This window comes from Somniosus microcephalus, chromosome 2, assembly GCF_052327205.1.
Source record: "Somniosus microcephalus isolate GS21.2 chromosome 2, FLI_Smic_1.0, whole genome shotgun sequence".
NCBI lineage: Eukaryota > Metazoa > Chordata > Chondrichthyes > Squaliformes > Somniosidae > Somniosus > Somniosus microcephalus.
Window position 1 is genome coordinate 316,582,718 of NC_140988.1, and position 288,358 is coordinate 316,871,075.

General features: G+C 47.4%; 2 protein-coding genes across 2 annotated transcripts in view; both read left to right on the forward strand.

The window, feature by feature from the left end:
• Positions 1–12,377, forward strand: part of amacr (alpha-methylacyl-CoA racemase) — a 116,664-nt gene extending 104,287 nt beyond the window's left edge. Inside the window, exon 6 of the mRNA XM_085974194.1 lies at positions 11,913–12,377. Coding sequence (XP_085830320.1) covers positions 11,913–12,322 — 410 coding nt within the window. The 3' untranslated portion in view covers positions 12,323–12,377. The remainder of the gene's footprint in view (positions 1–11,912) is intronic.
• Positions 12,378–80,931: 68,554 nt separating this feature from the next.
• Positions 80,932–192,912, forward strand: slc45a2 (solute carrier family 45 member 2). The gene is made up of 7 exons (XM_086004685.1): positions 80,932–81,355; positions 81,739–81,915; positions 101,833–102,179; positions 102,774–102,917; positions 154,065–154,188; positions 184,534–184,739; positions 192,345–192,912. Exons 1-7 carry the CDS (start codon positions 80,944–80,946, stop codon positions 192,570–192,572), a joined length of 1,638 nt encoding a protein of 545 aa, XP_085860811.1. The 5' UTR covers positions 80,932–80,943; the 3' UTR covers positions 192,573–192,912.
• Positions 192,913–288,358: the final 95,446 nt, after the last annotated feature.

A 288,358-nucleotide genomic window follows, 5' to 3' on the forward strand; every position in this document is an offset into this window, starting at 1 on the left:
CATCTGATGACTGCTACTGGAACTAGGGAGGTGTTAAAAAGACAAAACTAACCTTTCAAGAACCGTGATTGATCCATTCCAAAAGACTGGCTTTAGGTCCCATACAAGCATCCCAGCATCCAGCTATCTAGTAGGATTACTCTTCAATAAAACAGACACAAGGAGTTGCTGTTTTTCAAAGTACTGATACAGGAATGTGAAAGTCTGCTGTGGCTCTCCCATGGCCTCACATAAACCCTGGCTTTAGATTTAGAGTCAGGTGTCCAAGCTCCTACAAATATCAGCTGGATCTCACAGAAGTAACCAAATGCTCAATGATCAGAGGACAAATTTCTTCCACTTGCTGTTAAACACCTTACAGATCAAAACTTTCTTGAAAGCCATGCATCTGCCATTGAAGTTTTGGAGACATTGCTCTTGAAAACAATACCATTCTCATGTACATAAGCATTTTTCCTCTTCCTCAAAATTGTCCCTTGTTCCTTTGCTTTTCTTTTCAGTATCTTATTTCTCACTTTCTACTTGGGCTGGCTTGTGCCTTGGTTCTTCTGTTGCTTTACACTGGGGCCACCTCACCACAGAAATCAACTATTTACAGGTGCAAGTGGACAAGAATTTCAATGGGTGTTAAATAGTGAAAGTTATCATCGTCAATCATTCCTAGCTTTTATTCCATTAAAGTCCACATTCACTACTTTTGCCATAACTCACACACCTACCGCTTCTGAGTGGTCCCATTTCTACCAGCCAACTTCAGGATGATAACAAAGTATGCCAAGTAAATGTATTTATGCTTCACCGTGAACATGCACTGAAAGTTGATTTATTCAATGCATGTAAACAGTCCTGCCTTCCAACTTGATATTTTCCTTACTGAATAATTAGGGGGTAAAATCGAGTTGCGCCCCCTTTGGGGCGGTAACTTCGCTGGGTGCTACTTTTAGCACCCTGAACAAATTAGCGCCCCCGCGGCCGAAATTGAGTGGTAGAGCCCCAGGAGGGAAGCAGGGTGCTACTGGAAGCACCCCACCTCCCTCTTGGGGCGCTGCGAGGGAATATCGCGGTACTGTGTACCGCAGCGTGTTTCGCCGCGGTATTGCAGGCCTTCCTCCCCTTCTTAAAGGGGAGGGGCCTTGCGCAGCATGACCCGGGGCCCATGTGGGCCACCGGGATCGGAGTGCAGCCGGCACCCTGCCGGGGGAGGGTGCTCAGGAGGCCAGGGACAGCAGCGGAGGCAGGCGGCCAGCAATTCATTGGCACTAATCCCCTTCCCACCTCGGGGAGGCGGGTCCCAGTGCGGGTCAGGTACCCGCCTCCTTTGAAACTGGCATGGGTGCGGGATGGGTTTGTTTTTTGACAGATGAATTGTCAGCATTTGACAGCTTTGAGAAGTTGTCAAACACTGACAATCTCTGTTCTAAGGTGAGCCCTTGTACTGAAGGCTCAGCAAACCTCTTTCCTGAGCAGAAATCAGATGGCTGCTGCATCTGAGAAAGCGGCAGCCATTCGGTCATCTCTGCCGTTGAGATGAGGCACCTCCGGATCCCCAAGGGTTGAAGCCTGCAGGAAGAAGCAAAGGTAAATAAACTTTTTCTAACACTTTACACTCACCTCTCATACTTACCTCTCCACACGTGCACCTATCACTCACCTCCACAGCGGACTTTTCAATCCCTCTCACCCCCGCAGACCCACATAGAAACATAGAAGATAGGAGCAGGAGTAGGCCATTCAGCCCCTCGAGCCTGTTCCGCCATTTAATGAGATCATGGCTGATCATCCAAATTCAGTACCCTGTCCTTGAATATATTTAATGAATTGACCTCAACTGCCTTCTGTGGTAGAGAATTCCACAGGTTCACCACTCTCTGGGTGAAGAAATTCCTCCTCATCTCAGTCCTAAATGGCTTACCCCTTATCCTTAGACTGTGACCCCTGGTTCTGGACTCCCCCGCCATCGGGAACAGCCTTCCTGCATCTAGTCTGTCTAGTCCTGTTAGAATTTTATAAGTTTCAATGAGATCCCCTCTCATTCTTCTAAACTCTAGCGAATATAAGCCTAATCGACCCAATCTCTCTTCATATGTCATTCCTGCCATCCCAGGTATCAGTCTGGTGAATCTTCGCTGCACTCCCTCCATGGCAAGAACATCCTTCCTCAGATAAGGCGACCAAAACTGCACACAATACTCAAGGTGTGGTCTCACCAAGGCCCTGTACAACTGCAGCAAGACATCCTTGCTCTTGTACTCAAACCCTCTCGCTATGAAGGCCAGCATACAATTTGTCTTTTTAACAGCCTGCTGCACCTGCATGCTTACCTTCAGCGACTGGTGCACAAGGACACCCAGGTCTCGTTGCACTTCCCCTTTTCCCAATCTATTGCCGTTCAGATAATAATCTGCCTTCCTGTTTTTGCCACCAAAGTTTATAACCTCGCATTTATTCACATTATACTGCATCTGCCCAATCACCCAACCTGTCCAAATCATACTGGAGTTTCTCGGCATCCTCCTCACAGCACACACGCCCACCCAGCTTTGTGTCGTCTGCAAACTTGGAGATATTACATCTAGTTCCCTCGTCTAGATCATTAATATATATTGTGAATAACTGGGGTTCTCGCACCGATCCCTGCAGTACCCCACTAGTCACTGCCTTCCACTCGGAAAAAGACCCGTTTATTCCAACTCTTTGCTTCCTGTCTGCCAACCAGTTTTCTATCCAAGTCAGTACCTTACCCCCAATCCCATGTGCTTTAACTTTGCATGCCAATCTCTTATGCGGGACCTTATCGAAAGCCTTCTGAAAGTCGAAATACACCACATCCACTGGTTCTCCCTTATCTATTCTACCAGTTACATCCTCAAAAAATTCCAGTAGATTAGTCAAGCGTGATTTACCTTTTGTAAATCCATGTTGACTTTGTCCGATCCTGTCACTCTTTTCCAAGTGCTCTGCTATTACATCTTTTATAATGGACTCTAGCATTTTCCCCACTACCGATGTCAGGCTTACCGGTCTATAATTCCCCATTTTTTTCTCTACCACCTTTTTTAAATAGTGGGGCCTGCTCCGCCATTCAATAAGATCATGGCAGATCTGATTATTCCACATTCCCGCCTACCCTCGATAACCTTTCACCCCCTTGCTTATCAAGAATCTATCTACCTCTGCCTTAAAAATATTCAAAGACTCTGCTTCTACCGCCCTCTGAGAAAGAGAGTTCCAAAGACTCACGACCCTCTGAGAAAAAAAATCTCCTCATCTCTATCTTAAATGGGCAACCCCTTATTTTTAAACAGTGACCCCTAGTTCTAGATTCTCCCACAAGAGGAAACATACTGTCCACGACCAATACTGTACACAGTACTCCAGATGTGGTCTCAGCAATGCCCTGTATAACTGAAGCATAACCTCCCTACTTTTGTATTCAATTCCCCTCGCAATAAACGATAACATTCTACAGTAATTCCTAATTACTTGCTGTACCTGCATAACCTTTTGCAATTCATGCACTAGGACACCCAGATCCCTCTGCATCTCAGAGCTCTGCAATCTCTCACCATTTAGATAATATGCTTTTTTATTCTTCCTGCCAAAATGGACAATTTCACATTTTCCCACATTATACTCCATTTGCCAGATCTTTGCCTACTCACTTAACCTATCTACATCCCTTTGTAGTCTCCTTATGTCCCCTTCACAATTTACTTTCCTACCTATCTTTGTGTCATCAGCAAATTTAATAACCATACCTTCGGTCCCTTCATCCAAGTCATTTATATACATTGTAAAAAGTTGAAGCCCCAGCACTGATCCCTTGCCAACCAGAAAATGACCCATTTATGCCTACTCTCTGTTTCCTGTTAGCTAGCCAATCTTCTATCCATTCCAATATGTTACCCCCTACACCATGAGCTTTTATTTTCTGCAATAACCTTTGATGTGGCACCTTATCAAATGCCTTCTGGAAATCTAAGTACAGTACATCCACCGGTTCCCCTTTATCCACAGAACATGTTACTTCCTCAAAGAACTCCAATAAATTGGTTAAACAGGATTTCCCTTTCACAAAACCATGTTGCCTCTGCCTGATTACCTTGGAATTTTCTAAATACCCTGCTATAATGTCTTTAATAATAGCTTCTAACATCTTCCCTATGACAGATGTTAAGCTAACTGGCCTGTAGTTTCCTGCTTTCTGTCTCCCTCCCTTTTTGAATAAAGGAGTTAATATTCGCTATTTTCCAATCTAATAGAGCCTTCCCCGAATCTAGGGAATTGGAAAATTAAAACCAACGCATCAACTATCTCACTAGCCACTTCTTTTAGGACCTTAGGATGAAGTCCATCAGGACCCGGGGACTTGTCGGCCCGCAGCTTCAACAATTTGTTCAGTACCACTTCCCTGGTGATTGCAATTTTCTTGAGTTCCTCCCTCCCTTCCATTTCCTGATTTACAGCTATTTCTGGGATGTTACTTGTATCCTCTATAGTGAAGATCAATACAAAATACCTGTTCAATTCAACTGCCATTTCCTTATTTTCCATTATTAATTTCCCAGACTTGCTTTTTATAGGACCAACGCTCACTAAGTTAACTTTTCTTTTTTAAATATCTATAGAAACTTTTACTATCTGTTATATTTCTAGCCAGCTTTCTCTCGTACTCTAATTTTTCTCTCCTTAATAATCTTTTAGTCATTCTTTGCTGTTTTTTATATTCTGTCCAATCTTCTGACCTGCCACCCATCTTTGCGCAATTATGTGCTTTTTCTTTAAGTTTGATACTATCTTTAGCTTTTTTAGTTAACCACGGATAGTGGGTCCTCCCCTTGGATTTGTAAGGTTTACACTCTGTTCCAAGCTGGACCTATGGGGTGGCAGAGTGCAAGAAATGTAATTTTAATGTGAGGATTATTCTAGTCAGGTGCCTTATAAGCGCTGTGCAAGCCACCTTAGGAAGCAGCTATTGTTTGAATGAATAAGCCTCAGTGTTTGCCAGAAGCCTGCTCCCTGGCTTGCCAGTCACAATAAAAAGTACGCTTAAATAATTTACTTACCGTGTGCTTGATAATGGGCTTTCGGAGAAGGTGTGCATGGTACTATCTCCTGACAAGTAGACTTTTGCACAATTTTGTGAAACAATTTAGGATATGGCCCAAAGACAGCTTTGTCATTTAACCACGTGAGATGCAATTGATCCACAATCAAAGTTTAACTTGCTCTTTGTGGTGAAACTATTAAAATTCATGTTAGAAATTTTATCTCGCCTAATTTCAGTGATTCACATCGAGAGTGGATAAACTTATTTAATTGCTATGCTATGGCAATGGAAGGTGCAGAGATGTCCTGAAGTTATCTTATTTAGATGTGAGATCAAAAGTTGCATCATAAAGAGTAGCAATTATTGTGGTATGAGTTGGGTTAAGTCCTGGAAATGTGAGTGCGTTGGGAAGCTAGTTCCAACCCGCCAACTTCTGCATTTAACCCCCTCGGGAGAGGTGGATTGTCAATTTCAATATGTTAATTGCTCAATTACAGCAATATTAACATGGCTTTTGCAATTTAACACTGGGTCCACGGGTTTCCTAGGCTTCTTGGAACTCGCCAGTGAAAGCAGGGCAAGAACACAGTGGCAATTGAGGGTGCTGAAGACACGACAGGGAAATGTGCTAATAAGTACTGCCACCTCATAGCTGGTTTCTTGCCTGCTTGTGTGAAAGGCTTTGTTCACAGTACTTTTACTTTTACAACTTTGGAGGTGTCAGCTACACTTTGGCGGTTTGTACGTCTGACCTGCACTTGAAGCTCTGATCTATCAGGTCAGCATGGGTGCCGCTTATGCTGTGTTACTTTGGACCTCAGATGGAGGACCAAGATCAGGAGCAGCAACAGCCTGCTGCTCACAGACCTGCAGCTCCGCAGGAGAGAGAGGATCAGCAGAGAGATGCAGCTCACAGAAGGCCATATCCAACACACAGCAACTACAGGCAGAGGGTAAGCTTCCTAGACATGTCGGAACACCAGTGGCTCAGGTGGTAAGACATTTGCAGCCTGCTGGAACAAGACCTTACTGCCAAGTGGACCTGGTGGCTACACTTTACCAGTGGCTGTCAAAGTCACCACTGCCCTCACTACTTTGCCTCTAGATCCTTCCAGGGCTCTGCCGGAGACATTTGCAGGATCTTGCAGTTGGCGGCCCACAAATGCATAAGAAGGATGACTGATGTCTTGTTTGCCAGGGCCGGCAATTATGTACACTTTTCCTGCGATGGCGCCAGTCAAAATGAGCGGGTGCTCGAGTTTGCGGCTCAGGCTGGCTTCCTACAAGTGAAGGGTGTCATCATCTGCACGCATGTAGCAATTACCCAGATCACCCAGGAGTATTCATCAACCGCAAGGGCTTCCACTCCATCAATGTGTAGCTGGTGTTTATGCAGGTGTGCACAAGATTTCTTGGCAGCTGCCATGATGCTTTTGTCCTGTGGCAGTCCACCCTCCCTGATCTCTTCGCACCTCTAAGCAGAGTTACCGGCTGGCTGCTCGGCGACAAGGAATACGCAGTTAAAGCGTGGCTGATGACAGCCGAAAGGATCCCAACCAATGAGACCCAGGCGAGATACAATGAAAGCCATATGAAAACTAGATGTGTCATTGAGCAAGCCATCGGAATGCTGAGGATGCGCTTCAGGTGCTTGGATAGATCTGGGGGCGCCCTTGAGTAGGCACCATCCAGGGCCTCTAGAATGGTCGTGGTGTGCTGCGCTCTGCACAACATTGCACTGCAGCAAGGTTTGGACCTGCAGGAGGAACAAAGCACAGAGCCTCTTTAGACGATTCAGAGGAGATGGAGAAGGAGGATACGGAATGTGATGCGGCCAATGCACCAGCAGCTGAGCTCATTGCTGCTTGGAATGCCCTCATTAGTGCAAGGTTCACAGGTTCCACTAGTCCACCCATCTGACAACCACATGCAAGAGCCACTCCCCCCCCCCCCCCCCCCACATGACAATTAACAAATACCAGTCCTGCAAACAACCAAGCATCCCTTTCACAGGCCCCATTGCTCGGTGTCAATTCATGTCTTACCATTCATCACAAGTGAAAAGGCCACTTGTCAGGCAGCAACCAAAAATAAGCAGGATGGGAAAGTGGTGGAAAGAAATAATATTTATGTGGCTCAAAAATAAAACCGAAACTTGCCACTCTAACATTGTTTAACACACACGTGCATATCCTTGTACGACTACAAATCTTGACTCTTCCTCTTTCTAGCACTTCTACATGGTGCAACCCCTGTGGCTTCAGCAGAGTTAGAGGCAGGCTGCTCAGATCCCTGCTCTGATGCTGAGATGCTCTTGGCCAACGTCCTCTGGGTTTTGGAGCCCATGAGGGCCCCGCCAAAGACTGCTCCATCTGCACCTGCGGAGGGGCAGACTCGGCCATCGGGACACGAGGCAGCATATGGGGTACTGACTATGGGGTGGGGGTCACGGCTACGAAGTTGGAACGCTTTGAGCTGAGTCCCCACTTCCATGTCCCCTGGAGAAAACTTTCCTGCAGATCAGTGGGGAAATGAACAGCCAAGGCTAGGTTATCATTCACCCTATTTAAGGTGGCATTCATAGTGTTCAAGCCATTGGTGAAGACCTCCATGTAATTGTTTGATTGGCACATTTGATGCTCCAAGCAGGTGGCCACTCTTTCCATGGACAAAGACATCATCGCAAAGGCCTGCAACATCATGCCACTCATGCTTGAGACAGACTGACTCCAATCTCTGTGTCAGCGTGCACAGTGCAGCTGGAACACCTGCCAGTACATCGCATATTCATTGCTGCTGCTGCATAAGTATCCTGTTCGTCGACGGCCCCCAGGGTCTAGCTGAGCAGATCTTGGAGCGTCCTGCGGCCTCCGACCCAGATTCTCCATTGTTGTCCATCTCCACTATCTGCTCTTGCTCACTTGTGATGTGGGAGTCACCAGGTGAAAACCCAACTATCTGCCTTACTGGTCCCACCGAAGTGCAAGTATCTGAGCTGGTGCGTGGGGTTGGCATGAGTCCTGTGATGGTGCACCCTCAGACAGTGAGCTCCTCTGAGGAGTTGTCGTAGTCATGGGCGACCTGGACCAAATACTGCTGGACGCGTGAAGGTCCTGTGGGAGGTAAAAGACATGAATGAGTGAGTACTGTGAAGGTAAGAATGCTTGAAGTTATCATTATGCACATGATCGTATTTCAGTGGCTGCTGACGTCAAGTCCACATGATTAAGTTTTGTATGCCATGTGGCTGCCGGATATTTAATTGTGTCACCAGGTAGCTGGCAGGCCCCCATCTCCGACAGCCAGGCAAGCCGAGACTCCACTGATGTTCAGCGCCTCTTCCTCTGTAGCTATTAGTTGCAAGATGGCTGGAATGCTTTCGGCATTGAATCCTCCGGTTCTCTGTCACTCCCTTGTGTTCTGTGCTCTCTTCTTCCGCAAGGAGGGAAAGAAGAGACCTATGAATGAGAGTAATGGGATGTGTTCACCCGATGGATGGAGAGCATTTGTTGAAGGTGACTGTGAGGGAGGGACGTGACATTGCTAAGGATGAGGGTGAGTGTCAGTTGTGGATGGACAGATGGGGATGTAAGGAAGTGCATAGACAGAGAAGGCTAGGTGCACCTGCAAGGTAAGTTGGTGTGAGGAGTGATGTGGTGGAGTAGGCTTGAGCAGGAAGAGTGAGGGGGTTGGGGTGATGCGCACAGCATGATGTAAGTGAATGTGCCACTCTACTCGCCTTTCCTGCCCTGCTTAGATCATTAAACCACTTTCGTCATTGAATCCACGAGCGTGGCACCGGGTCCCTGCTGCTGACCTCATTGTCAACCTCCAGCCACGCCTTCTTTGTTTCACCTGCAGGCTTGTTTCACCTGCAGGCTTCTTCCTCCCGTCAGTAGGAAAGAATATCTCCCTGCGGGCCCTTGCAGCCCCCAGCAAAACATCCAGGGAGTCGCCACTAAAATGAGGCACAGCCTTTGAATGTCTGGACTCTGTTCTGCCAATTACTTCAGTTGTGCACCAAACTCCATGAAATTGCATATTTGGAGTGTCCCTTTAAAAACTAAAGTTGAAATTCCTTCATGCGGGTCGTCATCATGGCCTCTCATGGTTGGGAAACCTGGAAATTTAATGATAATGAGGTGGCTGGGTTAAAAAGCCACCGACCGACAAGCTGCACTTAATTTCGGGTTTCCTGTGCGATACCGGACCCCCGCTCCCAGTGTGTCGCGAAGTTAAAGTCCAGCCTTTTGTTTTTGATCTTGATCCTGAGAAAATACTCAGCAACTAAATCATTAACTACAGCAGATGCATTACAGAGTTAATATTACTAACCTACACTTATTACTTAAAGCTTGATAGATTTTGGATTTTATAGAACCATTTTACTCTTCAGAATTTCTGTTATTTACTGTGGGACCAAGCTGGCTTTGCATGAATTTGGAAGAAAATGTTATTAACAATGCAGTTGGTATTGTTATTTTCATGAAATTCGCCCTGCAGTAATGTGCTTGGCTGAACACCATCTCAGCAGATAACCACATGATCTCGCAACTGACACTAGTTCTTGGAGCACTGGCATTATTCTCAAACAGTCCTGTGTATTTTGTAGAAATGGAATGTGTCTGACTTCATTAGCAGGGAAGATCTCAATACTTAGTTGTGATTAGTTAGATGGTGAAGTCTTCCACTGTTGAACACTAATTCCAGGTTGAATCTGTAGTGACAAATCTAATCCATGTTGGACTATTAGGCTGCAGTTATATTAAAGTCAGTGTGAAGCCAAAGCAGTGCAAGCCTACTGGAGTTTTTTTTTAATTCATTCACGGGAAGTGGGCGTCGCTGGCAAGGCCAGCATTTATTGCCCATCCCTAATTGTCCTGGATAGGGCTGAGCATCTTGGGTGTTTTTGGAGCTGTACCCATCCAGGCAAATGGAGATTATTCCATCACACTCCTGACCTGTGACTTGCAGGTGGTGGAAAGGTTTTGGGGTGTCAGGAGGTGAGTCACTCGCCACAGAATACCTAGCCTCTGACCTGCTCTTGTAGCCACAGTATTTATGTCCAGTTAAGTTTCTGGTTAATGTTAGCCCCCAGGATGTTGATGGTGGGGAATTCAACGGTGGCAATGCCATTGAATGTCAAGGGGAGGTGGTTAGACGCTCTCTTGTTGGAGATAGTCATCGCCTGGCATTAGTGTGACGCGAATGTTACTTGCCACATATTAGCCCAAGCTTGGATTTGGTCCAGGTCTTGCTGCATGTGGACACAGACTGCTTCATTTTCTGAGACTTTGCGAATGGAACTGAACTTCTTAGGCAGTCCCTCGGAATCGAGGATGACTTGCTTCCACATTAAAAATGAGTTCGCAGGTGACTGATGAGTCCAATGCGGGACCTACAGTCCCTGTCACAGGTGGGGCAGACAGTGGTTGAAGGGGTGGGTGGGTGGGGTTCTTTGGTTGACGTGTGCTGCTTGCGCTTGGCTTCCGCTTGCTCCCGACGAAGAGACTCGAGATGTTCGGCGCCTTCCCGGATGCTTCTCCTGCACTTTGTGCGGGTTTAGGCCAGGGATTCCCAGGTGTTGGTGGGGATGTTGCACTTTTTCAAGGAGGCTTTGAGGTGTCCTTGAAGTGTTTCCTCTGCCCACCTGGGGCTCTCTTGCCGTGTCGGAGCTCTGAGTAGAACGCTTGTTCTGGGAGTCTCGTATCGGGCATGCGGACAATGTGACCCGTCTATCGGAGCTGATCGAGTGTGGTCAAAGCTTCGATGCTGGAGATGTTGGCCTGAGCAAGAACATTGACGTTGGTGCGCCTATTCTGCCAATGGATTTGCAGGATCTTCTCAGGGAGTCATTGCCTCGTCTCTCCCTCTGGGGCTGCTCCCTTCGATGTAGATTGGGGTGTGTCCCTCCCCCTGCCACTTCCTGTAATCCACATTTATTTAGCACCATTAAGACAGGAAAACAGCCAAAGACACTCCACAGGAGTATAATCGAACAAAAACTGACACCAAGCCAAAGAACAAGATATTGGGAGGGGTTAGTCAAGGAGATCGGTTTTAAGGAGGGTCTTAAAGGATGAAAGATAGGGTGATGATTTAGGGAGGGAATTCCCTAAAAACACAGATGAAAATTTAGGCCTATATCTTCTGAAAAGATTTCTAAGCTGAGAACCACACACCTTTTTATAATTATTTTTTGGTCAGTAGGGTAGCTGACATATGGGAAATCTGCCACCATGCTTAAGAATATCCAAACCAAATTACTAAGAAATCCACGTAAGCAGAGTTTCAATCTACACAACTTGGAGTGTGAAGTTTCTTCCTGTAGGAACTCATCTTATTTACTGAAGCTCAGACAAATCTTAGTTACAGATAGGTAAGAGCCAAGGCTTAGGGACCCCAAGTGTGTATATGTGCTACTTACCAGCACAAAACACTGAGCTTCCCACTGCTTGTCCAGCAAGGTTCACCCTTCTCTTTTTGGCTTACTAGATAGCGCTCTCGCCTCTGAGTCAGAATGTTGTGGATTCAAGCCTCACATAATCTTGGCTGACACTTCAGTGCACTACTGAGGGAGTCTCAACAATGCAGCACTCCCTCGGTACTGCACTGAAGTGTCAGCCAAGGTTTTTTGAAAGTTAAACTGAGACACCTAAATGCCTGCTCAGACCCCATGGCATTATTCAAAGAGCAGTGAATTCTCTCAGTATTAATCACTGTTCTTTTTAAAAAGAACCCTTCAAAGTCAGTATTCTGAATTCAATGATAGTATTGTTTTTATTCTCTAATCTAAATTTAACGGTTTCTCCTTGTGCAATTGATCCTGTGACTAGCTGCTGTTTTCTGTACGTCACTGTAGGTCTCGGCTTGGATTCCACCAAACTTCCCCCTCAGATGAGCCAGTCTGACTGGCCAGAGTTGAAAAGAATTTTTACAGAAGCATTTGCTGCAAAGAGTCAAGAACAGTGGACTAAGATCTTTGATGGGACAGATGCTTGTGTCACTCCTGTTTTGTCTTTCCAAGAAGCTTTCAATCATCCACACAATCAAGAAAGAGGATCTTTTATTACTGATGTGGAAGGACAAGTCAGTCCTAGGCCAGCTCCTCTTCTGTCCCGGACCCCAGCCACTATCAGCCTGGAAAGAGACCCAGAAATAGGAGAACACACACAACTTGTGTTAACTGAAAATGGTTTTGCCAAAGAGCAGATAAATAAGCTGCAGTCTGCTGGGATTATTGAATGTAATGGACCAAAATCTCATTTATAACAGAAATTTACATCTATTACTTCAATATGTTATGGCAATAAAATTTAATGCCTTAGTACAGTGAAATGATTTGCCACTGTTTTTCAATTTTATTCATTACTAAGTTAAACAATTGAGCCAAATGTTATCTAACATAAGCATCTACACAAAACAAATTAACTCTATCGTATGCTTTCAAAAAATACCACATTGGGAAAGGTGAAATTAAATGAATAAGATACTCATATTAGTTTTTGCATATGTGTTGGCCTAGAATATTTGTCCGTTTAGCCACCGTTTTCAGGCACTAAATGGCCTCCTATGCCTCCAATATTGTGGGCAGGAAGCACATGCCCATTATGAGCCAGTAGTGTGCAGCCTCCTTATATTTGCAAATAAGGGGCTTAAGAACTGTTTGAAGCCCCCACTGCCAGCACAGATGTACTCAGGAAAGCCAGGTCTACATGCAGCCTGGGACCGCCTGTAAGGCTGCAACCAACAGGTAAGATTTTTTTTTAAAAACTGACCTGGATGTAGACTGCTGCTCCCTCCAGACCCGGTCGCCCCCCCTTCCCGACTCGATGGAAATAAGATTCAAGGCCCAATATTGGGGGCGCTTCGAGCGTCACCATTCAGGTGCAGGAATTGATCCCTGTGACCCTGCGCACCAAAGGCCCCAATCTTTAGGTTTATGTTAGGTAATGTTTGCCGCAATGATCTATAACGTTCAAGGCTTCAAAATTTCCAATATATTGCCTGCATTTAGCTGCAAAATAACACTTTTTGAAGTAATCTAAGACTTATGCAATAACCAGCTGCTAAAATTGTACTTTGCTTCACATAACTGTAAAACCTAATAACAGGATTAGTCTATCTAAATCCATCTGTGCATCTGGTAGGAATTTGTGGAAAGATATCATGTTGAACTGGCTTCCCGGATATAACTTACCACTACTTACTCCACTCACTTCCTCCAAATCAAAGGTGTTGCTATGGGAACCCGCATGGGTCCTAGCTATGCCTGCCTTTTCGTGGGATATGTGGAACCTTCTTTGTTCCAGTCCTACTCAGGTCCCCTCCCTCACCTCTTTTTCCGGTACATTGATGACTGTATCGGTGCCATTTCCTGCTCTCGCCCTGAACTAGAAAATTTCATTCACTTTGCTTCCAATTTCCACCCTTCCCTCACCTTCACATGGTCCATCTCTGACACTTCCCTTCCCTTCCTCGACTTCTGTGTCTCCATCTCTGGGGATAGGTTATTGACAAACATTCACTACAAGCCCACTGACTCCCACAGCTACCTGGACTACACTTCCTCCCACCCCGCTTCCTGTAAGGACTCTATTCCATTCTCCCAGTTTCTCTGTCTCCGCCACATCTGCTCTGACGATGCCACCTTCCATACCAGTGCTTCCGACATGTCTTCCTTTTACCTCAACCGAGGATTCCTCTCTACTGTGGTTGACTTCTGCCCTCACCCCTGCCCCTCCCTCCCGGAACCACAATAGGGTTCCCCTTGTCCTCACCTTTCACCCGACCAGCCTCCACATTCAATGGATCATCCTCCGCCATTTCCGCCACCTCCAGCGTGATCCCACCACCAAACGCATCTTCCCCTCACCCCCCCTTTCAGCATTCCAAAGGGGACCGCTCCCTCTGCGACACCCTGGTCCACTCCTCTACCACCCCCAACACCCCTTCCCCTTCGCAACACATGCCCTTATACCTCCCCCCCTTCCCACTGTCCAGGGCCCCAAACACCCGTTCCAGGTGAAACAGCGATTTACTTGTACTTCTTGCAATTTAGTATACTGTATTCGCTGCTCACGATGCAGTCTCCTCTACATTGGGGAGACCAAACGCAGATTGGGTGACCGCTTTGCAGAACACCTCCATTCAGTTTGTAAGGGGGACCCCGAGCTTCCGGTCGCCTGTCACTTTAATTCTCCGCCCCATTCCCACTCAGACCTCACCATCCTAGACCTCTTACATTGTTCCACGGAAGCTCAGCGGAAGCTCGAGGAACAGCACCTCATCTTTTGATTAGGCACTTTACAGCCTTCTGGACTCAACATAGAGTTCAACAATTTCAGATCATAACCTCGGCCCCTATCATGTATATTTTTTTCCACACTTTTTGTTGTTTTTTTTTGTTTGTTTGTGTTTTCTTTTTTCTCTTCCACATGGCAGCTGTCTTTCATTCTGCCAGCGCAATTTACACTTCATCTAGAGCCATCTTTTGTTTTTTAACCTGTCCCATTACCATCTCCTTTTGCCTTGAATATCCTTTAATGTCTCTTAACCTCTCCTGCCTTCTATCCTAGCACAGACCTTCCCTTTTGTTCTTTCATCCCCTCCCCCCTTTCCCAGCCACTACACTTGCTTAAAAATCTGTTCCATTTCCTGCATTTTTCCAGTTCTGACGAAAGGTCATCGACTTGAAACGTTAACTCTGTTTCTCTCTTCACAGATGCTGCCTGACCTGCTGAGTATCTCCAGCATTTTCTGTTTTTATTTTATAACTAATTCCATACTTCGTCAGAACTATGCATCCCATTGTGTCTGTGCTGCCTCTTGCAAGAGCAATCCAAAATCAATCCCACTACCCTGTTTGATCTCTCTTTATCTGTTTCGGATGGTTTTTTAGATACATTTTCGAGATATGGGCATCACTGGCAAGGCCGGAATTTTTTGCCCATCCTTAGTTACCCTGCAAAGCTAGTGATTGGCCTTCTTGTGACACTGCATTCTTTGTGGTGAAGATGCTCCCACAATGCTGTTAAGTAGGGAATTTCAGAATTTTGGCTCAGCGATGACGAAGGAACGGCGATTATGTACCCAGGCATGTCTCCTGCCACTGGAGTTTCTCCCCTGATCCTTATTGTTTTCAGTTCAGGCTCCTTGGTGCCACACTCGGTAAAATGCTACCTTGATGTCAAGAGCAGTTCCTCTCAACTCACCTCTGGAATTCAACTCTTATACCCATGTTTGGACCAAAGGCTGTAATGAGGTCTGAAGCCAGGTGGTCCTGGGGAACTGAGTATTGGTGAGAAAGTTATTGTTAAGTGCTGCTTGATAGCATTGTCAGTAACTCCTTCCCTCACTTTGCTGATGAATTGGAGTAGGAAATAGGGCCGTAATTCTTTAGCCACCTAACAATTCTGCATAAAGGCAGTTCTCCAAATCTCTCTTCTCGCTCTTTGTGAACTGACGAACCCTTGTCATGTATACCCGTGAGCATTGATTTTGAGTCATGGGAAAATCGGGACTCCACATACCCATGGTACACGTGTGTCCAGAGAAAGCACAAGTGGGTGTGGCCTGGCTGGATTTACCGACACACACTCCTCTGTTTTATTAGAATAGTCTCATGGAAAGTGTGTACAGGGAGTGTAGCCTCAGTCTGGCGGCTTGCAGAAAAATTGAGCAGCCAGCAGCTATTAGACAGCAGCTGAGCCTTAACAGGGAGACACTTCTTGGCTGCAGTTTAGAGCTGCATGGGAAACACTCCAGAATTCAGCTCTGATGCATTCATTGGAGGTGCTGATGAGGGATGTGTGCCAAAGGAGGACATGCCCCTACAAACAGACACCCAATCTTTCTGTAAAAAATCACCTGGTCAGGCAGACCTGGGAACAAATAAGTGAAAAAGTTCTATGGCAACAGAAGTGCCAAAGTAAGAGTATTCACTTCAACATGCATGCATAGTCATCCTCTACGTAGGTCACTCCCAAAATGTAACTGACCTTTTCCTGTACTGTCTAAGAAAGGTGCCTTATTGACACTTGATAAGTCAACAGGCCTGCATTTCCATGTTTTTTTACATGGAAAATGACAACTGGGAAATTGGGATATGGAATTAGAGGCCTGGTATTCCAACCTGTGCTCGCAATTAGCACCCAATCTGCTGCTTCAGAAATATTTGACCCTTGGGGCCGAATTTTAATCTGCAGGAACATGTGGGTTTGGTTGTGGGTGGGGGGTTAAAACCAGCGTAATTGACAGTGGGTCGGGAAGCCGGGTCCAACACGCTGACTTCCGCATTTCACTCGAGCGCAGGAGGAAGGTCAGGAAAGCAATAGTGATCGAGGATTCAATAGTTCGGGGAACAGACAGGTGTTTCTGTGGCCGCAGACGTGACTCCAGATTGGTATGTTGCCTCCCTGGTGCCAGGGTCAAGGATGTCACTGAGCAGCTGCTGGACATTTTTTTAAATTATTTGTTTATGGGATGTGGGCATCGCTGGCAAGGCCAGCATTTATTGCCCATCCTTAATTGCCCTCGAGAAGGTGGCGGTGAGCCGCTTTCTTGAACCGCTGCAGTCCGTGTGGTGAAGGTACTCCCACAGTGCTGTCAGGTAGGGATATACTTCTAAGTCAGGATGGTGTGTGACTTGGAGGGGAACTTGGAGGTGGTGGTGTTCCCATGCGCCTGCTGCCCTTGTCCTTCTAGGTGGAAGAGGTCGCGGGTTTGGGAGGTGCTGCTGAAGAAGCCTTGGCGAGTTGCTGCAGTGCATCTTGTAGATGGTACACACTGCCGGTGGTGGAGGGAATGAATGTTTAAGGCGGTGAATGGGGTGCCAATCAAGCGGGCTGCTTTGTCCTGGATGGTGTCGAGCTTCTTGAGTGTTTGGACCAAGTCTGTAATGAGGTCGGGAGCCGAGTGGTCTTGGCGGAACCCAAACTGGGCATCAGTGAGCAGGTTATTGGTGATTAAGTGCCGCTTGATAGCACTGTCGATGACACCTTCCATCACTTTGCTGATGATTGAGAGTAGACTGATGGGGCGGTAATTGGCCAGATTGGATTTGTCCAGCTTTTTGTGGACAGAACATACCTGGGCAATTTTCCACATTTTCGGATAGATGCCAGTGTTGTAGCTGTACTGGAACAGCTTGGCTAGAGGCGCGGCTAATACTGGAGCACAAGTCTTCAGCACGATAGCCAGGATGTTGTAGGGGCCCATAGCCTTTGCTGTATCCAGTGCATTCAGCCGTTTCTTGATATCACGTGGAGTGAATCAAGTTGGCTGGCTTCTGTGATGGCGGGGACCTCAGGAGTAGTCCGATATGGATCATCCACTTGGCACTTCTGGCTGAAGATGGTTGCAAATGCTTCAGCCTTGTCTTTTGCACTCACTTGCTGGGCTCCACCATCATTGAGGATGGGGATATTCATGGAGCCTCCTCCTCCCGTTAGTCGTTTAATATTCCACCACCATTCACGACTGGATGTGGCAGGACTGCAATGCTTTGATCTGATCTGTTGATTGTGGGATCACTTAGCCCTGTCTATAGCATGCTGGTTCCGCTTTTTAGCATGCGTGTTGCAGCTTCCCCAGGTTGGCACCTCATTTTTAGGTACACCTGGTGCTGCTCGTGGTATTCTCTTCTACACTCCTTATTGAACCAGGGTTGGTCCCCTGGCTTGATGGTAATGGTAGAGTGAGGGATATGCCGGGCATGAGGTTACAGATTGTGGTGGAATACAATTCTGCTGCTGCTGATGGCCCACAGTGCCACATTCTGAGGGGGAAGGGTGAACACCCAGAGGTCGTGGTCCATATCGGTACCAATGACATAGGTAAAAAGAGGGATGAGGTCCTGCTGGCAGATTTTAGGGAGCTAGGAAAGAGATTAATAAGCAGGACCTCAAAAGTAGTGATCTCCGGATTACTCCCGCATCACATCACATGCTAGTGACTACATAAATAGGAGGATAGTGCAGATGAATGTGTGGATGGTGCAGGAGGGAGGGCTTTAGTTTCCTGAGGCATTGGGACTGGTTCTGGAGTAGGTGGGACCTGCACATGCTGAATGGGTTGCACCTCAACAGGGCCAGGACTAATATCCTCGCCAGGGGATTTGCTAGTGCTGCTGGGGAGGGTTTAAACTAGCTTGGCAGGGGGGCGGGAACCTGAGCATAGATTCAGAAAGGAGAAAAGCAAAGCTGGAAATGGAAGGCAGAAAATTAGTAAGCGAGTTTGGAAGGCAGAAGAAACAAAGGCTAGGAAATAGACAACAAGGGTGTTTGGCAGTGTTTAATGGTATATACTTCAGTGCAAGGAGTCTAGTGAATAAGGCAGATAAGCTGAGGGCACAGATAGACAGGTGGAAGTATGATAGCATACTGAAACATGGCTTAACGTAGGGCAGGAATGGCAGCTCAATATTCCTGGTTGCAGGGTTTGCAGACGAGATAGAGAGATATAAAAGGGGTGGGTGCAATATTGGTTAAAGAAACAATTACAGCTGTGAGGAGGGATGATATGTTCGAAGGATCATCAAATGAGGCCCTATGCATTGAACTGAAAAACAAAAAAGGGGCAATCGCACTGCTGGGAGTGTACTATAGACCCCCAAATAGTCAGAGGGAGATAGAAGAGCAAATATGTAGGCAAATTTCTGAGAAGTGCAAAAACAATAGAGCAGTAGTAGTAGGGGATTTCAACTACCCTAATATTAACTGGGATAGAATCAGTGTAAAAGGTATAGAGGGTGCAAAATTCGTAAAATGCATTCAGGAGAACATTTTGTTAGCTAGTGCATATCAAGTCCAACAAGGGAGAGGGCAGTTCTGGACATAGTTTTAGGGAATGAAGCTGGGCAGGTGGAAGGTGTATCAATGGGAGAGCATTTTGGTGGTCGTGATCATAATTCGGTTAGATTTAGCATAGTTATGGAAAAGGACAAAAATAGAACAGGGGTAAAAGTTCTCAATTGGGGAAAGGCTGATGTTATTAAGCTGAGATGTGATTTAGCATTAGTGTACTGGAAACAGCTACTTGAAGGTAAATCAGTGTCAGAGCAGTGGGAGGTATTCAAGGAGGAGATAGTGAGGTTTCAGAGCAAATATATTCCCATAAAGAAAAAGGGTGAGACTCCCAAATCTAGAGCCCCCCTGGATGTCAAAGCGCATACATGGTACGATAAAGCAAAATAGGGACGCTTTTCTCAGATACCGAGAGCTCAATACTGCAGAAAACATAGAGGAGTATATAGAAAGTGCAGGGGTGAAATTAAAAAGGAAATTAGAAAAGCAGAGAGGGCAGGAAAAAAATATTGGCGAGGAAAACCCAAGATGTTCTATAAATACATAAAAAGAAAGAGGATAACTAGAGTAGGGCCTATTAGAGACCAAAAAGTTAACCTATGTATTGAGGCAGAAGATGTGGGTATGGTTCTTAATGAGTACTTTGCATCTATCTGTCCTCACAAAAGAGAGGGATGATGCAGACATTGTAGTTGAGGAGCGTGAAATACTAGATGAAATAAACATAGTGAGTGAAGAAATATTAAGGGGTTTAGCATCTTTGAAAGATAAATTGTCAGGCCCAGATGAAATGTATCCCAGGCTGTTAAGAGAAGCAAGGGAGGAAATGGCAGAGGCTCTGAACATCATTTTGCAAACCTCTTTGGCTATTGGTGTGGTGCTGGAGAACTGCTATTATTGTACTGTTGTTTAAAAAGCAAGTAAGGGATAGACCGAGTAATTACATGCCAGTCAGCCTAACCTCGGTGGTGGGCAAAATATTGGAAAAAATTTTGAGGGGCAGTATTAATTATAATTTAGAAAGGCATGGATTAATCAAGGACACTCAGCATGGGTAGCCTGGATACGGTAGCATAGTGGTTATGTCCTGACAGTACATCATACATTCTCTGCTGCTGCTCAAGAGGTATCCTTTTCATCGATGGCCCCCGGGGTACAGCATCTGCGTCCAGCTGAGCAGAGCTTGGAGAGTCCTGTGCTGTCCAACGCAGACTCTCCACTATTGTCCCTGAGGCCACCATCTGCTCTTGCTCGCTTGTGAAGTGCGAGTCACCATGTGAAAACCCAACTATCTTGCTAACCAGGACCTCAAACCCGGCACAAAGCTCATGGTCTACAGAGCAGCAGTAATACCCGCCCTCCTGTATGCCTCAGAGACATTGACCATGTACAGCAGACACCTCAAAGCAGTGGAGAGGTACCATCAACGCTGCTTCCGCAAGATCCTGCAAATCCATTGGCAGGATAGGCGCACCAGGATAGGTGTTCTTGCTCAGGCCAACATCCCCAGCATCGAAGCTTTGACCACACTCAATCAGCTCCGATGGACGGGTCACATTGTCCGCATGCCCGATATGAGACTCCCAAAACAAGCGCTCTACTCGGAGCTCCAGCACGGCAAGAGAGCCCCAGGTGGGCAGAGGAAATGCTTTAAGGACACCCTCAAAGCCTCTTTGAAAAAGTGTAACATCCCCACCGACACCTGGGAATCCCTGGCCCAAGACCGCACAAAGTGGAGGAGAAGCATCCGGGAAGGCGCCGAACACCTCGAGTCTCTGCCGGGAGCAAGCGGAAGCCAAGCGCAGGCAGCGCAAGGAGCGCACGTCAACCCACCCACCCCTTCAACCACCGTCCGCCCAACATGTGACAGAGACTGTAGGTCCAGCATTGGACTCATCAGTCACCTGCGAACTCATTTTTAATGTGGAAGCAAGTCATCCTCGCTTCCGAGGGACTGCCTAAGAAGAAGAAGATTTGCTAACTAGTCCCACCAAAGTGCGCGTGTCTGAGCTGGTGCCTGGTCTGCATGAGTCCTGTGTGATTCATCCTCAGAGGGAGTGAGCTCCTGTGAAGCATTATCATAGGCGTGAGCAACCCAGACCACCTGCTAGATACGTGAAGGTCCTTTGGGAGATACAAGACATGAATGAGTACTGTGAAGGTAAGAATGCTTAAAGTTATCATTGTGCACATGATCATATTTCAGTGACTGTTGACATCAAATCAACATGACTAAGTGTATTATGCCACGTGGCTGCCTGATAGTTCATTCTGTCACCAGGTAGCTGGCAGAGTCTGAGCAGGAAAAAGTGTTACTGATGGCACAACAGGGGAGAGAGCATGGCCTAGAAATTCAGTGCCCTTAGCGCCGATTTTGCGGCGCTAGAGGGCCTAGCGCTGCAATTGGCGCCGGCGCCTAAATTGCCTGGGGCCCTTCCGCCGCGGTAGACCGGTAGCGCTGCGCCGGCACCGATGACGTCATCGGTGTGCGCAGCGTCCCGGTTGCCATGGTAACCCGCCCGAACTGGGAAATTGACTTGCGGCCGCCTCGCCCGTGGCAACCGCAAGCAACGTTCTGGCAGAGGTGCCTTGCACAAGTTTGCGCCGGCGCATTAAAGGCCCCGTGGCGGCCGGCCGCTTTCCCGCCGCCCGCCTGGCCGCAGCTCCCTCCCCGGACTTCCCCCCCCCCCCGGAACAGAAGCAAGCCCGGCACTTGTCCGAGGTGCCGGGCTCATTTTTAATAAGATTATCGCGGGCCGCGGCTGGGTGCAGGCAGGTCCTCCTTAAGGGAAGGAGGAGGCCTGCACTTCCCGAACCTGCCGCACCACAGCGGGCGCCGCAGCGCCGGAATAGCGCCGAAATTCAGCGCATAGCGCCAGTTTTCAGGCGCTAACAGCTTTCAGCAGCGCCGGCAGCCGTTTGGGCGCAGAAGTAGTGAATTTTTGGCCCGACCAGCGCGACTTAGCTCCGGCACTAACTTCCGGCGCTAAAGCCGTTGCTGCGCCAAAACCCAATTTCTAGGCCCATATTCCAAGGTTCTTGGATGCGGCACTGGAAGCCTTGGTTCAAGAGGTGGACAGGAGGAGAAAGGTTCTGTTTCCACAGGGGGCCAGGAGGCACTCTAGACACATGCTGAGAAGGAAATGGGAGCAGATAGCTATCGCTGTCAATGCAAGCAGCGTAGCCCCGAGGACCTGAATGCAGTGCAGGAAGAAGTTTAATGACCTCACACGAGTGGTCAAGGTCAGTGAATTCATCTTCAAATACCTTATGCCACCATCTACACCACTAACATCACACACTGCTCAATGCACCACAGCATCATCACTTACCTACCAACAATCGCTACCAACCATGACTCATACCTCACATTCATAGATTCACCTCACCCTCAGATACTTACCACTGCTGCAGCCTCACACCCACAGCTCACAGCTTGCAGCCTCACATCCCACTTCCCACTCATCCCACAATCTCTCCTGATTTACAAGCTGTACGCATGCATCTCTTGCTTCCCCCCACCCTTCACCACAACCTTACCCTTGTGCCTTTCTCCTTTCAGATGGCCAAGAACTGCCACCTGGCCAGGCATTGGTGGAGGAGCAGCAAATGGAAGAGGAAGAAGGCAGTGATGCAGAAAACACAGAATCATCACCCGATTTCACGTTCCCAGCTCAGATGCTTACACTCTGCGTACTTTAGAGGATAGTTTGGACGCGGGATCTGCATGTGGTGAGACACCAGGCACAAGTGGCCTGCAGCCAGGGCAGGGGGAAAGGGTAGCGCAGGTGCCAGCTGCCCTGAGGGCAAGGTCGCACATGAATTCTGCTGCAGAGGACTCAGATCAGGACTTTGATGGGGCGGCCTACACAAGAAGGCTGATGGGTATGCACAATGAAATGCTTGGTGCAATGTCAGGCCTGCCAGAAAGCCTGAATGCAATGTCAAGGAGCATGGCGTCATCCGGCACCAACCTTGCACAGGGCTTTGTGCAGAGCTTGGAGCTCCTGATTTCCAGCATGGAAGTGATGGGCAACTCCATTAGTGCACTTGTGGACCCAACCATGATGAAGTGTCTGATGGCCGATGTCTCAGCTTCCATTGCAGCACAAGCACAAGCCACCCAATGTCTGAGTGTTGCAGTGGAAGCACAGACTTCTGTCATGCAAACTCAGACAGCTCTCATGCAGGCTCAGCTTGCTGTCATGGAAGCTCAAACTGTTGCCATCATGGCTGTGTTAACCAGTGTGGAAAGGGGCTTGCAGGGTGTCACAGCAGTCCAGCAATCTGTCCTCCCAACAGATTTCTAGAATTGCTGAGGCACCGCCGTAGGGGAGTGGCAGTGGCTCCATGGAGCACGAAACTGCTGCCCTCTCAAGATGACAGCATTTGTCCTCCCACCACTGCCACTCTGCCTGAGCACTTGCTGTTGCCTGTCAGCCAGCCAGCCCAGACGGCTGATGCCTATGCCGAGGTGGTGCAGTCTAAAGCCGGGCCTTCTAAGCTCAGAGCTGCTCAAGGCCGCCGTGGAAGGCTATCTGCAGTCTCCCCCACTGAAAGTCAAAAGCCGTCCAATAGCCATGCTGCAGCTATTGGGGTAGCACTTCGTAGGAGCACTAGGACAGGCAAAGGCACACGGAAGACAGGCACTAAGGGAATGTACAAAGATGATTAGTTGACTTTGTTATGTAATATTGGATGGATTGATGTATAAAGTTGGTTTGGAATGTTTCTTATGTGGTGGCTTTTATTTCAACATTGTGGCCAAGAGGACGCTGGGATGGTCCGGAACAGAGGGATGGTAAGGTGTGTGACTTGCACAATGGGGATTTGGGGTTTGTGTATTGTGGAATTGTAGTCAAATGAGGCCGGAGATGGGAAGTGCTGGTTGCCTCCTCCCTTCCTCCTACTCCTCCTCCTTGAGAGTGGTTGATGATCTCTTTAAATAGAGCTGGTGGGGTCCTTGCTGCTGCTGAACACATGTTCAGCTGTGCGAGGTTGAGACAGGGTGTTAGCTCCAGCGTTGAGGACGAAAATGGCAGCGCTGGTGTCAAATTGCTTTCACGCTCGGCCTCCTCTACCTACTTCCGGTGCATGTTTCTAATGCCCGCTCTGCCATCCTCATCAAAATGGTGTCCGGCGCGGCCCACACCAGAAGTGTGCGCGCACTGCGGGAACACCATTTTCGACAAAAGGGCAACCGTAGCACCTGATTTTTCGGATGAATTTCTAGCCCGTTAACTCCTCTGTTGTAGATTATTGTTTGCTCAAAATAATAGCACTACATGCTTCAACACAGTTCAGAGAATTGCATGTATAAGTGGAGTTGAATTTCAATGTAATGGAGGGTCTTTTTTTGTTTTGGAAAAATTGGCAATGCCCTAAAACTGATTTTTATTCCTGAAAAAATAAGCCTACATTTCTTTTAATTCACCTATTAAAAACAGAAATGCTGTTCTGCTTCACCTCCAGTTTTTACTTTTTTTGCACTTGGTTAAATTCATCCAGTTGTAAATTTTGTAATTTATTCTAATAACATCAGATAATAAATGTATCACAGCAATAACCACTTGATGCATTTTAATTAAAAATGTAACCCAGACCACCATGGCTACTTCTTAATTACTGTATTTCAGAGACTTGCTTATTATTTTGTGTTCCTGCTAATACAACCTTAAGATTAATATCAAATACACTGTGTACAAGACTGATGCTTTGCATTGTTTTATACATATATGGTATACTATGGCTATTGCAAGTTTAAAATTAATTATGCATAACAGAAAATGATTAAAATAACAATTGCCAATTTGATTACATACTGTGACAAATATTCAAAAATCTAACTACAGCCTACAGTCTCTGTAATGATGTCTGCTCTAAATGTTTTGTTGAAAATATTAAAATGTATAATCAATTTAAAATCGATGGCCTGTAGCGCAGCAAATTGGACACTGTCATACCATGTCAGAGAGTTAGGAGATCTGCTCTGGGCACCCGTCATCTTCATACCACTGGTTTTGTAATCGTGATTGTGTTGTTTTGAAGAAGGGCCAAGCAGAGGCCAGTTGCTTCCCCATAAGCTGATGGGAGGGAGGGGGGAGCAAAAGTCACCAGACTCTTGTACACGTCCCAATCGCAATTTCAAAGCAGTATTATTAGAAACCCAGAACCAGATCTTCTGTCTGTCCTCTCGAGCACAGTTAGTGTATTGTCTGCAGAGACCAAGAAAAACACATGGAGCTGGGGAAAGACAATTGCTGACCTAACTTCCTGTGTAGAAGAAGCATATAGCTGAAGAAAATCGAGATTTGATAAAAGTATCTTGAAAACCTTTATTAAATTCCCCCTTAATCTTCTCGGCTCTAGTGAAAAAAGCCCTAACTTGTTAAGTTTGTCTTCATAAATGTAACTCTGAGAGAATTTATGTTGCGCCTTTGCCATTGCTTTTATAGCCTTCCTATAATGGAGTGCCAAAACTGTACACCATACTCCAACTGCAACTTCAAAATTATCTCCTCATTATTCTGTGGATACAAAACTATGGATTCTCTTTGCCTTTTTCATGGCTTTATCTACTTGCGCTGCCACCATCAATGACTTTAATAAGAGTGAGAACATTTGTTCAGCTGCTTAAACGGCACCCCCCCCCCCCCCCACACACCACTTCACTCCTGCTCCTCAAGGAAACCGAATATAAAATGTAAAAAACTTAACTGCCTGGGCCTCTTCTGGCCCACGATCACCTCACGGCAATTCTGGCCTGACGGGGAAGCCGTCACTATTCCCCCTCTCAGGCCCCAAACTAAAATTGTAGATCGGGTCCTGGTGGCACCAGTTTGGGGTGGATGGCTTGCTTTCCTGTTTCAAAGAGCAGGTTAATATTTGGACCCATTGGAAGGCAGCGGGAGGGGGTAAGTCATTCCCCTCATTTTATGCCAGGCACGGGGAGTTAAAATCAGGGCCACTATGTCAAGTCTTGTTCAGCTTTTTGCTAGTTTCAATTACACCCAATTATACTTCAAAATGTCGCCGCAATAAATTAGATTCCGTACTGCAGTTTATTTCACATGCTTTTCTCAAGTGCATACTGCGTTGTACATTCACATTCGCTGAATGGAATGGATTAAAATAATAAGCAAAATACTCTTGACATTTACCAACAGGCATCATTACAAAGGATATTTTTTTAATTAAAAAGCAAAATATAAATGTCAGGAACTTTCAAGACGTAAAAGATGAACCATATTGGCCCAGATTTTGCTGAAAATATAATGGTGTCTGAACGACGCACACCATTACTAATGTATAAATCAGCCAACAACTTGTGGTGAGGAAGAGCTACCCCGTGAATTGCAAATCGTCACAAACAAATGTGTGCCACTGCAGCGTTAGCTTCGCGATAAATGGCATCTTGCACTTAGTCTCCCCATGATTTTCATGAAGTTTCTGTATTTACACATTAATTCCCTCAGGTACTGAATTGTTGTTGGAGATTTTAACGTCAATTTTTTAAATTTTTATACTTTTCTTACTTTTCCTTTCTGTCTTTTTCCTCGCTCTCTTAATCCAACTGATTTGACATTGAATTCACCAACTAATTCGTCCCCCTTCTTAGTCCTTCCTCTGTTTATTTCTCAATCCTTTAATCTTATTAGTTAAGGAGATACTGTTTGTCCTGTTATTCACCAAGGTCCCAGATGCCCTGTTGCCCTCACTGAACCATTATCAGCTCACACTTACAGCAACTTTGTTGGCAAAAAATGTACAACTTACATGTGCAGGAATAAGTCTAACTAAAGGTGCATGCCATGAGATGCCCCACTCCAGCAAAATCTGGGCCATTGTATTATATCTGGTTTATGGAAGAGAAAGATGAATTATTGGTCCCGATTTTAACTGTGGGCTAGTGGGTGATGAGTAAGTTGGAAAATCATCCACTGCTTTAGGCTATTTTAACTTCCGGGCTTCGGCAACATGCAGCTGGTCAGCTGGCAGTGGTGGACAATCTTGCAGCCCGGAGGTTACCTGCCAACACAAGGTAGGTGGCGGTATCGGGTTCCGGGGCATCCCCCGAAAGTTTTGCATTTGAGAAGTGGGAGTGGGGAGTCCAGGGCAGGACTTCTCCTGGCCCCACAAATGAAAGAAAAACACAACTTTTTCAGCCTCTTCTGGGGCTGATTTTCTTCTGTTCCGGGACGGCCTGTCAGAAAGCCCCAACCCGATTTAAAATTGCACTTGGATCCCGATGACGTCATCGGGACCTGACATGCATATGTAAAGGAGCATCCCGGCATCTTTGGGTAGGTGTTCTTGCTGCTTGCTTAGGAGAGCAGGTTACGATTCCAGACGGTGTGATCCTAATGGTTCCAGGGCAGATAAGGAACTCGGGGGGAGAAATTCGCTATCGCCCCATTTGGGGCGCAATTATCGGCCGGGCGCAAATTATTGCCGCCTACTGCTAAATTGGTCTCTTTCGCCACTGGAGGTGATCGTAGCGCTAAATCAGGCGCTGCATGACTCTCTTAAGGCGCTAAGCCGGAGGAGCGAGGCGCTACCTCAGAAGGCGTGCGCAGCGCAGGTGCTGTCAGTTAGCGATTGCACACGGACACGCTGGCGCCGGCCAGCTCTTAAAGGGAAGGGTCGATCTTGATTTGCAGCCACACCCTGCGCATCGGAGTCCTGAATCTCGGCCTGGACAGACCTGTTGCCAAATCTTGAAGCCAAGGACCATGGAGAGGGCTAGGGAGCGAGTGCAGCATTTCAGCGAGGGAGCCTTGGAGGCTCTGGTTGGCGCGGTGGAGCACAGGCGATCTCTCCTGTACCCGGAGAGTGGCAGGAGGCCTCTGCCCAGCGAGTACCGAAAAGCTTGGAGGGAGGTGGCTCACAGAGTGACCTCCAGCAGCATGGTGCCTAGGACCCCTGTGCAATGCAGGAAGAAGTTCAACGACCTCACTCGGGTCGTCAGGGTGAGTGCCTTTTTCAGAAACCTCTTCATCCCTCCATCTCAACCTCGCTTTATGGCCAAAGGGTCTTGAAAGCCCCAATGCCCAGCACTCCTCCAACACCTATGGCCCTTTCAGGAAACTCACACGCACATTCAGCACTTTGCATACAGTAAGGGCTATTCGACAATGGGAGGCATTTCAGCAAAGAGCATGGCTGCACACAGTAAGGGCTAATAGACCATGGGAGGCATTTCAGCAAAGAGCATGGCTGCATCTTTACTCAGACCCCGTCCTTTTTCTTGCAGGACAAGCTGGCGCATAATAGGAGACAGCAGCAACGGACCGGGGGGGGCCAGCCTCACCTTCAAGCCCTGACCGATCTGGAGCAGCGAGTCCACCGGATTGTGGCAAGCCAGATGCTTGGCCCCGTCTCCACTGGAGACGCCGACCCCGTTATAGATAGCAATGGTAAGGTCATTACCTTTTTGACCTCTCTCCTTCCACTTGCTCCTCACACCAGCATCCTTTGACACTTTCAATCCAAATCAGTACATCGCTGCACTCATGCCTCCCTTGCTGCCACCCTGTCCTCACGCTAAAGCCACTCTTGTACCTCCCTGCTTTCAGATGCTGATTCACCAGGTGAGGAGGCGGGCCCTCAAGCTGCCACTGGGAGTGAATCTGAAGGCGAGGAGGAAGAGGAAGCCGGACCATCAGCGCAATCCTCTGCCAAGGCAGCCCATGGCCAATGTGGACTGGGATCAGCTACTTGAAGGAAAATCCACATCGGAGCAATGGGAGTCTTTCAGAAAGGAAATTGAGAGAGTACAATGGCAACATGTTCCCGTAAAGGTCAAGGGTAGGATTAACAAGCCCAGGGAACCTTGGATGTCAAGGGATATACGAGAATGGATTAGGAAAAAAAGGGGGGCTTTTGGCAGATACAAAGGACTAAAGACAGAGGAAGCCCTAGAGGAGTATAAAAAGTGCAGGGGGATACTTAAAAAAGAAATTAGGAGAGCGAGGAGGGGCCATGAAATAACACTGGCGAGCAAATTAAAGGAAAATCCTAAGGTGTTTTATAAGTATATTAAGGGCAAGAGGATAACTAGGGAAAGAGTAGGGCCCATTAGGGACCAAAGTGGCAAGCTGTATGTAGAGCCAGAAGATGTAGGTGGGGTTTTAAATGAATTTTTTTCATCTGTGTTCACTATGGAGAAGGACGATGTGGACATAGAAATCGGGCAGGGGGACTGTAATATACTTGAACATATTAGCATCGAGAGGGAGGAGGTACTAGCGGTTTTAGCAGGCTTAAAAGTGGATAAATCCCCAGGCCTGGACGAGATGTATCCCAGGCTGCTATGTCAGGCAAAGGAGGAGATTGCAGGGGCTTTGACACAAACTTTCAGAACCTCTCTGGCCACAGGGGATGTGCCAGAGGACTGGAGAACAGCTAACGTAGTAACATTATTCAAGAAGGGTAGTAGGGATAAACCAGGGAATTACAGGCCAGTGAGCCTAACATCAGTGGTAGAGAAATTATTGGAAAAAATTCTGAGGGACAGAATTAGTCTCCACTTGGAGAGGCAAGGATTAATCAGGGATAGCCAGCATGGCTTTGTCAAGGGAAGATCATGTCTGACCAATTTGATTGAATTTTTCGAGGGGGTGACTAGGTGTGTGGATGAGGGTAGTGCAGTGGATGTGGTTTACATGAATTTCAGTAAGGCTTTTGATAAAGTCCCGCATAGGAGACTGGTCAGGAAGGTAAGAGCCCATGGGATCCAGGGTGCCTTGGCACATTGGATCCAAAACTGGCTTAGTGGCAGAAGGCAGAGGGTGATGGTCGAAGGTTGTTTTTGTGACTGGAAGCCTGTGTCCAGTGGGGTACCGCAGGGATCGGTGCTGGGTCCCTTGCTGTTTGTGGTCTACATTAATGATTTGGATGTGAATGTAAAAGGTATGATCAGTAAGTTCGCAGGTGACACGAAAATTGGTGGGGTGGTAAATATCGAGGAGGGAAGCCTCAGGCTACAGGACGATATAGATGGGTTGGTCAGATGGGCGGAACAGTGGCAAATGGAATTTAACCCTGAAAAGTGTGAGGTGATGCATTTTGGAGGGACTAACAAGTCAAGGGAGTACACAATGAATGGTAAGACCCTAGGAAAGACAGGATCAGAGGGACCTTGGTGTGCATGTACATAGATCCCTGAAAGCAGCAGAACAGGTGGACAAGGTGGTTAAAAAGGCATATGGGATACTTGCCTTCATTAGCCAAGGCATAGAATATAAGAGCAGGGAGGTTATGATGGAGCTGTACAAAACGCTGGTAAGGCCACAGCTGGAGTACTGTGTGCAGTTCTGGTCGCCACACTATAGGAAGGATGTGATTGCTTTGGAGAGGGTGCAGAGGAGATTTACCAGGATGTTACCTGGGCTGGAGCGCTTCAGCTATGAAGAAAGACTGGACAGGCTGGGATTGTTTTCCTTGGAGCAGAGAAGGCTGAGGGGGGACCTGATTGAGGTGTACAAAATTGAGGGGCATAGATAGGGTAGATAGAAAGGAACTTTTCCCCTTAGTAGAGGGGTCAATAACAAGGGGGCATAGATTCAATGTAAGGGGCAGGAGGTTTAGAGGGGATTTGAGGAAAAACTTTTTCACCCAGAGGGTGGTTGGAATCTGGAACTCACTGCCTGAAAGGGTGGTAGAGGCAGGAACCCTCACAACGTTCAAGAAGCATTTGGATGAGCACTTGAAATGCCATAGCATACAAGGCTATGGACCAAATGCTGGAAAATGGGATTAGATTAGACAGGGCTTGATGGCCGGCGCGGACGCGATGGGCCGAAGGGCCTCTTTCTGTGTTGTATAACTCTATGACTCTATGTCTCTATGAAGGGGGCAATTTCACAAGGGAAGCAGATTACCCTCGAAGGGCAAAAAGTAGAAGGTGTGGCAAAATGTTGTTCATTGTTTTATTGAAGGCCGAGGATCATGGTCATATTTTTGTTACTGTTTTGGACATTGTCCCCAGGTTGTGACAGCCAGTTATGTGCTTGACAGTTTTTTTTTGTGTTTCTTTCTATTACTTTGTCATGCGGGAAGGATACACAGTTTGATAAATATAGAAGTGTCTTTATTCAAAATGTGCATGTTTGCTCTTAGCACTCATTGTTGCCTTGACCTGCTTAGGGGTTGCGGCATGGTTCCATTCAGGTTCTTTGAATGGCAGAAGCCATTCCCTCAGAGGAGGCCTAGAAGCGGCTTGCTATAAGCCTTTGACGGACGGCCCTTGCACTTTGTGCCTCCCTCCCGTCTTGGTGCTGCTGCTGCTCCTCCTCCTCCTCTGCTGGTGCTCCAATGTCTGCTGGTGTTGGCTGGGTCCTGAGGATTGCCAGATTATGCAGCACACAACAACGAAGTGGGAGACTCGCTCAAGCGAGTACTGCAGGGCTCCTCCAGAGTGGTACAGACAGCGGAACCGTTGCTTGAGCACGCCGATTGTGTGCTCAACAATGTTCCTGGTAGCTTGATGGCTCTCGTTGTATCGTTCTTCAGCAGGGGTGCTGGGTGAACGGAGCGGGGTCATCAGCCAGGTGCACAGAGGATAGCCCTGTCCCCGAGAAGCCAGCCTCCTGGGTGAAGCGGGACCTCGAAAAGGTCTGCCACAGAAGTCTGGTGCAGGATGAAGGCATCGTGGCTGCTGCCTGGAAAGTGGGCATTGACAGTGATTATCAGCTGTCTGTGGTCACAGACCAACTGGACGTTCAAGGAATGGAAGCCCTTTCGGTTGTGGAAATCCTCGGCATTCTCTTGCAGCGCCCACAAAGCCACATGGATACAGTCAATGGCGCCCTGCACCATGGGAAAGCCCGCTATTCTTGCAAAGCCCGCTGCGTGTTCTTGCTGCTTGTCCGGGTTCATGGGGAAAGAGGTGTACTCTCGTCTCCTTTTAAAGAGGGCATTTGTGACTTGACAGATGCAGCAATGCACCGCGAACTGGGAGATAGTGGCAATGTCCCCAGTAGCAGATTGAAAGGAGCCAGTGGCATAAAAGTTGAGAGCCACTGTTATCTTCACTGCCACCGACAGAGACGTCCTGCTCCTCAGTTGAGGCTGCAGATCTGGCTGAAGCAGGTGGCAGAGCTCAGTGACCACCTCCCTGCTGAATTGCAGCCTCCGAAAACACTGCTCCTCAGACATGTTGAGGTATGAGAAATGTTGGCGGAAAACCCTGGGAGGGTAAGGTCTCCTGTACCGATGCCTGTTGGCCCTCCTCCGTCTGGCCATGATTGCCACTCTCTCTGCGTCTCTGTGCCCTCTCAATGTGATGGAGAAGCACGACGTTTCCATCCATTGCAGCCCCCATAGTATGTGGGCAATCAAAGTTATGCCGGTGAAAAAGCAAAGCAACTACAAAGTTATGGTCAGAAGCCAAAACTACCTCAGACAGTGTTGACTCAATGCAGAAGTCTCTCTTTCTCCCTTTGTCTCTCTGCAAATCTCTCTCAGAACGAGTGGTCCAAAAATGGCTACCACACAGAAGACAGGAAGAGCCTCCTTTAAATAGCGCCCCCCCCCACAGCGACTGGGAAGCGTTCCAGTCAACCTGTCGTTGGTAGCGACAGGCGGAAAGGAGGGGGGCACCACTGAATTTCCGGTCTGGGGCACCCCAAGGGCGTTGCACTCTCGAATGACGCCAAGATCTGCGTGCCGCCGCTAAATGTCCGCTCAATTTCGCGAGAGGCGCAGGTATCGCCGCGCCCGGGTGCTAGTTGGTTAGCACCCCACTTATCGCCCTCTTAAGGTGCTAACGGGTGGCGCTAACAACTGAATTTCTCCCCCTCGGTGTTTTAACTGCCTACCCGCCCAGTTTTATGCCAGATGGGTAGGGTTAAAAATCACCCCCAATTCTTTGTCTAAAAGCACCCAGCGATAAGCAGGATTGTGATCTCGATCAGCAGCACCACTAGTAGACATGGTTCCTATTATGGGAAACATTATTATGGGAATAGCAGTTTATCTCCCCCAGCTATCACAGCATATGTTATTCCTATGCGTCTGTTTATAAACATGTGACACTTACTTGCCTAGGGCGATGTGACTGTGACAAAAGATAGTAATCAGCTCTTCCGCAACTTAAAATCACTCTCCCCAATCCTCTTCATGGCACGATATGCAAGAAATTCTAAATTAAAAGTATTTGTAATAGAAAAATTGATACTTTTGATCCCTGATTGTTGACTAATCATCTGTTACAGTCTGGGTTATGGTTTTTGTACAGTTTCTTGTCCTGGTTATACTGCACCAAGCTTTGTTCCAGAAGCACCTCATTGCCATTGTGTAGAAAGCCATGACCCAACAGCCAAGAGAAAGGGCGAGGAGATTTTCAGATGCAGCGCTGGAAACCTTGGTCCTGGGGGTTCAAAGATGCCATCAGGTCCTTTACCTTAGCTGCAAGGGCAGGTTGGAGAAGCTGGATTTGTTTTCAATAGAGCAAAGGAGGTTGAGGAATGATTTGATAGAGGTGTACAAGATTATGATGGGTTTGGATAGGCTAGACGGGGAAAGGCTGCTCCCACTAGTTGATGGTACAAGGACTAGGTTTAAGGTTTAAGGTTTTCGGCAAGAGATACAGGGGGGATGTAAAGAAAAACCTTTTTATGCAGCGAGTGGTGAGGACCTGGAACTCGCTGCCGATGGAAGTGGTGGTAGCGGAAACACTTAGGGCAGGATTTTCATTGGGCCGTGGAGTCGGGATTGGAGGCATGCGGGGGGTTAAAATCCCGAAATCAGGGGTCCTGACTCCATCCCGCCTCCATACCAGTTTCAAAGGAGGCGGGTTCCCGCCCCGCACTGGGACATAGATACATAGATACATAGAAGATAGGAGCAGGAGTAGGCCATTCGGCCCTTCGTGCCTGCTCCGCCATTTAATGAGATCATGGCTGATCCTTTAATTCAGTATCCCGTCCCCGCCTTCTCTCCGTAACCCTTAACCCCTTTTGCCCGTAGAAATATATCTAATTCCCTCTTAAATATATTTAATGAGCTGGCGTACACTGCCCTCTGTGGCAATGAGTTCCACAGGTTCACCACTCTCTGAGTGAAGAAATTCCCCCTCATCTCTGTCCTAAATGGTTTAGCCCTTATCCTTAAATTATGTCCTCTAGTTCTGTTTTCACCCGCCAAGGGAAACATTCCTTCTGCATCCAGTCTGTCTAGACCTGTCAGAATTTTATACACTTCTATGAGGTCCCCTCTCAATCTTCTAAACTCCAGTGTGTACATCCCTAAACTACATAGTCTCTCCTCATAGGTCATTCCCGCCATTCCTGGTATCAGCCTGGTGAATCGCCGCTGCACCCCCTCCATGGCAAGAACATCCTTCCTCAGATGAGGCGACCAAAACTGTACACAGTACTCGAGGTGTGGTCTCACCAGTGCCCTGTACAGCTGCAGCAAGGTATCCCTGTTCCTGTATTCTAACCCTTTTGCTATGAAGGCCAGCATACCGTTTGCCTTCTTGACCGCCTGTTGCACCTGCATGCTCGCCTTCAGTGACTGGTGTACAAGAACACCCAGGTCTCTCTGTACTTCCCCCTCTCCCAATCTATTGCCATTTAAATAATAATTTGCCCTCCCGTTCCTGCACCCAAGGTGGATAACTTCGCACTTGTCCACATTATAGTGCATCTGCCATTTATCCGCCCAATCGCCCAGTCTGTCCAAATCGCTCTGGAGCTTCCTGGTCTCTTCCTCTGAGCCCACCCCACCTCCTAGTTTAGTGTCGTCTGCAAATTTGGAAATGCTGCATCCGACTCCCTGATCCAGGTCATTAATGTAAATTGTGAACAGCTGGGGGCCCAGGACAGATCCCTGTGGTACCCCACTTGTTACTGCCTGCCATTCAGAAAATGAGCCGTTTATTCCAACTCCTACCCAAGGCGGGAAGGGATTAGTGCCAATTAAATGCCTGTTAACAGGTAGTTAACAGGCAGTTTTTAGCCTAATCCCTATTTTTAAGGTTGAAGTGTGGGATTCCCGACGGCTCCAAACCACGCCAAGTTAGAGGACACGGGCCGTCGGGTTGAAGGACTTGGAGGGGTCGAGATGTCGGTGTTCAGGTGAGTGATGTGTGCATGAGTGCAAAGGTAAGTGTGTTTGGTGTGTCTAAAGTGATTAAATAAGTTTTACATACATTTTCTTACCTTTTCAGCCTTCCTTCCTTTAGGTCTCAGGAATCCCTCATCTCACCGGCACAGAAAGCAGAATGACTGTGAACTGTCAAAAGTGACAGCCTGCAGCTTTCTGTGCAGGAGAGATTTCTAACTGAGTCTGTGGAGAAGGACTCATGTTAGAAGTAAGACTGTCAGTGTTTGACAGCTTCAAACAGCTCTGAAACGCTGATATTTCATCTGTCAAAACCTCTTGACAGATGAAATTTCAGTCTGTGACATCACCTGTTGCCGGCTGGCCCTTAATTGGCCTGCTGAGCCCGCTGGGCGGGCTCAACAAGGTCAATCAAGTTAAAATCGCGTGGATTGGCCGCATCTCGATGGAGGCGGGACTACAACCCCGAAAGTTGTAGCCCCGCCTCCAACTCGACTCCTGAATGAAAATCCTGCCCTTAATGTTTTCAAGGGGAGACTGGATAGGCACTTGAAGGAAATAAACTTGCAAGGCTACGGGGATAGAGCGGGGAATGGGGCTGACTGGATTGCTCTGCAGAGAGCCGGCACAGACTCGATGGGCCGAATGGCCTCCATCTGTGCCGTTATTACTCTATGACTCTATGCAGGGGGCAGGAGGACTTCAAGACAGTACAGCAGAAGCCTGAGAGGAGATCGCTGAAGCTGTCCATGCGACGAGTGCTGTTACCAGGACCTGGATCCAGTGCTGCAAAAAGTTTAATGATCTCACATGAGTTCTCAAGGTGAGTGAATGCATCATCAAATGCCATATCCAACCATCTGCACCACAAGCCTCTCGCATTGCTCAATGCACCGCACCCCCCTACCAACGATCACCACTTATACCTTATAACAATAGCTTCACTTCACCCTCACACACTTACCACTGCTGCAAGACTCACACCCACTTCTCACAGCTTACACACACTGCCAGCTATTAAACCATGGCAGGCACATCACCCAACACTTTGCACCACACTCACTGACACACTTCCCTTTCTCTTGCAGGCAAAGGTCGCTCATAACCGCTGGGAGCAGCAGCAGATGGCTGGAGGGGAAGCCTGATGGAGCTGGAGGAAGCAGTGCTGGAGATCATTGGAAGGGCAGTTACAGAGCTCGCGTCGAGCGGGGAAGCTGAAGGTGTTGTGTCCGTCAGTAGTAAGACACAGACTGCAGGAGAATGGTACAACAGGTGTTTACTCAACGTGGCTCACTCTGGAACTGAACTGTACAGATTACTACTCAGTGCTATATACAGGTGTGGTCACTGCCAGTACTACAGTATACATGAGCTGTAAAAAGTAGTTCCCCCCTTAAAGGTATATACATTACAATTCCTCCCCTTTTAGATTAACAGTACCATAACACTCATTTAACAATTAAATATCAAACTAATTACAATTAACACTTTTAACATACAACGTTAGCTGAAAATAGTTCCTTTATATATTCAGTCTTTGGGGAGGCTTTCTGATCCTTTCTGGATAGCGCCTTTCCCGAGTGTCTCGCTCTTGGTGCGGAGGCGATTCTGGCACCCTGTCGTCGGTTGGGTCATCAGCTTCCGATGCTACTGTTTCTGGGGTAGATGCGACCTGTACGTCGGGTTCCTCACCAGGTACGTATGGGCGAGGCATGGGGTCGACTTGTTCCTGTGACTCTAGGATCTGGTCATCGTGGCGTCTCACGATGTTCTCCCCAACGTCCACTGTGTACATTAGTGGGCCCTGCCGTGTGCATATCGTTCCTGGCTGCCATTTTTCTGTTCAGTAGTCGCGGGCCAAGACTGGTTGCCCTACATTGAAGCTCCTTGTTGGATTCTCATGGATGTGCTGGAATTGCTTACTCTCAACATCTCTTCGTACGTTTGTTCTGAGCAAATCCAGGCGAGATCTTAACCTTCGGTTAAAGAACATCATGGCCGGGGCCTGGTTGGTGAGTGTGGTAAACCACTGTTTGTATTCCACAGTGTACATGCCTGTACATGCCTCAGCTGACTCCTCCCACGAATCCAGGTATAAAGGTGACTGCTCCACAGCCCCTTTGTATTCTGGACCGGTCGACCACTCGAGGCACACCTTCATTCTCTTGTTAATAAAAGCCTATTAATTACTCGCTTAACCTCAGTCTTTCGAGTTATTGATAGCGCATCAATTTTATTAACAAGAGTTTTATAATGGAGAAGATCCTCACACCAGCATGCCTGGACTTAGATCATCGGGAGGCGGACTCATCCACCAAGTTTACTCACTGGCTTAGGTGTTTTGAAAAATTCCTGATCGCCTCCGCTGAAACGGTCAAATCGGACGAGGACAAACTGGATGTCCTGCGATCTGCTCGGGCTGCGGGAAGAAGGGACACTACGCCAGCGTCTGCAGGGCCAAAGCCATCCCGAACCCCAGCAGCGCTGCGTGTGGGCCGTGCGGGCCGCCATCTTGGGTCTCCCCAGCCATGTGCGAACCACCAGAACAGCAGCCATTTTGGATGCCTCCAGCCACATGGGGATCATGGACGCCGCCATCTTGGACGACAGCCGGGACGCAGCAGGCCCCCAACACCGCCTCATCTGATACCCGCCGCGACACACCAACCCCTACGCTGGCCTCCGTTACACTGGACCAAGCGAGACGGCACCAGCTGGCCAGTTCCACAATGGACATTAAGGTAAATGGTCACGAAACAATCTGCCTTTTTGACTCTGGGAGCACGGAGAGCTTCATCCACCCCGACACGGTGCGGCGTTGCTCTCTCCCAGTCCTGCCTGCGCACCAGCGGATTTCTATGGCCTCCGAGTCCCAGTCGGCGGACATTGGCGGCTACTGCGTGGTGACACTCGTAGTAGACGGGACTGTGTACAATAATTTTAAACTTCTGGTCCTGCCCGACCTCTGCGCTGCTGTTCTACTGGGGTTAGATTTTCAGTGCCACCTTAAAAGTGTTACGATGGCGTACGGTGGACCCCTCCCCCCACTCACAGTCCGCAGCCAGCAGCTTCCAAATTGCCAGCCGCGCACCAGGTGCAACCTCTCCACACTCAGAGTCACCCCCCCCCCCCCGCCACTGTTTGCTAACCTCACCCCCGACTGTAAGCCCATAGCCACAAAGAGCAGGCGATACAGTGCCAGGGACAGGGTTTTCATTAAAACCGAAGTGGAGCGGCTCCTGAAGGAGGGGATTATTGAGGGCAGCACCAGCCCCTGGCGAGCCCAGGTTGTGGTCGTTAAGACCGGCGAGAAGCAGCGCCTGGTCATCGACTACAGCCAGACAATAAATCGCTACACCCTGCTGGACGCTTACCCACTCCCCCGCATAGCTGATATGGTCAACCAGATCGCGCAGTACCGCGTCTTCTCGACCATTGACCTGAAATCAGCGTACCACCAGCTCCCTATCCACCCTGAGGACCGCCAGTATACTGCCTTTGAGGCAAACGGCCGCCTCTATCACTTCCTTAGGGTTCCCTTTGGTGTCACCAACGGGGTCTCCGTCTTCCAAAGGGAGATGGACCGGATGGTCGATCAAAATGCGTTGCAGGCCACTTTCCCATATCTGGACAATGTGACCATCTGCGGCAATGACTTGCAGGACCATGACGCAAACCTCGAAAAATTCCTCTGCACCGCCAAACTCCTCAACCTGACGTATAACAAGGAGAAGTGCATATTCCGCACAACCCGCCTCACCATCCTTGGCTGTGTTGTGGAACACGGAGTCATCGGCCCCGACCCCGACCGGATGCGTCCCCTTATGGAACTCCCACTGCCCCACTGCCTCAAGGCCCTGAAGAGGTGCCTAGGGTTTTTCTCTTATTACGCCCAGTGGGTCCCCTACTATGCGGACAAGGCCCGTCCGCTGATCAAGTCCACCTCTTTTCCCGTGACGGCAGAGGCCCGCTTAGCCTTCCACTGTATCAAGGAAGACATTGCCAAAGCCACCATGCACGCAGTGGACGAATCCATCCCCTTCCAGGTGGAAAGCGACGCGTCTGACTTTGCCCTGGCCGCTACCCTCAATCAGGCGGGGAGACCCGTGGCCTTCTTTTCACGAACCCTCCAGGGCCCGGAGACCAGACACTCCGCTGTTGAGAAGGAGGCCCAGGCTATTGTGGAGGCTGTGCGTCATTGGAGGCACTACCTGGCCGGAAAACGATTTACCCTGCTCACTGACCAGCGTTCAGTTGCTTTCATGTTTAACAACAAGCAGAGGGGCAAAATCAAAAACGACAAGATCTTGAGGTGGAGAATCGAACTTTCCACCTACAATTACGAGATCTTGTACCGGCCCGGGAAGCTCAATGAACCCCCGGATGCTCTATCGCGTGGCACCTGCGCCAGCGTGCAGATCGATAGATTGCGGGCCCTCCACAATGACCTCTGCCACCCGGGGGTCACCAGGTTCTTCCACTTCATCAAGGCCCGCAACCTGCCTTACTCCATTGAGGAGGTCAGGACCATGGCCAGGAACTGCCAAGTCTGCGCTGAGTGCAAACCGCACTTTTATAGACCAGACAGGGCTCACCTGATAAAAGCCACTCGCCCCTGAGCGTTGATTTTAAAGGGCCTCTCCCCTCCTCCGACCGCAATGTGTACTTCCTCAATATTATTGATGAGTACTCCTGTTTCCCGTTCGCCATCCCCTGCCCGGACATGACCAGTGCCACGGTCATTAAATGTCTGAACGACCTCTTCACCCTGTTCGGTTTCCCCAGCTATATCCATAGCGACCGGGGCTCATCGTTTATGAGCGACGAACTCCGTCAGTACCTGCTAGCTAGGGGTATTGCCACAAGCAGGACCACCAGTTACAACCCCCGGGGGAACAGACAGGTGGAAAGAGAGAATGCGACAGTTTGGAAGGCCGCCCTGCTAGCCTTAAAGTCTAGGGGCCTTCCGACCTCCCGCTGGCAGGATGTGCTCCCCGATGTGCTCCACTCTATTCGGTCACTGCTCTGCACTGCCACTAATGCCACCCCTCATGAGAAAATGTTTGTCTTCCCAAGGAAGTCCACATCGGGGACATCGCTACCGCCATGGCTGACGTCCCCAGGGCCGGTCCTACTGAGAAGACACGTGAGGACCCATAAAATGGACCCCCTAGTCGAGAGGGTCGACCTCCTCCACGCCAACCCCCAGTATGCTTACATTGCGTACCCGGACGGGCGGGAGGACACAGTCTCCATAAGAGACCTCGCACCCTCGGGGGCCGCAGTAACCCACTACCCACTACCACCCCCCCCTACGATCCGATATCCAGCCCCAGCAGATGGCAGGCCTGGGCCCCGCGACCCACTCGACATCTACGAGGACTACACACCAGTGCCCCAGCCTATGCATGAATCGACGCCGGAAGCTTCACTACCCCTGCCGTCGCCACGTCGATCACAGCGGCAGACAAGACCTCCGGAGAGACTCCAATACACTAACTTTTAATACACTTCACCCCGCCGGACTCAATTTTAAACAAGGGGTGAATGTGGTAAACCACTGTTTGTATTCCACTGTGTACATGCCTGTACATGCCTCGGCTGACTCCTCCCACGAATCCAGGTATAAAGGTGACTGCTCCACAGCCCCTTTGTATTCTGGACCAGTCGACCACTCGAGGCACACCTTCATTCTCTTGTTAATAAAAGCCTGTTAATTACTCGCTTAATCTCAGTCTTTCGAGTTATTGATGGCGCATCAGTGAGTGCATGTGTCGCATTCCGGTAGGCGAACAGGAAATTGTCCACCTTATGCTGCAGCGGAATGTTGTCATTGTACATAGCCTTTATTGCCTTCTTAAAGGTTTGTACGAACCTCTCAGCCAATCCATTTGTGGCTGGATGATACGGGGTGGATGTGTAATGCCTTACCCCATTCTTCTGCATAAACCTCCGGAACTCTTCGGACACAAACTGTGGTCCGTTATCGGAGCAAATCTGTTCTGGCAAGCCGTTCCTGGCAAAAATGGTCCGTAGGACTGCAATAGTTTTCTCCGTGGTGGTGGAGGACATTTTGATGACCTCAGGCCATTTCGAGTGCGCATCCACGGCTATTAAGAACATTGAGTCCATGAATGGACCAGCAAAATCAATATGCACCCGTTGCCATGGAGATGAGGGCCACTCCCATGGGTGTAGAGGGGCATGTGGTGGTGCATTTTGGACTTTCTAGCAGCCTGAGCAGCTCTTGGTCAGGTCCTCGATTTGTTTATCGATTCCCGGCCACCACACATAAGCCCTGGCAAGGCTTTTCATTTGTACACCTCCCAGATGACCCTCATGAAGCTCATTGAGCACTCTATCCCTTAACTTGGGTGGAATTACCACTCGGGATCCACACATCAAGGTCCCCCGGCACACTGACAGCTGTTCTCTTCTTGTCGAGAATGCTGGCAACAGTGAGTCGCCATGTGCTGGCCATCCCTTCACCGTCAAATCATATACCCGAGACAGTGTCGGGTCATTTCGGGTCTCCTTTTCTATACCAGCGTTAGTTACCGGTAGGTATTCAACTATAGTCGAATGAAATATTTCGACAGGATCCACTGCTGGTGCTTCCTCCGCAGTAGGCAGTGGCAGGCGTGATAGCCCATCAGCATTTCCATGCTGTTTCGTGCCCTTATATTCAATCTCATAGTGGTGCGCCCCTAGAAAGAGTGACCATCTTTGTAGTCATTGCGCAGTCATCACCGGAACGCCCTTCTTCGGATTAAAAATGGAGACAAGAGGCTGGTGGTCAGTCAGCAAGGTGAATTTCTGCCCGTGCAGATAGTGATTGAACTTTTTCACTCCCCACACTAGGCTGAGGGCCTCCCTGTCAATCTGGGTGTAGTTACGCTCGGCTGAAGTTAGTGATCATGACGCAAAGGCTATTGGCCTCTCTGAGCCATCCGAGAATTTGTGCGACAGCACCGCTCCAATGCCGTAGGGTGACGCATCACACGCCAACCGAATTGGTAGTGCTGGGTTGAAATGGGCCAATACCTCTTTCGATGTGATTAGTGTTGCTCTTCTGGAAAGCTCGTTTACATTCGTCACTCCACTTCCATGGCACTCCAGTTTGCAGTAGGGTGTTCAGTGGGTGTAGTATTGTAGACAAATTTGGCAACAACTTATGGTAGTAGTTTACCAGCCCGAGGAACGACCTCAGTTGTGACACATTTTCCGGTGCTGGAGCCTTGACTACTGCCTCAATCTTTTCTGGGGACTTATGTAACCCCTCTTTATCGATAATGTGGCCACAATACGAGATCTGTTTTATAAAAATCTCGCATTTGGGGCGGTTAGCTCGGAGCCCATATTCCTTCAATCTAGAGAGCATGTGCTCCAGGTTGGCGAGGTGATCACTGTCATTTTCGCCCGTGACCAGGATGTCGTCCAAATAACACTGGGTCCCTGGGATCCCTTGCAGGACTTGTTCCATTGCCCTTTGCCAAATAGCCGGAGCTGATGCTACCTTGAATACCAGCCGGTTGTATTGGTAGAGACCTTTATGGGTGTTGATTGTGAGGTATTTTTTTGATGCTTCTTCTACCTCCATTTGCAGATACGCCTGGGCCAGATCAATCTTAGTGAAGCGTTTCCCTCCAGACAGCGAGGCGAAAATATCTTCAATCCGCGGAAGTGGATATTGCACGGTGTGAAGGACTGGGTTCACTGTTACCTTAAATTCCCCACAGATGCGAACCTTCCTTGGTTCCCCAGGCGTGCTGCTGAATGACTTTTTCATCACAGGGACGATGGGTGTAGCCCACTCGCTCCAGTCTACCTTGGACAGTACTCCTGAACGTTCCAAACTCCCCAGCTCTGCTTCGACAGCTGGGCGGATCGCATAAGGTACCGGTCTGGCCTTAAAACATTTTGGGCTTGCGTTTTCTTCGATTTTAACTGTTGCTGTCATGCCTTTCAGTGTTCCGAGTCCTTGCTGGAACACTTCTTGCGCGTCGGTTAGGATCTTTGACAGTCACCCAGGTGTGACGTCGTCATCCTTTTTGGTAGCCACAGTCAGTGCTTGTATGGAATGCCAATCCAGCTGTATTTTCCGGATCCATTCACGTCCCAGTAATGGTGGTCCTCCATCTTGCAATACATACAGGTCTAGTTTTGGTGTTTCCTTACCGTTATATATAACGGTCACCCTTATTTTTCCTTTGGGGTAGACTTTTTGCCCCGTGTACGTCTTCAAAATAATTTTTGTGTCTCTCAAGGGTATGTGTGAGAATAGCCGCTCGTAGTCCCATCGGTTTATGACTGTTAGGGCTGATCCTGTGTCCAATTCCATTTTTACCTGGACTCCTGCTATCTTGAGAGTGACCCAAATGGTTCGGTGATCCTCTGTTTTGATCACATTATGTCATTTCAGACAACTCAGCTCCCTGTTTTCGGAGTCGGTATCACTCTTTTGTTCGTCTGAACTATTCTCCGTCACCTTATGTACCTTCTTGTACTTTTCTTTTGGAGATTTCTTATTGCTGGTTTTCTTTCCCGACCTGCAGACTCGTGCTATGTGTCCTACTTTTCCACACTGTCTGCACACATTGTCTTTGAACCAGCAATCATTGTGGTCGTGTGTTGTTCTGCCGCAGCGATAGCACTTCTCTGTTCTGTATGACATTTCGTTTGTGCCATATTCTTGTGGTCTCTGTTGTATCTCTGCAGCGCCCCGTGCTGCTGCTTCATATGATACCGCAATGCTGAAAGCCTTGTCCAGCGTAAGGTCCTTTTCAGATAAAAGCCGTTTCTGGCTTCCTTCACTTTGAAGCCCACGCACAAACTTTTCCCTTAAGGTATCTGCCAGTCCCATTCCAAACTAGCAGTGTTTCGATAGTTTGCGCAGTTCTGTTAAATATTCAGCATTGCTTTCATCCTTATGCTGGTTCCGTTTGTGAAACTTGAATCTTTCAGCTATCAGCAGCGGTGTGGGGTTTAAATGTTCCTGTAGTATCGCCACTATGTCTCCAAAACTCTTTTCCACTGGCTTCGCTGGGGTTACTAGATTTCGTAATAAGCCATATGTCTTTGCACCCATTAAATTTAACAATACCGGCGCCTTCTTGTCATCTGACACCTCATTTGCCTTGCAGTATACCTCTATTCGTTCGACATATGTAGTCCAATCTTCGACTTCATTGTCAAATGCGGTGATACTGCCACTCTTCGGCATTTTGGGTGTGGTTTAAAATGTCTTAAAATGGCGTCTCCCGCACTTTCCTTCCTCCCCCGCTGCTGCCAACGCCGCTCTCGGCGGTCCTCGTGGCAATGGCAGCACCCTGTAGGTTTCGCGCTTCTCCTGCGCTGCTGCCAATGCCGCTCTCGGCAGTCCTCGTGGCAATGGCGGCGCCTCACGGGTTTCTGTGCGTCTCTCTCTCCTCGACGCTGCTTGGCCCCTGAACACCAGCTGCACCCTGTGCGCTCTGCCCCCTCTCTCTCTCTCTCTCTCTCTCCCATCGATGCTGCTCGGCCCTTTTGCTGTGCCACTCGGTCGGGCTCTAGCCCGCCGCTGTCTGGGAAGGGTCTGCGCACTACCTGTTGCCAGCCCGTTTCGCTGGACCACCGCGACTGGAAAGCCAAGCCTGGCTCTCAACAGCCTCCCCCGCAATTCTCGAGTCTCTGCTGGATGACTGGGCGGTTGCCCGTGGTCGACGCCCGTGTCTCTGGCCTTGACCTCCAATCTACTGGTCTCCAGGAACGAAACCCTGGGAGGTGATGCAGAGTTGCAGGTAGGATCGAATTTGCCTCGTCGCCAATGTTGTGTCCGTCAGTAGTAAGACACAGACTGCAGGAGAACGGTACAACAGGTGTTTACTCAACATGGCTCACTCTGGAACTGAACTGTACAGATTACTACTCAGTGCTATATACAGGTATGGTCACTGCTGGTACTACAGTATACATGAGCTGTAAAAAGTAGTTCCCCCCTTAAAGGTATATACATTACAGAAGGCATTGCTGATGATGACGGTGTGCTCATACCTAATAGCTCTTCTCAAACCCCACTTCCCCCTCATCCCACCAGCTCTTCTCAAACCCCACTTCCCCCTCATCCCCCCCATCTCCTCTTACTTACACGCTGCTGATGGTGTATGCGTGGATAGCTTGCTTTCCCCCCCTCCCCTCACCACAACCCGACCCTTGTGCCTTTCTCCTTTCAGATACCCAAGAACTCCAACCTGGCCAGCCAGTCCCCGAAATGATGGAGGAGTAGAGTGAAGGCCTTCAGATGAAGGATGATGGGCATGCACACAGCAGCCCAGACTGCTGTCACCTATGCCGAGGTGGTGCAGTCTGCAGCTGGGCCTTTTAGGCCCAGGGCTGCTCAAGGTCGCCCTGCAAGGCCACCTGCAGTCTCCCCCACTGAAAGTCAGCACCCTTCCACCAGCCATGCTGTAGCCACTGGGGCAGCACTTCATAGGTGCACTAGAGTAGGAAAAGGAACACGAAAGACAGACACTAAGGGAATGCACAAGGGTGATTAGGTGACGCTGTTGTTTCGATTTGGATTTGATAAATTTATAAATTATGTTTGAAATGTTTGTTTTGTGGTGGCTCTCATTTCAGTTTTGTGCCCAGGAGGACCTCTATGATGTTCTGCAACAGTTGGATGGTAAGATGGGGGAAATGGTGAGCAACGGGGATCTGGGGTTTCATTCATTGGAATCAGAATCTGATGAGGTGCTCACAGACAGCCCGTCCAGAGCAGGGATCTGCTGCCTGCCTCCTCTTCCTCCTCCTGATGTGGTCCTGGAACCCGTGGTGGAAAGGGCTGCACCTTCATGATGGCCAAGTTGTGGAGCATGCAGTAGACCACCATGAAATGGGACACCCATTCCGGCGAGTACTGGAGGGCTTCTCCCGAACGGTCAAGGCAGCAGAGACATTGCTTGAGCACCCTGATGATCTGCTCACTGAGGTTCCTCGTGGCACATGTCTCTCATTATATGATTGCTGGCCACAAGTGGTGGGGTTGCGGAGGGGAATCATCAGCCAAGTGCAGACCCTTGTCACCTAGCTGCTACCCTCTGGTTTGACGTGGTGCCTGGAAGATTGCTGGCACAGCGGACTCTATGCAGGATGAGGGCAGCATGACTGCTGCCAGGATACCCGGCATTCACCACCATGATGCGCTGGGCGTGGTCGCACGCCAACTGCAAATTAAGTGAGTGGTTGCCTTTGCGGTTACAGAACATCTCAGGATTAGTATGCAGCATCCGCAAAGCCACGTGTGTGCAGTCAATGGTGCCCTGCACCATGGGGAAGTCCGATATCCTGGCAAAGCCACATGTGCACTCCTCCTGCTTCTCTCTGTCCAGAGAGAAAACATTGAAGTCCCTTCTCCTGGAGTAGAGTCTCTGTAACCTCCCGGATGCCGCAATAGACAACGAACTGCGAGATGTTTGCTATGTCTCTTGCTCCAGCCTGGAAGGATCTGGTAGAGAAAAAATTGAGAGCCACGGTGACCTTGAGGCCACTGGGAGAACTGTTGTCGCCTTGCTCTGAGGCTGAAGATCTGGTTGCAGGAGGTGGCAGAGTTCTGTGATCACCTCCTTAGTGAAGTGGAGCCTTCTAATACACTGCTCCTGGCTTAATTGCAGGTAGGAGAATTGCTCTCGGATGACCCTAGTTGGGTATGACCTCCAGCTGACACATTTTCTGCCCCTCCTCCTCCCTCTGTGAGCATCTTATCCTCTTCTTTGTTGTCTCTGCTCAATCTCCCTGTCATACTTGAGCACGAGGGGGCTGCAAGTAGAGCTCCCATGACTGCGAGCAAGTGGTGTGAGCAGAACCCTTTAAATGAGAAAATGTTCTCCACTTGCAGCAACACTCCCTGCCACCTCAGCAACATTAAATAACTTTAGAAAGCTCCAAACAATTGCACAAACTTACACAGAGCCAGTAGAAATCAAAAGGTAAGTCAGCTGCAAGTTGTTGCTGATCCTTTTAAAATAGCGTTGGTGGATGTAGTGTATGTACCTTTAAGAGCCCCTGTGTACTGTAATACCGGTAGTGACCACCGGGTATATAAGCCTGTATAGTGTCTTGTATCTTTTAGTTCACCTCCAGACTTTGTTCAGTAAACACCTGTTAAACCAACTCCTGCATTCCGTGTCTCCATTAATACACGGATACAACAGTGGTGACGAATTGGAAACGGACTTACCTGCAATTCGGCAGCACCTCAAGGAGATCGATTCCTTAGACGAAGGTCGAAGAAAAGAAAAAACAAAAATGTGTGGTTTCACCAGCTAGCTGGGCTGGTGGCAGGTACTGCACTAATCCTTCCTGGGCGGCGGGCTGGGGCTCGATCGGGTGGCTCTGCAGCAGGGCCGAGCAGCGAGTCGGAAGGCGGAGGCAAACAGAGACGGAGGGTGGAGCACTCGAGAGACGGCCGGCGCTGCAAAGCAGGTCGGCGTTCGGACCAAGCAGAGGGAGGGAAAAATCCAAGAGAGTCCGGCGGGAACGAGTCTCCAACTATTAAAAATATCTGTGTAAATAAAAACCGCGGAGAACAGTGTTGTCAGCAGCGGCAGCGGCGGGAAAGCGCGGGAGGCGCCATTTTTGATTTTCAGGATGCCTAAGACTGGCAATATTACTGCTTTCGATAGTAATATAGAGGAGTGGACCACATATGTGGAAAGAGTGGAGGTATATTGCACAGCGAATGAAGTAGAGGATGATAAGGCATCGGTACTTCTAAATCTGATGGGTGCAAGGACATACGGGCTGTTACGAAACTTAATCACTCCAGCCAAACCAATGGACAAGAATTTTAAGGAGATTGTTGATACCCTACAGGAGCACTTAAACCCAACACCGCTGCTGATAGCGGAATGATTCAAATTCTTCAGGAGGAATCAGCACAAGAATGAAAGTAATGCTGATTACCTCACCGAATTAAGAAAGCTGTCAAAGCACTGCCAATTCGGGGCAGGACTGGCAGATTCTCTACGAGACAAATTCGTCTGCGGTCTCCTAAGTGAAGGAACACAGAAAAGGCTACTTTCTGAGAAAGATTTGACACTGGACAAGGCTTTCAGTGTGGCTGTATCATACGAAGCAGCAGCAAGAGGAGCTGCAGAGATACAGCAAAAGCCACAGGACTTCGGCACCCATGAAATGACACGGGGTTTCGAGAGATGTTATCGCTGCGGCAGATCCACCCATGACCAGAGGGACTGCTGGTTCAAGGACAAAGCATGCAGGCAATGCGGAAAGATGGGACACATTGCACGTGTATGCCGATCTGGAAACAAAAAATCCACTGACAGAAAAAAAATCAATAAGGAAAAGTACAGAAAGGTACAAATGGTGACTGACAGTAGCTCCGAAGTCCAGAAGAGCGATAGCGACTCCGGAAACAAGAGACTAAGCTGTCTCAAATTACATAATGTAATTGCCAAAGAAGATTACCAGACCATTTGGGTTTCCCTCACGATAGCAGGGTCCCCAGTTAAAATGGAGCTAGATACAGGATCAGCTCTGACTGTCATAAGTCGACGGGATTACGAGCGGCTATTTCCGCATATACCTTTGAAAGACACATCCATTATCTTGAAGACATATACGGGGCAGAAAGTATACCCCAGAGGGAAAATAAGGGTGCCTGTTGTATACAACGGCAAGGAAATACAGAAGTTGTATTTATACGTTCTGCAAGATGGTGGTCCACCACTGTTGGGACATGAATGGATCAGGAAGATACGTTTAGACTGGCACTCCATTCAGGCACTGACGGTGACCAGTAAGAAAAAAAATGATGATGACGCCATACCTGAACGATTAAAAGACATCTTGGCCAACGCCAAGGAAGTGTTTCAACAGGAACTAGGAACCTTGAAAGGCGTCACCGCCTCAATAAAAGTGGAAGATGCGGCAATTCCCAAGTTTTTTAAGGCAAGGCCGGTGCCATACGCAATTCGTCCAGCAGTCAAGGCAGAGCTGGAGAATTTGGAAAAGGCAGGCGTGTTATCCAAGGTAGATTGGAGCGAGTGGGCAACACCCATCGTCCCGGTCATGAAGAAAACGTTGAATAATGATAAATCTGAAGAACACAGAAAAATTTGCATCTGTGGGGACTTCAATGTGACTGTAAACCCGGTCCTTCACACGGTACAGTATCCTCTTCCGAGGATAGAAGATATTTTCACCTCACTATCTGGAGGGAAACATTTCACCAAAATTGACTTGGCACAGGCATACCTACAGATGTAGGTTGAGGAGGCCTCTAAAAAGTATCTCACGATAAACACACACAAAGGCCTGTACCAGTACAATTGACTGGTTTTCGGAGTAGCATCAGCTCCAGCTATCTGGCAAAGAGCTATGGAGCAAGTCCTCCAAGGGATTCCGAGGACTCAATGCTACCTAGGCGACATCCTTGTAACGGGAGAAAACGACAACGAGCACCTTGCCAATTTGGAGCAGGTGCTCACTAGACTGAGAGAACGGGGCCTACGAGCAAATCGCCCCAAGTGCGAATTTTTCCAGAAACAAATACCATATTGTGGCCATATAATTAACGAAGAAGGGTTGCATAAGTCAGCTGAAAAAATTGAAGCAGTCATAAAAGCCCCAGCACCTGAAAATGTCTCACAATTAAGGCCGTTCCTGGGATTGATAAATTACTATCATAAATTTTTACCGAACTTGTCAACTGTTCTGCACCCTCTTAATGCACTGCTACAAATGGGAGTATTTTGGAAATGGAGCGAAGACTGTAAACGTGCCTTCCATAAATGCAAAGGCTTGATCACGTCCAAGGAAGTGTTGGCTCATTACAACCCATCACTGCCAATCAGACTGGCGTGCGATGCATCCCCTTACGGCGTAGGAGCGGTATTATCGCATAGATTCCCTGATGGCTCAAAGCGGCTGATAGCTTTTGCGTCACGCTCATTGAACTCAGCTGAGCGTAACTACGCCCAGATCGACAGGGAAGCACTCAGCCTGGTGTGCGGAGTGAAGAAATTCAACCATTACCTACACGGACAAAAATTTACCTTGTTGACTGACCATCAACCCCTCGTCTCCATATTCAACCCTAAAAAAGGCGTTCCCATTATGACAGCGCAAAGGCTACAGAGGTGGTCCCTTTTCCTAGGGGCACACCAATATGACATAGAATACAAAGGATCAAAACAGCATGGGAATGCTGACGGTATATCGCGCCTACCGTTGCCAATGGTAGAAGAGGCACCTACAGTGGACCCAGTGGAGATGTTCCACTCAACCATAGTGGAATGTCTACCAGTAACAAATTCTACCATTGAAAAGGAAACGAGAAATGACCCGACTCTCTCACGAGTCTACGATTTAACGGTGAAGGGATGGCCAGAACATGGCGAACCACTGTTGCCAGCATTCTCGCAAAGAAGAGAACAGCTGTCAGTGTGCCGAGGAACCTTGATGTGTGGATCCAGAGTGGTGATTCCACCCAAACTCCAGGATAAAGTGCTGAAGGAGCTTCACGATGGGCATCTGGGTGGAGTGAAAATGAAGAACCTAGCCAGAGCGTTTGTGTGGTGGCCAGGTATCGATGGAGACATCGAAGAAATGACCAAGAGCTGTCTAGAATGCCAGAAGGTCCAAAATGCCCCACCACAAGCCCCTCTACATCCATGGGAGTGGCCCTCATCTCCATGGCAAAGGGTACATATCGACTTTGCTGTTCCATTTATGGACTCAATGTTCTTAATCGCGGTTGATGCACATTCCAAGTGGCCGGAGGTAATAAAGATGTCCTCCACCACCACGGAAAAAACCATCACAGTATTAAGGACCATATTTGCCAGGAATGGGCTGCCTGAACAGATCTGTTCTGATAATGGACCGCAATTTGTGTCCGAAGAATTCAGGAAGTTCTTAAAAAACAATGGGGTTAAGCACTACACGTCCGCCCCACACCATCCCACCACCAATGGATTAGCTGAAAGGTTTGTCCAGACCTTCAAGAAGGCCATAAAGGCCATGGGTAATGAAGACATAAATCTACAACATAAGGTAGATAACTTCTTGTTTGCGTACAGGAATGCAACACATGTGGTTACAAACCAAACTCCCGCCATGATGTTTTTCAATAGAAGACTAAGATGCCGGCTGGAATTGATCAAGCCAAACACCAGAAGGGACGTAGAGAACCGGCAATTTCAAGGCATGAATGAAAGGCCAACTAGAACCTTCCAGATAGGTCAACCAGTTTTGGCCCGGGACTACCGTACCGAGAAATGGCAGCCTGGAACTATTTGCACATGACTAGGACCGCTGATGTATACCGTGGACATTGGAGAAAGCATAATAAGGCGCCATGCTGACCAGATCATAAAGTCATCCGTAAAGGGACAACCTACACCACAACTCTATACGCCTAATGATGAAGCAGAGATACCCATAGTATCTACCTCCGATCCGGTGATACTGGAACCAGATGAACCCGACACTGGCATTCAAGCCGAATCGACCTTGCCAAAAGAACCTACTACACCACCGAAAACTACTACACCACCGAGGCGTTATCCGGACCGAGTCAGGAAGCCTCCAGAGAGACTGACTTATAATTGATTAACTGCAGCAAATGTGTAGATTATTGTTCTTGTAAACATGTTCATTAATGATTACTTAAAATGTTATGTACTGGTTGTCTAAAAGGGGAGGAATTGTAGTGTATGTACCTTTAAGAGCCCCTGTGTACTGTAATACCGGTAGTGACCACTCGGATATATAAGCCTGTATAGTGTCTTGTATTTTTTAGTTCACCTCCAGACTTTGTTCAGTAAACACCTGTTAAACCAACTCCTGCATTCCGTGTCTCCATTAATACACGGGTACAACAGTGGAGGTTGCTTCCTGGTGCTGAACGCATATTCAGCTGGTCGTGATTTGGAGGGCGTTAAAAGGAGCAGCGACGTCCAAAATAGCAGGTTATGCGTCAAATCAGCGTTGCACATTCATTGACGTCACAATCTGCCTCATTTCCATTTCTGCAGCGAGCGTAGGCAACAGCAGCACTGCTGACTTGCCCAAAATGGTAGCCACCGCTGGACCCGCCAGAAGTGGGTGGAAGCGAGGCAGCCGCCATTTTTTCTTCCAAACAGGCCTGAATGGCTGGTGCAAACGTGTCCAATTTCCTGTCCAAAGTATTTGCAATAGAAAAGATGACACTTGTGAACGCTTACCGTTGACACTCATCTGTTACAGCCCGAGTTATGGTTTTTGTATAATTTAATGTCCAGTTATACTGCACCAAGCAGTGCATTGTCAGTTGTGTTATTAACAGTCATGTAACCAGGCAACTGCAACTACACTGCCTGATCACTTTCCTATTAAGTTACATGGAAGTCAGACTCCTGCTCCTCTGGGCCCCACAAGGAAAGTTTTTTTAAAATTAAAGAACTTAACTTTTTGGGTATCTTCTGGCCTCGATCCACTTCCTCGCGAGGTTTGCCTGGTGGAAAACTCACTGCCACTTCCTGTTCCTGGAGCAGAGTTAAAATTGCAATCGGGTCCCAATGACGTTATCAGGACCCAGCATGTATACGTAAGAAAATACCCCACCGGCTTTGGGTAGGAGTCCTTGCCACTTGGTAATTATCACAACTGGACAGCTCTGGGGTGAGTAAATAACCTGGGTGATTTTAACTGCTCACTTGACCGGTTTGTGCTCGGCGGGTGGGTTAAAATCACCCTCTTAGGGGGCTGATTTTCCCATCTTCACTAATGCTAAGAGGAAAAGTTGACATGAATAAGTGGTGTAATGTCAGTAAAGAGTCGTAATGGACACCGAGCTCGGAAATCCTCGACTCCAAAAATGAACTCTCAAAAGTAGTAAAATAATCAATTTGTTAAGATCTTTTTAAGCTCCCCATTTCTATGCCCCCTAATTCTGTGCTATTCTAGTTTCATTCATTCCATTTTCATTTATGTGTCCAGTCTTACAGAATCAGGCTCGCACAGTCTCAGCACTGAACTCCTGTTGTGGCCAAATTCGCTTGCTTCCCCCCACTCAGCAGGAAGTAACTTTGTCAACCTTTCACTCAGCTGGTTGCTCACAGTTCAAGAAAGCTGATTTGCGTCGATTTTGTCCGAGGGAGGACCACTGGCTCGGATGTCAAGAGAAATTCCTACTTTTCTGTGAATAGCATCATGGGATCTTTAATATTCATTTGTACCTCTGTAACAGGCAGATTGAACATCGCATTCAAAGGATAATGAGCGGAACATTCAACTTTGGCAGGGGTGTATAACGGGTGATATCGAATGGCAGGGGTGTATAACGGGTGATATCGAATTGGCTGCCCATCATACACCGCCCCCTCCCTCCCCGATCTCCCCCCCCCCTGAATTTTTAAGAGAAATCAGACAGGGTATATAACAGGCAGCTGATCCACTATCGTCCCCTGCCAAAGTTAAAAGTTCCAGCGAATAGCTCTTGACAATGCAGCATTCTTTTAGTACTACACTGGTATGTTAGCCTAGATTTTGAACGTGTAATTGAAGTTTCCACTGCCTATGTCACTGGTGTTGTCACATGATGAACAGCAGATTGCTGTGCAGAAAGCATTTGGTTTTAATCTAACCACATCACTTTCTAATCATAAAATCAATGGAGGCAATTGACGGCTCGACACACACCTCATGTTCTCACAGTCTACATTGAAAAGCAGATCCATTGAGGATTGTATTGGAATATAACTCAGGAGCAGCTTTTGGCATATTGGACCCCAGTTCTGTACCTCATCAACCCTTACCACTGCTATCCCCATATCACTAGTGCTAGGTGCCTCACCCTGTGTTCCTTAACATCACTATAATCTTCTACCATCGTGTGTGTATCTGTGCTGGTGCCTAACAAGTGGGGGGAAGTGACGATTGGTACTTAGGTGAATGATTCTCTTCTGATGCACCTTGCATACTGGTATAAGTTCATTAACACATTTATCCATGAGTACTGTGCTATCAATATACGCAATATTATGCACATAAGGATAGCACTGTACTCAGATGGATAAGTGTGCCAAGCTCTGCAGTCCTGCCACGTCCAGTCATGAATGGTGGTGGACATTTAAACCACTAACGGGATGAAGAGGCTCCATGATCATCCCCATCCTCAATGATGGTGGAGCCCAGCACGTGAGTGCAACCATCTTTAGCCAGAAGGGCCAAGTGGATGATCCATCTTGGCCTCCTCCTGAGGTTCCCACCATCACAGAAGCCAGCCTTCAGCCAATTCGATTCACTCCACGTGATAGCAAGAAATGGCTAAGTGCACTGGATACAGCAAAGGCTATGGGCCCCGACAACATCTAGGTGTAGTGCTGAAGACTTGTTCTCCAGAACTAGCCGCACCTCTAGCCAAGCTGTTCCAGTACAGCTACAACACTGGCATCTACCTGACAAAGTGGAAAATTGGCCAGGTATGTCCTGTCCACAAAAGGCAGGACAAACACAATCCAGCCAATTAGCGCCCCATCAGTCTACTCTCAATCATCAGCAAAGTGATGAAACGTGTTATCGACAGTGTTATGAAGCAACACTTACTCACCAATAACCTACTCACCAATGCGCAGTTTGGGTTATGCCAGGACCACTCCAAAATTGTGCCAGTGGATTCAGGGTGGCATACCTGATAACCCTCTTCAAAAAAAAGGAAACCTGGATAAGACAGATAATTTTAGGCTAGCTGACATTACTTCGAGCATTGATAAACCACCAGAGTCTATAAAACAGGAAGAAATTCTGCCAGGACCACTCGGCTCCAGGCCTCATTACAGCCTTGGTCCAAACATGGACCAAAGACCTGATTTCCAGAGGTAAGGTGAGAATGACTGCCCTTGACATCAAGGCAGCATTTGACCGAGTGTGGCACCAAGAGGCCCTAGTAAAATTGAGGTCAATGGGAATCAGGGGGAAAACTCTCCACTGGCTGGAGTCATACCGAGCAGAAAAAAGATGGTTGTGGTTGTTGAAGGCCAATAACCTGAGCCCCAGGACATCACTGCAGGAGTTCTTCAGGGCAGTGTCCAAGGCCTGACCATCTTCAGCTGCTTTATTAATGACCTTCCCTCCATCATAAGGTCAGAAGTGGTGATGTTCGCTGATGATTACACAGTGCTCAGTTCCATTTGCAAATCCTTAGATAATGAAGCAGTCTGTGTTCGCATGCAGCAAGATCTGGACAACATTCAGGCTTGGGCTGATAAGTGGCAAGCAACATTCACGCCACACAAGTGACTGACAATGACCATCTCCAACACGAGAGAATCTAGTCACCTCCCCTTGACATTCAATGGGATTACTATTGCCGAAAGCCCACCATCAACATCCTGGGGCTTAGAGTTGACCAGAAACTTAACTGGGTCAACCACATAAATACAGTGGCCACAAAAGCAGGTCAGAGGCTGGGCATTCTGCAATGAGTGTTTCACCTCCTGACTCCCCAAAGTTTTTCCACCATCTACAAGGCACAAGCCAGAAGTGTGATGGAATACTCTCCACTTGCCTGGATGAGTGCAGCTCCAACAATACTCCAAGAAGTTCAACACCATCCAGGACAAAGTAGTCAGCTTGATCAGCACTACATACATCACCTTAAACATTCACTTTCTCCAGTGTACCGTGGCTGCAGTGTATACCATCTAGAGGATGCACCGCAGCAACTCGCCAAGACTTCATCGACAGCACTTCTCAATCCCGTAATCCCTACCACCTAGAAAGACAAGGGCAGCAGGCGCATGGGAACACCACCACCAGCAAGTTCCCCTCCAAGTCATACACCATCCTAACTTGGAAATATATCATCTTTCCTTCATCGTCGCCGAGTCAAAATCCTGGAACTCCCTCCCTAACAGCATAGCGGGAGAACCTTCACCACATGGGCTGATGCGGTTCAAGAAGGCAGCGCACCACCATCTTTGCAATGGCAATTAGGGATGGCCAATAAATGCTGGCATTGCCAGTGATGCCTACATCGCATGAAATAATCTTTTTTAATGTGCTTGTTCACTATCATGATTGAAAGCTTGAGCACAGAGCTTGAAGATAGAGCTGGGAGAACACAAACAGAGTGGATTGCAAGCAGAGTGGAGGAATTTGGTGAGCGCAGGAATCGGGGAGGGGGAGGGAGGGGAGTGAGAGAGAGGGGGGTGAGAGAGAGGAGATCAGTGGGAGAGAGGGGATCAGAGGGAGAGGGGGTGAGGGGATCGGAGGGGGAGGGAGAGGGGATCAGAGGGAGGGAGAGGGGATTGGAGGGAGAGGGGAGGATCGGAGGGAGAGAGGGTAGTGAGAGAGGGGGGAAATGGGGGAAGAGGTGGAAATGGGGGGGAGAGAGGGAGAAGGGGAATCAGAGGGAGAGGGCAATTGGAGGGAGAGGGAGGTCAGGAACTCGGTGAGAAGGGTGGTAAAGAGTACGGAGAGCACAGTGGGGATGGCGGAAGAACGTGATCCAGGTCTAAAGGGGGGGGCTTGAGAGCGAGAACGTGATCCAGATGGTAAGACTGGACAAAATCCAGAACTCACGACACTGTCACGATTCACTTCATACCCAATAAAACTGTTAATAATTCGTGACCCACACACAATGCCCCATTGATGGTGGAACTTATTGGGGTGGAGAAGGTCATGAATCCGTGAGGGAGGAACATAGGCAGGGGGAGAAGGTCAGGAACCTGGGGGGGGGGTGGAGGGGCAGTGGGGGAAGAAGGTCAGAAACTTGGGCAAGGGGAGAAGGACAAGAACTTGGGTGGGGGGGGAAGAAGGTCAGCGACTTAGGCAGGGGGAGGTCAGGCACTTGGGCGGGCAGAGGCGGCCAGGAACTTGGGTGGGGGTGGGGGGGAATGGAGGTCAGGAACCTATTTAAGGGGGGGTGGGAGAAGGTCTTAACCCTGTAGGATAGGATGTATTTGTATGTTTTAGTAAAACATTTTTGTATAACTATAATATGTGAAATTGTATGTTAAAAGCCTGTATAAAATGGCGAATGGCTGAGAGAAAAGCAGGATGGGAAAATATGCCAACCTGACTGAAACTCACTCTGTTTGCAATTACTGAAGTCATGGAATGTAATGCTAAGTTTATGGAGACTATCAGGGAGGTGGTATTCAGTAATGTGATAGAAAAGAGATAAGAGTTGGAAAAGAGAGAGAGATAAGAGAAGCACCCCTCAGTGATAACACTATAAAATGGACAAATTGTTTAGACAACATCTTGGGAAATGGTTTTTGGAAAGAAAACATCTAAAGTTAAAAGGGCCCTTTGATATGCACAAAGTGAGTCCGAGTGGGATCAACAAGGTCATAAAACATGTATTGGTGTCGGATAGCTGTTTGCATTCACGTAGGAAGAGGGAAAAAAGATGTATAAAGATATGGATTTTGAACACTGAAGGCAGCGCGAACCAGAGTTGAAGAAGTTTCAGTCGACAGAACACAGCAAGAAACCAAAGAAGCGAGCTTCAGTCGAGAGAAAACAGCAAGAGAATAAAGAGACCGCGCCACAGTCGCTCGGAAGGAACGCCGAGGCTCAAACGAACAAGACTGTGACTATCTCCTTGTTAAGTATTACTTCTTTGTAATGGATGTTTAATGCTTAATAAACCTGTTTTACTGATACACAATATACCTGTACCCAGAGTGGTTTGTGTAGTCATGGACAAATTATTATAAGAGCTTTTGGAAGCTACAACCCGCGAGGGTGAGCCCTGTCTGTTCCAAGTGAGCTCTGTTCTGTCTGGAGTAGGCAGTCAGAATGGCTCAAATTACATTTTGCAAAGTAACTGATTACGTAGGCAGGGAGGATCGAATTACACATTCCAGAGAAACAGCTGGGTATGTGTCTTGTCCTCCAAGGGGACCAATCAGCAATCAGGATTGGTCATCCAAGGGGACCAATCAGAGCTTTAGGTGTTGCAAATAAACACATCCAATTCACTGGTAGGTATAAGGTAAATTAGGTAAGTAATCATCAGATTGGGGCCCAGAAATTCGGGTCTGGGGCTTCCCGCGGGTGTAAGCCCCCGACCTGCACTTACCTTGCGCGCCGGCAGTCGAGCTGTAGGGCCCCGTGGAATTCCGCACCGGGGCCTGGCCCAGCTGCCGGCGCGCTGTGCTTGCGTGTCCCAGGGGCGTAGTTAGTGCGATGCGTCCCCTGGGATCACGTGAGTCATGGGCAGCCAATCGGAGGAGGGAAAAGCCCATTCATAAGATTGACAGGTAGACCTGTCAAAACTTATAAATACTACGGGCCCAAAATAGCAGTAAACCTTCAAATAATTTTTTTTTTTTTAAATCACACTTTTTAACTAAACTATAAATTACATTAAATAACTTTTAAACAATTTAAATTTTTGAAAAAATTAATGTTATATTATAACGGGGCTAAAAATGAACTTACCTTGCTTTAAAGTATTTAAAAATAATAAACCTGTGGAAAAAATGTTTTAATTTTAATTAATTGACCACTTACCTTGCAAAAAGCAGGCCTTACGCCTGCTTTTTAAATGGGTAAATCCTGCAGGCTTACCCTCCCGGGAAAACCTGTAAAAAAGACCTAAGTTCAAAGTGCACGCGCAGCCTCTCCTGTGCGCACATTCGACCTCTGAACCCCTTCTTTCAGAGGATCGGAAGTGCCAGTTTCCCGCGCATGCGCAGTGCGTGCAGGAAACCGGCAATTCCATTCGGCCTACGGGTGAGTACCCCGTGTGTACTCACCCGGGGAGAGCCAAATTTCTGGGCCATTAAATGAAACTTAACAAATTAAATTGAAATTTGGTTGGCCGGGGTGATGATGCACTCCAGTCCCTGCACTGCCCACTGGGTCACGGAATTGGCTTTGTCTTGTAACATAAAATAAACTGCATGGTAAGTGGCAGTTACCACCTATCAGCTGTAAGTGGTTGCTTGAGTAGGTGGTAAAAGCTGTAAGCTAGAAGTTGATTAAGCAATTGTAGATTGTTTCACTCAGAAAAGATATATATTAGGTACTAGTTTGTAAAAAGCATGGAGCTTGGAGAATACAAACAGAGTGGAAGAATTTGGTGAGTGCAGGAATCAGTGGAGAGGAGGAAGGCAGTTGAGACGTCTAACTGAAAAGGAGGAGTGGAGGCACAGAACCCATGGTCTCTAAGTTCATAGACATGAGAGCGGACCTGTGGGAGAGCGAGAGGAGCGACCACAGATAAAGGTAGGCCCAGAGCCCGGAGGGACCACGAGTGTCAGTGAGCGAGGTAAGTGACGTCAGCACAAGGGAAGTTGTTGATTGGTGAGTAGCTGGTGATTTTTTTTTAAGTCTTAAGTTTCTTTCTGTTAAGTTACTTAACAGTCTATTAAGTAGAGGCATAGCAGGGCACCTCGGTCCCGTGGAATGCACATCTTGTGTCATGTGGGAACTCCAGGATGCTTCCCGTGTCCTGGACAACCACATGTGCAGGAAGTGTTGTCAGCTTGAGGAGCTCAAGTTCCAGGTTTTGGAGCGTGAGCAGCAGCTGGCATCACTGCGGTGCATCCGTGGATAGCACGTTTCAGGAGGTGGTCACCCCGCAACGTGAGAGGGAATGGGTGACCGTCAAACAGACAAGGAGGACCAGGCAGGTAGTGCAGGAGTCCCCTAAGTGCATCTCGCTCTCCAACCAGTGTTGGTGAGGGCGATGGTTCCTCTGGGGAGTACAGCCACTGCCAAATCCATGGCACCATGGGTGGCTCAGCTGTACAGGGGGAGGAGGAAGATCGGGAAAGAAATAGTGAGAGGAGATTAGATATTTAGGGGAATAGACCAGCGTTTCTGCGGCCGAAGACGTGATTCCAGGATGGTATGTTGCCTCCCTGGTGCCAGGGTCAAGGGTGTCACCGAGCAGCTGCAGAACATTCTGAGGGGGGGGGGGGAAGGTGAACAGGCAGAGGTTGTGGTCCATATCGGTATCAATGACATAGGTAGAAAGAGGGATGAGGTCCTGCAGGCAGATTTTAGGGAGCTAGGAAAGAAATTAAAAAGAAGGTCCTCCAGGGTAGTAATCTCCGGATTACTCCCAGTCCCACGAGCTAGTGAGTATAGAAATGGGAGGATAGAGCAGATGAATGCGTGGCTGGGGAGATGATGCAGGAGGCATGGAGACCATTTCTGAGGAAGGTGGGAACTGTACAAGCCGGACAGGTTATACCTCAACAGAGCAATGTATTCGTGCACGGGGTGGGGGCATTTGCTAGTGTTGTTGGGGAGGGTTTAAACTAATTTGGCAGGGGGATGGGCACCAGGATGTATCATTAGAAAGGAGAAACAAGTTGCACAAAGGATTGGGAGCAACAGATGGCACTAGAGTAAGAAATAGTACGGTATTAGGTGGGGACAAACTAAGAGAATACAAGAAAGTCCAAGACCGGTTTACAGTGCATATGTGTGAATGCACGAAGTGTGGTAAATAAGGTTGGTGAGCTGCAGGCACAAATAGACATATGGGAATATTATGTCGTTGTAGGAATGTCTAGTTCCTATCAAGAGACTGAGGTCGACTCAGGCGATCAAACAAACGATGTTTAATGAAAAACTAACAGAGTTTAACAACAAAATGCAGGAGAACTACGTATACAGGTCTAGTCAGTTTAGAGGCTCCACGAGGACTGCTAGGGCGGTCCCGTGGTTGGCGTCATGACGTCGTCACGTTTTTCCCACTGGTGGGGGATCACTCAATGAACGACGTGACGTCATCACGTTTGCCCGCGCTCTTAAAGGGACCGCGCTGTGTACATGCAAACAGTAAAAACAAAGATACAGACTCAGGCTGTAGCTAACATATTGTTAAAGGGAATTATATACAGTTGGTCTGAGTCCCTTAGTGGCTCCGCCACATGCGCCCCCCCAGAATTGTCTTTAACAGAAAAAGTGAAACGGCGAGGAGGCCTGACAAGCCTGTCAGAGTGACTTCTGTACATTTGAAGTGGAAGCTGTTGGACGGCGGGCGCTTGCACTTGATCTGGCACGGTGACTGTGGGCGGTCGGCCACGTTTTGGCGGCTGTGCGGTCTCAACCGGGCGGTCAAGGTCCAAGTGAGCCGGCTTCAACCGGTCAACCGAAATGTGGTCCGGTTTACCCCCGATGTCCAACGAGAAAGTTTTGTCTCCCGGCTCTAGCACGCAGAAAGGACCAGTGTAAGGGGCCTTGAGCGGATCCCGATGAGCGTCGTGGCGGATTAACACAAATTCAGAGTTCTTCAGCTCTGCTGGGACATGGGAGCTTTGAAAGCCGTGATGTGACGTTGGTACTGGTGCAAAACACCTGGCAGCCTCCTGGTGGCTGATGAGTTGCTTGGATGCGGATGACTGCAGTCTTCTGCACGTCCTGTGGATGTACCTGCTGGTATCCTCGGACCAGATCCACCTTTGAAAACACGGTGTTCCCAGCCAAATGGGCAGAGAAATCCTGAATGTGGGGGATCGGGTATCGATCAGGAGTGGTAGCATCATTAAGCCGTCGATAGTCGCCGCATGGCCGCCATCCGCCGCCAGGTTTCGGTACAATGTGGAGAGGCGAAGACCAGGGACTATTGGACCGGCAAATTATTCCCAGGCGTTCCATCGTAGCGAACTCCGCCTTCGCGACCGCCAGTTTGCCGGGTTCGAGGCGCCGGGCCCGCGCGTGGACCGAGGGGCCGGTGGTAGTGATGTGGTGTTCCACACCATGCTTCGTGGCCGTAGAGGAGAACGTAGGCCTGGTCAGGTCTGGAAATTCTCCGAGCAGGCGAGTGAACTCGTCCGGAGTTGGGAAAGCGCAGGAGATGGTGCGCGACATGGTGTTGCCCCGGTGACAGGGAATGGAGTGAAACATGGCCGCGTTGACCAGCCGCCGGTTCCGCACATCGACCAGGAGGCCGTTGGCGCACAGGAAATCTGCGCCGAGGATGGCTTGTGAAACCCTGGCCGTAACAATTTCCCAAGCAAATCACTGGCCGCCGAAACACACCTGGACCCGCCGTTTGCCGAAGGTCCAGATAGCACTGCCATTAGCCACTTCGAGTAAGATACCGTGCCTCCCAGATTGAACATCCATAGTTAACGCGGGAATAATGCTGCACTGTGCGCTGGTGTCGCATAGGAATCGTCAACCAGAGATGGAATCGGTGATGAACAACAGCTTGCCAGAATTTCCAATTGCCATCGCAGCCGCGGGGCACCCATCAGACCCGCTCTTCTGTCGCCGGGGTTGCAGTTGGAGATTTCGTTTTCTTTGGGAGCGAAGTTGCAGGGAGGGCGGCAACATCAGGCATTCGCACCAAACCGCACGTGGTAGCAGCACAGCCCCTCAGGTTGAGGGGCTGGGGCGGCGTCCATGGGGGATGGTCGCCTCATGGCAGCGCAGTACTGCTGCGTCACCGCGAAAATTTTATCCGCTTTGGCTGCAAGCTCAGCGCAGTTTGTGACTTCAGACCGGGCCAGGGCAGCCTGTACCTGCTCCGGTAGCTGACTGAGGAATAGCTCCCTGAAGAGGAAGCATTGCAGTTCGGAGCCAAGGAGCATGAGCATTTGGCTCATGAGTTCCGATGGCTTGGAGTCCCCGAGGCCAGGCATAGCGAGCAGTCGGCGGGCGTGCTCCGACTTCGTGAGCCCGAAGACCTGCAGCAACCGTGCCTTGATCGTTTCATACTTGCCGTTGTCCGGGGGGTTTTCGAGCAGGCTGACAATCCACGAGGTGGTGGAGCTGTCAAGCGCGGAGACCACGTAAAAGTAACGGGTCTGATCTGCAACGATGTTTCGTAGTGCGAACTGGGCTTCGACCTGGATGAACCACAAGGCCGCTTGTTGTTCCCAGAATTGCGGTAGCTTCAATGCAATGGCGTTTGTTTCCATGCTTCGCTCCTTCTGCGAAAAACGTTCGCAAAAGTCGGGGTCACCAATGTAGGAATGTCTAGTTCCTATCAAGAGACTGAGGTCGACTCAGGCGATCAAACAAACGATGTTTAATGAAAAACTAACAGAGTTTAACAACAAAATGCAGAAGAACTACGTATACAGGTCTAGTCAGTTCGGAGGCTCCACAAGGACTGCTAGGGCGGTCCCGTGGTTGGCGTCATGACGTCATCACGTTTTTCCCGCCGGTGGGGGGTCACGTGATGAACGACGTGACGTCATCACGTTTGCCCGCGCTCTTAAAGGGACCGCGCTGTGTACATGCAAACAGTAAAAACAAAGATACAGACTCAGGCTGTAGCTAACATATTGTTAAAGGGAATTATATACAGTTGGTCTGAGTCCCTTAGTGGCTCCGCCACATCGTGATGATAACGGTGACCTGGCTCAAAAAAGGGCAGGATTAGGTACTAAATATTCCTGGATAGATAGGAGGTGGGGTGGCAGTATTGATTAAGGAGAATCTTATAGTGCTGGAGAGAGAGGATGTCCTGGAGGGGTCAAGGACAGAATCTATTTGGTTAGAGTTAAGAAACAATAGAGGTGCCATTACACTACTAGGTGTATTCTTTAGGCCCCCAACTAGTGGGAAGGATATAGAGGAGCAAATTTGCAAGGAAATTAGAGAGGTGCAAGAACTATAGAGTAGTAATAATGGGGGACTTCAACTATCCTAATATAGACTGGGATAGTAATAGTGTAAAGGGCAGAGAGGGGGAAGAATTCCTGAAGTATGTTCAGGAGAAAGTATGTTTCTGGCCCAACAAGGAAGGAGGCATTGCTGTCTCTGGGTCTGGGGAATGGGGTGGGTCAAGTAGAACAAGTGTCAGTAAGGTTTAGACTAACTATGGAAAAGGATGTGAAGCAATCTAGAATAAAAATATTTAAGTGGAGGAAGGCCAATTTCAGTGTGTTGAGAATTGATCTGGCTCAGGTAAATTGGAATCAAAGATTGGCAGGCAAAACTGTAATCAAACAACGGACTGCCTTTTAAAGAGGAGATGGTTCGGGTACAGTCGAGGTACATTCCCACAAAGGGGACAGGTAGGGCAAACAAAGCCAGAGCTTCCTGGATGACGAAAGAGAGTAAGATGAAGCAGAAAAAGGGTGCGTCTGACATATGTCAGGTTGAGAGTACAAATGAGAACCAGGCTGAATATTGAAAGTTCAGAGGGGAAGTGAAAAAGGAAATAAGAGGGGCAAAGAGTATAAGAATAGATTGGCAGCTAACATAAAGGGGAATCCAAAAGTCTTCTATAGGCATATAAATAGTAAACAGGTAGTAAGAGGAAGGTTTGGGCCAATTAGGGACCAAAATGGAGACCTATGCATGGAGGCAGAGGGTATGGCTGAGGTACTAAATGAGTACTTTGCATCTGTCTTTACCAAGGAAGAAGATGCTACCAAAGTCACCGTGAAACAGGAGATAGTTGAGATACTGGATGGGATAAAAATTGATAGAGGAGGTACTAGAAAGGCTGGTTGTACTTAAAGTAGATAAGTCACCAGGACCAGATGGGATGCATCCTGGGATACTGAAGGAAATAAAGGTGGAAATTGTGGAGGTACTGGCCATAATCTTCCAATCCTCCTTGGATTGGCTGGTGCTGGAGGACTGGAGAATTGGAAATGTTACACCCGTGTTCCAAAAAGGGTATAGGGATAAACCCAGCAACTACAGGCCTCAGTTTAACCTCAGTAGTGGGGAAGTTTTTACAAATGATAATCTGGGACAAAATTAACAGTCACTTGGACAAGTGTGGATTAATTAAGGAAAGCTAACATGGATTTGTTAAAGGCAAATCGTATTTAACTAACTTGATTGAGTTTTTGGTTGAGGTAACCGAGAGGGTTGATGAGGGCAATGTGATTGATGTGGTGTACATAGACTTCAAAAAGATGTTTGCTAAAGTGCCACATAATAGACTTGTCAGCAAAGTTGAATCCCATGGAATAAAAGAGACAATGGCAGCATGGATACAAAATTGGCTAAGTGGCAGGAAACAGAATAGTGGTGAATAATTGTTTTTTGGACTGGAGGAAGGTATACAGTGGTGTTCCCCAGGGGTCAGTACTAGACGTTTCTTGATATATATATTAAGGACTTGGGTGTACAAGCACAATTTCAAAATTTGTAGATGAGACAAAACTTGGAAGTATAGTGAACGGTGAGGAGGATAGTAATAGACTTCAAGAAGACATAGACAGGCTGGTAGAATGGACGGACACGTGGCAGATGAAATTTAATGCAGAAAAGTGCAAAGTGATACATTTTGGTAGGAAGAATGAGCGGCGGTAATATCAACTAAAGGGTACAATTCTAAAGGGGGTGCATGAACAGAGAGTCCTGGGGGTATATGTGCACAAATCGTTGCAGGTGGCAGGGCAGGTTGAGAAAGCGGTTAAAAAGCTTACAGAATCCTAGGCTTCATAAATAGAGGTATGGAGTACAAAAGCAAGCAAGTTCTGATGAACCTTTATAAAATACTGGTTCAGCCTCAACTGGAGTATTGTGTCCAATTCTGGGCACTGCACTTTAGGAAGGATGTGAAGGCCTTAGCGAGGGTACAGAAAAGATTTAAGAGAGTGATTCCAGGGCTGAGGGATTTCAGTTATGTGGATAGACTGGAGAAGCTGGGGTTGTTCTCCTTAGAGCAGAGACAGTTGAGAGGAGATTTGATAGAGGTTCAAAATCATGACAGGTCTGGACAGAGTAGTTAGAGAGAAACTGTTCCCATTGGCAGAAGAGTTGAGAACCAAAAACACAGATTTAAGGTGATTGGCAGAAGAAGCAAAGGCAACACGAGGAAAAACTTTTTTTACACAGCAAGTGGTTAGGATCTGGAATGCTCTGCCTGAAAGTGTGGTGGAGGCAGATTCAATCACGGCTTTCAAAAGGGAATTGGATAAGTACCTGAAGGGAGAAAAAAAACTGCAGGGCTATGGGGAAAGGGCGGGGGAGTGGGACTAGTTTAAGTGCTCTTGCAGAGAGCCGGCATGGGCTCGACAGGCTGAATAGCCTCTTTCTGTGCTGTAACCATTCTATGATTCATACAATATGCTAATATGAACAGATTTCCTGTGGTACTGGCCAAAGTAGGTCAGAGGATATGTTGTTTATGAAAGTCCCATCATAACATTCAATAGAAAATGTGGCTGAATCTGTTGTCTGGTTCAACAATAACAACTTGCATTTATATAGTGCCTTTAACATGGTAAAACGTCCCAAGGTGCTTCACGGGAGTGATTAGCAAACAAAATTTGACACCGAGCCACAAAAAGACATTAGGACAGTAAGTTTTAAGGAGTGTCTTAAAGGAGGAGAGAGAGGTAGTGAGCTGGAGAGGGAATTCCAGAGCTTAGGGCCTAGGTTGCTGAAGACACAGCCACCAATGGTGGAGCGATTAAAATCGGGGATGCGCAAGAGGCCATAATTGGAGGAACACAGAGATCTGAGGGTTATAGGGCTGGAGGAGGTTACATAGATAGGGAGGGGTGAGGCCATGGAGGGATTTGAAAAATAGGATCCAAATTTTAAAATCGAGGCATTGCTGGACTGGCATTGCTGGACCGGGAGACTATGTATGTCAGTGTGCACAGGGGTGATGGGTGAACGGGACTTTGTGAGAGTTAGGATACAGGCAGCAGAGCTTTGGACGGGCTCAAGTTACGGAGGGTGGACAATGGGAGGCTAGCCAGGAGAGTATTGGAATAGTTGAGTCTAGAGGTAACAAAAGGCATGGATGAAGTTGTCAACAGCAGATGAGCTGTGGCCGGGGCAGAGACGAGCGATGTTATGGAGGTAGAAATAGGTAGTCTTGGTGATGGAGAGGATATGGGGGTCAGAAGCTCATCTCGAGGTCGAATAGGATGCCAAAGTTGCGAACAGTCTGGTTCAGCCTCAGACAGTGGCCAGGGAGAGGGATGGAGTCGATGGCTAGGGATCTGAATGGCTATGAGCAGGGGACTGAAGACAATCGCTTTGGTCTTCGCAATATTTAGGTCACAAATGTGGCACACTAGACCACAGTTACAGTGGAAATCAGTTCTGCTGGATTGCTGCCAAATTTAGGCTCTGCTCCATTATGTGAACAGGCTTGGGGTGGGTGTTTGAAACTCCTGTTCAAAGCAGACAGATTCTTCATTAGGTTATTCAAAAAGGGGTATCACTCCACTTCTAAGCCAGAGGCATGCTGGATGCCAATTCCTCAGTATGTCCAGGGAATTTGGTAGAAAGGGGGCAATGGAATGGACCTTTAGCCTGTGTGTCTTTTAAAAGGCTCCAAATTTTGAAGTTGAATGGTGCTTGGGCTTTGTCTAGGTCCACCTTAATTTTTGTGTTTTTATTCAGTCCTGGCACTTTTAGGCTTTGATAAATGGGGATAACGCCACACTTCCAGCAAAGTTACAGCAGCGGGGCGGGAACAGCTCCAACAGCAGCCAACATATCCCTCAATCAATGCTACCAAAAACAAATTAACTGCTCATTCACCTCGTTATTGTTTGTAGTAAATTGCTATGTGCAAATTGCCTACCGCATTTGCCTCCCCCCCCCCCCCCCAAAAAAAAGTGACTAGACTTTAAAAGTAATTAATTGATTGTGAAGCACTTAAGGATGACATTAGGGTATGGAGTACATTAAATAAATTTAAATTCTTTCTCTCTAATTGGTCTTTGGCTGATCCTTTGGACACCTAGGGAATCAAGTAGATTTCTTTTTTTCTGTAAAGCAATTAGAAGGCACTTTTTTTGTTCATGGGGAGATTTTTCTATACACTGGAAACAATGCTTTATTTCTCTTTTTTTTAGTTTAAGTGCACCACAAAACTATCAATGTATAATATCTCAACCTTGATGTGTGTGTCTTAAAACTTTAACACTTATACACCACTAGATCTCCTGTGGCATTGATCATGTTGAGTCAGATTATACAGTTGCGAGATGGGGAAGTGGGTGAGGGATGCATATCTTCATTGAAAGAATCTGGAAAGAAATTTCTAAGCACCTCTTCCGAGACCCTGAGGCAAGTATTTTTGACTGATTCCTGGAAAATATAATTTTTTTTTCATCCATGGCTCACATGGTAGCACTGAGTCAGGTGTGGGTTCAAGTCCCACTCAGAGACTTGAGCACAAAATCTAGGCTGATTAAACTGAGGCCCCGTCTGCTCTCTCAGGTGGATGTAAAAGATCCCATGGCACTATTTTGAAGAAGAGCAGGGAGTTCTCACCAGTCCAGGCCAATATTTATCACTTAAACAGATCATCTGCTCATTATCACATTCCTGTTCGGGGGTGCAAATTGACTGCCTACATTACAGAATTGATTACACTTCAAAAGTACTTCATTGGCAGTAAAGCACTTTGGGATGTCCTGAGGTGATGAAAGGTGTTATATAAATGCAAACCTTTCTTTCACTGTCGTAGATAAATAAAAACCAAATTTATATTTTAAAAACCTCCCCATGTAAGATTGGTGAAGCAGCTCTTTACACTCCAACCATTTGGGGGGGTTTTTATAATGAGGTCAACAAGTTATAAAACATAAAATGAGCCTATTTGTTTCATTTCTTCTTTACAATTTTCTCTACTACAATATTTAGCCAAAATGTTTGGCTTTTAGGAACTTTACTGAGAACCTCTCTCCAACCTTGGATTATGGTACAATCTTTCCAGAACTTGCTACTGCTTAATTGAACAATGCTTGATTTGAGTGTTAACAAATAGAGAAATAAAACCAAACAACAGCTTGACTTTATATAGTGCCTTTTAATATAGCAAAACATCCCAAGGCACTTCACAGGAGTGTAATCAGACAAAGGAGGTATTAGTAAGGGTGGCTAAAAGATTGGTCAAAAAGGTATGTTTTAAGGAGCACCTTAAAAGGAGAGAGGTGGAGAGATTTAGGGAGGGAATTCCAGAGCTTAAAGCCCAGAGAGATGGCTGAAGGCACGGCCACCAACTGTGGGGCAAAAGGAGGGGGGAGATGCACCACAAGAGGCCAGAGTTGGTGGAACACAGTTCTTGGAGGGTTGTAGGACTGAAGGAGGTTAGAGGTAGGGAGGGCTTTGAACAGGAGGATGAGAATTTTAAAAGAGCCATTGGTGGACTGGAGAGATTGTGTACAGGTGTAAGAATATCAATGTTTTTTCATTGCTTTTGGTTTTATTAGAAACAACACTAATGTAGGAAGGATTGGTTTAAATTGTGTTCTTAAAAGCCCTTCTTGATACTGCTGATAAGAAAAGCTTTTGAAATACTGGCTTTTGTCACAGCAGGGGCTAGTATGAGTGCATGCATTAAAGGTTGTTTTACAATAGAAACCTGGTTTAGTAAAGCAATAACAGAAAGTAAGAGTCTGGTGTGAAAAGATATGAGGCCATTTATCTCATCTGTTTGGCAAACTATTTGAGACAAACGGGTGGTTGTAAAACATGAGGTAGGGTTGCATTCGGTAGGAAGAGAACCATAAACCGAAAGGGTATAAGGCAGATACCATGGTTTTAAACGTGATAGAAAGGAACATAGTTAGAAAGAAGGAAAGAAAGCTGCATTCAAAACCCTGGGGTGTGAACAGGCTTGGAGAAGCTACCTTAAAGATTTCTTATTAAATCGATGCACAGTAATTTTTTGGATGCAGAGCTTAGGTGTGTTACTGTTTTTTTATTTGTTCGTGATATGGGTGTCTCTGGCAAGGCCAGCATTTATTGACCATCCCTAATTGGACTGGTGAGCTGCCGCCTTGAACCGCTGCAGTCCGTTTGGTGAAGGTACTCCCACAGTGCTGTTGGGGAGGGAGTTCCAGGATTTTGACCCAGCGACTATGAAGGATCAGCGATATACTTCCAAGTCAAGATGGTGTGTGGCTTGGAGGGGAACTAAGAGGTGATGGTGTTCCCATGTGCCTACTGCCCTTGTCCTTCTAGGTGGTAGAGGTTGTGGGTTTGGGAGGTGCTGCCGAAGAAGCCTTGGCGAGTTGCTGCAGTGCATCTTGTAGGTGGTACACACTGCAGCCACGGTACGCCGGTGGTGGAGGGAGTGAATGTTTAAGGTGGTGGATGGGGTGCCAATCAAGCGGGCTGCTTTGTCCTTAATGGTGTCGAGCTTCTTGAGTGTTGTTGGAGCAGCACTCATCCAGGCAAGTGGAGAGTATTCCATCACACTCCTTACTTGTGCTTTGTAGATGGTGGAAAGGCTTTGGAGAGTCAGGAGATGAGACACTCGCCACAGAATACCTAGCCTCTGACCTGGTCTTGTTGCCACAGTATTTTTTTGGCTTGTCTAGTTAAGTTTCTGGTCAATGGTGGCCCCCAGGATGTTGTTGGTGGGGGATTTGGCACTGGTAATGCTGTTGAATGTCAAGGGGTGGTGGTTAGACTCTCGCTTGTTGGAGACAGTCATTGCCTGGCACTTCTGTGGCGCGAATGTTACCTGCCACTTATCAGCCCAAGCCTGACTGTCATCCAGGTCTTGCTGCATGCGGGCATGGACTGCTTCATTATCTGAGGAGTTGCGAATGGCACTGAACACGGTGCAGTCATCAGCGAACATCCCCATTTCTGATATTATGATGGAGGGAAGGTTATTGATGAAGTAGCTGAAGATGGTTGGGCAGAGGACACTGCCCTAAGAAACTCCTGTAGCAATGTCCTGGGGCTGTGATGATTGACCTCCAACCACCACAACCATCTTCCTTTGCGTTAGGTATGACTTCAGCCAGTGGAGAGTTTCCCATTGACTTCAGTTTTACTAGGGCTCCTTGATGCCACACTCAGTCAAATGTTACCTTGATATCAAGGGCAGTCACTCTCACCTCATCTCTGCAATTCAGCTCTATTGTTCATGTTTGGACCAAGGCTGTAATGAAGTCTGGAGCCAAGTGGTCCTGGCGGAACCCAAACTTGGCATCAGTGAGCAGGTTATTGGTGAGTAAGTGCCGCTTGATAGCACTGTCGATGACCACTTCCATCACTTTGCTAATGTTTGAGAGTAGACTGATGGAGCGTTAATTTGCCGGATTGGATTTGTCCTGCTTTTAGTGGACAGGACATACCTGAGCAGTTTTCCACATTGTCGGATAGATGCCATTTTTGTAGCTGTACTGGACAGCTTGGCTAGAGATGTGGCTAGTTCTGGAGCACAAGTCTTCAGCATGACAACCAAGATGTTGTCGGGACCCGTAGCCTTTGCTGTATCCAGTGCGCTCAGCCGTTTCTTGATACCATGTGGAGTGAATCGAATTGGCTGAAGACTGGCTTCTGTGATGGTGGGGACCTCAGGAGGAGGCCAATATGGATCACCCACTCAGCACTTCTGGCTGAAGATGGTTCCAAACACTTCTGCCTGAAGATGGTTCCAAACACTTCTGCCATGTCTTTTGCACTCGCATGCTGGGCTCCACCATCATTTGAGGATGACAATATTCACGGAGCCTCCTCCTCCCATTAGTTGTTTAATGGTCCACCACCAGTCACTACTGGATGTGGCAGGGCTGCAGAACTTTACATAAGAAATAGGAGCAGGCATAGGCCATTCGGCCCCTCGAGCCTGCTCCACCATTCAATAAGATCATGGCTGATCTGATCTTGGCCTCAAGAAGTTACTCCTCATCTCCTTCTTAAATGGGCAACCCCCTACTCTGAAACTATGACCCCTAGTTCTAGATTCCACCACGAGTGGAACAATTCTCTCAGCATCTACCCTGTCAAGCCCCCTCAGAATCTTATGTTTCAATAAGATCATCTCTCATTCTTTTAAACTCCATGAGTATAGGCCCAAACTGCTCAACCTTTCCTCATAAGACAATCCCTTCATCCCAGGAATCAACCTAGTGAACCTTCTCTGAACTGCCTCCAATGCAAGTAGATCCCTCCTTTAAATAAGGAGACCAAAACTGTACGTTGTACTCTAGGTGTGTTCTCGCCAATGCCCTGTACAGTTGTGGCAAGACGTCCCTACTTTTAAACGCCATCCCCCTTGAAATAAAGGCCAACATTCCATTTGCCTTCCTAATTGCTTGCTGTACCTGCATGCTAACTTTTTGTGTTTCATGTACGAAGACACCCAGGTCCCTCTTACCACAGCATTATGTAATCTCTCTCCATTTAAATAATATTTTGCTTTTCTATTCTTCCTACGAAAGTGGATAACCTCACATTTCCCCACATTATACTCCATCTGCCAAATTTTTGACCACTCACTTAACCTAACCTATCTATATCCCTTTGTAGACTCTGTGTCCTCCTCACAACTTGTTTTTCCACCTATCTTTGTATCATCTGCAAATTTGGCTACAGTACACTCTGTCCGGTAGAGAGAAAATGGGGAATTATAGACCGGTAAGCCTGACATTGGTAGTGGGGAAAATGCTAGAGTCCATTATAAAAGTTGTACAAGAAACTTTGTGTTATCCGGAGGCTAAGTGTCCGGCAAGCTCGAGCCACCGGCAAAAATCAGGAGCCGTTTTGTGAGGTTTTTTTCTTCTTGTGGCTTTTTTTTCAACAGTCAGGCTCTGGAAAGTCTCTCTGAAGCTGTTGCTAAGCTACAGAGATGCTTCCAAGGTACGGGCCGACTGTTTAGAAGCTGTTGCTAAGCAACAGTGTTTGTTGTCAGATACGGAGATGAAAAGCTCCGTATGCTTCAACATTAACGCTGGTGTGTCCGGCAGTTTTAAGGGAACGGCAACAGCTCGGTCCCGTCGGTGCCAGATAGCACAAAGTTTCCTGTAATAGCAGAGCACTTGGAAAACAGTGACAGGATCAGACAAAGTCAACATGGATTTACAAAAGGTAAATCATGCTTGACTAATCTACTGGAATTTTTTGAGGATGTAATTGGTAGAATAGATAAGGGAGAACCAATGGATGTGGTGTATTTGGACTTTCAGAAGGCTTTCGATAAGGTCCCGCATAAGAGATTAGCGTGTAAAGTTAAAGCACATGGGATTGGGAGTAAGGTACTGACTTGGATACAGAACTGGTTGGCAGACAGGAAGCAAAGAGTTGGAATAAACGGGTCTTTCTCCAAGTGGCAGGCAGTGACTAGTGGGGTACTGGCAAGGATCGGTGCTAGGACCCCAGCTATTCACAATATATATTAATGATCTAGACGAGGGAACGAGATGTAATATCTCCAAGTTTGCAGAAGACACAAAGCTAGGTGGGCGTGTGTGCTGTGAGGAGGATGCCGAGAAACTCCAGTATGATTTGGACAGGTTGGGTGATTTGGCAGATGCAGTATAATGTGGATAAATGCGAGGTTATCCACTTTGGTGGCAAAAACAGGAAGGCAGATTATTATCTGAACGGCAATAGATTGGGGGAAGGGGAAGTGCAACGAGACTTGGGTGTCCTTGTGCACCAGTCACTGAAGGTAAGCAAGCAGGTGCAGCAGGCAGTTAAGAAGGCAAATGGTATGTTGGCCTTCATAGCAAGAGGATTCGAGTACAGGAGCAGGGATGTCTTGCTACAGTTGTACAGGGCCTTGGTGAGACCACACCTTGAGTATTGTGTGCAGTTTTGGTCGTCTTATCTGAGGAAGGGTGTTCTTGCCATGGAGGGAGTGCAGTGACGATTCACCAGACTGATACCTGGGATGGCAAGAATGACGTATGAGGAGAGATTAGGTCGATTGGGCTTATATTGGCTGGAGTTTAGAAGAATGAGAGGGGATCTCATTGAAACTTATAACATTCTAACAGGACTAGACAGACTAGATGCAGGAAGGATGTTCCTGATGGCGGGGAGTCCAGAACCAGGGTCACAGTCTAAGGATAAGGGGTAAGCCATTTATGACAGAGATGAGGAGGAATTTCTTCACCCAGAGAGTGGTGAACCTGTGGAATTTTCTACCACAGAATGCAGTTGAGGCCAATTCATTAAATATATTCAAGGAGGAGTTAAATATATTTCTTAAGGCTAAAGGGATATGGGGAGAAAGCAGGGACAGGGTACTGATTTTGGATGATCAACCATGATCTCATTAAATGGCGGAGCAGGCTCGAGGGGCCGAATGTCCTACTCCTGCTCCTATCTTCTATGTTTTTATGTCCCTTCTTCCAAGTCATTCATATAGATTGTAAATAGTTGTGGCCCCAGCACTGATCCCTGTGGCAACCCACTAGTCACAGTTTGCCAACCTGAAAATTACCCATTTATCCCTACTGTTTTCTGTTAGTTAGCCAATCCTCTATCCATGCTAATATTAGCCCCAGCACCATGAGCTCTTATCTTGTGCAGTAATTTTTTATGTGGCACCTTATCAAGTGCCTTTTGGAAATCCAAATGCACTACATCTACTGGTTCCCCTTTATCCACTATGCTCATTACATCCTCGAAGAACTCTATAATAAATTTGTCAAACACGATTTCCCTTTCAAACAATCAAGCAGAGTCTACATGGTTTTATGATTTTCTAAAAGTCTTGCTACTACTTCCTTAATAATGCTTTCCAGCATTTTCCCAATGAAAGATTTTAGGCTAACTGGCCTATAGTTTCCTGCTTTCTGTCTCCCTCCTTTCTTGAATAGGGGGCGTGACATTTGCAGTTTTCCAAACCACTGGGACATTTCCAGAATCTAGGGAATTATGGAAGATTACAACCAATGCATCCACTATCTCTGCAACCACTTCTTTTAAGGCCCTAGGATAAGAACATAAGAAATAGAAGTAGGCCATTCGGCCCCTGGAGCCTGCCCCACCATTCAATAAGATCATGGCTAATCTGATCTTGGCCTCAATGCCACTTTCCCACCCGTTCCTCATGACCCTTGACTCCCCTGTAGCTCAAATATTTGTCTATCTCCGCCTTGAATATATTCAATGACTCTGCCTCCACAGCTCTCTGGGGTAGAGAATTCCAAAGATTCTCGACCCTCTGAGAAGAAATTCCTCCTCATCTTTGTTTTAAATGGGTGACCGCTTATCCTGAAACTATGCCCCCTAGTTCTAGATTCCCCCAGAATGCAAGCCATCAGGTCCAGGGCACTTGTCAGCACCTCATTTGTTCGGGTGTTTAAGATTACTGTTTTTCCAATAATAAGTGAATTATCAAACATATTACTGTCTCTAGCTGTACAAATCTATTTAAAGGACAAGGAAGGAATTATCCAACAACAGGTGTTATGGTTGAGTGGACCTTGATGCAGGTTAGGATATGGGTAGCAGAGTTTTGAATGAACTCAAGTTATGGAGAGTGGAAGATGGGAGGCTGGCCAGGAGAGCATTGGAATAGTCGAGTCTGCAGATAACAAAAACACAGTTTCAGCAGCACAGAAGCCGAGGCAGGGGTCAAGACTGGCAATGTTACAGAGGTGGAAGTAGATGGTCTATGTGATGGAAAGGATATAGAGTCAGAAATTCAGCTCCGTCAAATAGGATGCTGAGGTACAGCCTGAGACAATGGCCAGGCAGAGGGATTGAATCTGTGGCTAGCGAACAAAGATTGTGGTGGGTGCCAAAGGCAATGACTTCCGTCTTCCCAATGTTTAATTAGTGTGAATTGCAGCTCATCCAGGACTGGATGTCGGTCAAGCGGTTTGACAACAAAGAGGCAGTGGAGGAATCAAGGGAGGTGGTGATAAAGTACAGCTGGGTGTTGTCCACATACATGTGGAACCTAATGTTATGTTTTAAGATAATGTTGCCAAGTAGCAGCATGTAGATGAGAAACCGGAAGGGGCCAAGAATAGATCCTTGGGGGACTCCAGAGGTTTGGGTGCGGAGCTAGGATGAGAAGCCATTGCAGGAGATTCACCGGCTAACACTGGATAAGTAAGAGTGGAACTAGGCGAGAACAGTCCCACTCAGCTGGACAAGAGGGGAGGGGTTGAAGGAGGATGGTGTCGTCGACCATGTCAAAGGCTACAGACAGGTTGAGAAGGATGAAGTGGGATCGTGCACCATGGTTACAGTCACAGAGGATGTCATTTGTGACTTTGATTCAGTGCTGTGCCAGGGTGGAGAGGTTCATCATGGAGTTGTGGAAAAGATGGGCACAGATCAGTTCCAATGTAAAGAAAAACCTCTCTGTTAACAAAATACCTTCTAATTGACTTCAGGGGTGAAGAAAATGAAATCCAGTTTGACTTCCTAGGTGATCAGAGGATCTGCCAAAGAACAGTTAGACAGAAAGAACTTGAATTGATATGCCTTTTTTCAATTTGCAATCTTAAATATCTCTTCCTTTTCTCTTTAGAAATTTTACTGTTCAGGATTTATTTCCATTAAATTTATCACCAAGAATGAAGGAAGAGAAAGGCTGAGATTTTTAATTTAATGCAGAAGGTTGTCTGGACATGGAATGGCAGTGGTGGAAGCAAAACCGATAATAGCTTTTAAAAGGGAAGTGAGAACAATATTTAAAAGAAACATAGGGTGCAGGGAAAGGACAAGGAGCTGGCACAGGCATAATAGGCTAAATGGCCTGGTTCTGTAAAGTAAAATTGTGTGATTCTACAAAGCAATACTATGTCATAAGCCAACAAGCTAAACACGTAATTGATCTGATCATGAATATGTCCCCCACTGACAACAGAACCTCAACAGGTGTCTATGAAATTTATAAAGGACAGCTTGGATCAATTGGCAGCATGTGCCAATGCCATGGGTTCAAACCCCACTGCACCAAAGACTTGGGCACATAATCTTATACTTATTGAGGGAATGCTGCATTATTGGAGGTACCATCTTTTAGGTGAGGCAGTAAAGGAAGGCCCTGTAGACCTGTTAAGGTGAACATCAAAGATCCTATAGCACTATATGGAGAAGATAATTCTCCCAATGCTCACTTTCAATCAACACCACCAAAACAGAAATGACAACAGAAAACGCTGGAAAAACTCAGCAGGCCAGGCAACATCCGTAGAGAGGAAAACAGAGTCAACGTTTCAGGTCGCAGACCCTTCGTCAGGACTGAGAAAAACAGGAAATGAAACAGATTAAGAAGCAAGTAGGGGGCTGGGAAATGGGGGAGGGAATGAAAGAACAAAAGGGAAGGTCTGGGAGGGGTGAGGAGACATTAAGAGATATTCAAGGCAAGAGACGAGATGGTAATAGGACTAGTAAAGAGACAAAGGATGGCTCTAGATGAAGTGTGAAATGCGCTGGCAGAATGAAAGACAGCTGCCATGTGGGAGAGAGAAAAAAAGGAAAAGGCACAAACCAAAAGTGTGGATAAAAATATATATAAAAAAATGATAGGGGCCGAGGTTATGATCTGAAATTGTTGAACTCGATATTGAGTCCGGAAGGCTGTAAAGTGCCTAATTGGAAGATGAGCTGCTGTTCCTCAAGCTTACGCTGAGCTTCCGTGGAACAATGCAAGAGGCCAAGGACAGTGAGGTCTGAATGGGAATGGAGTGGAGAATTGAAATGACAGGCGACCGGAAGCTCCGGGTCACCCTTACGGACACAAAGCGGTAATCCAATCTGCGTTTGGTCTCCCCAGTGTAGAGACCACATCGTGAGCAGCGAATACAGTATACTAGATTGCAAGAAGTACAAGTAAATTGCTGTTTCACCTGGAAAGGGTGTTTGGGGCCCTGGACAGTGGGAAGGAGGGAGGTATAAGGGCAGGTGTTGCATCTCCTGTGCTTGCACGGGGAGGTGTCGGGCGAAGGGGAAGGGGTGCTGGGGGTAATAGAGGAGTTGTTTAGGGTGTCTCGGAGGGAGCGGTCCCTACGGAATGCTGAAAGGGGAGGGGAAGATGCATTTGGTGGTGGGATCATGTTGGAGGTGGCGAAAATGGCGGAGGATGATCCGTTGACTGTGGAGGCTGGTGGGGTGAAAGGTGAGGACAAGGGGAAACCTATCGTGGTTCCGGGAGGGAGGGGCAGGGGTGAGGGCAGAAGTGCGGGAGATAGAACGGACATGGTGGAGAGCCGTGTCAACCACGGTAGAGGGGAATCCTCGGTTGAGGAAAAAGGAAGACATGTCGGAAGCACTGGAAGGTGGCATCGTCGGAGCAGATGCGGCAGAGACGGAGAAACTGGGAGAATGGAATAGAGTCCTTACAGGAGGCGGGGTGGGAGGAAGTGTAGTCCAGGTAGCTGTGGAAGTCAGTGGGCTTGTAGTGAATGTTTGTCAATAACCTATCCCCAGAGATGGAGACGGAGAAGTTGAGGAAGGGAAGAGTTGGAGATGGACCAAGTGAAGGTGAGGGAAGGGTGGAAATTGGAGGCAAAGTGAATGAAATTGTCTAGTTCAGGGCAAGAGCAGGAAACAGCACCAATACAGTCATCAATGTACCGGAAAAAGAGGTGAGGGAGGGGACCCGAGTAGGACTGGAACAAAGAGTGTTCCATATATCCCACGAAAAGTCAGGCATAGCTAGGACCCATGCGGGTACCCATAGCAACACCTTTAATTTGGAGGAAATGAGTGGAGTCAAAGGAGAAGTTGTTCAATGTGAGAACAAGTTCAGCCAGACTGAGAAGGGTGGTGGTGGATGGGGACTGGTTGGGCCTCTGTTCAAGGAAGAAGTGGGGCGCCCTCAGGCCATCCTGGTGGGGGATGGAGGTGTAGAGGGATTGTACGTCCATGGTGAAAAGGAGGCGATTGGGGCCAGGAAACTGGAAACTGTTAAAGTGGCGGAGGGCGTCAGAAGAGTCGCGGATGTAGGTGGGAAGAGACTGGACAAGGGGAGAAAAGATAGAGTTGAGATAGGAAGAGATAAGTTCCGTGGGGCAAGAACAGGCTGAAACGATGGGTCTACCAGGGCAGTCCTGTTTGTGAATCTTGGGAAGGAGGTAGAAGCGGGCTGTGCGGAGTTGGGGAACTGAGGTTGGCGGCCGTGGGGAGGAAGATCTCCAGAGGAGATGAGGTCAGTGACAGTCTTGGAAACGGTGGTTTGATGTTTGGTAGTGGGGTCATGGTCCAGGTGGAGGTAGGAGGAGGTGTCGGAGAGTTGGCGTTCAGCTTCCGCTAGGTAGAGTTCAGTTCGCCCAGCAACACCACCACCCTTGTCAGCAGGTTTAATGACAATGTCGGGGTTGGATCTGAGAGAATGGATTGCTGCAAGTTCAGAGGGAGGTAGGTTGGAGTGAGCGAGGGGAGCAGAGAAATGGAGACAGCCGATGTCACAGTGGCAGTTAGCAATGAAAAGATCTCGAGAGGGCAACAGGCTAGAGGGAGGGGTCCAGGTAGAACGAGAATTCTGAAAGCGGGAGAAAGGGTCAATTTCAGATCATAACCTCGGCCCCTATCGTTTTTTAATATATTTTTATCCACCCTTTTGGTTTGTGCCTTTTCCTTTTTTTCCCCCTCTCTCTCCCACATGGCAGCTGCCTTTCATTCTGCCAGTGCATTTCACACTTCATCTAGAGCCATTCTTTGTCTCTTTACTTGTCCTATTACCATCTCGTCTCTTGCCTTGAATATCTCTTAATGTCTCCTCACCCCTCCCAGACCTTCCCTTTTGTTCTTTCAGCCCCTCCCCCATTTCCCAACCCCCTTGCTTGCTTCTTAATCTGTTTCATTTCCTGCTTTTTTTTCTCAGTCCTGACGAAGGGTCTTCGACCTGAAACGTTGACTCTGTTTTCCTCTCCATGGATGTTGCCTGGCCTGCTGAGTTTTTCCAGCGCTTTCTGTTGTTATTTTGGATTTCCAGCATCCGCAGTATTTTGCTATCGTACCACCAAAACCGAACTGCTCGTCAGTTGGCTGCAATGCTTCTTTACACTTGAAAGAGTAATGTGGTAATTGAGTGCTTGGAGACGTCCTGCGGATGTGATGCACAAAATTTTTTTTTTAATTCATTCGTGGGATGTGGGCATTGCTTTCAAGGGCAGCATTTATTGCCCTCGAGAAGGTGGTGAGCCACCTTCCTTAATCACTGCAGTCCGTGTGAAGATACTCCCACAGTGCTGTTAGGTAGTGATTTCTAGGATTTTGCTCCAGTGACAATGAAGGAGCGGTGATATATTTCCAAGTCAGGCCGGTGTGTGACTTGGAGGTAGTGGTGTTCCCATGTGTCTGCTGCCCTTTCTAGGAGGTAGAGGTCACGGGTTTGGCAGGTGCTGTCGAAGAAGCCTTGGTGAGTTGCTGCAGTGCATAGTGTAGATAGTACACATTGCAAACACGGTGCACCAGTGGTGGAGGAAGTGAATATTTAAGGTGGTGGATGGGGTGCCAATCAAGCGGGCTGCATTGTCCTGGATGGTGTCAAGCTTCGAGTGTTGTTGGCAACTGCACTCATCCAGGCAAGTGGAGATTATTCCATCACACTCCTGATATATGCCTTGTCGATGGTGGAAAGGTTCTGGGGAGTCAGGAGATGAGTCATTCTCTGCAGAATACCCAGCCTCTGACCTGCTCTTGTAGCCACAGTATTTATGTAGCTGGTCCAGTTAAGTTTCTGGTAAATAGTGACCTCCAGGATGTTGATGGTGGGGGATTCAACAATGGTAATGTTGTTGAATGTCAAATGCAGCTTTCTCTAGAATCATTCATCATAGAAGATTGTCATTCGGCCCATCGTGCAGTGCCAGCTCGAGAACTATCCAATTAGTCCCACTGCTCTACTCTTTCCCCGTAGCCCTGCAATTCCACCCACTCAAGTATTTATCCAATTCCCTTTTGAAAGTTACTATTGAATCTCCTTCCACCGCCCTCTCAGGCAGTGCATTCCAGATCATAACTTGTTGGGTAAAAATTAGGATTTTATATTGAAAGTTGAGGAATAAATGCAGTTTGTCAAAAAGACATTGTGCACTGACTAATGGCCAGAATGATTGATACATCAGCTTTGTTGTATTTGAAAAGGGGAGAGAAATAGTGAGAAACAAAAAAAAGAAAAATTACAAAGTTATCGTTTTAGGAGAAATTATGGTACCACACAGTGACTTCTTACATAAGAGTTTGGATAAGGCGAGTTAAGTGGAACTTCTACAAGTTACTATTGAATGTAAGTTGTGTGCTACATATGTAAGCACTCATACAATCTCAGCAGTCATAGGTTTGTGAAACTTGTAATATTTTTTCTGGGAAGGCCTGCGTCATAAGAGAGCAGGAGATCATAAATATTTCTGCTGCTGTCCCCGGCGAATTAAACGTGTGCAGGACTCGGTGAAAGAAAAAAGAGCCATGACCCGTTTAACAGCGGTGCCCAAGGACGACTTCACCAAACTACCTCAATCTCAGGTATGGACCGGCAGCAAGTCTGGTGGTGAGATACTCGACCTGCTGGAGCCTCCCAGGAGGTCCTCGGTTCGGCTGATCATGCACAGTATGGTGATGTTTGGAAGGGAGTTCTGCTACGCCGCAGAAGGTGCTTTCGTGACCCCGGTGCTGCTAAGTGTCGGGCTCCCTAGCAGCCTCTACAGTGTGGTGTGGCTCATCAGCCCCATTCTGGGCTTCATCCTCCAACCCATCGTCGGCTCCGCCAGCGACTACTGCCGGTCCAAATGGGGCAGGAGGAGACCCTACATCTTGGCCATCGGGGTCCTGATGGTGGTGGGGATGACCCTGTTTCTGAACGGAGACGCCTTGGTAACAGGCAAGTAGCATTCTTCAAAACTTTTTAATACGAATCCGAGTTATGGAACTGCAGCCTTGTCTCAAACCATTCTCTCAGAACTTAAACATTAATATTTCACATTCTTACAAGCTCAAAAGTCTCGATTTTAGTAGTCTAAAAAAAACTTAATTTCTTAACGAACTAACGAGATCTGCCTATAAACCTGTCTCGGTTGAATATTAAATAGTTTTAAAAATACGAAAGTGATAACCGTAAGTATTGCAGTTACACTCGTTAATCTTCCTTCAGAGATCAGGAATACATTAAAATGTACACTGCAAATCTACACATAAAAATAATAACTTCAAACTCAAATGTTGAAGAACCTCAAGATTAATGATCTGATTCAAAATTTATTTTAGCTACCACAAACGACAGGGATAAAAGACAAATTTGGGGTATCCTTATTACTGTTTTTGGCGTGGTCGTCTTTGACTTCTCAGCTGACTTCATCGAGAGCCCCATCAAGGCTTATTTGTTTGATGTCTGCTCCCATCAGGATAAAGAGAGGGGCTTACACTTCCATGCACTGTTAACTGGTGAGTGCATTCCTTTTAATTCTGTCAGTTGGCCGTATGTAATTATCACGAGTTTCTCCTTGACTTCAGCAGAACTCAACTCGTGATCTTGTCAACCAGAGGCATAAAAAACAGGCACAAAAAACGAGTAGTTAGTTAACTTTCAGGTGTAAAAGAATCCCTTCGATTTATTATTTCTGAAATCACTTTCAAAACAATTGACTAAATGTAATCTACAGGTGGAGTGGAATTAAGGGACAGTTGGGCCCACAGAGATAATTTAGTTCCATTCTGTCCTTATGATAAATTTCAATGTCCAGATGTGTAATGAAAACTTGTGGAGCTGTAATGCCGGTGGTGAGGCAACTCCTTCACTGGGGGGTAGGATTGCCAACTCCAGTTAAATGTATTCCTGGAGCTTTCATCACATGACTTTGAGCCGCCCCCACACTCCCGCCATTGGACAACTAACACGTCCATCGCCTTCCCACACCAATTGGAAAGCGAAAACGCTCCATTACCCAAATTGAATGATTCTTGACTCAGTCAAATAGTCATTTCCCCCCCTCCAATATTTTTTATAATTAATGAACAGAAGTGTTTGAAGAAAATTAAAAACACATTTAAAAAAAATGTGATTTTTAAAAAATCAAATAATTTTACTCCCTAGTTGCTCAGAGCAGTGTCCTGGAAATTAATCTGCAATTTCTGGAGACTTCTACCCTAACTGGGGGAAGGGTGTAATTACAGCATGAAAAATATACGTAGGCAATTTTCATTATACATTTTTGCATAGGAATTTATAACAGGAGAAAATGACAAAGTACAAGCAGCAGTAAGATCTTTAATATATTGCTAGCTGATCTGTGACATTGCACACGGTGTGGGGAAGGGGGGATGGGGGCAGGAATTTCCACGGGAGTTCTCCCCATCATCCACTTTAACTTTGGAAGAAGATCCATGGAAATGTGGACAGAGGAACTGATTATGGGGAAATGTTGGAAACCGGAAGTAAGGTTTTGTAGACAAGAAATGAGGACAGACACAAGATTTTCAATAAATTATTGTGTATAAGTCAGTTGGCAAATTGGGGAATATAGCCTTTCTCTTGCCTTATCTAACATCTTCATGTTGCTGTTTCTCTCTGTCACTTCTGTTCTTTTGTCATCCCCTCTTCCTCTTCTGTTTTTCTCTTTCCTTAACTTTTCTTTTTTTCAGGTGGGAGGTGGTGGATGGTGTGGGGTGATGGGGAAAGGAACCACAAATGGTTGCTGGCAGCATTTTGGTGGGGGTTGCAGGGAAAATATGATTCTCGGTGGCTTCCTTCCCATTCCCTCCTCAACCACTCGTGCTTCCCCCACCTCCTCGCTCTCATAACATCCCCTTCAAATTCCCATTACTGATTCTCCTTCTGGCAGTCCCATCACCCTGTATCCTTGCCCTCCTTCCTGCTGTGATGTCACTCACCATCCTTAACCCTCTATTCACTCTCATTCACTCTCCCCAAGGAAGGGTGGTGAGAGGCCAAAGGCTCCCTCAACCTCAACCAGTTTCCACCCTCCCCCTCCTCCTTCTATCCTCCCCTCCTGTATGTTTCCTTGAAAGTAGCTTTGCTTTCAAAATTCAACTTAAAAAAAACCAAGTCAAATTAGAATCAGTAAAGAAACTGCTGCCTTTGCCTCCATTTGTGCTTTTGCCTCATTCTCCCTTTGTTTCATAGAGATTCTAATATCTATCTCTCAGCTATAAGCGATTATCATTTTTTAAAAATTCATTCACGGGATGTGGGCATCACTGGCAAAGCCAGCATTTATTGCCCATCCCTAATTGCCCTTGAGAAGGTGGCGGTGAGCTGCCGCCTTGAACCGCTGCACAACGTGTGGTGAAGGTACTCCCACAGTGCTGTTAGGGAGGGATTTCCAGGATTTTGACCCAGCGACGATGAAGGATCGGCGATATACTTCTAAGTCAGGATATTGTGTGACTTGGAGGGGAATTTGGAGGTGCTGGTGTTCCCATGCACCTGCTGTCCTTGTCCTTCTAAGTGGAAGAGGTCGCGAGTTTGGGAGGTGCTGCCGAAGAAACCTTGGCGAGTTGCTGCAGTGCATCTTGTAGATGGTACGCACACTGCAGCCACGGTACGCCGGTGGTGGAGGGAGTGAATGTTTAAGGTGGTGGATGGGGTGCCAATCAAGCGGGCTGCTTTGTCCTGGCTGGTGTGGAGCTTCTTGAGTGTTCTTGGAGCTGCACTCATCCAGGCAAGTGGAGAGTATTCCATCACACTCCTTACTTGTGCCTTGTAGATGGTGGAAAGGCTTTGGGGAGTCAGGAGGTGAGACACTTGCTGCAGAATACCTAGCCTCTGACCTGGTCTTGTTGCCACAGTATTTATGTGGCTGGTCCAGTTAAGCTTCTGGTCAATGGTGACCCCCAGGATGTTGATGGTGGGGGATACGGTGATGGTAATGCCATTGAATGTCAAGGGGAGGTGGTTAGACTCTCGCTTGTTGGAGATAGTCATTGCCTGGCACTTGTGTGGTGTGTATGTTACCTGCCACTTATCAGCCCAAGCCTGAACATCATAATTGAATTGTTCTAACTGTTAACAAAACACAGATGAGATCACTTTTGTGGCTTCCAAATTCAAATGCTACTATTTTTGAAAAATAAAGTAACATTAAGGCCTAGACTTTCAGTGTGCCGTGAGGCGGGCTTTTAGGCGGGTGGGGGGCAAAAATCCCAAAATCGGGGGTCCCGACGCCATCCCGCCCAAAACCCGCCTGCACGTAAGTTTCAGAGGAGGCAGGTACCCGCCCCGCACTGGGACCTGCTGATCCGAGGTGGGAAGGGATTAGTGCCAATTAACTGCCTGTTAACAGGTAGTTAACAGGCAGTTTTTAGCCTAATCCCTACATTGAGGGGTGTGGTGTGGGATTCCCGACGGCTCCAAACCACGCCAGGTTAGAGCAGGCGGGCCGTCGGGTTGAAGGACTTGGAGGAGTCGTGATGTCGGTGTTCAGGTGAGTGATGGGTGCATGAGTGCAAAGGTAAGTGTGTTTGGTGTGTCTAAAGTGTGTAAAGAAGTTTAAATTACCTGTACTTACCTTAACAGCCTTTCTTCCTGTAGGCGTCAGGAGTCCATCACTCAGCCGGCACTGAAAGCTGAATGTCTGCGATCTGTCAAAAGTGGCAGCCTTCAGCTTTTAGTGCCAGTGAGAGTTCTAACTGAGTCTGTGTAGAAGGACTCAGGTTAGAAATCAGACTGTCAGTGTTTGACAGCTTCAAACAGCTGTGAAACACTGATATTTCATCTGTTAAGACCTCTTGACAGATGAAATTTTAGTCTGTGACGTCACCTGTTGCCGGGTGGCCCTTAATTGGCCTGCTGAGCCCGCTGGGCGGGCTCAACAAGGTAAATCAAGGGAAAATCGCGTGGATTGGCCAGACGTCGATGTCGGCGGGACTAAAACTCGAAAGTTGTAGTCTCGCCTCCTTCCCGACAGCTTAATGAAAATCGACCCCTAAATAAAGAGAAATAAAAACAGAAAATGCTGGAGATGGTCAGGCAGCTTCTGTGAAGAGAGAAACAGAGTTAACGTTTCAGGTCGATGACCTTTCATCAGAACTCTGATGAAAGGTCATCGACCTGAAACGTTAACTCTGTTTCTCTCTTCACAGATGCTGCCTGACCTGCTGAGTATCTCCAGCATTTTCTGATTTTATTTCAGATTTCCAGCATCTTTTTGTATTAAATAAAGAGAGATTGTTTCTCTCTGCTGTATCTCACTTACTTTTACCCCAGTCTCCTTCTCTCCCGCCGCTTAATACACTTGATAAAGTTAACAAAACACAATACTCAAGCTAAAACAGGTGTGCAATTAGTAAACTGTCACTTTTTTCTCACTGTCACACACACATATTTATATTGAAACTTTTTTAACTCAAGGATTTTGAAATGTGTCCTATCTTTCAAAATTACTTGTAGAAAAGCTACTGAGCAGAAAATGCTGGAAGCTAAGAAAACTCGGTCGCATAGTGGTTATGTTACTGGACTGATAATCCAGAGGCCTGGGCTAATGATCCAGAGTCATGAGTTCAGATCCCACCATGGCAGCTGGGGAATTAAACTCAGTTAATTAACTAAATCTGCAATTTAAGAAAAAAGCTGTTATCAATAATGGTGACCATTAAACTACTGGATTATCGTAAAAACCCAACTGGTTCACTAATGTCTGTTTTTAGGGAAGGAAATCTGCCATCCTCATCTGGTCTGGCCTATGTGACTCCAGACCCACAGCAATGTGGTTGACTCTTAATTGCCCTCTGAAATGACCTAGCAAGCCATTCACTACGACAAAGTCACTGGGAGTACCTTCACCACAAGGACTGCAGCAGTTCAAGAAGGTGGCTCACCACCACCTTCTCGAGGGCAATTAGGGATGGGCAATAAATGCCGGCCTTGCCAGTGACGCTGACATCCCGTGAACTAATAATAAAAAAAAAGTACAGCTGACTGAATGAATGGTACTGATGTATCCTGGGAAATAGTTACACTACACATGTTCAAACTGTGCAATCTAAATTTAGCTCACAAAGTTGCAGCTGCGGGCAAAAATATCACGTCCAAGCCTAGGCTTTTGGAAGAGACTGGAGCCATTAGTTGAAAACTTTAATGAAGATACAAAAGACGACTCCATGGAAAATTTTATCATTTTTATGAGCGATTTCAACCATTAATTTGGACATTAATCATTTCAGTTACTGAGAAATAAAATATAAAACGAAAAAAATTAAGAAAATATTTTGAATGATTTGTGCGAACCTAGTGGCCCGATTGTGAGATCATGGTGACCAGTGATCATTTACAAACCCTTTACAAATGTGGCCGTATGACTGTAATGGACTGGTTGAGCAGATGGCTATAAAAGCTTTTTTTTAAACCAAGCACTAGGAGATATGTACAAAGGGACTGTGGTGACTCTGAGACTTTTATCCCTCTCTCCTTCCCTGGAGAGAAGCACTTACCCGCCGTGTAGCATCTTCACCTGACTTCATCACCAAGATTGGAAACTCACTGTGTATGGATTAAGAAGCACAATTGCATATCCTGGCATTGTGGACCACAGAATGTTTGAGCATCAGCTTGCCACACCACTACATTATTAATGTAATGTCGGTTGACAATAATTGGACAACATCATGTGACTGGAACAGAGCAAGATTTCTTTTTAATTTAATTATATTCACATTCCATTTTGTTTATATAGAAGGTAGATCTCAGGGAATGAAAGACAAGCCAATGAGTCGTACACAAGTGGTGGCTGCAATAGGAATTGGTTATTTTAATGAACCAACTGCTTCTCAGTATGTGTCCTGCTTTGTTTATTTCTCATACAGTACATGTTTTATATCAGATGGAAACTATTAAATGATGTACATAGCATCCGGCGGTAAGTCAGGGGGCGCTACAGAAGATCGTGACTGGGGTGCGAGCGTGGCGCTGCGCACGGTGATGACGTTCTCACCAGCATCGCAGCGCCGCGGGACGCTAACAGTTACCGCCGCCGCTAACCTCCCACTGAATTTCACGGGAGGCGTTGGCGGCATTGTGCCCGGGCGCCAGTTGCTTTGCTCCCTCTTAGGGCGCTAACGGGAGGTGCAAAGCAACCAAATCTTTCCCCGCTAGAGTCTATAATTAAGGATAGGGTGACTGAACACCTCAAATTTTCAGTTGATCCGAGAGAGCCAGCGTAGATTTCTGAAAGGTAGGCCATGCTTGACAAATCTGATCGAATTTTTTGAAGAGGTTAGGGTTAGGGTTAGTAGTGGACGGGGGAATGTCTATGGATGTTATTTTTCCAGAAGGCATTTGATAAAGTCCCACATAAGAGACTGTTATCTAAGGTAGAAGCCCACAGAGTTGAGGTCAAATTATTGACCTGGTTAGGAAATTGGCTGAGTGGCAGGAGACGGGCAGTAGAGATAATGGGTAGGTACTCAAATTGGCAGGATGTGACTTATGGTGTTCCGCAGGGATCTGTGTTGGGGCCTCAACTGTTCACAATATTTATTAACGACTTGGATGATGGTATAGAAAGTCATATATCCAAATTTGCCAATGACACAAAGATAGGTTGCATTGTAGTCAGTGTAGATGAAAGCATAAAATTACAAAGGGATATTGATAGATTAAGTGAATGGGCAAAACTGTGGCAAATGGATTTCAATGTAAGCAAATGTGAAGTCATCCACCTTGGACCTAAAAAGGATAGAGCTGGGTACTTTCTAAATGGTAAAAAGCTACAAACAGTGGATGTCCAAAGAGACTTGGGGGTCCAGGTACATAAATAATTAAAACATCATGAACAGGTACAGAAAATAATCAAAAAGACTAATGGAATGCTGGTCTTTCTATCTAGAGGACTAGTGTACAAGGGGGCAGAAGTTATGCTGCAGCTGTACAATACCTTGGTTAGAACACACCTGGAGTACTGTGAGCAGTTCTGGGCAACGCACCTTATATTGGCCTTGGAGGGAGTGTAGCGTATATTTACCAGAATGATACCCAGACTTCAAGGCTTAAGTTACATGGAGAGATTACACAAATTAGTGTTGTATTCCCTAGAATTTAGAAGGTTAAGGGGTGATCTGATCGAAGTTTTCAGGATATTAAGGGGAACAGATAGGGTAGATAGAGAGAAACTATTTCTGCTGGTTGGGGATTCTAGGACTAGGGGGCATAGTCTAAAAATTAGAGCCAGACCTTTCAGGAGTGAAATTAGGAAACCCTTCTACACACAAAGGGTGGTAGAAGTTTGGAACTCTCTTCCGCAAATGGCAACTAATGCTAGATCAATTGTTAATTTTAAATCTGTGAGATGGCTTTTTGTTAACCAAAGGTATTAAGGGATATGGGCCAAAGGTTGGTACAGTATATGGAATTAGGTCGCAGATCAGCCATGATCTCATTGAATGACAAAACAGGCTCGAGGAGCCTACTCCTGTTCCTATGTATTAAAAAAGCTAATGCTAATTGAAGAGGGTTCATATAAAAGCCACAAAATGCAAAGTTATAGATATAGTCTGAAAGACTTTAAATTGTCTAAGTGTACTTTTGCCTCCTGGGACTTGGGTTTGAACCCATCTCTGAAACAAAATGCTGTGAGGGTCCTACATGAAATAAAGTTAATTAGCTACAATCCAGTTCCTAGTGGATGTTAGTTCACATTATAAAACTACCCTCAAATTGGCAATCTCACTCAAGTCTTCAAGAATGACCAGTGTGGGAAGTGGAAAAATTCCCACTGGCATAATCAGGATACAATCGTAATATGGGGTTAAGTTTTGTTAAAATCAACAGGGAAAGTGAGGAAAAAAGATATTTAAAAATCTGATACTCCAGTGCAGTACTGTCGGAGATGCCATCTTTTGGATGAGACGTTAAACCAAGGTCCTGTCTGTCCTCTCAGGTGGACGTAAACAATCCCATGGCATTATTTCAAAGAACAGGTAAATCTAAGTTGGTCACTAATAAATCCAATATGGAATTCGGGAGAAACTTCTTTACCCAGAGAGTAGAATAGGGAACTCACTACCACAAGGAGTAGTTGAGGCGATTAGCATAGATGCATTTAAGGGGAAGCTAGATAAACACTTGAGGGAGAAAGGAATAGAAGGACATGTTGATAAGGCTGGATGAAAAAGGATGGGAGGAGGCTTGTGTGGAGCATAAACACCGGCATGGAACTGTTGGGCCGAATGGCCTGTTTCTGTGCTATAAATACTATGTAAAAAATCTATTGGAATAAAGGGGATTGCAGGTGTAGATAATCAAAGGCTGTATCTAACACTAGGGATGATGTGACCATCTATATACCAAAGCCTGTCCGGGTTAGTGAACTATTGGGAGGGATTCTTGACTTTTGCCAAAAATGGTATGAAATTGGTGGAGTGGCCATGCCACCCACCTGCAGCTGGCATCTGGAAGCCTGAATCATTTTCAGATTGGTGCCTCATTTGAATGCAGCCAACGATCTGCAGGCACCAAACAAATGCTCCACGACAACTCGCTAGTTATGTGAGATCAGGTGGGTCTGATACTGACCCGGCCAGCAGGACCGGTCTGGGATCTCCCAGGTGTCAAGCACGGACCGGCACTGGGACAAAGTATTTTAGTAAAGCCAGGAGGACCATCACTGCTCTTCTTGACCTCACCGAAAGTAAAAGATAAAAAGGTTTGGTGCCCTTTTGTGGCATAGGCACTAGCGGTCCCTTTAAGGACTACTGGTCAAACCATTTACCACTTAGTAAATAAGCAGAGTGTGCGCTGCGCATGCTCTGCCCATTTGCATCCAAAATCATAATCGGTGTCTAACAACAGCATAGGACCTCGATTTGCATATTCAATTTTAAAGGGGGTGAGAGAGCAGGGGGTGTTTGCACAAATTGTTGAAGGTGGCAGGACAGATTAACAAAGCACTTAATAAAGCATATGGAATCCTGGGCTTTATAAACAGAGGCATGGGGCTGGATTTTATCAATGGGGGCGGGACTGCTGGTTGTTGGGTTTCAGTCCCGCCCCCAACGACATCCGGCCAACCCAACCTTATTTCCTTTGATTGACCATGTTAAGCCCGCCAATTAAGGGAAAGCCGGTGACAGAACATTAGCGTATGACGTTTCACCTGTACAAAAATTTTTGACAGGTGAATTGTCATCGTTTGACAGCTTTGAGAAGCTGCCAAACACTCTCAATCTCTCTTCTTTGGTGAGTCCTTGTACTCAAGACACCAAACCTCTTTCCTGAGCAGAAATCAGATGGCTGTTGCATCGCTGACCCTGGCGGGGTCTCCTGACGTCAAAAAGCCCGCACTTGTGTTGATAAAATGGGGATAAGCCTCTTAACTGCCTGTTAACTACCTGTTAACAGGCAGTTAAGTGGCTGTAATCCCCTTTCCGCCTCGAGGAGACGGGTCCCTGTGTGAGTCGCGGACCTGCCTCCCGGGAATCTGGCACGGAGGCGGGTTGGGCGCGGGTTCGGTACCCGCTCCCAGTTTTTGCCATTTTCCCAGCAGTCCCGCCTCCAAACCCGCCTCCCCAGGGCTGGCAAAATCCACCCCCCCAAGAGAGCAGAAAAGCCAGGAAGTTATGCTAAACCTATTAAAAAAAATCTAGTTCGGCCCCAGCTGGAGTATTGTGTCCAATTCTGGGCACCTCACTTTAGGAAGGGCGTGAAGACTTTGGAGAGGGTACAGAAGAGATTTATTGGAATAAACATAGAAACATAAACATAGAAGATAGGAGCAGGAGTAGGCCATTCGGCCCTTCGAGCCTGCTCCGCCATTCAATGAGATCATGGCTGATCATTCAATTTCAGTACCCTGTCCCTGCCTTCTCCCCATATCCCTTGATCCCTTTAGCCTCAAGAAATATATCCAACTCTTTCTTGAATATATTTAATAAACTGGCCTCCACCGCCCTCTGTGGCAGAGAATTCCACACGTTCACCACTCTCTGGGTGAAGAAATTCCTCCTCATTTCAGTCCTAAATGGCTTACCCCTTATCCTGAGACTATGACCCCTGGTTCTGGACTCCCCGGCCATCAGAACCATCCTTCCTGCATCTAGTCTGTCCAGACCTGACAGAATTTTATAGGTTTCGATGAGATCCCCTCTCAATCTTCTAAACTCCAGTGAGTATAAGCCCAATCGACACAATCTCTCCTCATACGTCATTCCTGCCATCCCAGGTATCAGCCTGGTGAATCTTCGCTGCACTCCCTCCATGGCAAGAATGTCCTTCCTCAGGTAAGGTGACCAAAACTGCACACAATACTCAAGGTGCGGTCTCACCAAGGCCCTGTACAACTGTAGCAAGACATCCTTGTTCCTGTATTCGAACCCTCTTGTTACGAAGGCCAACATACCATTTGCCTTCTTAACCGCCTGCGGCACCTGCATGCTTACCTTCAGCGACTGGTGCACAATAACACCCAGGTCTCTTTGCACTTCCCCTTCTCTCAATCTATTGCCATTCAAATAATCTGCCTTCCTGTTTTTGCCACCAAAGTGGATAACCTCACATTTATCCACATTATAGTGCATTTGCCATGTTTCTGCCCAATCACCCAACCTGTCCAAATCGTACTGGAGTTTCACGACATCCTCCTCACAGCTTACCCTCCCACCCAGCTTTGTGTCATCTGCAAATTTGGAGATATTACATCCAATTCCCTCATCCAGATCATTAATATATATTGTGAACAGCTGGGGTCCTAGGACCGATCCTTGCGGTACCCCACTAGTCACTGCCTGCCACTCGGAAAACGACCCGTTTATTCCAACTCTTTGCTTTCTGTCCGCCAACCAGTTCTCTATCCAAGTCAATACCTTGCCCACAATCCCATGTGCCTTAATTTTGCACGCTAATCTCTTATGTGGGACCTTATCGAAAGCCTTCTGAAAGTCCAAATACACCACATCCACTGGTTCTCCCTTATCTATTTTACCAGTTACATCCTCAAAAAATTCCAGTAGATTAGTCAAGCATGATTTACCTTTTGTAAATCCATGTTGACTTTGTCCGATCCTGTCACTGCTTTCCAAGTGCTCTGCTATTACATCTTTTATAATAGACTCTAGCATTTTCCCCACTACCGATGTCAGGCTTACCGGTCTATAATTCCCCGCTTTTTCTCTACCACCTTTTTTGAATAGTGGGGTAACATTAGCTACCCTCCAATCCATGGGTACCGTTCCAGAGTCTATCGAGTTCTGGAAGATGACCAGCAATGCATCTACTATCTCTAGGGCCACTTCCTTAAGTACCCTGGGATGTAGACCATCAGGCCCTGGGGATTTATCGGCCTTCAGTCCCATCAATTTTCGTAACACCATTTCCCTACAAATATTGATTTCTTTCAGTTCCTCCCTTTCATCAGACCCTATGTTCCCCGGCATCTATTTTCCCTTTCTTAATTAATCCCTTTGTCCTCCTTTTGTTGACTCCTAAACTGCTCCCAATCCTCAGGATTATTACTTTTTCTAGCCAATTTATATGTCCTCTCCTTGGATCTTATGCTATCCCTAATTTCCCTTGTTAGCCACGGTTGAGTCACCTTTTTTGTTTTATTTTTATGCCAAACTGGGATGAACAAATTCTGTAGCTCATCCATTCGGTCTTTGAATGTTTGCCATTGCCTATCCACCATCAACCCTTTGAGTGCCATTCCCCAATCAATCCTACCCAACTCGCTCCTCAGACCATCGTAGTTTCCTTTATTTAAATTGAGGACCCTTGTTTCTGAGTCAACTACTTCATTCTCCATCTTAATGAAGAATTCGATCATATTATGATCGCTCCGACCCAAGGGGCCTCGTACAACAAGATTGCTAATTAATCCTTTCTCGTTACATAATACCCAGTCTAAGATGGCCTGATCTCTGGTTGGTTCCTTGACATATTGGTCCAGGAAACCATCCCGTAAACACTCCAGGAATTCCTCCTCCACAGTATTGTTACTAATTTGGTTGGCCCAATCTGTATGTAGATTAAAGTCACCCATGATGACTGCTGTGCCCTTGTTGCACGCTTCTTTAATTTCCCTTTTAATGCCATTCCCAACCTCCGCCTTGCTATTTGGATGTCTATATACCACTCCCACTAATGTTTTTTTCCCCTTTGTATTTCTCAATTCTACTCATACAGATTCCACATCATCAGAGCTAATATCCTCCATTACAATTGTATTAATCCCTTCTTTAACCAGTAATGCTACCCCACCTCCCTTTCTTTTTGCCTATCTTTCCTGAATATCGAATACCCCTGGATGTTGAGTTCCCAGTCTTGGCCATCCTTGAGCCACGTTTCCGTAATCCCAACCAAATCATATTCCTTTACCTCTATTTGCACAGCCAATTCATCCACCTTATTACAAATGCTCCTCGCATTAAGACACAAAGCCTTCAGGCTTGTTTTTTTAACGCTCTTAGACCTATTAGAATTATTATTTACTGTGACCATGTTTGACTTAAACCGTTGATTTCTCTGACTGCCACTTTTGTTTTTCTCCTTCCTATCTTTTGCTTTTATCCCTGTTTTCCTTTCCTCTGTCTCCTTGCTCAGGTTCCCAACCCCCTGCCATTTTAGTTTAAACCCCCCCGAACAGTGCTAGCAAACCTCCCCGCAAGGATATTTGTCCCGCTCTGGTTCAGGTGCAACCCGTCCGACTTGTACAAGTCCCACCTTCCCCAGAAGCAGGCCCAGTGCTCCAGGAACCTAAAGCCCTCCCTCCTGCACCAACTCTTTAGCCACACATTCATTTGCTCTATCCTCCTATTCCTATACTCACTAGCACGTGGCACCGGGAGTAATCCAGAGATGACAACCGTTGAGGTCCTACTCTTTAATCTGCTACCTAGCTCCCTAAATTCTTGCTGCAGGACCTCATCCCTCTTCCTACCTATGTCGTTGGTCCCAATGTAAACCACGACCTCTGCCTGTTCACCCTCCCCCTTCAGAATGCCCTGCAGCCGTTCAGTGACATCCTTGACCCTGGCACCAGGGAGGCAACAAACCATCCTGGAGTCACGTCTATGGCTACAGAAACGCCTATCTGTTCCCCTTACGATAGAATCCCCTACCACTATTGCTCTCCCACTCTTTTTCCTCCCTTCCTGAGCAGCAGAAGCACCCCTGGTGCCAGGAAGTTGGCTGCTGCTGCCTTCCTCTGGTAAGTCATCCCCCTCAACAGTATCCAAATTGGTATACCTGTTTGAAAGGGGGATGGCCACAGGGGTCCCCTGCACTACCTGCCTGCCTCTACTGCTCTGCCTGATGGTCACCCATTTCCCTTCTGCCTGTGCAGCCCTACCCTGCGGCGTGACCAACTCATCAAACATGTAATCCACGACCCTCTCAGCATCGTGAATGCTCTAATGCCCATCCATCCGCAGCTCCAGCGCCTCCATGCGGTCTGCTTGTAGCTGCAGCTGGATGCATTTCTGGCACACGCGGTCATCAGGGACACTGTCAGCGTCCCTGAATTCCCACATAGAGCAAGAGGGGCATTACACGGGGCTGGGCTCTCCTGGCATGACTTACCCCTTTAATTAATTTAAATTAATTCAATACCACCAGTTAAAGATATAATCTAGGGCGCTTGTATGGTTTACCAACAGTCCCCGCTATACCAGAAAGACCTTAGCAACTATAAACCACAGAGTTAAAGTTTAAAAAATAGAGAAATACTCACCAACCAATCACTTACATGCTCCCTGGTGACGTCACACTCTCATTACTTTTTACCTCTCTCCCCGGTGCTGAGTTCGTTGGGCCTCGCCTCGCTCCGCCTTTTATCCTCGGCCTTGGTGCTCTCCTGGTCCGATCTGGTCGGGCCTCGCCTCGCTCCGCCTTTTATCCTCGGCCTTGGTGCTCTCCTGGTCCGATCTGGTCGGGCCTCGCCTCACTCCGCCTTTTATCCTTGGCCTTGGTGCTCTCCTGGTCCGATCTGGTCGGGCCTCGCCTCACTCCGCCTTTTATCCTCGGCCTCGGTGCTCTCCTGGTCCGATCTGGTTGGGCCTCGCCTCTCTCCTCCTTTTATACCCGGCCTCGGTGCTCTCCTGGTCCGATCTGGTTGGGCCTCGCCTCTCTCCTCCTTTTATACCCGGCCTCGGTGCTCTCCTGGTCCGATCTGGTCGGGCCTCGCCTCTCTCCTCCTTTTATACCCGGCCTTGGTGCTCTCCTGGTCCGATCTGGTCGGGCCTCGCCTCGCTCCTCCTTTTATACCCGGCCTTGGTGCTCTCCTGGTCCGATCTGGTCGGGCCTCGCCTCGCTCCGCCTTTTATCCTCGGCCTTGGTGCTCTCCTGGTCCGATCTGGTCGGGCCTCGCCTCACTCCGCCTTTTATCCTCGGCCTTGGTGCTCTCCTGGTCCGATCTGGTTGGGCCGCGCCTCGCTCCTCCTTTTATACCCGGCCTCGGTGCTCTCCTGGTCCGATCTGGTCGGGCCTCGCCTCGCTCCTCCTTTTATACCCGGCCTCGGTGCTCTCCTGGTCCGATCTGGTCGGGCCTCGCCTCGCTCCTCCTTTTATACCCGGCCTCGGTGCTCTCCTGGTCCGATCTGGTCGGGCCTCGCCTCGCTCCTCCTTTTATACCCGGCCTCGGTGCTCTCCTGGTCCGATCTGGTCGGGCCTCGCCTCGCTCCTCCTTTTATACCCAGCCTCGGTGCTCTCCTGGTCCGATCGGGTCGGGCCTCGCCTCGCTCCTTTTATACCCAGCCTTGGTGCTCTCCTGGTCCGATCTGGTCGCGCCGCGCCTCGCTCCTCCTTTTATACCCGGCCTCGGTGCTCTCCTGGTCTGATCTGGTCGGGCCTCGCCTCGCTCCTCCTTTTATACACGGACTTGGTGCTCTCCTGGTCCGATCTGGTCGGGCCTCGCCTCGCTCCTCCTTTTATACCCGGCCTCGGTGCTCTCCTGGTCCGATTGCAGAGATGTGGGATTACAGTTACGTGGACAGACTGGAGAAGCTGGGGTTGTTTTCCTTGGAGCAGAGAAGGCTAAGAGGAGATTTGATGGAGGTGTTTAAAATCATGAAGGATTTAGATAGAGTAAATTGAGAGAAACTGTTTCCAATGGCTGAAGGGTCAATAACCAGAGGGCACAGACTTAAGGTGATTGGCAAAAGAACCAGAGAGGCGACATGAGGAAAAACTTTTTTATGCAACGAGTGGTTAGGATAAGGAACGCACTGTCTGATAGGGTGGTGGATATAGATTCAATAGTAGCCTTCAAAAGGAAACTGGATAAATACTTGAATATGAAAAATTTGCAGGAATATAGGGAAAAAGCAGGGGAGTGGGAATAACTGGATTGCTCTCCGAAAGAGCCGGCACAAACTCGATGGGCTGAATGGCCTCCTTCTGTGCTGTATTATTCTGGAATTCTATGAATTAAATAGACTTTACAGCACTGAAACAGGCTATTTGGCCATTGTTTAATCTCAATACGAGCCTCCTCCCACTCTTGTTTACTTCATCTCATTCTATTGACATAGAGACCCATCAGAAACAGGTGGGCATGCTGTTCGCCTATTTTCAGACCTGCCTGAAAATTGCATCAGACGGGTCTCGGGTGTTCAAGGAACAGATTGTTTTTCCACTGCTGGTCATCTGGTTTTTTTTTGGCGAGAAATGGTCAGACAGCAGTTGAAAATCGCCCATGTTATGTTAGATTCAGATCCTGGAGCTAATGTTCAATTATTTTTAGGGGACAGTTTCTGAGTTCTTTCTTATTTTGGAAACTTTTCCTGTGGTTATTCACCTTACTGAGATATTGGGCTGGATTTTGCTACGGGGGCGGGTTGGGGTCGTGTTCCCCACATTTCGTGTTTCCCACACGAATCCTGAACGATGTGGGAAATTGATGCAATTTTGATTTTATAGCCCAATTGATTCCCCACGTGTGGGAACCCCTAGCCGGAGAGCTTTTCAGGTGGGAAGCTCGCCTCCGATGACATCATCACTGCTGCTTCATTTAAGGGCTTCCACAAGCCTTGCTCACTTCAGCAGACTGCCAAGCTTCTGGCCCTGGCAGCTGCTGCTACCATCATCAATCATGGCGACACATCGGAGTAAGGCATCCCCCAGATTTGACGAGGCAGCCCTCCAGGCATTGGTGGAGGGAGCGACAGAGAGCAGGGAGGTGCTCTTCCCCTCCTCGGGGAGGAAGAAGCCACCCCAGCAAACCAAGGCTGTGTGGCTGAGGGTGGCAGAGCAGGTGAACGCCAGCTCGAATACCAGCAGAACATGGATCCAGTGTTGGAAACGCTTCCATGACCTTCTGCGCACTGGAAAAGTGAGTATGATGTTCCCATCACTCTTAATCTGATCCCCATTGCCTTTCCTCACCAGTTCTCAGCTTTACCAATCTCTTCCTCCACATCCCACTTGACACTGACATCCATGCACCCTTTCCCACTCCCCCTCTCTCTCTATGGTCACATTCGCCTAACTAATGGACTATGCAGCCCTCACACTCCCTATCACTGTCATGCTATGAAAACAACTTACATCACATAGGGAGGGCCCTTGGTCTTGCCATCTCAATCCATCTTTCTCTCCTTCTAAGCATCTATGCCATCGATTCTCTACACTCACTCCTTCATTCTCGCTCAAACTCCACTTGTCTCCCCCATTGCAGGAAAAGAGAGCTCACAACCGAAGAGAGCGAGCCAGGACAGGGGGAGGGGCAGCCTCCTTAGCCCAGCTGACCCCATGGGAGGAGGCGATCCTGGAGATCGTCGGCATCCAGGACGACACACAAGTGGGGGACGGAGAGACCGGTGCAGCAGAGCAAGCTGGTGACAGAAGAGTTTTCCAACTCTCTCAATTGCATTACATGACTCGCTGATAATGACTTGGAAGCTCTAGCAGATGGACCTCTGATCATCTGCAATAAGCACTGTGCAGGAAACCCTGGCCTCTCATCTCTGACACTTTCCTTTATTCCCCCACAGGACCATCGCAAGCTCCCGTCTCCAGGACGCAGGAGGAGGTTCAGCCTCAGCATCCAGACTCCTCAGAGGAAGCTGCAACCTCTGAGGGCACAGCGTCAGCAGAAGGCAACGCACCCAGCACCAGCGCAGACACTCACACCTCGGTGGGACCTTCGGGACATAGAGTAGTGTTGTCACCTGGTGTATCACAGCTCACAAGTGAGCCTCAGCAGATGGTGGAGACAGGGACAGCAGTGGAGAGTCCTAGTCGGAGGGCGCAGCACTCTCCCAGCTCGGCTCAGCTGCATGTCGACCCTCTGCCTCTGGGTCCATCCACAGTATCAGCGGTGATGGCACTCCAGGAAAATATGCAGGAGTCTCTGGCAGGTTTTGTCTCCAGGGTTGCTGCGAGTGTGGAGCGAATGGAGGAGTCCGTCGCTAACATGAGCAGAGCCTTTGTGGAGTAATTGGCGCATCAACGCATTACCACGGAAAGGATGGCAACCTCCGTGGAAAGGCTGGCTACGGCCATGGAGGAGATAAGTCGCGCGAGTGTTGAAAACATGGTGAGTGTCCAGACTAGACTGACATCTCTGGAGGAGCGATGGGCAGCTATTGAACAGAGAAACCAGACCTTCATGGCAGTCCCTCTGAGAAGGACTGCCAGTCCCGACACGGGTCCCCATGGCTCCCCTGATGTGCAGCAAGGTGCTCTCTCGCCACTTGCAAGCGCTGAGGGGGACCTGACCCATGAGAGGGATGATGGTGGCAGAGAACAAGGAGGTGGGGGCTCCTCTCCAAGCGCTCAAACTTCCATGTCACTGACAAGTCCTCGGTCAGAGCTCCACCTGAGTCAGCACCCAAGTGAGATCGGCGTCTCAACCCCTGCACAGCTGCAGGAGCAGCAGACTGTTGCGCAGCCCTTACAGGCTCGCAACCCCAGAGGACGCCCGCCAAAGGTGTCCAGACAGGAGCAGCAAGGAAGTGAGCAAGGGGCCTCCACATCTGCTGATGCCACTGGGGAACCACTACGTAGGAGCACGCGTAAGAGAAAGAAACTGCACAAATAGTCACAAGGGTAGTCACTTGGTTGAAAGCCATCAGAATAATGGTAATAAATCATCTGTTGGCTACTGCTGTAGTTGTGGCGTGTGTCATTTCGCGAATGGGACTTTCACTTTGAGGTCAGTATGGTGGTCACATCGCTAGAAGTCAGCTGGTTCCTGGCTATTGTCAGTGCTCAGGTAAAAGGATGCGAGGCAATAGTCCCTCATGGGCGAGGCTCAGCAAATCTGCCCAATATGAGCGCGTTCCTTGCATGCCGGCCACCAATGTTCTCGCGCACTGCTGCCGCTGGTTGATGAGCCTCTGCAAGATGTTCGTCTTCGCTCTCCTCCTCCCCCTCCTCCTCCTCCTCATCTGAGGAGGATATGTCAGGAGCCACTTGGTCCTCGGCCATCTGCAAGCCACGACGCTGTGCCATGTTGTGAAGCACACAGCAAACCACAACGATTCTGGAGACCCTGGCTGCTGAGTATTGCAGGGCTCCACCTGATCTATCCAGGCATCTGAAGCGCATCTTCAGCAGACCAATGGTTTGCTCGATCATGGCTCTGGTGGAAAGGTGGCTGGAGTTGTAGTTCTCAGCTGCGTTGGCTGGCCTCCTCAACGGCGTCAATAGCCATGTCCTCAAGGGATAGCCCTTGTCTCCAAGTAGCCATCCGTTAAGTTGGTGTGGCGGACTGAATAGCGGAGGCACAGTAGACTGGCGCAGTATGAAGGAGTCATGGCAACTGCCAGGGTACTTGGCACAAACATGCAAAATTTCCTTCTTGTGGTCACACACCAGCTGAACGTTGAGGGAGTGGAAGCCCTTGCGGTTGACAAAAATACCAGGATTGCGATGGGGAGCCTTAAGGGCCACATGTGTGCAATCAACGATGCCCTGCACCCTTGGAAAGCCTGCAAGATTAGCAAATCCAACCGCTCTCGCCATGACACTTGCTCGATCCTTGGTGAAATGGATGTGATTGTGCGCGATGGCAAAGAGGGCATTGGTTACCCGCTTGATGCAGGTGTGTGCGGCCGCCTGGGAGATGCCGCTGATGTCTGCCGCTGATCCCTGGAATGAGCCTGAGGCAAAAAAGTTGAGTGCGATGGTGACTTTGACGGCCACTGATAAGGGGTGTCCAGCTGCTCCTCTGGGCTCCAGGTCTTGCTGCAGCATTGCGCAGATGTCAGCCACTATCTCTCGCGAAAGTCGGAGCCGCCTTTGGCACTGCTGCTCAGACATGTTGAGGTAGCTGACCCTGCGTCTGTAGACCCTGTTTGGGGGGTATCTCCTGCGCCGACGGCCTTCCATGCGCTGGCCCCTTCTGGCCTGTGCATCCTCAGGTGGGGCAGCAGCAGCTTGGCGCAACTGTTGTTGCTGCTGCTGTTGGGCGGCCTCATGTAATATCCAGAAGGGCAGGACAAAAATGGCTCCCATGCTTCTGGTAGATGCCTCAGTTGAGGAAGCGCTCAGTGAAGGTGGCGAAAGGGGTTTCCCAGGAGGTCACACTGGAGATGGTTGTCAGGCTGCAAACTTCCAGAGCTGTGGGTATGCTTTCTGAAAGATCCCCCAGACCTGAGAGAGCAAAGTTATGCCACCTGCAATTAAAGCCTGTTCAAATCTGCCATTTAATGGTTGAGCTGCAGCTGCTACTCCGCAAGCCAGTTGTGCTCCCGCCACGTTTCAGATGTGTGTTTCCCACCAGGCGTGTTTCACGTGGGAAAACGATTAAACTTGCAACTGGTTAGGAAATTGGGATTATAGAGCCAATTGAGGGCTTGTTAAGGGCCTTAAGGGCCTATCCCGCCTCCTGGAGGCGGGACGGAGTCGGGATCAGCAGACACGAATTTAGGAAAGTTGCGTGGAGGCGGGATGGAGGCGGGTTTGGGCCCGCACGCCAGTTTTGCGATTTTTATCCCCCACACACCTCCAATCCCGCCTCCCCGGCCCTAGCAAAATCCAGCCCATTGAGTTAGTTGGGTGGAGTGCATTTCAGTTCAAATGCATGGGGTTGAATAGAATCTGTCAGCTGAATGAGGCTCTGCGTTTTGAAAATCAAACTTATAATTAACATTTTACTATTTTTAAAATAATTTTTATTGAAACAACAATTGGGGCTTTGGGGAGTTGCTGAGTTAATACATATAGCTCAAATTCCATGTACCCTTGTTATCTGATAATTCAGGTCCCTTAGGCTGCCGGACTTCACAATCTAGTTTACTAATGTATCCCCAACATTTACTTATATTAAAAAAAAATGAGGGAAGGAAATTTATCACCGTTCCCTAAACTATTTGGAACCGGATACTGATGGTGACACTGCTGGGCTAAACAGTAGTAAGTTTGATACAAATTACTCAATTTCTATAAATGTTAATGACTTTTTCTTTGTGTAGGCCTTGGAGGTGCTCTAGGCTACCTAGCTGGTGCCATAGAATGGAAGAACACTTTTCTGGGACGTATTTTAGGATCTGAGTATCAGATTATTTACGTTTTTGCAACAACTATTTTCACCATATTTCTAATAATACACCTGTTCAGCATTCCGGAAATTCCATTTGGTCAAGATGTAGATCTTCAGCAATCACATTTGTTGGAAAATAATAATCCTGGCTATGGAACCATTGAGAGTCTAGCAGATGGTCACCATGATCCAGATTTTCAAAAGCCAAGGTCTTTGTCAGTGGTGAGAGAATCGGAAGACAGTTCGCAAATCACCTGCATTAAACCACCAGAGGAAAAGGTAATTATGCTTTAGTGTGAGTTTTATTTTACCATTCAGGGAAGACATTTTTAGTGTAGTTTATCCAAGGATGATTGTCTTCTAAATCAATTTAAAGGTTTCTTCATATTGGCTTGTTTTCCATGACAGGACCAGTTCATGTAATTATAGACAAGGCATGTCATTTTCAACAATATATCATATGCTGCATTTTCTTTAAAAATTCAACCTTTTCATGTATTTAGGGAGTTAGCAAGGATACAAATAATTCTATTTTTAAATATCATGGAAAGCTTCAAAAAAATTTTGAAAATGTATTTGTAATTCCAGATAAATTTTTATTTGACCTTGTACAATCATATCAGCCCATTGAGACTATAAACTCAAGAAACAATTACTTAAACCATGGAACAGGTAATCCCATATGAAGATTTTTTAAATTTATATCACACATATGGCTTCCAGCTCCATAACATAGTTTTGTATTTCAGTAGAACCATTCCACGACTTGTGGAGTAGCATTTTGTAGAGGATTTCTGAAAGTTTACACAGACTGCATTGGTTATTGGTGCAAGTGAATTTAGCTGCACTAATATTTTTATATTTGTTTTTCAGGTACTGAGACGTATAACCCTAAAGTCCCTGGTTAAAGCTCTGTTCAATATGCCTTCTCATTACCGTTTTTTGTGTATTAGTCACCTCCTAGGATGGACAGCATTTCTCTCAACTATGCTATTCTTCACTGACTTCACAGGACAGGTAAAAATAAAATGTGCCATTACCTAATCTTGATTTTAAAATTACGCCTAATAGTTTTTTGACACTGATTATGAACAAATTTTGTTAACAAGAAAACAAATTAATTCAGCCAAATTGTACTTTACATTCCCACAATGCCTCATAACATACATATAGGTGTGCAGTATCTTTTCTGACTACTCGTTCTGCCTACATGCATTTATTTGGTCCCTTATCACAGCATCAGGACCTCCCAAAGTACTTTACAACCAATGAATTACCAGCATCCTATTTGTGCACGGCAAGGTCTCACAAGCAGTTATTGAATGAATGATCAGATATTCTGGTTCTGCTGGTGTTGATTGAGGGTGGAATATTGACCAGGGCTGAAGAACTCCCTGCTCTTCTTCAAATAGTACCATGGGATCTTTGCATCAAGCTGAGTTAGACAGATATGGCTGTGGATACAGCATTTCCAACAAAGCAGCACTCCCTGAGTACTGCACTGAAGTGGCTGCCTAGATCATGTGCTCAAGGCCTTTAGTGAGGCTTAAATGCATGATCCTCAATTCAGAGGAGCGTGTTACCAACTCATCTAAGTTGACAGGTGAATGTTATCTGTGTATAGCAAAATGGAGTATAGTAAACATGTTTATGATTTTGCTACAAATAACAAATAGTGGAAACTTTCCCTTAGGTTGATAAGTTTTTATCATTTTAAAAGATAAACTTTTAATAATTTCCACCATTTACTTCTTCCAAAATGCTGCCCTGTACGCATTGTGATCTGGTTGACAATGACCTCTCCAGATCGTCACCCAAAACCTGCAATCGTTCGTTCAATGCCTCCACATTGAATTGACAGACTTGCCTGCATTTCTCATGAAGTAGGGAAAGGTTTGCAGATGTTCCTGCAGCTGCTATTTTCTCCAGCCACAATGAGTTGTGGCTCCATCGGATGTTTGCTCTACCGCACTTACACTGCCACATTGGGGACCCAGAAATTTCCAGGTCATGAGGTTTATGTCACTGTGGTTGTGTTCTTCTCGCCACTCATTCCTTTGCATTTTTAAAAATATTTCCGATATTCTTGAATTGTAATTTCTTTGTCAAACTGTTGTGAATGTACTTGGTGACCTTTTTAAATTTTATCTTGATATAATTCCTTAATTGAATGCCAAATCAGTGGATTTGACTCTTCTAAAACCTTTTTCAGAAAGGTGTAAAAACAGTAGGGCAGTTTTAATAGTGCACTTCAATAACCCTAATATAGACGGGGAGGGAGAAACAGTATAAAGGGCAAGGGGTTCGGGGGATGGGGGAGGATGGGGGGTGGTGCGGTGGATGTAATTCTTGAAATGTGTACAGAAGAACTTTCTTGATTAGTATATTTCCAGCCCAATGAGGAAGGAAGCAGTGCTGGATGTAGTTCTGGGGAATGAAGTGGGGCAAGTGGAGCACGTTTTAGTGGGAGAGCATTTGGGAAACAGTGATCACTATCACTAGGTTTACAGTAGCTATGGAAAGGGACATGGAAAAATCTAAGACAAAGATAGTCAACTGGAAGAGGGCTAATTTCAGTGTGCTGAAAAGGGATCTGGCCCAGGTGGATTGGAAACAAAGATTAGCAGGTCAAACAGTAAATGAGCAATGGGAGGCATTCAAAGAGGAGGTAGTCTGGGTACAGACTAGACACGTTCCCACGAGGGGGAAAGTAAGGGCATCTAAAGCTAAAGCTCCTTGAATGACTAAAGATATAGAGATTACATTTAAACAGAAAAAAGAGGTTTATGATAAATGTCAGATTCATAATAGAGTAGAGAATCAAGCAGAATACAGAAAGTGCAGAGGAAAACTGAATAAGGAAATAAGAGGGGCAAAGAGAGTGTATGAGTAAAGATTAGTAGACCGATTAGGGATACAAAATGAGCACTTTGCAACTGTCTTCACTAAAGAAGAGGATGCTGCCAATGTCACAGTAAAGGAAGAGGTAGTAGAGAAATTGGATAGGATAAAAATAGATATGGGAGTTTTGCTAGAGGGCTGGAGGATTGCAAACATCACATCCCTGTTCAAAAAAGCAGAGCGGGATAAACCCGGTAACTATAGACCAGTCAGCCTAACATAGGTGGTGGGGAATCTTTTAGAGACAATTATCTGGGACAAAATTAATTGTAATTTGGGAAAAACACAGCCTGCACAGATTTGTTAAAGGCAAATCATGCCTGACAAACTTGATTGAGTTCATTGATGAAGTAACGGAGAGGGTTGATGAGGGTAGTATGGTTGATGTTGTATATATGAACTTTCAAAAGGTGTTTGATAAAGTACAACAAAATAGACGTTAACAAAATTGAAGCCCATGAGATTCAAGGGGCAGTGGCAATGTGGATTCAAAATTGGCTAAGGGGTAGAGAGTAGTGGTGAGTGGTTGTTTTTCAGACTGGAGGACTACTGCTATTTTTGGCATATATTAATAACCTGGACTTGCGTAAACAATTTCAAACATTTCAGATGAAGCGAAACTTGGAAATGTTGTAAACAGTGAGGAAAATAACAGCAAACTTCAGGAGAACATAGACTGGTGAAATAGGCAGACACATGGCAGATGAAATTTAATGCAGAGAAGTGTGAAGTGATGCTTTTTGGAAGGACGAATGAGGAGAGGCAATATAAACTAAATGGTACAATTTTAAATGGGGTGCAGGACCAGAGACACCTTGGGGTTTATATACACAAATCTATGAAGGTGGCAGGACAAGTTGATAAGGCTGCTAAAAAAGCATACAGGATACTTGGTTTTATAATAGAATACAAAAGCAAGTAAGTTATGCTAAACCTTTGTAAATCACTGGTTAGGCCTCGGCTGAAGTATTGGCCCAGATTTTGCGGTCAGCGGTGAAGTAATAGTGCTCGCCACTGACCTCGAAGAAAGCTGTCCACAAAGATCTAGCGATCTCTGTGGCATGGATTTCCCCTTTCCCAATGTTAATTTGAATCTGGCGCCTAGTCTAGGGGATCTCCAAGGTCCAGCAACAGTGATAGTATCAAGCTGGCTAAACAGCCAATAAAATTGAAGAATTCTCACAGACAGCAAACCAGGAAGTAAAATGCACTGATTATCCTTCACTTTTTAAATCATTTTACAGAGACCAAAATAAAGTTTGGGACATACACATGGGATTAAGGTAGAGGCTGAAATAGCCAACAAACTTGAAAAAAAATCATATTAAAAACCATGGAATTTTTATCATAATGGAAAAATTTGACATTCCACAAAAATAAAATTATTTTTTCAGTGCCAGAACGGTTGTTCAGCAATAGTTATGACTCAGTACGGCGTTAAAAACCCAGTTACCTCTCATTGAACAAGGCTTAACTTTTTGGGGGGTTTTTAACAGCGATATTAGAGCGTAAAGGCTGAAGTTCTCGTCAGTTCAGTGATTTCAATTGCTTGTCTGCTGCGGGGAGCTCAACACCGTGCCCTGTGGAGGAGCAGGGTACGACTGACAGCAGCTTTCTGTGTTTAACTGCGCATGTGCGGACACCAGAGGTTGCTGTCAGTTTCACAATGACGACAAACGCTGACTGTTTGGATGATCAGCCATGATCTCATCGAATGGCGGAGCAGGTTCGAGGGGCCGAATGGCCTACTCCTGCTCCTATCTTCTATGTTTCTATGTTTCACCATCATTACAACCTCAAATTCGGGGCCATTGTGTTCAATTCTGGGTACCATACTTTAAGAAGGATGTCAAGGCCTTGGAGAAGGTGCAGAGGAGGTTTGCTAGAATGGTACCAGAGATGAGGGGTGTAGTGTATGTACCTTTAAGAGGAACTATGTTTTTGAAGCCCCTGTATACTGTAGTACCAGTAGTGACCACTCGGGTATATAAGCCTGTGTAGCGTCTTGTGTTGTTAGTTCACCTCCAGACTTTGTTCAGTAAACACTTGTTAAATCAACTCCTGCATTCCGTGTCTCCATTAACACACGGATCTAACAGTGGCGACGAGTTAGAAACAAACTTACTTGCAATTCGGCAGCACCTCAAGGGGATCGATTCCTCAGACGAAGGTCGAAGTCAGAAGCAAGAAAAAAAAAATAACTCGAAGAAACTCGAAAACGAGGGCCAGGCTTGGTCTCCAGTCTGTGGTTTCCCCAGTTAAACGGGCTGGTGGCAGGTAGTGCACTGATCCTTCCTGGGCTGCGGCGGACTAGAGCTCGATCGGGTGGCTCTGCAACGGGGCCGGGCAGCGAGTCGGGAAGCAGAAGCCAAGAGAGAGAGAGGGTGGAGCACTCAGGGCGCGGTCGGCGTTCGGACCGAGCAGAGGGAGGGGAAAGTCCCAGAGGGTCCGCTCCACGACGGGAACGGTTCTCCAAGTAACGGAGAAACTATTGAAGCGCTATAATAAAAAAAAGTCGCAGAGGGTCCGCTCCATGACGGGAACGGTTCTTCAATTACGGAGAGAATATTGAAGCGATATATATAAAAAAAAATAGAAATACCGCGAAAAGCTGCAGGTCGCAACGGGAACCGCGGAGAACAGCGTTGGCAGCAGCGGCAGGAAAGCGCGGGAGGTGCCATGTTAACTCGGCGGGGAAGAAAGAAAAGCACGGGAGGTGCCATTTTGATCCATCGGAGACGGAGGAAAAGCGCGGGAAGCGCCATTTTAGATTTTCAAGATGCTGAAGACTGGCAATATTACTGCTTTCGATAGTGATATAGAAGATTGGACCACATATGTGGAAAGAGTGGAGGTATATTGCAAGGCGAATGAAGTAACGGATGATAAAAAGGCATCGGTACTTCTAAATCTGATGGGCGCAAGGACATACGGGCTGTTACGAAACTTGATCACTCCAGCCAAACTGATGGACAAGAATTTTAAGGAGATTGTTGATACCTTACAGGAGCACTTAAACCCAACACCGCTGCTGATAGCGGAATGATTTAAATTCTTCAGGAGGAATCAGCACAAGAATGAAAGTAACGCTGATTACCTCACCGAATTACGAAAGCTGTCAAAGCACTGCCAATTCGGGGCAGGACTTGCAGATTCTCTACGAGACAAATGCGCCTGCGGTCTCCTAAGCGAAGGAACACAGAAAAGACTACTTTCTGAGAAAGATTTGACACTGGACAAGGCTTTCAGTGTGGCTGTATCATACGAAGCAGCAGCAAGAGGAGCTGCAGAGATATAGCAAAAGCCACAGGACTTCGGCACCCATGAAATGACACGGGGTTTCGAGAGATGTTATCGCTGCGGCAGATCCACCCATGACCAGAAGGACTGCTGGTTCAAGGACAAAGCATGCAGGCAATGCGGAAAGATGGGACACATTGCACGTTTATGCAGATCTGGAAAGAAATCCGCTGACAGTAAAAAGGTCAATAAGGAAAAGTACAGAAAGGTACAAATGATTACGGACAGTAGCTCCAAAGACCAGAAGAGCGATAGCGACTCCGGAAACAAGAGACTAAGCTGTCTCAAATTACATAATGTAATTGCCAAAGAAGATTACCAGACCATTTGGGTTACCCTCACGATAGCGGGGTCCCCAGTCAAAATGGAACTAGATACAGGATCAGCTCTGACCGTCATGAGTCGACGGGATTACGAGCGGCTATTTCCGCATATACCTTTGAAAGACACATCCATTGTCTTGAAGACATATACGGGGCAGAACGTATACCCCAGAGGGAAAATAAGGGTGCCTGTTGTATACAACGGCAAGGAAATACGGAAGTTGTATTTATACGTTCTGCAAGATGGTGGTCCACCATTGTTGGGACGTGAATGGATCAGAAAGATACGTTTAGACTGGCACTCCATTCAGACACTGACGGTGACCAGTAAGAAAAAAAAACGATGATGACGTCATACCTGGAAGATTAAAAGAAATCTTGGCTAACGCCAAAGAAGTGTTTCAACAGGAACTAGGAACCCTGAAAGGCGCCACCGCCTCAATAAAAGTGGAAGATGCGGCAATTCCCAAGTTTTTTAAGGCAAGGCCGGTGCCATACGCAATTCGTCCAGCAGTTGAGGCAGAGCTGGAGAATTTGGAAAAAGCAGGCGTGTTATCCAAGGTAGATTGGAGCGAGTGGGCAACACCCATCGTCCCGGTCATGAAGAAAACGTTGAATAATGATAAATCTGAAGAACAGAGAAAAGTTCGCATCTGTGGGGACTTCAAGGTGACTGTAAACCCGGTTCTTCACATGGTACAATATCCTCTTCCGAGGATAGAAGATATTTTCGCCTCACTATCCGGAGGGAAACGTTTCACCAAAATTGACTTAGCACAGGCATATCTACAGATGGAGGTTGAGGAGGCCTCTGAAAAATATCTCACGATAAACACACACAAAGGCCTGTACCAGTACAATCGACTGGTTTTCGGAGTGGCATCAGCTCCGGCTATCTGGCAAAGAGCTATGGAGCAAGTCCTGCAAGGGATTCCGAGGACTCAATGCTACCTAGACGACATCCTTGGAGAAAACGACAACGAGCACCTTGCCAACTTGGAGCAGGTGCTCACGAGGCTGAGAGAACGGGGCCTACGAGCAATTCGTCCCAAGTGCGAATTTTTCCAGAAACAAATATCATATTGTGGCCATGTCATTAATGAAGAAGGGTTGCATAAGTCACCTGAAAAAATTGAAGCGGTCGTAAAGGCCCCAGCGCCTGAAAATGTCTCACAAGGTCGTTCCTGGGATTAGTAAATTACTATCATAAATTTTTACCAAACTTGTCGACGGTTCTGCACCCGCTTAACGCACTGCTACAAACGGGAGTAGTTCGGAAATGGAGCAAAGGCTGTAAACGTGCCTTCCATAAATGCAAAGGCTTGATCACGTCCAGGGAAGTGTTGGCTCATTACAACCCATCACTGCCAATCAGACTGGCGTGCGATGCATCCCCTTACGGCGTGGGAGCGGTATTATCGCATAGATTCCCTGACGGCTCGGAGCGGCCGATAGCTTTTGCGTCACGCTCATTGAACTCAGCTGAGCGTAACTATGCCCAGATCGACAGGGAGGCACTCAGCCTGGTGTGGGGGGGTGAAGAAATTCAACCATTACCTCCACGGACAAAAATTTACCTTGTTGACTGACCATCAACCCCTCGTCTCCATATTCAACCCTAAAAAGGGCGTTCCCATTATGACAGCGCAAAGGCTACAGAGGTGGTCCCTTTTCCTAGGGGCACACCAATATGACATAGAATACAAAGGAACAAAACAGCATGGGAATGCTGACGGTATATCGCGCCTACCGTTGCCAACGGTGGAAGAGGCGCCTACAGTGGACCCAGTGGAGATATTCTACTCGACCATAGTGGAATGTCTACCGGTGACAAATTCTACCATTGAAAAGGAAACGCGAAATGACCCGACTCTCTCACGAGTCTACGATTTAACAGTGAAGGGATGGCCAGCACATGGCGAACCACTGTTGCCAGCATTCTCGCAAAGAAGAGAACAGCTGTCAGTGTGCCGAGGAACCTTGATGTGTGGATCCAGAGTGGTGATTTCACCCAAACTCAAGGATAGAGTGCTAAAGGAGCTTCACGAGGGGCATCTGGGTGGAGTGAAGATGAAGAACTTAGCCAGAGCGTTTGTGTGGTGGCCAGGTATCGATGGAGACATCGAAGAAATTACCAAGAGCTGTCTAGGATGCCAGAAGGTCCAAAACGCCCCACCACAAGCCCCTCTACATCCATGGGAGTGGCCCTCATCTCCATGGCAAAGGGTACATATCGACTTTGCTGGTCCATTTATGGACTCAATGTTCTTAATCGCGGTGGATGCACACTCCAAGTGGCCGGAGGTAATAAAGATGTCCTCCACCACCATGGAAAAAACCATCACAGTATTAAGAACCATATTTGCCAGGAATGGGCTGCCTGAACAGATCTGTTCTGATAATGGACCGCAATTTGTATCCGAAGAATTCAGGAAGTTCTTAAAAAACAATGGGGTTAAGCACTACACGTCTGCCCCATACCATCCCGCCACCAATGGATTGGCTGAAAGGTTTGTCCAGACCTTCAAGAAGGCCATAAAGGCCATGGGTAATGAAGACATAAATCTACAACATAAGGTAGATAACTTCTTGTTTGCGTACAGGAATGCAACACGTGGTTACAAACCAAACCCCCGCCATGATGTTTTTCAATAGAAGACTAAGATGCCGGCTGGATTTGGTGAAGCCAAACATCAGAAGGGACGTAGAGAACCGGCAATTTCAAAGCATGAATGAAAGGCCAACTAGAACCTTCCAGATAGGTCAACCAGTTTTGGCCCGGACTACCGTACCGAGAAATGGCAGCCTGGAACTATTTGCACACGACTAGGACCACTGATGTATACCGTGGACATTGGAGAAAGCATAATAAGGCGCCATGCTGACCAGATCATAGAGTCATCCGAAAAAGGACAACCTACACCACAACTCTATACGCCTAGTGATGAAGCAGAGATACTGGAACCAGATGAACCCGACACTGGCATTGAAGCCGAATTGACCTTGCCAAAAGAACCTACTACACCACCGAGGCGTTATCCAGACTGAGTCAGGAAGCCTCCAGAGAGATTGAATTTGTAATTGATTAACTTCAGCAAATGTGTATATTATTGTTCTTGTAAAAAAATGTTATTTAATGATTACTTAAAATGTTATGTACTATTTATCTAAAAGGGGAGGAATTGTAGTGTATGTACCTTTAAGAGGAACTATATTTTTGAAGCCCCTGTATACTGTAGTACCAGTAGTGACCACTCGGGTATATAAGCCTGTGTAGCGTCTTGTGTTGTTAGTTTGCCTCCAGACTTTGTTCAGTAAACACTTGTTAAATCAACTCCTGAATTCCGTGTCTCCATTAACACACGGATCTAACAAGGGGCTTCAGTTATGTGGAGAGACTAGAGAAGCTGGGATTGTTCTCCTTGGAGCAGAAAAGGTTTAGGGGGAATTTAAGAAAGGTGTTCAAAATTGTGTAGTTTTGATAGAGTAAATAGGGAGAAACTGATGCCACTGGCAGATAGGTCGGTACCTAGAGGACGCAGATTTAAGATCATTGGCTACAGAACCAGAGGGGAGTTGAAGAGAATTTTTTAAGCAGCGAGTTGTGTGGGCATGTGTGTTAGGAGGATGCAGAGAAATTCCAGTATGATTTGGACAGTTTGGGTGATTGGGCAGATGCATAGCAGATGCAGTATAATGTGGATAAATGCGAGGTTATCCACTTTGGTGGCAAAAACAGGAAGGCGGATTATTATCTGAACGGCAATAGATTGGGAAAAGGGGAAGTGCAACGAGACCTGGGTGTCCTTGTGCACCAGTCGCTGAAGGAAAGCATGCAGGTGCAGCAGGCAGTTAAGAAGGCAAATGGTATGTTGGGCTTCATAGCGAGAGGATTCGAGTACAGGAACAAGGATGTCTTGCTGCAGTTGTACAGGGCATTGGTGAGAACACACCTTGAGTGTTGTGTGCAGTTTTGGTCGCCTTAGCTGAGGAAGGATGTTCTTGCCATGGAGGGAGTGCAGCAAAGATTCACCAGACTGATACCTGGGATGGCAGGAATGACGTATGAGGAGAGATTGGGTCGATTGGGCTTGTATTCGCTAGAGTTTAGAAGAATGAGAGGGGATCTCATTGAAACTTATAAAATTCTAACAGGACTAGACAGACTAGATGCAGGAAGGATGCTCCTGATGGTGGGGGAGTCCAGAACCAGGGTCACAGTCTAAGGATAAGGGGTAAGCCATTTAGGACTGAGATGAGGAGGAATTTCTTCACCCAGAGAGTGGTGAACCTGTGGAATTCTCTACCACAGATGGCAGTTGAGGCCAATTCATTAAATATATTCAAGAAGGAGTTAGATATACTTCTTAAGGCTAAAGGGATCAAGGGATATGGGGAGAAAGCAGGGACAGGGTACTGAATTTGGATGATCAGCCATGATCTCATTAAATGGCGGAACAGGCTCGAGGGGCCGAATGGCCTACTCCTGCTCCTATCTTCTATGTTTCTATGTTATGATCTGGAATGCACTGCCTGAAAGGGAAGTGGAAGCAGATTCAATAGTAACTTTCAAAGGGGAATTGGATATATACTTGAAGGTGACAACATTTCTGGGCTATGTAGAAAGAGCAGGGGAGTGGAACTAATTGGATAGTTCTTTCAAATAGCTGACACAAGCATGATGAGCCGAAGGACCACCTTCTGTGCTGTGTTTCTATAATTCTATGATCAGCCAGGGTTCGTGTTCACGCTCCTGATCGCTATCCAGTGATGCTTGCTGAAAGATGCATGCATGTGATGAATGCTGAGTGAGAGCAGGATGGGGCTTGACTGTGATCCCATCCATGATCGAATGGCCTGGCACCACCTCCTTTTTGCTCACAAATCAGATGCAGTTACTTGGCAAGGTGCTGGAGAGCTTCCAGTCCTTGTGAAACTGTAGCTCAGTAGGAGCACGTTTCCTTCAGGAGAGGAGGGAAGAAAAAAAATGTGAATAATTTACATAGAATGACAGAAAATTTCAACACGGAAGCAGGCCTTTTGGATCAATCGGCCTGCATTAGTATTTATTCTCCCCATGAACAGTAGTCCTAATCCCGTGTGCCCACCCTGTGCCCATATGCCTTTGAGCAATTAGGGGTAAAATTCCCATTGGCGGGGATGCAAAACGGATGGTAGTGGAATGGCTGCCCATTCTACACCCTGCCTGATTTTCCTTCGCATTGAATTCGATGCAAAGGAAAATCAGGCAGGGTGTATAATCGGTAGCCTATCCACTACCGTCTGTCCCTTTCCCCTCCCCGCCGCCCGCCCCCCCCCCCCCCACTGGTCTCATGTATAGAAATATTTATAGGGTGGATTGTATTTCAGAACAGGAAAACAGTAATGGGTTCAACTAAATCAGCTGTTTACTTTTTTGTAATATATTTTATATATATCTTCTATCTATCTATATATATAAAGCGGTACTTCTGTCTGTCTGTCTGTCCGGCTATACACTCTAAAGTTATAGAGCGTACCTACACGTGCATCACATCAAAAGAAAGCTTACGATTCTGGAACGGTCATAAGCGTATGTACGTTTCGGTGAGACAAAAATTGCGCCCGCGGTATCCAAAAAACGTTCAAAATTCCGCTTAATATCCGCTCATTAGCATCGAGTGACATCGAGGTCGACCAATCGTACGTTCGAGCGACCCGACGGTCGACCAATCGCTGCGTCTCGGGGGCAGGTTCGTCGCGCGTGCGGGCCCTCCTAGAGTCGAGTGACAGGACGATTGACCAATCCTACGCTTCAGTGACGTGACGGTTGACCAATCGGTGCGTGTGTGGGCGGGCCTAATCGTTCTGAACCAAGGTGAGTGGCCGCCATCTTGATTCCAAACTCTTCATTTCTTTTTCCCGCTTTCTGCGTCTTTATTTTCAAATGTACATTTCCAGCAAAAAAAAATTGCTTTTATTAAATTGTTTTTAAAAAAAGTTAATTCATTTGTAAATATTTTCTCTAACCTGATTCTTTTTCCTACATTTCCCCATTTTTCGAAAGCCTCTAAGCCTGGCCCTCTCCTGCCCAGCCACGCCCGAGCTAGGTAATTCTCCCACGGCTTGTGGCAAGCTCCTCCCGCCGCCCCCCCAGTCCCCCCCGTCACTTTACCCGGGGCAACGGCGTTGGCCGCGAGGGACACGGGACAGGCACAGGGTACGCGCGCAGCAGGCGACACACAGAACCCGAGGCATAAAGCGTGGGAAGCCAGCAGGTCAGATGCAGTGTCTCTCTCTCTCTTCCCCGCTCGGCGGTCTTGAAGCCGACTTGCGTGGGAGAGCGGGCGGGACTCTGGAGAGTGGGGGGCGGGACTCAGGAGTGCGGGGCGGCCGGGGCTCGGGAGTGTGGGGCGGGGCGGCCGGGGCTCGGAAGGGGAGGAAGGGTTACCCCGGCAACCGGGCCTGGCCGTCTCTCACAGCCTCAAGCCGGCTCACGCCTGTTCCCGGGGCTTGGCTCCATTTGCGCCTGCGGGCCACTCGCCCTCTCTCTCTCCTTCCCTCTGTGTCTCTCTCTCCTCCCCCTCTCTCCTCCCCCCCTCCTCTCCCCCCTTCTCTCCCCCTCCACCCCTTCTCTCCCCCCCACTCCCCCCTCTCCCGCTTCTCTCCCCCGTCTCTCCCCCTCCCCCTCCCCCCCTCCCAGTCGCTCTCTCTCTTCCCCCCAGTCGCTCTCTCTCTTCCCCCCAGTCGCTCTCTCTCTTCCCCCCAGTCGCTCTCTCTCTTCCCCCCCAGTCGCTCTCTCTCTTCCCCCCAGTCGCGCTCTCTCTTCCCCCCAGTCACTCTCTCTCTCTCTCTTCCAACAACAACATGCCCTCAAAAAAGCCTCGGCACTGCTGGGCACTCCAGCCAGTCTATATATAAAGCGGTATGTCTCTCTGTCTCTCTGTCTGTCCGGCTATACAATCAAAAGTTATAGAGCGTACCTGCACATATGTTATATCAAAAGAAAGCTTATCATTAGGGGACTCTCATAGGCATATTTACTTTTTGGTCAGACAAAAATTGTGCCGAGGGTATACAAAAAATGTTCAAAATTCCGCACATTGTCCGCTCATTAGCATCGAGTGATGTGAAGGTTGACCAATTGTACAGTCGAGCAACGCGACGGTCGACCAATCGCTGCGTCACGGGGGCGGGTTCATTGCGCATGCAGGCGGGCCATCCTAGAATCGAGTGACGTGACAATTGACCAATCCTACAGTTCAGTGACCTGACGGTTGACCAATCGGTGCGTGTGTGGGCGGGCCTACTCATTCTGAACTGAGGTGAGTGGCCGCCATCTTGATTCCTAACTCTTCATTTCTTTTTCCCACTTTCTGCGTGTTTCTTTTCAAATCTACATTACCAGCAAAAAAAAAGTTGCTTTTAAAACACGGATTGTTTTTAAAAAAAGTTAATTAATTTGTAAATCTTTTCTCTAAGCTCTATAATTTTCCTACATTTCACCGTTTTTGCAGGCCTCAAAGCCTGGGCCTCTGTTGCCCAGCCACGCCCGAGCTAGGCACCTCCCGTCCCGCTCAACAAGCGGCCCGCGATCGTCGCCATCTTTCTAAAGCTGGCGGCGCGGGACTGAGGCGAGCGTAGCCATCGCCGCCATCTTAGTAAAGGTGGGGGGGGCGGGAGTCAGCGCGCGCGTCAACGTCGGCCCGGAGCGTGCGCGTCAACGTCGGCCTGGAGCAAAACGCATCAACGATCGGCGGTCTTGAAGACGGCTCGGGCGGGGGGCCGGTGCTCGGGAGGGCGGGGCTCAGGAGGGCGGGAAGGGGGGGAAGGGTTACCCCGGCAACCGGGCCCGGCCCCCTCTCACAGCCTCAAACCGGCTCACGCCCGTTCCCGGGGCTTGGCTCCAGCGCAGACCCAGCCGCAATCGGCGGTCTTGACGCCGGCTCGGGCGGGGGGCCGGGGCTCGGGAGGGCGGGGCTGCAGAGGGTGGGGCTCGGGAGGGTGGGAACGGGTGGAAGGATTACCCCAGCAACTGGGCCCGGCCGTCTCTCATAGCCTCAAGCCGGCTCACGCCCGTTCCCAGGACTTGCCTCCATTTGCAGCCGCGGGCCACTCGCCCTCTCTCTCTCCTTCCCTTTCTCTCTCTCTCTCTCCTCCCCCCTCCCCCCGTCCCCCCTCCCCCCCTCCCACCTCCCCTCTCCCCCCAGTCGCTCTCTCTCTTCCCCCCAGTCGCTCTCTCTCTTCCCCCCAGTCGCTCTCTCTCTTCCCCCCAGTCGCTCTCTCTCTTCCCCCCAGTCGCTCTCTCTCTTCCCCCCAGTCGCTCTCTCTCTTCCCCCCAGTCGCTCTCTCTCTTCCCCCCAGTCGCTCTCTCTCTTCCCCCCAGTCGCTCTCTCTCTTCCCCCCAGTCGCTCTCTCTCTTCCCCCCCAGTCGCTCTCTCTCTTCCCCCCCAGTCGCTCTCTCTCTTCCCCCCAGTCGCTCTCTCTCTTCCCCCCAGTCGCTCTCTCTCTTCCCCCCAGTCGCTCTCTCTCTTCCCCCCCAGTCGCTCTCTCTCTTCCCCCCCAGTCGCGCTCTCTCTCTCTCTCTCTCATCCCCCCAGTCGCTCTCTCTCTTCCCCCCAGACGCTCTCTCTCTCTCTTCCCCCCAGTCGCTCTCTCTCTCTTCCCCCCCAGTCCCCCTCTCTCTCTTCCCCCCAGTCGCTCTCTCTCTCTTCCCCCCCAGTCGCTCTTTCTCTTCCCCCCCCAGTCGCTCTTTTTCTTCCCCCCAGTGTCTCTTTCTCTTCCCCCCCCCAGTCACTCTTTCTCTTCCCCCCCAGTCGCTCTTTCTCTTCCCCCCAGTCGCTCTTTCTCTTCCCCCCAGTCGCTCTCTCTCTTCCCCCCAGTCGCTCTCTCTCTTCCCCCCTGTAGCTCTCTCTCTTCCCCCCCAGTCGCTCTCTCTCTTCCCCCCCCCAGTCGCTCTCTCTCTTCCCCCCCCAGTCGCTCTCTCTCTTCCCCCCCCCAGTCGCTCTCTCTCTTCCCCCCCAGTCGCTCTCTCTCTTCCCCCCCAGTCGCTCTCTCTCTTCCCCCCAGTCGCTCTCTCTCTTCCCCCCAGTCGCTCTCTCTCTTCCCCCCCAGTCGCTCTCTCTCTTCCCCCCAGTCGCTCTCTCTCTTCCCCCCAGTCGCTCTCTCTCTTCCCCCCAGTCGCTCTCTCTCTTCCCCCCAGTCGCTCTCTCTCTTCCCCCCCAGTCGCTCTCTCTCTTCCCCCCCAGTCGCTCTCTCTCTTCCCCCCCAGTCGCTCTCTCTCTTCCCCCCCAGTCGCTCTCTCTCTTCCCCCCCAGTCGCTCTCTCTCTTCCCCCCCAGTCGCTCTCTCTCTTCCCCCCCAGTCGCTCTCTCTCTTCCCCCCCAGTCGCTCTCTCTCTTCCCCCCCAGTCGCTCTCTCTCTTCCCCCCCAGTCGCTCTCTCTCTTCCCCCCCAGTCACTCTCTCTCTTCCCCCCAGTCGCTCTCTCTCTTCCCCCCTGTTAAGTCTGTGTGTTCCAGTTGTATTAAGATTAATTACTGACACAGACTACAAGAATAAAGTTCAACAGGTCTTTACTAGTTGGAGGTCAGGACTATACTAAATACAATATCACTACACAGTACTTATATACCGGTGGTCACCACCGGTATTACGTATACAGCAGCCAGAGAAAGCAGTACATCTCTTAAGGTGGAACAGGCTTAAGTTCTCTTAAGGTGGAACAGGTTACATACACCACAATCCTCCCTTTTTAGCTTAACAGTCATATCCCCATTTAACATAACATCATAACATATATACATATATAACTTCAGGTATAAACAGTTCAAAGGTTCAGTCTCTCAGGAGGCCTTCTGATTCGGTTTGGATAACGCCTTTCAGTGGTCTCTGATTCTTGTTGCTGAGGTGACTCTTCTTGTTGGTTTCCTATGTATTGGACGTCATCATCAGGTACAGTCCCTGCCAAGGTAGATGCTTCAGGTTCATTAACGTCTTCCACAGTTGTCTCTGTCGCAACCATGGGTTCGACCCTTGCTCTTGATTCTACCAGTTGATCCGCACGACGCCTTATCACATTGTTACCAATATCTACTGTGTACATCAGAGGTCCTTGTCTGGCCCGAATTGTTCCGGACTGCCATTTTTCGTTTCCATAGCCCCTTGCCAACACTGGTTGTCCTACGTCGAAACTTCGAGTGGACTTGTTATTAATATGCCGGAACTGTTTGTTTTCCACTTCCCTCCGCACATTTGGTTTTAACAAGTCCAACCTGGACCGCAACCTCCTGTTATAAAACATCATGGCAGGACTTTGGTTAGTCACTGCATGAGCGGCGTTTCGATATGCCATTAGGAAATTGTCCACCTTGTGTTGTAACGGAATCTGATCATCGTTCATGGCCTTTATTGCCTTTTTGAATGTTTGGACAAATCTCTCGGCCAACCCGTTTGTCGCCGGATGATATGGGGCAGAGGTATAATGTTTCACCCCATTCTTCTTTAAGAATTTTTGGAATTCTTCCGACACGAACTGTGGTCCGTTGTCCGAACATATCTGTTCTGGCAATCCGTTCCTTGTGAATATTGTTCTTAACACCGCAATTGTCTTTTCTGAAGCAGTGGTATTCATCTTGATCACTTCTGGCCATTTGGAATGTGCGTCCACCGCAATTAGGAACATGGAGTCCATGAATGGACCAGCAAAGTCAATATGTACGCATTGCCATGGGGCTGAAGGCCATTCCCATGGGTGTAGCGGTGCGATCGGAGGTGCATTTTGCACTTTTTGGCACCCAGCGCAGCTTTTTGTCAACTCCTCTATCTGTTGGTCAATGCCCGGCCACCATACATAAGCCCTAGCAAGACTTTTCATCTTAACTCCCCCCAGATGACCTTCATGCAGTTCCTTTAGAACTCTTTCCCGTAACTTGGGAGGAATAATCACTCTTGTCCCGTACATCAAAGTACCATGGCAGACGGACAGCTGGTCTCGCCTTGCCGAGAATGCCGGTAACAGAGGATCACCATGTGTTGGCCATCCCTTCACTGTCACCTCGTAAACTCGGGACAGTGTCGGGTCATTCCTGGTTTCTCTTTCAATACTTGCATTGGTGACTGGTAAACACTCGATGATGGTCGAATGAAATAACTCAACAGGATCAACTTTCGTCGTCACTTCTGCTTCAGGTAGTGGCAGGCGTGACAGCCCATCAGCATTGCCATGCTGCTTTGTACCTTTGAATTCTATTTGATATTGATGTGCCCCTAGGAAAAGGGACCATCTCTGGAGTCGCTGTGCTGTCATCACCGAAACACCCTTCTTAGGGTTAAAGCTGGATACCAACGGCTGATGGTCTGTCAGAAGTGTGAATTTTTGGCCCTGCAGGTAATGATTAAACTTCTTCACTCCCCATACAAGGCTGAGAGCCTCCCTATCGATCTGCGCATAGTTGCGCTCAGCGGAGGTCAATGATCTGGATGCAAACGCGACTGGCCTTTCCGTGCCATTTGGCAACTTGTGAGAGAGTACTGCCCCAATACCATATGGAGAAGCATCACAAGCCAACCGAATAGGCAGTGTCGGGTTGAAGTGAGCCAACACTTCCTCTGAGGTGATCAATTCTTTGCTTTTGCGAAATGCCTTCTTACAGTTTTCGCTCCATTCCCATGGTACCCCCTTCTGTAAAAGAGCGTTCAGTGGGTGCAGTACCGTGGATAGATTCGGTAGAAACTTATGGTAATAGTTAATCCCAGAAATGACCTCAACTGAGAGACATTATCCGGAGCGGGAGCCTTTACAACTGCCACTATCTTGTCAGGAGACTTATGAAGCCCCTCCCGGTCAATGACATGACCACAGTACGAGATCCGCTTCTGAAAGAACTCACATTTCTGCCGATTAACTCTAAGTCCATACTCTTTCAGTCTGTTGAGCACCAGTTCCAAGTTTGCGAGGTGTTCTTCATCACCATCTCCTGTAATCAGAATATCGTCCAGGTAACATTGTGTGCCTGGAATTCCCTGTAATACCTGCTCCATGGCCCTCTGCCAAATTGCCGGAGCTGATGCCACTCCAAAAACCAGCCTATTATACCGGTACAAACCTCTATGCGTGTTGATCGTGAGGTACTGGCGTGACTCTTCTTCAACCTCCATCTGCAAGTACGTCTGCGCCAGGTCTATCTTGAAGTGTTTCCCGCCAGACAACGAAGCAAAAATATCCTCAACCCGCGGAAGCGGATACTGCACCGTGTGAAGCACCGGATTAACGGTGATCTTGAAATCTCCACAGATGCGAACCTTCCCTGGTTCTCCTGGCTTGTTGCTCGAAGGACGTTTCATAACGGGAACAATGGGCGTAGCCCACTCACTCCAATCTACCTTAGACAGTACACCTGAACGTTCTAGCGCTTCCAGTTCCGCTTCTACAGTAGGTCGTATTGCATAGGGTACCGGTCTGGCTTTGAAAAATTTTGGTTGTGCATGTTCATCAATCTTGATGTTTGCCGTAATTCCTTTCAGTGTTCCCAGTTCTTGCTGGAACACCTCTTTAGCATCATCCAATATTTTGGACAATCGTTTAGGTTTGACATCTGTTTCCCCGGAATCTACCGTTAGTGCTTTTAAGGAGTGCCAGTCCATATTCATTTTCCTAATCCACTCCCGTCCCAGTAGTGGTGGACCTCCTTCAGGTAGCACATATAAGTCCATTACTTGGCTTTCTTCGCCCTTGTGGACCACTTTTACCTCTATCTTTCCGATGGGGTACACTCTTTGCCCCATGTATGTTTTCAATATAATCTCCGTATCCCGTAGGGGAATATGTTGGAATAACCTTTTGTAATCTTTCTTATTCATGACCGTCAATGCCGATCCAGTGTCCAATTCCATCTTTACTTGGACTCCTGCTATCTGAAGAGTGACCCAAATTGTCTGGAGATCTGCATCCTTACCAACGTTGTGTACTCTTAAGCTACCCAGTTCATTACTGCTAGCGTCTGAATCTGACTTCTGTTCGTTCGAACTGGTCTTTGTCACCTTGTGCACCTTTATGTATTTTCCTTGCGGTGACTTTTTGTTGCTGGTCTTCTTTCCTGACCGGCATACTTTAGCTATGTGGCCAAGCCTGCCACACGTTCTGCATTCTTGGTTTTTAAACCAACACTGGTTCTGATCGTGTGTTGTCTTTCCACAATGATAACATTTTACAGTACTCAAACCCAATTTATTTGTACTGAGTTCCGGTGACCATAGCTGCATTACTGCCGTGCCTCTCGCTGCAGCCTCGTGCGCTGCTGCCATAGTGACCGCTTTCTCAAGCGTCAGCTCATTCTCCTCGAGCAGTCGCTTTTGTGTATCTTCTTTTAATAATCCACACACAAATCTATCCCTTAGCGCGTCTGTCAGACCCGTTCCAAACTGACAGTACTTTGCCAGCTTACGCAATTCCATTAAATATTCAGCATTGCTTTCATCCTTCAGCTGCCTTCTGCTGTAAAATTTAAATCGTTCCGCTAGCATCAGCGGCGTGGGGTTTAGATGATTTTTCAGGACAGTAACAATCTCCTCGAACGTCTTATCCACCGGTTCATCTGGTGATAAAAGGTGTTTCAATTGCCCGTATGTCTTCGCACCCATTAAGTTCAATAAAGTAAGTGCTTTCTCTGCATCCGGGATTTTATTTGCTTTACAATAATTTTGTATGCGTTCTACATACATGGCCCAATCTTCGATGTCGCCATCAAAGGTATCAATGTTCCCATGTTTAGACATCGTTGCAATTTATTTTATCCCAAGATGGCGGCTTCCCGCTCTTGTCTTCGTCCTCCGCCTACAAAATGGCGGTTTTCCCGCGCTTGGCGGTCTTCACCCACTGGCTGCAATGGCGTTTGGCGTGCCGCTGCTGCTCCCCTTTCCCAGCGGTTAGTAACTCCCCCGACGCTGTCTCCGCTTCACCGCAGCTCCCTCGGGCATTCGCGCTTCCCCGATGTCGCGCCTCGCAGCCCTTCTTGCAGCCCGGTTATTAGCACCGGCTGCGTTCGCCTTCACCACGGCTCTCGTGCCTTCAGTCGCCCCAGACGCTGCGCCTTTTTGGCCCGAAAGCGGCCCGGCCCTTATCACCAGCCGCGATCGATGTCCCCGCGCTGCGCCTTTCGGCCCGAATGCGGCCCGGCCCTTATCTCCGGTCGCGATCGATCTCACCGCCCTTATTCCTCCGTCTTCCTCCCCCCGTCTGCACAGCCAACGCGGCCGACTTTCTGCTCGCGTCGCTGACCGGCTTACCCACCACCGAGATAGAAAGAAGATAGCTGACTGCCGCTGATGGAGGCTTCGAGTTCAGGATGTCTTCTGCACTCCGGGTTCTCGATGCCTGCCGCGCGACGTGTCTTCCAGCAGGGTGATGAGGGTGGATGCCTCTCTTCGACGCCCGTTCTGTGGACGAAGCCGCCGTGGATATAAACTGCCGCAGGGTAAGAATCGGACTCGTCGCCACTGTTAAGTCTGTGTGTTCCAGTTGTATTAAGATTAATTACTGACACAGACTACAAGAATAAAGTTCAAAAGGTCTTTACTAGTTGGAGGTCAGGACTATACTAAATACAATATCACTACACAGTACTTATATACCGGTGGTCACCACCGGTATTACGTATACAGCAGCCAGAGAAAGCAGTACATCTCTTAAGGTGGAACAGGCTTAAGTTCTCTTAAGGTGGAACAGGTTACATACACCATACCCCCAGTCGCTCTCTCTCTTCTCCCCCAGTCGCTCTCTTCCCCCCAGTCGCTCTCTCTCTTCCCCCCCAGTCGCTCTCTCTCTTCCCCCCCCAGTCGCTCTCTCTCTTCCCCCCCCAGTCGCTCTCTCTCTTCCCCCCCAGTCGCTCTCTCTCTTCCCCCCCAGTCGCTCTCTCTCTTCCCACCCAGTCGCTCTCTTTCTTCCCACCCAGTCGCTCTCTCTCTTCCCCCCAGTCGCTCTCTCTCTTCCCCCCAGTCGCTCTCTCTCTTCCCCCCAGTCGCTCTCTCTCTTCCCCCCAGTCGCTCTCTCTCTTCCCCCCAGTCGCTCTCTCTCTTCCCCCCAGTCGCTCTCTCTCTTCCCCCCAGTCGCTCTCTCTCTTCCCCCCAGTCGCTCTCTCTCTTCCCCCCAGTCGCTCTCTCTCTTCCCCCCAGTCGCTCTCTCTCTTCCCCCCAGTCGCTCTCTCTCTTCCCCCCAGTCGCTCTCTCTCTTCCCCCCAGTCGCTCTCTCTCTTCCCCCCAGTCGCTCTCTCTCTTCCCCCCAGTCGCTCTCTCTCTTCCCCCCAGTCGCTCTCTCTCTTCCCCCCCGTCGCTCTCTCTCTTCCCCCCCCGTCGCTCTCTCTCTTCCCCCCCAGTCGCTCTCTCTCTTCCCCCCAGTCGCTCTCTCTCTTCCCCCCAGTCGCTCTCTCTCTTCCCCCCAGTCGCTCTCTCTCTTCCCCCCAGTCGCTCTCTCTCTTCCCCCCAGTCGCTCTCTCTCTTCCCCCCAGTCGCTCTCTCTCTTCCCCCCAGTCGCTCTCTCTCTTCCCCCCAGTCGCTCTCTCTCTTCCCCCCAGTCGCTCTCTCTCTTCCCCCCAGTCGCTCTCTCTCTTCCCCCCAGTCGCTCTCTCTCTTCCCCCCAGTCGCTCTCTCTCTTCCCCCCAGTCGCTCTCTCTCTTCCCCCCAGTCGCTCTCTCTCTTCCCCCCAGTCGCTCTCTCTCTTCCCCCCAGTCGCTCTCTCTCTTCCCCCCAGTCGCTCTCTCTCTTCCCCCCAGTCGCTCTCTCTCTTCCCCCCAGTCGCTCTCTCTCTTCCCCCCAGTCGCTCTCTCTCTTCCCCCCAGTCGCTCTCTCTCTTCCCCCCCAGTCGCTCTCTCTCTTCCCCCCCCAGTCGCTCTCTCTCTTCCCCCCAGTCGCACTCTCTCTTCCCCCCAGTCGCTCTCTCTCTTCCCCCCAGTCGCTCTCTCTCTTCCCCCCAGTCGCACTCTCTCTTCCCCCCAGTCGCTCTCTCTCTTCCCCCCAGTCGCTCTCTCTCTTCCCCCCAGTCGCTCTCTCTCTTCCCCCCAGTCGCTCTCTCTCTTCCCCCCAGTCGCTCTCTCTCTTCCCCCCAGTCGCTCTCTCTCTTCCCCCCAGTCGCTCTCTCTCTTCCCCCCAGTCGCTCTCTCTCTTCCCCCCAGTCGCTCTCGCTTCCCCCCAGTCGCGCTCTCGCTTCCCCCCCAGTCGCGCTCTCGCTTCCCCCCCAGTCGCGCTCTCGCTTCCCCCCCAGTCGCGCTCATCGCTTCCCCCCAGTCGCTCTCTCTCTTCCCCCGTCTCCCTCTCTCTCTCTCTCTTCCCCCCAGTCGCTCTCTCTCTTCCCCCCCAGTCGCTCCCTCTCTTCCCCCCAGTCTCTCTCTCTCTCTCTCTCTCTCTCTCTTCCCCCCCATTCGCGCTCTCTCTTCCCCCCAGACGCTCTCTCTTTCCCCCCCGTCGCTCTCTCTCTTCCCCCCCAGTCGCTCTCTCTCTTCCCCCCAGTCGCTCTCTCTCTTCCCCCCAGTCGCTCTCTCTCTTCCCCCCAGTCGCTCTCTCTCTTCCCCCCAGTCGCTCTCTCTCTTCCCCCCAGTCGCTCTCTCTCTTCCCCCCAGTCGCGCTCTCGCTTCCCCCCCCAGTCGCGCTCTCGCTTCCCCCCCCAGTCGCGCTCATCGCTTACCCCCCAGTCGCGCTCTCGCTTACCCCCCAGTCGCGCTCTCGCTTCCCCCCCAGTCGCGCTCTCTCGCTTCCCCCCCAGTCGCGCTCTCGCTTCCCCCCCAGTCGCGCTCTCGCTTCCCCCCCAGTCGCGCTCTCGCTTCCCCCCCCAGTCGCGCTCTCGCTTCCCCCCCAGTCGCGCTCTCGCTTCCCCCCCAGTCGCGCTCTCGCTTCCCCCCCAGTCGCGCTCTCGCTTCCCCCCCAGTCGCGCTCTCGCTTCCCCCCCAGTCGCGCTCTCGCTTCCCCCCCAGTCGCGCTCTCGCTTCCCCCCCAGTCGCGCTCTCGCTTCCCCCCCAGTCGCGCTCTCGCTTCCCCCCCAGTCGCGCTCTCGCTTCCCCCCCAGTCGCGCTCTCGCTTCCCCCCCAGTCGCGCTCTCGCTTCCCCCCCAGTCGCGCTCTCGCTTCCCCCCCAGTCGCGCTCTCGCTTCCCCCCCAGTCGCGCTCTCGCTTCCCCCCCAGTCGCGCTCACTCGCTTCCCCCCCAGTCGCGCTCTCGCTTCCCCCCCAGTCGCGCTCTCGCTTCCCCCCCAGTCGCGCTCTCGCTTCCCCCCCAGTCGCGCTCTCGCTTCCCCCCCAGTCGCGCTCTCTCGCTTCCCCCCCAGTCGCGCTCTCGCTTCCCCCCCAGTCGCGCTCTCGCTTCCCCCCCAGTCGCGCTCTCGCTTCCCCCCCAGTCGCGCTCTCGCTTCCCCCCCAGTCGCGCTCTCGCTTCCCCCCCAGTCGCGCTCTCGCTTCCCCCCCAGTCGCGCTCTCGCTTCCCCCCCAGTCGCGCTCTCGCTTCCCCCCCAGTCGCGCTCTCGCTTCCCCCCCAGTCGCGCTCTCGCTTCCCCCCCAGTCGCGCTCTCGCTTCCCCCCCCAGTCGCGCTCTCGCTTCCCCCCCAGTCGCGCTCTCGCTTCCCCCCCCAGTCGCGCTCTCGCTTCCCCCCCCAGTCGCGCTCTCGCTTCCCCCCCCAGTCGCGCTCTCGCTTCCCCCCCCAGTCGCGCTCTCGCTTCCCCCCCCAGTCGCGCTCTCGCTTCCCCCCCCAGTCGCGCTCTCGCTTCCCCCCCCAGTCGCGCTCTCGCTTCCCCCCCCAGTCGCGCTCTCGCTTACCCCCCAGTCGCGCTCATCGCTTACCCCCCAGTCGCGCTCTCGCTTACCCCCCAGTCGCGCTCTCGCTTCCCCCCCAGTCGCGCTCTCGCTTCCCCCCAGTCGCGCTCTCGCTTCCCCCCAGTCGCGCTCTCGCTTCCCCCCCAGTCGCGCTCTCGCTTCCCCCCCAGTCGCGCTCTCGCTTCCCCCCCAGTCGCGCTCTCGCTTCCCCCCCAGTCGCGCTCTCTCGCTTCCCCCCCAGTCGCGCTCTCGCTTCCCCCCCAGTCGCGCTCTCGCTTCCCCCCCAGTCGCGCTCTCGCTTCCCCCCCAGTCGCGCTCTCGCTTCCCCCCCAGTCGCGCTCTCGCTTCCCCCCCAGTCGCGCTCTCGCTTCCCCCCCAGTCGCGCTCTCGCTTCCCCCCCAGTCGCGCTCTCGCTTCCCCCCCCAGTCGCGCTCTCGCTTCCCCCCCAGTCGCGCTCTCGCTTCCCCCCCCAGTCGCGCTCTCGCTTCCCCCCCCAGTCGCGCTCTCGCTTCCCCCCCAGTCGCGCTCTCGCTTCCCCCCCAGTCGCGCTCTCGCTTCCCCCCCAGTCGCGCTCTCGCTTCCCCCCCAGTCGCGCTCTCGCTTCCCCCCAGTCGCTCTCTCTCTTCCCCCGTCTCCCTCTCTCTCTCTCTCTTCCCCCCAGTCGCTCTCTCTCTTCCCCCCCAGTCGCTCCCTCTCTTCCCCCCAGTCTCTCTCTCTCTCTCTCTCTCTCTCTTCCCCCCCATTCGCGCTCTCTCTTCCCCCCAGACGCTCTCTCTTTCCCCCCCGTCGCTCTCTCTCTTCCCCCCCAGTCGCTCTCTCTCTTCCCCGCAGTCGCTCTCTCTCTTCCCCGCAGTCGCTCTCTCTCTTCCCCCCAGTCGCTCTCTCTCTTCCCCCCAGTCGCGCTCTCTCTTCCCCCCAGTCGCTCTCTCTCTTCCCCCCAGTCGCTCTCTCTCTTCCCCCCAGTCGCTCTCTCTCTTCCCCCCAGTCGCTCTCTCTCTTCCCCCCAGTCGCTCTCTCTCTCTCTCTCTCTCTCTCTCTTCCCCCCCATTCGCGCTCTCTCTTCCCCCCAGACGCTCTCTCTCTCCCCCCCGTCGCTCTCTCTCTTCCCCCCCAGTCGCTCTCTCTCTTCCCCCCAGTCGCTCTCTCTCTTCCCCGCAGTCGCTCTCTCTCTTCCCCCCAGTCGCTCTCTCTCTTCCCCCCAGTCGCGCTCTCTCTTCCCCCCAGTCGCTCTCTCTCTTCCCCCCAGTCGCTCTCTCTCTTCCCCCCAGTCGCTCTCTCTCTTCCCCCCAGTCGCTCTCTCTCTTCCCCCCCAGTCGCTCTCTCTCTTCCCCCCCAGTCGCTCTCTCTCTTCCCCCCCAGTCGCTCTCTCTCTTCCCCCCCAGTCGCTCTCTCACTTCCCCCCCAGTCGCTCTCTCTGTTCCCCCCGAGTCTCTCGCTCTCTATCTTCCCCCCAGTCTCTTGCGCTCTCTCTCTCTTCCCCCCAGTCTCTCGCTCTCTCTCTTCCCCCCAGTCTCTCGCTCTCTCTCTTCCCCCCAGTCGCGCTCTCTCTCTTCCCCCCAGTCGCGCTCTCTCTTCCCCCCCCAGTCGCTCTCTCTCTCTCTCTCTCTTCCAGCAACAACATGCCCTCAAAAAAGCCTCGGCACCGCCGGGCACTTCAGCTACATAGTTTGTGAGGGATGGTTTTCACCTTTATTTTTCCTCGGCCAGCAGCAGGTGTTATGAGAAACAGAAATGAACTCCAGGCTTCCATGAACAAAACACGTAATCTGACCAGCAATGGTATTATTCTGTATTTTAAGGGGATAATTTATAGATAAATAGCTTAGTGAGTAAAACCAAATCGAGCAGAGATTCCTAGGTTGGCTTACTGCTCAGTGCTGAATCAGCTGAACTCAGCCAGAGCAACAGGTTTGGTGCCACATTGGCCTCTGCACTTTGGGAGTAGGAAAAATTATCCAGGGCTTTGAAGCCTGATCTCTGTCCAATGATTCCCATTGGAAACTGCATTTGTGTAGACCAGGATGAGGAGAGGTTTGGCTTTGATGGTCTCCATGGTAAATAGCTCGTCGACATTCACTGCTTAGGCTCAGACAAGGAAAAATGATTACTTGGGGGAGGTACCATAAGCCTGCCGACATCTGTGGGACCATACACAACATAGTCACAACCTTCAGGAGAGAACAGGGAAAAATATCATGGACATGGACTTGGACTTGTACTTAAAATGTAATTTCCAATAAAAAAAGTCTTGGTTTAATTGCAACAAGTTTGTACTTTAAATAACACCTATTTTATTACATCTGTCGTACTTCATTACTCCATGAAGTAGAATTTCTGTTTGGTTTCTCCCGATTGTCCATCATAACTTCAGAGGTTGCGGTGGACAATCTGCGGAACCTACGTGGAAATTCAAGGCACGTGTGTTAGGCTGTGCACAAAAAGCAGCTCTCTCCTTGACCTGTTTGTTGTGAGTGACCCATACCCTATTCATAGAATCATAAAGTCATTACGGCACAGAAGGAGGCCATTTGGCCCATCGAGTCCATGCCGGCTCTCTGTAGAGCTATCCAGTCAGTCCCATCCCCCCTCTATCCCCATCGCCCTGCAAGTTTATTTCCCTCAAGTGCCTATCCAATTTCCTTTTGAAATCATTGAGTGTCGCCGTTTCCACCACCCTCATCGGCAGCGAGTTCCAGGTCATTACCACTCGCTGCGTAAAAAAGTTCTTCCTCACGTCCCCCCTGTATCTCTTGTCCAAAACCTTAAATCTGAGTCCCCTAGTCCTTGTACCATCAGCTAATGGGAACAGCCTTTCTCTGTCTACCTTATCCAAATTCATCATAATCTTATACTCCTCTGTCAAATCTCCCCTCAACCACCTCTCCCCTCAACCTCCTTTGCTCCAAGGAGAACAATCCCAGCGTCTCCAACTGAACCTTGTAGCTAAAATCCCTCACAGAAACACAGAAGATAGGAGCAGGAGTAGGCCATTCGGCCCTTCAAGCCTGCTCCGCCATTCAATGAGACCATGGCAGATCATCCAAATTCAGTACCCTGTCGCTGCCTTCTCCCCATATCCCTTGATCCCTTTAGCCTCAAGAAATATATCCAACTCTTTCTTGAATATATTTAATGAACTGGCCTCCACCGCCCTCTGTGGCAGAAAATTGCACAGGTTCACCACTCTCTGGGTGAAGAAATTCCTCCTCATTTCAGTCCTAAATGGCTTACCCCTTATCCTTAGACTATGACCCATGGTTCTTGACTCCCCGGCCATCAGAAACATCCTTTCTGCATCTAGTCTGTCCAGACCTGACAGAATTTTATAGGTTTCGATGAGATCCCCTCTCAATCTTCTAAACTCCAGTGAGTATAAGCCCAATTGACACAATCTCTCCTCGTACATCATTCCTGCCATTCCAGGTATCAGCCTGGTGAATCTTCGCTGCACTCCCTCCATGGCAAGAACGTCTTTCCTCAGGTAAGGTGACCAAAACTGCACACAATACTCAAGGTGCGGTCTCACCAAGGCCCTGTACAACTGCAGCAAGACATCCTTGTTCTTGTACTCGAACCCTCTTGCTACGAAGGCCAACAAACCATTTGCCTTCTTAACCGCCTGCTGCACCTGCATGCTTACCTTCAGCGACTGGTGCACAAGAACACCCAGGTCTCTTTGCACGTCCCCTTCTCCCAATCTATTGCCATTCAAATAATAATCTGCCTTCCTGTTTTTGCCACCAAAGTGGATAACCTCACATTTATCCACATTATAGTGCATTTGCCATGTTTCTGCCCAATCACCCAACCTGTCCAAATCGTACTGGAGTTTCATGACATCCTCCTCACAGCATACCCTCCCACCCAGCTTTGTGTCGTCTGCAAATTTGGAGATATTCCATCCAATTCCCTCGTCCAGATCATTAATATATATTGTGAACAGCTGGGGTCCTAGGACCGATCCTTGTGGTACCCCACTAGTCACTGCCTGCCACTCGGAAAACGACCCGTTTATTCCAACTCTTTGCTTTCTGTCCACCAACCAAGTCAATACCTTGCCCCCAATCCCATGTGCCTTAATTTTGCACGCTAACCTCTTATGCGGGACCTTATCGAAAGCCTTCTGAAAGTCCAAATACACCACATCCACTGGTTCTCCCTTATCTATTTTACCAGTTACATCCTCAAAAAATTCCAGTAGATTAGTCAAGCATGATTTACCTTTTGTAAATCCATGTTGACTTTGTCCGATCCTGTCACTGCTTTCCAAGTGCTCTGCTATTACATCTTTTATAATAGACTCTAGCATTTTCCCCACTACCGATGTCAGGCTTACCGGTCTATAATTCCCCGCTTTTTCTCTACCACCTTTTCTGAATAGTGGGGTAACATTAGCTACCCTCCAATCCATGGGTACTGTTCCAGAGTCTATCGAGTTCTGGAAGATGACCAGCAATGCATCTACTATTTCTAGGGCCACTTCCTTAAGTACCCTGGGATGTAGATTATCAGGCCCTGGGGATTTATCGGCCTTCAGTCCCATCAATTTTCCTAACACCATTTCCTTACAAATACTGATTTCTTTCAGTTCCACCCTTTCATCAGGCCCTATGTTCCCCGGCATCTCTGGGAGGTTATTTGTGTCCTCCTTTGTGAAGACAGAACCAATGTATGAATTTAGTTGGTCTGCCATTTCTTTGTTCCCCATTATAAATTCCCCTGATTCTGACTGCAAGGGACCTACGCTTGACTTCACCAATCTTTTTCTCTTCACATATCTATAAAAGCTTTTACAGTCAGTTTTTATGTTCCCTGCGAGCTTACTCTCATATTCTATTTTCCCTTTCTTAATTAATCCCTTTGTCCTCCTTTGTTGAATCATAAACTGCTCCCAATCCTCAGGATTATTGCTTTTTCTGGCCAATTTATATGTCGTCTCCTTGGATCTTATGCTATCCCTAATTTCCCTTGTTAGCCACGGTTGAGTCACCTTTTTTGTTTTATTTTTATGCCAAACTGGGATGAACAACTTCTGTAGTTCATCCACTCGGTCTTTGAATGTCTGCCATTGCCTATCCACCGTCAACCCTTTGATTGCCATTCCCCAATCAATCCTATCGAACTCGCTCCTCAGACCATCGTAGTTTCCTTTATTTAAATTGAGGACCCTAGTTTCTAAGTCAACTACTTCATTCTCCATCTTAATGAAGAATTCGATCATATTATGATCGCTCCGACCCAAGGGGCCTCGTACAACAAGATTGCTAATTAATCCTTTCTCATTACATAATACCCAGACTGGATATCCCTGGAACCATTCTGGTAAATCTCCTCTGCACCCTCTCAAGAACCTTCACATCCTTTCTAAAGTGTGGTGACCAGAACTGGACGAAATCCTCTAGTTGTGGCCTAACCAGAGCTTTACAAAGGTTCAGCATAACTTCCCTGCTTTTGTACTCAATACCACTATTTATGAAGTCCAAGATCCCATATGCTTTGCTAACTACTCTCTCAATATGTTCTGCCACCTTCAAAGATCTGTGCACATAAACCCCCAGGTCCCTCTGTCCCTGCACACTCTTTAGATCTGTGCCATTAAGTGTATATTGCCACTCCCAATCCCTTCTGCCAAAATGCATCACCTCACACTTCTCTGTAATAAATTTCATCTGCCACTTGTCTGCCCATTCTGCTAGCCTATCTATGTCCTGTTGCAGTCGTTTGGTATCCTCCTCATTGTTTGCCAAACCTCCAAGTTTGGTGTCATTAGCAAATTTTGAAATTTTACTCTTTATTCCAAAATCCAAGTAATTTATATCTTAAAAAAAAAGCAGTGGTCCTAGCACTGACTGTAGTATATAAATAGCTGAACATCTATAGCATAAAAACATAAGAAAAATACAAAGAGGGTAAAACTATTTGGGCCATTGAGAGCAAATGTATGACTGACCTATTATAGACTTCCCTCCCTAATGAAGGAATCAACAGGTGCTACCAACTAAAACTAAGAATTGTGCTGTTAAATATCTCCACAACACCCAATCCCGCTGCTGAACAAATTATTTCAACTCCTCTTTGAAGGTACCATTTGGCCTTGAATCAATAGCTTTCCCATATGTTCATTGTCATGTGAGGGAATAAAGTAAACATCGAGCCTTTCTTGAGGCTTTTGAATTTTATACTTGTCCAACAGCCCTATGTTTATCTTGCAAGGTAAGTAGCTTGTTTACCTCAACCTCATCTATACATAGAATTATAGAATCATATGGCATAGTGGTTAGCACTGTTGCCTCACAGCGCCAGGGACCCGGGTTCAAATCTGGCCTCGGGTGACTGTCTGTGTGGAGTTTGCACATTCTCCCCGTGTTTGCGTGGGTTTTCTCCGGGTGCTCCGGTTTCCTCCCACAGTCCAAAGATGTGCGGGTTAGGTTGATTGGCTATGATAAATTGACCCTTAGTGTTAGGGGGATTAAATACGTGGGGTTACGGGGGTAGAGTGGGATATGTGTTGGTGTAGGGGTTACGGGGATCGGGTGGGATATGTGTCGGTGCAGGCTCGATGGGCCGAAATGGCCTCTATCTGCACTGTGGGGTTTCTGTGTTTCTGTGTGATCATGCATGTGCTGGCTCTATAAAAGAGCTTTGCAATTAGTTCCACTCCCCTGCTCTTTCCCCCTAGCCCTGCAGTTTTTTTTTTCATTTTCAAGTATATATCCAATTCCCTTTTGAAAGTTACTATTAAATCTGCTTCCACCACCCTTTCAGGCAGTGCATTCCAGATCATCATAACTCACTGAGTAAAAAAGATTTTCCTCATCTCCACCTGGGCATTTTTGTCAATGAGCTTAAATCGGTGACCTCTGGTTACTGACCCTCCTGCCACTGGAAACAGTTTCTTTTTATTTACTCTATCAAAACCCCATAAAATGTTCTCTTAAATCTCCAACTTAAACTTCTTTTCTCCAAGGAGAACAATCCAGTTTCCCTAGTTTCTTCACATAACTGTAATCCCTCATCCCTGATACCATTCTAGTAAATCTCTTCTACAACCTCTCCAAGGTCTTGACATCCTTTCTCAGGTGTGTTGTCCAGAAATAGACATAATGCTCTAGCTGAGGTCTAACCAGTGACTTATAAAGGTTTATCATAACTTCCTTGCTTTTGTACTCTATGCCTCTTATTTATAAAGCCAAGTATCCCGTATGCTTTTTTAACAGCTTTATCAAAGATTTGTGTACGTGAACCCCCAGGTCTCTCCCAGCTCCTGCAACCCTTTTTAAAATTGTACCATTTAGTTTATACTGCCTCTCCTAATTTTTCCTTCCAATAGGCATCACTGCACACTTTTCTGCATTAGATTTCATCTGTCCTGTGTATGCCCATTTCACCAGCCTGTCTGTATGCTACTGAAGTTTGTTACTGTTTACTAGTCTCCTCACTAGTCTAGTCTCCTCACTGTTTACTACATTTCCAAGCTTTACTACCTTTATTTACTATTTATTTACAAAGCTTGCATCATGTCGCCACTCAGTCTCTCCTTCAGTGAAAATAAGTTTAGTCACTTGAGTCTTTCTTCATAATTTATTCTCCTTAAACTTTCAGCTATCCTGGTCACTCATCTCTGAATCCTACCTAATGTATCTTTATCATTTCTGAGGCAATGTGACTAAAACGGAACATAATACTCCAAACCTAAGAGATGTTGCAAGTGTGTAATCAAACCAAGCAGGAAATTTCAAATCGGCAAACTTGAGTTATGAAATAACAACAGAAAATGCTGGAAAAACTCAGCAGGTCAGGCAACATCCGTGGACAGAAATTTGAGTTGACGTTTCGGGTCGAACCCTTCTACAAAACTGGAAAGAAAAGAAAATAGATCGAAGGCAGGGCTGCGATCGGACAAAAGAATTAAAAGAAACAAAAGAAGTAAAAGAGACAATAAAAGGTAGTCGAAGCTAGACGAGATGGTAATAGGCTGAGATTAGGTGTGAAGTGTACTGGCAGGGCAAGAGATAGCTGCCAGGTGTGAGAGAGAAACAAAAGGAAAGGTGGGGGGGGGGAGAAAGGAGTGGAAAAATTACAGGAAAAAATGTAATGGGGGCCGAGGTTATGATCTGAAATTGTTGAACTCGATATTGAGTCCAGAAGGCTGCAGAGTGCCTAATCGGAAGATGAGGTGCTGTTCCTCGAGTTTACGTTGAGCTTCCATGGAACAATACAAGAGGCCAAGGACGGTGAGGTCCGAGTGGGAATGGAGCGGTGAATTAAAATGACAGGCGACCGGAAGCTCGGGGTCACCCTTACGGACTGAACGGAGGTGTTCCGCAAAGCGGTCACCCAATCTGCGTTTGGTCTCCCCAATGTAGAGGAGACCGCATTGTGAGCAGCGAATACAGTATACTAAATTGCGAGAAGTACAAGTAAATCGCTGTTTCACCTGGAAGGGGTGTTTGGGGCCCTGGACAGTGGGAAGGGGGGAGGTGTAGGGGCAGGCGTTACATCTCCACTTGCATGAGAAGGTGCCAGGCGAAGGGGAAGGGCTGTTAGGGGTGATAGAGGAGTGGACTAGGGTGTCTCGGAGGGAGCGGTCCCTACGGAATGCTGAAAGGGGAGGGGAGGGGAAGATACGTTTGGTGGTGGGATCACTTTGGAGGTAGTGAAAGCTGGACTTGGCAACTCAGATGGAGTGGTGGTGGTTGGGGGGGGGAGGGGTGGGGGTGGGGACTTTGCTGATGGATAAATTTTTAAGGATTAATTGATATCCCTCAAAATTATTATGTAAGGTATATAGAATATGTATATACCCAAGTCCACCAGGGACAAAGTAAATAAAAATGTTCCAAAAGTGGATCAGCAGTGAAATTAAAGATTAAAAAAGATTTACAAAGCTTGTATGAAGAAAGGAGACGGTGATTACAAGAAGCAGGTGAAAAAGAGATGAGTGATGACAAGAGAGAACTTGAAATGCAAAACATAATGCTAAAACATTCTTCCAATATAATAGATTGTGAAAATAGTAAATAACTATTTAATCAGGATGTACCACAGCACTTCACGAGCAATGAATTACTTACTGAAGTGCAGACATGGTTGTAATGTAGGCAGACAAAACAGCCAATTTGCACACAGCTAGGATCCACAAAGAGCAATGAGATAAGCAACCAATTAATCTGGTTTGAGCTAAGCGATATAGATGTTGGCCAGGCAACCAGAAGCGCTCCCTTGCTCTTTAAACAATGCCATTGGACCTGAACAAGCAGACGAGGCTTAGCGTCTCATCAATTAGACTGCACCTCTGTTAATGGAGTATTCAGTCTTGCACTGAAATGTCAGCCTAGAGGATGTACGCAAGCCTCACAAGAGTGAGACTTGAACCGACCACCTTCTGCCAAGCTGACAGTTGAGACAAGCATACGAGAGACTCTTTCGCAAAAATCAATGGATATAGGGATAAAACATAGATGTGCGTTGGATTTGGCTAAAGGGATAGAAGCAGAAGGACATCCATTTTTGTCTGATCATGCCTCTATAGAGAGCCTTGGGATGTTTTCCTATGTTAAAGGTTTATATAAATGCAAGTTGTTATTGTTGTAATAGTCATGAGTGGAGTTAGGTTGAAATGAGGAAGGTATTCATTGGGGTGCCCCAGGGGTCTGTGCTCGGAATTGTGCTGTTCCTGGTACATAAGAATTAGCTGGATTTGCAGTCAAAGTCTGCAATTAACACTAAGCTTGCCAAGAGAGCGTGACTTGATTTATACCTGCTCTGATCAGTACGGTTGCCAACTGTTCATAATTTTTTTTTCCATTTGTTCATGGGATGGGGGCGTCGCTGGCAAGGCCAGTATTTAGTGCCCATTTCTAATTGCCCTTGAGAAGGTGGTAGTGAGCCGCCTTCTTGAACCGCTGCAGTCCGTGTAGTGAAGGTACTCCCACAGTTGGGGAGGCAGTTCCAGGATTTTGACCCAGCGACGATGAAGGAACGACGATATACGTCCAAGTCAGGATGGTGTGTGACTTGGAGAGGAACTTGGAGGTGGTGGTGTTCCCATGCGCCTGCTGCCCTTGTCCTTCTAGGTGGTAGAGGTTGTGGGTTTGGAGGTTCTGTCGAAGAAGCCTTGGCGAGTTGTTGCAGGGTATCTTGTAGATGGTACACACTACAGCCACGGTAGGCCGGTGGTGGAGGGATTGAATGTTTAAGGTGGTGGATGGGCTGCCAATCAAGCAGGCTGCTTTGTCCTGGATGGTGTCGAGCTTCTTGAGTGTTGTTGGAGCTGCACTCATCCAGGCAAGTGGAGAGTATTCCATCACACTCCTGACTTGTGACTTGTAGATGGTGGAAAGGCTTTGGGGAGTCAGGAGGTGAGACACTCACCACAGAATACCCAGCCGCTGACCTGCTCTTGTTGCCCCAATATTTATGTGGCTGGTTCAGTTTTTGGCCAATGGTGACTCCTAAGATATTGATGGTGGGGGATTCGGTGATGGTAATGCAATTGAATGTCGAGGGGCAGTGGTTAGACGCTCACTTGTTGGTGATAGTCATTGCCTGGCACTTGTGTGGCGCAAATGTTACCTGCCACTTATCAGCCCAAACCTGAATGTCGTCCAGGTCTTGCTGCATGCGGGCATGGACTGCTTCATTATCTGAGGAGTTGGGAATGGCACTGAACACTGTGCAGTCATCAGCGAACATCCCACTTCTGACCTTATGATGGAGGGAAGGTCATTTGATGGAGCAGCTGAATATGGTTGGGCTGAGGACACTGTCCTGAAGAACTCCTGTAGCAATGTCCTGAGGCTGTGATGATTGACCTCCAACCACCACAACCATCTTCCTTTGTGTTAGGTATGACTCCAGCCAGTGGAGAGATACCCACCCCGCCCCCGTTTCCCATTGACTTGAGTTTTACTAGCGCTCCTTGATGCCACACTCAGTCAAATGCTCCCTTGATGTCAAGGGCAGTCACTCTCACCTCACCTCTGGAATTCAGCTTTTTTGTCCATGTTTGGACCAAGGCTGTAATGAGGTCTGGAGCTGAGTTGTCCTGGCGGAACCCAAACTGGGCATCAGTGGGCAGGTTATTGGTGAGTAAGTGCTGCTTGATAGCACTGTCGACGACACCTTCCATCACTTTGCTGATGATTGAGAATAGACTGATTGGGTGGTAATTGGCTGGATTGGATTTGTCCTGCTTTTTGTGGACAGGACGTACCTGGGCAGTTTTCCACATTGCCGGTTAGAAGCCAGTGTTGGCTAGAGGCACGGCTAGTTCTGGAGCACAAGTCTTCAGCACGACAGCCGGGATGTTGTCGGGGCCCATAGCCTTTGCAGTATCCAGTGCGCTCAGCCATTTCTTGATATCACGTGGAGTGAATCAATTTGGCTGAAGACTGGTTTCTGTGGTGGTGGGGACCTCAGGAGGAGGCCAACATGGATCATCCACTCGGCACTCCTGGCTGAAGATGGTTGCAAACACTTCACCTTTGTCTTTTGCACTCACATGCTGGGCTCCACCATCATTGAGGATGGGGATATTCATGGAGGTGCCTCCACCCGTTAGTTGTTTAATGGTCCTCTACCATTCATGACTGGATGTGGCAGGACTGCAGAGTTTTGATCTGATCCGTTGATTGTGGGATTGCTTAGCCCTGTCTATAACATGCTGCTTCCGCTTTTTAGCATGCATGTCGTCCTGTTCCCCAGGTTGGCACCGTATTTTTAGGTACGCCTGGTGCTGCTCCTGGCATGCTCTTCTACTCTCCTCCTTGAACTGTGGTTGGTCCCCTGGCTTGATGGTAATGGTAGAGTGAAGGATATGCCAGGCCATGAGGTTACAGATTGTGGTGGAATACAATTCTGCTGCTGCTGATGGTCCACAGCGCCTCATGGATGCCCAGTTTTGAGCTGCTAGATCTGTTCTGAATCTATCCCATTTAGCACAGTGGTAGTGCCACACAACACGACAGAGGGTGTCCTCAGTGTGAAGACATGGTTTGTCTCCACAGTGACTGTGCGGTTGTCACTGCTACCAATACAGTCGTGGAAAAATGCATCTGCGACAGGTAGATTGGTGAGGACGAGGAATTTCCAGGAATTCAAGGTTATTCTATTGGACACTGCTGCGAGCAACCCAGAAGAAAAATCATAGATCAATTTTTTTTCATTTTCATTGAACACTTTTTTATTGGTTAGAAAAATATAAGAACATAAGAAGTAGGAGCAGGAGTAGGCCATACGGCCCCTCGGGCCTGCTCCACCATTCAATAGGATCATGGCTGATCCGAACCTAGACTCACGTCCACTTCCCTGCACGCTTCCCATAACCCTTAATTCCCTTATCAGCTAGGAAACTGTCTATCTCCGTTTTAAATTTATTTATTGTCGCAGCTTCCACAGCTCTCTGAGGTAGCAAATTCCATAGATTTACTACCCTCTGAGTGAAGAAGTTTCTCCTCATCTCAGTTTTGAAACGGCAGCCCCTTATTCTAAGATTATGCCCCCTAGTTCTAGTCTCACCCATCAGTGGAAACATCCTCCCCGCATCCACCCGATCAAGCCCCCTCACAATCTTATATGTTTCGATAAGATCGCCTCTCATTCTTCTGAATTCCAATGAGTAGAGGCCCAACCTACTCAACCTTTCCTCATAAGTCAACCCCCTCATCTCCGGAATCAACCGAGTGAACCTTCTCTGAACTGCCTCGAGAGCAAGTATATCTTTTCTTAAATATGGAAACCAAAACTGTACGCAGCATTCCAGGTGTGGCCTCACCAGTACCCTGTATAACTGAAGCAAGCCTTCCCTGCTTTTATACTCCATCCCCCTTGCAATAAAAGCCAAGATTCCATTGGCCTTCCTGTAGTGTATGTACCTTTAAGAAAGAACAACTTTTACAGCTCCTGTATACTGTAGTACCGGCAGTGACCACACCTATATATAAGCCTTGAGCATGCCTCTGTACTGTCAGTCTTTAGACTACCCTCCTCCAGTAAGTATTGATTGTTAAGTTACAGTCTCCATGTAGTTATTGGAAAACATCATACTTTAAGAATCACGGATTCAACAGTGGCGACGAGGTCGATTCGAACCTGCCTGCAACTCTGCATTTCCCTTCAAGGATTCGCTCCGGGAGGGCGGTGGAAGATAGTCAAGGCCAGAAGCACAGGCGTCGACCACGAGCAACCGCCTAGTCATCCAGCAGAGAGTGAACATCGCAGGGGAGGCTGTTGAGAGCCGGGCTTGGTTCCCCAGCCACGACGATCCAGCAACAGACTGGCAACAGGTACAGCGCAGACCCTTCCTGGACAGTGGCGGCTGGAGCTGACCGACGGCATAGAAAAAGCCGAGCAGCGTCGACGGGGTAAGAGAGAGGATGAAGCGCACAGGGTGCGGCCGGGGGTTGAAAACCGAGCGGCGTCGAGGAAAAACAAACAGAGAGAGAGCGAGAGAGAGAGAGGGTAAAGCAGCAGCCGGGTTCAGGACTGAGTGTCGGCAATGGGAAAGGCGCACAGGAGAACGCGCAGAGCACAGCCAGGGCTCAAGGGCTGAACCGCGCCCACGGGGCGAAGAAGGGAGCACGCAGGAGATGCCATTGAGCCGCGGAGAAGAAGGGAAAGTGCGGGAGACGCCATTTTGTGCCAGCGGAGAAGAAGGGAGAGCATGGGAGACGCCATTTTAGACAGTTAAATCACACTCAGGGATGCCAAAGAGTGGCAGTATCACTGCGTTCGACAATGAAGTCGAAGATTGGGCGACATATGTGGAACGCATTGAGGGGTACTGCAGGGCGAATGAAGTGCCAGATGCTAAGAAAGCACTGGTTTTGTTAAATTCCATGGGTGCAAAAACTTATGGCTTACTGCAAAACCGAATAACCCCAGAGAAGCCAGTGGATAAGAATTTCGAAAACATAGTGGAAATCCTACAGGACCACTTAAACCCCACACCACTGCTGATAGCAGAAAGATTTAAGTTCCACAAAAGGAACCAGCATAAAGACGAAAGTAATGCTGAGTACTTAACGGAACTGCGCAAGCTATTGAAACACTGCCAGTTTGGAGTGGGACTAGCAGACACATTAAGGGACAAGTTTGTGTGTGGGCTTCAAAGTAAAGGAACCCAGAAACGGCTTCTATCAGAAAAGGATCTTACGCTGGACAAGGCTTTCAGCATGGCAGTATCACACGAAGCAGCCGCACGGGGCGCTGCAGAGATACAACGGAGACCGTAAGAATATGGCACCAATGAAATGTCATATGGAGCAGGGAATTGTTATCGCTGCGGCAGAACAACACACGACCAGAAGGATTGTTGGTTCAAGGACCAAGTGTGCAGACAGTGTGGAAAAGCAGGACACATAGCAAGAGTCTGCAGGTCAGGGAAGAAAACCAGCAGCAAGAAATCTCCACAGGAGAAGTACAAAAAGGTACATAAGGTGATGGACAGTAGTTCAGATGAACAGAAAAGTGATACAGACTCTGGAAGCAAGGAGCTGGGTTGTCTGAAACTACATAAGGTAATCAAAATGGAGGATCACCAGACTATCTGGGTCACACTCAAGATAGACGGAGTCCAAGTGAAAATGGAATTGGACACAGGATCAGCCCTAACAGTCATAAACCAAAGGGACGACAAGCGGCTATTTTCACATATACCCTTGAAAGCTACAGAGATTGTCTTGAAGACGTACACGGGGCAAAAAAGTCTACCCCAAAGGAAAAATAAGGGTGAAAGTGATATACAAAGGCCAGGAAATACCTAAAATGGACCTATATGTATTGCCAGATGAAGGACCACCACTACTAGGACGTGAATGGATCCGGAAGATACAATTAGATTGGCATTCCATACAGGCACTGAAGGTTGAGGCCAAAAAGGATGACGACGTCACACCTGGACGACTGTCAAAAATGCTAACTGACGCACAAGAAGTGTTCCAGGAGGGACTCGGAACGCTAAAAGGCATAACAGCAATGATTAAAATAGAGGAAAATGCAAGTCCAACGTTTTATGCGATCCGACCAGCCGTCGAAGCAGAGCTGGAAGGGTTGGAACGTTCAGGAGTACTGTCCAAAGTAGACTGGAGCGAGTGGGCTACACCCATCGTTCCTGTAATGAACATAAGAACATAAGAAATAGGAGCAGGTGTAGGCCAATTGGCCCCTCAAGCCTGCTCCACCATTCAATAAGATCATGGCTGATCTGATCCTAACCTCAAATCTTCTATCACTCTCCATCCCACCCGAACCCATGTGATCTCCCGGGAGAGGCGAAGAACCAGATAAAAAACCCAATGGCCAATTTGGGAGAAAAAATCTGGGAAATTCCTCTCCGACCCATCTAGGCGATCGAAACTCTTCCAGGAGATCACTCTGTCCCTATATTTTCTACAGTACTTACCTTCTGTAAAGGCGATCTCCACCCCAGCCAGGAACAGGAATAAAACCATCTCCTGAAATCTAACACAGAATTAGAACACAAGAAGTAGCAGCAGAACCAGGCTACACAGCCCCTGGGCCCGCTCCACTACCAACAGGGCCATGACCATTCCGAACCTAGACTCATGTCCAATTTCCTGCCTGCTCCCCGTAACCCTTAATTCCCTTTACTTCTAGGAAGCTATCTATTTCTGTTTTAAATTTATTTAATGATGTAGCTTCCACAGCTTTCTGGGGCAGCAAATTCCACAAACCTACCACCCTCTGAGTGAAGAAGTTTCTCCTCATCTCAGTTTTGAAAGAGCAGCCCCTTATTTTAAGATTATGCCCCCTAATTCTAGTTTCACCCTTCATTGGGAACATCCTCACCGCATCCACCCGATCAAGCCCCTTCACAATCTTATATGTTTCAATAAGATGGCCTCTCATTCTTCTGAACTCCAATGAGTAGAGTCCCAATCTACTCAACCTCTCCTCATATGACCACCCCCTCATCCCCGGGATTAACCGAGTGAACCTTCTTTGTACTGACCCGAGAGCAAGTATGTCTTTTTTAAGTATGGACACCAAAACTGTATGCAGTATTCCAGGTGCGGTCTCACCAATACCTTGTATAACTGCAGCAATACCTCCCTGTTTTTATATTCTATCCCCCTAGCAATAAAAGCAAACATTCCATTGGCCTTCTTGATCACTTGCTTCACCTGCATACTAACTTTTTGAGTTTCGTGCACCAGGACCCCCAGATCCCTTTGTACTACAGTACTTTCCAGTTTCTTGCCATTAAGATAATAACTTGCTCTATGATTTTTCCTGCTAAAGTGCATAACCTCACACTTTCCAGTATTGTATTCCATCTGCCAAATCTCTGCCCACTTACTTAGCCTGTCTATGTCACTTTGCAGGTTTTTTATGTCCTCCTCACTCACTACTTTCCCTCCCATCTTTGTATCATCTGCAAACTTTGATATGTTACACTCGGTCCCCTCCTCCAAATCGTTAATATAGATTGTAAAGAGTTGGGGACCCAGCACTGACCCCTGCGGAACACCACTAGTTACTGATTGCCAGTCTGAGAACGAACCATTTATCCCAACTCTCTGCTTTCTGTTAGAGAGCCAATTCTCCACCCACGCCAGAATATTACCCCCAATCCCGTGATTTTTTATAATGAAGAGGTCGTTGAGTAATACGCCTGGGGAACCAAAGAAGGTCCACATCTGTGGGGATTTTAAGGTGACAGTGAACCCAATCCTTCACACGGTACAATATCCGCTTCCACGGATTGAGGATATTTTCGCTTCGCTATCTGGAAGTAAACGCTTCACCAAAATTGATCTGGCCCAGGCGTACTTGCACATGGAGGTAGAAGAAGCCTCGAAACAATACCTCACGATCAACACTCACAAAGGTCTCTACCAATGTAACCGGCTGGTGTTCGGGGTAGCATCGGCTCCGGCTATTTGGCAAAGGGTGATGGATCAAGTCCTGCAAGGGATTCCAGGGACCCAGTGTTATTTGGACGACATCCTGGTCACGGACGAAAATGACAGTGATCACCTTGCCAACCTGGAGAAGGTGCTCACTAGATTAAAGGAATATGGGCTACGAGCTAATCGCCACAAGTGCGAGTTTTTCCAGAAGCAGATCTCGTATTGTGGCCACGTTATTGATGAAGGAGGGTTACATAAGTCCCCTGAAAAGATTGAGGCAGTAGTCAAGGCTCCAGCACCGGAAAATGTGTCACAACTGAGGTCGTTCCTCGGGCTGGTGAGCTACTACCATAAGTTCTTACCAAATTTGTCTACAGTATTACACCCACTGAACACCCTACTGCAAACGGGGGTACCATGGAAGTAGAATGACGAATGTAAACGAGCTTTCCAGAAGTGCAAAGAATTGATCACATCAAAAGAGGTGTTGGCCCATTTCAACCCAGCACTACCAATTCGGTTGGCATGTGATGCATCACCCTATGGTATTGGAGCAGTGCTGTCGCACAAATTCCCAGACGGGTTGGAGAGGCCAGTAGCCTTTGCGTCTCGGTCACTAACCTCAGCCGAGCGCAACTACGCCCAGATCGACAGGGAGGCCCTCAGCCTAGTATGGGGAGTAAAAAAATTCAACCACTTTCTGCATGGGCAGAAGTTCACCTTGCTGACTGACCACCAACCACTTGTCTCCATCTTTAATCCAAAGAAGGGCGTTCCGGTGATGACTGCACAACGGTTACAAAGATGGACCCTTTTTCTAGGGGCGAACCAATATGAAATAGAATATAAAGGCACGAAACAGCATGGAAACGCTGATGGGTTATCACGCCTGCCACTGCCTACTGTGGAGGAAGCACCAGCAGTGGACCCTATCGAGATATTTTATTCGTCAATAATTGAACGATTGCCAGTAACTAACGCGGATATCGAGAAGGAGACCCGCAATGATCCGACACTGTCTTGGGTATATGATTTGACGGTGAGGGGATGGCCAACACATGGTGACTCACTGTTGCCAGCATTCTCATCCAGAAGAGAACAGCTGTCAGTATGCCAGGGGACAGTGATGTATGGATCCCGAGTGGTAATTCCACCCAAGTTAAGGGAGAGAGTGCTCAATGAGCTTCACGAAGGTCATCTGGGAGGGGTGAAAATGAAAAGCCTTGCTAGGGCTTATGTGTGGTGGCCGGGGATCGATCAACAAATCGAGGACCTAACCAAGAGCTGCTCAGGATGCCAGAAGGTCCAAAATGCACCACCATATGCCCCTCTACATCCATGGGAATGGCCCTCCTCTCCATGGCAACGGGTGCATATTGATTTTGCTGGTCCATTCATGGACTCAATGTTCTTAATAGCAGTGGATGCTCACTCGAAATGGCCTGAGGTGATCAAAATGTCCTCCACCACCATGGAGAAAACGATTGCAGTCCTACGGACCATATTTGCCAGGAACAGCTTGCCAGAGCAGATTTGCTCTGATAATGGACCACAGTTTGTGTCCGAAGAGTTTTGGAAATTTATGAGAAGGAATGGGGTAAGGCATTACACATCCGCCCCGTATCATCCAGCCACAAATGGATTGGCTGAGAGGTTCGTACAAACCTTTAAAAGGCGATAAAGGCCATGTGCGATGATGAAATTCCACTACAGCATAAGGTGGACAATTTCCTGTTAGCCTACAGAAATGCGACACATGCAGTTACCAACCAGACCCCGGCCATGATGTTCTTTAACCGATGGTTGAGATCTCGTCTGGATTTGCTCAGACCAAATGTGCGAAGAAATGTTGAGGATAAACAATTCCAGCACATCAATGAGAAGCCGACAAGCAGCTTCAATGTAGGACAACCAGTCTTGGCCCATGACTACCGAACAGAGAAATGGCAACCTGGAACAATATGCACACGGCAGGGGCCATTAATGTACACAGCGGATGTCGGGGAGAACATTGTGAGATGCCACGTCGACCAGATCTTAGCGTCACAGGAACGAGTCAACCCCATGTCTCGCGTCCCTGGGGATGAACCCGACATACCGGTAGCATCTACCTCAGTAACAGTAGCATCGGAAACTGATGAAATAACCGACGAAAAGGGGCCAGAATCGCCTCCGCACCAAGAACAAGAACCTCAGGAAAGGCGCTATCCAGAAAGGATCAGAAGGCTGCCCCAAAGACTGAATCTATAAATGGACTTTTTCCGTTTAATGTGCATGTTAAAGTGTTAATTGTTATTTGAATATTATGGGTACTGCTAATCTGAAAGGGGAGGAATTGTAGTGTATGTACCTTTAAGAGAGAACTACTTTTACAGCTCCTGTATACTGTAGTACCGGCAGTGACCACACCTGTATATAAGCCTTGAGCATGCCTCTGTACTGTCAGTCTTTAGACTGCCCTCCTGCAGTAAACACCTGTTGATTGTTAAGTTACAGCCTCCGTGTAGTTATTGGAAAATATCATACTTTAAGAATCACGGATTCAACACTTCCTGATCACCTGCTGTACCTGCATGCTAACCTTCTGTGTTTCATGCACCAGGACCCCCAGATCCCTTTGTACTGTAGCACTTTGCAGTTTCTTTCCATTTAGATAATAACTTGCTCTTTGATTTTTTCTGCCAAAGTGCATAACCTCACACTTTCCAACATTATATTCCATCTGCCAAATTTCTGCCCACTCACTTTGCCTGTCCATGTCCTTTTGCAGGTTATTTATGTCCTCCTCACTCACTGCTTTCCCTTCCATCTTTGTATCATTGGCAAACTTGGATACGTTGCACTTGGTCCCTTCCTCCAAATCGTTAATATAGATTATAAAGAGTTGGGGTCCCAGCACTGACCCCTGCGGAACACCACTAGTTACTGATGCCAACCCGAGAATGAACCATTTATCCCAACTCTCTGTTTTCTGTTAGATAGCCAATCTTCCACCCATGCCAGTATATTACCCCCAATATTGGAGAAAGGCGGGGAACAAAAGGCTTTTTGACTGGGTGGGGCGGTTGGAGGCAGGAATCCTATGATGAAGCCTCCAGGAATACAACCAACCAATGTTGGCAACCCTAATGGCAGTGTGGGGTGCTGGGGGCGGCAACCGGGAATGGTTTTTATGAAGAATGGGGTGACTGGGAAGGGGGTGAGCAGCTTGGGAATGGGGTCAAATGCGTCAGGAGAAGTAGTGGTGGCTGGAGAGGCAGTGGCAGCAACTCGATGGGTGGAGTAGCAGCAACGATTAGAGGAGAGGTCGAGTGGTGGCTGGCAGCAGCCAATGTTCTTTAAATGTGCGTCCGGGAGGAACACTCCTGCTCCTGCCGATTCCTCATTCAGGTAAGTATATTTTAAAATCTTGTCGGTTACGGCAGGCCACATGTAGACTTGGCTTTCCTGAGTGCAATCCCGCAGATGGACCTATCACCTATTTCTGTCGTGGACACTGAATCCCGATTGTTTTGGCCTTCAACAATATTGAAGGTGATGCACTCCCTGCTTGTAATGAGTGTGTGCTTCCTGCCCGCCATATTGGAGGCTTAGGAGACTGGTTAGAGCCTGAAAAATGGACGCTAAATGGACACATTTCTAGACCATATACTCATATTAGCCCAGTTTTAAGTCCCCAGCAGTCATGATGAAGCTGTGATTGGATGGCACCTGACGAACTGCACACAGTTCTGACCACCATAAATAGATGGACCATCCAGGCTCTGGAGGTGGTGAAGAGAAGATCAAGGAGGCTTATCCCCAGTGTCAGATGGATGAGCTGTGAGAAATGTCTAGGTGTGATGGGCTATTCAGCCTTAAAAAGAGACATTTCAGAGGGAACTTTAACAATTTATTTGTGATACTTAATGGGATATTGATGTAAATCCTGGATAAATTTCGATACCAGGTAACCGAACAGGAGATTACAGGCTCAGAGTTGTGAATAGCAAGTTTAGAACAGATGTTAATAACTATTTATTTGCACAAAAGGTGATCCAAAAGCTGGAATAGGCTGCCAAGAATGGTGGTTATGACCAGGACAGTGATTAATTTGTGAAACCGCTAGACTGTAATGGGAATTTTTTAGAGTGTGCATTATAGAAGATATTAACTGGGCCAAAGGGCCTTCATCTAAACTGATCCTGTGATCATCTGTTCTGGACGTTGTAGAACATTTTCCTTGCTTATGGATTGTTTGATCTGTTGGAAAAACATTTTTTCTTTTGTGTTCTGAATGTAAGTCAGGATAAGCTTTGAAACTCTATCTATTGGCCCAGAACTTGGTGTCGGGGGCTTGCCGCGCATGCAAGCCCCCGATGTGCACTTACCCGGCGCGCCGACATCTGAAACCTGGCCCGCAGTGGATTTCCTTTCAGTGGCCAGGTTCTGATCTTGGCGCGCTGTGCTAACCTGACCCAGCAGCGTAGTTAGTGCGATGTGCCGGCTGGGATCAGGTGAGCACTGTTCAGCCAATCAGGGGAGGGGAAACTTCATTCATAAGTTTGATAGTAAAGACTGTCAAACTCATGAAAAGTACGGCACCCCAAAACACTACTTAAACTTTAAATAAAATTTTAAAAAGCATCCCAATAATTAAATTAACTATGAATAACTTTAAAAAACTATTTTAAACAATTAATCAAATTTTTGAAAAAAATAAATTTTTTAAAAATAGGGTCTAAAACTAAACTTACCTTACTGTAGATTCTTTAAAAATAATAAACCTGTGGGAAAAAAAAAAAAATTCTAAATTGTACTAAAAGACCACTTACCTGTAAAACTAAGTACTTACGTGTGGTTTTTCAATGCGTAAAAACCGGAGCCCTTTACACATGCGCAAATCTGTAAAAATACAGGAAATCCAAGTCGCGCGCGCTGCCCAATACCGCGCATGCGTTCAGCCTCTTAACCCCTTGGGTCAGAGGACAGGAAATGCCGGTTTTCAGCGAATGCGCTGTGCATGCTGAAAACCGGCAATTCCTCCTGGCACACGCGTGAGTACCCCGTCCTTACTCACGCGTTGTGACAGGAATTACTGGGCCATTAATTGGTTTTGACACCACTTGACTGGAGCTGCATCAACTGCCAGCAATAACAATGCAGCAGGCCAATAAATTTCTGACTAGTTACAAATAAATGTTGATTGATGTCAGAAAGGAACAAAGACACAGCGAGGACTGTTATCTGAACATTTAAGGGAATGGTAGCATAGTGGTAATGTCACTAGGCTAGTAATCCAGAGGCCTGGACTAATGAGACTGATACCTGGGATGGCAGGAATGACGGATGAGGAGATTGGGTCAATTGGGCTTATACTCGCTGGAGTTTAGAAGAATGAGAGGGGACCTCATTGAAACTTATAAAATTCTGACAGGACTAGACAGACTAGATGCAGGAAGGATGTTCCCAATGGCGGGGGAGTCCAGAACCAGGAGTCACAGTCTAAAGATAAGGGGTAAGCCATTTAGGACAGAGATGAGGAGGAATTTCTTCACCCAGAGAGTGGTGAACCTGTGGAATTCTCTACCACAAAAGGCAGTTGAGGCCAATTCATTAAATATATTCAAGAAGGAGTTGGATATATTTCTTAAGGCTAAAGGGATTAAGGGATTTGGGGAGAAAGCAGGGACAGGGTACTGAATTTGGATGATCAGCCATGATCTCATTAAATGGCAGAACAGACTCGAGGGGCTGAATGGCCTACTCCTGCTCCTATCTTCTATGTTTCTATGATCCCACCGCCACAGTTGGGGAATTTAAATTCAGTTAATTAAATATATCTGAAATAAAAAGCTAGTATCAGTAATGGTGACCATGAAACTATCGAATTGTCGTAAAAACCCATCTGGTTCACTAATGTCCTTCAGGGAAGGAAATCTGCTGTTCTTACCCGGTCTGGCCTATATGTGACTCCAGACCCACAGCAATGTGGTTGACCCTTAACTGCCCTCTGAAATGACCTAGCAAGCCTCTCAGTTGTAACAAACCACTATGAAACACAATAATAAGAATGAAACAGGACGGACCACCCAGCGTCGACCTTGGCACTGGCTACGGACATGGCAATGGCACACCCAGCCCAATTGACCCAAGTCCTACTCACCAACATCTTGTGCCAAAATTGGGAGAGCTGTCCCACAGACTAGTCAAGCAACAGCCTTACTCATACTCACAGAATCATACCTTTCAGCCAATGTCCCAAATGCCTCCATCACCAGCAGGACAGACCCACCGGGGTGGCGACACAGTGGTATACAGTCGGGAAGGAGTGGCCCTGGGAGTCCTCAACATTGACTATGGACCCCATGAAGTCTCATGGCTTCAGGTCAAGCATGGGCAAGGAAACCTCCTGCTGATTACCACCTACCACCCTCCTGCAACTGATGAATCAGTACTCCTCCATGTTGAACATCACTTGAAAGAAGCATTGAGAGTAGCAAGGGCACAGAATGTACACCAAGAGTGGCACCACTACTGACCCAGCTGGCCGAGTCCTGAAAGACATAGCTGCCAGTCTGGGTCTGCGATAGGTGGTGAGAGAACCAACACGAGGGAAAAACCTACTTGACCTCGTCCTCACCAATCTACCTGTTGCAGATGCATCTGTCCATGACAGTATTGCTGGCAGTGATCACCGCAATCTTTGTGGAGATGAAGTTCCGTCTTCACACTGAGGTCACCCTCCATCGTGTTGTGTGGAATTACCAGAGTGCTAAATGGGATAGATTCAGAGCAGATCTAGCAGCTCACAAAGGCCTTCGATACTGTCAACCGTGAGATGTTATGGAGTGTCCTCCTCAAATTTGGCTACACTCAAAAGTTTGTCACCATCCTCCGACTGCTTCACGACGACATGCAAGCCGTGATCCTGACCAACTACAGACCCAATTCATGTACGGACCGGGGTCAAGCAAGGTTGTGTCAACGTTCTTCTCGATCTTCCTTGCTGCAATGCTCCATTTCATCCTCAGTAAGCTCCCCGCTGGAGTGGAGCTTATCTACAGAACAAATGGGAAACTGTTCAACCTCCGTCACCACCAGCCCAGATCCAAGGTCGTCCCATCCTCTGTCATCGAATTACAGTATGCAGACGACGCTTGCGTCTGCACTCGCTCGGAGGTCGAACTTCAAACCATCATCAACACCTTCGCCAAAGTGTACGAGAGCACGTGCCTTACACTAAACATCCATAAGACAAAGGTCCTCTACCAACCTGCCCCCGCCACACAGTACTGCCCCCGATTATCAAAATCCACGACGAGGCCTTGGACAACGTGGACCACTTTCCATACCTCGGGAGCCTACTGTCAACAAGGGCAGACGTCGATGATGAAGTTCAACACTGCCTTCAGTGTGCCAGTGCAGCCTTCGGTCACCTGAGGAAGAGAGTGTTTAAAGACCAGGACCTCAAACCCAGCAACAAGCTCATGGTCTACAGAGCAGTAGTGATTCCCGCCCTGCTGTATGCTTCAGAGACATGGACCATGTACAGCAGGCACCTCAAAGCACTGGAGAGGTGCCACCAATGCTGCCTCCGCAAGATCCTGCAAATCCATTGGTGGGATAGGCGCATCAATGTCAGTGTTCTTGCTCAGGCCAGCATTGCCCATGCTCGATCAGCTCCAATGGATGGGCCACATTGTCCGCATGCCTGATACGAGACTCCCAAAACAAGCGCTCTACTCGGAGTCCGACACGGCAAGAGAGCCCCAGGTGGGCAGAGGAAATGCTTCAAGGACACCCTCAAAGCCTCCTTGAAAAAATGCAACATCCCGTCTGACACCTGGGGAATCCCTGGCCCAAGACAGCTCAAAATGGAGGAGAAGCATCCGGGAAGGCGCCGAACACCTCGAGTCTCTTTGCCGGGAGCAAGCGGAAGCCAAGTGCAAACAGCGGAAGGAGTGCACGTCAACCCAAGCACCCCATCCACCCGCCCCTTCAACCACCGTCTGCCCCACCTATGACAGAGACTGTAGGTCCTGCATTGAACTCATCAGTCACCTGGGAACTCATTTTTAGTGTGGAAGCAAGTCATCCTCGTTTCTGAGGAACTGCCTAAGAAGAGCAGCTCAAAATTGGCCATCCATGAGAACATAAGAAATAAGAGCATGAGTAGGCCACACGGCCCCTCGAGCCTGCTCCGCCATTCAATAAGATCATGGCTGATCATTGATCTCAACTGCACTTTCCCACCCGATCTCCATATCCCTTGATTCCCCTAGAGTCCAAAAATCTATCTATCTCAGCCTTGAATATACTCAAAGACTCAGCATTCACAGCCCTCTGGGGCAAAGAATTCCAAAGATTCACAACCCTCTGAGTGAAGAAATTCCTCCTCATCTCAGTCTTAAATGGCCTACCCATTATCCTGAGATTATGCCCCCGAGTTCTAGACACTCCTGCCAGGGGAAACAACCTCTCAGCATCTACCCTGTCAACCAGCAGCATACAATTCTGCTGCTGTGGGCCATCAGCAGCAGCAGAATTGTATTCCACCACAATCTGTAACCTCATGGCCCGGCATATCCCTCACTCTACCATTACCATCAAGCTAGGGGACCAACCCTGGTTTAATAAGGAGTGTAGAAGAGCGTGCCAGGACCCACCAGGGGTGGCGGCACAGTGGTATACAGGAGCAGCACCAGGCGTACCTAAAAATGAGGTGCCAACCTGGGAAATTTGCAACAAAGGACTACATGCATGCTAAAAAGCAGAAGCAGCATGCTATAGACAGGGCTAAGCAATCCCACAATTAACAGATCAGATCAAAGTTCTGCAGTCCTGTCACATCCAGTCATGAATGGTGGTGGACCATTAAACAACTAACGGGTGGAGGCACCTCCATGAATATCCCCATCCTCAATGATGGTGGAGCCCAGCAGGTGAGTGCAAAAGACAAGGCTGAAGCATTTGCAACCATCTTCAGCCAGAAGTGCCAAGTGGATGATCCATATCCGCTTACTCCTGAGGTTCCCACCATCACAGAAGCCAGTCTTCAGCCAATTCGATTCACCCCATGTGATATCAAGAAACAGCTGAGCGCACTGGATACAGCAAAGACTATGGGCCCCGACAGCTTCCCAGCTATTGTGCTGAAGACGTGCACCAGAACTAGCCGCGCCTCTAGCCAAGCTGTTCCAGTACAGCTACAACACTAGCATCTATCTGACAATGTGGAAAACTGCTCAGGTATGTCCTGTCCACGCAAAGCTGGACAAATCCAATCCAGCCAATTGCCTCCCCATCAGTCTACTCTTAACACCTTCCATCACTTTGCTGATGATTATCAACAGTGCTAGCAAGCGGCACTTACTCACCAATAACCTGCTCACTGATGCCCAGCTTGGGTTCCGTCAAGACCACTCGGCTCCCGACCTCAATACATCCTTGGTCCAAATATGGACAAAGGAGCTGAATTCCAGAGGTGAGGTGAGAGGGACTGCCCTAGACATTAAGGCAGCATTTGACAGAGTGTGGCATCAAGGGGCCCTAGTAAAACTGAAGTCAATGGGAATCAGGGGGAAAACTCTCCACTGGCTGGAGTCATACCTAGCACAAAGGAAGATCGTTGTGGTGGTGGTTGAAGGTCAATCATCACAGCCCCAGGACATCGCAGCAGGACTTCCTCAGGGCAGTGTCCACCCATCTTCAGCTACTTCATCAATGACCTTCCCTCCAACATAAGGTCAGAAATGGGGATGTTCGCTGATGACTGTACAGTGTTCAGTGCCATTCACAACTCCTCAGATAATGAAGCAGTCCATGCCCCCATGCAACACAATCTGGACAATGTTCAGGCTTGGGCTGATAAGTGGCAGGTAACATTCACACCACAGAAGTGCCAGGCAATGACTCTCCAACAAGCGAGTGCCTAACCACCACCCCTTGACATTCAATGGTATTACCATCACTGAATCCCCCACCATCAACATCCTGGGAGTCACCATTGGCCAGAAACTTAACTGGACCAGCCACATAACTACCATGGCAACAAGAGCAGGTCAGAGGCTAGGTATTCTGCAGCGAGTGTCTCACCTCCTGACTCCCCAAAGCCTTTCCACTATCTACAAGGCACAAGTAAGGAGTGTGATGGAATACTCTCCACTTGTCTGGATGAGTGCAGCTCCAACAACACTCAAAAAGCTCGCCCCATCCAGGACAAAGCAGCCTGCTTGATTGCCACCCCATCCACCACCTTAAACATTTACTTACTCCACCACCGGCGTACCATGGTTGCAGTGTGTACCATCTACAAGATGCACTGCAGCAATTCGCCAAGGTTTCTTCGGCAGCACCTCCCAAACCCGTGACCTCTTCCACCTAGAAGGACAAGGGCAGCAGGCGCATGGGAACACCACCACCTCCAAGTTCCCCTCCAAGTCACACACCATCCTGACTTAGGAGTATATCGCCGATCCTTCATCGTCGCTGGGTCAATATCCTGGAACTCTCTACCTAACAGCACTGTGGGAGTACCTTCACCACATGGACTGCAGTGGTTCAAGAAGGTGGCTCACCACCACCTTCTCAAGGGCAATTAGGAATGGGCAATAAATGCTGGCGTTGCCAGCGATGCCCAAATCCCATAAAAAAAATTTCAGCAATGTAGTGGTCTTAACAGATGTATTGCAAACTTGGAAAATCCAAATTAAAATTAAAGAATTGGATTGAAAACCAACAGGGGAATAAATCAGGAGAAAATCACGCTACATTAGATTTTCTAAATGGCAATGATCCCACTTGTCTCTTATGGCATTTTTTGTATCATGAGATTTTCCAGCATTAATCCTGATGCGACCTATTAATCATGACTTTTAAGTGTTTATTTAAAAAAAATGCCCTCCACTTTCTTGATTTTCCATTTCGCAGATGAAGAGGCTAACATTTTTTTTCATGTTCATATGTTCATATTTTTATTATTATTTTTCACTTAATCTCTTTATTTAAACCTTTCAGGTAGTGTATAATGGTGATCCATATGCAGAACACAACTCCACCTCATACATTACTTACGAGCAAGGTGTTGAACTAGGATGCTGGGGTTTGTGCATTAATGCCATTTTTTCAGCAGTCTATTCATGTAAGTCCTAGAGATCTAATCCTTCACTGTTTTCTGCATGCTAAGTGCCTCTTTGCTTTAATATTGAGAACAGACTAGTGTGAGTCTTTCCTGCTAAATGCAAACTCTTATTTAAATATGATATACAAGTTAATAGCAATAACAGATAATCAAAGCATTGTTGTGATTTAAAAAATGTGATCAGCAATTTTATAAACATTTCTGTTTTCTGTCCTTTTGACTTGAGATGTTTGCACTCTCCTTTACATTAATTTTGATCAATAATTGGTGATTTGCATTTTCAGTCGCTTGACTGGATTCCAACCCAATACCCTTCAGTATTATTAATTTTCTGCCACTTATATTAATATAAAATGAAAGCGAATCTAATTTAAATTTCTTTTATGTTTAAGTGCTATTAATTGTTTCATCTGGTGGAATTTGCAGCAATCGTGTCCTATTATATTGCATTACTTACATCACATTTTCTCTGCTTCCACAATTTCATGCTTAGGACATAGATTTTTTTCATGGATGCTATCCATGCCACTCCCAATAGGACCCCTCTGGCTGGACAAGTGCTCAAAGAGCCAATGTATACCGTTGAGTTCTTTTGCTCCATTTTCTGCTGACATTTTTTGTAAACAGACAACAATTTACATTTTTATAGCACTCATTACATTCAAAGAGATATCTCTGAGTGATGAATAGGAAAGGGCCACCAGGGGATCAGGGGACGGAAGAGTGTCATCTGGAGCAAAAACACTGTCAACAAAGTGGAAAGCCTTGAAATTTTGAAGGCCAGTAGGGATGTGGGATGCTGAAGGAGGGATTCCCAGAAGACGAGGGCAAGGTTGTTGGAGGTGAAGCAGAGGGAATGGTAAATGATCAGTAGGCCATTACTGACGGACTGCAGGGATGTGTGGTTGGAGTAAATCACAAAGATAGGGAGTGATAAGGCTGTGGAGGGATTTGAAGGTGAGGACAGTAATCTTCTGGGGCATTTATTAGAAATGCACCAAGGAAATATGGGCTAAGTAGACCAAAAGTCTTCTCTTGTCTGAAACTGTCACTATCTCCGTATGGAAAGCCAGTTGAGCTTGGTGAGGACAGGGTGCTGGTATTGTCGAATTTTGCATGACTTGTATTTTATGATTGGCAGAAATGGGAGAAGCTTTGGAAAAATGCAGCCACGAGAAGAGATTGTAGTTTTTTTTAACTTTCTGCCTCTGTGAGGTGTATGAATGAACAATTATTCCACTTGTGGTAAGCAACATATTGGAATTTACGGATCATTCTCATTACATCTTCAGTCTTTCTGGCTGAGGTAATGCTGTACATAAATCAGACTTTCATCAGGCTAAAAGAACCTGACAAAATTGGGTAGAGCTATAAATGACAGTGAATTGGGCCAGTGCTAGATTACAATTGATATTTATAACACACTGTTGATCAGAGCTCTCCCAAGCCTCTCCAGCATTTAGAGCTGTTTCTTGGAATTACAACAAAGCTCTCAATACTGCACAATGATTAACAGTTTTGTCTTCTCATAGTCCTTGGTAACAAAAATTTTGTCTCAAACTGTATCACCCTGTTAGAATATTTCATGTACAATATGTGCGCCACACATTCAAAGAGCTCTTTTCACAAGATCACAAGATAATTAGGGAAGAGGACAGCCGTTCAGCCCATTCATATACCTGGAGTGATCTTGAACCCCACTCATTTCACCATCCAATTGTTTCTTTAAAGATTTCTGGGTTGTTGTTTCTTCCTGAAAGTCTATTCTGTAAGTTAATCACTCTTTGTATGTAGAATTTCCTGATATCAGTCCTAAATTGCTAGGTTGTACCTATGTCCCCTTGTCCTCCTCTTGTAATGTAATTTATAGTAATATTCTATATTTACCGTTTCTATTCCCATAACCATATTATAAACTGCTATAGAATAATCTCTCAAACATCTCCTTTTCAGGCTGAGGTCCATGGCCTAGAAATTGGTTAAGGTCCGAAAACGGGCGCGGGCATCGCAATGTGCGACTACTCCGTGCTCGTGCCTTCTGAGGAAGGCAGCAGGCAAACTTTGTGCTGCCTGCAAATTTAAATGACTACAGCGTGCAGCCCAATGCTAAACGTGCTGTTGAGCGGCTGCACACCTGAGCAGGGGGACCAAGTTCGTGCAAGGCTAGCCCCAAATAAAGCTAACCTACACTTCTTAAAGCCAGCCTGCATCACTTAAACAGGAGGTAAATTCTGGCTGCAGGAGGTGGCTGGGGAGGAGAGTCTTGCAAGGAAGAGGACATAGTAATAAGAACATAAGAAATAGGAGCAGGGGTAGGCCATACGGCCTCTCAAGCCTGCTCCGCCATTCAATAAGATCATGGTTAATCATCGCCCTCAACTCCACTTTCCTGCCCAATCTCTATATCCCTTGATTCCCCTAGAGTCCAAAATGTTTTCTATCTCAGCCTTGAATATACTCAAAGACTCAGCGTTCACAGCCCTCTGGGGCAGAGAATTCCAAAGATTCACAACCCTGAGTGAAGAAATTCCTCCTCATCTCGGTCTTAAATGGCCTACCCTTTATCCTGAGACTATACCCCCTAGTTCTAGACACTCCAGCCAAGGGAAACAACCTCTCAGCATCTACTCTGTCAATCCCCTTCAGAATCTTATGTTTCAATGAGATCACTTCTCATTCTTCTAAACTCCAGAGAGTATAGGCCCATTCTACACAATCTCTCATCCCAGGAATCAATCTAGTGAACCTTCGTTGTACCGCCTCCAAGGCAAGTATATCCTAAAAAACAGATGGTGGGTGGAGAAAGCACAGGAGCTCCAGCAGCTAGCTGACAACCACGATGTGCGTGGATTCTTTAGCGCAGTCAAGGCCATCTATGGCCCAAGCACCCAAGGTCCTACCCCACTGCAGGCCAAGAATGGAGAGGTACTCATCAAGGATAAAGAGGCAGTCAGTGCCTGCTGGAAGGAGCAGTTTGAAGATCTCCTTAATTGAGACTCTGTCTTCGACGTGAGTGTCCTCAACTCCATCCCGCAGCATGCTACCCGCCACCATCTCAGCACAACCCCAGGCCAGCATGAGGTTGAAAAGGCCATCCGACAACTGAAAAACAACAAGGCCTCAGGAGCAGATGGAATCTCTGCCGAGGCACTAAAGCACGGCGGAGAAGCACTACTGGCGCAAATTCATGAACTCATTTCTCTTATCTGGAAGGAGGAGAGCATGCCAGGGGATCTCAGACGCCGTAATTGTGACCATCTTCAAGAAAGGTGACAAGTTCGATTGCGATAATTACAGAGGAGTTTCCCTGCTGTCTGCCACAGGGAAAGTCATCACAAGAATCCTCCTCAATCTCCTTCTCCCAGTGGCCGAAGAGCTCCTCCCAGAGTCACGATGCGGATTCCGCCCACTAAGGGGCAGAATGGACATGATCTTCACAGCACGTCAATTACAAGAGAAATACAGGGAACAGCACCAACCGCTGTACATGGCCACCTTTGATCTCACAAAGGCCTTCGACACTGTCAACCGTGAGGGATTATGCAGTGTCCTCCTCAAATTTGACTGTCCTAAAAAGTTTGTCACCATCCTCTGCCTGCTTCACGACGACTTGCAAGTCGTGATGCTGACCAACGGTTCCACCACAGACCCAATTCATGTATGGACCGGGGTCAAACAAGGCTGTGTCATCGCACCAACGCTCTTCTTGATCTTCCTTGCTGCAATGCTCCATCTCACCCTCAGTAAGCTCCCCGCTGGAGTGGAGCTAATTTACTGAACAAACGGGAAACTGTTCAACCTCCGTCGCCTCCAGTCCAGATCCAAGATCGTCCCATCCTCTGTTGTTGAATTACAGTATGCAGACGATGCTTGTGTCTGTGCTCACTTGGAGGTCAAACTCCAAACCATCGTCAACACCTTCACCGAAGCGTACGAGAGCATGGGCCTTACACTAAATATCCGTAAGACAAAGGTCCTCGACCAACCTGCCCCCGCCACACAGTGCTGCCTTCCGATTATCAATATCCACGACAAGGCCATGGATAACGGACCACTTTCCATACCTCAGGAGCCTATTGTCAACAAGGGCAGACGTCGATAACGAAGTCCAACACCGCCTTCAGTGTGCCAGTGCAGCCTTCGGTTGCCTGAGGAAGAGAGTGTTTGAAGACCAGGATCTCAAACCCGGCACTAAGCTCATGGTCTACAGAGCAGCAGTGATACCCACCCTGCTGTATGCCTCAGAGACATGGACCATGTACAGCAGGTGTTGTGTCCGTGTGTTAATGGAGACACGGAATGTAGGAGTTGGTTTCACAGGTGTTTACTGCACAAAGTCTGGAGGTGAACTAACAGATACAAGACACTATACAGGCTTATATAGCCCGAGTGGCCATTACCAGCATTACAGTACACAGAGGCTCTTAAAGGCACATACACCACAATTCCTTCCCTTTTAGACAACCAGTACATAACATTTTAAGTAATCATTAATGAACATGTTACAAGAACAATAATCTACACATTTGCTGCAGTTAATCAATTATAAGTCAGGCTCTCTGGAGGCTTCCTGACTCGGTCTGGATAACGCCTCGGTGGTGTAGTAGTTTTTGGTGGTGTAGTAGGTTCTTTTGGCAAGGTCGATTCGGCTTGAATGCCAGTGTCGGGTTCATCTGGTTCCAGTATCACCGGATCGGAGTTAGATACTATGGGTATCTCTGCTTCATCATTAGGCGTATAGAGTTGTGGTGTAGGTTGTCCCTTTTCGGATGACTCTATGATCTGGTCAGCATGGCGCCTTATTATGCTTTCTCCAATGTCCACGGTATAGATCAGCGGTCCTAGTCGTGTGCAAATAGTTCCAGGCTGCCATTTCTCGGTACGGTAGTCCCGGGCCAAAACTTGTTGACCTATCTGGAAGGTTCTAGTTGGCCTTTCATTCATGCCTTGAAATTGCCGGTTCTCCACGTCCCTTCTGATGTTTGGCTTGATCAAATCCAGCCGGCATCTTAGGTTTCTATTGAAGAACATCATGGTGGGAGTTTGGTTTGTAACCACATGTGTTGCATTCCTGTATGCAAACAAGAAGTTATCTACCTTATGCTGTAGATTTATGTCTTCATTACCCATGGCCTTTATGGCCTTCTTGAAGGTGTGGACAAACCTTTCAGCCAATCCATTGGTGGCGGGATGGTATGGGGCGGACGTGTAGTGCTTAACCCCATTGTTTTTCAAGAACTTCCTGAATTCTTCGGACACAAATTGCGGTCCATTATCAGAACAGATCTGTTCAGGCAGCCCATTCCTGGCAAATATGGTCCTTAATACTGTGATGGTTTTTTCCGTGGTGGTGGAGGACATCTTTATTACCTCCGGCCACTTGGAGTGTGCATCAACCGCGATTAAGAACATTGAGTCCATAAATGGACCAGCAAAGTCGATGTGTACCCTTTGCCATGGAGATGAGGGCCACTCCCATGGATGTAGAGGGGCTTGTGATGGGGCGTTTTGGACCTTCTGGCATCCTAGGCAGCTCTTGGTCATTTCTTCGATGTCTCCATCGATACCTGGCCACCACACAAATGCTCTGGCTAGGTTCTTCATTTTCACTCCACCCAGATGCCCCTCGTGAAGCTCCTTTAGCACTTTATCCCTGGGTTTGGGTGGAATCACCACTCTGGATCCACACATCAAGGTTCCTCGGCACACTGACAGCTGTTCTCTTCTTTGCGAGAATGCTGGCAACAGTGGTTCGCCATGTGCTGGCCATCCCTTCACCGTTAAATCGTAGACTCGTGAGAGAGTCGGGTCATTTCTCGTTTCCTTTTCAATGGCAGAATTTGTTACTGGTAGACATTCCACTATGGTTGAGTGGAACATCTCCACTGGGTCCACTGTAGGTGCCTCTTCTACCGCTGGCAACGGTAGGCGCGATAAACCGTCAGCATTCCCATGCTGTTTTGATCCTTTGTATTCTATGTCATATTGGTGTGCCCCTAGGAAAAGGGACCACCTCTGTAGCCTTTGCGCTGTCATAATGGGAACACCCTTTTTAGGGTTGAATATGGAGACGAGGGGTTGATGGTCAGTCAACAAGGTAAACTTTTGTCCGTGTAGGTAATGGTTGAATTTCTTCACCCCCATACCAGGCTGAGTGCTTCCCTGTCGATCTGGGCATAGTTACGCTCAGCTGAGTTGAATGAGCGTGACGCAAAAGCTATCGGCCGCTCTGAGCCATCAGGGAATCTATGCGATAATACCGCTCCTACGCTGTAAGGGGATGCATCGCACGCCAGTCTGATTGGCAGTGATGGGTTGTAATGAGCCAAAACTTCCTTGGACGTGATCAAGCCTTTGCATTTATGGAAGGCACGTTTACAGTCTTCGCTCCATTTCCAAATTACTCCCGTTTGTAGCAGTTCGTTAAGAGGGTGCAGAACAGTTGACAAGTTCGGTAAAAATTTATGATAATAGTTTATGAATCCCAGGAACGACCTTAATTGTGAGACATTTTCAGGTGCTGGGGCTTTTATGACCGCTTCAATTTTTTCAGGTGACTTATGCAACCCTTCCTCATTAATTATGTGGCCACAATATGATATTTGTTTCTGGAAAAATTGACACTTGGGGCGATTTGCTCGTAGGCCCCGTTCTCTCAGCCTAGTGAGCACCTGCTCCAAATTGGCAAGGTGCTCATTGTCGTTTTCTCCTGTTACAAGGATGTCGTCTAGGTAGCATTGAGTCCCCGGAATCCCTTGGTGGATTTGCTCCATAGCTCTTTGCCAGATAGCTGGAGCTGATGCTACTCCGAAAACCAGTCGATTGTACTGGTACAGGCCTTTGTGTGTGTTTATCGTGTGATACTTTTTAGAGGCCTCTTCAACCTCCATCTATAGATATGCCTGTGCCAAGTCAATTTTGGTGAAACGTTTCCCTCCGGATAGTGAGGCGAAAATATCTTCTATCCTCGGAAGAGGATACTGTACCGTGTGAAGGACCGGGTTTACAGTCACCTTGAAGTCCCCACAGATGCGAATTTTTCTCTGTTCTTCAGATTTATCATTATTCAACGTTTTCTTCATGACCGGGACGATGGGTGTTGCCCACTCGCTCCAATCTATCTTGGATAATACGCCTGCCTTTTACAAATTCTCCAGCTCTGCCTCGACTGCTGGACAAATTGCGTATGGCACTGGCCTTGCCTTAAAAAACTTGGGAATTGCCGCATCTTCCACTTTTATTGAGGCGGTGATGCCTTTCAAGGTTCCTAGTTCCTGTTGAAACACTTCCTTGGCGTTGGCCAAGATATCTTTTAATCGTTCAGGTAGACGTCATCATCATTTTTTTTCTTACTGTTCACCGTCAGTGCCTGAATGGAGTGCCAGTCTAAACGTATCTTCCTGATCCATTCACGTCCCAACAGCGGTGGACCACCATCTTGCAGAACGTATAAATACAAATTCTGTATTTCCTTGCCGTTGTATACAACAGGCACCCTTATTTTCCCTTTTGGGTATACTTTCTGCCCCGTATATGTTTTCAAGATAATGGATGTGTCTTTCAAAGGTATATGCGGAAATAGCCGCTCGTAATCCCGTCGACTTATGAAGGTCAGAGCTGATCCTGCATCTAGCTCCATTTTAACTGGGGACCCCGCTATCGTGAGGGTAACCCAAATGGTCTGGTAATCTTCTTTGGCAATTACATTATGTAATTTGAGACAGCTTAGTCTCTTGTTTCCGGAGTTGCTATCGCTCTTCTGGTCTTCGGAGCTACTGTCCGTCATCATTTGTACCTTTCTGTACTTTTCCTTATTGATTCTTTTCCTGTCCGTGGATTTTTTGTTTCCAGATCGGCATACATGTGCAATGTGTCCAATCTTTCCACATTGCCTGCATGCTTTGTCCTTGAACCAGCAGTCCCTCTGGTCATGGGTGGATCTGCCGCAGCGATAACAGCTCTTGAAACCTTGTGTCATTTCATGGGTGCCGAAGTCCTGTGGCTTTTGCTGTATCTCTGCAGCTCCTCTTGCGGCTGCTTCGTATGATACAGCCACACTGAAAGCCTTGTCCAGTGTCAAATCTTTCTCAGAAAGTAGCCTTTTCTGTGTTCCTTCACTTAGGAGACCGCAGACGAATTTGTTTCGAAGAGAATCTGCCAGTCCTGCCCCAAATTGGCAGTGCTTTGACAGCTTCCTTAATTCGGTGAGGTAATCAGCGTTACTTTCATTCTTGTGCTGATTCCTCCTGAAGAATTTGAATCGTTCCGCTATCAGCAGCGGTGTTGGGTTTAAGTGCTCCTGTAGAGTATCAACAATCTCCTTAAAATTCTTGTCCCTCGGTTTGGCTGGAGTGATTAAGTTTCGTAATAGCCCATATGTCCTTGCGCCCATTAGATTTAGAAGTACTGATGCCTTTTTATCATTCTCTATTTCATTTGCTGTGCAATATACCTCCACTCTTTCCACATATGTGGCCCAATCCTCTATATCGCTATCGAAAGCAGTTATATTGCTAGTCTTAGGCATCCTGGAAAAAAAATGGCGCTTCCCGCGCTTTCCTTTCTTCCCCGCAGAAAAAAATGGCACCTCCTGCGCTTTCCCGCCGCTGCCGCTGCTGACAACTCTGTTCTCCGCGGTTTTTATTTACACGGGTATTTTTTTAAATAGGTGGAGACTCGTTCCCGCCGGACTCTCTGGGACTTTTCCCTCCCTCTGCTTGGTCCAAACGCCGACCTGCTTTGCAGCACCGGCCGTCTCCCGAGTGCTCCACCCTCTGTCTCTGTTTGCCTCCGCCTTCGCTGCTCGGCCCCGCTGCAGAGCTAGCCGATGGAGCCCCAGCCCGCCGCCCAGGAAGGATTATTGCAGTACCTGCCACCAGCTCGGCTAGCTGGTGAAACCACAGTTTTTTGTTTTTCTTTCTTTTTTTTCCGACTTTTGTCTGAGGAATCGATCTCCTTGAGGTGCTGCCGAATTGCAGGTAAGTCCATTTCCAATTCGTCGCCACTGTTGTGTCCGTGTGTTAATGGAGACACTGAATGCAGGAGTTGGTTTCACAGGTGTTTACTGCACAAAGTCTGGAGGTGAACTAACAGATACAAGACACTATACAGGCTTATATAGCCCGAGTGGCCATTACCGGCATTACAGTACACAGGGGCTCTTAAAGGCACATACACCACAGCAGGCACCTCAAAACACTGGAGAGGTACCACCAATGCAGCCTCCGCAAGATCCTGCAAATTCATTGGCAGGATAGGCGCACCAACGTCCGTGTTCTCGCTCAGGCCAACATCCCCACCATCGAAGCTTTGACCACGCTCGATCAGCTCCGATGGACGAGTCACATCGTCTGCATGCCCGATACGAGACTCCCAAAACAAGCGCTCTACTCGGAGCTCCAATTCGGCAAGAGAGCCCCAGGTGGGCAGAGGAAATGCTTCAAGGACATCTTCAAAGCATCTTTGAAAAAATGCAACATCCCCACTGACACCTGGGAATCCCTGGCCCAAGGCCACACGAAGTGGAGGAGAAGCATCCCGGAAGGCGCCGAACACCTTGAGTCTCTTTGCCGGGAGCAAGTGGAAGCCAAGCGCAAGCAGCGCACGTCAACCCAAGCACCCCACCCATCCGCCCCTTCAACCACCATCTGCCCCACCTGTGACAGAGACTGTAGGTCCTGCATTGAACTCATCAGTCACCTGAGAACTCATTTTTAATGTGGAAGCAAGTCATCCTCGGTTCCGAGGGACTGCCTAAGAAGAAAAAGATCCTTCCTTAGATAAGGAGACCAAAACTGTGCACAGTACTCCCGGTGTGGTCTCTCCAAGGCCCTGTACAATTGTAGCAAGGCTTCTTTACTCTTATATTCCAAACCCCTTTCAATAAAGGCCAACATGCCATTTGCCTTCCTTATTGCTTGCTGTACGTGCATGCTAGCTTTCTGTGTTTCTTGCATGAGGACATCCAAATCTCTCTGAACACCAACATTTGAAAGTTTCTCACCATTTAAAAAATATTCAGTTTTTTTCTATTCTTCCTACCCAAGTGAATAACCTCACATTTCCCTGCATTATACGCCATCTGCCACCTTACTGCCCACTCACTTAGTCTATCTATATCCCTTTGCAGCCTCTTTGTATTCTCCTCACAGCTTACTGTATGTTCAGCAAACTTGGATACATTACACTAAGTAATGGCGCAACATGGCAGAGAGTGTGCGCCAAGATTTTCTGATGCAGCACTGGAAGCCTTGGTGCAGGAGGTGGACAGGAGGAGAGGAGTCCTCTATCCACAGGGGGCCAGGAGGCACTCTAGACCCATACTGAGAAGGGAATGGGAGCAGATAGCCGTCGCTGTCAATGCAAGCAGTGTAGCCCGGAGGACGTGGATGCAGTGTAGGAAGAAGTTTAGTGACCTCACACGAGTAGTGAAGGTCAGTGAATTCATCTTCAAATACCACATCCCACCATCTACACCACTAGCCTCACACACTGCTGAATGCACCACATCCCCATCACTCACCTACCAACAATCAAACACGACTCGTATCTCATATTCATAGCTTCACCTCACCCTCACACACCTCACACCGACATCTCAGTTTGCACACATTGTCAGCTATTCAAGCATGACAGGCACATCACCCAATCACATTGCACCACACTGACAGACTTCCCTTTCTCTTGCAGGACAAGGTGGCTCATAACCAGAGGTAGCAAGACCTAACTGGCAGGTACAGGCACACCTGCATGACCTAACCCCAATGGAGGTGGTCAGCAGTGGGGCTGAAACAATCCAAGGTGGTGGTATCCTCATACCTAATCCTCTTTCTCACATCCCACAATCTCTTCTGATTTACAAGATGAAGATGGTGTGAATATGCACCATTAGTGGTTATGTTACTGGAGTAGTAATCCAGAGGCCTGGATGAATGATCCAGAGATATGAGTTTAAATCCCATCATGGCAGCTGGGGGAATTTAAATTTGTTTAATTATGGTGACCATGAAACTACCGGATTGTTGTAAAAACCCAACTACTGTAGCTCACTAATATCCTTCGCGGAAGGAAATCTGCCATTCTTACCTGGTCTGGCCTATGTGACTCCAGATCCACAATGTGGTTGACTCTTAACTGCTCTCTGAAATGGCCTAGCATGCCATTCGGTTGTACACTGTGGGAGCACCTTCAACACAAGGACTGCAGCGGTTCAAGAAGGTGGCTCACCACTACCTTCTCGAGGGCAATTGGGGATGGGCAATAAATGTCGGCCTTGCCAACGATGCTCACAGCCCATGAGTGAATAAATTTTAAAAAAAACTCCCCTCACCGCAACCCTACCCTTGTGCCTTTCTCCTTTCAGATAGTGAAGAACTGCAAACTGTCCAGGCCAGGCAATGGTGGAGGAGCAGGAGCTGTAAGAGGAAGAATGATAGTGCATCTTCTGCATCACATCACTCGATTTCACACTCTCAGCCACCAGCACAGATACTGACACTCAGCGTACGTTAGAGGATAGATTAGATATGGGATCTACACATGGTGAGACACTGGGCACGAGTGGCCTGCAGCTAGGGCAGGGGGAAAGGATAGCGCTGTTGACCGCTCCACGGAGGGTGAAGTCGCACACAAGTTCTGCTGCACAGGAATCAGATGAGGGCTTCGATGGGGCAGCCTACTGATGGGTATGCACAATGAAATGTTTGGTGCATTGGCAGGCCTGCCAGAAAGCCTGAGTGCAATGTCAAGATGCATGGTGGAGTCCGGCACCAACCTTACACAGGGCTTTGTGCAGAACTTGGAGCTCATCCTTTTCAGCATGGAAGTGATGGGCAACTCTATTAGCGCACTTTTGGACCCAACCACGATGAAGTGTCTGATGGCCGATGTCTCAGCTTCCATTGGCGCACAAGCAGAAGCCATCCTATGTCTGAGTGCTGCAGCCGAAGCGCAGACTGAAGTCATGCAAGCTCAGCTGTTGTCACGCACGCTCAGACTGCTGCCATCATGGCTGTTGATACCAGTGTGGAAAGGGGTTTGCAGCGTGTTACAGCAGTCCAGCTGTCTGTCCTTCAACAGATTACTAGGATTGCTGAGGTGCCGCCCCAGGGGAGTGGCAGTGGCTCCGTGGAGCATGAACCTGCTGTCCTCTCTCAGGATGATGGCATTCGTACTCCTGCCCTTGTTGCTGCCTGTCAGCCAGCCAGCCCAGACTGCTGCCGTCCATGCCGAGGTGGTGCAGTCTAAAGCTGGGCCTTCTAGGCCCAGAGCTGCTCGAGGTCATCCTGCAAGGCCATCTGCAGTGTCCCTCACTGAAAGTCAGCAGCCTTCCACCAGCCATGCTGCAGCCACTCGGGTAGCACTGCATAGGAGCACTAGGATCGGCAAAGGCATACAGAAGACAGGCACTAAGGGAATGCACAAGTGTGATTAATTGACTTTGTTATGTAATATTGGATGGATTGATGTATAAAGGTGGTTTGGAATGTTTGTTTGGTGGTGGCTTTTATTTTAGCATTGTGGCTAAAAGGACGCTGTGATGGTCAGTAACAGAGTGAAGGTAAGGTGTGGGACTGTGGTTGAATGGGAAATTGGGGCTGTGTTCACTGGTACCGCATTCGGACCAGTTGATCATGGACAGCCCGGCCAGAAAGGGGCTGTTTAGGTTCTGTCCTCTTCCTCTTCCTCCTCTTCCTGAGCTCTTCGCCGTATACCTGGTGGCAAGGACTGTGCCCTCGTGGTGGCAAGGTTGTGCAGCATGCAGCAGACCACGACGAATCTTAAGATGCACTCTGGCTAGTACTGCAGGGCTCCTCCAGAGCAGTCCAGGCAGTGGAAGCACCAGAGTCATGAGCCAGGTGGTCTGCGGATTGCCCTTGTCGCCCTGTAGACACCCTCTGGTTTGTCATGGTGGCTGAAAAGCAGCTAGTACAGCAGACTGCCGCTGAATGAAGGTGCCATGGCTGCTGCCAGAATACCAAGCATTGACTTGTTTGATGCGCTGAGTTTGGTCACACACCAGCTGGATATTGCAAGTGGAATCCCTTCCGGCTGCGGTACATCTGAGTTCACGTGCGCCGCCCGCAAAATGACGTGTGCATTTAATGGCACTCTGCACCATGAGGAAGCCCGTAATCCTGGCGAAGCCGCGTGCTCACTCCACCTGCTCACTCCACCTGCTTTTCTCTGGCAAGAGAGAAATTTATTCACCTCTTTGCACACAGAGCCTCAGTGACCTCCCTTATGCAGTGATGAATGGCAAACTGAGATGTTGCAAATATTGCCTGCTCCAGCCAAGAAAGGAGCCCGAGGCATAGAAATTCATGGCCACGGCCATCTTCACAGCCACTGGCAATGCCACCCTCGCCCTGCTCTAAGGCTGCAGGTCTGCCTGCAACAGGTGGCAGATTTGAGTGAGCACCTCCTTAGTGAAACGGAGACTTTGCATGCACGGTTCCTTGCTAAGGCTGAGGTAGGAAAAGTGCCCCCTGAAGACCCTGGGTGGATATGACCTCCTGCTGAGAGCCCTTCGAGCAGCTTGTCCTCCTTTGTGTCACCTCTGCTCATTCTCCTTAACATGCTGCAGATCAAGGGGGATACAAACTACAGCACCTATGTCTGGGAGCAACGGGTCTGAGCAGAAGCCTTGATGTAACCTGCCACATTACTCCCTTGAGACTTCAACAACTTCAAATAAGATATCAAACCAACAAACGCCTCTACAAACTCACCGAGAGCCAGTCAGCAACTAACCTGAAAGCAGGTGATGATCCCTTTAAATAGCACTGGTGGGGTGTCCTTTCTGCTGCTGAATGCGTGTTTTATCCAATTTATTCTGTAATTTTCGACCTGCCTCTTCCAATTCCATTGCCATTCCTAGTTTGGTCTTGTGTGCAAATTTGACACACTGCTTCGCCTTTCAAGTGGAACTTTGTCAAAAATCTTTTAGAAGTCCAGCTATACTATATTGTAGGGCTAACAACGATCCTCTTGGTTTGTCACTTGGAATGGAACGTTTTCAAGATGTCCCAAAGCACTTCACAGACAATGAAGTACTCATGAAGTGTAGTCACTGTTGTAATGTATGCACACACAGCAGGCAATTGGTGTACAGCAAAACCACATGGACAGCAATGAGATAAGTGAACAGATAACCTGTTTCAGTGGTGGTGAGACATAGAGACATAGAAACTAGGAGCAGGAGTAGGCCATTTGGCCCTTCGAGCCTGCTCCGCCATTCAACGAGATCATGGCTGATCATCCAAACCCTAGCACCCGGTCCCTACACCGACAGCCATCCCACCCAAGCCCTATCCCCATAACCCCACATATTTAATCCCCCCTAACACTAAGGGCCAATTTTTATCATGGCCAATCAACCTAACCCGCACATCTTTGGACTGTGGGAGGAAACCGGAGCACCCGGAGGAAACCCACGCAACACTAAGAGAACTCCCCTGCTCTTCTACACATAGTGTCAATGCATCTTTCACGTCCATCTGAGCAAGCAAACGGGACCTTGGTTTAACATCTCACCTGAAAGACAGCATATCTGACAGTATAGTACTCCTGCAGTACCGCACTGAAGTGTCAGCTTGGATTATTTGCTCCAGTCTCAATGGGAAGCATGACCTCTGAACCTGAAGTGAGAGTGCTATCACTGAGTCAAGACTGACTTTTGTTTTATTCGCTTATGGGATTGTGGGCATTGCTGGCCAGTCCAGCATTTATTACCCATCCCTAATTGCCCTTGAGGGTGGTGGTGAGCCACTTTCTTGAACCGCTGCAGGGCCAGGACCAATATCCTCATGGGGAGGTTTGTTAATGTTGTTGGGGAGGGATTAAACCAACTTGGCAGAGGGATGGGAACCTGAGTGTAGATTCAAAGGGGAGAGAAGCAAAGCTGGAATTGGAAGGCAGTAAATTAGTAAGTGAGTTTGGAAGGCAGAGGAAACAGACTAGAAACTGAACAACAAAGGGGTTTGGCAGTGCTTAATGGTATATACCTCAATGCAACAAGTCTAGTGAATAAGGCAGAGGAGCTGAGGGCACAGATAGATATGTGGAAGTATGATATCATAGCTGTTACTGAAACATGGCTGAAAGAAGGGCAGGAATGGCAGCTCAACATTCCTGGGTACAGGATTTTCAGATGAGATAGAGAGGGGGATAAAAAAGGAGGTGGGTCACAGTATTGGTTTAAGAAGCAATTACAGCTGTGAGGAGGGATGATATGTTCGAAGAGTCATCAAATGAGGCCATGTGGGTTGAACTGAAGAACGAAAAAGGGGCAATTACACTGCTGGGAGTGTATTATAGACCCCTAAAATGTCAGAGGGAGATAGAAGAGCAAATATGTAGGCAAATTTCTGAGAAGTGCCAAAACAATAGGGCAGTAGTAGTAGGGGATTTCAACTACCCTAATATTAACTGCGATAGAATCAGTGTAAAAGGTATAGAGGGCACAGAATTCTTCAAATGCATTCAGTTGAACTTTTTTAGTACGTAGCAAGCCCAACAAGAGGGTTGGGGGTGGGTGAGCGGCGGTCCTGGACTTAGTTTTAGGGAATTAAACTGGGCAGGTCATCAGTGGGAGAAGATTTTGGTGGTAGTGATCCTAATTCAGTTAGATTTGGCGTAGTTATGGAAAAGGACAGAGATAGACCTGGAGTAAAAGTTCTCAATTGGGGAAAGGCCAATTTTACTAAGTTGAGATGTGATTTAGCAAAAGTGGACTGGAAACAGCTACATGAAGGTAAATCAGTGTCAGAGCAGTGGGAGGCATTCAAGGAGGAGAAGTTTGGGTTCAGAGCAAATATGTTCCCACAAAGAAAAAGGGTGGGACTCTCAAATCTAGAGCCCCCTGGATGTCAAGGGGCATACAGGGTAGGATGAGGCAAAAAAGGGAAGCTTATGTTAGATACCGAGAGCTAAATACCGCAGAAAGCCTAGAGGAGTCTAGAAAGTGCAGGGATGAAATTAAAAAGGAAATTAGGAAGGCAAAGAGAGGCATGAAAAAATATTGGCAAATAAAATCAAGGAAAACCCAAAGATGTTTTATAAATACATAAAAAGCAAGAGGATAACTAAAGAAAGAGTAGAGCCTATTAGAGGCGGAAGATGTGGGTATGGTTCTTAATGAATACTTTGGCCCCGATTTTCTGGCCGCCATCAGGCGGCTTTTCATGTGGCCGGGGGCTGAAAATCGGCGAAAAAAAGTGGGTCGGGACCCCCCCTCCTGCCTGATTCCCCGCCCCGTCTGACTTTCGGACTGCCGTTTCCCCACGCCCCGCTTCAGTCCCGGCCACCGCTGGCGGGACTGGTCATCGGAGCACTAACAAGCAATTATCTGCTTGTTGAAGTTGATTTTCCCGTGCCGTTGCGACTTTGGGGCTTTCCCCACCTGAAACCCGCCTGCGGGGAACCCCGCTGCTGAGAGCTGGCGTGAAGCTTGCCGGCTTGCTAGCTGTCAGCTGCAGGTAAGGAGAAGCTGCGATTTAAAGGGCCAACACTTGTATGTTGAAGGACCTTGTTGTTGCAGGTTTGGGGCTACTTCTTCAAGGCTTAGGCACAGCTGTGGAAGGTTGGAGCCTCACACACTTCTCCAATGCGCTCTCCTGGGAAGCCCCTCTCACCACCCTCACTCAGCGCTTCCTCAGCGGAGGCATCTACGAGAAGCGTGGGACGCCTTTTTTCCTTCCCTTCTTGCCATTAGAGGATCTCCAGCAGCAGAGGCGGCAGCAGCAGAACCAGGAACAGCATGATGAGCACCAGGAGCTGCTCACTCACCTGAAGTTGCACAGGACAGAAGGGGCCAGCGCTTGGAAGTGGCTTGAGAGCACCTTGCTGCGCTTTAGGGGGCCCTGGGGACCCGTATCTGCACTGGCAGTCCTACTCAGAAGGACTTCCATGAGGATCTGGTTTCTCTGTTCAACAGATGGCCATCGTTCCTCAAGAGATGTCATTCTCTTATGTGCACTCACCATGTTTTCCGTACCCTGGCGAGTTATCTCCTCCATGGAGGTTGCCAACCTTTCCATGGTGATGCATTCATGTGCCAATGACTCCACAAAGGCTCTGCTCATGGTCGCTATGGACTCCTCCATTCGCTCCACACTCGCAGCGACCCTGGAGACAAAACCTGCCAGAGACTCCTGCATCTGTGCATGGAGATCCATCACCTCTTCTCTTGCGGATGGTCCCAGAGGCAGAGGGTCGACATGTAGCGCAGCTGAGCTGAGCTGGCAGAGCCCTGTGCCCTCCGACGAGGACTCTCCACTGCTGACCCTGTCTCCAGAATCTGCTGAGGTTCACTTGTGAGCTGTGAAACACCAGGTGACAACACTACTCTATGTCCCGAAGGTCCCCCCGAGGTGTGAGTGTCTGCGCTGGTGCTGGGTGCGCTTACTTCTGCTGACGCTGCGCCCTCAGAGGTTGGAGCTTCCTCTGAGGAGTCTGGCTGCACAGCATCTTCCTCCTCCACAGTGAGGACGGGGGCTCTGGATGGCACTGTAGTGGAGTAAAGGAAGGAGATAGAGATGTAATGCCAAGGTTCTTCTGGTGACTCCCAGCGAGTTGGCATCTGCTGACACCTGCATCCATGCAGCATTGGTCTCAGTGGGAGGCCTCTTCCTCCCTGACCTAGGGAAGACGACCTCCCTGTGGGCCCTAACCCCATTGATGTGCCTCAATAAATCTGAGACTCGATGTTAGCGAAACAAAACAAGGCTTTTATTAACTTAGAAGGTAACACACAGAGGAGAATGTATCTTCCATGCAGAGGTCTGCCGTACTGGATGTGCTGCAGGCTGGGCCAGCTTACATAGGAGCCAGGTATAGGCGGAGCCCTACACACAGTACAATACAATGGAAATGAAACTGAAACCAACCACAGTCACAGGCAGAGAAATACTGATGAGTGATGAATGGAATATTTCATCACACCCATCCAATAATACCTGCAGTGAAGCCTCGTCGAATTTGGAGGCAGCTCGGGGTCTGGCACTGCCCACAGCTGCTGCAGGCTCCTCTGCCATCCTGTGTGGTTCGTTTGGAAGCCTTCAGAGGATGCAGTGCTTGCTATGGACCTTGAAAGCACAAGTGAACACACGAAAGGCTGCTGGACCGGATAGCATCCCTGGACGGGTACTCAAGGAATGTGCTGATCAGCTGGCTGATGTCTTCACCGCCATCTTCAATCTGTCATTGGCCCAGGCAGTAGTCCCTACATGCTTCAAGACCGCTACCATTATTCCTGTGCCAAAGCAAACGGCTGTGACGTGCCTGAACGACTATCGACCTGTTGCACTCACACCCATCATAATGAAGTGTTTCGAGAGACTGGTCCTGGCTCACATCAAAGCCAGTGTTCCCACCTCTCTTGACCAACACCAGTTTGCCTATTGTGCAAACAGATCAATGGAGGATGCAATCACAACTGCTCTACACTCTGCACTGAATCACTTAGATGGTAAAGAGACCTACATCAGAATGCTGTTCATAGACTACAGCTCAACATTCAACACTATCGTCCCCAACAAGCTGGCCACCAAACTCCACACTCTTGGCCTGAACACTTCCCTCTGCAACTGGACCCTGGACTTCCTAACAAACAGACCCCAGTCTGTCAAATTAGGTAACCACACCTCCCCCCCCCCCCCCCGACCCTGAACACTGGGGCCCCACAAGGATGTGTGCTGAGCTCCCTCCTCTACTCCCTCTTCACCCACGACTGTGTGGCTGTTCATGGTTCCAACACCATCATCAAGTTTGCAGATGATACCATGGTAGTAGGCCAGATCACCAACAACGATGAGTCAGTCTACAGGGAGGAGGTCCAGCATCTCGTGAAGTGTGCGCCGATAACAACCTGGCCCTTAACATCAAGAAAACCAAAGAAATCATTGTGGACTTCAGGAAGTCTAAGGGCGGAAGTCACACCCCCATCCACATCAATGGGGCTGTGGTGGAAAGGGTGGACAGCTTTAAGTTCCTCGGAGTCCACATCACGAAAGACCTCTCCTGGTCCCTCAATACCTCCTCTCTGGCGAAGAAGGCCCAGCAGCGCCTATATTTCCTAAGGAGGCTGAAGGGATGTAACCTGTCACCCCTGATCCTCTCTAACTTTTACCGCTGCACAATAGAGAGCATCCTGACGAACTGTATCACAGTATGGTATGGCAGCTGTAGCTACTATGACCGGAAAGCCCTGCAGCGGGTAGTCAAAACTGCCCAACGCATTACCGGCTACCGACCATAGAGCACATATACCAGAAACACTGTTTACGGAGGTCACGGACCATCATCAAAGACCCTACCCACCCCGGCCACAGTCTGTTCGCCCTCCTGCCATCTGGGAGACGCTACAGATGCATTCGCACCCGAACGACCAGATTTAGGAACAGCTTCTTTCCCAGGGCTGTCATCCTACTGAACTCCACAAATAAACTCTAAAGCCTGCACATCTGCCAATGCACTTTATTATGGTTATGTTTATGTTAATGTATTACAAGCCAAATCAATGTTGAATGTTTAAATGTCTTAATCTAAATGTACACTCTCGGGAGCCGCAAGCCTACATTTTGTTGTACTGCACTTGTGCACTAACAATGACAATAAAGTTGATTATTATTATTATTGTTATTATTATCATACTGTGGGGATTTCTGACTCGAATTGGACAATTAGCAAGGCTTCCCACATGCTGGGAATTAATTGGCCACTTGAGGGAAAATTGCGTGGAGCTGGCTGACACTTTTTTATGTGTGTCAGAAACCCCACATTCGGGGAAATCCGACCATTCCCCACACAAGCCGAAAATCAGGGCCTTTGCGTCTGTCAATACAAGAGAGAGGAACAATGCAGACATTGTAGTTAAGGAGGAGGATTGTGAGCTATTAGATGAGATAAACATAGTGAGAAAGGAAGTATTAAGGGGTTTTGCATCTTTGAAAATGGATAAATTGTCAGACCAGGATGAAATGAAATGTTGGAAAAAGTTCTGAGGAACAGTATTAATCATCATTTAGAAAGGCATGGATTTGTTAAGGGAAGATCATGTCTGACTAACTTGATTGAAGTTTTTGAGGAGGCAACAAGGAGGGTAGTGCATTTGATGTAGTCTACATGGATTTTAGCAAGGCTTTTGACAAGGTCCGAAAAGTAAAAGCCCATGGGATCCAAGGGAAAGTGGCAAGTTGGATCCAAAATTAGCTCAGTGGCAGGAAGCAAAGGGTAATGTTTGATGGATGTTTTTGTGACTGGAAAGCTGTTTCTAGTGGGGTTCCACAGGGCTCAGGACTAGCCCCCTTGCTTTTTGTGGTATACATCAATGATTTAGACTTCAATATAGGGGGCATGATTAAGAAGTTTGTAGATGATACAAAAATTGGACGTGTGGTTGATAGTGAGGAAGAAAGCTGTAGACTGCAGGAAGATATTTTATGTGGCACCTTATTGAATGCCTTTTGGAAATCCAAATATACTACATCCACTGGTTCCCCTTTATCTACCCTGCTAGTTACATCCTCAAAAAATGAATAAATTTGTCAAACACGATTTCCCTTTCATAAAACCATGTTGACTCTGCCTAATCACATTATGATTTTCTAAGTGCCCTGATACCACTTCCTTAACAATGGATTCCAGCATTTTCCCGATGACTGATATCAGGCTAACTGGCCTGTAGTTCCCTGTTTTTTCTCTCTCTCCTTTCTTGAATAGCGGTGTTACATTTGCAACCTTCCAATCCGCTGGAACCATTCTAGAATCTAGGGAAACCAATGCATCCATTTTCTCTTCAGCCACCTCTTTTAGAACCCTAGGATGTAAGCCGACAGGTCCAGGGGATTTGTTGGCTTTTAGTCCCATTAGTTTCTCTAGTACTTTTTCTCTACTTATATTAATTACGTTAAGTTCCTCACCCTCATTGGACCCTTGGTTCTCTACCATTTTTAGTATGCTTTTTGTATCTTCTACTGTGAAGACAGATACAAAATATTTGTTTAAAGTTTCTGCCATTTCCTTATTCCCCATAATAATTTCTCCTGTCTCGGCCTCTAAGGGACCAACGTTTACTTTTGCTACTCTCTTCCTTTTTACATACTTGTAGAAGCTCTGTTTTTATATTTCTTGCTAGTTTTCTCTCATTCCATTTTTTCCCTTTTATCAATTTTTTGGTCAACCTTTGCTGGTTTCTGAAACTCTCCCAATCCTCAGGCTTACTATTATTCTTTGCAACATTATAAGCTTATTCTTTCAATCTAATGCTATCCTTAATTAGTTAGCCATGGTTGGATCACTTTTCCCATGGAGTTTTTCTTAATGGAATGTATTTTTGTTGAGAATTATGAAATATTTCTTTAAATGCTAGCCACTGCTTATCTACTGCCATACCTTTTAACCTATCCTTCCAAACTACCTTAGCCAGCTCACCCCTCATACCTATGTAATTGGCTTTATTTAAGTTTAAGACTCTAGTTTCAGACTTGTAATTTCAGTTTAATTTTGAGAGTGACTTGCCTATCATATGATCATTTTGCCCCAGAGGATCCTTTACTATGAGATTGCTAATTAACCCTGTCTCATTACACAATACAAGATCTAAAATAACCTGTTCCCTGGTTGGTTCCTTGACATGTTGTTCTAGAAAACTTTGCCAATTTGATTTGTCCAGTCTATATGAAGATTAAAATCCCCCAAGATTATTGCATTACCTTTGTTGCAAGCTCCTACTATTTCTTGATTAATATTCTGTCCAACGGTATAGCTACTGTTGGGGGGCCTATATACTACTCCTACCAGTGTTTTCTGCCCCTTTTTATTCCTTAGCTCCACCCATACTGATTCTACTTCCCGATTTTCCGAGCCGAGATCCTTTCTCGCTACTGTCCTTATGTCATCCTTTATTATCAGGGCTACTCCCCCTCCTTTTCCATTCTGCCTGTCTTTTCAAAACATCAAGTACCCTGGAACATTTAGTTCCCAACCTTGGCCACCTTGCAACCACGTCTCTGTAACGGCTGTTAGATCAAACCCATTTACCTCTATTTGTGCCACTAGTTCATCTATCTAATGCAGATAAAGAGCCTTTAATTTAATTTTTTTACCATTATTCCCTGCCTTGACCTTATTTTCTGCTGCACTGCTATCATTAAACTCTCTGTCCCTTCCTGTCACACTCTGCTTAGTTTTACCCAAATCGCTACACTGCTCTATTGCCTTAACCTTTCTCTTTAGATTTCTAAATTTCCCCTCACCTGACCCCCCCCCCCTTTTTAGTTTAAAGCTCTATCTACAGCCCTAGTTATTCAGTTCTCCAGAATGCTGAACTGTATAAAACACTAAAATAACAACAGAAAATGCTGGAAAAACTCAGCAGGTCAGGCAACATCTGTGGAGAGAAATTAGAGTCAACGTTTCGGGTCGAAAACCTTTTTCAAAACTGGAAAGGAAATAAAATAGATCGAAGGCAGGGCTGCGATAGAACAAAAGAAGTAAAGAGGTATTCAAAACCGGTCGAGATGGTAATAGGACAGTGGAGACAAAAGACGGCTCAGATTAGGTGTGCAGTGTACTGGCAGGATAAGAGACAGCTGCCATGTGGGAGAGAGAGAGGAAAAAAAAGGAAAGGGGGGGGAGGGAAGACCCAAAACAAAGGGGTGGAAAAAAATATATAAGTAAAAACACTAGTTAGGCCACAGCTAGAGTATTGTATACAGTTCTGGTCACCACATTGCAGGAAAGATGTGATTGCACTAGGGAGGGTTGGGAGAGAAGATTTACAAGGATGTTGCCAGGACTGGAGAATTTTAGCCATGAGGAAAGATTGGATAGGCTGTGGTTGTTTTCTTTGGAACAGAGGAGGCTGAGGGGAGACTTGATTGAGGTGTATAAAATTATGAGGGGCCTAGATAGAATGGATAGGAAAGACCTATTTCTCATAGCAGAGAGGTTAATAACCAGGGGCCATAGATTTAACGTAATTGGTAGGAAGTTGAGTTGATTTTCTTTCACCCAGAAGGTGGTGGGGTTCTGGAACTCACTGCCTGAAAGGGTGGTAGAGGCAGAAACCCTTATCACATTTAAAAAGTACTTGGATATGCACTTGAAGTGCCGTAACCTACAAGGCTACAGACCAAGAGCTGGAAAGTGGGATTAGGCTGGATAGCTTTTTCGGCCGGCACAGGCACGATGGGTCAAATGGCCTCCTTCTTTACCATAAATTTCTGATTCTGTGAATACGGGCATCACGTTATCCTGATTCCAGACTTAACTCAATTATTGTCAGTGTCACACAAATCTCTCTATTCTCTCTCAGCATTCTGATATAAAGATAAATACCGTCTATCCCTCATTATTTATATATTTTACGCACATTTAGCCTACCCAGGTCTTACATCTCATTTACATTAAAGACCTTGATACTTGAAAACAACCTTCAGAATCCAGCCAACTGACCAGGAAGCCATGCACGGGCCCAAATCTACAGTTCCAGAAGTGGAAAATCTGGACCAACCAGTTTTAACATACAACCATGACAAAACCATATTTGAGTATTGTGTTACACAGTAGTGACATTCATCTCAGCAATTCCTGACATTGCATTCAATGTCTGGAACTAAGTGGCTAGAGTCAATTTCTAACAAAGCTTGAAAAACATAACATAGGTTATTGTATTTACACTTGGCCCTTTAACCTAAGTAACTAACTAATTCACAGGAACAAAGGCAACCAATCTTCTTTAAAGTAATCACTTTTCCAGCTCTTGCTCAGGAAGAATGCTGCTGGTGATTTTTTTTTAGACAGAAACCACACACATTTCATTGTCACAGGGCTTGGGCAGAAACAGGAGACTCCACGGCTGCAATTTCACCTACCTGGGTGGGTTCATGGCGGGAGAGGTCAGTGGCAGGCTACGAGCCCATTGATGTCTTCATCCCGCTGGGAAAAAAAATATTGCCGTAATGGGCCTTGCCAAGCCTGCCCTGCATGTTACCCGGCCCAATTAAAAGGTGTGGGTCTGGTGACATCATGGCTGATGCATTTGGTGCCGGTGTATTTAAAGGGGCTATGGTCCCATTTGATCTCACTTCTGATTTTGACAGGCTACAGTGCTGACATTGTTTGCTGGTGGTGAAAATGACTTCCCAGTGGCAGAGGACTGCTCCTCGTTTCAGCGATGACTCCCTCCATGTTCTTGTGGAGGGAGTCAGAGCACGCAGGTAGGTTCTCTGCCCTGCCAGTGGACGGAAGAGTCTTCCCCAGGAGACCAAGGCAGCCTGGCTGCAGATAGCAGAGGAGGTAACCAGCAGGTCTGTGGTGATGCGGACATGACCTTCTAAAATCAGGAAAAGTGAAAAGAATGGACTGGTCATTGTAGGGATGCTTTATGGTGTTGCTGTGGGCTGGTGCCAATCTGTCTACGCATGTGCCAGCCACATGTCTGTGCTGCGTAAAGTTAACTAAATCTGGCCACGATGAGGCCATCCCTGGCCTCACGGGCAGCAATGTGCTCACGTACTGATGGCATTTGTACTGCCGGCTCCTCCAGGTCTTCCTCATCCTCGTCTTCAATCTCATGCTCCTCTTTCACCTCGCTCTGTGCCTTGTTCCTCATGCAGTGCTAATCCTCGCTGCTGTGCTATGTTGTGTAGGGCGCAGCAGACCATGACGATTCTGGAGACCCTGGCTGGTGCGTACTGAAGGGTTCCTCCAGATCTGTCCAGGCATCTGAAGCGCATTTTGAGCAACCCTATTGTCTGCTGTATGACACTTCTGGTGGAGATGTGCCTTTGATTGTAATGTTCCTCAGCCTCGTTTGCTGGCCTCTTCAAAAGTGTCTCCAAGGGAGGGTGGACTGGCGCAGGATGTAATAGTCATGGCAGCTGCCAGGGAACTTGGCGCACACATGCATGATGATCTTCCTATGGTTGCAGACCAGCTGCACATTAAGGGAGTGGAAGCCCTTGCAGTTGACAAAGACTGCTGGATTCTGATGGGGTGCCCTGTTGGCCACGTGTGCAGTCGATGATGCCCTGCACCCATGGGAAGCTAGCCAGTGCAGCAAAGCCTCTGACAGTGGTTCCCGATCCGTTGTAAAAAAAAAAAACATTTTCCCACCCGACCCGCCACCAAACGCGGCCGCTGACCACTCCCCCGCTGAAATACTCCCCCCTACAAGTCTGTACAAGACCAGCATAGAGAGGTCACTATTCCGTGGAGCAGATGTACTGAAGGGGATTCCTCTGCATGCACCAGCCCAGTGTACCAATTTTGTACCTGATATCTGCAATGGATCTTTACAGAGGAGCCTTCAGGTGATTTTTTTTTTTAAAGTACAACTTGAAAAGTTAAGCAAAGCCAAAGAGGCTGATAGTGGTGAGAAGATAGTTTGGTTTGGACAAGAGTTGATCGTGCTGTACTGTGTTGGAAAAGTGCTGGTATAACTGAGGCTGTGAGGATTGTGCCAAATAGGCTGTAGTTTAACGATAAAATTAACTAGATTGTGTTGTGTGTGCAATTTGATTTGAAAGGGTGGTTAAGAGAATTCCTGTGTCATTGAGTAGATTCTTATTATATTCTTGATATATGTTAATGTGCTAGTGAGAGGCTTCCTGAGTTGTGAGAAGCTGAGTAACTGAAATTGGAGAGTCATTGAGGAGTCTTTAATACACCATTGGTGCGTACTTGATGAACATTTGGTGTGCTACTTCAGACTGAACTTTTTCATGATGCCATGAAATGCGTATTGTGCATGAAAGCATTTAGCCATAAGGCCACTAGATGGAGCCTGTGCTAAATTCCTTTACTTTGAAGGATTATTAGCATTTTGTGGAGGGAAGGTGAATATAATAGCTCTGGGAAATATATCATGCAGTAGTCCCATATAAGCAAATATTAATAGGGCTATGGTCATACCACTTTCTGCTTGAAATTGGTGTGTCCCAACTCTTAAGTAGGCCCACTGTATACATTGGCCCGGATTTTGCGGTCAGTGGTGAAGTGACAGCGCTCGCTGCTGACCTTGAAGAAAGCTGCTCACAAAGGTTTAGCGTGCTCTGTGGTGTCGATTTCCCCAATTCTGACGTGACCTTCAATCTGGCTCCATCTATAGGGGATCTATGGCGTCCAGGAACAGTGAAGGCAGCAATCAGACTGAGCAGCCAATCAGATGGAAGAATTCTCACAGACAACAAATGAGGAAGTAAAAAGCACTGATTATCATTCACTTTTTAATCATTTAACAGAAAACTAAATAAAGATAGGGACATACACATGGGATTAAGGTAGAAGCTGAAATATTACAAACAAACTTAAATTTTTTTTTTAAATTATTTAAAAAATCTATGCAATTATTACCATGGAATGGAGGGAATGACACAACACACTTATAAAATTAGTTTTTCAGGGCCAATGAGGTTGTTCAACCGTAATTATGACTTAGTACTCTTAAAAACTCAGTTACACCTCATTTAACAAGGCATAACTTTTTCTAATATTTACAGTGAGAATAGTGTGTAAAAAGTTGAAGTTCATGTCAAATCACTGATTCTGTATTGGCTCCTCCTGTGCGGTCAAGGCAGCGGAACCATTGCTTCAATAAGCCGATGGTCTGCTCGATGATGTTCCTGGTGGCAGCATGGCTCTCATTATATGAGTGCTGGGCACGAGTGTTGGGGTTGCGGAGGGGAGTCATGAGCCATTGGAGAGCGGATAGCCCTTGTCTTCGAGCAGCCACCCTTGAGCTTGGCATGGGTGCTGGAAGAGTGCTGGCGCAGAATGAAGGCATCATGGCTGCTGCCAGGTAAGCGGCCATTGACATTAAGGATTCGCTGCGTGTGGTCGCACACCATCTGCGCATTAAGTGAGTGGTTTGCGGCTATGGAAGATCTCAGGATTGTTATGCACGTGGGTGCAGTCAATGATGCGCTGCACCATGGGGCAGCCCGCTATCCTGGCAAAGGCACATGCACACTCATCCTGCTTCTCTCTGGTGATCAGGAAGCCAATGTAGTCCCTTCTCCTGCTGTAGAGAGCCTCAGTGACCACCCGGATGCAGCGATGGATGGCAAACTGAGAGATTTTAGCTGTCTCCTGTTGCAGACTGGAAGGATCTGCTGGAGAAGAAATTGAGGGTGACGGTGACCTTGACTGCCACTAGGAGAGCCGTGGTCGCCCTAGTCTGAGGCTGGAGGTCTGCTTGCAGGAGATGGCAGAGTTCTGTGACCACATCCTTGATAAAGCAAAGCCTTCTAATACACTGCTCCTCACTTAATTGAAGGTAGGAGAAGTGCTCTCTGAATACCCTCCAAAGGTAAGGCCTGCTGGTGTGAGCCTGATGGCCCTCCTCTTCCCTCTTTGTACATGTTCCTGTATTTCTTGCTGCCTACACTCCCTCCGCTGTAGATCCTGGAGGGCGAGGTGGCATGCTAATACAGCCCCCATTAATGTTACTAAGCGTAGCAGTTTGAATCTTTGACCACTAACTGTAGCTACTTTAGTTGCCAGAAGACACCTGATACAAAAGAACCTTGAAATAACTGAATGAAACTGTTGCAGTGGGTGAAACTAACAAAAAGCCACTGAAACTGTACGAACCTGACAGCTGCGAGTGATTACTGATGATCCCTTGAAATAACGTCCCTGCAGCCGGCTTCTTGGTGCTGCATGCCAGCTCTCCCTGTTGGTGTATATTCCAGGTGGTGAGGTAAGTGGTGAGAATCAATTTGCAAACCGGGCAATCAGTGAGTGTGGAACAATCACAACCTACCTGGCGTTGACGTTCCCGGCGATACCTCTTACCGGTGATGCTACGGGGGGGGTGGCGGATTTGGCGTGGGGCGCTGGATTCACCTCGCCCCGGCAATACTGGTCTAGCGCCCCATTAGCGCCATCTACTGGCGCTAGCGGGAGGCGCTAAGGGGATGACTTTTTCCCCCCAAGAGTCAACCAGATAGTGTGGACTCAAGTCACGTTCAGTAGCACAACCACCACACAGCCATTCCCATTGATAATGGAAGATTATATGGGCAAAGAGAGAATGGAAGATTATATGGGCAAAGAGAGAGGGGGTTACAAGAAGAAAAGTTCTTAAGTAGAAATTGAAGACGAAAAGTAAAATGGTGAAAGGAGCTACTAGAAATATGAGAAGGGAGTAAGAACTATAGATCTGGAGATAGAAAGGACATAAGTAACATGCCCTCTCCAAACCGAGATAACCTAGGCAAAATCATTGACTGATATAAATGAGATGGAAGTCTTAGACAGGCTAAAAGGGCTCAAAACAATTGAATCCCTAGGGCTAGCTGGTACTTATTATAGAATGCTGAGAGAGACCAGGGAGGAGATTGTTGTGGAGTATTTTTAAACCAACACTCGACACAAGGTTTTAGATCAATAGTCAAGTTGTCTTTATTGCACTGGTGGGGAAACAGTCTGCTCTGTCTTAGCCAGACCTTTCCAAATTGGTACAGCAAACACTACATTTTTATACATTACAATACACATGTCCAGCTTATTCAAAATTAATTCCTGCCACCTGATTGGACCTTGGCCTGCATGCATCTTCACTGATTGGTTGCCTATGCCGCGTTACATTAAAGTACCGCCTTTATTATTGGCCGTTATCCCTCAAGCTGTTGTTGCACCTTTGACCTTTGTTTATGCCAGATGGGGTACTCATTGTCCTCCTTTCCTGCCTCTCTAGGCCTCTTTCATTGTTTTACTTTCCTGCCAGAACAGAACTTACATCCTCTTAGGCCTCTTATGGTTCCATGTCCGGCTATGTTATCTCCACTGCCAATTCAGCAACTTAGAAAAAGCATACTACTGCAAAGTATGGTCTTTATTACACCATTCAGTGAAACTGCCAGCGATGTCAGTTTAACTCTTTCCACACTGCAAGATCATTTTGTAGCAGTCACTGAACACTGGTGAGATCCCAAGAGATTGAAAACAGGTTAATGTCCAAAAACGGAACAAACTGAGATGAGTAACTGCAGGTCTATTCATCTTGCTTCCATTTCATGTAAAATAATGGAATTGATTATCAGGAGTAAACATGAGGATTACCTGTACAATAATATCTTTGTAAACAGTAGTCAACATGTATTCAAAATCCTGCCTGACTAACCTCTTCAACTTCCTTGAAGAAGTAACAATTCAAGTGGACTTGGGAAAGCCATTACGACACAGTGGGGACTAAATTTGATAGTGTTCGCTAGTGGGCGCGAAAGGGTCTGCATGCTGGACTCATATGCCAGACAATAGAGACGTAAATTTGGGGGGTGATCTAATCGAGATATTTAAAAAGGAGATCCTTAGTGTAAAATGGCTGACTTAACAGGAAAGACTGGAGAAACCTGGGTTTCCTAGCCTGAAAAGAAGGCATCTGAGAGTTGATCTTAGAGGTTTATATGATGGTTAAGGGTATGGAAAAAGGTAAATTGCCTTAACATTGTTTGAAGTTAAATTGCAAGAGTAGGATGAGGGGAAATCGGTTCAAACTAGTAAAAGTAAATTTAGGACTGATGTCAGAAATTTCTTCTTTACCCCAAGAATGATCAACACATGGAATAAACTTCCAGGAAGAGCAGTGGAGGTGAAAATCCTGGAATATTTTTAGAAACAATTGGAGTTTGAAATAGATGAATTAATTTGGGCAGAATGGCCTTCGTGGTTTGTAACTACCTTGTGATCAGAGGAAAAAAACTTCAACGAGATGGTCATTGATATGCTGTGCTAACTTTGAAATGCTTCATATGTGCCATTTTTGCAATTCAATGTTTTTTAGTAAAAAATTATGCACTGTCCCATTTTGAAGAGAACACTTTGCCCCCTAAGCTTCAGTGGCAATAGACAACTTTTTAAATTGAATTCACGTCTAGTTAAAAGTATATGGTTTCAGTTGATTTGTATGGAAAATGTGCAGTTTAAGATGGACAACTTGTGACACTTGAGGGTTATTGCATCCAGTCTCAATTGCTGGTGTATTTTCCATTTAGCATCACTACCAAGTGTGTATTATCTTTATAACAATTCTATTCAAGTTTACAAACAGAAAATGTGTAAATGCAAAGCATGTTGTCAATCGTTGTCTGAAAGAGAAAATGGGTTACCATTTTAGGTATGATGCATAATCCGATCTCAAATTTCTGATGAATTTTGATGCTGGATCATACCTAAAATATGAACTTTTTCCAATGTTGACTGAGACGGCCAGCTGTGAATTTACAACACTTTTTGTTTTTATTTCAGTTATCTAGCATTTGTAGTTTTACAGTATTGGTTCATGTGCTGTTCAGGAAATAATTTAAATAGTTTTTGTTGCCACTTATTCTCTTTCAGATTTACAGAAGTTCCTTTTGCCCATAATAGGATTGAAAGGATTGTACTTTGTTGGGTATTTCCTGTTTGGCCTTGGAACAGGATTGATCGGCCTCTTTCCTAATGTCCTTTCCACGCTGGTCCTCTGTTCAGCTTTTGGAGTGATGTCCAGTACTCTTTACACTGTGCCCTATAACTTGATAGCTGAGTATCACAGGAAAGAAAAAGTAAGTCTATAAAACTGAAATGTGAGAGGGAGTGGAAGCTATACTGGATTAGAACCATCCCCTTTGCTTCTGGGAACTAAATGTTAAATCTAGTTAGGACCCATGGGAGTAAAATCTATTCTCTCTGACTGTCAAAGGTCCTAGGAATTTAGTTCAGATGGTCTTAATCAAGCTTCAATTGTGCAAGCGGTCATAAAGACAAATATTGCATAATTTGCTGCAAATTAACCGTAACTTGCCAGAACACTGACTGAAGTGGAAATGGAAATGTTGCTTTTGGAGCATATATTTTTCTGAACCTGAGGCCAAGTCAGAGTTGAAGGTCCCTTGTTCTACATCTAAAAGTACATCTGACTTGGTGATACTGGGTGCTTAAAATGTGGAAGTGTTCTACTTTCTGCTGTTAACTAACATTTTCTAATGTGATTAATTCACCAAAAAATGTTGAAAAATATATATTTTTAAATTGCTATTCAATGGGGCAATGATTTTGTTCAATTCTTCAGAGACACAGGGCTGAATTATCTTCTGAATTTTGGGGTGGATTTGAGGCAGTAACCAGAGTAAAATTTTGACAGTAACGTCTACTGCCTCAGATCTACCACTAAAAAACTGCACCTGAATTTTTCTGCCAAAATATCACCAGTCCCCTTTAAAGCCCTTCAGGAACGTGTTGTTCCACAATTAAATGGGGTCAAAATGGGCGTGGCTAACCTCTCCAACCCATTTTCCAACTTACGCCCCAAGTTATTACTGCCACTATATAAATATCGGTATCCTTGAGGGGCCAATTGCTTGGAGGAGACCATTTTGTTTGCTGCAACTGAAGATTGATGTTACTTTGCCTGCATATTGAACTGTTTAGTACTTTGGAGATATTGCCAGGACTTTGCTATCATTTTTAGTCATCTCTGTAAACTGCATCGTTTTGGACTAGGGACGTGGATTTTCCAATTGGAATCCCTCTATTCCTGTGTTATGAAGAGGATGAGGATGAGGAAATGAAAGAGGCTAGATTGGTGGCACTTAGAGTGAGGCATTGTCAATTGCAGAATCCCTATCCTTGTCCCAGCATCCTCATGAGGCTTGGGGGAGCACCCCTGCTCCTCCTGGCCCACAATGCGTGCTAAAAGGAGCTGATCTTCAGCACTTACCTTAGCCAGTCGGCACCTTCTGCCTCAGATCTGCTGCCAGGAATCCCACCGCGTGGGCCTTCCCCTGACGTACTGTTAAATTTAAGTTGCGGCACCAATAATGTCATCGCGCTGGGACTTTTGAATGTTAATTAGACCTGCCTTTTTCAGGAGCCTCGTCGATGGCCTGATTAGTGTTTGTAAAAAATGTTAATGGGAGGGAGTGGGGTCAGGTTGCTCGATCCTGATATTTTAATACCTCCGTGACCCTCTCCTACCCATTGTTTGGGGTGGGTGGGGTGGATTTTTAATAAAGGCCATTGTTTTAGAAAATTTAAGCTTTCCCTTGGAGGCGATTGGGGAGATGTAGCAACTGTTGGCTGAAGATCTGACAACCGCTTCCACCAGGACAACAGCATTGTCTGTACCAGTTAAGGTCTTACTGCTATGAATCTCTCTGGATCCTCCAGGCAGCATCTAGAGATCTTTGCCACATTAGTCAGACATCAGTTCACCACTATATTGAGGGTCACTGATGCTCTCTTCAGGCACGGTGCCAGACAAACAGAGTTAGAGAGGGAGCTATCCACTTCTACCGACTGGCAGGGTTTCAAGGAGCAGCTGATAAAATGCATGTGGCCCTGAAAATCCCATGTGACAATCCCCTCTGTTTCATGAATAGGAAAGTCTTTTATTCCATTAATGCGCAGTTAATGGGCAATCCCAATCACCTTATCCGACACATGAATCTGCCACCCAGGAAGCTGCCACAACTTCTGCCTGCCTGCCTATAATGTCTTAACACTTCCTGTTCATGCAGATGCAGGCGGCTGGAATTTCCGCGGGGCTTCTCCCGATCATCCGCCAAAACTTCAGCGGAAGATTAGTGGAAACACTGGAGAAACGGTGTAAATGGCCTTCTACTCCATTTCTGCTGGGTTTCTGACAAAGTTACAGTGGCAGATCGGGAAAACCCAGCAGAAATTCTACCCCAGGACTTTTTGTGACTGTGCTCCTCCCCTGGTTGAATTTCTTTGGCATTGGCTATGAGCTTCTGCTTCTCATTACAACTGTGTATTATCTCTTTAAATGAAGTATCCATGAAAACTAGCAGAAGTTTTTGTGCCAGACAAAGTGAATTGACAGAGTGGTTTTGAGTAATGATGGTGCTTGCAGAGATTTCCCTTTGAATAAATGATTTTCCCCAACACTCAGCTTCTGACAAAGATTATGATGGGTAAGGAACTGTATCAGTGGTATAGGATGTGGATTGGCGGCAGTACCTTGACTTACCCTGGCCATCCTTGAGATATCATTGAATCTCATCCCGCACTGTGTGATAGTGTTAACTGCTTCTGGCATCTCTCGCCAGACAGCCGGCACCACCCTCAGTGAGGCATTCTTCCCTCCGTGCCCAACAGTCTTTTTCTTCTGGCCCTGACTTCTGCAAAAGGGACATCCATGGATGTATCCAAAAATCTGGGGGCTGTTCCTGTTGCTGACAGCTCCGTGGATGCTGCTTTCTGTGACGTATTGGCCATTCCTGTTTCTTTCTCACCTAAAACAAGTGTGGCCCTTTATTTGGCTGCAGTATTTCAAATGTTGCAACAGTGCAACATTGAATTGAATTTCCTTTCCTCCTTGTGGTGGTAAGCCTACGAATAGCAATATTACTGTTCCAAACTCGCTCTGCATAACTAACAAGTCTCTGGGAAGAAAACGTGCCGGGTTAGCGCTAAGTCGTGTTCTACTGCTAACTTGCCAATCAGAAGAAAACCAGCCCACAGCTTCTCTCTGTTTTTAGCAAGTCTAACTGTCAGCTATCTGGCCACATTCTTAGTCCATTTTCATTTTATTTGACATTCTTGGTCTCCCTGTCTCCTCTGCCCTCAATTACTAAAGCTACTTCCAGGACACTTGCAGATAGAATTTCCACAGGGATTCTCCCAATCTCCCACCATAACTTTGGCAGAAGGTCGACAGAAGCCTTGGAGAAATGGCAATGACGTGGTTTCTCTGGGACTTCTGCCGAAGTTATGGCAGGAGATAGGGATAATGCTCTTAACTCGGTTTCTTTCCCAGGACTTCAAAGCTGTAGGACTTCTTTCCTTCCTTCATCTCTTATTTTTCCTGTAAATTAGGTTTTTAAAACCAGATCAATTCCTGATTTAACGAATTACTTCAATGTTTACCTTATCTTCTTTCCTCTTCATTTTAATCTTAGTTGTGTGCTGCACTGTGAGCATTAGCTCTTCAGTTTAACTTTTGTTTTTCTGTTACAGCCTTAAATTATTCTGGCATCCTGATATTGAGGGTATTGGCCCAGAAATTCGGGTCTGTGGCTTCCCGCGGATGCAAGCCCCCGACCTGCACTTACCTACCGCGCCGGCCGTTGTGCTGTGGGCCCACAGGGGATTCCGATCCTGGGCCTGCTCCAACTTCCGGCACACAGTGCTTGCGTATCCCAGGGGCGCACTTAGTTCGATGCATCCCCTGGGATCACGTGGGCCATGGAGAGCCAATGGTAGCAGGGAATGCTTCATTCATAAGTTTGCCAGGAAGAGCTGTCAAACCTATAAATAATTTAAGCCCCAAAACATCACTAAAACGTCAAAAATTTTAAAAAAACCATCACATTTTTAAAATAACTATAAATTACATGAAATAACTATTTAAAAAAATTATTTAAATTTTTGAAAAAATTAATTACATTTTCTAACGGGGCTAAAAACAAACTTACCTTTCTTTAAAGTATTTAACATAGAAACATAGAAGATAGGAGCAGGAGTAGGCCATTCGGCCCCTCAAGCCTGCTCCGCCATTCAATGAGATCATGGCTGATCATCCAAATTCAGTACCCTGTCCCTGCCTTCTCCCCATATCCCTTGATCCCTTCAGCCTTAAGAAATATATCCAACTTCTTCTTGAATATATTTAATGAATTGGCCTCTACTGCCTTCTGTGTTAGAGGATTCCACAGGTTCACCACTCTCTGGGTGAAGAAATTCCTCCTCATTTCTGTCCTAAATGGCTTACCCCTTATCCTTAGACTGTGACCCCTGGTTCTGGACTCCCTGGCCATCGGGAACATCCTTCCTGCATCTAGTCTGTCTAGTCCTGTTAGAATTTTCTAAGTTTCAATGAGATCCCCTCTCATTCATCTAAACTCCAGCGAGTATAAGCCCAATCGACCCAATCTCTCCTCATACGTCATTCCTGCTATCCCAGGTATCAGCCTGGTGAATCTTCGCTGCACTCCCTCCATGGCAAGAACATCCTCCCTCAGATAAGGTGACCAAAACTGCACACAATACTCAAGATATGCTCTCACCACGGCCCTGTACAACTGCAGCAAGACTTCCTTGTACCTGTACTCAAACCCTCTCGCTATGAAGGCCAACATACCATTTGCCTTCTTAACCGCCTGCTGCACCTGCATGCTTACCTTTAGCGACTGGTGCACAAGGACACCCAGGTCTCGTTGCACTTCCCCTTCTCCCAATCTATTGCCATTCAGATAATAATCTGCCTTCCTGTTTTTGACACCAAAGTGGATAACCTCGCATTTATCCACGTTATATTGCATCTGCCATGCTTCTGCCCAATCACCCAACCTATCCAAATCATCCTGGAGTTTCTCGGCATCCTCCTCACAGCACACACGCCCACCCAGCTTTGTGTCGTCTGCAAACTTGGAGATATTACATCTAGTTCCCTCATCTAGATCATTAATATATATTGTGAATAGCTGGGATCCAAGGACCGATCCCTGCGGTACCCCACTAGTCACTGCCTGCCACTCGGAAAAAGACCCGTTTATTCCAGCTCTTTGCTTTCTGTCTGCCAACCAGTTCTCTATCCAAGTCAATACCTTGCCCCCAATCCCATGTGCCTTAACTTTACATGCTAATCTCTAATCTCTATTTAAAAAGAATAAACCTGTGAAAAAAATGTTTTAATTTTAATTAATTCACCACTTACCTTGTTAAAAGCAGGCCTTGCGCCTGCTTTTTAAAAGTGTAACTGCTGGAGACTTGCCCTCCCGGAAAAACCTGGAAAAAAAACGTAAGTTCGATGCGCATGCGCTGTCTCTCCGGCGCACGTGTTCCACCTCTCAACCCCTCCTTTCAGGGGAACAGAAGTGCCAGTTTCCCGCGCATGCGCAGTGCATGCACGAAACCGGCACTTTCATTGGGCCGACGCGTGAGTACCCCGTGCGTACTCACGCGTTGGGACCCAAATTTCTGGGCCATTATCTGTTTGTTTATCCCTTTCTTGGAGGTGGTGGATCATACTGGGTGACAGTTTCATGACAGAGGTAGCTCTCTGTTGCCGTGTCCAAGTGCCTATTCTTCATATGTGAACCTGGAAAGCGTGAGTGGGTTGTTGTGTGTGTGTGGTGGGTTGATTAACCCCAATCCTGTCCACGTTTGTGCAATTCTAGTAGGAGTCATGGAATACAGATCCGAAGCAGGAACCTGATTACTGTTACTCCCCAACCCCCCCCCCCCTCAAGCTTGGAGAAACTGAGGCCATCTGTAGCATCCTGGCTACACATAGTTAAATGTGGCATCCTTGAGCTCGTTTTACATTCTGCCCAATTTGAATTTCCATTAATGCCAATGGGAAAGAAAATTATGTATAATGTAAAACGAGCTCAAGGAGGTGACTATTTGCTATCAGCCATTTTCGCTATCGCCCAAGATAAATTTCACTCCCATAGTTTTCAAACTACGGGCCTGAGTATTTGAATCCGGAGAACAGCATTCAAATTTACTGCTGCCCAGTGGCGGCCTTTCTTCGGTTCTCAGCCTAGGTGCTTGATAAAAAAAACGAACCTGTCATGGACGACTGTTTTTAGAGGGAATAGGGCCACGAAGAATATAACTGGACCAGTCCTTATTCCTGTCCCTACATTTCTCAGAACATAACTGAGAACACAAGTGAATGTAATGGCCCTAGATTGTACCAGCATCCTGATTAAAGTTAGATGAAGCTATAACCAATTGTGGGGTGGTCAAAAATGAAAGGTATTGTTTTCTTACAACATTTTCTTAAAGGAGCACCATTTTCATGATAAAGTGCCTGGTAAGTGCCAAAAAAAACAAACAAAGCGCTGGGTTTCATTTCCAGATGGATAGAATTAAAAGCAGAGAAGTTACGTTAAACTTGTATAGAACCTTGGTTAGACCACACTTGGAGTACTGTGAGCAGTTCCGGTCTCTATATTATAAAAAGGATATAGAGGGATATAGAGGCACTGGAGAAGATGCAAAAAAGATTTGCTAGAATGATTCTAGAACGATCAGGAAAGATTGAACGGGCTGGGGCTCTTTTCTCTAGAAAAGAGAAGACTGAGGGGTGGCCGGATAGAAAAAGAAAAGACTTGCATTTATGTAGCACCTTTCATGACCTCAGGACGCCCCAAAGCGCTTTACAGCCAATGAAATACTTCTTGAAGTGTAGTCACTGTTGTAATGTAGGAAATGCGGCAGCCAATATGCGCACAGCAAGCTCCCACAAACAGCCATGTGATAATGACCAGATAATCTGTTTTTTTTAGTGATGTTGATTGAAGGATAAATATTGGCCAGGACACCGGGGCTAACTCACCTGCTCATCTTCGAAATAGTACCATGGGATCTTTTACATCCACCTGAGAGAGCAGACGGGACCTCGGTGTAACGTCTCATTTGAAAGACAGCACTTCTGACAGTATGGCACTCCCTCAGTACTGCACAGGAATGTCAGCCCAGATTTTGTGCTTTTTGTGTCTCTGGAGTGGGACTTGAACCCACAACCTTCTGACTCAAAGCAAGAGGTCTTTAAGATTATGAAAGGGTAGACGTAGGAAAGATGTTTCCACTTGCGGTGAGACCAGAACTAGGGGCCATAAATATAAGATAGTCACTAATAAATCCAATAGGGACTTCAGAGGAAACTTCTTTACCCAGAGAGTGATTAGAGTGTGGAGCCCACTATCACAATCAGTAGTTGAGGCGAATAGCATTGATACATTTAAGAGGAAGCTAGATAAACACATGTGGGAGAAAGGAATAGAGGGATATGTAGATAGGGTTAGATGAAGAAGGGTGGGAGGAGGTTCGTGTGGAGCATAAACACTGGCATGGACCTGTTGGGCTGACTGGCCTGTTTCCGTGCTGTAAATACAATGTAATACGATGTAAACCTTTATTCATTAACTTACAAATATGAGATTCAATGATGCAAATCACTACAGTGTGTAACTTTGTTTCACTTGTCGTCGTTATCATGAAAAGAATTATCCGTATCTCTTAGTTCTTTGCTCTCCTTGAATAAAAATTGGTTTGTTAATTCAAAATTTTTCTTGAAGATCATACCCCTTTAAAATGAAATAAATGATGATAATTAATATTACGGTGCTCATAAAGTTCCTGTGAAATTGAGCCCTCAAATTTGCCCATGGTTATGGTCTTTTTTCTGTTTTCAGATTCAAAAAACAAATGATGGAAAAGCTTCGGATGAAACCAGGGGTAAAGGTATTGACTGTGCTGCCCTTGCTGCTATGGTGCAGCTGGCACAAATCCTGGTCGGAGCAGGAGTTGGGACTTTGGTGAACTTGGCTGGCACTGTGAAGGTTGTTGTGATCACTTCATCTGCCATCTCTTTGTTTGGCTGTTGCTTTGTTGCATTGTTTGCAAAAGAAAGTGCAAGATAGTGATCATTTTTTTTTTCTAACTTCCTTAAATGTTCTGAATTGTTAACTTTGCAGTACATTCAGCTCCCCCAATGACTCCAACAGAACCACAACTCTGATATAGGGTGTAGGGGCAGAATTCCTGAGTAGCGAGTGTGAAACTGAGCTGTACAGACCTGAAATTACACTGTCTAGTGTGAAACTGAGCTGTACAGACCTGAAATTACACTGTCTAGTGTGAAACTGAGCTGTACAGACCTGAAATTACACTGTAGTGTGAAACTGAGCTGGACAGACCTGAAATTACACTGTAGTGTGAAACTGAGCTGTACAGACTTGAAATTACACTGTCTAGTGTGAAACTGAGCTGTACAGACCAGGAATTACACTAGTGTGAAACTGAGCTGTACAGACTTGAAATTACACTGTCTAGTGTGAAACTGAGCTGTACAGACCAGGAATTACACTGTAGTGTGAAACTGAGCTGGACAGACCTGAAATTACACTGTAGTGTGAAACTGAGCTGTACAGACCAGGAATTACACTGTAGTGTGAAACTGAGCTGGACAGACCAGGAATTACACTGTCTAGTGTGAAACTGAGCTGGACAGACCAGGAATTACACTGTCTAGTGTGAAACTGAGCTGGACAGACCTGAAATTACACTGTAGTGTGAAACTGAGCTGTACAGACCAGGAATTACACTGTCTAGTGTGAAACTGAGCTGTACAGACCTGAAATTACACTGTAGTGTGAAACTGAGCTGTACAGACCTGAAATTACACTGTCTAGTGTGAAACTGAGCTGTACAGACCTGAAATTACACTGTCTAGTGTGAAACTGAGCTGTACAGACCTGAAATTACACTGTAGTGTGAAACTGAGCTGGACAGACCAGGAATTACACTGTAGTGTGAAACTGAGCTGGACAGACCAGGAATTACACTGTAGTGTGAAACTGAGCTGGACAGACCAGGAAGGCACCAGGTTTAATTCCCAGTCTGTGTTAAGTTGGCTTACCTCAGGTGGGACAACAGTAGGGATGCTGCAATTATCAATGCTTTACTGCTTGGAGAGGGAAAAAATTGCCTGGATTCATGTTCCTGATAGCTATCTAGGGATGTCTGCTGAAAAATGTGTGGTCAAGTAGCCTGCAGCACTCACGAGGGTTGATTCCCTGATTAGGTGCTCTGGGCGTGAGCAAAGAATACTGGTCAGGAAATGGTGGGCTTGGGGACCTTTATAATCCATGTATTTAAATGAATAGGCATAAAATGAGAATCTCCGAGCCCGTGACTTCCTGACCTGCTCCAGACCAGGCATACCCGATTGGGGAATCAACTCTACTGTTTAGTTCACTCAGATAAGGCACCACAGAATGCCTGGTATAGCCCAACACCAATCAGCACCTTAGGGAGATTGGCGTGGGGATGGGGAAGAGTAAAAGACAGTGTCATATGGATAGCTATAAATGCATTAAAAGCAACTTTATTGTGGCCAAGTATAATTGTGAATTTGGCTTTCTTTTTAAACAGCTTCCTTTTACTCCTATGTAACCTACAATCAAGGCATACAATTGTTTTTAACATGTAAGAATTTGTGAAGGACCTTGTCTCGCACCACAACTCTCATAATGTTTTATTTTCTTTTTTAAAGAGTTTATTACCTGGGAGTGAGATTGGGGAGGATTCGCTTCCTCGAATGGTGAAACCTTTTTTAAAACATCATGGGGTAGATCTTGACTTTGTGCGATAGTGTAAAACAGGTGACAGCGAGTCAGCAGCCTGTTTTACTTCTCTCCCAATGATTACTTTCATTGACTTCAATGGAAATAAGATTTAGGAGAGATGTAAAATGGGCTGCTGACTAGCTGCCACCCGCTTTACACTATCGCACAAAGTCAGGATCTACTCCCCGCTTTTTAAAGTTGAACTTAAAAAAAAAACCAAAAAATGTCAGTGTCGTTATGCCAGTGCATATTTTTCTGTTTATAAAACCTGGTAAACACTTTACAGGGTAACGGTGACTATCGCAATATCCTGAATCTGACAACTAGACTTAAGCTCAAATTCCCAATCAGCCACCTAAAGTGGAAGTTCGATCTGAACATGCTACATTTTACTGTTTACATTAAAAACTATGGTTAGGTCTCATCACCATGAACTTATGACCAGCAAAACTACTTTTTGTGATCAGGGATTGATTTTTTTTTCAGTTTATGCAACCTTTCCAAATTTAAGAGCGCTTCATTCAGGACCAGAGTTCGAGACAAAGCGATTTGTAATAACTCTTTACTGTAGTTTAGAAATAGATTTTACTGTAGTAGAAATGTTTTTTTAAAGGGAACCATTATCATCAAAATGTTTGACAAGCTTGTTTTCTATTGTTATTTATAAACATACAACATGATGTAAGTGTATACATAAAATGACACACAGTTCTTTTCTTTTCCTCTCCTCCTCCCCCCCCAAAAAAAATAAAACCCTCAAGTTTATTAAGCTCTGTTTTATGAATAAAGTCTCACTCTCACATTCAGGCTTTACCTAAGCCTCTTGGCAAATAATGACCTCAGCCCTACGAATGAGCAATGCTGATAATGTGCACAATTGTATATGACCCTCAATATATGTATCTACAAGTACTATATAACTTTTATTGGATCTTGCACTCTATTGTATCATGATCTGAGAATGGGTTAAAATGTTAAGCAACTTAATAAAAGAAAGGACCTTTAAATGAAGAGGCTTTTGTTAAATATGTATTCAGTAGGCAAGTATCTCATGAAACAGGTATTATTTCTCACTGATTTTTCTTGGGCCATTTTCTACCCTCTCCTGAAGGCTGATTCCTTGCTGGAGTATGGTCCCATGATGTTGGTATCTGCCTGGACCTTGCCAAGGTGGTCATTTTTCAAGTATGAACATTGACAGCGAGTGTCAGTAGAGTGCGCTACCAAATGGGATGTCACAGCTCAGCCCTATCCTGTTTTCACCCATCCTCCGCACATGAATACTTTTAACTAGAAGTTGCTAGATAGAAATCAGGAGCATAGGCTCGAGTTGATCTTTCTTTCTCTAACCCAGGAGACTCAGGCCAATTACAGTACCCCTACTGCACACTTGCCTGAGATCAGCTAACTATGAGATCAAGGATCAAATCTGGTCTATATGGTTCAGGTACGCGCCAGCTAAACTCATTGGGCACAGTTAAAAGATTGGTTTAAGAAGTCATCTGGAAAGATTTCTACCTGCCCTCGTGTAATTTATTATACGCAGAAGTTACAAGATGCAAACAGACTATTCAGTCCAATCGATCTGTGTTTACCCTCCATGCAAGCAAATAGTCCAAATCAGATTTACCCACCCTGTTCCCATAACCCTTTACTCCATTTTCTTTTTTCTGCCCATCCAGTCTAATCTTGAATATAGACATAGGCCCGGAATTTGCATCAGCAGCAAAGTGATCTCTGTGTCGAGAATTTCGAGTTTTCCAACCTTCAATTCCAATCAACAGAGGTTAGTGGGGATCCCCTTGTGCGAACTGCTGTGACGTCAACTGGATGTCTAAGCAGCCAATCAAAATGCAGAATTCTCACAGACCGCGAACAAGGAAGTGAGCAAGCTCTTAAAATTCTAACTTTTTAAAAATGTTAGAGATTGAGGCTCTCACATGGGGAAAAGGCAAACCTGAAATAAAGATGGACAAACTTTAAAAAAAATGTTAAAACATTTTTTGAAAAGCTTCTTAAAAATGTTAAATTTTATTAAAATGGATATATTTCACCGTGCACAAAATTTAAATTAGTTTTCCAGGCCCCTAACATTTGTTTAGCAGTAATAATGCTGTTAAAACCCCAGTTACACCTAATCCCTTTGGGTTTAACTTTTAGTGGGGGGTTTAACTTTTAGTGGGGAATTTAACAGTGTACTTACTGCGGAAGAGATGAAGGCCGTGATTTTCCCTACTTCGGCTGGTCCGTGGTGGGCGAGGTCGGTTGTGGGTCCCGGCCTCGCTGCTGGCTCCATCCTGGCCTCTGACATGACTTTGCCCTGATTGGGCTTGTTAAGCCCGTCCAGCGCATTTCCCGGTTCAACTGAAGGAAGCGGGTCTGATGATCCTTAAAGGGACCATGCGCAAATTGATTTTGACAGTTGTGCTGTCAGTGTTCTACAGCATTGAGATGCTGCAAAGACTGATGAGGGCTGCACCCAGGCTGTCCCATGACTCCCTCCACACAGGGAGGTCCTCTTCCCTTCCAATGGGTGGAAGAGACCTCCCCAGGAGACCAACACAGCCTGGATGCACATTGCACAGGAGGGCACAAGCAGGGATGTCATCAGGATGACCAGGCTGCAGTGGCGCAAACCTTTCAATGAACTCAAAACATGAAATGTTACTGCAAAGCCACACTCAACCTCATCCTGCCGTGCCACTGTGCCTTCCCTACCCTATTCCTGCACATACTTACCTTGCACCTCCACCCATCGCTCTCTATCTACATTATCACTTCCCCATCTCACTCACCACCCCTCTCACTCACCTTCATCCTGGTCCAATCATACCAACTAACAACACACAAGGGTAGGCACTTGTGTGTTTTAGCCAATGTTCATGTGAAGTTTCTGTAAATGTGCTGTCAAACATTTAAATCTTTATTTTCAACACTTTGCATTCTTTGGACAGATTTGTGTGCACTTTTGGAAGTGGCTTAGTGAGTTGCAGTGAATGGTGAGACATAACGGCAACCCCCCCCCCCCCGACCCCCATAATGGTGATGAGTGTGAAAGGAATGGCTTGGACATTGTAGGGATGTTTTATGTTGTTGGTGTGGGGTGGTGCCAATGTGGAGCATCATGTGGCAGCCAGGATGTGCAGAGTCAAGTGAAGTAAATCTGGCCATGGTGGGGCCAGCCCTGATGTCCCGGGCAGCAATGTGGTCGAGTGTTGATGATGCCTTGTGTCCTGTGCAGCATCAGGTGATTGTGGAGAAGGTTGGTGTGGTTGTTGGTGCTGCTGGTGTGACTGGTGATGCTGGTGTTGCAGCTGATCATGGTCAGATTCTGAGGACCAAGGTGAGAGAGTATAAACCGTACCCGTGCTGATGGAATAGATGGCAGGTGAACTTGAGATGACAGAAGCGATCTGTCAGTGGTGAGAGAGGTCGTTCCAATGAGGTGACATTGGATAGAGAATTTGTTCCAAACATGTTAAACCTGCATAAAGCTCAATCTGTCTTCCAAATGCAGTAAGCAACAACTTCTGAGCTTGGAATTTAAACAGCTGTGAGATGAGAGCTTTTCTAGCACATTTCAAGCTGTCAAGTAATGAGATGATTCCATGGCCATTCAACTCCCGCCCAGCTTAACAGACATGATCTCCGAGCTACGTGGACCCCATTGGCGAGATGGTAAATTCTAAAGGTGAGCTCAAAATTGTAGTTAATCCCCTGTTAAGGTCATAATGACCTGAATTGCCTCCCCCACTGCTGCATATCGGGTCTGCTCAGCGCTGACAGACCCGACATTTGATAAAGGCACGTGGCGGCGGGTTGACCCCGCTGTCAAAAAAAAAAAAACACTTTCCCACACAACCCGCCGCCAATCGTGCCCGCTGACCCCCTGGAAAATTCCCCCCAAAGTTTTTGTCCATTTCAATGATTTGGCTGATTACACAGATTGCCGGCTCTGTGGGAGGAGGGGGAGGGGGGCGGGGGTGGGGGGGCACAGTGCCATCTGTTTCTGAGCTGTCATTGACAGACCGCAACTTCAGGATTTCCACATGCGCCAAATCCTGAAGTTACGGTCAGTTTCAAAGGCGAAATGACAGTGAACGCTGCCAGTTCGCCATCATCCCGACCGCAAATTCCGGGCCATAGTTTCTACCTCAACCACTCACCCTGGAAGGGAATTCCACAATTCTCTGTGTTAAGCGTCTGTTGTCCTCTGTTCTAAATCTTCTACATTTAATCTTTAATCTTTGGCCCCTCATTCTGGATTCCTCCAATACTTGAAACAATCTACTTCTATCTACCCAGTCCCATCCTTTCATAATTTTAAACACTCCTCTCAGATGTGTAGCCTCTTTGCATTGAATGTCAAAGAATATTTTGTAAAATAAGCAGTTTTATGCTTATTTTGTTTTGCACATACCTCTTTTGACCAGGAGCATTACTGACTCCAGTTAATATAAAGCTCATGCTTTAGTTTGAATTGCTGAATGTATAGTTGTATAGTTGTTCAAATAAAGTAAGCTTAATTTCCCAATCAATAGGTCAGGAAAAGTGCCTGAAATGGAGTTTTCTAAACTAAGATGTCTGATTTAAAAATGCATCTGTAGATGTAACAGTAGAACGAGTCAGATTAGCATTGAATCCTGCAAGCATACCATAGGTCCCTGAAGGTGGCAGGACATATTGAGAGAGTGGAAGGATGTGGATACAGATTTAAGGTATTGGGCAAGAGATACAGAGGGGATGTGAGGAAAAACTTTTTTACATAGCGAGTGGTGAGAACCCGGAATTTGCTACCGACGGAAGTGGTGGAAGCGGATACACTCAGTGTTTTCAAGGGGAGACTGGATAGGCACTTGAGGGACATAAACTTGCAGGGCTATGGGGTTAGAGCAGGGGAATGGGACTGACTGGATTGCTCTGCAGAGAGCTGGCATGGACTCGATGGGCCGAATGGCCTCCTTCTGTGTTGTTATGACTATATGGCTCTATAGGGGGAAAAATTCAGTTGATTTGTGACTCCCGTTCGGGCGCTAACAGGGCGCAAAGCAACTAGCACCTGGGCGCAGCGCCGCTAACACCTCCAGCGAAATTCAGCATTAGTGCCACGCAGCGCTGCACCTCCGGCGATGACATCATCGCCATGCGCAGCACCCCGGCCACGATCTTCGATAGCGCCCTCTGACTTACCGCCGGACGCTATGTCCGACAGGGTCAGGGGGAGCGTACATGCGGCCAGGACGGTGCAAATTAAAGGGGAGGTGCCGGGCGGCCATTTTTGTTGCTGGCCGCCTGCCAGCACCTGCCCCCGTTGCTGTCCCCGGCCTCCTGTACAGCCCCCCCACAAGGTGCCAACTGCGCTCCATGAGCCCGGCACTCCTCTTGAGTGCCAGGCTCAGTTGCTGGCACTCCTGATCCCCGGGGCCTCAGCTGGGCCCCGGGTCACGCTGCGCAAGGCCCCGTCCCTTTAAGAAGGGGCGGAAGGCCTGCAATACCGCGGCGCGACACACGCGCTGCAGCACATAGCGCCGCGATATTCCCTCGCAGCGCCCCAAGAGGGAGGCGGGGTGCTTCCAGTAGTGCCCCGCTTCCCTCTTGGGGTGCTACCACTCAATTTCGGTCGTGGGGGTGCTAATTTTTCCGGGGCACTAAAAGTAGCGCCCCGTCGAAGTTACCGCCCCAAAGGGGGCGCGACTCAATTTTTCGCTCATAGAATGTTATAGCACTGAGATATACCACTGAGCCCAACAAGTCAGCACTGCTATTTTTCTCCACATGAGCCGGATAGACTAATTGCCACTCTCCTGCTCACTCATGGTGGTCATTTTGACTTGGTGCAGTAGTGTAGGCTCCCAACTCGCTACCTCCATTTTACACTATTGCACAAAGTCAAAATGATCACCATCATGCCAGCTACTATTCCTCATTTTTAAGTATTACATAATTCTCATTTAAAATAATTTATGGACTCCACTTCAATAATTGTTTGTGACAGGGAATTCCACATTCTAAACACATTGGTGGTGAAATTGGACTCTGTAGCGCCCGCTTCCTGTGTGCTATGAGGCCTCAATGGGAAGTGCGCCGGACGCCATATTTGTAAAGGTGTTTGCGTGTGCACACCTAAAGACCGCCGGCAGCATGCAGAGCCAACAGATCATGACGTCGATCAACGCGTAATACTGAGTTAATGCCAGTGTTGCCATTTTGGAGCTGCAGCCTATGTCCTCTCTTAACTTCACACGGCTGAACATGCGTTTAATGGCATGAAGAACACACCACCAGCGCTATTTAAAGGGATCATCGACTACTTGCAGGTTAGTTCCTAGATTATTTCTTCTGGCTGTTGCTGCAAATCTATGCATTTTGGGTGCTTTTTCATACTTGTCTAAAGTTTCAGTCGTCTGCAGGGAGTGGTCTGGCTGGTGCTGAAGTATTTTTTGGTGACTTAAAGGCTTGTGTTACTTCCAGACATGGGTGGCCTAGTAGGGCTTCCTCTTGGCATTGAGCATGATTAGGAGAATGAGCAGAGGCCACACAGAGCAGGACAAGCTGCTGAAGAGGGAGGAGGAGGAGGGGGGGAAGAGCTCTCAGCAATGACTCTTCCCACAATGGTCTGCACTGTCTCCTCCATGGGAGGATAAAACATGCAGGCATGCCACACCCCCACCCGTTAATTCCTACTGCCTCCTGTTGTGCACCGCCTTCATCTGCAAGAAAGAGAAGTGCATCGGTGAACGTCATGCAATATGTTTGGGTGCAGTGGCTGTCATGGTAGAATAGCTGCCAGTGTGTTCAAGCTGTAAGTTGTGGGTATAAGGCTTGCAACTGTGCTATATATGTGACGGTGAGGTAAAGCATATGAATGTTAGGTATGAGTCCTGATTAATAGAGATTGTTGGTAGGTGAGTGATGGGGTGTAATGAACTGAGCAGTGGCTGAGGCTAGTGCAGTTGGTAGGATATGGCATTTGAAAATACACTCCTGACCTTGCCAACTCGTGTGAGATCATTAAACTTCTTCCTGCAACGCATCCAGGTCTTTGGGGCTACAATCCTGCCATTGACCTCCACTGCTATCTGTTGATGCTGTCTTCTGAGCATGTGCCTGGAGGGCCTCCGCCCCTCCCCCACCCTCGAGGATACAGGATATCTTCCCTTCTTTCCACCTCTTCAACCAAGTGCAACATCCAAAAAACTTGGTGCACGCACTCTTCCCATGTCAGCCATTTTTCAACCTTCCACAGCACAATATTCAGAATGATCTCTGCGCCACCAGCAGTCACATTGCACCTCCCCTTTAACAGGTGCAGGCTAACTTTAAGTAGTGCAGGCTAGCTTTAAGTATGGCCAGGCACTCATGATATTGGGCCTCCTGCTGATGCATGCAGCCAGTCGGCAACCCAGGGAGCGCTGGCTGCACGCAGCAATCCTGAAAATGAGCAGGCAGTACAACGTTGGCATCCTACCTGCAGTGCAATCAACCGGCACGGGTTAATTACGCAGTGCGATCCCTGCACCCGTTTTTGGGGGTTATCCAATTTAACGTTCCCCCCCCCCCAACCACTCCCCAAGTGCAAAGAATTATTTTGTAACCTCCCCTCTAATTATTTTTGTGGTTATCTTAAATTCTTGCCCTTTTGTTACTATCTAACCAACCAATGGAAGCAACTTATTACTATTTATCTTAACTCTTCATAAACCTGAAGACTTCTATCAGGTTGTCCCTTAACTTTTTCAGCTCTAGTTTAAAAAAAAAGCCCTAACTCTTCAAGTTCCTGTTTTTAACTGTAACCCTTCATCCCTGGTTTACTTTTACAGCTCTCCGCCAAATCAAATCATGGCAAAGGCATAATTATTGGCTGGGAAATTCCTTGGGACTGCTCCTACCCCGGCAGCATTACTTCGCCGGAAGTGTAGCAGAAACCACGGTTACAAATGTCAGTGCTGCTGGCAGTTAAAGATCCCCACTGGAAGTGCAGACTCAGCACCTCAGCCCCTTTTATTTTAGCACTAGCTGGGATATATATTCCATTTTTTACATGGATTGAAAAGGATGCTTTTTCTATGTGCGATGTATTAGTTAATTTGTAACACCGACTGTTTCCCATAACAGGCAAATTGGTTTTTATTTCAGATTTCCATCATTTGTCATTTTTTTGCTTTAATCTCTAACTTACAAGGCCTTACATTGTTTGTTTGGTATATTTATTTCCTATGTTCTGCAACATGTACCTTGTGGTCCTGAGTCCCACAATACATGGTGCCAAGTAAGGGAATGATGACTGAGGAACCAATAGAAACAGGCCACACAGATGGCCAAGTACTGGGGTAGATTTTAGGTTTATTGTTATCCACCAATTCAAATCAATGCAGAGAAACAATTTTGATGCTATTAATATAAATTGGTTTATCTACTCGATGATTTCAGTTCTTATGATTTTCTTCCTAAGTTGCTCCATAAGAACATAAGAAGTAGGAGCAGGAGTAGGCCATACGGCCCCTCGGGCCTGCTCCGCCATTCAATAGGATCATGGCTGATCTGAACCTAGACTCACGCTCACTTCCCTGCCCGCTCCCCATAACCCTTAATTCCCTTATCAGCTAGGAAACTGTCTATCTCCGTTTTAAATTTATTTAATGTCGCAGCTTCCACAGCTCTCTGAGGTAGCAAATTCCATAGATTTACTACCCTCTGAGTGAAGAAGTTTCTCCTAATCTCAGTTTTGAAACGGCAGCCCCTTATTCTAAGATTATGCCCCCAGTTCTAGTCTCGCCCATCAGTGGAAACAGCCTCCCCGCATCCACCCGATCAAGTCCCCTCACAATCTTATATGTTTCGATAAGATCGCCTCTCATTCTTCTCAATTCCAATGAGTAGAGGCCCAACCTACTCAATCTTTCCTCATAAGTCAACCCCCTCATCTCCGGAATCAACTGAGTGAACCTTCTCTGAACTGCCTCGAGAGCAAGTATATCTTTTCTTAAATATGGAAACCAAAACTGTATGCAGTATTCCAGGTGTGGCCTCACCAGTACCCTGTATAACTGAAGCAAGACTTCCCTGTTTTTATACTCCATCCCCCTTGCAATAAAAGCCAAGATTCCATTGGCCTTCCTGATCACCTGCTGTACCTGCATACTAACCTACTGTGTTTCATGCACCAGGAACCCCAGATCCCTTTGTACTGTAGCACTTTGCAGTTTCTTTCCATTTAGATAATAACTTGCTCTTTGATTTTTTCTGCCAAAGTGCATAACCTCACACTTTCCAACATTATATTCCATCTGCCAAATTTCTGCCCACTCACTTAGCCTGTCTATGTCCTTTTGCAGGTTTTTTATGTCCTCCTCACTCACTGCTTTCCCTCCCATCTTTGTATCGTCGGCAAACTTGGATATGTTGCACTTGGTCCCCTCCTCCAAATCGTTAATATAGATTGTAAAGAGTTGGGGTCCCAGCACTGACCCCTGCGGAACACCACTAGTTACTGATTGCCAACCCGAGAATGAACCATTTAACCTTCAAGTCAATTTGAAATAGCTTCCCAAACACACCAGTAATGCATTGTCTTTAGTGCCCCACACCTCACACAGCTGGCCCAAAGCTGAGTAATAGTCAACTAAGCAACAACAGCTGATTAATAATAATAATTTCATATAACAAGGGTTTTGGCCTTCCTTTCAAGAAGGCACTGACTATTGCTGCGGTACAATTTAACGAATGCTGGAAGTCTTCCAGGAGTCCAGCTGGAGCAAGAGTTTCTACAGTTATATAAAAAGAAAAAGGGTGGCTAAAGTGAATGTTGGTCCCTTAGAGGACAAGACCGGGAAATTAGTAGTGGGGAACATGGAGATGGCAAATACGCTGAACAAATATTTTGTATCAGTCTTTACAGTAGAGGACACTAAAAATACCCCAACACTGGACAAACAGGGGGCTATAGGGGGGGAGGAGCTAAACACGATTAAAATCACTTTATGTTAAACTTGGAAGACAGGAGACATAGGCCTAGAAATTCAGTTGTTTGCGAGTTTGATACAGAAATACTACTTGAGACAATTCTAAAAATATATAGATTTATTTAAGAGCTGACATACAGTTAACAGCTGTTGAGTCAATCGCAACATTAACAGTTCAAAAACAAATAGCTTACATTTCTTATCCTCAGAGATTCTTATTCTCAAATCTTAACTTCGTACATTTTTACATTTCTTATTATTCTAATCCAGGATATCCACCAAAATCAAATACCTTGATTACCCGAGACTCAGAGTTGTAGGCTTACAGAGTGGTTCTGAAGCTGAGAATCGTTTGCCCATTTCCAGCAACTTCTGACTGTCTATCTGAAAAAACTCTATTTTATACCTTTTTTAGTGGTTTATCCTTTGAAGTTTTCTGCTGATGTAAGCTAATTATCTCTAGTCATCTCTCTGTTGACTTTTTTCTATTCTTACTGTCAATTTAGCTGCTGCATGCATAATTATGTCTCTACCTTTAGGTGTTCCAAAAACTTATCAAAAAATGGCTACAACAGATTTATCTCTTTGGAAGACCTTCGATAAGAATGACACCATTCAATTCTTAATATTGGCTTAACTGGTTATTAGCAGATGTTGTGTCTCCGTGGTGTTCCAAGTTCAATACAAAAACCATGTGATTGCTTGGTGCCATCTATTGAAGTCATATCTTCAAAGTGTTCTGTTGGTATCATATTTACAACAGGTAAATTAAAGACACTTCAACTAGGGTGTTTACTTTCCTAGCCATCTCAATGGTTGTATTTAAGAATTATGGCCTAGAAATTCAGTATAGCCACGTTTGGCGCGCTACAGCCGGGCGGCCGCTAAAGTTTGCGCCCGGCGCAACTTCGCGCCACCTTCGCCGATATTCAGTGGCATCGCCCCAAGAGGTTGTTGCTGCGCTAAAACAGGCGATGCACGACTATCATTAGGCGCTAAGCCGGCGGCCCGGGGCGAAACCCCCGAGGGCGGGCGCAGCGCAGGTGCGGCGAGTTGCTGATTGACGGCAGACACTCTGGCGCCGGTGAGCTCTTAAAGGGGGAGGGTGGATTTGTTTTTTTGAAAGGCCGAGACTGGTGTATTTGTGTTTTTTGAAAGGCCGAGACTGCTCGATTTGTGTTTTTTGGGGGGGCTTCTCTCCATTAGTTTGTTATGTGGGAAGGGCACAGAGGTATCAAAGTAATAAATGTTCTTAAATCGCACTGTCCATGCTTTCTTTTGGAAGTCCTGGTTGCCCTGCTCGGCTGAGGGCTTGTGGAGCGGCTACATTCATCTTGTGCCATTCCCTGAGAGGGGGCCTAGAACCGACGTTCAATAAGCCGCCGACGGGCGGCCCTTGCACTTTCTGCCTCCCTCCTGTGCTGGTCCTCCTCCTCCTCCTCCTCCTCCTCCTCCTCCTCCTCTGGTGGTCCTCCAATGTCTGGTGGCAGTGGCTGAGTCCTGCGGATAGCCAGGTTGTGCAGCATGCAGCACACGACCACGAAATGGGAGACTCGCTCAGGCGAGTACTGTAGGGCTCCTCCGGAACGATCCAGACAGCGGAACCGTTGCTTCAGGACGCCGATTGTTTGCTCAATGAGGTTCCTGGTTGCTTGATGGCTGTCATTGTATCCCTCTTCAGCAGGAGTGCTGGGCGCACGGAGCGGGGTCATCAGCCAGGTGCACAAAGGATAGCCTTTGTCCCCGAGAAGCCATCCTCGTGGGTGAGGCTGGGCCTGGAACATGTCTGCCACAGAAGCCTGGCACAGGATGAAGGCATCGTGGCTGCTGCCTGGAAAGCGGGCATTGACAGCTAGGATGATCTGCCTGTGGTCACACACCAACTCCACGTTGAGCGAATGGTAGCCCTTCCGGTTGCGGTAATCCTCGGCATGCTCTAGAGGTGCCCGCAAAGCCACATGCATGCAGTCAATGGCGCCCTGCACCATGGGGAAGCCCACTAATGCTGCAAAGCCCATTGCACGCTGTTGCTGCTTGACAAGGGCCATGGAGAAGATGAACTGACGTCTCCTTCTGAAAAGGGCATTGGTCACCTGGCGGGTGCAGCAATGTACGGCAAACTGGAAGATGTTGGAAATGTCCCCAGCAGCGGATTGGAAGGAGCCGGTGGCATAGAAGTTGAGAGGCACCGTCACCTTCACTGCCACCGACAGAGACGTCCTGCTCCTCAGCTGTGGCTGCAGATCTCCGCGAAGCAGGTGGCAGATCTCAGTGACCACCGCCCTTCGGAATCGCAGCCTCCGAACACACTGCTCGTCAGACATGTTCAGATATGGGAACTGCTGGCGGTATACCCTGGGTGGGTAAGGCCTCCTTAGCCGACGCCTGTTGCCCCTTCTCCCTCTGGCCATGACTGCCACTCTCTCACGGCATCTCTGAGCCCTTTGAATGCAATGGAGAAGGCCAACGTTTGCACCCATTGCAGCCCCCATTATATGGTTCCAATCAGTGCTATGGCTCTGAAGTTAAAGACAAGTGCAAAGCTATGGCCTGAAGCCACAAGTACCTGTGCGAGTGTTGAGCCAAACCAGAAAGCTCTCTACCTTTGTCTCTCTGCAAAGATCCGTCTCTCACAAAGAAGGAGTGTTGCAAAATGGCTGCCATTTCTACTGCAGGAGGAGTGCCCTTTAATTAGCGCCCCCCGCGCCCCGCAGCGACTGGGAACCGTTCCCCTCTACCAGTCGCTAGGGGCGCCAGGCGCGCAATAGGCCGGCGCCACTGAATTTTCGGTTTGGGGCGCACAAAGGGCGTTGCATGATGAAATGACGTCAGGATCTGCGCGCGCAGCTGAGCACGCGCAAAGGCTTTGCGCCGCCGCTAAATCTTTACTGAAGTTGGGGAGAGGCGCAGATCGCACTGCGCCCGGCCGCTAGCCGCCTAGCGCCCCACATCTCCTCCTCCTAAGGCGCTAGCGGCTGGCGCAAACAACTGAATTTCTAGGCCTATGTCTCCTGCCTTCCAAGTTTAGCATAAAAACTATTTGACCAGCAGGTGTTTCTTTTACTTGATGTCATCTTTTCAAAGGCACATGCCTCTTTTAATGTTTGTGTTACTGTTCAATGTGTTTGTTTATAACACTTTACTTGGGTCATTCCATTGTGTTTCTCCCAAACTCCAGACCTTCTGGAAGTGCCAAACTGCTATTTCAATAGGATCATTGTTTCAGTATTTTTAACCAATTCCCAATTCAAAGCTTGTGGTGTTTACAACTTTTGTGTTATCAAACCATCCCATCTCAGAAGCTTGTATTGACACAGCTTGTGTCACCGAGACTTTAGATTTTTAAACCCAGTATATCATATATTAATAAAATCAGAATTCTGTTCATATGATGGTGTATTTTTCTGAAATATGGCTTATTCCTTCACAGACTCAGTCCGCCTGTGCAAACAAAAAGCACAATTATGTGTACATTTAAAAAATGTACATTTAAAAAAAGTACTTTACATGTTATTTATAGAATATTGACCTTGGGTAAAGCTGGTAAAATATAAACCATCTTTGGAGTGAAACTGATGCATGAATAGAGGATGCTTAATGGACAATTGTGAGGTATAGGGGTAGAAATTGGTCCTTGTTACACGGTGGCAGAAAGGACCATTATCATGGGTCTATGTCCTGCGCCCGAAGGATGCCTGAAATAAGTCTGATGCCATATTGGCTGAGGAAACTATTCAGGCGTTCCTGGCGGCCGCCTTAAAAAAAGCCCCTTGAATATGTTAATAAGGGGTCTAATGCCTATTAAAGCACCTCTTGAAGAAATTGGTCAGCACTGAATGGAGCAAGTGCCAGACCTGCTTCGCTCAGGCTTTTAGGAGTTTGCTGCGGCCTAGTTATTCTGCTGTCAACAAAAAGGTTGGCTTTTCTTTGTAAAACTTATCTTAATTTGGAGGTGGGAGCAGTAACAGTTCTCCTCCTGGCTCCACAGCACTAAGGCAATGCTCAGCATCTGTAGTGCCGTTACATTTTGGGCACATGTAAATCATATGCCCAATATGCCCAACTCAAGTGCTGAGGCATGCTGTGTGCCCATTGCACCCAATGTGCTACAGTATGATGGGGAAGCAACTGTGGTGCTGAAAGCCTGCACACCAAGCATGTGCTAGGCTTATTAACATTTCTTTTCAGGCTTTAACAAGAGGTCATTGCTGTTAGATCCGTGATTCTGAGAGTATGATGTTTTCAAATAACTACACGGATGCTGTAACTTAACAATTAACAGATGTTTACTGGAGTAGGGTAGCCTCAAGACTGGGGGTACAGAGGCATGCTCAAGGCTTATATACCGGTGTGGTCACAGCCGGTACTACAGTATACAGGAGCTGTAAAAGTAGTTCTCTCTTAAAGGTACATACACTACAATTCCTCCCCTTTTAGATTAGCAGTACCCATAATATTCAAATAACAATTAACACTTTAACATGCACATTAAACAAAAGTAGTCCATTTATAGATTCAGTCTTTGGGGTGGCTTCCTGATCCTTTCTGGATAGCGCCTTTCCTGAGGTTCTTGTTCTTGGTGCGGAGGCGATTCTGGCCCCTTTTCGTCGGTTAGTTCATCAGTTTCCACTGCTACTGGTCCTGAGGTAGATGCTACCGGTATGTCGGGTTCGTCCCCAGGTACTCGAGACATGGGGTTGACTCGTTCCTGTGACGCTAAGATCTGATCGACGTGGCGTCTCACAATGTTCTCCCCGACATCCACTGTGTACATTAATGGCCCCTGCCTTGTGCAAATCGTTCCGGGTTGCCATTTCTCTGTTCGATAGTCACGGGCCAAGACTGGTTGTCCTACATTGAAGCTCCTTGTCGGCTTCTCATTGATGTGCTGGAATTGTTTATCCTCAACATTTCTTCGCGCATTGGTTCTGAGCAAATCCAGACGAGATCTCAATCTTAGGTTAACGAACATCATGGCCGGGGTCTGGTTGATAACTGCATGTGTCGCATTTCTGTAGGCTAATAGGAAATTGTCCACCTTATGCTGCAGTGGACTTTCATCATCGCACATGGCATTTATCGCCTTTTTAAAGGTTTGTACGAACCTCTCAGCCAATCCATTTGTGGCTGGATTATACGGGGCGGATGTGTAATGCCTTACCCCATTCATTCTCATAAATTTCCAAAACTCTTCGGACACAAACTGTGGTCCATTATCAGAGCAAATCTGCTCTGGCAAGCCGTTCCTGGCAAATATGGTCCGTAGGACTGCAATCATTTTCTCTGTAGTGGTTGAGGACATTTTTATCACCTCAGGCCATTTCGAGTGAGCATCCACTGCTATTAAGAACATTGAGTCCATGAATGGACCAGCAAAATCAATATGCACCCGTTGCCATGGAGAGGAGGGCCACTCCCATGGGTGTGGAGGGGCATGTGCTGGTGCATTTTGGACCTTCTGGCATCCTGAGCAGCTCTTGGTTAGGTCCTCGATTTGTTGATCGATCCCCGGCCACCACATCCCCGGCCTACAGAAATGCGACACATGCAGTTACCAACCAGACCCCGGCAAGGCTTTTGATTTTCACCCCTCCCAGATGACCTTCATGAAGCTCATTTAGCACTCTCTCCCTTAACTTGGGTGGAATCACCACTCGGGATCCACACATCACTGTCCCCTGGCATACTGACAGCTGTTCTCTTCTGGATGAGAATGCTGGCAACAGTGAGTCGCCATGTGTTGGCCATCCCCTCACCGTCAAATCATATACCCGAGACAGTGTCGGATCATTGTGGGTCTCCTTCTCTATATCCGCGTTAGTTACTGGCAATCGTTCAATTATTGACGAATAAAATATCTCGATAGGGTCCACTGCTGGTGCTTCCTCAACAGTAGGCAGTGGCAGGCGTGATAGCCCATCAGCGTTTCCATGCTGTTTTGTGCCTTTATATTCTATTTCATATTGGTTCGCCCCTAGAAAAAGGGACCATCTTTGTAACCGTTGTGCAGTCATCACCGGAACGCCCTTCTTTGGATTAAAGATGGAGACAAGTGGTTGGTGGTCAGTCAGCAAGGTGAACTTCTGCCCATGCAGATAGTGCTTGAATTTTTTTACTGCCCATACTAGGCTGAGGGCCTCCCTGTCAATCTGGGCGTAGTTGCGCTCGGCTGAGGTTAGTGACCAAGACGCAAAGGCTACTGGCCTCTCCAACCCATCTGGGAATTTGTGCGACAGCACCGTTCCAATGCTATAGGGTGATGCATCACATGCCAAACAAATTGGTAGTGCTTGGTTGAAATGGGCCAACACCTCTTTTGATGTGATCAATTCTTTACACTTCTGGAAAGCTCGTCTACGTTCGTCGTTCCACTTCCATGGTACCCCTGTTTGCAGTAGGGTGTTCAGTGGGTGTAATACCGTAGACAAATTTGGTAAGAACTTATGGTAGTAGTTTACCAGCCCGAGGAACGACCTCAGTTGTGACACATTTTCCGGTGCTGGAGCCTTGGCTACTGCCTCAATCTTTTCAGGGGACTTATGTAACCCCTCTTCATTGATAAAGTGGCCACAATACGAGATCTGCTTCTGGAAAAACTCGCACTTGTGGCGATTAGCTCGTAGCCCATATTCCTTTAATCTAGTGAGCACCTTCTCCAGGTTGGCGAGGTGATCACTGTCATTTTCGCCCGTGACCAGGATGTCGTCCAAATAACACTGGGTCCCTGGAATCCCTTGCAGGACTTGATCCATCGCCCTTTGCCAAATAGCCGGAGCCGATGCTACCCCGAACACCAGCCGGTTGTATTGGTAGAGACCTTTATGAGTGTTGATCGTGAGGTATTGTTTCGAGGCTTCTTCTACCTCCATTTGCAAGTACGCCTGGGCTAGATCAATTTTGGTGAAGCGTTTACCTCCAGATAGTGAGGCGAAAATATCCTCAATTCGTGGAAGCGGATATTGTACCGTGTGAAGGACTGGGTTCACTGTCACCTTAAAATGCCCACAGATGCGGACCTTCTTTTGTTCCCCAGGCGTATTATTCAACGACCTCTTCATTACAGGAGCAATGGGTGTAGCCCACTCGCTCCAGTCTACTTTGGACAGTACTCCTGAACGTTCCAACCCTTCCAGCTCTGCTTCGACGGCTGGTCTGATCTCATAAGGCACTGGTCTGGCCTTAAGAAACTTTGGGCTTGCATTTTCCTCTATTTTAATCATTGCTGTTATGCCTTTTAGTGTTCCGAGTCCCTCCTGGAACACTTCTTTTGCATCAGTTAGCATTTTTGACAGTCGTCCAGGTGTGACGTCATCATCCTTTTTGGCCTCAACCTTCAGTGCCTGTATGGAATGCCAATCTAATTGTATCTTCCGGATCCATTCACGTCCTAGTAGTGGTGGTCCTCCATCTGGCAATACATATAGGTCCATTTTAGGTATTTCCTGGCCTTTGTATATCACTTTCACCCTTATTTTTCCTTTGGGGTAGACTTTTTGCCCCGTGTACGTCTTCAAGACAATCTCTGTAGCTTTCAAGGGTATGTGTGAAAATAGCCGCTTGCAGTCCCTTTGGTTTATGACTGTTAGGGCTGATCCTGTGTCCAATTCCATTTTCACTTGGACTCCGTCTATCTTGAGTGTGACCCAGATAGTCTGGTGATCCTCCATTTTGGTTACCTTATGTAGTTTCAGACAACCCAGCTCCTTGCTTCCGGAGTCTGTATCACTTTTCTGTTCATCTGAACTACTGTCCATCACCTTATGTACATTTTTGTACTTCTCCTGTGGAGATTTCTTGCTGTTGGTTTTCTTCCCTGACCTGCAGACTCTTGCTATGTGTCCTGCTTTTCCACACTGTCTGCACACTTGGTCCTTGAACCAACAATCCTTCTGGTCGTGTGTTGTCCTGCTGCAGCGATAACCTTCCCTGTTCCATATGACATTTCATTGGTGCCATATTCTTGTGGTCTCCGTTGTATCTCTGCAGCACCCCTTGCGGCTGCTTCGTGTGATACTGCCATGCTGAAAGCCTTGTCCAGGGTAAGACCCTTTTCTGATAGAAGCCGTTTCTGGGTTCCTTCACTTTGAAGCCCACACACAAACTTGTCCCTTAACGCATCTGCTAGTCCCACTCCAAACTGGCAGTGTTTCGATAGCTTGCGCAGTTCCGTTAAGTACTCAGCATTACTTTTGTCTTTATGCTGGTTCCTTTTGTGGAACTTAAATCTTTCTGCTATCAGCAGCGGTGTGGGGTTTAAGTGGTCCTGTAAGATTTCTACTATGCTTTCGAAATTCTTATTCACGAGCTTCTCTGGGGTTATTAGGTTTCACAGTAAACCATAAGTTTTTGCACCCATGGAATTTAACAAAACCAGTGCTTTCCTAGCATCTGGCACTTAATTCGCCCTGCAGTACACCTCAATACGTTCCACATATGTCGCCCAATCTTCGACTTCATTGTCGAACGTAGAGATACTGCCACTCTTTGGCATCCCTGGGTGTGATTTAACTGTCAAAAATGGCGTCTCCCACGCTCTCCCTTCTTCTCCGCTGGCACAAAATGGCGTCTCCCGCGCTTTCCTTTCTTCCCGCGCTCGCCCTTCTTCTCCGCTGCGGCTTCTAAAAATGGCATCTCCCGCGCTCTCCCTTCTTCTCCGCGGCTCAATGGCGTCTCCCATGCTCTCCCTTCTTCTCCCCACGGACACTGTTCAGCCCTTGAGCCCTGGCTGTGCTCTGCGCGTTTTTTTTTCCGTGCGCCTTTCCCGTTTCCGCCGCTCGGTCCTGAACCCGGCTGCTGCTTTACCCGCTCTCTCTCTCTTTTGTTTTTCCTCGACGGCGCTCGGTTTTCAACCCCCGGCTGCGCCCTGTGCGCTTCACCCTCTCTCTTACCCCGTCGACGCTGCTCGGCTTTTTCTCTGCCGTCGATTGGCTCCAGCCGCCGCTGTCTGGGAAGGTGCTGCGCTGTACCTGTTGTCAGTCTGTTGCTGGATCGTCGTGGCTGGGGAACCAAGCCCGGCTCTCAACAGCCTCCCCTGCGATGTTCACTCTCTGCCGGACGACTGGGCGGTTGCTCGTGGTCGACGCCCGTGCTTCTGGCCTCGATTTTCTTCCACCGCCCTCCCGGAGCGAATCCTTGAAGGGAAATGCAGAGTTGCAGGTAGATTCGAATCGACACTCGTCGCCACTGTTAGATCCGTGATTCTGAGAGTATGATGTTTTGAAATAACTACACGGATGCTGTAACTTAACAATCAACAGGTGCTTACTGGAGTAGGGTAGTCTCAAGACTGGGGGTACAGAGACATGCTCAAGGCTTATACACAGGTGTGGTCACAGCCGGTACTACAGTATACAGAAGCTGTAAAAGTAGTTCTCTCTTAAAGGTACATACACTACAATTGCCTTACAATGTGATCATAGGACTTAAACAACACCCCCAGTGCTCCATGCTTGATGTTTAGCCTGGTTCCGGTTCCTTAAAAAGGAAACTTTTTGCTAGTTCCATCAAAAAGCTGCATATTAAACCGCTGATTTCATTGTTTATTTCATGGTGACCTTGGATTTCAGTGCTGCAGTTATTCACACCTTCTTAAACTTGCATTGTTTCTGCCATTTAGGTATTAGCCAAGGGAACTGTAAATGAGCTCAGTCTAAATAGGACAATTGAGTATCCTACTGATCATCCTCTCTAACCAGTTGTTCTGGAGGGCATATGGCAAGGTCAGAGGCAACCTGCAGAAAAAAAACTCACTTCTCCAAAATAATTGCAATCTAATGCACCTTGCACAGTCATGTCCAGCCAAGAGCGTATTGCCATGGTTCAGGTGGAGAAGAAGGGAAGCTGCTTCAACTGGTGGCAGAAGAGAACCCCAGTCACTGGCCAGCTTATTTAAGTCTGTGAGCATGCAGCACAGAGGTACCTTGTGTTAACTGTGAACTTGGTGTTTGATCCTTCCCACATTTAATGGGCCACAGTATAAATGAATTGACATGGCAGCAAAACAGCGTACAGTGCTGAAACATGAGTATATCTGTGCAGTTGAAAAGTACATGAGCAGTTCCAGAGTGCTGTACATTCTCCATCTTGATGTTTTTTTATTTTTTTTAATTCATTGATGGGATGTGGGCGTCGCTGGCTAGGCCTGCATTTAGTGCCCATCCCTAATTGCCCTTGAGAAGATGGTGGTGAGCCGCCTTCTTGAACCGCTGCAGTCCATATGGTGTAGGTACACCCACAATGCTGTTAGGAAGGGAGTTCCAGGATTTTGACCCAGCGACAGTGAAGGAACGTCGATACAGGTCCAAGTCAGGATGGTGTGTGGCTTGGAGGGGAACTTGTAGGTGGTGATGTTCCCATGCGTCTGCTGCCCTTGTCCTTCTAAGTGGTAGAGGTCGCGGGTTTGGAAGGTGCTGTTGAAGGAGCTTTGGCGAGTTGCTGCAGTGCATCTTGTAGATGGTACACACTGCAGCCACAGTGCGCCGGTGGTGGAGGGAGTGAATGTTGAAGGTGGTGGATGGAGTGCCAATCAAGCGGGCTGCTTTATCCTGAATGGTGTTGAGCTTCTTGAGTGTTGTTGGAGCTGCACTCATCCAGGCAAGTGGAGAGTATTCCATCACACTCCTGACTTGTGCCTTGTAGATGGTGGAAAGGCTTTGGGGAGTCAGGAGGTGAGACACTCGCCGCAGAATTCCCAGCCTCTGGCCTGCTCTTGTAGCCACAGTATTTATATGACTGGTCCAGTTCAGTTTCTGATCAATGGTAACCCCCAGGATGTTGATAGTGAGGGATTCAGCGATGGTAATGCCATTGAATGTTAAGGGGAGATGGTTAGAGTCTCACTTGTTGGAGATGGTCATTGCCTGGCACTTGTGTGGTGCGAATGTTACTTGCCACTTGTCAGCCCAAGTCTGAATGTTGTCCAGGTCTTGCTGCATATGGACACGGACTGCATCAGTATCTGACGAGTCTCGAATGGTGCTGAACAGTGTGCAATCATCAGCGAACATCCCCACTTCTGACCTTATAATGGAGGGAAGGTCATTGATGAAACAGCTGAAGATGGTTGGGCCTAGGACACTGCCCTGAGGAACTCCTGCAGTGATGTCATGTGATTGAGATGAATGACCTCCAACAACCACAGCCAACTTCCTTTGTGCTAGGTATGATTCCAACCAATGGAGAGTTTTCCCATTGACTTCAGTTTTGCTAGGGCTCCTTGATGCCACACTCGATCAAATGCTGCCTTGATGTCAAGGGCAGTCACTCTCACCTCACCTCTTGAGTTCAGCTCTTTTCTCCATGTTTGGACCAAGGCTGTAATGAGGTCAGGAGCTGAATGGCCCTGGCGGAACCCAAACTGGGTGTCAGTTTGCAGGTTATTGCTGAGTAAGTGCCGCTTGATAGCACTGTCGACGACACCTTCCATCACTTTGCTGATGATTGAGAGTAGACTGATGGGACGGTAATTGGCTGGGTCGGATTTGTCCTGCTTTTTATAGACAGGACATACTTGGGCAATTTTCCACATTGCCGGGTAGATGCCAGTGTTGTAGCTGTACTGGAACAGCTTGGCTAGGGGCGCAGCTAGTTCTGGAGCACAAGTCTTCAGTACTATTGCCGGAATGTTGTCAGGGCCCATAGCCTTTGCAGTATCCAGTGTCTTCAGCCGTTTCTTGACATCACGTGGAGTGAATTGAATGGGCTGAAGACTGGCATCTGTGATGCTGGGGACCTCAGGAGGAGGCCGAGATGGATCATCCACTCGGCACTTCTGGCTGAAGATAGTTGCAAATGCTTCAGCCTTGTCTTTTGCACTCACGTGCTGGGCTCCACCATCATTGAGGATGGGGATATTTTTGGAGCCTCCTCCTCCTGTTAACTGTTTAATTGTCCACCACCACTCACGACTGGATGTGGCAGGACTGCAGAGCTTTGATTTGATCCGATGGTTGTGAGATCGCTTAGCTCTGTCTATCGCATGTTGCTTCCGTTGTTTGGCATGCAAGTAGTCCTGTGTTGTAGCCTCACCAGGTTGACACCTCATTTTTCAGTATGCCTGGTGCTGTTCCCGGCATGCTCTCCTGCGCTTTTCGTTAAACCAGGGTTGATCTCCCGGCTTGATGGTAATGGTAGAGTGAGGGATATGCCGGGCCATGAGGTTACAGATTGTGGTTGAATATAATTCTGCTGCTGCTGATGGCCCACAGCGCCTCATGGATGTCCAGTTTTGAGTTGTCAGATCTGTTCGAAATCTGTCCCATTTAGCACGGTGGTAGTGCCACACAACACGGTAAAGTGCTGTTAAGATGCATTGTACGGCTACATTGTAAAATTAAGCAAGGTATGAGCACATTTTCCTTTCTTTCTCATCTGCTTTTAGGATCCGGTCACAAGTGAAACAGCATTCACTCTTTTTACTACCTCCATACAGACTGCTCTTGCATTACTGTTCAATGGAGGCACCCCCTCGACTTCAAAAATGATCATCTTTCTCTCCAGCACCTCATAGCATAGGATCTGCAAAGTTGCATTCTGGAAGAGTTTCAATGGTCACTCTCTCTTCTCTTAGGCAGTCCCTTGGAACCGAGGATGACTTGCTTCCACATTAAAAATGAGTTCGCAGGTGACTGATGAGTCCAATGCGGGGCTTACAGTCTCTGTCACAGGTGGGGCAGACGGTGGTTGAATGGGCGGGTGGGTGGGGTGCTTGAGTTGACGTGCGCTCCTTGCGCTGCCTGCGCTTGGCTTCCGCTTGCTCCCGGCGAAGAGACTCGAGGTGTTCGGCGCCTTCCCGGATGCTCCTCCTCCACTTTGTCTGGTCTTGGGCCAGGGATCCCCAGGTGTCGGTGGGGATGTTACACTTTTTCAAGGAGGCTTTGAGGGTGTCCTTGAAGCGTTTCCTCTGCCCACCTGGGGCTCTCTTGCCGTGCCGGAGCTCCGAGTAGAGCACTTGTTTTGGGAGTCTCGTATCAGGCATGCAGACAATGTGACCCGTCCATCGGAGCTGATTGAGCGTGGTCAAAGCTTCGATGCTGGGGATGTTGGCCTGAGCAAGAACACTGACGTTGGTACACCTATCCTGCCAATGGATTTGCAGGATTTTGCGGAGGCAGCGTTGGTGTTACCTCGCCAGTGCTTTGAGGTGCCTGCTGTACATGGTCCATGTCTCTGAGGCATACAGCAGGGCGGGTATCACTGCTGCTCTGTAGACCATGAGCTTAGTGCCGGGTTTGAGGTCCTGGTCTTCAAACACTCTCTTCCTTAGGCGACCGAAGGCTGCACTGGCACACTGAAGGCGGTGTTGGACTTCGTCGTCGACATCTGCCCTTGTTGACAGCAGGCTCCCGAGGTATGAAAAGTGGTCCACGTTGTCCAAGGCCTTGGTCACACTGGTCTCCTTGAAACCATTTCCAATCCTCAGAAACAGTACAGCTTGAAAAAGAAAGCAAGAAAGACTTGCATTTGTATAGCGCCTTTCATGACCTCAGGATGTCCCAAAGTGCTTTACAGCCAATGAAGTACTTTTGAAGTGTAGTCACTGTTGCAATGTAGGAAACCCGGCAGCCAATTTACACACAGCAAGCTCCCACAAACAGCAATGTGCTAATGACCAGATAATCTGTTTGAGTGATGGTGCTTGAGGGGTAAATGTCTGGCAGGACACCGGGGAGAACTCCCCTGCGCTTATTCGGAACAGGGCCCTGGGATTTTTTATGTCCACCTGAGAGGGTAAATGGGGCCTTCTGTTTAACATCTCATCCGAAAGATGGCACTTCCGACAGTGCAGCACTTCCTCAGCACTGCACTGAAGTGTCAGCCTAGATTTTATGCTCAAGTCTCTGGAGAGGGATTTGAATCCACAACTTTCTGACTCGGAGGAGAGAGTGCTACCAAAAGATTATACAGAGCTAGGATAGCACTTTACAATTCACTTCAGCCATTTCTTCCTTATCCACCCCTGTGCTGGTCACACCAGAATGGGAATAGGTGAAAATATCTTAACAAGTAGTATCGCCTTCAAGAAAAGATTACGTGAGTGAGTTTTTTTTGCCATAATGTGAATTTATCGGTAAAGGCAGCTCTAATATCACATTTTTTTCCCTGTAGTTTCAATTTACATTACTAATATTCATTATTTCACCAGTTTCTCATTTAAAAGGGACCATCTTTCAGATGAGTTGAACATTCATTATAAAACTTAGGTGATTACTTAACAAAAGGTGAGAGAACTTTACAGTCATCTAAGTAGTGGGCACAATTTTATTCATTTTAATTACTAAAATGGAATTCATTATTAATTGCTGTCTGGTTCATTTTTAATTGAGCAATCTAGGAGGAGGTCAAATGGGTAGGAGGGAAGTACAGCTAAATCTAGAATTAATAATTTAGGTGATGGCAAATTTGTTTTTTTTAAATTATAAATAGGAGGACTAAGTTAAGACTGAAGGCGTTATAGAAACATAGAAACATAGAAGATAGGAGCAGGAGTAGGCCATTCGGCCCTTCTCCGCCATTCAACGAGATCATGGCTGATCATCCAAACCCTAGCACCCGGTCCCTACACCGACAGCCATCCCACCCAAGCTCTATCCCCGTAACCCCGTAACCCCACGTATTTAATCCCCCCTAACACTAAGGGTCAATTTTTTTATCATGGCCAATCAACCTAACCCGCACATCTTTGGACTGTGGGAGGAAACCGGAGCACCCGGAGGAAACCCACGCAAACATGGGGAGAATGTGCAAACTCCACACAGACAGTCACCCGAGGCCGGATTTGAACCCGGGTCCCTGGCGCTGTGAGGCAACAGTGCTAACCACTATGCCACCGTTATGGTGAGATTCTGTTGGTTTTACATCATCTGTGCATTCATACAGAAAGTAACCTTTACACTTGGAATAGAGCTATTACCATTTACATGTATTAACGAGATAGCAGAAATATAATGGGGAAAAGAGACAAAGCAAGAGAGTTGATTAAATGGAATAGGGTGTGAAATTCAATACTTATGATCTGTGATATTTAGTTGGTGTGGACAGTTATATAAATAAAACATTTTTGTACCATACATACAGAAATTACTTTGAAACAGGGATGTATGAGAATAATTCACTTTAAATTCGACTGCAAAATGGCTGTGGACAAAGGCATGGAACAGAGAAAATGAATCAATCTCCCTTATTGGAAATATTTGTCTTTTTATTCCAGCCAGACACTTTAATTAAAATAGGTTGTTTCAGGCGCCTGTGATTCATTATCACCACCAGTTTAAATTGTTATTGTACCACAAATCATCGGATTACTGAGCAGAACATGCAAAACACTATGGGGGAGATATTTCCCTAGAGGGCCATTTGGGGCACCAAGTGAAAAATGTTTGAAAAGTTAGAGCCAGGCGCTAACCTTTTCAAACATTTGAGAAGTTCCCATTTTTTGCTCCAACAGGGAAGTGGAGCACTAAATCAAGTGCTCGACTTGTCTCTTGGAGTGCAAGAGGTGGGGAATGTTCTGATCCGGGGCGGTATGCTCAGCAGCGTCATGTGTGACCACGCATGGCACTGCCGTGTTGCAGGGGCTCTTCCCTCAATTAAAGGGAAGGTCTCCCCGCTGCAAGCTCTGCATTTTTTTTGGCACCTGCTGGAGCACCGGGGTGCAGGAGTGCCATGCAATCAGCCCGGCATGCAAGCTGAGTGCCGGGCTGACCGATCGCGGCGCTCAGCCCATGTCCGGTGCTCAGAATTTTTTTTTTAAATCAGCAATTTTTTTCTTGTCGGTGGGCCACCGCACCTTTTAAATGGTGCCCCGTGAGCGGCTGGTCTCACTGTTAGCAACCCCAGCAGCAGTTGGTAACATCGCCCGGCACGGCTCCGGGTGCAGAAGATCGGGGCGATACTCAGTAGCGCTGCTGCTAACCTCCCACGGAATTTCACGGGAGGTGCAGTTAACGCCTTGGGCGGGGGAGGGGGGCGGTGTGAAAAGCTGGTCTATGCCTTATTCTGAGAATAGTCATTGGGCCATCTCTGCCTCCTCGGATTGTACCAATGCTCTTCGCTCTTGTATGAGAAAGAGCAGGAAAAGAGAGCTTACATTTCTCCTCCCACCGGAGGCGCTCACAATGGGAATTTTGCCCCCTATATCACATCTGTGAGTCATGAAGAGCATTAAAATCATTGCAATTGATGTTATTTCAAAATCAAATGCATTTTTTCATTATTTTAGCTTTATAAACCCTTCTGACTGGCAGATTAATTTTAATATGCAATTAATTTTCCCACCTCGGATTCTTTACAAATGAATATGTGAATGACCCAATACCAAACCCATCAATATTTTCCTTTGATTCTATGAAGAAAAATTACAGTTTCACTAAAACTTTGACAATCCAATTATGTATTTTAACAAATTAAAAGGATTTCTCTGTTCATATCGACAGTAATCTTGTATGCTATGGCTGGCAGCCTGGAATAGCTAATACACTTTCAATGAGGATAATGATGAGTGTCAGATCATCTGTGCAATGAGACAGCAATGATTACTTCATAAGAACATAAGAAATAGGAGCAGGAGTAGGCCAATCGGCCCCTCGAGCCTGCTCCACCATTCAATAAGATCATGGCTAATCTGATCCTAACCTCAAATCTTCTATTACTCTCCATCCCACCCGAACCCATATGATCTCCCGGGAGAGGCGAAAATCCAGTTAAAAAACCCAATGGCCAATTTGGGAGAAAAAATCTGGGAAATTCCTCTCCGACCCATCTAGGCGATCGAAATTCGTCCAGGAGATCACTCTGTCCCTATATTTTCTACAGTACTTACCGTCTGTAAAGGCGATCTCCATCCCAGCCAGGAACAGGAATAAAACCATCTCCTGAAATCTAACACAGAATTAGAACACAAGAAGTAGGAGCAGAACCAGGCTACATGGCCCCTGGGCCCGCTCCACCACCCACAGGGCCATGACCATTCCGAACCTAGACTCATGTCCAATTTCCTGCCCGCTCCCCGTAACCCTTAATTCCCTTTACTTCTAGGAAACTATCTATTTCTGTTTTAAATGTATTTAATGATGTAGCTTCCACAGCTTTCTGGGGCAGCAAATTCCACAAACCTACCACCCTCTGAGTGAAGAAGTTTCTCCTCATCTCAGTTTTGAAAGAGCAGCCCCTTATTTTAAGATTATGCCCCCTAATTCTAGTTTCACCCATCATTGGGAACATCCTCACCGCATCCACCCGATCAAGCCCCTTCACAATCTTACATGTTTCAATAAGATCGCCTCTCATTCTTCTGAACTCCAATGAGTAGAGTCCCAATCTACTCAACCTCTCCTCATATGACCACCCCCTCATCCCCGGGATTAACCGAGTGAACCTTCTTTGTACTGACTCGAGAGCAAGTATGTCTTTTCTTAAGTATGGACACCAAAACTGTATGCAGTATTCCAGGTGCGGTCTCACCAATGCCTTGTATAACTGCAGCAATACCTCCCTGTTTTTATATTCTACACCCCTAGCAATAAAAGCCAACATTCCATTGGCCTTCTTGATCACTTGCTGCACCTGCATACTAACTTTTTGAGTTTCGTGCACCAGGACCCCCAGATCCCTTTGTACTACAGTACTTTCCAGTTTCTTGCCATTAAGATAATAACTTGCTCTATGATTTTTCCTGCCAAAGTGCATAACCTCACACTTTCCAGCATTGTATTCCATCTGCCAAATCTCTGCCCACTTACTTAGCCTGTCTATGTCCCTTTGCAGGTTTTTTATGTCCTCCTCACTCACTACTTTCCCTCCCATCTTTGTATCATCTGCAAACTTTGATATGTTACACTCGGTCCCCTCCTCCAAATCGTTAATATAGATTGTAAAGAGTTGGGGACCCAGCACTGACCCCTGCGGAACACCACTAGTTACTGATTGCCAGTCTGAGAACGAACCATTTATCCCAACTCTCTGCTTTCTATTAGAGAGCCAATCCTCCACCCACGCCAGAATATTACCCCCAATCCCGTGATTTTTTATCTTGAGCAATAATTTTTTGTGTGGCACCTTGTCAAATGCCTTTTGGAAGTCTAAATACACTACGTCCACTGGTTCCCCTTTATCCACCCTATATGTTACTTCCTCAAAGAACTCAAGCAAATTTGTCAAACATGACTTCCCCTTCATGAAACCATACTGAGTTTGTCCTATTAAATTATGTTTATCCAAATGTCCTGTTACTGTCTCCTTAATAATGGACTCTAACATTTTACCAACCACAGATGTTAGGCTAACAGGTCTATAGTTTCCAGCCTTCTGCCTACTACCCTTTTTAAAGAAGGGTGTTACATTAGCAGTTTTCCAATCTGCCAGGACCTTTGCTGAGTCCAGGGAGTTTTGGAAAATTATTACCAACGCATCCACAATCCCTAACGCCACTTCCCTCAAGACCCTAGGATGTAAGCCATCAGGTCCAGGGGATTTATCCGCCTTGAGTCCCATTATGTTACCAAGTACCACTTCCTTAGTGATTTTAATCGTATTTAGCTCCTCCCCCCCAGAGCCCCCTGTTTGTCCAGTGTTGGGATATTCTTAGTGTCCTCTACCGTAAAGACTGATGCAAAATATTTGTTCAGCGTTTTTGCCATCTCCATGTTTCCCACCATTAATTTCCCGGTCTCATCCTCTAAGGGACCAACATTTACTTTAGCCACCCTTTTTCTTTTTATATAACTATAGAAACTTTTGCTATCTGTTTTTATATTTTTTGCTAATTTACTTTCATAATCTATCTTCCCTTTCTTAATCAATCTTTTAGTTATTTTTTGCTGTCTTTTAAATACTTCCCAATCCTCTATCCTCCCACTAGATTTGGCTACCTTATGTGCCCTTGTTTTTAGTTGGATACTATCCTTAATTACTTTACTTAGCCACGGATGGCTATCTTTTCTTTTACACCATTTTTTCCTCAGTGGAATATATATTTTTTGGAAGTTGTAAAATAACTCCTTAAATGTACACCACTGATCATGTACCATCTTACCCTTTAATCTATTTTCCCAGTCCACTCTAATCAATTCCGCTCTCATACCTTCATAGTCTCCTTTATTCAAGCTCAGCACGCTTGTTTGAGATCCAACCTTCTCACCCTCTAATTGAATATGGAATTCAACCATGTTATGGTCACTCATTCCAAGGGGATCCTTTACTAGGACATTTTTAATTAATCCTGTCTCATTACACAGGACCAAATCTAAGGTTGCTTGCCCCCTGGTCGGTTCAGTTACATACTGCTCAAGAAACCCATCCCTAATACACTCAATGAACTCATCCTCAAGGCAGCCCTGCCCAATTTGATTTGTCCAATTAATATGATAGTTAAAATCCCCCATAATTATAGCTGTTCCCTTATTACAAGCCTCAACTATTCCCTGATTAATTCTCCGTCCAACAGAGTTGCAACTGTTCAGAGGCCTATAGACTACGCCCACTAGTGTTTTTTCCCCTTATTATTCCTTATCTCCACCCAAACTGTTTCACTATCCTGCTCCTTTGAACCAATATCATTTCTCTGTATTATAGTGATTCCTTCCTGTGGTGTATGTGCCTTTAAGAGCAATTATGGTGTATGTGCCTTTAAGAGCCCCAGGTGAGCGTAATGCCGGTAATTGCCACTTGGGCTATATAAGCCTGTGTATTGTGTATATCCTTTAGAAACCCCCCCCCAGACTTGCTTAGTAAATACCTATGAACCAACTCCTGTCTTCAGTGTCTTTATCTACACACGGACACTACAGTGGCGACGAAGTGGAAACGGACTTACCTGCAATTCGGCAGCACCTCAAGGACATCGATTCCTCCAGCGTCCAGAAGACTCAAGGAAGTAAGAGAAACTGTGGTTTCACCAGCTGGCCAAGCTGGTGACAGGTACTGCGCTAATCCTTCCTGGGCATCAGGCTGGAGCTCCAGCGGCGGGCTCTACAGCTGAGACAGGCAGCAAAATCGGAGTCAAGCAATAACGGACTGGGAGGGTGCACTCGAGAGACGGCCGGCGCGGCAAGCAGGTCAGCGTTTAGACCTCTGTCGGGAACGAGTCTCCAACAGTGAATAAACTGAAACCACAGTAAAACAGTGTTGTTATCGGTAGCAGCGGCGGAAAGCGCGGGAAGCGCCATATCGTTGCTACAGAGAGAAAAAAAAAGCGCGGGAAGCGCCATATCTTTTCTGAAATGCCTAAATCTGGTAATATTGCGGCTTTTGATGGTGAAATAGAAGATTGGACCACATACGTGGAAAGAGTAGAGGTTTATTGCACTGCAAATGGAATAACAGATGAAAAAAAAGCTTCAGTACTTCTGAACTTAATGGGCGCGAAGACATACGGGCTGTTACGAAATGTAATCACTCCAGCCAAACCAAAGGACAAGACTTTTAAAGAAATTGTTGATACCCTGCAGGAGCATTTAAACCCAACACCGCTGCTGATCGCGGAACGATTCAAGTTCTTCAAGAGAAATCAACACAAGAATGAAAGTAACGCTGATTACCTAACCGAATTAAGAAAGCTATCAAAGTACTGCCAATTCGGAGCAGGACTATCGGATTATCTTCGAGACAAATTTGTTTGCGGTCTCTTAAGTGAAGGAACACAAAAAAAACTGCTTTCTGAAAAAGATTTAACATTGGACAAAGCTTTCAGTATGGCTGTATCATACGAAGCAGCAGCAAAAGGAGCTGCAGAGATACAACAAGAGACACAGGACTTCGGCACCCATAAAATGACACAGGAGTTCGGAAGATGTTATCGCTGCGGCAGATCCACCCATAACCAGAGGGACTGCTGGTTCAAGGGCAAAGCATGCAGGCAATGTGGTAAGATTGGACACATTGCACGGGTATGCCAATCTGGACAAAATAAATCCACTGACAGAAAACAAAAAGTCAATAAAGAAAAGTACAGGAAGGTACAAATGATGACGGACAATAGCTCCGAAGACCAGAATAGCGATAGCGACTCCGGAAACAAGAGACTAAGCTGTCTCAAATTACATAATGTACTTGCCAAAGAGGATTACCAAACCATTTGGGTTACCCTCACAATAGCAGGGTCCCCAGTTAAAATGGAGCTAGATACAGGATCAGCTCTAACCGTAATAAATCGACGAGATTACGAGAGGCTATTTTCGCATATACCTCTAAAAGACACATCCATTATCTTAAAAACATATACGGGGCAGAAAGTCTACCCCAAAGGAAAAATAAGGGTGCCTGTGGTATACAACGGCAAAGAAATACAAAAGTTGTATTTATACATTCTACAAGATGGTGGTCCACCGTTGTTGGGACATGAATGGATAAGGAAGATACGTTTAGACTGGCACTCCATTCAGGCACTGACGGTGACCAGTAAGGAAAAAAACAATGATGACATCATACCTGAACGATTAAAAGACATCTTGGCCAATGCCAAAGAAGTGTTTCAAGAGAAACTTGGAACCTTGAAAGGCATCACCGCCTCAATAAAAGTGGAAGATACAGCAATTCCAAAAATTTTTAAGGCAAGACCGGTGCCATACGCAATACGTCCGGCAGTCGAGGCAGAGCTGAAGAATTTGGAAAAGGCAGGCGTATTATCCAAAATAGATTGGAGCGAATGGGCAACACCCATCGTTCCAGTCATGAAAAAACATTGAAAAATAACTCTGAGGAACAGAAAAAAATTTGCATCTGTGGAGACTTTAAGGTGACTGTAAACCCGGTCCTTCACACGGTACAGTATCCTCTTCCGAGGATAGAAGATATTTTCGCCTCACTATCCGGAGGGAAACGTTTCACAAAAATTGACTTGGCACAGGCATATCTACAGATGGAGGTTGAGGAGACCTCTAAAAAGTATCTCACAATAAACACACACAAAGGCCTGTACCAGTACAATCAACTGGTTTTTGGAATAGTATCAGCTCCAGCTATCTGGCAAAGAGCTATGGAGCAAGTCCTGCAAGGGATTCCGGGGACTCAATGCTACCTAGACGACATCCTTATAACAGGAGAAAACGACAACGAGCACCTTGCCAATTTGGAGCAGGTGCTCACTAGGCTGAAAGAACGGGGCCTACGAGCAAATCGCCCCAAGTGCGAATTTTTCCAAAATCAGATATCATATTGTGGCCACATAATTAATAAGGAAGGGTTGCATAAGTCACCTGAAAAAATTGAAGCAGTTATAAAAGCCCCAGCACCTGAAAATGTTTCACAATTAAGGTCATTCCTGGGATTAATAAATTACTATCATAAATTTTTACCGAACTTATCAACTATTCTACACCCTCTTAATGATCTTCTACAGACAGGAGTGATTTGGAAATGGAACGAAGACTGTAAACGTGCCTTCCATAAATGTAAAGACTTAATCACATCCGAGAAAATTTTGGCTCATTACAACCCATCACTACCAATCAGACTGGCGTGCGATGCATCCCCTTACGGCATAGGAGCGGTATTGTCCCATAGATTCCCTGATGGCTCGGAACGGCCGATAGCTTTTGCGTCACGCTCATTGAACTCAGCTGAGCGTAACTATGCTCAGATAGACAGGGAAGCACTCAGCCTGGTATGGGGAGTGAAGAAATTCAACCATTACCTACACGGACAAAAATTTACCTTGCTGACTGACCATCAACCCCTCATCTCCATATTCAACCCTAAAAAAGGTGTCCCCATTATGACGGCACAAAGACTACAGAGGTGGTCCCTTTTTCTAGGGGCACACCAATACAACATTGAATACAAAGGGTCAAAACAGCATGGGAATGCTGACGGTTTATCACGCCTACCGTTGCCAACGATAGAAGAGGCACCTACAGTAGACCCAGTAGAGATATTCCACTCTACCATAGTGGAATGTCTACCGGTGACAAATTCTGCCATTGAAAGGGAGACAAGAAATGACCCTACACTCTCACGGGTCTACGATTTAACAGTGAAGGGATGGCCAGCACATGGCGAACCACTGTTGCCAGCATTCTCGCAAAGAAGAGAACAGCTGTCAGTGTGCCGAGGAACCTTGATGTGTGGATCCAGAGTGGTGATTCCACCCAAACTCCAGGATAAAGTTCTAAAGGAGCTTCATGAAGGGCATCTGGGTGGAGTGAAAATGAAGAACCTAGCTAGGGCGTTTGTATGGTGGCCAGGTATCGATGGAGACATCGAAGACATGACCAAGAGCTGCCTAGGATGCCAGAAGGTCCAAAATGCTCCGCCACAGGCCCCTCTACATCCATGGGAGTGGCCCTCATCTCCCTGGCAAAGGGTGCACATCGACTTTGCTGGTCCATTTATGGACTCAGGCCTAGAAATTGAGTTTTGGCGCAGCCAGGGCTTTAGCGCCGGAAGTTAGTGCCGGAGCTAAGTCGCGCTGGTCGGGCCCAAAATTCAATAGTTCTGCGCCCAAACGGCTGCCGGCGCTGCTGAGAGCTGTTTGCGCCTGAAAACTGGCGCAACGCGCTGAATTTCGGCGCTATTCCGGCGCTGCAGCGCCCGCTGCAGTGCGGTAGGTTCGGGAAGTGCAGGCCTCCTCCTTCCCTTAAGGAGGAGCTGCCTGCACCCGGCCGCGGCCCGCGAAAATCTTTTTAAAAATGAGCCCGGCACCTCGGACAAGTGCCGGGCTTGCTTCTGTTCCGGGGGGGGGGGGGAAGTCCGGGGAGGGAGCTGCGGGCAGGCGGCCGGCGGGAAAGCGGCCGGCCGCCGCGGGGCCTTTAATGCGCCGGCGCAAAAACATGTTGGACTCTGTTGCCAGAGTCTTAGTTGCGGCTGCTACGGGCGAGGCGGCCGCAACTGAATTTCGGCGCTGGGGCCCGTCGGCATGGCAACCGGGACGCTGCGCACACCGATGACGTCATCGGTGCCGGCACAGCGCTACCGGTCTACCGCGGCGGAAGGGCCCCAGGCAATTTAGGCGCCGGCGCCAATTGCAGCGCTAGGCCCTCTAGCGCCGCAAAATCGGCGCTAAGGGCACTGAATTTCTAGGCCTCAATGTTCTTAATCGCAGTTGATGCACACTCCAAGTGGCCGGAGGTAATAAAGATGTCCTCCACCACCACGGAAAAAACCATCACAGTATTAAGGACCATATTTGCCAGGAATGGGCTGCCGGAGCAGATATGTTCTGATAATGGACCGCAATTTGTGTCTGAAGAATTCAGAAAGTTCTTAAAGAACAATGGGGTAAAGCACTGCACGTCCGCCCCATACCATCCCGCCACCAATGGATTGGCTGAAAGGTTTGTCCAGACCTTCAAGAAGGCCATCAAGGCCATGGGTAATGAAGACATAAAACTTCAGCACAAGGTGGATAACTTCTTATTTGCATATAGGGATGCAACGCATATGGTTACTAACCAAACTCCCGCCATGATGTTCTACAATAGAAACCTAAGATGCCGGCTGGATTTGGTCAAGCCCAACATCCGAAGGGACGTGGAGAACCGGCAGTTTCAGGGCATGAATGAAAGGCCAACTAGGCCCTTCCAGATAGGCCAACCGGTTTTGGCCCGGGACTACCGTACCGAGAAATGGCAGCCTGGAACTATCTGCACACGATTAGGACCACTGATGTATACCGTGGACATCGGAGACAGCATAATAAGGCGCCATGCTGACCAAATCATCAAGTCATCCGAAAAGGGACAACCTACACCACCACTCTATACATCTAACGATGAAGTAGAGATACCCATATCTACCTCCGATCTGGTGATACTGGAGCCCGATGAACCCGACACTAGCCTTCAAGCTGAATCAGCCTTGCCAGAAGAACCTACTACACCACCAGAAACTACTACACCCCCGAGGCATTATCCGGACCGAGTCAGGAAGCCTCCTGAGAGACTAACTTATAATTAATTAATACAGCAATGTATATTATTTTGCATATAACATGTAATTAATAATTACTTAAAATATGATGTACTAGTTAGCTAGAAGGGGAGGAATTGTGGTGTATGTGCCTTTAAGAGCAATTATGGTGTATGTGCCTTTAAGAGCCCCAGGTGTGCGTAATGCCGGTAATTGCCACTTGGGCTATATAAGCCTGTGTATTGTGCATATCCTTTAGAAACCCCCCCCCAGACTTGCTTAGTAAATACCTATGAACCAACTCCTGTCTTCAGTGTCTTTATCTACACACGGACACTACACTTCCTTTATTAACATAGCCACCCCACCTCCCCTCCCTTCCTGCCTGTCCTTCCTGATTGTTAAATAACCTGGTATGTTTAATTCCCAGTCATGGTCACCCTGCAGCCATGTTTCTGTAATGGCCACAAGATCATACCCATATGTCGTTATTTGTGCCGTTAACTCATTCATTTTGTTACGAATGCTACGTGCATTCAGATAAAGAACTTTCAAATATGTTTTGTGACACTTAGTTCCTGTTTTTTCCCCTTTTACTACTTTACCTTTTACTCCATACCTTCTGTCCCTTCCTGACACGTTCTGTTTATTATTCCCCCACTGCTACCTAAGTCTATGACCTTCTCCGTTGTCATTTCTATTATTTGCTCTCTAGAAACCTCCCCCCACTAATTAGTTTAAAGCCCTCTCTACAGCCCTAGTTATATGATTCGCCAGGACTCTAGTCCCAGCACTGGCCAAGTGGAGTCCGTCCCAACGGAACAGCTCCCTCCTGTCCCAGTACTGGTGCCAGTGTCCCAAGAAGCAAAACCCATTTCTCCCACACCAGTCTTTGAGCCACGCATTTAACTCTTTAATTTTATTTATCCTAGCCAAATTCGCTCATGGCTCAGGTAATAACCCAGAGATTATTACCCTTGAGGTTCTGTTTTTTAATTTGACCCCTAGCTGCTCATACTCCTTTAACAGAACCGCCTTCCTTGTCCTATCTATGGCATTTGTCCCAACATGGACCATGACAACTGGATCCTCCCCCTCCCACTCCAAGTTTCTTTCCAGCCCAGAAGAGATGTCCTTAACCCTGTCACCGGGCAGGCAACACAGCCTTCGGGACTCCCGCTCTTGACTGCAGAGAACCCTATCTATCCCCCTAATGATACTATCCCCTACCACTACAACATTTCTTTTTACTCCCTCCACTTGAATGGCCCCCTGTACCACGGTGCTGTGGCCAGGTTGCTCATCCTCCCTGCAGTCCCCGCTCCCGCCCTCACAGGGAGTAAGAACCTTGATCCTGCTTGACAAGAGCAAGGGCTGCGGCTCCTTCAACACTTCCTCCTGGATCCCTGTACCTGCCTCACTCATAGTCACACCGTCCTGTCCCTGACCACGGACTACATCTGCATTAATTAATTTCATAGGTGTGACCACCTCTTGAAACATAGAATCCAGGAACTTCTCCCCCTCCCTGATGTGTCGCAGTGTCTGAAGCTCGGTCTCAAGCTCTTTAACATGGAGCTTGAGTTCCTCTAGCAGCAAACACTTATCGCAAATGTAATCATCGTGAGCCTCAATGGGGTCCACCAGCTCCCACATTTTGCAACAGTAACACATCACCTGTTCACCCATATCTATGTAATTAATTAAATTTCTTATTATTAGTTATGAAGACCCTCTGCCCTGATATAGATGATAATGTTACACCACTATTCAATAGGACTTACCAACTTAAAGGTATAAAAGAGAAGGAAGAAAACCAACCAACCAGCTGATCGCCAACCTCCTCCTTGAATACTGTCTGTGGGGCCTGTTTGGTTGACTCATCTCGCTGCTCCGCTTCCGCAGTGTTGTCTAAGCCTGGGAGAGGGGAACAAAACAGAGCAAAAAACACACCCTCACCTCCCACTTGCCCGAACTCTCCCACTTACCAAACTCTTGCAGCACTCAATGCACAGCACTCTGTGCACCAGCTCTAGTCCTGTCCCTTTTATACACAGATTCTACTTCTGGTTTAAACTCCCCAGCAGTTTAATATACACTTAAAAAATTAAACTCACTTCAAATAATTAACTTTTTAACACACTAAAATTCACAAAATACACTTAAATGACTTTTCTCCCACTTACCAAACTCTCGCAGCACTCAATACACAGCACTCTGTGCACCAGCACTAGTCCCGCCCCTTTTATACCCGGATTCTACTTCTGGTTTAAACTCCCCAGCAGTTTAATATACACTTAAAAAATTAAACTCACTTCAAATAATTAACTTTGTAACACACTAAAATTCACAAAATACACTTAAATGACTTTTCTCCCACTTACCAAACTCTCGCAGCACTCAATGCACAGCACTCTCTCTTAAAATCAGTAACAAACTTGCTCTGTGTTTGTGCTAACCAGTTGTATCTGTCACCAGGCCAATCAATTTAAAACACTGCCTCGCACTTATTGTTCAACCTAATTCATAGAAATTCAGGAAATTATGGCACCGTCTTCATAATCAGATGATTACTCAAAATTATTGCTGCTGGAACTCTGAAAGTTATTATACATCGAGGGAAAATAATAATTTTCAAGGTCACTGAACCTATGAAAAAAATGACATGTGCCACTACCTTTGACTCATGATGTATTAAGGAGTACCATTCTATGCTGCAATCAAAAGGGAGTTAGGGAGCACTATCTTCCACATGCTCCAAAGCTAGTCTATGCCTTATTCTGAGAATAGTCATTGGGCCATCTCTGCCTCCTTGTATTGTTCCAACAATCTTCGCTCTTTTATGAGAAAGAGCAGGAAAAGAGAGCTCTTAAATTTCTTCTCCTCATATTTTGTCCCTGTCACGTTGCAGGATTGTTGATCAATTTTTTCATGGAAAGTATTTAGGAATAAGTTATGCTTAACTGTTGTATTTTAAAACAAAGAGATTTTACACAGGTTTTAAAAGCAAAAGGCTGCACACCGGGTTTATTTGCAGGTCCCCAAATGTAAAATTGAGGTACGTGTGGGTAGAGAGCACACTCTGCCTAACTGTATGGCAACTTAAGTGGCCTAACCAGTGGTCCTTAAAGGGATCGCTGGCGGCCTCAATACCACAAGGATCGCTGCTTGGGCCCAAGCCATTCACAATCTATATCAATGATTCGGATGAGGGGGCTAAATGTAACATTTCCAAATTTGCTGATGCTACAAAGCTAGGTGGCAGTGTTAGTTGTGAAGCGGGTGTGAAGAGGCTTCAAGAGGATCTCGACAGGCTCATTGAGTGGGCGAGAACATGGCAGATGGAATATAATGTGGATAAATGTGAAGTTATCCACTTTGGTAGAAAAAACAGAAAGGCAGAGTATTTCCTAAATGGTGAAAGATTAGGGAATGCAGATGCTCAAAGGGACCTGGGTGTCCTTGTACATGAGTCACTGAAAGTGAATGTGCAGGTGCAGCAAGCCATTAGGAAGGCAATGGTATGCTCGCCTTCATTACAAGAGGATTTGAGTACAGGAGTAAAGAAGTCTTACTCCAATTATATAGGGCCTTGGTGAGACCACACCTGGAGTACTGTGTACAATTTTGGTCTCCTTAACTAAGGAAGGATATACATGCCATAGAGGGAGTGCAATGAAGGTTCACGAGATCGATTCCTGGGATGGCAGGACTGTCGTATGAGAAGAGATTGAGTAAACTAGGCCTGTATTCTCTTGAATTCAGAAGAATGAGAGGGGATCTCATTGAAGCATGCAAAATTATTACAGGGCTTGATAGGATGGATGCTGGGAGAATGTTTCCATTGACCGGGGAGTCTAGAACCAGGGTCCACAGCCTCAGGATAAAGGATAGGCCATTCAGGACTGAGATGAGAAGAAATGTCTTCACACAGAGGGTGGTGAATCTTTGGAATTCTCTACCCCAGAGGGCTGTGGAGGCTCAGTCATTGGGTATATTCAAAACAGAAGTTGATAGATTTCTGACTAGTAAGGGCATCAAGGGTTATGGTGATAGGGCCGATGAATGGAGTTGAGGCAGAAGATCAGCCACGATCTCAATGAATGGCGGAGTAGGCTTAAAGGGCCGAATGGCCTACTCCGGCTCCTATTTCTGATGTTCAGAATAAAAAAGCCCAAGAAATTTTCAGTTTTTATTTTCGATCACTCTGCCGACTTTGCACTCGTTTTGGGTGTAAGTTGAATTTCTTTCCCAATGAGTCAATTGTCCATTCTAGACCTATGAATCCAAGATGATGCCTATTAATTGTTTTTTTAATTCGTTCATGGGATGTGGGCATCGCTGGCAAGGCCAGCATTTATTGCCCATCTCTAATTGCCCTTGAGAAGGTGGCGGTGAGCCGCCGCCTTGAACCTCTGCTGTCCTTGTGGTGAAGGGGCTGTTAGGGAGGGAATTCCAGGATTTTGACCCAGCAACGATGAAGGAACGGCAATATACTTCCAAGTCAGGATGGTGTGTGACTCAGAGGGGAACTTGGAGGTGATGTTATTCCCATGCGCCTGCTGGCCTTGTTCTTCTAGGTGGAAGAGGTCACGGGTTTGGGAGGTGCTGCCGAAGAAGCCTTGGTGAGTTGCTGTAGTGCATCTTGTAGGTGGTACACACTGCAGCCACGGTACACCAGTGGTGGAGGGAGTGATTGTTTAAGGTGGTGGATGGGGTGCCGATCAAGGGGGCTGCTTTATCCTGAATGGTGTCGAGCTTCTTCAGTGTTGTTGGAGCTGCACTCATCCAGGCAAGTGGAAAGTATTCCATCACACTCCTTACTTGTGCCTTGTAGATGGTGAAAAGGCTTTAGGGAGTCAGGAGGTGAGACACTCGCTGCAGAATACCTAACCTCTGACCTGCTCTTGTTGCCACAGTATTTATGTGGCTGGTTCAGTTAAGTTTCTGGTCAATGGTGACCCCCAGGATGTTGATGGTGGGGGATTCGGCGATGGTAATGCCGTTGAATGTCAAGGGGCGGTGGCTGGACTCTCGCTTGTTGGAGACAGTCATTGCCTGACACTTGTGTGGCGTGAATGTTACCTGCCACTTATCAGCCCAAACCTGAATGTTGAGATGAGCAAACCTGCATCCAAAGAGGGGGAAGAGAGGTAGCCAGTTTTGATTGACAGGCTTACTGGCATCTCTGAATAGCCAAAAATCCAGAAGGACGGCCCTCTCACTTGCTGGGAACACAGACAGGAGGAAAGGGACTCAGGTGTGGTCAGTCAGCCAACTTGGTCTGGGGTTAACCTAGCCTAGTAAAAAAGACTTGCAGTAAGGGGAAAATTGCTCAACTTAAACCCAGACACAGTTTGAATCAGAATCGGCCGTCTCCATTTCTCTGCTCCCCTCACTCACTCCAACCTACCTCCCTCTGAACTTGCAGCACTCCATTCTCTTAGATCCAACCCTGACATTGTCATTAAATCCGCTGACAAGGGTGGTGCTGTTGTTGTTTGGCGAACTGACCTCTACCTAGCGGAAGCTGAACGCCAACTCTCCGACACCTCCTCCTACCTCCACCTGGACCATGACCCCACTACCGAACATCAAACCACCGTTATCAAGACTGTCACTGACCTCATCTCCTCTGGAGATCTTCCTCCCGCTGCCACCAACCTCATAGTTCCCCAACCCCGCACAGCCCGCTTCTACCTCCTTCCCAAGATCCACAAACAGGACTGCCCTGGTCGACCCATCGTTTCAGCCTGTTCTTGCCCCACGGAACTTATCTCTTCCTATCTCGACTCTATCTTTTCTCCCCTTGTCCAGTCTCTTCCCACCTACATCCGCGACTCTTCGGACGCCCTCCGCCACTTTAACAGTTTCCAGTTTCCTGGCCCCAACCGCTTCCTTTTCACCATGGACGTACAATCCCTCTAAACCTCCATCCCCCACCAGGATGGCCTGAGGGCGCTCCGCTTCTTCCTTGAACAGAGGCCCGCCCAGTCCCCATCCACCACCACCCTCCACCGCCTGGCTGAACTTGTTCTCACATTGAACAACTTCTCCTTTAACTCCACTCATTTCCTCCAAATCAAAGGTGTTGCTATGGGTACCCGCATGGGTCCTAGCTATGCCTGCCTTTTTGTGGGCTATGTGGAACAATCTTTGTTCCAGTCCTACTCAGGTCCCCTCCCTCACCTCTTTTTCCAATACATTGATGACTGTATCGGTGCCGTTTCCTGCTCTTGCCCCGAACTGGACAATTTCATTCACTTTGCCTCCAATTTCCACCCTTCCCTCACCTTCACTTGGTCCATCTCTGACTCTTCCCTTCCCTTCCTCGACTTCTCCGTCTCCATCTCTGGCAATAGGTTATCGACCAATATTCACTACAAGCCCACTGACTCCCACAGCTACCTGGACTACACTTCCCCCCCACCCCGCCTCCTGTAAGGACTCTATTCCATTCTCCTAGTTTCTCCATCTCTGCCGTATCTGCTCTGACGATGCCACCTTCCACACCAGTGCTTCCGACATGTCTTCCTTTTTCCGCAACCGAGGATTCCCCTCTACCGTGGTTGACACGGCCCTTGACCGTGTCCGTTCTATCTCCCGCACTTCTGCCCTCACCCCTGCCCCTCCCTTAACCATGATAGGGTTCCCCTTGTCCTCACCTTTCACCCCATCAGCCTCCACACTCAACGGATCATCCTCCGCCATTTCTGCTACCTCCAAAGTGATCCCACCACCAAATGCATCTTCCCCTCCCCTCCCCTTTCAGCATTCCGTAGGGACCGCTCCCTCCGAGACACCCTAGTCCACTCCTCTATCACCCCAAACAGTCCTTCCCCTTCGCCTGGCACCTTCCCGTGCAAGCGCAGGAGATGTAACACCTGCCCCTATACCTCCCCCCTTCCCACTGTCCAGGGCCCCAAACACCCCTTCCAGGTGAAACAGCGATTTACTTGTACTTCTTGCAATCTAGTATACTGTATTCGCTGCTCACGATGCGGTCTCCTCTACACTGGGGAGACCAAACGCAGATTGGGTGACCGCTTTGCAGAACACCTCCGTTCAGTCCGTAAGGGTGACCCCGAGCTTCCGGTCGCCTGTCATTTTAATTCACCGCCCCATTCCTACTCAGACCTCACCGTGCTTGGCCTCTTGTATTGTTCCATGGAAGCTCAACGTAAACTCGAGGAACAGCACCTCATAGATACATAGATACATAGAAGATAGGAGCAGGAGTAGGCCATTCGGCCCTTCGTGCCTGCTCCGCCATTTAATGAGATCATGGCTGATCCTTTAATTCAGTATCCCGTCCCCGCCTTCTCTCCGTAACCCTTAACCCCTTTTGCCCGTAGAAATATATCTAATTCCCTCTTAAATATATTTAATGAGCTGGCATACACTGCCCTCTGTGGCAATGAGTTCCACAGGTTCACCACTCTCTGAGTGAAGAAATTCCCCCTCATCTCTGTCCTAAATGGTTTAGCCCTTATCCTTAAATTATGTCCTCTAGTTCTGTTCTCACCCGCCAAGGGAAACATTCCTTCTGCATCCAGTCTGTCTAGACCTGTCAGAATTTTATACACTTCTATGAGGTCCCCTCTCAATCTTCTAAACTCCAGTGTGTACATCCCTAAACTACATAGTCTCTCCTCATAGGTCATTCCCGCCATTCCTGGTATCAGCCTGGTGAATCGCCGCTGCACCCCCTCCATGGCAAGAACATCCTTCCTCAGATGAGGCGACCAAAACTGTACACAGTACTCGAGGTGTGGTCTCACCAGTGCCCTGTACAGCTGCAGCAAGGTATCCCTGTTCCTGTATTCTAACCCTTTTGCTATGAAGGCCAGCATACCGTTTGCCTTCTTGACCGCCTGTTGCACCTGCATGCTCGCCTTCAGTGACTGGTGTACAAGAACACCCAGGTCTCTCTGTACTTCCCCCTCTCCCAATCTATTGCCATTTAAATAATAATTTGCCCTCCCGTTCCTGCACCCAAGGTGGATAACTTCGCACTTGTCCACATTATAGTGCATCTGCCATTTATCCGCCCAATCGCCCAGTCTGTCCAAATCGCTCTGGAGCTTCCTGGTCTCTTCCTCTGAGCCCACCCCCCCTCCTAGTTTAGTGTCGTCTGCAAATTTGGAAATGCTGCATCCGACTCCCTGATCCAGGTCATTAATGTAAATTGTGAACAGCTGGGGGCCCAGGACAGATCCCTGTGGTACCCCACTTGTTACTGCCTGCCATTCAGAAAATGAGCCGTTTATTCCAACTCTCTGTTTTCTATCTGACAGCCAGTTCCCTATCCACGCCAAAACTTTCCCCTTTATCCCATGAGCCTCAATTTTCCATGCTAATCTTTTATGTGGGACCTTATCGAAGGCCTTTTGGAAGTCCAGGTACACCACATCTACTGGCTCTCCCCCATCTATTCTACCAGTTACTCCCTCAAAAAATTCCAATAGATTAGTCAAGCACGATTTACCCTTTGTAAATCCATGTTGACTCTGTCCTATCCTGTCCCCATTTGCTAAGTGCTCCGCTATTTCATCCTTAATGATGGACTCCAGCATTTTGCCCACAACTGATGTAAGGCTTACAGGTCTGTAATTACCTGCTTTTTCCCTACCCCCCTTTTTGAATAGTGGGGTAACGTTAGCTACCCTCCAATCCATCGGCACTGTTCCCGAGTCTAATGAATTCTGAAAAATCATCCTTAGTGCATCCGCTATCTCTAGGGCCACCTCCTTCAGTACCCTAGGATGCATGTTATCAGGCCCTGGGGATTTGTCCACCTTCAATCCCTTTAGCTTCCTTAACACCATATCCTTAGAGATATTGATTTGCGTCAGTTCCTCCTTTGCCAATGTCCCTATTTTTCCCGATATCCCAGGGAGGTTTTTTGTGTCTTCCTTCGTAAAGACTGACCCAAAGTATGCATTTAGTTGATCTGCCATTTCCTTATTTCCCATTATATATTCCCCCGTATCTGACTGCAATGGACCAACTTTGGTTTTCACCAGTCTTTTCCTTTTGATATACTTATAAAAGCTTTTGGAGTTAGTTTTTATATTTTCCGCCAGCTTGTTTTCGTAAGCTATTTTGCCCCTCTTGATTATGCCCTTTGCCCTCCTTTGCTCTATCTTAAACTGTTCCCAATCTTCCGCTCTGGCGCTTTTTTTGGCTATTTTATACGCCCTATCTTTGGATTTTATGCTGTCTCTAATTTCCCCTGTTATCCACGGTTGAGTCACCTTTTTAGATTTCCTTTTATGCCAGATTGGTATAAACAATTTTTGCAATTTTGTCATTCTATCTTTAAATGTTTGCCATTGTTTATCTACCTCCAGTCCTCCCAGGAACGTTGTCCAATCAGACCTACTCAGTTCCCGTCTCATGGCATCATAATTCCCCTTGTTTAAATTCAGGACCTTAGTCTCTGAGTCAATTTCTTCGCTCTCCATTTCGAGTGAGAAATCGATCATGTTATGATCGCTCTGACCCAAGGGTCCCCGTACAACAAGATTACTGATTAGTCCCTTCTCATTGCACAGTACCCAGTCCAATATAGCCTGTTCCCGAGTTGGTTCCTCGACATATTGATCCAGATAACCATCCCTCAAACACTCAAGGAATTCCTCCTCCTCATTATTTTTACTGATTAGGCTAGTCCAATCTATATGTAAGTTAAAGTCACCTATGATGACAGCTGTGCTCTTATTGCACGCTTCTCTAATTTCCCTCGTGATGCCCTCCCTAACCTCTATTTTACTATTTGGAGGCCTATATACCACTCCTATTAATGTTTTTCGCCCCTCGCTATTTCTTAGCTCCACCCATATAGATTCTGTATTAACTGAGTTAATATCCTTCCTTTCAATTGCATTTATCCCCTCTTTTACTAGCAATGCTACCCCTCCTCCCTTTCTTTTTTGTCGATCCTTCCTAAATACTGAATACCCCTGTATGTTAAGCTCCCAGCCCTGCTCACCCTGCAACCATGTTTCCGTAATCCCAATTAGATCATAATTATTAACCTCTATTTCCACAGCTAATTCATCTACCTTGTTCCTGATGCTTCTCGCATTAAGGTATAAAACCCTCAGGCTTTTTTTATGCTCACAATTTTTATGAATTAGTTTGGCCCTTCGTTTTTTGTTCCTCACCCTTTTACCATTTATTTCTGTCTGCCTTTCACTTTCCTCTATTTCACTACATAGGTTTCTAGCCCCCTGCCATACTAGTTTAAATGCTCCCGAACTGCTTTATCAAAAATTACCCCGAGAACATCAGTTCCATCTCTGCACAGGTGTAGACCATCCCTTTTGTATAGGTCACACCTACCACAAAACTGGTTCCAATGCCTCAAAAATTTAAAACCCTCCCTCTTACACCACTGCTCAAGCCACGTATTTAGCCTAACTATCCTGTTCTCTGTACTCTTACTAGCACGTGGCACTGGTAGTAATCCAGAGATTACTACCTTCGAGGTCCTACTTTTTAGCTTGGCTCCTAACTCCCTAAATTCTACTTGTAGGACCTCTTCCCTTTTTTTAGCTACGTCGTTGGTACCAACATGTATCACGACAACTGGCTGTTCCCCCTCCCCCTCCAGAATGTTCTGCACCCGCGCCGAGACATCCTTGACCCTTGCACCAGGGAGGCAACATACCATCCTGGAGTCTCGGTCGCGACCACAGAAACCCCTATCTATTCCCCTTACAATCGAATCCCCTATTACTATAGCCCTGCCACTCTTTTTCCCTCCCTTCTTTGCAACAGAGCCAGTCATGGTGCCATGAGCCTGGCTGCTGGTGCCTTCCCCCGATGCGTCACCCCCCCCGACAACAGTACCTAAGACGGTGAACCTGTTGCTAAGGGAGACAACCCCAGGGGATTTCTGCACTACCTTCCTGCCCTTGCTCTGCCTTTTGGTCACCCATGTACTGTCTACGCTGGCCTTAACCTGCGGTGTGACCAACTCACTAAATGTGCTATCCACACCCCTCTCAGAATCGTGGATGCTCCAAAGTGAGTCCATCTGCAGCTCAAGGGCCGTCATGCGGTCCCACATGAGCTGCAGCTGGACACACTTCCCGCACACATAATCGTCAGGGACACAGGAAGCGTCCCTGATTTCCCACATGTTACAGGAGGAGCATGACACAGGTCCGAGCTCTACTGCCATGACTTAACCCTTATATTACTTTTTAATTTTCTAGTTTTAGTTTATTTATCGACTTTTGTTTTCCCGAAGCTTACTTAGACCAATGTATACTGTACTCCTCTTATTCCTTTTTAAACTAACCAAATCCCACTAGTTTTGGTTTTACTTTCTAGGAAGGTTTGAGGAAAGTACTTACCAGTTAGTCTTACCTCCCTGGTCTTTCGCTGACTTCCTGGTCTTGTGTCCCCTTGGTCCTACGCCGACTTCCCGCTCCTCCCGGTTCCTGCCCTGCTGAAAAGAAACTGAGACCAAAAAATTTGTGACCTCTGTTTTTAGACAGCTGCTAAAAGACTACTAGGTTAGAGGAGGAGGGTGGGTGGGGTTTCCTACTCTGTAGGAACTCGGGTTTAAGCCACCACCCTCCTTAAATACCTTTCACCTGGGTGCTTCCCACCAGGTCCGCTTCTGAAAAAAAGCTCACGAGCTGGACTTCCGCCTCAGCTGTTTTTTTAAATGGCTTTTTACCTCTCTCCTTCCCTGAGATTGGAGATTGGTGAGGCCTACCTGGGCCTCTGGAGCCTCTTGTAGTCGCTCTGCCGCTCAGCTCCGCCTCCACCCGCTGCCGATGCCGCACTGGGGCCTACCTGGGCCTCTGGAGCCTCTTGTAGTCGCTCTGCCGCTCAGCTCCGCCTCCACCCGCTGCCGATGCCGCACTGGGGCCTACCTGGGCCTCTGGAGCCTCTTGTAGTCGCTCTGCCGCTCAGCTCCGCCTCCACCCGCTGCCGATGCTGCACTGGGGCCTACCTGGGCCTCTGGAGCCTCTTGTAGTCGCTCTGCCGCTCAGCTCCGCCTCCACCCGCTGCCGATGCCGCACTGGGGCCTACCTGGGCCTCTGGAGCCTCTTGTAGTCGCTCTGCCGCTCAGCTCCGCCTCCACCCGCTGCCGATGCCGCACTGGGGCCTACCTGGGCCTCTGGAGCCTCTTGTAGTCGCTCTGCCGCTCAGCTCCGCCTCCACCCGCTGCCGATGCCGCACTGGGGCCTACCTGGGCCTCTGGAGCCTCTTGTAGTCGCTCTGCCGCTCAGCTCCGCCTCCACCCGCTGCCGATGCCGCACTGGGGCCTACCTGGGCCTCTGGAGCCTCTTGTAGTCGCTCTGCCGCTCAGCTCCGCCTCCACCCGCTGCCGATGCCGCACTGGGGCCTACCTGGGCCTCTGGAGCCTCTTGTAGTCGCTCTGCCGCTCAGCTCCGCCTCCACCCGCTGCCGATGCCGCACTGGGGCCTACCTGGGCCTCTGGAGCCTCTTGTAGTCGCTCTGCCGCTCAGCTCCGCCTCCACCCGCTGCCGATGCCGCACTGGGGCCTACCTGGGCCTCTGGAGCCTCTTGTAGTCGCTCTGCCGCTCAGCTCCGCCTCCACCCGCTGCCGATGCCGCACTGGGGCCTACCTGGGCCTCTGGAGCCTCTTGTAGTCGCTCTGCCGCTCAGCTCCGCCTCCACCCGCTGCCGATGCCGCACTGGGGCCTACCTGGGCCTCTGGAGCCTCTTGTAGTCGCTCTGCCGCTCAGCTCCGCCTCCACCCGCTGCCGATGCCGCACTGGGGCCTACCTGGGCCTCTGGAGCCTCTTGTAGTCGCTCTGCCGCTCAGCTCCGCCTCCACCCGCTGCCGCACTGGGGCCTACCTGGGCCTCTGGAGCCTCTTGTAGTCGCTCTGCCGCTCAGCTCCGCCTCCACCCGCTGCCGCACTGGGGCCTACCTGAGCCTCTGGAGCCTCTTGTAGTCGCTCTGCCGCTCAGCTCCGCCTCCACCCGCTGCCGCACTGGGGCCTACCTGGGCCTCTGGAGCCTCTTGTAGTCGCTCTGCCGCTCAGCTCCGCCTCCACCCGCTGCCGCACTGGGGCCTACCTGGGCCTCTGGAGCCTCTTGTAGTCGCTCTGCCGCTCAGCTCCGCCTCCACCCGCTGCCGCACTGGGGCCTACCTGGGCCTCTGGAGCCTCTTGTAGTCGCTCTGCCGCTCAGCTCCGCCTCCACCCGCTGCCGATGCCGCACTGGGGCCTACCTGGGCCTCTGGAGCCTCTTGTAGTCGCTCTGCCGCTCAGCTCCGCCTCCACCCGCTGCCGATGCCGCACTGGGGCCTACCTGGGCCTCTGGAGCCTCTTGTAGTCGCTCTGCCGCTCAGCTCCGCCTCCACCCGCTGCCGATGCCGCACTGGGGCCTACCTGGGCCTCTGGAGCCTCTTGTAGTCGCTCTGCCGCTCAGCTCCGCCTCCACCCGCTGCCGATGCCGCACTGGGGCCTACCTGGGCCTCTGGAGCCTCTTGTAGTCGCTCTGCCGCTCAGCTCCGCCTCCACCCGCTGCCGATGCCGCACTGGGGCCTACCTGGGCCTCTGGAGCCTCTTGTAGTCGCTCTGCCGCTCAGCTCCGCCTCCACCCGCTGCCGATGCCGCACTTCCAATTAGGCACTTTGCAGCCTTCCGGACTCATTATTGAGTTCAACAATTTCAGATCATAACCTCGGCCCCTATTACTTTTTTACTTATATTTTTTTCCACCCCTTTGTTTTGGGTCTTCCTTTCCCCCCCCCCCCTTTCCTTTTGTTTCTCTCTCCCACCTGGCAGCTGTCTCCTATCCTGCCAGTACACTTCACACCTAATCCCAACTGTCTTTTGTCTCCACTGGCCCATTACCATCTCGTCTGGTTTCGAATACCTTTTATTGTCTCTTTTACTTCTTTTGTTCGATCGCAGCCCTGCCTTCGATCTATTTTATTTTCTTTCCAGTTTTGAAGAAGGGTTTCGACCCGAAACATCAACTCAAATTTCTCTCCACGGATGTTGCCTGACCTGCTGAGTTTTTCCAGCATTTCCTGTTGTTATTTCGTTTTCAATAAGCAACTTATTGAATTACATCTGACCTTGTCTCACTAAAGTGTTTTAGTCTGCCTTTGGAAAGAATGAGGAAAGGATTGTGAGGACATCTGTGAAAGATATGGTATCCAATTCAGATCACAAGGGGTTACTTTGTTACACCTGCAGGATAAGCTATTGTATATTTAGATACCTGAATACTCCTGAATGTAAGATGCTTGGACCACTTACAAGATTGACCAGTACCACTGTATGCAAGAGAATATCTAAAGAAGACCTGAACTTGTAACAGTACCCTCATACATTCTTTCATTAAGGCATTAACTCATGCTGGTATGGCATTCTTTCTCATGTATGTTACTTATATGGCAGCTAGAACATTGAGTGCCAGTAAGCTGTTGACCATGGAGTACGTCACACACTCACCTGATGTTCACACACGCATGTTCGATTCCACCAAGGGTCTCTGGCTAATGATCAAGAGCAGTAATCCTGGATATATCTCCCTTTCCAAGCCTGAGAATGTTGAGGCCAATTGTAGTAACATCTACACCATTGCCTTAGCTGAGACGGAGATTGACACAGCGATCAAAGCTGGAAGTTTTCTATTCTGTATAAGTTCATTACCACATCACATGATGCATTTATTAACTGAGCGATTTGTACACTCTTAGAGCAATTCTCTTTACAAGGCACTACATACAGGAAACAGAGAGGGAATCTAGAAGTAACTGAGTGAGAAGAAGACTCATTGGCTTTGGCAGGAAGAGTGTGGCACCGAGCTTTTTTGGGAAGCTTACAGAAAGAGGACACAAACATATGAGGGATACAATAGATAGTATAGCTTGCTGATTCATTAGACTATAATAAAAGTGATATTTTCAAAGTCAAGCCTCATTACTCTGGAACAAACATCAATGTTGCTCCACTAATCTAATACATTCATAGTCTTTCTTTTTATCTAATGTAATACATATTTGTCTATTATGCCTGATGCGCTTTAGTACATGTGACCATTTTTGTTTTCTGTTATGGTTCTTGGTGCCACCCTCAAAATAATGCTACCCTGACAGTATCAACCTGTGTATGCCAGTGTGCAGTTCAGCCTGTGCCAGTCTCTTTCTCGTCTTCAAGTCCAGTGTACAATCTTCATACTTATTTTCATTCATTATGTTTGCTGTCTTGCATTTTATTGTACTGTGACATTAAACATTTCAGAGTAACAAGTAGACATTCACAGGCAAATAGATGCTGAGACTATGGCCGAGATTTTCCGGGGGGTCAGCGAGCACCATTGGTAGTGGGTCAGGTGGGAAAGTGGGTGTTTTTCACAGCGGGTTGGGGCCCCACACCTTTACCAAATGTCGGGTCTGTGAGCGCTGAGCAGACCCAACACGCAGTGGCGGGGGAGCCAATTTAAATGATTACAGCCACTTAAAAATGGTTTGAAACTGACCTTTTGAATTTGACAGCTCACCTGCGGGTTTCACGCTGTTTCCAGACCACGTCTGTGAAGCTGAGGCGGGAGGTCAGTGGCCATTGAATCAGCTGATCAGTTGACAGCTTCAAATGTCAAGTAAAAGCTCCCACTTTAAAGAGGTATCTTCTCTCAGCCACAAGCTCCTCTTCACTGCATTTCTGCAACAGATTCACCATGCTGCAAGTCTTTACACAAATGATATCACCAGAACCGCTTCCTCTAATTGGCCGGGAAACACGCTGGGCGGGCTTAACAAGCCCAAACTAGAGAAATTCATTTCAGAGCCAGCAGCGGGGTTGTCAAAAATCACAGCCATAGAGGGAGAACCGAGGAGGTGTAACTAAAACCTGATCAAAAAGAAAAGTTTTGAGAAGGCTTTAAAAGGAAGAGACAGAAGTGGAGAGGCAAATGGATTCAGGAATAACAACAACATGCATTTATGCACTTTTAACATGTAAAAGCATCCCAAGGCACTTCACAGAGCTGTAAGGAAAAATGCTGAACCAATAGAAGCTGAAACATGGAAGGAAAGATCAGGTGTAGTGACCAAATGTTTGGTCAAAGCGATGGATTGGAAAGAGAGTCTTAAGGGAGGATAGAGAGGTGGAGGGATTTAGGGAGGTGGCTGATTGCACAGCTGCCAATTGTACAACAATGGGAGGGGGATGCAGCTGAGTCAGAGGGACAGAGAGTTTGGGGGGTGGTTGCTGTAGTGTATGTAACGTTCCACCTTTAAGAGAACTATTTTAAGGGTTGCACTACTTTATCTTGGCTACTGTATACTGTAATACCGGTGGTGACCACACCGGTATATAAGTGCTGTGTAAGGATTTATTGGGCAGATTCGCCCTGACCTTCGAATAGTAAAGTCCTGTTAAAGTTACTCTTGTAGTCTGTGTATTAATTCACCATATAACCCACAGACTTTACAGTGGCGACGAGTTCGATCTTACCCTGAGGCAGCGATACATCCGAAGCAGTTAACGAGCGTCGAGAGGAGGTACCCGCCCTCGTCATTCTGCTGAGAGAAGACTCGAGTCTGCAGAGCAAGGAAGAATTCAGACATGAAGCCTTCCATCAGCAACAGGTAGTGATCGTCCCTTCTGCCACGGTGGTGAGTGAGCCGACCAGCCACGAGAAGCAAGTCGGCCACGTTGACTGTGAGTAGGGGGAAAATAAAAATAAAAAGAACGGAGGAAGGGCGGTGAACTCGACCACGGTCGGGGGGAAAGGAGCCGGACAGAAGTCGGGCCCAGAGGCGCTGAGACTGGGGCAGCGTGGGGCACGGAAGCCGCGGTGCAAGCGGGAACGCAGCCGGTGTGAGAGACCGGGCTACAAGCGGGCTGGGAGACACAACAGCGTCGTGAGACAGCTCGACCGCGACCGGCGAAAGGCTGGGCAGCTACCGAGTCCGCGAGGTGCTGCGACCGGGATCATAAGGCGCGGGAAGAAAAAAAAATAAGAAACCGCGGAGAACTCAGCCGCAGCCGGGGGAGGAAAGGACCGGACTGCGAGAGGGCTGGGAGGCGCGATTGGAAGCCGCTGAGGGAGAGACAGAGCCCGAGCGAGCGGGAGAGACAGAGCCGAGCGAGGGAGACCGAGGAGATTCAGCCAGCGGCTGGAACTGTTCGCCGTCAACGGGTTGTCCCCAGCGCCGGTTGCCCTGCCGAGAAAAGGGAACAAAGAACGCACTGAAGCCGGCGCGCAGGCTGCGAACCCCGAAAGCCAGCGGTCGTCGCCCAAGGGAAAAGCTTACCCCTCCCGCCAGTAGGCGGAGAAGAAGACAGGAACGGGAAACCGCCATTTTGAAAGTGGGCGGGGAAGAAGACAAGCGCGGGAAACCGCCATTTTTGGGAAAAAAAAAGTTAAAGAAAAATTTCGTTGTTGTTTCTCAGGAAGATTGTGAAGATGCCTAAGCGTGGCAACATCAACGAATTCGATTCTGATGTGGAAGATTGGACCACGTATGTAGAACGCATCGAGATATATTGTAAGGTCAATAAGATAGCAAATTATGATAAAGCTCTAACCTTACTAAACTCAATGGGTGCGAAGACATACGGGTTATTGAAGCATCTTCTATCACCAGCTAAACCGGCGGATCAGTCTTTCGCTAATATTGTTGCTGTCCTGAAGGATCATGTGAACCCCACACCGCTGATGTTAGCGGAACGAGCTAAATTTTAAGGGAGAACGCAACTAAAGGAGGAAAGCAACGCGGAGTACCTGGTTGAACTGCGTAGGCTAGCAAAATACTGTCAGTTTGTGGTAAATCTGACAGAGGCACTGAGAGACAAGTTCGTGTGCGGGATGTCGAAGGAAGGAACACAAAAGCAACTGCTCGAAGAGAACGATCTTACACTTGATAAGGCTGTCCTTATTGCAGCATCGCACGAAGCCGCAGCGAGAGGCACGGCGGAAATGCAGCTGAAGACAGCGGTACTCAGTGTGGATCAAATGACTTCGGGTACAACGAAATGTTACCGTTGTGGGAAGACAACACACGACCAGAACCAATGCTGGTTTAAAAACCAGGAATGTAGAAAATGTGGCAAACTTGGTCACATAGCTAAAGTATGCCGGTCAGGAAAGAAGACCAGCAATAATAAGTCACCACAGAAGAAGTACAGGAAGGTACATAAGGTGACTGTGAAGAGTCCAGATGAACTGAATTCGGATTCAGACCCCAACAGCAAGGAACTGGGTAGTCTGAGGATTCACAATGTGAGTAAAGAAGCTGACCGACAAACTATCTGGGTCACACTGCAGATTGCAAAAGTCCAAGTGAAGATGGAAATGGACACCGGATCGGCGTTGACGGTCATGAATAAACAAGATTACAAAAAGTTATTCAAACATATTCCCCTACGGGATACGGAGATAGTATTGCAGACATACACGGGGCATAAAGTATACCCCATCGGAAAGATAAAAGTCAAGGTGAGACACAAGGGCAAAGATCACCAAGGAATGGACTTATATGTACTACCCGAGGGAGGTCCACCACTTCTGGGACGGGAGTGGATCAGGAAAATAAAGATAGACTGGCACTCACTAAACACAATGACGGTAGATTTCGGAAAGAAAGATGTCAAACCTGAACGGTTGTCCAGAATATTGGACGAGGCTAAAGAGGTATTCCAGCAGGGACTGGGAACACTGAGAGGAATTAAGGCAAAAATCAAGATTGCAGAACATGCAAGCCCAAAATTTTTCAAAGCCAGATCGGTACCTTACGCGATACAACCTGCTGTGGAGGCAGAACTGGAAGAGCTTGAACGTGCAGGGGTACTGTCGAAGGTGGACTGGAGTGAATGGGCCACGCCCATTGTTCCCGTCATGAAGTCTTCATCAAGTAACAAGCCAGGGGGACCGGGGAAGGTCCGCATCTGCGGAGACTTCAAGATCACAGTTAATCCGGTGCTTCACACGGTACAATACCCGCTTCCGCGGATTGAGGATATCTTTGCTTCATTGTCTGGCGGGAAACACTTCACCAAGATAGACCTGGCACAAGCATATTTACAGATGGAGGTCGAGGAAGAGTCACGCCAGTATCTCACAATCAACACGCACAGAGGCTTGTATCGATATAATAGACTGGTTTTTGGAGTAGCTTCGGCTCCAGCAATTTGGCAGAGGGCCATGGAGCAGGTCTTACAGGGTATTCCAAGCACTCAGTGTTACTTGGACGATATCCTGATTACGGGAGAAGACGAGGAGGAACACCTCACAAATTTGAAACTGGTGCTCACCAGGTTGAAGGAATATGGCCTTCGAGTTAATCGCCAGAAGTGTGAGTTCTTCCAGAAACGGATCTCGTACTGCGGTCATGTCATTGACCAAGAGGGGCTGCACAAGTCACCTGACAAGATCGAAGCGGTCGTGAAGGCCCCCGCTCCGGAAAATGTATCACAGTTGAGGTCGTTTCTGGGGTTGATTAATTATTACCATAAGTTTCTGCCAAATCTATCCACGGTGCTGCATCCGCTGAATGCTCTGTTGACGAAAGAAGTACCATGGAAGTGGAGCGAGGACTGTAAGAAGGCCTTTCACAGAAGCAAGGCGTTGATTACCTCTGAGGAAGTGTTGGCTCACTTCAACCCAACGCTACCTCTTCGTCTAGCTTGTGATGCTTCCCCTTATGGTATTGGAGCTGTACTCTCACACAAGTTACCAAATGGCTCGGAAAGGCCAGTCGCATTTGCGTCCCGATCATTGACCTCCGCTGAGCGAAATTATGCTCAGATAGATAGGGAGGCTCTCAGCCTTGTGTGGGGAGTAAAGAAATTCAATCATTACCTGCAGGGCAAGAAGTTTACATTGCTGACAGACCACCAGCCGTTGGTGTCCATATTCAACCCTAACAAGGCCGTTTCCACTATGACAGCACAAAGGCTACAGAGGTGGTCCGTTCTACTAGGGGCACACCAATATGACATCGAATACAAAAGGTCCAAGCAGCATGGAAATGCTGATGGGTTATCGCGCCTACCGTTGCCAGTGGAAGAAGAGGCGACTACAGTGGACCCAGTGGAGATGTTCCACTCAACCATAATGGAATGTCTACCAGTAACAAATTCCATGATCGAAAAGGAAACAAGAAATGACCCGACTCTCTCACGAGTCTACGATTTAACGGTGGAGGGATGGCCAGTACATGGCGAACCAATGCTGCCAGCATTTTCGCACAGAAGAGAACAGCTGTCAGTGTGCCGAGGAACCTTGATGTGTGGATCTAGAGTGGTGATTCCACCCAAACTCCAGCAGAAAGTACTAAAGGAGCTTCGCGAGGGGCATCTGGGTGGAGTGAAAATGAAGAACCTAGCCAGAGCGTTTGTGTGGTGGCCAGGTATTGATGGAGACATCGAAGAAATAACCAAGAGCTGTCTAGGATGCCAGAAGGTCCAAAACGCGCCACCACAAGCTCCTCTGCATCCATGGGAGTGGCCCTCATCTCCATGGCAAAGGGTACATATCGACTTTGCTGGTCCATTTATGGACTCAATGTTTTTAATCGCGGTGGATGCACACTCCAAGTGGCCGGAGGTAATAAAAATGTCCTCCACCACCACGGAAAAAACCATCACAGTATTAAGGACCATATTTGCCAGGAATGGGCTGCCGGAACAGATCTGTTCTGATAATGGACCGCAATTTGTGTCCGAAGAATTCAGGAAGTTCTTAAAAAGCAATGGGGTCAAGCACTATACGTCCGCCCCATACCATCCCGCCACCAATGGATTGGCTGAAAGGTTTGTCCAGACCTTCAAGAAGGCCATAAAGGCCATGGGTAATGAAGACATAAATCTACAACATAAGGTAGATAACTTCTTGTTGACATACAGGAATGCGACACATGCGGTCACAAACCAAACTCCCGCCATGATGTTTTTCAATAGAAGAATAAGATGCCGGCTGGATTTGATTAAGCCAAACGTCAGACGGGACGTAGAGTACCGGCAATTTCAAGGCATGAATGAAAGGCCAACTAGATCCTTTCAGATAGGTCAACAAGTTTTGGCCCGGGACTACCGTACCGAGAAATGGCAGCCGGGAACTATTGGAAAAAGGCTAGGACCGTTGATGTATACCATGGACATTGGTGAAAGCATAATAAGGCGCCATGTTGACCAGATCATAGAATCATCCACAAAGGCCCAACCTACTCCACAACTCTATACGTCTAATGTTGAAGCAGAGATACCCAGAGCATCTACCTCCGATCTGGTAATACTGGAATCCGATGAACCTGAAACGGTCCTTCAAGCCGAATCGACCTTGCCAGAAGAACCTACTACACCACCGAAAATGACTACACCACCGAGGCGTTATCCGGACAGAGTCCGGAAGCCTCCAGAGAGACTGAATCTGTGAACTGTTTCACATAAAGTTGTATATATGTTAAGATGTTATATTAATGGGAATATGTATATATTGTTTACCTAAAAAGGGAGGATTGTAGTGTATGTAACGTTCCACCTTTAAGAGAACTATTTTAAGGGTTGCACTACTTTATCTTGGCTACTGTATACTGTAATACCGGTGGTGACCACACCGGTATATAAGTGCTGTGTAAGGATTTATTGGGCAGATTCGCCCTGACCTTCGAATAGTAAAGTCCTGTTAAAGTTACTCTTGTAGTCTGTGTATTAATTCACCATATAACCCACAGACTTTACAGTTGCAAGTCTGGAGGAGCTTGAAAAGTCTTCCCAGTGCTCACTTGGAGAAAATTCCAGCTCATTCAAGGCTGGATGTTGGATAAGCCATCTGATAAGATCGGACCTGAGAGCAGCGAGGCCGAGTATAAAACCGGCAGTGAGGTAAGGCCCGACCAGATCGGACCAGGGAGCAGCGAGGCCGAGTATAAAACCGGCAGTGAGGTAAGGCCCGACCAGATCAGACCTGGGAGCAGCGAAGCCGAGTATAAAACCGGCAGTGAGGTGAGGCTTACCCACTCAGCAGCGGGGAGAGAGGTATAAAGTAATCAGAGTGTGACATCACCAGGGAGCAGGTAAGTGATTGGTTGGTGAGTATTTCTCTATTTTTTAAACTTTAACTCTGGTTTATAGTTGCTAAGGTCTTTCTGGTATAGCGGGGACTGTTGGTAAACCATACAAGCGCCCTAGTGTATATCTTTAATTGGTGGTATTGAATTAATTTAAATTAATTAAAGGGTAAGTCATGTCAGGACAGCCCAGCCCCGTGTTATGCTCCTCTTGCTCTATGTGGGAATTCAGGGATGCTGCCTGTGTCCCTGCCGACCATGTGTGCCAGAAATGTATCCAGCTGCAGCTACTAGTAGACCACATTGTGGCACTGGAGCTGCGGATGGATGAGTTTTGGAGCATTTACAATGCTGAGAGGGTCGTGAGTAACACGTTTAGTGAGTTGGTCACACCGCAGGTAAGGGCTGCACAGGCAGAAGGGAAATGGGTGACCATCAGGCGGAGCAGTAGAAGCAGGCAGGTAGTGCAGGGGTCCCCTGTGGGCATCCCCCTCTCAAACAGGTATACCGATTTGGATACTGTTGAGGGGGATGACTTACCAGAGGAAGGCAGCAGCAGCCAACTTCCTGGCACCAGGGGTGCTTCTGCTGCTCAGGAAGGGAGGAAAAAGAGTGGGAGAGCAATAGTGGTAGGGGATTCTATCGTAAGGGGAACAGATAGGCGTTTCTGTGGCCGTAGACGTGACTCCAGGATGGTTTGTTGCCTCCCTGGTGCCAGGGTCAAGGATGTCACTGAACGGCTGCAGGGCATTCTGAAGGGGGAGGGTGAACAGTCAGAGGTCGTGGTTCACATTGGGACCAATGACATGGGTAGGAAGAGGGATGAGGTCCTGCAGCAAGAATTTAGGGAGCTAGGTAGCAGACTAAAGAGCAGGACCTCAAAGGTTGTAATCTCTGGATTACTCCCGGTGCCACGTGCTAGTGAGTATAGGAATAGGAGGATAGAGCAGATGAATGCGTGGCTAAAGAGTTGGTGCAGGAGGCAGGGCTTTAGTTTCCTGGATCACTGGGCCTGCTTCTGGGGAAGGTGGGACTTGTACAAGTCGGACGGGTTGCACCTGAACCAGAACGGGACAAATATCCTTGCAGGGAGGTTTGCTAGCACTGTTCGGGGGGGTTTAAACTAACTTGGCAGCAGGGGGATGGGATACAGAGTGGAGCTATAATAGGGGGTGATGTATAGCCAAATATAGAGGAAAAAGTAAGTCAGACTGGAAGGCAGAGCAAATATGTAACGGCACAAGGGAGTAGGGCAAGGCTAAATGGCATTTATTTTAATGCAAGGAGTCTTACGAATAAGGTGGATGAACTGAAGTTGTTGATGAACACATGGGAGTATGATATTGTTGCTTTCACGGAGACATGGTTGAGGGAGGGGCAAGACTGGCAGCTCAATATTCCGGGGTATAGAATCTTCAGGCGAGACAGAGGGTGGGGGGTAAAAGAGGAGGGGGTGTCAGAATATTAATTAAGGAGACAATTACTGCTGTAAGGAGGGATGATATATTAACAGGTTCCTCTAATGAGGCCATATGGGTTGAACTTAAAAACAAAAAGGGGACTAGCACTTTGCTGGGAGTGTACTATAGGCCCCCAAACAGCCAGGGGGAGATAGAGGAACAGATATGTAGGTAAATCTCAGAGTGTTGTGTCCGTGTGTTAATAGAGACACTGAAGACCGGAGTTGGTTTCACAGGTGTTTACTGAACAAAGTCTGGAGGTGAACTAACTGATACAACACAATATACAGGCTTATATAGCCCGAGTGGCCATTACCAGCATTACAGTACACAGGGGCTCTTAAAGGCACATACACTACAATTCCTCCCCTTTTAGCCAACCAGTACATACTATTTTAAGTAATCATTAATTACATGTTACAAGAAAAATAATCTACACATTGCTGCAGTTAATCAATTATAAGTCAGTCTCTCTGGAGGCTTCCTGACTCGGTCCAGATAACGCCTCGGTGGTGTAGTAGTTTCTGGTGGTGTAGTAGGTTCTTTTGGCAAGGCTGATTCGGCTTGAATGCCAGTGTCGCATTCATCGGGTTCCAGTATCACCGGATCGGAGGTAGATACTATGGGTATCTCTACTTCATCATTAGGCGTATAGAGTTGTGGTGTAGGTTGTCCCTTTTCGGATGACTCTATGATTTGTTCAGCATGGCGCCTTATTATGCTTTCTCCAATGTCCACGGTATACATCAGCGGTCCTAGTCGTGTGCAGATAGTTCCAGGCTGCCATTTCTCGGTACGGTAGTCCCGGGTCAAAACTTGTTGACCTATCTGGAAGGTTATAGTTGGCCTTTCATTCATGCCTTGAAATTGCCGGTTCTCCACGTCCCTTCTGATGTTTGGCTTGATCAAATCCAGCCGGCATCTTAGGCTTCTATTGAAGAACATCATGGCAGGAGTTTGGTTGGTAACCACATGTGTTGCATTCCTGTACGCAAACAAGAAGTTATCCACCTTACGCTGAAGTTTTATGTCTTCATTACCCATGGCCTTTATGGCCTTCTTGAAGGTCTGGACAAACCTTTCAGCCAATCCATTGGTGGCGGGATGGTATGGGGCGGACGTGTAGTGCTGAACCCCATTGTTTTTTAAGAACTTCCTGAATTCTTCGGACACAAATTGCGGTCCATTATCAGAACAGATCTGTTCAGGCAGCCAATTCCTAGCGAATATGGTCCTTAATACTGTGATGGTTTTTCCCGTGGTGGTGGAGGACATCTTTATTACCTCCGGCCACTTGGAGTGTGCATCAACCGCGATTAAGAACATTGAGTCCATAAATGGACCAGCAAAGTCGATGTGTACCCTTTGCCAGGGAGATGAGGGCCACTCCCATGGATGTAGAGGGGCTTGTGGTGGAGCATTTTGGACCTTCTGGCATCCTAGACACCTCTTGGTCATTTCTTCGATGTCTCCATCGATACCTGGCCACCATACAAACGCCCTGGCATGGTTCTTCATTTTCACTCCACCCAGATGCCCCTCGTGAAGCTCCTTTAGAACTTTATCCTGGAGTTTGGGTGGAATCACCACTCTGGATCCACACATCAAGGTTCCTCGGCACACTGACAGCTGTTCTCTTCTTTGCGAGAATGCTGGCAACAGTGCTTCGCCATGTGCTGGCCATCCCTTCACTGTTAAATCGTAGACTCGTGAGAGAGTCGGGTCATTTCTAGTTTCCCTTTCAATGGCAGAATTTGTTACTGGTAGACATTCGACTATGGTAGAGTGGAAAATTTCCACTGGGTCTACGGTAGGTGCCTCTTCTACCATTGGCAACGGTAGGCGCGATAAACCGTCAGCATTCCCATGCTGCTTTGATCCTTTGTATTCTATGTTATATTGGTGTGCCCCCTAGAAAAAGGGACCACCTCTGTAGCCTTTGCGCTGTCATAATGGGAACACCCTTTTTAGGGTTGAATATGGAGATGAGGGGTTGATGGTCAGTCAACAAGATAAATTTTTGTCCGTGTAGGTAATGGTTGAATTTCTTCACTCCCCATACCAGGCTGAGTGCTTCCCTGTCGATTTGGGCATAGTTATGCTCAGCTGAGTTCAGTGGATTTATTTTGTCCAGATCGGCATACCCATGCAATGTGTCCAATCTTCCCGCATTGTCTGCATGCTTTGTCCTTGAACCAGCAGTCCCTCTGGTCATGGGTGGATCTGCTGCAGCGATAACATCTCTCGAAACCCTGTGTCATTTCATGGGTGCCGAAGTCCTGTGTCTTTTGTTGTATCTCTGCAGCTCCTCTTGCGGCTGCTTCGTATGATATAGCCATACTGAAAGCCTTGTCCAGTGTTAAATCTTTCTCAGAAAGCAGCCTTTTCTGTGTTCCTTCACTTAGGAGACCACAGACGAATTTGTCTCGAAGATAATCTGCTAGTCCTGCCCCTATTTGGCAGTGCTTTGATAGCTTCCTTAATTCGGTGAGGTAATCAGCGTTACTTTCATTTTTGTGTTGATTCCTCTTGAAGAATTTGAATCATTCCGCTATCAGCAGCGGTGTTGGGTTTAAGTGCTCCTGTAGGGTATCAACAATTTCTTTAAAATTCTTGTCCTTTGGTTTGGCTGGAGTGATTAAGTTTCGTAACAGCCCATATGTCTTTGCGCCCATTAGATTTAGAAGTACTGACGCTTTTTTATCATTTTCTATTCCATTTGCGGTACAATATACCTCCACTCTTTCCACATATGTGGTCCAATCCTCTATATCATTATGAAAAGCATCAATATTGCCAGCCTTAGGCATCCTGGAAAAAAATGGCGCTTCCCGCGCTTTTTTTTCTTTTTTTTTTCTGCAGAAAAGATATGGCGCTTCCCGCGCTTCCCCGCTGCTGCTGCCGATGACAACGCTGTTTTCCGTGTTTTTTTAAAATGTATTTACAGGTGGAGACTCGTTCCCGCCGGACTCTCTCTGCTAGGTCTGAACGCCGACCTGCTTGCAGCGCCGGCCGTCTCCTGAGTGCTCCCTCCCCGTCTGTTACTGCTTGCCTCTGCCTTCGCTGCTTGGCCTCCCTGCAGAGCCAGCTGCTGGAGCCCCAGCCCGACGCCCAGGAAGGATTATTGCAGTACCTGCCATCAGCACGGCTAGCTGGTGAAACTACAGCTTTTGCTTTTCCTTGCTTCGACTTTGGACGTCAGAGGAATTGATGTCCTTGAGGTGCTGCCGAATTGCAGGTAAGTCCGTTTCCAATTCCTCGCCACTGTTGTGTCCGTGTGTTAATAGAGACACTGAAGACCGGAGTTGGTTTCACAGGTGTTTACTGAACAAAGTCTGGAGGGGAACTAACTGATACAACACAATATACAGGCTTATATAGCCCGAGTGACCATTACCGGCATTACAGTACACAGGGGGCTCTTAAAGGCACATACACTACACAGAGAAGTGTGCAAATAATAGGGTAATTATAGTGGGGGATTTCAACTTCCCCAATATTAACTGGGATAGTCAGAGTGTGAAAGGCTTAGAGGGTGCAGAATTCTTAAAGTGCATCCAGGAGAGCTTTTTGAGCCAGCATGTAAAAAGTCCTACAAGAGAGGGGGCGGTACTGGACCTAATTCTAGGGAATGTGGCCAGGCAAGTGGTAGAAGTGTTAGTAGGTGAGCACTTTGGTGACAGTGACCATAATTCGATGAGATTTAAGGTAGTCATGGAAAAGGACAAAGATGGACCGGAAATAAAGGTTCTAAATTGGGGGAAGGCCGATTTTAATATGATAAGGCAGGATCTGGCCAATGTGGACTGGGATCAGCTACTTGAAGGAAAATCCACATCGGAGCAATGGGAGTCTTTCAGAAAGGAAATTGAGAGAGTACAATGGCAACATGTTCACGTAAAGGTCAAGGGTGGGACCAACAAACCCAGGGAACCTTGGATGTCAAGGGATATATGAGAATGGATTAGGAAAAAAAGGGGGTCTTTTGGCAGATACAAAGGACTAAAGACAGAGGAAGCCCTAGAGGAGTATAAAAAGTGCAGGGGGATATTTAAAAAGAAATTAGGAGAGCGAGGAGGGGCCATGAAATAACACTGGCGAGCAAAATAAAGGAAAATCCTAAGGTGTTGTATAAGTATATTAAGGGCAAGAAGATAACTAGGGAAAGAGTAGGGCCCATTAGGGACCAAAGTGGCAAACTGTGTGGAGAGCCAGAGGATGTAGGTGGGGTTTTAAATGAATTTTTTGCATCTGTGTTCACTATGGAGAAGGACGATGTGGACATAGAAATCGGGCAGGGGGACTGTGATATACTTGAACATATTAGCATCGAGAGGGAGGAGGTACTAGCGGTTTTAGCAGGCTTAAAAGTGGATAAATCCCCAGGCCCGGATGAGATGTATCCCAGGCTACTATGTGAGGCAAAGGAGGAGATTGCAGGGGCTCTGACACAAATTTTCAGAACCTCTTTGGCCACAGGGGATGTGCCAGAGGACTGGAGAACAGCTAACGTAGTACCATTATTCAAGAAGCATAGTAGGGATAAACCAGGGAATTACAGGCCAGTGAGCCTAACATCAGTGGTAGGGAAATTATTGGAAAAAATTTTGAGGGACAGAATTGGTCTCCACTTGGAGAGGCAGGGATTAATTAGGGATAGCCAGCATGGCTTTGTCAAGGGAAGATCATGTCTGACCAATTTGATAGAATTCTTCGAGGGGGTGACTAGGTGTGTGGATGAGGGTAGTGCAGTGGATGTGGTTTACATGGATTTCAGTAAGGCTTTTGATAAAGTCCCGCATAGGAGACTGGTGAAGAAGGTAAGTGCCCATGGGATCCAGGGTGCCTTGGCACATTGGATCCAAAACTGGCTTAGTGGCAGAAGGCAGAGGGTGATGGTGGAAGGTTGTTTTTGTGACTGGAAGCCTGTGTCCAGTGGGGTACCGCAGGGATCGGTGCTGGGTCCCTTGCTGTTTGTGGTCTACATTAATGATTTGGATGTGAATGTAAAAGGTATGATCAGTAAGTTCGCAGATGACACGAAAATTGGTGGGGTGTTAAATTGCGAGGCGGGAAGCCTCAGGCTACAGGATGATATAGATGGGTTGGTCAGATGGGCGAAACAGTGGCAAATGGAATTTAACCCTGAAAAGTGTGAGGTGATGCATTTTGGACGGACTAACAAGGCAAGGGAATACACAATGAATGGTAAGACCCTAGGAAAGACAGAGGATCACAGGGACCTTGGTGTGCATGCCTGAAGGCAGCAGAACAGGTGGATAAGGTGGTTAAAAAGGCATATGGGATACTTGCCTTCATTAGCCAAGGCATAGAATATAAGAGCAGGGAGGTTATGATGGAGCTGTACAAAATGCTGGTAAGGCCACAGCTGGAGTACTGTGTGCAGTTCTGGTCGCCACACTATAGGAAGGATGTGATTGCTTTGGAGAGGGTGCAGAGGAGATTTACCAGGATGTTACCTGGGCTGGACCGCTTCAGCTATGAAGAAAGACTGGACAGGCTGGGGTTGTTTTCCTTGGAGCAGAGAAGGCTGAGGGGGGACCTGATTGAGGTATACAAAATTATGAGGGGCATAGATAGGGTGGATAGAAAGGAACTTTTACCCTTAGTAGAGGGGTCAATAACAAGGGGGCATAGATTCAAGGTAAGGGGCAGGAGGTTTAGAGGGGATTTGAGGAAAAACTTTTTCACCCAGAGGGTGGTTGGAATCTGGAACTCACTGCCTGAAAGGGTGGTAGAGGCAGGAACCCTCACAACATTCAAGAAGCATTTGGATGAGCACTTGAAATGCCATAGCATACAAGGCTATGGACCAAATGCTGGAAAATGGGATTAGATTAGACACGGCTTGATGGCCGGCGCGGACGCGATGGGCCGAAGGGCCTCTTTCTGTGCTGTATAACTCTATGGCCTAGAAATTCAGTTTGGGCCCGCCAGCTTGCTTGCGCCCAGAAGTTACCGCTACGCGCGGAGCCACTTGCGCCCGCCGGAAATTCAGTTTCAGCGCCCCAAGTCGAAGCCGGCCGCTATTCAAGGGTGTGGCCGCCCCCGCTTGGGGCGCTGAAACTGAATTTCGGCGCGCTAGGTGCCGCAGCGCCACCCGCTGCGGAGCGGCAGGCTGCAGTACTGCAGGCCTTCCTCCCTCTCTTAAGGGGGAGGTGCCTGCAACAGCGAGATCGCCGCTCTCTAGTGCCGGCAAATGAGCCCAGCACCACGGAGAAGTACCGGGCTCCCGGAAAACAGCTGGCAATGCCGCGGGGTGGGGGGTGGAGGAGGTCGGGGAAGGAGGTGCGGGCAGGCGGCCGCCGAAAAAGCGGCCGGCCGCACCTCCGCCTTAACTCGGCCCACTAAGGCTGCAGGACGGCCCCATTTTCAGATTGCTGTTTGCGGCCGCTGCGGAAGAGGCGGCCGCAACTAAATATGGCGGTCGGGCCGGTAGCGGGGCAGTAGCGGGGCACTGCGCACACCGATGACGTCATCGGTGGCGGCGCAGCGCTACTGCTAACGCCGCCATTACCGCAGCACTGAATATCGGCGCAATCTCAGCAAGTGGCGCAAAAGCCCTCTTTGGGCGAAAACTGGGCGCAAAGCCTACTGAATTTCTAGCCCTATGACTCTATGACAGCACAGAGACAGTTAAGGGGTCAAGAGAGGTGGTGGGTCATCAGTGGAAGCTGGCCTCATGTCTGCTGATGACGTTGCCAAGGGGCAGCATGCAGATGAGAAAGAGGAGGGGATCATGGAAAAAGCTTTGGGGGACTCCAGGGGCGATGGTATAGGGGTTGGAAAAGAAGTTATTGATAGAGATGCTTTGGCTATGATTGGATAGATATGTGGAATGAAGTGAAGGCTGTCCCACTGAGCTGGACAATGGAGGAGAGGCATTGGAGGAGCATGGTGTAGTCCACCATATCAAAGGCTGCAGAGAGATCAAGAAGGGCAAGAAGTGACAATGCATCACAGTTGCAGTCACAGAGAACTACTTTAATGCCATTAGTTAGGACTGTTTCATTGCTGTGGGAATGGCGGAAGCCCAATTAGACAATGGAGAAGTGGCATTGGAGAAGCATGGTATGGTCAACTATGTCAAAGACTGCAGAGTGGTCAAGGAGGACAAGAAGCATTAGTGTATCACAGTTACAGTTAATGAGAATAACTGTTATGACATTAATTAGGGCTGTTTCATTGCTGTGGGAGTGGCAGAAGCCTGATTGGAAGGAGTTTGAGATGTGGGGTCATGATAGTGGTTTTGAAAGGACGGGGACAGTGCCTAAGGAAAGGGAACCATTTACAATGGCATCTAATATGGGGGTGAGGAAAGGAAGATGGGTAATCAGGAGTTTAGCGGAAATTAGGTTGAGGAAGAAAGAGGCATGTCTTTTTGATGAGATGAGCTTGGAGAGGTACGAGCAACCGAATATAGTAGGAGATTAATGAGACATGGCTACAGAAAAATCAGGAATTAAACATTGCAGGGTGTAACATATTTAGAAAAGATAGAGAGGGAAAAAGGAGAGGTGGAGCAGTTGTACTTATTAGCGATAACATAATGGCAGTAGAGAAAAGGAGACGCAGCTATCAGTAAGACAAAAATTGAATCCATGTGGATAGCGATAAAAGATAATAAAGCATCAGTCAGTGTAGGTCAGCAAGGATGTTGTGATGGGCGAGTGAGACATAATGCGGAGCAGGATATGTGAGGCTGCATTTTGTAGAAGTTGAAATTTATGGAGGGTGGTGGAAGGGAAGCTAGAAAGGAGGGCATTGGAATAATTAATTCTAGAAGTGATATAGCATGGATAAGGGTTTCAGCAACAAATGGGTGGTGTAGGGGGATGGGCAAGTAATGTTGCACAGGTAGATCTTGGTAATTGACAAGGTGTGGGCTAAAAGCTGAGTTCAAGGTTAAACAGGACCAAGGTTATGGATGAACTGGTTCAGCTTTATTGACTGGCCAGGGAAGGGGAATTCATGACAAAGGAGCAGAGTTTATGGTGGAAGCATGGTGCAACAGTATGAAAATCCACCTTAAACGTTATTGTTATCAGCAAAATTCCTCCATACTTTTTGGGCTCACTAGACTAGAAACCAAAAGGAAATTATGAAATAGTAAGGGCATGTGTGTCAAAAACAGAACTCTTTTCAGCAACCACAGAAGTGGCATCATCAATGTAAGTTAATAATTCCTGGTATTGTTCTCTGAGATCATTGCTAGTTCCCCACCCCTTTGACTAGATTAGTGTGATAAATCCATGTAGTGGAACAAGAACTCGAAGAGGCGATATCTTGGAACTAGTACGAGTATTTTATTAAACAAACAGAGTAACAAACATCATGCCTGCATCCTGGCATTCCACCTTTGCTGACCTTGACAGGAAGCAAACCTCTGACCTTAGCAGCAGCATTGGCTACAGCACCACCTGGTGGATAACATTAATCATAACATCCCAGATTACTATATCCCTCCCCCCTTAAGATTTCAGTATGAATTTCTTAACAGACAACCATTCTTGAGGGTCACATAAGGAGTCTCCATTCATCATGTTCCATACTTGATGAATCTAACAGTTCAGTATCAATCTCTCTGGTGGCTTGCGAGTCCTTTGTGAACGTCTAACAGTAAAGTCCCTGCTTGATTGTGGTGAAGCCACCAGCTGCTCCTGAGCAGTGCTCAGAGTGTCTGACTCTGCAACGATGGTTTCCTCTTGATGAATAGGTTCCTGTGGAATTGTCTCTGTCCCTGGGGGTGGCACCACAGATGCACTTGGATAACTGGGGGCAACCCTGTCTTCAGTCATTGCATCTGGAACCTTCATTTCAATTTCCCCTTGTCTGGGAAGTATATGATCTACATGTCTGCGTACTACCCTACCATCTCCCAACATGACCTTGTATGATACTGGACCTGTCATTGAGTCTATGAAGCCAGGAATCCACTTTGGTCCATAACTGAAATTCCTGGTAAGGACCGCATCTCCTTCTCCAAAACTTCGGCTCTTTGTTCTTTTGTCATGGTTCTCTTTTTGTTTGTTTTGTCTGTTTTCCATTTTCCTTTTTAGGTCTGGGTGGACAAGGTCAAGAGTGGAGCGTAGTCTACGACCTAATAACATCTCAGCAGGAGAGAGTCCTGTGGTGGATTGAGATGTTATTCTGTAGCTGAACAGAACCCGTGACACTTTGGCTGCTAAACTCCCTTCTGCACTTTTTTTCATCATCTCCTTAAATGTTTGTACGGCTCTCTCTGCAAGTCCATTCGAGGACGGATGATATGGAGCTGAGGTCACCTGCACTATGCCATTTTTTCTCAAGAACTCTATTGTCTCTGTACTCACAAAACAAGTGGCATTGTCACTCACCACGATCTCTGGTAGCCCTTGATTACTGAAGCTCCGATGCAGGCAGTCTATAGTAGTAATGGCGGAAGCAGAATTTACAGGATAAACATCCATCCATTTGGAACGTGCATCAATGATTATGAGGAACATCTTCCCCATGAATGGACCCGCATAATCTAAGTGCAATCTTCTCCATGGTTTATCCGGCCACTCCCAGGGGTGGAGAGGAGCCGCTGCTGGTGCCTTCCAGTGTTCCTGACAAGTGCTGCATGTCTTGACTAGATTTTCTATCTCCTCATCTAGCTTTAGCCACCACAAGTAACTCCTAGCCAAGGCTTTCATATGCGAGACCTCAGGATGACACTGATGTAGTTGCTCTAGGATAGACTGTCGTGCTGGCTGTGGAATAATCACTCGTGCTCCCCACAACACGCAACCATCCTGCACACTCAGCTCTGTTTTCCTGACACTGTAGGGTGTGAAGTCAGCCCCTTCCGGATGCTGTGGCCATCCCCTCACCACATATTCTTGAACTCTAGACAGTACTGGATCTTTACTTGTCCATGTTCTTACTTGCTCTGCAGTCACAAGTGCCGTGTCAGTGTCCTCCAACACCAAAACTCTGTCCTCTGGAGCTGCACGGATAGCTGTGCCTGGCAGTGGAAGACGGCTCAAGGCATCTGCGTTCCCATGGTACTTGCCCACCTTGTAGACGATGACATACTCATATGCCCTCAACGTCACTGCCCACCTCTGGATCCGGGGTGACACCATCTGTGGAACTGCTTTCATTTCATTGAAAAGAGCGAGAAGTGGTTTATGATTGGTGCATATGGTGAACTTCCGAGCAGTTCCAGGGAGCAGTGAGGCGAGGAGGAGCCCGGTAGAAAAACCGGCGCGAGCACCGAGGCCCGACCAGTTCCAGGGAGCAGTGAGGCGAGGAGGAGCCCGGTAGAAAAATCGGCGCGAGCACCGAGGCCTGCAGAGAGCAGCGAGGAGGAGGCCGGCTTAAAAACCGGCGGCAGTTGCGAGGCCCGACCACTCGGAGCAGCAGAGAGCAGCGAGGAGGAGGCCGGCTTAAAAACCGGCGGCAGTTGCGAGGCGTACCAAATCAACAGCAGAGGAGAGGGGTAAATAGTAATCAGTGTGTGACATCACCAAGGGAGCAGCTGGTGCAGTCGGGAGAGCAGGAGGCCAGTAACTCTTATATAGGTGGAGCTGTTGCTAAACCCGAAACACTACAGTGTAGTGTCTCCCACCCTTCCACCTCCTCTAACCTTTTAGGGGTTAGGGGAAGTTGAAAAGGTAGGTTCAATTAATTTTATTTCAGGAGCCTAACCTAGGTGGAAAAGGTTCCAGGACAGGAGGCGGCAGTGAAAATACAACACCAGAAAACAGGTAGGTGACTGGTTGGTGAGTACTTTCACAAACTTATTCTAAGTAGAATTCAATAATTAAGCTAAATCGTAGTAAATAAAAAGGTATTGTAAGGGTTAAGTCATGGAAGGGCAGCTCAGACCCGTGTCATGCTCCTCCTGTGCCATGTGGGAAATCAGGGACACTGTCCCTGACAACTATGTGTGCAGGAAGTGTGTCCAGCTGCAGCTCCTAGCGGACCGCATGGCGGCGCTGGAGCTGCGAATGGACTCACTCTGGAGCATACGCGATGCTGAGGATGTTGTGGATAGCACATTCAGTGAGTTGGTCACACCGCAGGTAAAGGCTAGCTCAGACAGTAAATGGGTGACCAAAAGGCAGGGTAAAGGCAGGAAGGTAGTGCAGGAGTCACCTGCGGTCATCTCCCTCCAAAACAGGTTTACCGTTTTGGGTACTGTTGGGGGAGATGACTTATCAGGGGAAGGCACCAGCAGCCAGGTTCAGGGCACCATGACTGGCTCTGCTGCACAGAAGGGCGGGAAAAAGAGGGATAGGGCTATAGTGATAGGGGATTCAATTGTAAGGGGGATAGATAGGAGTTTCTGTGGCCGAGACCGAGACTCCAAGATGGTATGTTGCCTCCCTGGTGCAAGGGTCAAGGATGTCTCGGAGCGGGTGCAGAGCATTCTGAAGGGGGAGGGGGATCAGCCAGTTGTCGTGGTACATGTAGGTACCAACGATGTAGGTAAAAAGAGGGAGGAGGTCCTACAAGCTGAATTAGGAGCTAAATTGAAAAGTAGGACCTCAAAGGTAGTAATCTCTGGATTGCTACCAGTGCCACGAGCTAATAAGTTTAGAGAGAGTAAGATAGATAAGCTAAATACGTGGCTTGAGCAGTGGTGCAAGGGAGAGGGATTTAAATTCTTGAGGCATTGGAACCAGTTCTTGGGGAGGAGTGACCTGTACCAAGGGGACGGTCTACACCTGAACTGTGAGGGAGCCGATGTCCTCGGGGTAATATTTTCTAGGGCGGTTCGGGAGGATTTAAACTAATTTGGCAGGGGGATGGGAACCTAGGTAGTGGAAAAGAGGGAAGTCATATGAAGTCAGAAATAGATGGTAGAAAGGTGAGAAGCAATAAGCAAAGGAGAGAAACACAAAGGGCCAAACTAATTCATAATGAGAGTGTGAAAAAAGCAAGCCTGAAGGCTTTGTATCTTAATGCTAGAAGCATTAGGAACAAGGTGGATGAATTAGTTGTGGAAATAGAGGTAAACAAGTATGATTTGATTGGGATTACAGAAACGTGGCTGCAGGGTGGGCAAGGCTGGGAACTTAACATCCAGGGATATACAATATTTAGGAAGGATCGGCAAAAAGGTAGGGGAGGTGGGGTAGCATTGCTGGTAAAGGAGGGGATTAATGCAATGGAAAGGAAGGATATTAACTCGGATGAAACGGAATCTGTATGGGTAGAAATGAGAAATAGCAAGGGGAGGAAAACGTTAGTGGGTGTGATATATAGGCCTCCAAATAGTAATATGGAGGTGAGGGAAGGCATAAAAAGGGAAATTAGAGAAGCGTGCGATAAGAGCACAGCTGTCATCATGGGTGACTTTAATTTACATATTGATTGGACTACCCAAATTAGTAAAAATTCTGAGGAGGAGGAATTCCTGGAATGTTTTCGGGACGGTTATCTGGACCAATATGTCGAGGAGCCGACTCGAGATCAGGCCATTTTAGACTGGGTATTGTGCAATGAGAAGGGACTTATCAGCAATCTTCTTGTACGAGGCCCCTTGGGTCAGAGTGATCATAATATGATCGAGCTCTCAGTCGAGATGGAGAGTGAGGAAATTGAATCAGAGACTAAGGTCCAGAACTTAAATAAAGGGAATTACGAGGGTATGAGACGGGAATTGGGTAAGATTGATTGGGTGGTGTTTCTGGGGGGATTGACAGTGGAGAGACAATGGCAAGCATTCAAAGATAGAATGGAAGAATTCCAGAACATGTTTATACCGGTTTGGCATAAAAATAAACCTAAAAAGGTGACTCAACCGTGGATAACGAGGGAAATTAGGGACAGCATAAAATCAAAAAAAAGGGCATATCAACTGGCAAAAAAAAGCACCAGACCGGAAGATTGGGGGCAGTACAAGATACAGCAAAAGAGGACAAAGGGATTAATCAGGAAGGGGAAAATAGAATACGAAAGTAAACTTGCAGCAAACATAAAGACAGACTGCAAAAGCTTTTATCGGTATATCAGGAGGAAAAGACTGGTAAAATCCCAAGTCGGTCCCTTGCAGTCCGATTCGGGAGAATATATAATGGAGAATAAGGAAATGGCAGACCAATTAAACTCATACTTTGGTTCTGTATTCACAAAGGAGGACACAAATAACCTCTCAGGAATATCGGCAAACATAGGGACTAATGAGAGGGAGGAGCTGACAGAAATTAGTATCTCTAGGGATATGGTGTTGGGTAAGTTGAGGGGACTGAAGGCCGACAAATCCCCGGGGCCTGATAAACTACATCCTAGGGTACTTAAGGAGGTGGCCCTGGAGATAGCAGATGCTCTAAGGATCATCTTCCGGAACTCCATTGACTCGGGAACAGTACCCGTGGATTGGAGGGTAGCTAATGTTACCCCAATATTTAAAAAGGGGGGTAGAGAGAAAGCAGGGAATTATAGACCAGTAAGCCTTACATCGGTTGTGGGCAAAATGCTAGAGTCCATTATTAAGGATAAAATAGCGGAGCACTTGACAAATGGGGAAAGGATCGGACAGAGTCAACATGGATTTACAAAGGGTAAATCGTGTTTGACTAATCTGCTGGAATTTTTTGAGGAAGTAACTGGTAAAATAGATGGGGGAGAGCCAGTGGATGTGGTGTACCTTGACTTCCAGAAAGCCTTCGATAAGGTTCCACACAAAAGATTATCATGCAAAATTAAGGCTCATGGGATTGGGGGCAAAGTATTAACGTGGATAGAGAACTGGCTGGCGGATAGAAAACAGAGAGTTGGAATAAACGGCTCATTTTCGGAGTGGCAGGCAGTGACCAGCGGGGTGCCGCAAGGATCTGTCCTGGGACCCCAGCTGTTCACAATATATATAAATGATCTGGATCAGGGAATTGGATGCAATATTTCCAAATTCACTGACGACACTAAACTAGGAGGAGGGGTGGGCTCTGATGAGGATGTCAGGAGGCTACAGTGCGATTTGGACAGGTTGGGGGAATGGGCAGATACGTGGCAGATGCACTATAATGTGGATAAATGCGAGGTTATCCACTTTGGGGGTAAAAACAGGAGGGTAGATTATTATCTAAATGGCAATAGATTGGGAGATGGGGAAGTGCAGAGGGACCTGGGTGTTCTTGTGCACCAGTCACTGAAGGAGAGCATGCAGGTGCAACAGGCGATCAAGAAGGCAAATGGTATGTTGGCCTTCATATCAAGGGGGTTCGAGTATAGGAATAGGGATACCTTACTACAGCTGTACAAGGTGCTGGTGAGACCGCATCTGGAGTATTGTGTACAGTTTTGGTCGCCCCATCTGCGGAAGGATGTTCTTGCCATGGAAAGAGTGCAACGGCGATTCACCAGGCTGATACCTGGAATGGCGGGAATGACCTACGAAGAGAGATTAAATAGTTTGGGCTTGTACTCACTGGAGTTTAGAAGATTGAGAGGGGATCTCATCGAAACATATAAAATTATGGCAGGCCTGGACAGGCTGAATTCAGAGAGAATGTTTCCAATGGCCGGGGAGCACAGAACCAGGGGCCACAGTCTAAAAATAGCGGGCAAATCATTTAAAACAGAGATGAGGAAGAATTTCTTCACTCAAAGAGTGGTGAGCCTGTGGAATTCCCTGCCACAGAGGGCTGTGAAGGCTAATTCAATAAATATTTTCAAGAGAGAATTGGATATATTTCTGAAGGCTAAGGGGATTAAGGGTTACGGAGAAAAGGCGGGGACGGGGTACTGAACTGGTAAGATCAGCTATGATCTCAGACGAAGATCAGCCATGATCTCATTGAATGGCGGAGCAGGCTCGAAGGGCCGAATGGCCTACTCCTGTTCCTATCTCTATGTTTCTATGTTTCTATGTTTCTATGTTTCTATATGTACTTGTGGAACTTCTGCAACCCAAAGATTACTGCTAACCCCTCTTTGTCTAACTGGGAACAGTTTTTTTCTGCTGGTGTTAGAGTTCGGGACATAAACCCTATTGGTCTTTCAGTCCCATCTTCCATGCAGTGTGAAAGAACTGCCCCCACCCCGTAAGGTGAAGCATCACAAGAGAGAATGATGTCTTTCTCTGCATTGTAGTGAACCAGCACATCCGACGACAGCATCAGTTTCTTGGACTGTTCAAATGAAACCCCCTGCTCCTCTCCCCACTGCCACTGTGTCTCCTTGCGCAGTAGTTTGTGAAGAGGTGCTAACACAGTTGACAAGTTTGGTAAAAACCTGTTATAATAGTTCAGCAGTCCCAGGTAAGCTTTTAACTCAGCCACATTTGTAGGAGCAGGGGCATCCTGCAGTGCTTGTACCTTCTCCTTGAGTGGATGGAGCCCAGTGGCATCCACCCTGTAAGAATTCGCAATAATTTACAGTTCTGAAGATTCATGTTTTTGATTAAAGTATCCCTGGGCGATGTGCTTTTAAATTTCCAGGGATAAAAATGGCAGTCGCACCACATGGCCGAATGACAAAAGAGGCTTGGAATGCAGCTTTCTGTGTCTGGAAGTAAGGTTCAATGACGACAAAGGACAATGCTTTGTTTACAAAGCAACTTAATGCTATTAGCATTTGTTTGTATATCGAGTGGATACAAAGGAAACTGCAGAAGAGACATTTTGTATCTTGAATGGGAAGCGTTAACATTTGAATGGAGCAGTGTATCTCCCTTTTGTTTCAGCCCAGGGAGCTCTGAAAATCACATTAACTCAATCTAACCACTTTGAGTTAGCCTATCACAGCTTTCTCTTGTGTATGGGACCCTTTTGGGTGGGGAATTTTGCACACAGCCTGCAGGGCAGGACGGGAGGGGCTCACCAGGTATAAAGATAGATGCTGAAGCTATCTCTCTCTCTCTTGACTTCCTGGGACCATAGGTGAGCTCTCTCTCTCTCTCCCTCTCTCTCTTCGCTGGACCACATGTGAGCAGAGTTTCTGACTCCTCAACAAGGCAACCTAGCAGGAGTTAAGGGGGGATGGTGATTTAAGGGAATTGCTAAGATTGTTTAAATAACATTGTAGCCATTGTACCCCTCGTTTTCACCGTCTGCAACCCCCCTGCTGTATAGTTTTACAATTTTACTGTGTTCGTGTGGGATAGTTTGATATTGTGATTATAGTTTCTTTTAGTTAATAAAGCTTGATGTTTTTCTCTCATCCAAACCACGTGTTCCGTTTTAATATCATTAATTATAAGTTCCTCCACTCAGAACTAAAGGAGGGGTAGTGATTCGAAACCGCTGTTTTAAAATTGGTTTAGAGTGCAGCAGCAAAAAGACTGCTAGCCAGGTAGATTACCTTAAACCAGTTTAAAGAAGCCCCCATAATCCTTACAATGGCGAGCCAGGTAGGAGTGGAGGCAGTTTTGATTTAATAAGTGGTCTGGATCTGGAGAAAGCATCAGCTCTTGATTCTCTCGTTGTTTTCAGTATGTGGGTAGCCCTGCGGATGTTAGCAGCAGCGTGTAGGCTGACCTATCGGGGTATAGGTGGCTGCGTTAGGAAGGGTGTGAAGAGAGAGCAGGAGGAAAGGTTTAGGGAAGCAAAGGCAGTTTATAAGCTGGCCTGCGCCCTAAGGTTTGAGGAAGCAGATCATGGCCCCTGTAGGGCAGAGATAGAAAGCCTTAACATGGTTTTAAATGCAGCAAAGGGAATGATTGGCGTGATCAGCCCGAAGGCAGGTCAGCTGGATTTTACTGGCAGCCCAAATCAAACCGCCCCACAGGCATCACCCAGGGAAAGGCTGGCTAGGGAATTAGAGATCCCAAGACAGCAGCCCACAGCTCCGGGTTTTGAGGAGCTCTGGCAGCAAGGAGGGATGGACAATGGGGTGGTAGGAGACATAGGGAGGGAGCTGACACCAGGTTTTAAACATGGGGAGGAAAATTTCCAGCCACCAGCAGCGGGTGGTGAGAGTATACCTGCCCCCAGCACAGGAGTGGGCAGGGAAGAGCAGACAAACCCAGAAAGAGATTTGCACCGGCAGGCTGCCAGGTACATTATACAGTGCGGGCTATTTGGGCATGGGGGAGAAGGTTCCCAGCCAGCTGGGGCTGTGACCCAAGCTCAGGGTCTGCCAGCCAAAGTTTCCCCCATAGAGACACCCCTCAGAAGGTCTCAGCGGGTGCCCCAGCCTAAGAAAGCATGGTCACCCACTTTACAGTGGAATAGGGCGGTTTCCCGAGCCAGGGAGAAGCCAGAGAACAGAGGCCCCCACTCAACAGCCATAAGCTGCGAGGGACCAGAGACAGGAGGCAGTCCAGCTTCACTGCAGTCAGCAGCAATCTGCGACAGTGCCAGAGATTAGACTGGCCGTCCGGAGACGGGCGGCATTTGTATGATAACTATGTGTGTGTATATAGCGTGCTTTTAAGGTGTATTTTAAGTTTTGTTGATTTAACTAGTTTTAAGCAAGCAATAGAGTTTAAGTTCACATGTGTGCCAAATGTTTGTGTTTTGGTCCGAGGTCGAGGGACCTGACCATGTCTCCACCTAAGGCAGCAGGTCAGTGAGACCTGGCTGCATGTCCCTTTTAAGTTTTACAGGAGATTGGAAAATGAAGCAGCCATGTTCGCCCAGCCCGAGCTGGACATCGAATGAAGATACGGAATGTTGGGGATCACCTCGCCACTGGACGAATCCAGGAGACCCCGCAGCGATCTTCGGGGAAAAACCGGACAGAGTCTGGAGGAACTTGCCTACTCCTCCTATGGGGAGGAGATGGCCCCAGCTGGGTGGGGCACGGCCCCCAACCCAGCACTGTCCTGACCGAAGTTCACGTGCGGGAGACCTCGCTGTTGAGGAGTCACGATGGGGAAGCGCGGGCGCCTGGTCATAGGGACGCGTTCCCCGGGGGTGGGTGGTGATGGCCCGGGAATTATTGTATAGAGGAGGGGGAGACCCAAGAGTCGCGTGGGTGCGGTCGGGGGAGGGAGGAACTCACCCGGGGGCCCACGAGCAAAGAAGATAAGTTGTGGCTGGGAAGGATGAGTGGGTGGCCGGATCGGTGTGGGGCCAGGGAGTGCCGCCACACAGGCACCCATCATTTTCTGCAGCCAGTCGAGGGAAGACGGGAGGGGGAGGGACTGGGAGTCATGAGATCCCATACTCCCCGGTCTCGGTCTGTGCCAAGGTAAATTTTAAACGTGAGGGGTACCCCGCCTCCACAGAGGGACAAGGGAATGGCTCGGGGCTGGCAGAGCAGGCTGGTCGCTAAATCCATTCTGCCTGTTTTAAAGTTTAAGCTGATCAAAGGGGGGTGGAAGGTACTTTTACTGCCCGAGTGGGAGGAGCAGTACCCACTCGAATTTCGCGACCCATCATCGGCCCATGATGATCGGGGTTCATAAGCATGTTGTTTAATGATTTTTTTGTATTTTGTGTTGCAGCCCCAAGTTGAGCAGAGGCGTGAGGTCCTCTCCGTGCTTGAGACCAGTTTGTGACAACTCCAAGTTGAGCAGAGGCGTAGGACCCTCTCCGTGCTTGCGATAATTTTTGAGTACATTGTGTAACTAAGATTGCAACATTTTGTAATAACTTATGATGTAAAAAAGGTGATTGTAAATTTGGTTTACACTGTATAATTTTACAAGCGTGTAGGGGTATGAGACCCCTTAGTGAAAACTGAAGTATCTGTAAGATGCCTACCGTACCATGTTTTTTTCTTGAATTTAAGGGGAATAGACGGGACGGGGATCAGTGGCAGATAGCTATTAAGTAAATACAGGGGATGGTTGTTTGTGGGGGGTCAGAAATTATTGCTCATTTCTTCAAGAGGATACTACAAGCAAGCTGAAAGTATCCAAGGGCGGACTGTAAGAATTCGCAATAATTTACAGTTCTGAAGATTCATGTTTTTGATTAAAGGATCCCTGAGCGATGTGCTTTTAAATTTCCAGGGATAAAAATGGCAGTCGCACCACATGGCCGAATGACAAAAGAGGCTTGGAATGCAGCTTTCTGTGTCTGGAAGTAAGGTTCAATGACGACAAAGGACAATGCTTTGTTTACAAAGCAACTTAATGCTATTAGCATTTGTTTGTATATCGAGTGGATACAAAGGAAACTGCAGAAGAGACATTTTGTATCTTGAATGGGAAGCGTTAACATTTGAATGGAGCAGTGTATCTCCCTTTTGTTTCAGCACAGGGAGCTCTGAAAATCACATTAACTCAATCTAACCACTTTGAGTTAGCCTATCACAGCTTTCTCTTGTGTATGGGACCCTTTTGGGTGGGGAATTTTGCACACAGCCTGCAAGGCAGGACGGGAGGGGCTCACCAGGTATAAAGATAGATGCTGAAGCTATCTCTCTCTCTCTTGACTTCCTGGGACCATAGGTGAGCTCTCTCTCTCTCTCTCTTCGCTGGACCACATGTGAGCAGAGTTTCTGACTCCTCAACAAGGCAACCTAGCAGGAGTTAAGGGGGGATGGTGATTTAAGGGAATTGCTAAGATTGTTTAAATAACATTGTAGCCATTGTACCCCTCGTTTTCACCGTCTGCAACCCCCCTGCTGTATAGTTTTACAATTTTACTGTGTTCGTGTGGGATAGTTTGATATTGTGATTATAGTTTCTTTTAGTTAATAAAGCTTGATGTTTTTCTCTCTTCCAAACCACGTGTTCCGTTTTAATATCATTAATTATAAGTTCCTCCACTCAGAACTAAAGGAGGGGTAGTGATTCGAAACCGCTGTTTGTAAATTGGTTTAGAGTGCAGCAGCAAAAAGACTGCTGGCCAGGTAGATTACCTTAAACCAGTTTAAAGAAGCCCCCATAATCCTTACAACCCTGTGTCCCAGGAACACTGCCTCATTCCCCAGGAAAGTGCACTTACTCCTCTTGAGCTGGAACCCTGCCCTCTCCAATCTCTGTAGTACCTCTCTCAGAGTGCTCAGGTGCTCCTGGTCGGTTCTTCCTGTCACCAGAATGTCATCCAGATAGATGGAAACATGTGGAATCCCTTGCAGTACACCTTCGATTGTCCTCTGGAAGATAGCTGGACTAGCTGTGACACCAAACGGTAAGCGGTTACATGTAAACAAGCCCTTGTGTGTATTTATGGTGACATACTTCTTTGATTCATCATCCAGTGTAATCTGCAAGTAGGCATGACTCATATCCAACTTTGTGAATTTCTTTCCTCCAGCCAGGTTTGCAAAGAGACCCTCTGTTTTGGGAATCGGATACTGCTCTAGTTTGGACACCCGATTGACTGTCAATTTATAATCTCCACAGAGTCTTACCGAATAGTCCGGTTTCAAAACAGGTACTATGGGAGCTGCCCATTCCGAACATTTCACTGGCTCCAGTATGTTCTCTCTCAATAGACGGTCAAGCTCAGCCTCTACCTTTGGCTTCATGGCATAAGGCACAGGTCGTTGTTTAAAAAACCTTGGCGGTGCCTCCTTTTCTACATAAATCTTAGCTGGGGGACCATTAAATGTGCCAAGTTCCTCCTTGAACACATTCTCATGTTCATTCAACACTTCTTGCAAAGTCAACTGTTTGCCCGCATCTATTTGATTTACTGCTCCCCAGTCTAATTTAAGTTCTTTTATCCGGCCCCGACCTAACAGATTTGGTCCGGTACCCGATACTATAACTACAGGTAGCTGTTCCACTGTGTCCCTGTGTTGCACAGTTACATTAGCTGTACCTAATGTCGCTACTCGTTCACCTGTATATGTTTTAAGATGCAGGGAGCAAGGCTTTAACTCTGGAACTTTTGCACGGTTCCACAATTTTGAGTACTCTGCCTTGTTCATTATGGTCACACCGCACCCTGTATCCACTTCAAAGTTCACCTTAGAGTCATTTGCTGTCAGTTGCAATGTGATAGGAGCCACTTTTGGAATGTTCTCTAACATGCTATACATTATGAACATGTCCTCTTCTTCCTCAGCTTCCCCGCTGATGTGGTGTACTCCATGTTTTTTCACTTCTCTCCCTTGGTTTTGCTGTCCTCCCCCTTTTGGTTTGGATTCCTCCACAGGTGATTTCGCCCTGCAAGCTCATTTTATGTGTCCTTGTTTCCCATACTTGTAGCACTTTTCCTCCAGAAACCGGCATTCACTTGCCAGGTGATCACCCTTGCATCTATAACATGCCTTCACATGCTCATGTTGTGGTTTCTGACGCATGTTCAACTTGTGCACAACAACCTGACCTGCAACTTGCATAGCATTAGCCCTGTCTGAACCCTGTATTTCTTTTACATCCCGGTTCGCTGTCTCTATGGCTTGAGCAAGTTCCAATGCTTTTTCATAAGTAAGCCCAGTCTCGGATAATAATCTACGCTGCATTTGGTCGTCCATAATTCCGCAAACTAGCCTATCTCGCAGCATTTCCTTCAGGTTGTTCCCATAATTGCAATCTTGTGCTAATTTACGCAACTCCGCTACATAGTCCATTACGCTCTCTTCCTCTTTCCTGTTCCTTGAATTAAACTTGAACCGCTGTACAGTCTCACTAGGCTTAGGGTTGAAATGTTCTTTTAGCAAAGCCACTAATTCAACAAATGATTTGTCTCCAGGCTTTTCAGGACTGAGCAGATTCCTCATCAAACTGTAGGTCTGGCTTCCCACTGAACTAGGCAGAATGGCTTTCCTTTTTCCAGCATCATTTATTTCATTTGCTTGGAAAAAATAACCCAACACTTCACAGTATTCCTCCCAGGTTTGTGCTTGACTATCAAAAGCAGAAACCGTTCCTACCGTGGCAGCCATGCTCTCTTCCAACTGGTAGCTAACTTCAGCTCGTGATTTTGTTGTTTAAAAGTCCTGGCAGACTTCTCTTCTTTATCCAGGGTCCTTTTTACCTCGTCGCCAAATGTGATAAATCCATGTAGTGAAACAAGAACTCGAAGAGGCGATATCTTGGAACTAGTACGAGTATTTTATTAAACAGATTAACAAACATCATGCCTGCATCCTGGCATTCCACCTTTGCTGATCTTGACAGGAAGCAAACCTCTGACCTTAGCAGCAGCATTGGCTACAGCACCACCTGGTGGATAACCTTAATCATAACATCCCAGATTACTCTAATTAGCTTTGAAGAATTCAACATGAATACTGTCCATGCCTACTACCATATTATTAGTTAGGCAATGAAGTTAGTGTGGTGCCCACTTCTTTAATAAGACCTTCTCCAGCACACTCAACTATGTTTTACAGCCTCCTTGCTGATGAATCCTTACTATGGCGTACCAAATTATTTCATCAAATATCAACTTAGTCTAGTGCTTTCTCCAGATGTCAAAGATGCCCACATTGGTTTGTTGGAGAGCACTCGACTAATCAGTCATTCTTTTTAGTCCAGTCAAACCCTTTTGACCATGACTGATGACTGTTTGTTTTTAGTCAACATAAAAATGATTTTGGATCATTTTTGTGTAATTGCATACCCTTGTAAATGAACACCACCCACTCACTCCTCTTCATCTTATATGTCCTTCCTGGACTCATGGTTCACTGGATCATAATCCACTTTTATAACAGCTCTTTATTTCCCTGAAGAGGCTTCACGTACCACTTTATAGGCCCTCTACCTTTATACAACAACCTTCTTTCCCTTTGTAGGACCCTGCTTAATGAATGAGAGCAAAATGACAGGGCCTTAAGTTTGTTTATTATTTGTTTATCAGGCAAATAAATAATTATTTACATCATCAGCTACTGGGTTCACCCAGGGTCACACAGGCCCTGCCCCAGGCTTTGTGGTTGCCAATATGCTTCTTGGGACTGAATGCGTTGGCTTGATCACTTTTAGTCCAGAAACCATCAGCCACTCTGAGTTGCAGTTACCCTTTGTCACAAAGACAGTATTTTCCTTAAAGAAACATATACATGTTATCTGTGATGGATTTGTAACTACTTAATTCCAGTATGTTTGTCCTTGAATAGCCCCTTCAGATAGTGAAATTCTTCTAAGGTTATGGCTGATACCTCTTTACAGTAACATTTTCACTGTAGTACACTGTTGTAATGTAGAAAACACAAATTACAAAATCCTGTCAGTTACAAACATCAAACTTTTTCTACAACTTCCAGTACCTTGGAAAGCAGCTTATTACAACCATAGCTATAATTTAGAGTTCCCTTAGAGAACTGCATTTTAGTTTTTATGTTTTCTTCTGTATCAATTTCACACACTCCATTAGCCATTCCATCTCTCCTCTTTTTCTCTTAATGCCATATTTATTTATTCTTCAGAATGTAGACATATCAGAATTTTAGCACTACTCTATACAATTTAAATGATGTTACACCAGGTTAAATAATTAAGTTCCCATTGTAACACTATTGGAACCTTTAGCTACAAAGTTAATATTGATATTGATCTTTGCTGTGTTTGTAAGCACTATCGGGTCCTGCTAGCCTCTGCCAAAACTGTTCACTCTTCCAGGATCATCTTGGAATGCAAAGATAACCTCCTGATTCTCTTCACTACAAACTGTCTTCTTAATCCCCTGACCCTCGACCCTCAACTCCAACAGCAAGCATGAGCAGCTCATGGACTTCTTTGTCACTAAGATTGAGACCATCCATTCAGCTGCCTCTGCCGCTTCCCTCCATGCCCCTAGCCCACCAAGCCAAACTTTCCTTAAGGTTCCCCCCTACCCTAGCCCTGAGCTCGTATATTTCTCTACTTTCTCTCCTATCTCCCCTCATGCCCTCCCCAAGCTCATCTTGTCCATGAGGCCCACCTCCTGCTCCCTCGCTCTTATTCTCACTAACTCGCTGACCACCCACATTCGCTTCCTGGCCCCCATGTTAGCTGATATTGTTAACGATTTCTTCTCATTAGCTGCTGTCTCCCTCCCGTTCAAATCTGCCGTCATCCCCTCCTCAAAAAACCTACACTTGACCACTCTGTTCTTTCAAACTACTGCCCCATCTCCCAACTCCCTTTCCTCTCCAAGGTCCATGCCCACCTATCCCCCCAACTCTATGTTTGAACCCCTCCAATCAGGTTTCCACCCCGCCACAGCACAGAAACAGCCCTTATCAAAGTCACAAATTACATCCTATGTGACTGTGACCATGTTAAACCATCCCTTTTCATTCTTCTCGACCTGTATGCAGCTATTGACATGGTTGATTACACCGTCCTCCTCCAACGCCTCTCCTCTGTCATCCAACTGGATGGAACTGCCGTCATCAGGTACTATTCTTATCTATCCAGTCGCAGCTAGAGAATTACCTGCAATAGCTTCTCTTCCAGCTCCTGCACCGTTACCTCTGGAGTGTCCCAAGGATCTATCATTGGCTTCTTCCTATTTGTCATCTACATGCTGCCCCTTGCCAACATCATCCAGAAAAGCAGTGTCAGGTCCCACATGTACGCTGACGACACCCAGCTCTACCTCACCACCACCTCTCTTGACTCCTCCACCGCCTTTGACTTGACACGCTGCTTGTCCGACATTCAGTATAGGATGAGCAGACATTTCCTCCAACTAAATATTGTAAAGACGAAAGCCATTGTCTTCAGTCCTCACAATAAGCTCCGTTCCCCAGCCATCGACCCCATCCCTCTGCCTGGCCACTGTCTGAGGCTGAACCAGACCATTCACAACCTTGGTGTCCTATTTGACCCTGAGCTGAGCTTCTGACCCCATATCCACTTCATTACCAAGACTGCCTATTTCCACCTGTGTAACATCACCCGTCTCCGTCCCTAGGCATCCTAGAAAATTGGTTTACCATATCTGGGACAGAAGGAAATTCAGTTCTAATGTAACCTTTAAAAGGCTGAAGCCAGTTAAAAGGAGACTTACATTTACAGCTCCAGACACTGTAAGGTGGCTTAGGGAAGAGCAGCCTTGGGCATGGTAGCAGCAACAAGGGCACCTAGGTTTTCAAATACATCTGCGGAGGTGCTGCACGTAGATGTCAGGGCAAGGAGGAACCGTCACAGAGCAACTGTGGGTATGAAGCACTTTAAGAGGATGGTGCAGGCTGTCTAACAGGAGATGGCAGAGACAGTCAGTGTAATCTCCAGCATCTTAAGAACTGCCACACAGTGCCCAAAAAAGTTCAATGATTTCACAACATTGGTTAAGGTAAGTCAATGCACATCCTTTACCACTAATAGTGCCTCCATTAGACCCCTGACAGCTCATACTCTTTCTACCTCAGTGCCTGGGTGTCAGAGGAACTCACTGAAGAACAACAACAACAAGAACTTTTATATAGCACCTTTAATGTAATAAAATGTCCCAAGACAGGAGTGTTATCAACAAAAAAAAATTTGACACCGTGTCATATAAGGAGATGTTAGGACAGATGAGCAAAAGCTTGGTCAAAGAGGTTTTAAGGAGTGTCTTAAAGAAAGAAAGAAAAGTGGAGAGGTGGAGAGATTTAGGGAAGGAATTCCAGAGCTTAGGACCTAGGCAGCTGAAGGCACGACCGCCAATGGTAGAGCATTTAAAATCGTGGATGTTCAAAAGGCCAGAACAGGCGGAGCACAAAGGTCTAGGGGGATTATAGGTCTGGAGGAGATTACAGAGATAAGGAGGGGTGAGGCCATGGAGAGATCTGAAAACAAAGATGAGCATTTTAAAATCGCAGCATTGCTTAACTGGGAGCCAATGTAGGTCAGCAGTCACAGCGTGACCTGTGGGATGGGTGAGTGGGACTTGGAGCGAGGTAGCACATGGGCGGCAGAGTTTTGGATGACCTCAAGTTTATGGAGGGTAGAACTAGGGAGGCCAACGAGGAGTGCATTGGAATAGTCAAGTCTAGAGGTGATAAAGGCATGAATGAGGGTTTCAGCAGCAGATAAGTTGAGGTAAGGGCAGAGATGGGCGATAATACAAAGGTGGAAATGGGCGATCTTAGTGATGGAACGGATGTGAGGTAGGAAGCTCAATTCGTAATTAAATATGACACCAATGTTGTGAACAGACTTGGTCAGCCTTAGTCAGTTTCGGGGGAGAAAGATCGAATCCGTGGAAAGGGAACGGAGTTTTTGACATGAACCAAAGACAATGGCTTTGGTCTTCCTGATATTTAATCGCAGGAAATTTTTACTCATCCAGTGCTGGATGTTGGACAAGCAGTCTGATAGTATAGAGACAGTGGAGGGTTTGAGAGAGGTGGATGAGAGGAAAAGCTGGGTATCATCAGCGTGCATGTGAAAACTCACGTTGTGTTGCCGGATGATGTCACCGAGGGGCAGCATGTAGATGACAAACAGGAGGGGGCCACGGATAAATCCTTGGGGGACACCAGAGGTGACAGTGCGGAATCGGGAAGAGAAGCCATTGCAGGTGATTCTATGGTTATGGTTGGAAAGATAGGAATGAAACCAGGTGAGTGCAGTCCCATCCATCTGGACGATGGTGGAGAGGTGTTGGAGCAGAATTTTGTGGTCAACCATGTCAAAGGTTACAGACAGGTCCAGAAGGACGAGAAGGGATAGATTGCCTTTGTCGCAGTCAATTAGGATGATATTTGTGACCTTGGTAAGAGCAGGACAAATCCAATCTGGCTAATTACCGTCCCATCAGTCTACTCTCACTCATCAGCAAAGTGATGGAAGGTATCATCGAAAGGGCTATCAAGCAGCACTTACCAATAACCTGCTCGCTGATGCCCAGATTGGCCATTCGGCTCCCGACCTCATTACAGCCTTGGTCCAAACATGGACAAAGGAGCTGAATTCCAGAGGTGACGTGAGAGTGACTGCCCTTGACATCAAGGCAGCATTTGACCAAGTGTGGCATCAAGGAACCCTAGTAAAACTGAAGTCAGTGGGCTTCATCAATGACCTTCCCTCCAACATAAGGTCAGAAATGGGGATGTTTGCTGATGACAGCACAGTGTTCAGTGCCATTCACAATTCCTCAGATAATGAAGCAGTCCATGTCCGCATGCAACAAGACCTGGACGACATTCAAGCTTGGGCTGATAAGTGGCAGGTAACATTTGCACCTTCTCTTAGGCAGTCCCTCGGAACCGGGGATGACTTGCTTCCACGTTAAAAATGAGTTCCCAAGTGACTGATGAGTCCAATGTGGGACCCACAGTCTCTGTCAGAGGTGGGGCAGATGGCGGTTGAAGGGATGGGTGGGTGGGGTGCTTGGGTTGACGTGCGCTGCTTCTGCTTGCTCCCGGTGAAGAGACTCGAGGTGTTCGGTGCCTTCCCAGATGCTTCTCCTCCACTTTGTGCGGTCTTGGGCCAGGAATTCCCAGGTGTCGGTGGGAATGTTGCACTTTTTCAAGGAGGCTTTGAGGGTATCCTTGAAGCTTTTCCTCTGCCCACCTGGGGCTCTCTTGCTGTGTCGGTGCTCCGAGTAGGGCGCTTGTTTTAGGAGTCTCGTATCGGGCATGCGGATGATGTGACCCATCCATTAGAGCTGATCGACCGTGGTCAAAGCTTCGATGCTGGGGATGTTGGCCTGAGCAAGAACACTGATGACATTTGCACCACACAATTGCCAGGCAATAACAATCTCCAACAAGCGAGAGTTTAACCACCGCCCCTTGACGTTCAATGGCATTACCATCGCCGAATCCCCCACCATCAACATCCTGGGGGTCACCATTGACCAGAAACTTAACTGGACCAGGCACATAAATACTGTGGCAATAAGAGCAGGTCAGAGGCTAGGTATTCTGTGGTGAGTCTCCCACCTCCTGACTCCCCAAAGCCTTTTCACCATTTACAAGGTACAAGTAAGGAGTGTGATGGAATATTCTCCACTTGCCTGGATAAGTACAGCTCCAACAACACTCAAGAAGCTCAACACGATCCAGGACAAAGCAGCCCACTGGATTGGCACCCCATCCACCACCTTAAACATTCACTCCCTCCACTACTGGTGCACTGTGGCTGCAGTGTGTACCATCTACAAGATGCACTGCAGCAACTCGCCAAGGCTCCTTCGGCAGCACCTCCCAAACCAGCGAACTCTTCCACCTAGAAGGACAAGGGCAGCAGGCGCATGGAAACACCACCACCTCCAAGTTCCCCTCCAAGTCACACACCATCCTGGCTTAGAAGTATATTGCCGTTCCTTCATCGTCACTGGGTCAAAGTCATGGAACTCCCTACCAAACGGCATAGTGGGAGAACCTTCATCACAAGGACTGCAGCGGTTCAAGAAGGTGGCTCACCGCCACCTTCTCAAGGGCAATTAGGGATGGGCAATAAATGCTGGTCTTGCCAGCGACACCCACATCCCATAAAAACACAAATAAAAAAAATGTTTCAGTACTGTGGCAGGGGTAGAAGCCTGATTGGTGGGATTCAAACAAGGAGTTCTCGGAAAGATTGGCACGGATTTGGAAGGCGACAACACATTCAAGAACTTTGGAGAGGAAAGGGATGTTGGAGATGGGGCAGTAGTTTGCAAGGATGGAAGGGTTAAGGATTGTTTTTTTGATGAGAGAAGTGATGGTGGCAGATTTGAAGGAAGGAGAGAACCATTAACAATATCCGCTGACATGGGAGCCAGGAAGTAAAGTTGGGTTGTCAGCAATTTAGTAGGAATAGGGTTGAGAGAGCAGGAGGTTGGTTTCATTGAGAAGATGAGCTTTGAAAGGGCAAGATGGGAGATAGGAGAGAAATTAGAGAAATATGCAAATTTAGGGTTACGGCATGGGGAAAACAGAAGAAGTAAGGTCCGCTGGGCTAGAAGAAGGGAGGGAATTGAAAGCAGAAGCAGTTGAACGGATGTTGTCGATCTTTTTAACAAAGAAGTCCATGAGCTCCTCACATTCATTGTTGGAGGTGAGGGAGGAGGAGGCGGGGGAGAGGGGGCGGGGGAGTGATTTGAGAAGATGATTAGTGGTGAAGAGAAGCCTGGTGTTATTCTTGCTGTCTTGGATGTTCTTAGAATAGTGGGTGGTTTTACTGATAGAGAGCAGGACCTGGTAGTGCTTTATGTGATCTAGCCAAATCTGGTCATGGATGATTCGACCAGATGTCCGCCAAAGAAGTTCAAGTCTGAATCCTTTGGGCTTAGGGGAGCAGAGATGATGAGTATACCAGGGGGAGCAACTAGGGTGAGAGAGTTTAATGATTTTAGTGGGGACAAGGGCATCAAAGGTGGTGGAGAGGGTGTGATTTAGTAAGTCAGTAGCTGCAGAGATGTCATGAAGAATTGTAAGCCAAAGGTGAGGTAGTTGGGAATTAGAAAGTACAGTGGTAAGGGACTTGAGGGAGAGTTATTTCTGGGGCGGATATGAAAATAAGTGGGTTTAGGAGGGGGAAGGGGAAAGTGGGTAGAGAGTGATATAAGGAAATGGTTGGAGATTGCCTTGTCGGTGATGGTTACGGAGGGGATAATAAGGCCACGTGAGATGATAAGATCATAGAATCATGGAATCATAGAATGGTTACAGCACAGAAGAATGCCATTTGTCCTGTTGAGCCCATGCCTGTTCTCTGCAAGAGCACTTCAGCTAGTTCCACTCCCCCGCCCTTTCCCCGTAGCCCTGCGAATTTTTTTCCTTCAGGCACTTATCCAACTCCCTTTTGAAAGCCATGATCGAGTCTGCCTCCACCACCCTTTCAGGCATTGCATTCCAGATCCTAACCACTTGCTGAGTAAACAAGTTTTTCCTCATGTCGCCTTTGGTTCATCTGCCAATCACCTTAAATCTGTGTCATAGAGTCATAGAGTCATAGAGTAATACAGCACGGATAGAGGCCCTTCGGCCCATCGTGTCCATGCCGGCCATCAAGCCCTGTCTAATCTAATCCCATATTCCAGCATTTGGCCCGTAGCCTTGTATGCTATGGCATTTCAAATGCTCATCCAAATGCTTCTTAAATGTTGTGAGGGTTTCTGCCTCCACAACCCTTTCAGGCAGTGAGTTCCAGACTCCAACCACCCTCTGGGTGAAAAAGTTCTTTCTCAAATCCCCTCTAAACCTCCCGCCCTTTACCTTGAATCTATGCCCCCTAGTTATTGACCCCTCTACTAAGGGGAAAAGCTCCTCAGCATCCATCCTATCTATGCCCCTCACAATTTTGTACACCTCAATCATGTCCCCCCTCAGCCTCCTCTGCTCCAAGGAAAACAAACCCAATCTGCCCAGTCTCTCTTCATAGCTGAAGCGCTCCAGCCCTGGTAACATCCTGGTGAACCTCCTCTGCACCCTCTCTAACGCGATCACATCTTTCCTGTAGTGTGGCGACCAGAACTGCACACAGTATTCCAGCTGTGGCCTAACCAGTGTTTTATACAGCTCCATCATAACCTCCTTGCTCTTATATTCAATGCCTCGGCTAATGAAGGCAAGTATCCCATATGCCTTTTTTACCACCTTATCCACCTGTTCCGCCGCCTTCAGGGATCTGTGTACCTGCACACCCAGATCCCTCTGACCCTCCGTCTTGCCTAGGGTCTTTCCCTTCATTGTGTATTCCCTTGCCTTGTTAGACCCCCCAAAGTGCATCACCTCGCACTTTTCCGGGTTAAATTCCATTTGCCACTGTTCCGCCCATCTGACCAACCCATCTATATCGTTCTGCAGACTGAGGCTACCCTCCTCGCTATTTACCACCCTACCAATTTTAGTATCATCCGCGAATTTACTGATCATACCCTTTACATTCATATCCAAGTCATTAATGTAGACCACAAACAGCAAGGGACCCAGCACCGATCCCTGTGGTACCCCACTGGCCACAGGTTTCCAGTCACAAAAACAACCTTCGACCATCACCCTCTGCCTTCTGCCACTAAGCCAGTTTTGTATCCAATGTGCCAAGGCACCCTGGATTCCATGGGCTCTTACCTTCTTGACCAGTCTCCTGTGCGGGACTTTATCGAAGGCCTTACTGAAATCCATGTATACCACATCCACTGCGTTACCCTCATCCACACACCTAGTCACCCCCTCAAAAAATTCAATCAAATTAGTCAGACATGATCTTCCCTTGACAAAGCCATGTTGACTATCCCTGATTAATCCTTGCCTCTCCAAGTGGAGACAAATTTTGTCCCTCAGGATTTTTTCCAGTAATTTTCCTACCACTGATGTTAGGCTCACTGGCCTGTAGTTCCCCGGTTTTTCCCTACTACCCTTCTTGAATAATGGTACTACATTAGCGGTTCTCCAGTCCTCTGGCACATCCCCTGTGGCCAGAGAGGTCCTGAATATATGTGTTAGAGCCCCCGCAATCTCCTCCTTTGCCTCACACAGCAGCCTGGGGTACATTTCATCCGGGCCTGGGGATTTATCCATTTTTAGGCCAGCTATAACCGCCAATACCTCCTCCCTCTCGATGTTAATATGTTCGAGCATATCACAGTCCCCCCGCCCTATTTCTATGTCTACATCGTCCTTCTCCATAGTGAAAACAGATGCAAAAAATTCATTTAGAACCCCTCCTACATCTTCCGGCTCCACACACAGATTGCCACTTTTGTCCCTAATGGGCCCTATTTTTTCCCTAGTTATCCTTTTACCCTTAATATACTTATAAAACATCTTCGGATTTTCCTTTATTTTGCTCGCCAGTGTTATTTCATGGCCCCTCCTTGATCTCCTAATTTCTTTTTTAAGTATCCCCCTGCACTTTTTGTACTCCTCTAGGGCTTCCTCCGTCTTTAGCCTTTTGTATCTACCAAAAGCCCTCCTTTTTTTCCTAATCCATTCCCGTATATCCCCTGACATCCACGGTTCCCTGTGGTTTTTGGAACCACTCTTGACATTTATGGGAACATGTTGCCCTTGTATGATCTCAATCTCCCTTCTGAAAGCCTCCCATTGCTCCGATGCGGATTTTCCTACAAGTAGCTGATCCCAGTCCATTTTGGCCAGATCCTGCCTTATCCTATTAAAATCGGCCTTCCCCCAATTTAGAACCTTTATTTCCGGCCCATCCCTGTCCTTTTCCATGACCACCTTAAATCTTACCATATTATGGTCACTATCACCAAAGTGCTCACCTACTAGCACTTTTTCCACTTGGCCGGCCACATTCCCTAGAATTAGGTCCAGTATCGCCCCCTCTCTTGTAGGACTTTCTACATGCTGGCTCAAAAAGCTCTCCTGGATGCACTTTAAGAATTCTACACCCTCTGAGCCTTTCACACTTTGACTATCCCAGTTAATATTGGGGAAGTTGAAATCCCCCATTATTATTACCCTATTATTTGCACATTTCTCTGAGATTTGCCTACATATCTGTTCCTCTATTTCCCCCTGACTGTTTGGAGGCCTATAGTACACTCCCAGCAAAGTGCTTGCCCCCTTTTTGTTTTTAAGCTCCACCCATATGGCCTCATTAGAGGACCCTGCTAATATATCATCCCTCCTTACTGCAGTAATTGACTCCTTAATTAATATTGCGACACCCCCTCCTCTTATACCTCCCCCTCTGTCTCGCCTGAAGATTCTGTACCCCGGAATATTGAGCTGCCAGTCTTGCCCCTCCCTCAACCATGTCTCCGTGATAGCAACAATATCATACTCCCATGTGTTTATCAACACCTTCAGTTCATCCACCTTATTTGCAAGACTCCTTGCATTAAAATAGATGCCATCCAGCCTTGCCCTTATATATTTGCCCTGTCTACCAAGCTGACTTGTTTTTTCCTCCATAATTGGCAGCACATCCCCCCCTATTTCAGCTTCCCTCTGTATCCCATCCCCCTGCCAAGTTAGTCCTCTGGCTCTCGAGCCCTCTGCCAATGGGAACATTTTCTCTCTATCTACTCTGTCCAGACCCCTCATGATTTTGAACACCTCTATCAAATCTCCTCTCAATCTTCTCTGCTCTAAGGAGAACAACCCCAGCTTCTCCAGTCTATCCATGTAACTTAAGTCCCTCATCCCTGGAATCATTCTTGTAAATCTTTCCTGCACCTTCTCTAAGGCCTTCACATCCTTCCTAAAGTGTAGTGCTTAGAATTGGACACAATACTCCAGTTGAGGACGAACCAGTGATTTATACAGGTTCATCATAATTTCCACACTTTTGTACTCTATACCTCTATTCATGAAGCCCAGGATCCCGTGCGCTTTTTTAATTGCTTTCTCAACCTGCCCTGCCATCTTCAATGATTTGTGCACATATACCCCTAGGTCTCTCTGTTCATGCACTCCCTTTAGGATTGTGCCCTTTAGTTTATAAGATCGAGGGGGTGGCTGTGTATATGGGTGGGGAGTTGACATGAAGGGAGCGATTAAGGGAGCAAAGGAGAGAAATGAACTCAGAGGAGAGGGAGCAAGAAGAGTTGAGGTGGAGGTTGAAATCACCAAGGATGAGAAGTGAAAAAGAAACCTCCCCAAACACTCAACCACCATCTACACTCACCAGCCTATCACAACTCATTTTGCTTGCCACAAGGGCTACTGTTCACCTTCAAATACTAACTTTTTTTAAAGGTGTGTAGGAACAGAGAGACAATACTTTGAAGATGGCAGGACAAGTTGAAAAAAGCATATGGGATCCTTGGGCTGGATTTTGATACTGGAGGCGTGTAGGAGGCGGAACTTACTTACTCTGCACTCATGCACCCATCACTCACCTGAACACTGAACATCTTCAACCCTCCAAACCCTTCAGCCCGACCGTCTGCCTCGCTAACTTGGCGTGGTTTGGAGCCGTCGGAAATCCCACACTTCAGGGATAAAAATAGGGATTAGGCTAAAAACTGTCTGTTAACTACCTGTTAACAGGCAGTTAATTGGCACTAATCCCCTTCCCGTCTCGGGGAGGCGGCTCCCAGCACAGGTCGGGTATCCCCCTCCTTTGAAACTGGCATGGAGGCGGGTTGGGAGCGGGATGGGTTCATGCCCCCGATTTCGCAATTTTATACTCCCACACGCCTCCAATCCCGCCTCCACGGCCCAATGAAAATCCTGCCCCTTGGCTTTATAAATAGAAGCATAGAGTACAAAAGAAAGGAAGTTTTTGGCCCATAAATTCGGGTCTCCACGGGTGAGTACGCATGGGGTACTCACCCATAAGCCCAGTGGATGTGCCGGTTTCGTGCATGCACTGCGCATGCGCGGGAAACCGGCACTTCCGTTCCCCTGAAAGAAGGGGTTAAGAGGTGGAACGCGTGCGCAGGAGTGGCAGCGCGTGCGCATCGAACTTACATTTTTTTTGCAGGTTTTCCGGGAGGGTAAGTCTCCAGAAGTTAGACATGTAAAAAGCAGGTGCAAGGCCTGCTTTTTACAAGGTAAGTGGTGAATTAATTAAAATTAAAACATTTTTTCCACAGGTTTATTATTTTTAAATACTTTAAAGAAAGGTAAGTTTAATTTTAGCTCCGTTAGAAAATGAAATTATTTTTTTCAAAAATTTAAATTGTTGTTTAAAATAGTTATTTCATGTAATTTATAGTTTATTTTAAAAATGTGATGTTTTTTAAATATATTTGAAGATTTAGTGATGTTTTGGGGCTTATAGTATTTATAGGTTTGTCAAACTTATGAATGAATCATTCCCTGCTACCATTGGCTCTCCATGGCCCACGTGATCCCAGGGGACGCATCGAACTAACTGCGCCCCTGGGATATGCAAGCACTGCGCGCCGGCAGTTGGAGCAGGCCCAGGATTGCAATTCCATGGGGGCCCACAGCTCAACGGCCGGCGCGCAAGGTAAGTGCAGGTCGGAGGCTTGCACCCACGGGAAGCCCCCGACCTGAATTTCTGGGCCATTGTAAACCTTTATAAAATATTGGTTAGGCCTCAGCTGGAGTATTGTGTCCAATTCTGGGCACCACAATTTAGGAAGGATGTCAAGGCCTTGGAAAAGGTGCAGAGGAGATTTACCAGAATGGTACCAGAGATCAAGGACTTCAGTTACATGGATCGACTACAGATGCTGGGATTGTTCTCCTTGAGTCTCAGAGTCTGTGGCTCAGTTGGTAGCACCCTGGCCTCTGAGTCAGAAGGTTGTGGGTTTAAGTTCCACTCCAAGGCCTTGAGTACAAAAATTCTAGGCTGACACTCCAGTGCAGTACTGAGAGAGTGCTGCACTGTCGGAGGTGTCATCTTTCAGGTGAGATATTAAACCGAGGCCCTGTTTGCTCTCTCAAGTGGATGTAAATGATCCCATGGCACTATTTTGAAGAAGAGCAGGGGAGTTATCCTTGGTGTCCTGACCAATATTTATCCCTCAATCAACATCACTAAATCAGATTATCTGGTCATTATCACATTGCTGTTTGTGGGAGCTTGCTGTGCACAAATTAGCTGCTGTGTTTCCTACATTACAGCAGTGACTACACTTCAAAAATTACTTCATTGGCTGTAAAGTGCTTTGGAACGTCCAGTGGTCATGAACGGTGCTATATAAATGCAAATCTTTCTTTTTAGGGCAGAGATGATTAAGGAGAGAATTAATAGAGGTGTTCAAAATTATGAAAGGTTTTAATAAAGTAGATAAGGAGAAAGTGTTTCCACTGGCAGGTGGGTTGCTAACCAGAGGACACAGAATTAAAATAATTGGCAAAAGAACCAGAGAGAAGATGAGATTTTTTTTACTCAGCAAGTTGTTATGATCTGGAATCCATTGCCTAAAAGGTGTAATGATCAATAACATCATTCTATAGTGGACACTAGGTGGAGCTGTAGAGCTGTGTAGAGCTGTATATAGCTGTATGTATAAGACTACACTACCCAGCTGTATGTATATTAAGACTACATTACCCATGAGGCACTAGGCTACCCACAAGGCAGCAGTCAAGATGGAAGCCTCTACAGATACTGTACCTAGTCCACATGTGCTCAATAAAAGTGTCTAGCAAAAGCTAGCTGTGTTCATAATAAGAATGTTTATTTATTAATGAACATAAGATGGTACCAGGATGGTGA

Excerpts from the sequence above, each read along its gene's own strand:
- slc45a2 (XM_086004685.1), top strand. The coding sequence starts at position 80,944 with ATGACCCGTTTAACAGCGGTGCCCAAGGACGACTTCACCAAACTACCT. Across the intron at positions 81,916-101,832 it reads CTTCCATGCACTGTTAACTG|GCCTTGGAGGTGCTCTAGGC; the intron begins GTGAGTGCATTC and ends TTCTTTGTGTAG. Across the intron at positions 102,918-154,064 it reads TCACTGACTTCACAGGACAG|GTAGTGTATAATGGTGATCC; the intron begins GTAAAAATAAAA and ends TAAACCTTTCAG.